A 286,572-nucleotide genomic window follows, 5' to 3' on the forward strand; every position below is an offset into this window, starting at 1 on the left:
AGAGAGGCGTCGAACTGGGACTGTCTCATATTTTACAGCAAGACAACCAGGAGAGTCTAATGCAGAAGGTACATGCCACAACACTGCACATCTGCCTAAACATTAAACCTCATATGTTTGGTATATAAAGCCCTGGCTGTGTCCCAACTGTTTTTGAGGGTCACTTACTGAGAAATCAATGCAAATGCAAGTTCAGAACAATCAAAGACACATTTGATATTGATCTTTTATGTCTTAAATGTGCACTAAGTAACTTTTCTGTTTGTCTCCATGGAGGTCTATTATTGTATATATTGATTATTCCACAGTACGGCATTGCATTGATTGTATTGCATTGATTCAGTATAATTCATTTGTTGCTGCTTGGAGATAGAAAAGTTTAATATTGCACTGTGGAATATTTCTTGCTAAGAAATAACATCACAAAGAAGATAAGGCTATTTTGTAAACTGAAATGGGCAATGAATCACTAGTTAAAGAGACTATCCTTAACTTTCTCTTACTTCTGTATGTGTTTTGCAGTTGTATCAGAGGATGGCGCTGCTTCGTTCCCTCTGCAGCCTGCACACAGAGAAGCTGCGCTGGTTCAGTCAGCGTCACCCGCACACGGCGCACTCCCTGTTCCCTCCACTGTACCGGGAACTCTTCACCTCCGACACAGAGCAGCAGCAACCAAACTCTCTCTAGAAACAGAAGCAGAGAAGAAATATATTTTTCTAAACATAAAACAGAGAAATTCACCCATAGATTCTATTTTCTTATCAGTAGTTTTAGGGTAATTACGCTAATTTTTATGAATTTATTTAGACCTATATAGGACAACTGTAATAGGCCTGCACTGTACTCAAGATTACATAAAAAGCAAATTGGATTTTTCTAACATTTGAGAAAGTTGCAACATATATAAATGTCCTCTATATTGCTTTGTTTCAGCTGACATATAATATTTAGAGATGTGATGATTGGCAAGAAAACAAAGTATTTCATCAAAAAATACCTAAGAGGAAAACACAGAAATGTTAAACCTGTTCATAAAGCTATAATTAATAACAAAACACAGAAGATGAACAATAGTCTATAGAATAATAATATGCTATAACCTGAAAGCCACCTCTAGGCCTATTTATATTGTACACAAGAGCTCAGCCTGCTTCTGTTTTTTTCTTGATGAAATGTCATACATATCTTTGCTGTGGTTTTGTGTTAACACATGTGTTATGTGCTATTATCTTGGTTTCCTTGTCTGATTCTGACATTTAGATACCAGGCGTGTCTCTTCCCTCAATGTCATCACTGCAGCCTCCTGTTATGTAAAATATGTCAAGGTATCTAGGACAAATTCCATAATACATGAACTTCTCAAATAATTATTTTGCTTGCTTTAATTTGTAAGTTTTTTGTTATTGACAGAAGGCTTAAACATTGAAATAAATGTTATAGCATTAATTGAATTTTGTAGAGACAAGTATGCCTATGCAATATAAAATAAAATAAAACATGATGACAAAGACATTTTTACATTTCTCCTTAGTTTTATTTAGCCACTATATGTACTATATTGATATATTTGTTCATAGACTATAAAATACATTGTCAGCAACTAGGAAGTGATTACAAGTTAGTCATTGGTTTGGGGAAACAGATGATGTTAGTGAGTCAGAAGTATTACTTCTGGTTGAGGTTTTGCAGTCTGCTTGTCTCCATAGAGATGTTATTGCTTTGCTTCAAATGTTAAACATTATGGCAAAAAAAAATGTTTCTCCATGGAGATGCCACCAGCCCAAGTTGCAAGTAAGGTCCACGGAGAGGCGATGCATATTTTTCTGTGTTTTTCACCTGCTGAAAAAGTGTAAATCAGACAATTTTAATGTCTTGTGAAGTATTTGTGGCAAAGCAATAACATCTCCAAGGAGACAAGAAAGTTGGCCTACAGAATCCAAGCATCAGAAAAGTTTCAGTGTTCAAAATATAAATAAATGCAAGTTGAAAGATATGAATAGATGATGAATAGATTATGTTGACATGACCTCAAAGATTTCAAATATGAATATTGATGATCTTGGTTAACTATCACTGTCTGAAAAAAGTTTTAACTATCACTGTCTGAAAAAAGTTTTAACTATCACTGTCTGAAAAAAGTTTTCAGACAGTGATGGTTAACCAAGATCATCAAGATCATACAACAGTCATGTGTCTATGTGTTGTACAACTCCTGGACCATTTTCTGTTTGGATTTTAGCATCTGTGTTAATATAAACATAGATGAGATAAAGAAAGAGGAGGCAGGAAATGGACTGCATTTCCCATCATACGTTTGGGCTTTATAGTCCATGATGGCAGGAGAAGGTAAAAGAAAGCAACTGCAGCTGCTTTGATATCATGATATATTGCTGCATTTGTAATTATTATATGTTAGGTTGAAATACAGACAGTCATTTGATCAAACTGTGAGATCGTTTCTGGGCTAGTTTCTGTGAAAGCATAGACTGTATAAAGAAGAACTTTACAGTGAAATGGAGGATCCAGATGGAGCTGAAGAGTGAGAGCTAATGGAGAGTAACCTGTCTGTGACCTGTGTTTATGAAGGAGAAACAGCCTCAATGGAATAACAGGACTATTACATACGTAGGTTAGTGTAGAACTATTACACATGTGTGTTAGTGTAGGTCTATAACACATGTTAGTGTAGAACTATTACACATTAGTGTAGGACTAGGACTATTAAACACATGTGGAGAAACATGTATCCTTTCTGGACCTACTCGGCACCAGGGAAATCCAGGATGTTTCTTTAGACGTGGTTTTCATTTGCACCTGTGAAAAGTGAGAGTGAGCACATTGTTTTAACACAGGGCAGTTTTTAAGTGGGCGTCTGTGACACATGAGGCTGTATTATAAGTGAGATCAGAGGAAAAGGAGCCAAGAAGCGAAGTAGGGAGGTAGTGAGATTATTCAAATAAACATGGATGACATATATAATATGATATATGATGATATGAAGGGTGAAATCAGTAAAATTGGGCGACTTTTTGGTAAATCGCCTGGGACAATAATTTTAGGTAATTTTGGCATTAAATGATGTTATTATAGGTACTACACAGCAAATTCAAGAGTGTTAATTCAACTTGTATATTGTTAATTTTAACACTTTTATCATGTCATATGGGGTCCACAATAAAATGAGTTAAAACTACACTTTCCAAAGTGTAGAAGGCTCAACACTGGTAAAGTGATGTAACCACACTCCTCATAGTTGAATTTGACACTGATTAAGATTTGATTTTTTTTTACACTAGTGTATAGTGAAAAACTAAAACTCTATATTGCTATGTTTTAACACTTTATGAAGTAGAAATAGTGTAGAGTGTTCTTCATGTTACACTATTCAATAGTAACTCTCTTCACTAAATACAGTGTAAATGCTGTGGTCATTCTAGTTCATAATCCCTTTTACAAATGCAAAATAATTAAAACTACCACAAAGTTCCATTTCAACTTAACTTGTATTAAAACAATGGACATCATTCAATCAACACAGTTTAAACAAGTCATACAACACAATACTGTTTTTGCACAAATCCAGCTGACAGATTTGAATGGCATTCAGACATGCTCATCTCCAAAAGTGAGAGGAGCATGTCTGACTGTTTGAAACAAGATCTTCTCTCCATTATATAAACATAACAATGTTCACAATAGAGGCAGTCCTGCTCATTATGAAACATTAACATTGCAGAAACTTTTTACCTCAAGAGTCAGTCTTTCACTCTTGGGGTTTCTTTTTACACATCCAACGTCCATGTTGTAAACAGTTCTTTAAATACAGGTGTAAAGTTTGTGTGAGTCTGAGGACCAAGTGCCTTGAAGTGTTCACCAAATTCAGCCAGGTCAATGATGACATAAAAAACCTTTGTCCTTCTCACTTCAGTCACAGGTAGAAAGGTTGTCCAGGCTCAACCAGCAAGAAATGTGTCCATACCAATCTGTAAACTAAAATATAAAAAGAATAAATATAACATATTCAAGTAACTACCTTGCAAAACGAGCTATGCAATATTTAATGAGCCATGAGTAAATTTAAAAGTAAAAGTAAGTTATTTGTTTGTTCCTATTAAGCAGGTTATTCTGTTGCATGGGCTGTATGTTTTTGTATACAGAAACCATTCAAATAAATAACTCAAAGGGTAATTTGAAAAAATTTATCCCCTTAGAAAAGATTATTTTTACATGCAAGACCCATAAGAAACAAATACTTAAATGCCATTAATCACAAAAATAGAATGAGATTAAGGCAAAAATTACAACTACTTAGCACATATACAATTCAATTAATCAATTACGAAATTACTGGTGAGGTTACATTTCTCTCCGGGTGGGTGGAGAGTCCCTGCCTCAAGTGCAGGAGTTCAAGTATCTTGGGGTCTTGTTCACGAGTGAGGGGAGGACGGAGCGTGAGATTGACAGGTGGCTCGGTGCAGCGTCTGCAGTGATGCGGTCGCTGTATCGGACCGTTGTGGTGAAGAGGGAGCTGACCCGAAAGGCAAAGCTCTCGATTTACCGGTCAATCTTCATTCCTACCCTCACCTATGGTCATGAGCTCTGGGTAATGACCGAAAGGACAAGATCGCGGATACAAGTGCTCGAAATTAGTTTCCTTCGCAGGGTGGCTGGGCGCTCCCTTAGAAATAGGGTGAGGAGCTCAGTCACACGGGAGGAGCTCGGAGTAGAGCCGCTGCTCCTCCACGTCGAGAGGAGCCAGCTGAGGTGGCTCGGGCATCTGTTCCGGATGCCTCCTGGACACCTCCCTCGGGAGGTTAGGGTTAGGGCATGTCCCACCGGGAGGAGGCCCCGGGGAAGACCCAGGACACACTGGAGGGACTATGTCTCTCGGCTGGCTTGGGAACGCCTTGGGGTCCCCCCGGAGGAACTAGAGGACATGTCTGGGGTGAAGGAAGTCTGGGAGTCTCTGCTTAGAGTGCTGCCCCCGCGACCCGGCCCCGGATAAGCGGAAGAAAATGGATGGATGGATGGAGGTTACATTTCAGTTCTACATTTAACCATTTCATGACATACGTGCAAATCTCTTGACGAGATGGCTAATGGCTTGAGCCTTCAGCTTTCCACTGTAGCCTTTAGGAGCTGGGGTTGCATATGAACCAGCAGCAAGACACTCACCCTAAAGAAAATACAAAAAAATAATGTATCATTCTACTTTTTGACAAAAAAAAAATCACACTTGAAGATATGTTATTTTTACAGAAAACTACTAACCTTTTGATTCAAATAATTTTAATAATTCTCCACCGAAAGTGTGAAAAACAAATTTTTTTTGTTTAGGTAGAAGAATCATCAGTAGAAAATTATTCACTCTAAATACGCTCTAGTGGTACATTTGCTAACTTCTTAACTCAGCAAAGCATGCACAAGGCAATGTTACAGTCAGACATTTGTACACTGTACAGTCCTGGTAAATTTAAATTATTTTACAACTAACATTTAACAGTATTAAAAGTAGAAAGATGCTACTAAGACATTCCAAAAGTTACATGAGTCCCGTTCCCAGTGCAGTTCAGCTCACATGTAAAATGACTGCTGTCTCGGAGTGCACACGGAGAATAGCAGAAAATTCCAATTTTGGGGTTTATATATGCAACTACTGGCAACCGCGGAATGTCTGTGCATTGCCATAAGAGATATAAACTTGGTTTGATTTAACTTTACATTTCATTTGAGGAGAGAGCCACTGTAAAACCATGTAAAAAAAAACAAACAAGTAAAACCCGGACAACAGGTGATAACAATGAAATAAATGTAGGAGACATTATTTTACCACCAACATTTTTGTATTTATCACTTGAAATAGCTCATAAATAGCTCATAACTGTCCTAAATCATCGCGTTACATACACTGAGTGTAGGGCACGTGTCACAAGCATTACAATGACCTCATGTATTATGACATAATTCATTTACTTGAGTCACTATTTACAGATATTGTACATTCTCCCTACTGTGAAAATACCAGACATGAGTACTAATTCATGTTTCATCCTCGCAATTGTATTAACTTTAAATGACAAATCAGATGTTTTGTCCAATTACTTTTAACTTAAATTACTTGAGGAGTAGTTTCCCTGAATACTTTTACTCTTTGCTCCTTAACAAATTTTTTGGATTTCTACTCTTTACTTAGACTTGAGAAATATTTTTTTGAAGTAATGTTACTCTTAATTTAGTACAATTTGTGGCTTTTTAACCCAATTTTCATGGACATCAGTGACGGCAACATTGACTGTCACAGCTACTAGCATTAGACGAAATATATTTAGTATTTTTATGAAATTAAATTAACTACAGAGTGTCCTAAACAGGTAAAGTAATCTGACCCGGGGCATGTGAGAGCTAAGGTGGTTGGACTTGAGACTCGTTGATTCAGGTTTTGCTGAAAAACAAATGCTATTAGCTGTTAGCTTTGCACTGTTAGCTTAGCTTATAGTCCAGTTCCTTATATACTTTTGTGGGAATTTTTGGGGGATTTGCTAACCTATATATTTTTGGAAAGGTTATAGTTTATGGAGTCAGATAATCAATGTTTGCATTTGCCCACATGTCATTATGGCGGCCATATTGAATAAAAAAAAAAAAAAAATGGCCACCAAAAAACCCTTTTTGGAATATCTCAGCCTCTGAATAAGTTGAAATGTTGATTTTAACTGCTAAACCCACATTTTCAGGGTCAGGGAATCAAATGGTGCTAGTTACAAAGCTATAAGACCTACTCACATTAACCCTTAGATGCATAAGTGGGTCAAATATGACCCCGTTTGGTTGTTTTCTTGCAATTTCACTGTAATATTCACATGTAATACTCCATATTCCTCCAAAAACATGTTTTTTTTTAAATTATTATCCTGCTGAAATACTTCAACAACGTTGGTAAAACAAATTATAACATCACATGCAGCTGGTCACATAACTCAAAGAGTTTAAACATAACTAACATATAATGTGTATGTTGGATGTAAACACACACATTTAGACACAATATGATTACACAACTTTTTTATTAGACATTTTCTATACATCATCATTATCATCATCACTTTCATACAACCATAGACTGTATATATGAGTGGACAGATCTAACGCTGTAACCGCCGAGTGCCAAATAGGAAGTTCTCCAGGAGGCTCTTCCAGCTCCTTCTGACTCTGCCTCCAATGGACTTACATTAGGATCTTGTGGCTCCTCTCCCTGCTTCCAGCTGCAGTGAGCCTTGACATTTTGGTCTTAAAATGTTTGCATGAACCCGCTCTACATGATCCTGGATTTTTTTTTTGCTATTTTGTCCGTCAAAAAAATTCTATTCATAATATAGGGTCTGGCTCCAGATTGGCTCCTGTAACCATGAACATCATAAGCCTCATTTGAGTGGTACTGAACTCTGTGGGTCACACTCACTTAGTCCACTTCTTTTATACAGTCTATGCAACAACATGGCTTCGGAATCATCATCATTCTGGCACTGGCTGCTGCACTGACACATGTTGGTACAGGATAAACCTTTAGTTTCTGGTGTGCAGTTCTGCAGTCGCCTTTGTACTTGGCAGTGGTGAACCGTGGACATGGAACCTGAGCCTTCAATAGGACCAGCTGCTGCTATCATGACATCATTTATTTAAAGAAAACTAAATGAAGCAAATTGCGCATGCACTTATTTCATATATTTGCTTAATAACATTAGCTACTGTTCAACAAGATGGATAGATCCACGGCCAGCCAGGCTCCAAGCTCTGCCGCCTCCGAGCTCTGGTCTGGCCGCGGGCTCTATATATAGGGAATGCGGCTACGGCCAAATACCTTCAAAGAGTGAGGCAAGTCCTAAGAAGCCAGCTCAATGGCAAGAACAAGGCGCAGGCAATCAACAGCTCTGCCTTGCCAGTGATCAGATACCCTGCAGGAATCGTAAGCTGGCCAAAGGAGGAGATACAGACCACAGATGTTAAGACACAAAAGCTCCTGACCATGCATGGGGTTCCATCCCAAATCCAGCACCCTGAGACTGTATGCAAGCCGGAAAGAAGGAGGCCGAAGACTAGTGAGTGTGGGAACCACTGTCCAGGATGAAACATCCGAGCTCCTTGAGTACATCAAGGACAAGGCCCCGACAGATGAGGTGCTCAGAGAATGTCTCCGACAGTGGGGTCCAGAGGAAGAGGTGCTGGAGGGACCATCATGGCAGGACAAACCCCTACACAGGGCGTACCACCGGAGCATAACTCATCCTGGAGCTCAGGAGCAGGCCCTGCGCACTCGAGTAATAGAGGCCCAGATTTACCACACCAGACAAGACCCGCGGTGTAGACTGTGCAAAGAGGCTCCTGAGACAGTCCAGCACATAACTGTAGGGTGTAAGATGCTGGCAGGGAAAGCAAACATGGAGCGACATAACCAAGTGGCGGGCATAATGTACAGAAACATCTGTGCAGAGTACGGGCTGCAGACCCCAGGATCAAGGTGGGAAACACCTCCAAAGGTTGTGGAGAACGACCGAGCCAAGATCCTGTAGGACTTCCAGATACAGACGGACAGGATGGTGATGAACCAACCAGACATAGTGGTGGTGGATAAAAAACAGAGCAGAGCCGTGGTGGTGGACATCACAATACCAAGCGATGGTAATATCAGGAAAAAGGATCCGCCTGTCAATCTCACGCTCCATCCTCCCCTCACTCATGAACAAGACCCCGAGATACTTGAACTCCTCCACTTGAGGCAGGGACACTCCACCCAGAGGGCAGGACGGCTTTTTCCGGTCGAGAACCACGGCCTCGGATTTGGAGGAGATGATCTTCATCCCAGCCGCTTCATACACGGGTCAAACTGCCCCAGTGCTGCAGGTCCTGGTTTGATGAAGACAACAGGACAACATCATATGTGAACAGCAGAGATGATCCTTTGGTCCCCAAACCAGACCCTCCGGCCCCTGACTGCACCAAGAAATTCTGTCCATAAATACAATGAATAGAACCAGTGACAGGGGCGGCCCTGGCAGAGTCCAACATGCTCCAGGAACAGGTCTGACTTACTGCCGAGAACACAGCTCCTGCTCCAGTCATACAGGGACCGGACAGCCCTTAGCAAAGGGCCCCGGACCCCATACTCCCAGAGCACCCCCCACAGGACACCACGAGGGACACGGTCGAATGCCTTCTCCAGATCCACAAATCACATGTGGACTGGTTGGGCAAACTCCCATGAACCCTCGAACGCCTGATGGAGAGTGTAGAGCTGGTCCAGTGTTCCACGAGCGGGATGAAAACCACGGTCGGATTCTCCTTTCCAGTCCCTGGCACAGACTGGGGAGGCTGAGAAGTGTGATTCCCCTGTAGTTGGAACACACCCTCCAGTCCCTCTTCTTATGCAGAGGGACCACAGCCCCGGTCTGCCAGTCCAGAGGTACTATCCCCGACCGCCACGCGATGTTGAAGAGGCGTGTCAGTCAAGACCCACAACATCCAGAGACTTAAGATACTCAGGATGGATCTCATCCAGCCACAGGCTTTATATTATGAATAGGATTTTTTGATGGACAAAATAGCAAAAAAAAAAATTCAGGATCATGTAGAGCGGGTTCATACAAACATTTTAAGACCAAAATGTCAAGGCTCACTGCAGCAGGTACAGAGACAGGAGCCACAAGATCCTAATGTAAGTCCATTGGAGGCAGAGTCAGAAGGAGCTGGAAGAGCCTCTTGGAGAACTTCCTATTTGGCACTCGGCGGCTACAGCGTTAGATCTGTCCACTCGTATATACAGTCTATGGTTGTATGAAAGTGATGATGATAATGATGATGTATAGAAAATGTCTAATAAAAAAGTTGTGTAATCATATTGTGTCTAAATGTGTGTGTTTACATCCAACATCCAAATTTTATGTTAGCTACTTTTAAACTCTTTGAGTTTTCTGACCAACTGCATGTGATGTTTATAATTAGTTTTACCCATATTGTTGAAGTATTTCAGCAGGATAATTAAAAAAAGAAAAGAAAAGAAAAACATGTTTTTGGAGGAACATGGAGTATTAAATGTGAATATTACAGTGAAATTGCAAGAAAACAACCAAACTGGGTCATTTTTGACCCACTTATGCATCTAAGGGTTAATGTGAGTAGGTCTTATAGCTTTGTAGCTAGCACCATTTGATTCCCTGACCCTGAAAATGTGGGTTTAGCAGTTAAAATCAACATTTCAACTTATTCAGAGGCTGAGATATTCCAAAAAGGGTTTTTTGGCGGCCATTTTTTAAAAATCCAATATGGCCGCCATAAAGACATGTGGGCAAATGCAAACATTGATTTTCTGACTACATATACTATAACCTTTCCAAAAATATATAGGTTAGCAAATTCCCAAAAACTTCCCACTAAGGTCAAAAAATTACAATAAGGAACCGGACTATTAGCTTTGGGCGGTGAAATATGGCTTCTCTCTCGGACTGTAGTTCTCCCGCTGGAAACGTTACAAAAGCCCAAAGATTCAGTTCAACATAAATTATTACCTGAATCTATACATGCATTTTCCTGTTAATATTTGCATTAAAGCAAAGCCTTAAAACATATTTCTGGTGTGCAGGAACTATTGTCCAGGTGTAGTTTAAAATAAGCATTTCATTTGTTCTTGAGAGACTTGATTTTCTTCTGAATTTTATTAAAGAAACCTTTACTAACTATTGTTTTATGAGGTGGTGCCTCATCATATGAAAAGCCACAAACTTTGCTTTTTTCCATGAGTAAGAGTCTAGACTATCAGGATTACATGGGATGATGGAGTCTAAAACTGAACTGACACACAAGCACTAAAAATTGGAACCAAACTCAGACCTAAAAGAGGACTAGAACCGGACAAAACCAGGCTCGCACTGGGTCCAAACCAGTACAAGTGTATGCACAATTTTGGTTGTGGCTCTTTGGATGGTATTGTCTGCAGTTTTCAGAATATTGTGAAGAGATGGAGGGAGTGGTGGAGGTCACAGGTGACACAAAGGAATCTTTAAAGCCACTGTAACATGGGGCCCTGCGCCCTGTACAGCTCTGAAAATGTGACCAGGCTAATGGAGACCAAACAATACACTACACTATACATATACAAGAAATCAAAATCATCTGATTTTGATTTTGAGACTAGTTTATAGGAATATGATTTTGCAGTTTTACAGTAGACCTAGCCCACTACTATTTGAATAGCTATACCTTATTATGATGATAACCTACCCTATTACTTGAATAGTTAGTGTATTTATTTAATGCATATGACAAGTTGGGTATTTAATTTCGATATCATAGGTCTACATCTTAATATTGTTGGGATTTTGAGTTGAAAGTTAGGCCTATGTGACACTATGCAGCCCGACTGAGTTCACTTTAAGTTCACTTTAAATTCACTTTTCACCAGTATTTTACGGTGACATAAATTCTGCAAAAACTGTTCACCAAAGTGATCTGATCCATGTTCCCATAAAATTACGCACGGATGAGTCATGGTAGAAAAGCGCTGCCGTTAGTTACTCTCCAAAACTCCACAACAACTATAAACACACCGCAAGCTTTGGACCAATAAGAGCCCGGGGGAGCTCCTGAGCACGCCCCCTTCAGTCTGCCCTGAACTACTGTGTGGGACCTCCGGACAACAGCGGGACCACAGCGCAGACCAACCCCACCATGACCGCTCCGATCTGGGCTTCGCTTTACTCCGCCGCGCTGGCTCTGGTTCTCCTGGGCTCAGCTTCCAGCGGTAAATACTTTTCCCTTCATGTGTTTTGATCAGAAATAGTTTGACCTGAAAAAAAGTTTTATTTGGCATGGCGTCAGACCTGTAGCCTACTTTTGCAGATTCACTTTTTGATACGACATAAGCAACATTTGGACTGTTAATGAAGTTAATTAATTCCATCTCCTATTATTATTTCTATAATTACATCTGTGTAGCCCCTCAGTCGTCCAGGTAGGGTCCGAAAAGTTTTCTGTCAACTGTAAGTGCATTTTCAGATGACATAATTAAAATTAGTTTTTTTCTAAATACGTGAAAACTGAGTGAGTTTGTCTTTATCAGTGCATTTCTAATCCTTTCACACAGCAGCGTAGCTATTCATACAATTTGTGCTTTAGATGTAATGAGATAGATCTGATTGTTTTTGTTAGTAGTAGCTATTCTTATATAAAACACAAACTCCATGAGATTATTTTGGAAGTAGGCCTATTTATGAACGAAATGAATGATATTGTCTATTATTATCAGAAAATAGTTAAATGCATTATAACTTTAAGTAAGTTTGTTTACTTGGTGACAGTACTTTTGTAACTAGGGCTGGGTGTCATTAAGAAGTTGCCGATACGATGCATACCTTGATACATAGACCACGATACCATACGTTTTTCTATAGTGCACTTTCAATTCAATAAAATTGGAACAATATATTTCAAATCAATTCAATACTGTTCTAAAAGTCTACTTAGTCCACTGAGTTTAAGTCAATATGAAAAACCCCACCCATTTTACTCATCAAAACAGTGAAAATGTCAACACAACTGTAGCTCTAACACAAAATTATTTAGTAAAATACCTAAAAATAGTTGTGGTGATGTATCGACACAGCAGCCCACAATATCAATACTGTATCATCAAATTAAACTGTATGATATATCGTTTCAATATTTTTGCACACCTGTTTTTGAACCCGTTTATATAAATAAGAAATATACAGAGCATAAAATGAACTATAGTATAGAAAGTAGTTAAAAGAGGCCATTACTAGAACTTTCAGTGTTTTTTTGTTTTTGTTTGTTTGTTTAGTTTTTTTTTTTGCACTTGTAGCCTATTGTATAATTAAGAAGCCTACACAGCAATGCATTCATTCCATTTGTGCCATGGGCCTGCTTTAACTTGTTGGCATAGTTAATTCTTATATCTATAAAAACAAACTGTGTGTAGAGACTGGTGGGTGTTGTGTTTGTTTGAGTTCCCTGTAAACTCCTTTGGTCTGTTTGTTGGGTTTCTGATTTGTGAGGCTGAATCAGTGGACTGTTATGTAATGCTTTCTCCTGTCTCTTTTCCAGATGATTACTTTATAGATGAGCATGTCGTCCCCTCTCCCCAACAACCCCTTGAAGGTGCCTGTCAAATACATATGCTCACTAGTTTGATTAAAGCACTTAAAATACCATATTACTGTTACCATAACTTTATACTACTTTATTTTAGTAGTCGGCTAGTCAACCATACATTTTTTGATTAGGATACTAGTTAAATTATTATTTCTAGTATGTTAACATATATTTTTAAGCCAATAAAAGTTGAAATATAGTCCATGAAGGCTTAATTTAGATTTTATGTCAAAAAATGATTACACTAAATGGATTCTTGTGAGTTTTTAGCCATATTATAATGTTGTTACCTCACCAAAAACACACATGGAGTTGTGTTTTGTTTCATTCACACATGGTTATTGTTAGGCTCCCTTTTATTTTTCTCTCAGAGATTGTAAGTTCCAGGGCTGATATCATCCAAATAATTCTAGTGAAGGTGTATGGAGTTTAAAAACACAATGGAGCGCTTCCTGTATTACCACATGACATGACAAGGTGGAACAGAGTGTTTTCTATTTGAGAAGAACGCAGCCTAAATATGCAGGATTTGTGTGAATGAAACAAAACAAAGCTCCAGGTATGTTTTTACTGAGGAAGCAGCATTATAACATAGATCAGAATATAGTGTAATATGGACCCTTTAATAACATCACTGTATTTGTATTTATTTATATTTATAATTTCTAGGGCTGTTTTTACAATGTAGTAGCCATGATTTGTTGATTTATCGAGACAGCCCTGCTATCACTACTGTATGCAATCCACTCATTACAAGATTACTGATTGTGATGTTATTTGTTGAAATCTTTTAGAAGAAATGCCTCCAGGGATGGACATAATGCAGAGGGAGCTGGACCTGTCAGAGCTCTTGGTTGGTTTAAAAGGTATCATAGTATCAAAATACAGACATTTTACATTTCTTATCACTTTTCAATGATCAGAATTGGTCATAAAATAGCTTAATAATAGCAAAAAAAAAGAGCAGTTTTTCTCTTTGTACTCCTGATAATAGTTAGTCGATAATGAAATTTATTGTCAGTAATCTTGCACAAATTATTTGATTTGTCTAATTAACTAGTATCTTGAAATTCATTTAGGTGTCAATCTGTTGGTTTCAGAATGATGAAAAATTTGGACAATTTTCATTGCAATTAACAGTTCAAAACAAACAATTATATCTTTGAACTATCCTCAAAGTAGCACCACATAACTGGAACCTATAAAATTTGAAAAAAATAAAAATAAATAAAATAAATAATAATAATAATAAAAAATACTGAATAAAGGTGAATTAATTAGTAATTTACCTTTCTCCTTTTTCCAGAAGGACCCGTAGCGTTTTCTCCCAGAGCAAGTGAGTATCTTCCCTTTCCATTTCTTCATTTACAAATATCTTGGCAACTTCAAAATTCAGATCCATTGATTCATTTGATTTAAGATTCATTGTCAGTGTTGGACAAATATCAGATGTGTTGAACTAACAATCTAAATGCACAGATTTATTATGCTAGCAAAAAAAAGCTCAAAAATAGTTCAATATATGTAAGCTAGAACAATATTTTTTCAGGTCAATATTTATTGTGTTACTTTTTCTTTGCACTGCTGGGGAATTTGGGGTTATTTTTTAGCTACCGGTATATAAGTTGTCAGCAGTAAAAATTTGAATTAATAACTCATTACAGATGCAAACTAAGTACTAAAGTGTTTTGTTTTGCTGTTTATTTATTGCAGCTCATGATTTTTTGTACAATATTGTAGAGTTAGAATAGTTTTAGTAGTTTAAATCTGCTCTTGGGTTTTTGGGTCAGTAGCATACATTTGTTTCAATATTATCGGCAAAATTTGTTAGCATGACAGAACCAGCCAGACACCAAACTGACCTGTTCAGGGTAAATGCATCACTAGTTTTTCTCTAATCACAGATTAGAGATTGTGGCTACTTGCTACCACTCAAGCCTATAGCAGCTAAAAACTGTAAGAAAAAGGTAAGATGTGGGAAGAGATAGCAGAACTTACAGCCCGTAACAAGTGAGTAATATCACCTAGCCCTTATTGTATGTTTGTATTGGATAACCGTTCACCTTTCCACTAAATGCTGCATACAGAACTGAAATATCTCAAGGGTATGAATTTTGTACATTCACATCTGTTTATTTTGATCATTTTGTTCAGGTCGCCCCCGTGCTTTTGTCCCTGTATCCAAGTATGATGTTCAGTTCCCTCTTGCTCTCCCCACGGCTCAAAACATACAAAACATCTGTCTCCATGGATTTCGTCGCCCACGGTACCCCGAATCCTACTTCCCTAGTTCTGGTTACGGCGTGAGCAAGCGACAGGCCGATGCGGTGAACACTCTGGAGGCCTGGTTTGTTACATGCTGTATACGGGGGCAGACAGAGGAAGCGCGCCTCTGTTGCGCCATACAAGCTGTAAGTAAAACTGCTGTCATAGCAAAGTTACGCTGTTTAAAACTGTGCTTCAAAATGAGTTATTTCTAAACTCAAAAACAGGGCTGTTTATCCAGATTATACTCAAGACCTACAAGAGTGAAAAATACTGCACTGAGTGGAAGAGTGATTGTATTAAAGAACATATTGTGCTTGAACCTCTCATATAGTGGATCATTATGGAGGTGAAAATGGGGGTTTATTTACGGTGGCTGGCAAGTGCAAAAGACAACACACATTGACAAGCTTGAAAACAAAATAACATTTAAAATACACATTTACATCTTAAAACCAGATTAACGTTTCATAAAACACATTTGCAAACAAGCGCCAAGACAAATTTACATGTGGCAAAAACACAAATACAAACCCCTGAAACAAATCTGATCTGGACAGAAAGGGAATGTCCTAAAAAGCAAAAATGACTAACGACCATTACATTTTGCTCAGGAGTAGTTCTCTAAAGATTGTTGTTGTTCGCCTTTACGTTTTCGCCTTTCTTATCTTGATAGTTGTAGATAAATTCTTCATGGACAGAATATGTCTTTTGTGGACCTTGTTGGTTGAAGATTTGGTGGTGGGGCAGATTTATGAAGCTGGTGGAAAATAGGCAGGACATTTCCACAGATATTTTTCAATAGAAAACCATTAACTGGAAGTGACGTTTACCCTACATCGCGGCACTTCCTGCCCTTGTAAAAAAGGTGGTTTTATGTGTTTTTGCCACATGTAAATTTGTCTCGGCGCTTGTATAAATGTTTCGTGTTTTGTAAATTTGTTTTCACATTTGCAAATGTGTTTTATGAAACTACAATTTGTTTTCAAGATTTAACAGTGTATTTTAAGTATAATTGTTTTCAAACTTGTTAATGTGTGTTGTGAAATGTAAAAGTGTTTTGCACTTGCCAGCCACTGTATTTATTGGCCATACGGTGTTTTGAAAAGTGATCAATGAATCCTCAAACTTGCTCGAATCACTCCTGATACAACTTTGAGAGGGTAAATGAGAAGGGGAAACAACTGTAACATGCTTGAAAGCTTTGGAAACTTGTCAAAATGGCACTGTGATTTTAAACCTTTACGGATTCTAATAGTGTGAATTTAGTGTAATAATGACGATTTAACAATGAACATTCAATCCAGACATAACCTGCATGGTGTGTTTAAGTATCATTTCCCTTTTTAAATCCATACAGTATAAAAGAATATGCGCCGTATCCTTTTCCTCACGTCTCTGCACTCATCTCTCTCTCCTGGTTTCTCATCTCTTTATCTTATTCAGGAACTTAGTCTGGTCCGAATCAGGTCATGAGTTCAGGACACATTGCCATAGACATGTAACCCTCTAATCCAGCTTCGTAGTACAGGCTTCAGATGTGGAATGAATAATCACTTATGGTGTTTGAGAAGCTTGTCATGACTGTAAAACCCCAAGAAAATGGAAACAGTTATCATTGTTGCTGTGACTCAGAGATGACTAATTCCAAGACTGAGCTGTTTAATTACATTTTTATTTGACGCACTTTTACTTGTGGTTTTTGGAAGAGTTAGTTTAAGGATGTGTTCGTTCTTGCCCTAATTTGGTGACTGAGATGTGACCTAGGCTTAGTTTGGTGTTCGTCTAGTTCTCGTTTAGTCCTCATCCAGTTCATGTTGAGTCCTATTTTGATGTGGTGTGTGTCCAAGTGTAAACCCATCCAAAAGCTCAGTAAAAAGAATGGAACACACTTGCCCCTGGGCTTAAGTTTGGACATCTCTGCTCTAAACCATGGCCCTGTACTGTACACAAACTGCGTTGTTTTTGTGTGTCATGTTTAAGAATGCTGTACATGTTGAACTTTTTTCATATAAATCCGTAACACGATAAGAGTATGCACAAATACATTCTTGGCATTGCAGCGGCGATGATGTTTGCATATTTGACCGCTTCGAAGGGTTTACTCGATAAGCCTTTTATAAACACACCAGCAGACATAACAGACAGGCCTTGACTTGAGCCTCATAGCCTTCTCCTGGAGTTTAAATAATAATTATATAATTAAAGGCACACTGTATAACTTTTATGGTAAAGGGTATGTCACCTCCTTGTCTCAATGGAGATTAGGGCTGGGTATCATTACGAAGTTGTCGATAGAATACATACCTCAATTCATAGGCCACGATACAAATCTCGATACAGTGCACTTTCAGTTTGATACGATATATTTCAAATCAATTCGATACGGTTCATTAAAAAAAGGCTAAATCATTGCTGTGATACTAGAAGTCTTTGTTAAACCACTTCTTGTGCAAAGTTCATATGAAACACACACTGTCAAATGTGTCACATAAACAAGTTTCCTTCCACTAAGCAAACAACAACACTCTAGCGCTGTAACAAAATAATTTAGTAAAATATACCAAAAAATACTCTTGGCGATATATCGACTATATTATCACATTAAATGATACGATATATCAATATTTCAATATTTTTGCACACCCCTAATGGAGATGTAATTGCTTTGTCTGGAATGTTTCACTGTATGGCATTGAACGTATTCAGGGGACACCACTAGTCTAAATTACAGGCCAGACCAGCAAGAATGCTTGTTTTAAATGGTTTGCAGTAGTCCAAAGTTATTCCTCTCTTATCTTTTGAGTTCAGAGCATCTTAATTATTCACCCCAATAACTTTTTAGAGACCAGGGTGAAGTTTTTCCTTCACAATTAAACAAAAAGCAACTAGCATGTTAAGAGACGCCTATAAAACGTTTTATATAGATGTATACAGTACACATTGGACATATTTTTATCTCAATAGCTGCTTATATAATATATCTACAATGGGGCAAGACAATTTTTGCTCAAATACATGGAAAAAATCAGGTACGAGGTCTTTAATGTCATACATTTTAGGCAAAGGTCGACCACACAACCCCGCACCAGAAGCTCTTTTTGTTTGTAATCATAGACTTGATTTAAATGAATAATATTGTGTTTTTCTGTTTTCCTCAGTGGGAGAAGTCTATCAGTCATTTTTGTGAAGTTGGTTTTAGAATAAAGGCTCCTCAATTCTACTGCTGTAAACTCAATAAGAGCGAGTGGCTGCCATGCTTTGACCGCTCAGCTCAAAACCCAGAATATAACCCAACGGAGGACTCACCCGTGCAGCCTGTGCTCACCGAAAACAAATTCAACTTTGACCCCAGCTCCTGCCCCGGGTAAGAGGACAAATATTCTCGCATAATATTGTAGCATTTATTATAGAATGTTATCAATTTATACAGACTAGAATAAACATTTAATCTAGTCGTTTTCATGGGTCAGTTGATCAATATAAGACATTTTTAAAATCTTCTAACTGGAAATAAAGCATTAATAACAATTGATACAGATTATAATTAGACAACAGAACTGTAAAGGGTGTAATTTCATGGAATCTCTCTCTCTTACTTTATTTTTTGTATTAGTTTATAAGACATTTGTCCCATTTTTCTGTGCTCTGGGGCAGCCTGACAGGGTGAACCAATCTTCAGATCTTGAGCTAGTCTTTGTCAGAACCACCTTTTGTCTATTGATACTTTGCAGTGATCTAACTCTGAGGGTGTTCTGCCTGTATGTTTATGGGGAAATATTCAGAAGTTACCTTTGTGACACAAGGCAAAGGCACACACTAGCAATAACAACCAAAAAGTTTTAAGATGACTTTTGAAAACCCAAGAAAAAAATACTAAATTGATTTAACAGCACATTTTCAGGAGCCTGTGATCAATACAGATGTTCATGTTCCTGTTTAGGTGTTTGATTTTCAACAAAGGTGAGAGTAAATGAAAAACTGTTGGCTAATGCAAGCTATGTGGCTGTTTATATCATTATTACTTTACATTTGCATTAAGTACGTTTGATTTTATAATGCTGGCCAAATATTGTACCATTTTCAATTGAGCTATATAAGTATACAAGTGTCTATCCGTATATGACCTTTTTTTGATATTATATTTTGTGATAGTTGTTTTCAATTATATATCATTTTACATTTTCGGCTACACCAACTTTAATTGAGTATATAATAGTTCTAGATTCTCTATCTATTTTCAGAATCTTCTGTTTTATTCATAACTACACTTTTAGTCATGCTATTACAGTACAATGCGATTACTGTCCTTTTAAATCCTACCACATTTGTTACAGATAATGCAAGAAACATGCTCTTTTGCTTAATTTAGTAGATGATTCATCCTGTGTCTCATATTTGCAGAGCATCATTGACTCCTCAGAGCATAAGAGATGGAAAAAGAGGGGAAAAGAAATCAGCTACCCCCCTCAATGTGGATCTGGACTTCCCTCTCGCTGCTCCGACCGATTCTAACATAGGGTCTGTCTGTCGTAATCTCAAAGTGCGACCACATTACAACATCAAGTGTCTGAAAGGTCTGGACCAAGTGGCTCTTCAGGCAAAGTCCATCAACACCCTCGAGAAAAATTTCAAAGTCTGCTGCAAAAACAATAACAAAGAGCGTATTCTCCCCTGTGCACAGAAAACAGTAAGATAATCTGGGTTTACTCTTGTCCTGGTTTAGTCCTGGTTTGATCCCAGTTTAGTCCTGATGCAGACCTGTGGCAGCTTTTAGTAATAATAATAATTATTATTATTATAATGTTTCAGGCTTAGTCTAGTCCAGGTTTAGTTTCTGTTTAAAGGCATATTCACACTCTACAAACCACATTAAAATTGAGACTAAACCTGGAACCAACCCAGTTCTAGAAAAGGACCAAACCAGGTCTAGAACAGGACCAAACCAGGTCGAGAAAAGGACCAAACCAGGTCTAGAACAGGAATAAACCAGGTCTAGAACAGGACTAAACCAGGTCTAGAAGAAGACTAAAGCAGGTCTAGAACAGGACCAAACCAGGTGTAGAAGAAGACCAAACCAGGTCTAGAACAGGACCAAACCAGGTCTACTTAAGGACTAAAATGGACTCAAACAAAACTCATCATTCTTTTGTTTTGACAGTGGCAGGAGGAGATGAAAAAGTTCTGCGTCGCTTCTAAACACAAAAGGATTGATTTCCCCTGCTGTGACGGTGGAGTTCAGTTTGAGTGCTTTAAAAATATCTCCACAGACCCTGACTATAGCAAGACTCTTACAAAGAATCTCTCATTGAGCAACATGTGTGACACTCACAAGATTATCACGAAGAAGTAAGTTTTGTTCATTTTTACGGGACATATGCAGTGAAATTTACTTTTATTAACTTTAACCCATTTCTTGTAGCTTTGTCAAAGTTGTATTTTAATTGATTCATGCATTTCTGAGAAGTATTGTATTGTCCTGCAGTTGAGGCTCGAATGCTCAGAAAATTTCTATTTTCCCCTATGTCCTATCCCTGCCCACATCTCTGTACTGAAAAAATCAATCTTAAAAAATTGTATATAGCCATTTTTTTGCAGTAAAACCATGCAAATGACAAATATGATTCAATGCCACTATGAAAACCTTGCCTGTAAATTTCTTGGTTGAGGTTCACACAAAAAGAACAAACACGGTAAATTAAACATGCAGGCATGGCTTGGAATGCAATTATTTGAATGTTATGTAGACAAAAGTGTATTGACCACTTCTTATTGTGTTTTGTTTGATAAACTGTATTTATAATTCCAGGTTCTCAGTCGGAGTGCCTCTCAAAAGTGTGGTGAGAAAATGCTGCCACCTGTCGCCAATAGAGAAAAGTACATGTATCGCTCAATCGGTGAGTTTGTCCTTTTCAAATGTTACTGATCAACATATATGCAATATTAATAGCAATCACATTATTTTAGCACAATTAACAAATGACAAAGGTTGCAGTTATTTAAAGATGCATGAAGGGTCTGAAGGGTCTTCCTCCTGATTGTTTGCATGCTGTGCCTAGAATGTTCCATAGTACAGCATTTCCTTACATATTGCCATAACACCACCAGGTCACGTTACAGCTCCAATCTGTAGAGATTTGGGCCTCTTAGAATGTGTTGGTTGTCATTTGTGTCCTCTTAAAATGTTCTGAAATGCATATGATTCTTCTGTCATGTTAGTTCATCTTAGTTCATATTTCAGTCTTCTTTCTAACACTTCTTGATATATTGAAAAATGTGCATTTTATGTGTAATCCTAAAAAATAAATCACAAATGAGAAAAAATTCAGTTAGATGCTTTTCCAAAGTTGTCTATGCTATCATCAAATTGTGTTTTTTTGTTTTTTTGTTTGTTGTTATCTTATGAATGTATTTTATTTTTAAAAGGTGGAGGAACTGTTTGTGTCTACTTGTTCATCCAGAAAGTCTCCACCATCTGTCAAACGCTGCTGCCGTTTGTCATCTCCAGAGTGTTTCCATAAACTTCTCATGGATGCCATCATCAAGGCAACCTCACGCCAGAAAAAGAAAATATGCCCAGTGTCTTAAACCTGTGACTACCCTGTGCAGACCCTACTGGCTAGGGCCTTAAGACAAAGTACTCAGAAGTGTGAAACTACAAACTATTGTATCTTTTACAAAGAGAGAAATTACATAAAGAAAGAATGTTTTAACCTACTGTAGGCCTGTACCAAACACTGTAGGGCTATATGTCAGATTGTCTCTACTACTATTTTTATAGAGGTCTTTTCACAGAGTGTCCATGTTTCACCAATAATAAAAGTTAAATGTAAACCAACACCTGTTAAGATTTTTGTTTTAAATGGAAAAAATAAGCGATCAAAATAAATAAATACAATAAAATAAGTTTTATGTTTATCTGGGGTCTGAATTATTATACAAGACAAGAGTAAATCAAGTTATTATAAAGTGAAATCTCTCCCAAAAGCTTTATTAACAGTAGCATTTGAATGTTTGCAGGCTACTCATGAGCCGACATCCATATCTAGTATATTAACACACATTTCACAAAAGAAAAACAAACACATATTCTCAGTACGCCCACTGACTGTAAAATGTGATGAGTGTTTGAGGTTATAAAATATAAAAGAAATCACATGCATATATAAATATTTGTAGATGTCTGTCCTGTATGTAGGGGGGGACTGTATACTGTGTATTGGGACACTTTATCCAAACCATACTCCGGTCAGAGAGTAAAACGGACACGGGGACGTATTTTCTGAGCTTTAAAGTCCTGTCTTCAATCTTTTAGCTGATATGGACAGATTTCGTCTGAACTATCATTTCATCTGTAACTATCTCTGTCATAAGCGCAGACTTTTTTTTTTTTTAGATTAGGTTAAAGGTAAAGATCTTAAACTACAACAGTTAGGCCACAAGTAACAGCATCACCATGGTAACAGTGACAGCGTTACCATGGTGCTCCCAAGGACCCCTGATCTGCCTATGAACTACAACTGCAACTGTACTAACAGTTAGTGGGGAATTTACAGCATTAAGTGTAAATTTAAGTCTAAAAAATTTGTCCAAGTGAAGGCGTGCACTCCCAGCCTCTTCCACCAGGGGGCGCTGTGTGAGTGTATCCCTGAGCAGCGGGACTGGAGCCGCAGATAATAATGGCGTCTGCGGGGACAGAATCAGGATCAACAGCCCCTCCAGGTATTTTACAGAAACAGTCATCCTCTCAGCTGTTTTCTTATATTTATGCAATCCGATAAGTCTAGAATCCTGTACAAAAGCGGGTGTTTATATCTTTATTTGTCCGCTGCTGCATCATATCGATCCGAGCCGGCGCAAATAGCTAGCGTAAATGAGCTAACTAGCATCGTAGCTTTTATACCACTACAAATCAAAACAACTGCGAACTAACCAGGCATTAATCACAACCAACTATACACAGTTTCCCCATATTTGCTTAAGTTCAGCGGGTTATCTTTTCAACCAATCTTGTTATTGTCACTATCAGAGCCACTTAACCAAGAAGCTGATAAACTCTCCCTCAAACCACGTTGGCTAAAGCGATTTCTTATCAGAGATGTTAAATGTGTAAATATAGATACCGCCGTTAGAAACTGTGTGTCATATTTGGTGTTGTAGGAGTCGGGATTTCGCTAAGGCCCTGATCATAATCTAAACTGGAATAAAGGATTCGCAGTTATTTTTCCGTCCCGTTTCTTCATGTGGTTACACCCCCACCACTTCACGACTTAACCCAAGTGCGTTCAATCATTGTGTGCAAGGAAACCCTAATATCAATATAATTTTACCAGGCCCCCAAACATAGGGTGACCAGACGTGCCTATTTACCCGGAACAGTCCTAGGTTTGAGCCTTGTGTCTCTTGTCCCAGCAGATTTATCCAAAACCAGTGATTTGTCCCAGTTTTATACAAGAGCTGTCCCAGGTTTCCCTGTTTTTGACCAGTTTGATCTACACCAGGACTAAACCAGGACTATATCATGTCTATTTCAGGTCTAAACCAGGACTAAATTTGGGATAAAATAGGACTATACCAGGACTATACCAGGACTATACCAGGACTATACCAGGACTAAACCAGGACTAAACCAGGTCTAAACCAGGACTAAACTTGGGTTAAAATAGGACTATATCTGTTCTAAACCAGGACTAAACCAGAACTAAACTTGGGGTAAATTTGGACAATATCAGTTCTAAATCAGGACTAAAATTAGGCTAAAATAGGACTATATCAGTTCTAAACCAGGTCTAAACCAGGTCTAAACCAGGTCTAAACCAGAGGAGCATAAATTGCATTTGCTCAGCCAAAATACAGAAGCGCAGTCTTCTGTATTTTGTCTCTCAGATTATACACTGACCTACACATGAGTCAAGAATGGACAATGCTACATGCTTTTTTCACAGTTTTATTTATACCTACCATCCTAGCCAGGGTGTGTCCCAGTTTTTTATTTTGAAAATCTGGTCACCCTACCCAAACAGACTATTACCTTCAGTGTAAACTTCAACCAACATTAAAACAGTAGCGTCATGTACCCTCTGACAATGGTACAGAATAAATGTAAGAATAAAATGAACCACTTTATTCCAGTTGCGTTGTAGATATAGATAGACATGTTGCCCTGTGTTTGGGCTGTTGAGATTGGGGCCAGTGCACGGGGCTGTCTGGGTGTTGTTGAGATGAACAGATGGTTTGTTTATTGTCGTGTTGGACTGCTATGACGACCTAATTGGGTTAGACTTAATGCCTTGTCGAATCTGCTGGACTGTAGCCTTCAAGCCAAATCATGATTATAGCTTGCTTGTGTCTCAGCCTCTCACAGTGACAGGTTTGTTATTATTACACCTGGCTCATTTCTGCCAAGTGACAAAACTGGACTATGAATACATTTTGTGGCCAGTGTATTGTTGTGTGCTATGCTTATTTATCCAATGACATGCTTCACAGATATTAGGACTCAGTTCTGGAGGAGAGCTTTACAGCGAGGTACTGGCATGGTGTGGGTTTTTGTGTGACAAGAATCTGCATGGATAGACTATTACAGTGTGTGCTGCTGTTTAATACAGTGAAGGGAAATGTGGGCTGTAGCCACTGTGTCCCTGAAGGCCACAGTTTGTCCTGAAAACTGTGAAGATGTGCACGGAAATCAGTGATTCAGAATTCACACATTTTATGTACATTAACTTGAACTGTATAATTAAAGTGTGTGTTCTCATCATTACTGGCGCCTGTTTTTGAATACTGAAACTGGTTGTTGAAGTGTTTTTGTAGAGCACTTGTGGCAGAGCCGTATCTTCTGGGAGCCAGATGAATCTGGAGCATAACCCACATTTATTTTAAGCCAAAGTCATCGGCCAGAGCTGGAAATAACCTCTAATTAACCAGCTTTTTTCAAACTTCTGTTAACAAATGTGATTTTGAAGATGGCCTTTGATTCATTGAACATAAAATAATCTTAGATAATATAATTTATAATATTATATAATTTTATGGTTTCTCTATTTTTTAGGAGCCAGCAGTATCAGAAGGATGGCTCCATCTGATGTAAGTAAACATTAGTCATGTTAACTCTGATCAGACCTGAGCATCAGTCATCTCTTAAAGTAGTTTTCCATTTAAATGCTTCCTGTTTGAATGAAGAAAAAAACTTTATGAAATGAATAATAACCCAGTGACTGTCCCACTACAGATGCCTGGCTCTTCAGGCACAACTCAGAGCATGAAGAAGACTATCGGACATCGAGGGGTCGAGACCACCACAGGAGAGACCACTTACAAAAAGGTCAGTCCTGAGAAGGGCTCGCACTTTAAATTCCCCTCATGAGAAACTGTTGAACAAAATATTATAATTAAGCTTTCAGCAGCTTAAATGTGTGTTGTTTTTATTTGGTAGACCACATCTTCAGCTCTCAAAGGAGCCATTCAGCTGGGCATTGCACACACCGTCGGCAGCTTAAGTCAAAAGGCAGAAAGAGACGTCCTCATGCAGGACTTTGTGGTGGTAGAAAGTATTTTCTTCCCCAGGTTTGTTACTTTTGATATTGACATTTCCTTCTTTATTTCTGTAGTTTACTACATGTCCTCTTCCTCCTTGTTTACAGTGAAGGCAGTAACCTGACGCCTGCTCATCACTACAGTGACTTTCGCTTCAAAACTTACGCTCCTATCGCTTTTCGCTACTTCAGAGAACTGTTTGGGATTCGACCTGATGACTACCTGGTTAGTACTTTTGGAAGCAGTGTAACTGCTGCCATGTGGACATTTTTAATGTGTGATTTGTGTATTTAATGTTACAGTATTCACTCTGCAATGAGCCGCTGATCGAGCTGTCTAACCCCGGGGCCAGTGGATCACTCTTCTATGTCTCCAGTGATGATGAATTCATCATTAAAACAGTTCAACACAAAGAGGCAGAGTTTCTGCAGAAGCTGCTGCCCGGATACTTTATGGTGGGTCTCATCAGACACGTTCTAATCTACAGTGTAATATTATTCTTACTGAAGGTGACTAATTGCTTTAATGTGTGTTATTCTTTTGCAGAACATAAACCAAAATAAGCGCACTCTGCTTCCTAAGTTCTACGGGCTGTACTGCGTCCAGGCTGGCGGAAAGAACATCCGAATTGTGGTAATGAACAACCTGCTGCCGCGGATCATCCCCATGCACCTGAAGTACGACCTGAAGGGCTCCACCTACAAGAGGCGCGCGTCCCCCAAAGAGAGGGAGAAGGCCGTCCCTACACACAAAGACCTGGACTTCATTCAGGACCTCCCTGATGGACTTCTAATGGAGGCTGACAACTACAATGCTCTGAGCAAGACCATACAGAGAGACTGTTTGGTAAGGCCTCTCTGTACTGTTTATAAAATTTATCATTTTAAATTATAATTTTATAACAATAAATTAATTACTCTGGTGTAAGAAGAAGCTTGATACTCCATCGATTTAAATACACCAGTGAAAAATACCCAGTGACTCCCTCTGTAATGAACATAAATTCCACTGAGGCATAGAACTCCATTACAATATTACTGCCTCATAAATATGTAACTTTGAACCCAAATAATGTTTTTTAATCTAATCTTATGGTCATATTACTTTTAAAAAGATCAAAGACAACCTGGTCAAATGAGTGTCTGGTTTAAATAATATTTTTTTGTATTAAGTAGTCTTAGTAAGTAAGTCTTGTTTTTTTCCTTCTACCCTTTTCTAACGTCTGTAATTAAACAAGTAACCTTTCATTTGTCTGTGCATTTCAGCTTTTACAGAGCTTTAAGATCATGGACTACAGTCTTCTAATGGGGATCCACAACATGGACCAGGCCAACCGCGAGAGAGACCGTGTTTACTCTGGAGACAGTGGGGGGTCAGAGGGCGCAGTGACCCCAGACCAGCGGCGCCCCCAAGCCCAGAAGAGCCTGTACTGCACCGCCATGGAGTCCATCCAGGGAGAGGCCCGAGGGAAGGGAGCACTAGACTCTGAAGACCAGTGAGTCCAGCCATTCTTTTTTGTATTCAACAGAGGTGATCATGGTTAATGCAGTAATCCGTTATTTGTTATTATAGGCAATAACCACACATTAACAATTCTTTTTGTGATGTAATGAGTCTTTTCATTTAGTTGGCAGGAAATTGTGACGTAAGTCAGCTGTATGCCACAAACATCAGAGGAGTTTTCTGAAAGCCCAAATTTAAATAAAAAATGTTAAGACAATTCAGGAGCTTTATATTTCCTTTTTACTAAGAGTTTGAACTTCACTTTGTTCGTGCAAAATGCGCTGCTCTTAGGGTTGTGTTTGGATGGACAGTATTGGGTGAACTGAGTGCTGTGTTTGAATGGACACTGGTCAGTAACAGCTGAATGATGCAGAGTGCTGTCGCTCTGGACTTGTCGTTGCAGCATGGGCGGGATTCCAGCTCGAAACTCAAAAGGAGAGAGACTGCTCATCTACATCGGCATCATCGACATCCTCCAATCCTACAGGTCAGTGCCACATCTGCTGGTTTATTATCACACTGTTTAATGCATCATCATGACTCATCTAAGTGTTTCACAGATTTATCAAGAAGCTGGAGCACTCCTGGAAGGCATTAGTCCATGATGGGGTAAGATGCTTGGCTGAATCGAATTGGTTTTCTAAACATGACCAACATTTGAGGTATTTCTTCACATTTAGCAAACTTTCACTGAGCTGTATTGATGCTGTTGTTGCCTTTCTACTCAGGACACTGTGTCAGTGCACAGACCGGGCTTCTATGCTGAACGTTTTCAACAGTTCATGTGCAACACTGTCTTTAGGAAAATCCCCTGTAAGCTCAGAGCACATTCATTCAGAACAGGATTTTGATCTGCCCATTGTGACTTATGTGGTTGATGTTTCCAGTAAAAGCATCTCCATCTAAGAAGAGTCGAAGTGGAGGTCCAGGTGGGCTCAGGAGAGCTCCAACACTAGGGGCTCCCACGCCCCTCTCTCACACAGGACAGTCCATGGACCCCAGAATAATGTATCATTCTCACTTCAAAAGCACTGAGTCTGATGGAGAGGCTGGTGAGTAGCAACAAAAGCTTTTGTTCTGAAGCGTGTGTGAACAAGTGGTCATAATTGTTTTCCTGCAGGTGTTCAGTCCGGCCGGCCAGATCTGCTCCCCAGGACCCCTCCCCCCACAGACTGCCCCGCTGAGGCTGAGGCCAACCTCTCCACGTCCTCTGTGGGCAGCACAGGAGTAACCACCTCCTCTCCTCGCTTACGGTATCATATTAAAGATCTAATTACATAAGTGTAATGTTTTATCTATGGTACTGTAATGTTTTTCCTTTGATCAGGTCTGTTGGAGTGGAAGTGCACAAATCAGAGAATACAGAACATGAACAAATCGCTCTTCACAGGTGAAGTTGACCCGGTTACCTCTGTATACTCAAAAGCCCTCAGATATATTGTAATTGACTCATATGATATTTCTGTTACAGTCTGGATGCAGAGGGGGCTGCTAATGTAACTGGTAACTCATCAGGAAATGAAGATGTAGTTTCACTTTCTGACGTTATCCCCGAGACTAACATCAACTTTGTAAGTCAACACTGTCGGTACTAGCAGAGTGCAGTAGTTGTGTTAAGTTTCTAACATTTTAAATTTGTCCACAGTAAAAGAGGATGTGTGCCATGACATCGGTCCTCTTTGAGAGGAGTGGTGAACGTTTAAGAGACTTTCAGAGCGACCTATCCTTCCTGGACGCGCTGTTGCACATTTGGGTCTCTTCTGGTTTGATGCTGATAAAGAAGTCTGCCAAGACTTGAAGGTGAAGATCTGTGGCAGGATCCATTTTTCTCAGCCTTCACCATCACTGTGCGTAATTTCATTTCCACTCTGACCCCAAACCAAGCTCCCAAACTCCAAACTGGGCTCTCAAATCCTTCTGAGAAAGCCCTGATCTGGCAGCTCTCTAGAAGTTATGCCATGAAGGTTTTGTTTGTCACCTCAGTTAAAATGATCCTTCAACATTCAGAAGACAGTGTGGTGGGCAGCAGATGTAAGTTTGTTTTATGGACTTGTATAAAGACACTGCCCGTGGAAAGGTTTTGTGTAGGTGAATATATGAAGTAGGTCCTCCGTTGGTGACCTTAAGAGCTGAAGCAAATCCAATGTAATGGTTTATATATTTTCAAAAGCTGCTGTTTGCTTTTCAATCATTTCCCTTCCTTGGTCTCACATTTTACAACTTTAGAGTTCACTTCCATTCTTTAATAGTAATTGTCTTGCTGGAAGGCACAGTGGTGCTACTAAGATCCAATAGGGTCTTCCACTACTGAATGTACATTAAAGTATTTTTTAAGTTACTTAGAGAGCCACATCTGCACAACAGTGTATGTCTCCTCTAATGAGACAAAATGGTGTAACATTGCTGGAGAGTGGTTCCTGCTGTCACCAACACTAAGTTTGGTGTTAAATTTGTGCTGAAATCTGCCTTATCACTACAGCCAAACTCTTCAAACTGCCATCTGTGTGTGGACCAATGGGCTATGGGTCATCGGAGCTAAAAGAGTGGTGGTATTCAGTAATTCAGTTTCTCTTTGTTACAATACAAGATATTGTAAACCTCATTTTGACATCAGATTTAGAAGAGTGTTCATATGAATAATTTCTGCTGGTAACAGAAATGAACCCTGCCCTCTTCCGCTCTTGGACCAATATGACTGACTGCGATGTGGAACTTGTTTTTGTATAATAATAGTCTTATGCTGCTTCTATACAGCTTTTTCTGTTGACACTAAATAAGACACTTTTGTTTGACTATCAACAACTGAACACATTTTATGAAGAGATACTTGAGTGGTCCTGGGAGACTGTTCTTCCAAATCATCTCATCTGGCAAATGTATATTATTAAGTCGTATAAAAAGACTGAGAGACTGAGGCAATGCAAGGTGGAGATACAGACCGAAAGAAGTCCTTTTTGAAAGCACAACGGAGGATTATGGACTGAGAATTTGAGGCACCAAAGATAGGGTAAATGTACTGGTTGAGGCACTAAGCTTAAGTATGTAAGTAAAGATGAAACTCTTGAATTTCAATGTTTGTCAGATAATATTTATATCTGCTTGTTCCCAGACTTTTGTAACTGTTGGTCAGTCATCCTTTATTTTACACTACTTATGATTAAGTAACATGTAATAACATTGTAATAAGGGTTATTACATGTTACAGTGTACCTAATGAAGTAGGTACGTTGTATTAAAGGTAGTGTACAAATAAAGTTTAGACTTACATTTCAAACTGAAGTATATTTAATGCTGGCATCTCACCCTTTTTTGAATTTGGTTTGCTATACTTGAAGTGATCTGGAGTTATATTAATGTTTACCTTTGATGAGTTTGATATGCACAACCACCAAAGAAAAACACTCCCAAGAAAGAAGGATTAAAACTAAAATGTGTAAAGAAAAAAAGAAAAAGAAAATGCGAAGTGTATTTTATCTATTAGGGTTGTCCGTGTACAGTGGAAGAAAGTATGGCATGTACATAATGCTTGAACACTACATTTAAATCAATGCAATTTAAAATACAATCCATAACATTTTCAGAAGAGTATATTTATTAATGAGACTGATATGGCTGAGCAAGTTTTTGTATATGGTCCTTAAATGATTGTTCAAATACTGTAACTGACAGAAGGATGTCTGAAACTTGATAGCATGTGCTGCCTGTGAAGGGGAAGTTTTATAAATTCATTTTTATATTTCGTGTTTAGATATGACGTATTCCATGATGATTGTGCTTTTTACATGAATGTTCACATGGCTGCGTTGCCAGTGTTGCTGGGTGTCCTCTATGCTTCAATACTATATTTTTAATCTGTAAATTGTGGATATGTACATACAAGTCACGGAAATGCCTTCTCATTCATAATGTGCTGTTTGTCTTTCTGCCATGTTTTATTTATGTGGTGGTGACATGATTTTAAAGGATTAAACATATTTTTAAAATATCTTCTCTTTTCTCATGATTTTTAAAAGTTTTAAAGTGCCAATAAATGGCACAATGGCCATCCACAGAGGAGTGGGAATATTCCCAATTTTTAAGACAGACTCCCATAATAACCGTGCAACCGTCAAGTGGCTAAACTTGTTAAGTCATTTAATATTTTTAATAGTTTCCTGATCTTTCAACCTACAGCTCAGCATCTTTTCACAGTACCCAATGTTTTATGAATTATTTTAAAATCAATATTACACAAGTGTAAAAAAAAAAACAATGTTACATGTAGACCTACAGTGTATCAAATTTAAGTGAATGGAACTGAGTACATAAATGTAACTCACTATTAGCCAGTTTTGATTACATAACTCTAATTCTCAGCTCCAGTTATTGAACACTGCCCCAGGAAGAGATTTTGTTTATATGTATATTTTTCATGTGGTAATGGAGGTACACAGATGTGTTCCATTGAAATGTTTATACGAGATTGGGTTCCACGGAGTACAAATAAGCATACATCAGTTCTGAATACATAATTGCGTAAAATACATAAGTTTACTATGACCTGTAGTGAACATAGTCATTTTAGCTGCCTGCTAATATGTTATTGTTTGTAATTATTGCCTAATATAAGTATAAATATAGTAGACGATGAGTATGATAATTATTTTTGTTAATTTACTATAGCATCTACCAAAACCCGCTGCTTACAGCCTCACATCTACACAACTCTTTTCCCAATGTTGTCGATGTAGGAAGATAAAAATACATTACCCATAAGCCCCCATCACAATGACGCAAAAGGTAAAAGGTTAAGTCGCCAAGATGGTGCTCGAAAGCACTATGGTTTGGTAAGAAATATTTTAAAAATACTTTTAATACGGTAGATGGATAGTTGTGTATTTATGTCCTTCTTCTAGTTTAGTATTATATTTAACTATCAAGGTGCTTTGGGGATTGATTATTGTAAAGGGATGATCTTTTGCATTCATTTATTTCCTGAGTCACGGTTAGCATTTGTCTCTAACCGGGGCAAAAAAGCTCTAACTATAGTTATGTAAAACCACAACATTACCACTTCAGTGAAATAGACAGACCTCTGGTTTTATGTAAATGATATTGGTCGATGTTTGATAAGATTGGGCTGCATCAGTTTGATTTGACAGGAGTAGGAGAGTTGTGTTTTGTTAGCTCTTTGGCTAGCGAAGGTTTTCGAGATGTTTTGGTCCAATGAGAATAAAAGAGTACATTGAAATGTAATTTTAATTAGTGTGTAATTTTTTTAGGCAGTTACACATTATTAATTCAACCTGAAAACGGCTGTTTAGGACAATTAGTCAATGCCAGAGTTGGTATTGTTTTGTTTTCGCTTTATAAATGAGACTATGGTGGAACCTCGTCATCTGATTTTCATCTCCAGCAAACTAGGGTGTCTGTATTATTAAAAAATATAATATACTTTTGAAAATGTTTAACTGAATTTTGCCTTTGCCACCATATTTTGTCTTGTAGGATAACTCTGTGGGCAAACCTTGTTATTATTCTTAAAACGATATGCCAGTAGTTGTTAACATTACTTATATTATTTAACCTTGTCAATTGTTTATTCTGTTTTAAGTGTGGACAACAGTGAGTACATGCGTAATGGGGACTTTCTGCCTACAAGACTCCAAGCACAACAGGATGCTGTGAATATTGTCTGTCATTCCAAAACCCGCAGTAATCCTGAAAACAATGTGGGACTGATCACCATGGCAAAGTAAGATGCCGTAAATACATAAAATGTTGTTTTACATTTCAAAGTGGACTGTAATTCAATTGAACACATCAGAAGAACTTCACTTTATTAATTCAGTTCAGCAATACTCATCTTATTCACTGCCAGTTTGATAGTTTTTAAATTACTTTATTGTATTTATTGCTTTATTATTATTACTACTTGTTGTATGTTGCACCATATTTATAGTTTGTGGCACTGGCAATAAAGCTTTCTGATTCATATTAATTTTACTTGCAGCAACTGTGAGGTGTTGACTACCCTCACTCCTGACACAGGCAGGATACTTTCCAAGCTGCATGCGGTTCAGCCCAGGGGAAATATCAGCTTCTGCACGGGCATCAGGGTGGCACATGTAAGTTCACGAGGCCTTTTTGGCACTTTTATTTTGGATGTTATGGCTTAAAAATCTCTTGTTGCCTTTTGTTTTCCTTATTTGTAGCTGGCTCTGAAGCACCAAGGTAAAAACCACAAGATGCGCATTATTGCTTTTGTTGGCAGCCCAGTGGAAGACAATGAAAAAGATGTAAGTCTTGCTATTTTCCATAAAAAAAAAAAAAACTATAATAAACGTTTGTTTTTTGTTTATGTGTAACATTTTCTTGAATTCTTTTATAGCTGGTGAAGATGGCAAAGCGTTTGAAGAAAGAGAAAGTCAATGTCGATATTATTAACTTTGGAGAAGAGGTATTTTAAAGTACACATGGTTACTTTATATTGACCTAAAGATCCTAATAAATTATTTAAATTGTTGTTTATGTTTCACTTATTTTTATAGGAGCTTAACACAGAGAAGCTGACAGCCTTCATTAATACATTGAATGGCAAAGAAGGCGTGGGCTCCCACTTAGTTACAGTTCCTCCAGGCCCGAGTCTGGCTGATGCTCTTCTGTCTTCCCCTATCCTGGCTGGAGAAGGAGGTGCAGTTTTGGGATTGGGAGCCAGTGACTTTGAATTTGGAGTTGATCCTAGTGCAGACCCAGAGCTGGCTTTGGTAAAACCTATAACAACAATATTGTTAAAATGTTATTCCATGTGGGTTTTTATGGAATGCATTTGTGTTTAGGCTTTGAGAGTGTCAATGGAAGAACAAAGACAACGACAAGAAGATGAAGCTCGCAGGGCAGCTGTGACTTCAGCTGCTGAAGCTGGCATTTCTGCACCTGAGGCAGATGGTCAGGGACTGGCCTATGTTAAAAAAGTAAAATAATTTTGTCCATGCATTTATTTTAAGCTTGTTTATTTGGTTTTGCAGAATCTGAGGCAACTCTCTTGAAGATGTCTGTTCCTCAGTCAGACAGTAAACCTGCTCTCCCAGACTTCAGCCGCATGACTGAGGATGAGCAGATTGCCTACGCTTTGCAGATGTCCATGCAGGGAGCAGAGGGTGTGTACCATTATAAAAACTACACAGCAAGTCCAAAAAAAATATTAATGTTAAAGTTTGTACCGCAAAATGCTAACAGCTGTAGTTCTGCTCTACTATCCTGAATATTTCCATGTTTAAACCTACTTTTTGTAACCTCAGCACAAAAATTTAAACTGTGGTTTGTTTTTCTTGTAGAGTTTGGTGCAGAGGGCATGGACACAGGAGATCCACTGGACTCAACTGAAGTAAAGGTACACTCATTACTACCAGTTTTTTAGATATACACTTGAGTTGTCAAATTTGATTGAACAGCTAGGAATGGGACAAAATTGCCTCAAGTTTGTGGAAACATGAGACAATCACATGAGTTTGTGATTGGATAAAAAAGGGTTATGTGGTTTGTGTCTGTGCCTCATTTGTCCATGTTGGTCACAAAGCAAAAGAGAACTTAATTCTGTAATTTTGTCCCATTCCTATTAACAAATGAACTTGGATTATTTTGGAGAAAACTTGTCTCTACTTACCAAGCTGCTTGATCAGCGCTGGATTTGCTTAATGTTTTTTATTGCACTCGGAGCTAATGGCCATTTCTCTTCATTCAGGAAGAGGAAGACTATGATGTCATGCAAGACCCAGAGTTTCTGCAGAGTGTACTGGAGAGCCTCCCTGGTGTCGACCCGAGTAATGAGGCCATCCGAAACGCCATGGGGTCTTTGGCTTCACAGACCCCCAAACCTGACCCCAAAAAGGATGAAGAGAAAAAGAAATAAACATTTACTAAAAAGGACTGTTATTAATGAGTCATGAAGCTGTTATGCATGTAGAGTATCAATGTTTGTGGCGATTGTCTTCATGCTTTCCTCACCCACTCAGTTTGCATTATTGCATTTTGTACCAACTAAAACGGCTTTAATAAATGTGGTTTTACTATTCAACCCACAAAGTACGACCAGTTTCATAACAATTTTTCATGCAAAATGGAAGCGTTGCGGTATTGACATTAACAACATGGTTTCAGATTAAATTGGGTGTGTTTTAAGGATATTTACATGCATAGTTAAGTTTAAAAATGTGTTTAAATCAAGCAATGATTTGTGCAAAGTGTGAACGACACCAAAGACGAAAGTGTCGCCTAATGTGATGACGAAATACGTGTGCGCCACTAACGAAAATCTCCATCGAAGTTGCAGGTATTTAAGGCACACTACGAAAGTGTTTTATTTACAGCAGCTACACGGGGTTTGTCACGTCTATCTGATGTGCATTGTTAACATCTGTGCATTTTATAAACCCGGTTTAATCCTGTCAACGCGGCAGTTCGTGATTCCCGTAGTTTGTGTTTAATGCTAACAGTTAGCCTAGCCAAACCGGAGCTGCCACTTGTTGAAATCTGCTCATTTGAGAAGTTCCCAAACTTTGACAAAATCTGGCTGTGAAAAGTTTTGCAATCGATAAGCGTAACGCGTAATCAACTCTTAAATTAATACATCTTCAGTAAAATTTTTGCATATTCGTGCAAATAAGTGTCGTGCCTCGTACACTGTTTGAGTGTTTTGAGTAGAGTGAACAGATCTCTATTTACTCGGGACAGTCCCAGTTTTAAGCCCTGTGTCCCTTGTCCTAGCAGCTTTATCCAAAACCAATTATTTGTCCCAGTTTTTCAAAGAAATGTTCCAGGTGTGCCTATTTTTGACCAATATGATCCCTGCCAACAGTAAAGAGAGGCATTAATTGTCATTTCTTTAGGTAAAATACAGAAAAGGTGCTTAAAATGATCAAAACACTAAGAAAATGTGACTATACTGACTCACATGTTAGTCATGAATGGGCCAAGTGCAGAACAGTTTTCTCTTTGCTTTCTTAATGACTTGTTTCACAGTTTTATTATTACCAACCAACCCAAATCAGGGACGTCCCAGTTTTTTATTTTGAAAATCTGGTCACTCTATGCCTCATACACTGAATGTTTTGAGGGGTAACAAAATATTTATGGATTACAGAAGTGAATCCAACTTCGTACAGGACTACAATGTGTTATTTAGAAGGAAAGGCATAGGAGTTGAAACTGATATAAATTGTCACTAATATAAATGACTATAGTGCAATTCTAAATATCTATAACAACAACTATATAATTTTATTAGGTTTTGCTCTGGAAATGGGAGACATGAAGACTCCAGACTTTGATGACTTGTTGGCAGCTTTCGACATCCCCGACATTGAGGCCATCGAGTCCAGTCCAGAGGAGGAGAACAGTGACACAGAAGAAGGAACTCCAGGAGGGAAAGACAAGATGACATATCCCACCGACCAGAGCGACGTTCCTGCAGTTAGTGTAATTGTAAAGAACACTGTGCGGACAGATATACCAGGGACTGAGAAAGAAAAACGTGTTCACAATGATTTCAAAACAGAAAATGATTCAACAGAAGGGGATTCTCAGGCTGCAGATACTGAGCTATGCAATATTGAAGATTTATCAAAGGTTTCCAATGGCCTAAAGGGAACTGATACAAATAAGATGTCTAATATAGAACCAGTACCTCAAAAGTTAACAGGGTCCATATCAACCACTTTTGAAAATGAAAGCAAAATGAATGATACTACTGTACCACTGCAACCTCCACGAGAGGCTAAGGACTGTTTAAAACCTCTTTTAAATGACAAGTCATCAGCCATCGGAAACATCAGTCCTGTTTTATCTCCTCAGGTCAACAACCCAAACACAAGTAACCCATCATCCTACAACATCAAAACACAAAATAATTTCAACCAATCTGATGAGGAAGACTCTGATCCTGATTTAGAAGGAGCTTTAGTGATTCAAGAGAGTCCAGAGTCTCCAGAATCAGCATTACCCCAAAAACCTAAACTAAAACATAAGCCAGATGTTAATTTGTATTTGAGCGATTCTTCTGAAAAAAATTCCAGTCACACATCGTCTGCTTCTCGTTTTAACAATTCAGAGCTTAAGAATGAAGCAAAAACGGTTACTTCGAGTTCCCAAGGTGCTCTGCTCCCTAGCCCGCCTCCGTTGGTAAAAGATGAGAAATATCCAGAACATGTGATTGATGAGCGCGATTCCCCCGAAAGTCCACCCCCAAGTGAAACGGGGATGCTGGTTCCCAAGAGGAGCCCTGAACGGCCACAAACTGACTCTGAATGTATAGTGCAAAAACCAAAGGAATGTGAAGTGAGCAAAGAGGATAATGCGGAAATTACAGAAGAGATGAACACTGAAATTGAGGAAAAATTCACAAGGACAGTAACAGATCCTCCTTCTCTGGGTCCGCTCAAAGTTAAAATGAAAAGGTCTGCCAGAGCTGTTGCTGCTAAAAAAAGTGGAAGAACCAAAACTGAAGCTGTGAAATCTGTGAAGGCTGAATCTGTCACAAGGCCCAGAAGAAAATCGTTAAAGCAATCCAAGGAGGAAGAAGCAACAGCAGGGAAAGGAACTAAGCTAAAATTGTCCTCTGTGCCGGATATCAGCTCAAAAACTACTGCTAAAGTCACAGCTGCGGGGATTACTCTACGCAGCCTGGGACAGAAAACTCTATCAGGGGGAATGACTTTACCTCTGCCTTCACTGCTGCCTCCTCTCAGTGGCAGCAGCAGACCAGCCTCTATTGTCAACAGTACAGGAGCCATTATATCGAAAAGCCAGACCAACCTGGTGGAGGCTTTCAACAGGATTTTAAATAACAAAAATCTGCTGCCCAGTTACAAACCGGACTTGGCCTCTTCCCGCCAGGCAGAGTGGGGTCTGTCCTTACCAGCTCAGGTAAACTTTATTTACTTGACGTTATTTTTTCAGACATTATCTTTTGTGTATTTGATTTATGATCGAAGTTAACTTGCTTTTTAATTTTTTTTATTTATTTGGTCAATAGTGATTTTTTTTCAAGCTCATGACAGAAGTTATGATGTTCACCTGTAGTTGACAATGTTCACAAGTAATAGTACAAAAGAATATACACTTCCTTTTTATCAACTATTTTTGCAGCCTTTGAAATGTTTTTAAATTGCCACCATACTAGTTTACTAGTTAGAACTAGTTGCATGTCTCCAAAATCTAAGTTATCAGTTTTCTTTTAAATGTCTTGCATTTAAGTGTAGCCTTGTTGTGTTTTTTCTTTAGGGCTACAGGTGTCAGGAGTGTGGAGATTCTTTTGCCCTGGAGCAGAGTTTAACACGACATTATGACCGGCGCTCGCTGAGGATCGAAGTGACCTGTAATCACTGTGCCAAGCGCCTGGCCTTCTTTAACAAGTGCAGTTTGCTGTTACACGCCCGCGAGCACAAGGAGAGGGGCCTGATCATGCAGTGCTCACATTTAGTGATGAAGCCTGTCCCTGTGGAGCAGATGATCGGCCCTCACGAGCCAACAGCAGCAGCTGGTCTGTCTCTGTTTGTCCAGCTCCTCCTCTTTCCTGTTTGTATCTCATGTTTTTCTGTCTTTTTACAGCACTGTCATCTGTTTTATCCCATGTCAGTCCAAACGCCACATCTGTCAGAAAAACAGAGGAGGTTCAGTACAGTAATCATAAATGTCCTGAGTGTCAGACACAGTTCAGCAGTGCTGAGGAGGTGGCCAAGCATTTTCAAGAACTCAAATCTCAAACCACTGTGAGTTTAATCTGGACATGTGTTATTCAATCTCAATCTCTGATGCGGTATGTCAATGCAATTACTTTGTCCCTGTTTGTATCAGACGTGCACAGAGTGCTCTCCTCCGATGCTGCTGTCCAACAGCTGTTGTGCTGCGGCTCATCAGCGCATTCACCTGAACTCTGCTCCACACGTGTGTCCAGAGTGTGGAGGCACCTCCAAACCACACACCTTCAAAACTCACCTGGAGGAGACCTGCTTCCACTTTGCACGCCGTATCGGATACAGGTGATCCATCTCCTGCTCATACTGTGTTCATGTTTGTTTATTCCTCTGAATTACTCACACTGCCTCTGTCCTGAAAGGTGCTCCAGTTGTCTGGTGGTGTTTGGAGGCATAAACTCCGTGAAGTCACACATCCAACAGGCGCACTGTGACATTTTCCAGAAATGCCCCATTTGCCCTATGGCATTTAAATCTGCCCCGAGCATCCAGAACCACATCACTGCTCAGCACCCCACACTCACAGGAGCTCAGGCCATGTAAGATTATAGATCATATATTAAGTATTAAACATGTTTTCTTCATGTGGATAACTAAATCTGTGTTTGCAGATCCATCTTTAAGTGCGTCATGTGTGACACAGTTTTTACCAACAAAAACCTGCTCTATGTCCACTTCGATACACATTTAGCCAATCAGAAAGTGCATGTCTTCAAATGCCCTGAGTGTCCCAAGCAGTTCTCTATCAGATCTTCTTTAATGGACCATTTAAAGGTATAACACAGCATTATAATGTATTCAATAGAAATTACAAAAATGTTATTTTTATTAATGATATCTTATTTTTATAGACTTACCACACTAAAGTCAAACAGGAGTTTCCTCTTCCACTGTTCCAGTCACAACCCTCAGTGAGGATGGAGAGCTCTGAAGGGGAAGAATGGAACAGCCCAGCCAAAGAAGTATCACCTCAAAAGGTGAGCAGAAAATATTGTGTTGTGTTATTGTGTTGTGCAATAATATAGTGTTAACAATATTCAATATAACTTTATTTACAGACACGGAAGCAATTTCCCTGTACCAAATGTGAGAGCTCATTTTCCACAACATCAAACCTGAGGCGACACATCAGAGACAAACACAAAACTGCTGCTCGCGGTTTCAGATGCCAGTCAGTTTTTCAGTTCCCTCAGTATGATTCTGTGTTTTTGATATCTCACTTATTTGCATTGTATTTTATTGTCTGTAGGTTCTGCACTGACATGAAGAAAACCTTCAGCAGCAGAGCCATGTTGGAGAAGCACATTAAGCTCAGACACAGCCTTGAGGCGGGGGACCAGGACTTTCTCATGGTGAGCTCTACATTCTGTTTTTTGTGTTGTGTTTTATGATGATTTGCGTCCTTGCCTTATTCACTGACCATTGTGGCTATTAGTCCAAATTGGTATTCTCACCATCCAGAGTAGTTATATATATATATATATATACACACCATGATGTATCAGGTTCTAGTAAATACCACCTCATCTGCAGCCAACATAAAAAATAATAGTGGGTATGCAAAAATACAGCATGTAAAAGTGTGGTTAGTTAGTGGTTAGCGACATTTAATGACTCATAATTCACCCGCTTGTATTTGTTTTTACATTCAAGTCTTAAACTTTAATGAAATTCTTACTCTGTTCAATTACAAAGAATACTGTAATCTGCATTAGTTTTGAAGTGTCACAAAATATTACTAATACTTTAAATTAGCTGTATACGTTCTCCACAATTTAAATTTCACATTATAGAAGTGAAACATTACATTTATTAGCCTAAAATCATGATGGTGATATCTGTCATGAGCAAGCAGCCCGATCTAGTTCTATTATAAGGCTTTATTGTTCACAATTTTTGTTCAGCACTTCTTTGTGTTGTTGTAAGTAGCCACATAAATGAAGTTTGAGTGTTTGAATGTTTATATCTGCAGGAGGGCGGTGATGAGGCAGACAGCTCCTCAGAACATGATGGTGGTGCTGTGTTTCGCCGCAGTCGTAGATCGGCTGTAAAGTCCGAGCAGGAGGATGAGTCTCTGACCGAGGTGAGTCCAGCAAAGAAATGGCGTTCTTCCTCTGAAACTGAGAAAGGCTTCCGCTGCGCTCCCTGTGGCTACATGTGCGAAGAGCAGGCAGAGTTTTTGGACCACATCAGCCAACACCGTAAAGGAGCAGGGGGCAGCTCTCAACAATGCCTGCAGTGTGGCGTATGTTTTACCTCCAATCACTCTTTGTCACGTCACCGCTTCATTGTACATAGAGTAAAAGATCAAGAAAGCCACGAAGCAACCAACTCATGTCCCACCCCCTCCCCAAATGAAAACCATGACGATAATAAAAGTGTATTTTCAGCACCAGAATCGCCCGCCTTACCTCAGGGGAAGGACAGTGAGGGGGCACTGGCTTGTAGAGTGTGTGGTAAGCACTTTGAGAAGGCGACTGATCTTAATACGCACTTCAGAACTCACGGGATGGCGTTTATAAATGCGAGAAACACGGCGAAAACTACCTGAGATATAAAGCTAGCTGTTAGAATCATTTGGAGTGCCTTAAATTTAAAGAAGACATGTTATACAATGCAAAGCGGTTTATCAGTAGCTTTCTCAGAGCTGTATTTCGATTCAGGCGTGTTTGAGTAAACCTACCATCTAAAAGGGGGGTGTGGCAAAAGCTCTCAAAACTACAAACTGCACAGGACTTGATGCAAAAACAACTATTTATGCAGAAATAAAGACATAAAAATTGTGAATCATGAGTCAGAGGTGGGGACTAGTCAGATTTGAGTCACTATTTTTAGGACTTGAGACTTGACTTGATAAAATAGACTAAGACTCGGGACTCGACTTGGACTTGAAGGTCAGTGACTTGGGACTTGACTCAGACTTGAGCCCTGTGATTTGAGAAGACTTGATACTTGTCTTAAAAAATATGTTTTTAGAAAATACTTCTCTCTTTTAAGTTGATAAATGCGATCATGAATTTTACAGGAACAAACTGGAACATGTCCCTTCCTCTTCTCTGTTTACTTCAGATGTAACTGAAGTACTGTGATGTGGTATCCTGAAATGTACTACAGTAATATACAGTACAATACAGTAAAACAGAGGGAACTACATAGAACACGATCCTTCCATTTCAGTGCAGACTACATGATAAAATTACTGTTATTAAGCACTGTTAATATCAATTCTTTCTATTCTGACCATAATAATTCACACTAAGAAGTGTTCAAAAAATTTGCATTTCTGTAACACTTTTTAAGTACGATTTAGCTTAAAAGTCACATAAATTGCAAAAATCTAAATTACTTAGATTTAAAGACTTGAAATGACTTGAAGCTCAAAGCAGACGACTTGGACTTGACTTGGACTTATGAGCCAGTGACTCGAGACTTGACTTGGACTTGCCTGTATTTGACTTGGGACTTGACCCGGACTTGAGGTCCAAGACTTGAGACTTACTTGAGACTTGCAAAACAATGAGTTGGTCCCACCTCTGTCTTGAGTTTAATCTACCTTTTTACAAACAAATAGCAAAAAAAAAAACTTTCTGTGTTTGTCCCATATAAATTCTTATAATCTAATAAATAAAATGATTAGTCAAATAATACAAATTTTGGTCTACTCCATCACCCGATTAATTGACTAAATGACTAAAGGACAACAGTGCTAGTTTGCACCTGCTACATGTCCCTGCCCATGGCCCAGTCCTTACTGTGGTTTAGACTCCGTTTAGGTTGTTTTGGATCAATATTTTTTCATTTATAAATAACACGAGTAAAACGATGTTCTACCTGTGAGATGGTCAAATAGAGAAGAGCATAATATGTCTTCTTTAAAGGTGTACTGTGTAACTTTTCTAGTGTAGGGTCTGCCACCTGCTCAGAAGAAGAACTTATTGCTTTGTCTGGATGTGAGACAAGCCGGTAACGAAAACAGCCCAAGTTACTAGTCAGATCTGTGGAGAGGCAGCCCCGCCCACAGCTATAATGCATATTTTTCATGGTGGAACATTTTAGACAAGGCAATAACATCTCCATAGAGACCAAGCAGGTGTTAGACCCCCCCCACAAAAAAGTTACACAGTGCAAGTGTGACTGTTTAAAGGTGCAAAAACAAAAAAATAAATTGAATAGGGCTGAGAAACATGCCTTGTCCTCACTTTTTACTCAGGATTAATCGCAACATTTGGTTTATTAACACTGCTATTAGAAGTAAAATTGTGATATTTATTTTGCAGCCCTCCTAGATAATACAAGTGCATATTTTTATACCTTCTAGTACTTTCATGTTTTTATGGTTTGGTCTAAATAGCTTGGATGTAGGTTTACTGATGCTTTTGCAGACAGGGGGAACAGATTACCCCAAGCACAACAAGCTAGTTTCAAAGACGCATTTTATACTGAAATGATTAAAACGATTGACTATAATGTTAAACTGAATTATTTTTCTTTCTATAAAAATCTGTTTGCGTATTTTGATACCCTTGGATCATTTTGTAATCACTGTAATTATGTGTGTGAAGGTGTTTGTGTGAGGCTAAATATTAATATAATGTTGAAACTGTATGTTAAAATATGAGTTGAATAGTATATAACCAGCTTTTACACTTTGCTGTTAATTCTTGCTAAAATGTGATTAAAAACACAACACAAATCTTGTCTTTTTAAATTTATTTCACCACTGCAATACCTGACCTTCAAACCATAAAAGGAGGAAGTAGTTATCTGTCATTTAAGTAGTTCCTAGCTCTCACAAACCCTTGCTCACAGGAATTATCAGATAAATTCACAATTTTAAAGGTTTTTTTAAAAAGCGTGATATATATGCACACAGCACTTCCTTATGAGGTTGTAAGTAATAAAATGTTTCACAATTAGATGATGAAACTGGAGTGGAGTGCGCAGAATTTATTACATTACAGATTTTACAATACACTTTATGGAGCAAAACCAAAAAGTGGATTAATGCAGCTTTAAATACACAACTTAATTACATTGTTCATATACAACTGTTTTTATTATTGTCCTATTAAACAACATTATGTCCTAGCAAAATATATCTTCTTATAGTTCAAATATATAGTTTTGGTGTGTGTTACATGCACAAACAAAATGTGATCATTAAAAACGCCTGGTGACAGATTTAAGTTATCAAATTTTAGATCCAATTTTAAAATTATTCTTTCAGTCTTCATTTTTTGTTGTCATTAGTTAGTTCTTTTGCACTGGTGTGAAAGAAACTATTTAATCTCAATAATCCAATAAATCCAGAAATCAGATAATGATCAGATTTTTTGAGTGCACGCAAACAGTCACCATCTATTGCAAACGCCCTTATATATTTTATTTAGTGAAAGATAGAAAATTCAAACTACTCATTTACATTGAGTGCAAATAGATCTGCCATCTACATGATCTTTGTGGCAGGAAGCAGGATTCTGTATTCAAAACTTCACAGCAGAATGAGCCCCAGCACGAGAAACAGGAGAGGCTTAAAGAAAGCGCCAATGCCTTCAGTCGCCAGAGGTGGAGCTATAACACAAAACAACAAATTACATACTGCAGTACGTATAAAAACATATTAATCAGTACTTATTTGGAGATATAAAAATACGTGATACTTAATTTTTTTTTTGGGGGGGGGATTATTGTTTCATATTTATTAGAGATTTTTGGGTTAAAAATAATAGTATATTCTAATTGAGCACTTTGTTGTTCAATACTTAGAACATTTTTATAATAACTAATATGAGTACAAGTTGAGTACAAACTTTGAGTACAAACTAAATACAAAATTCACGCTGATATCAGTCTAATGCAGTAATCCCCAAAGTGGGGGTCACAAGATGATCTCAAGATATGGTTTAAAAATGATAACACTGTATTCAATCTATTTATTCTTTAACATTAAACCTTATATAACACGTTTAGCCACTTTTATCACTATTATCAAAGTCAATTTCTGCAGGGTTATGTGGGGGGGGTCTTGTCCTCGAAAGTTTGGGAACCCCTGTTTACGGAGTGTCTTGCAAACTCATAGAAATGCTCTGCACAATTTGGGAACTGAACCTGCGACCGTCTTGCTTAGAACACCTTTAACTTTGTGGAATATGGCACATGTGCTATAACGTAGAACAATGCATTGTTCTTTTAAGCCTATGGTAAATATACACAAACACAATCCCTGCTTATATTTTAAAGAAACATCATATGCCACTGAAGGCTGTGATCAGGCACACATCAAAATTAGGACGTAACCTTGAACTAAACCTCGACTAAAACAGGACTAAACCAAGTCTTTATCAGGTCTATATCAGGACACACTTGTGTATTCTGTTAGGACGCACAAGTGTGAATGCAGCCTTCAAATACATCTTTACTAAAATTCAAAGTATTATTTACCTTTATTTCCACTTTCGGAGCTTGGGTTGCGAACTCCTTCGATGGCCCTGGAAAGAGCTCCCAGCTGTTCTGCTGTCATGGCGGCTTTCTGCTCCTGAGTTACCAAACCAGCGTTGTCAGGGCCGAGCGCCTCAATCTGAGTTACTGACAGAGCCTTAAAGGGAAACACACAGACACAATCAAAAAGGTGTATGACTTTTATTTATTTATTTTTTATAGAAAAGACAAAATTAATTAAGATTTTAACAAACAACCTTTTATAGACTACATTTAAACTTGTTAACAAAAAATCTGAAAAGATATAAAAGTTGCCCAAACGTTCCTTACGGCTAAGTTGGCAGGGGGGATGAGAGGAATGCAGTCCTTGCTTATGTGTTGGAAGACAGAGACATCCAAAGAAGCAAATTCACCATCACTTAGGCCAGCTGAAATATAGAAAAAGTATTTACAGATATTTTACTCCTCTACACCTTTGTTCAGAATGATCATAGTGAATATGACGATGCAGTTATCATAATGTGCACTGTTTAACTTCTCATGATTAAATACAAAAATAAACTGATTGCATTTGATCAAAATGAAAGGGCAGATAGTTGAGGTTAACCATGATAGTTCAAAGCTCCTTCATTTACATCATTGTAATCTAGGCTCTAGTAAATCCCCTTATGTACCGGACCATCTCGTTACCAGATACTTGATATAAATAAATACTTGATGATGGCAGAGGACCTCACCAATAAAAGTGCCCAGGTCAGAGACTACAGCTGGAGTCCAGGTGTCGGGGGCTCCAAAGGATTTCATTGTGAGATTCTTGTACTGTTGCATCACTTCCGCAGGGCACTGGAGTGACAGAGACCCCACAGCTTCCCTGAACAAGACAGTTATGTACATCAGATACTGTATATAAATGATGCAGCAAAATAAAAAAAATAAAATAATAATAATAATTTAAACATGGCTTTTCTACACATCAATTTGATCATAGCACAAAGTGATTACACTAAGAAGGCTCATGGTGAAGTATTTGCTATGAATCACTCATCATAAAAGGAGATCACATTACAGTACCATTAAGTTACAAATTTAAGGTACTACCACTACCAAGCAAAAAAAAAAGTGTTGATGCCTGGTGGGTACTGGGAAGGCAGTGCAGGAAGTCAATAAAAAAATTGATTGTGTAACCTTCCAAAAATAGTATGTGATGGAATCTATGAACATTCTTATTATGTTTTGTCAATCTACATAATGTATATTACCAGAATAGGTACTGTTACCAAAAAATGAAAGTACTGCCCTAAACATGGGAGTATGGCCTAATGTCACTGAAATCATTGTTATATTTTTGAGGTAATTATTTTCATTGGGAAGTTTTCCAGTTTTCTCGTACGTGAAGGCGGTGACGTTGAGTTGCTTGATTTCTTCAGCGTTCAGTCCACACATGAAACGGCTCAGAGCCACCATGTCGGAGGCCGCCAGACCGGCAGGCGTCAGACTGTTGAATTTGGCTGCTGCCTTCCACACGGCTATGACCTGCTCAAATACACACAAAGCACTATATAACCACTGTATATACATTATGTAAAAAGTAAAAAGTCAGTAAAGAAACGTTGGCCATACAGACAAAAGTCTATGTATTTTGGGATCATCCTGGTAATGATAAACAGATTATTTTTTGCCCTTCAGAAAGGTGCTAACAAGCGTATATTCATTCATTTCTGTTTCTTTATGTGTGACATTTAGAGGCCTTTCCATCATTTAAAAGATATAATTTGGATTTTTTGTAAGTCTATTTTATTTTTTTATCAGATCTTTTTTAATCTTTTTCTTAGACGATTAACTCAATACAGTATTCAATTGTTTGCATATCTACAATTCAACAGCTTGTACACAATCTATGGGCCACTGCTTTATATAAATAGTGATAATTGTACCTGTAAGTCATTCCAGCCACATTTGGCGATATCGTCCAGAGAGTCGAGACTGAAGCTCATTTTCACCAGTTGGTCAGCAGTGAAGCCCTGAGAGATACAGCCCAGCTTTGCGACTTCAGTCTCATTCATACTGGCAGTTGAACCAAAGGCCTGCAGATACATAAATACATTTAGAGCCCCCTCTTGTACAGGTTTTTGTTTAGTACTTTATTGTCCCTGTAGGAAAATTGTCATCTACATTTGACCCATCATTCAGGAGCAGTGGGCAGCACGTGGAGCGCCCGGGGACCCATTTCTATGATCTTGTTGCAAGGCTTGGTCAGGACGAGCTGAAGGATTTTTACCTCCCTATGATGCACGTTTTAGGTTCCAGACACGGGGAGAACATGCAAAGTCCTGCCTCTTTGTAGCCTTATAGTTTTTACTTATTTGCACCATTTATTATTTTATTTTTTTTTTTTCTATTAATTTGTGTTTTACAAGGAATGGCCAATCAGTTTCTTAAATTCAAACTTCTGGACATTCTTGTAGCCATTTTTCAACAATAAAAACAAATATATGAAAAAATCTGCCTGCTATGATGAAATGCCACATTGGAGAAGTGGGAACTAGAATCAGTTCTGCAGCTTTGAATAGGCCCAGGGCTAATACATCTAAACGTTATCTAACCAACCACGCCCTTCATCACAGTGTTTTCTCCCGAGGTCTGAGCACAATATTTAATACAGATGCAGATTTGTGTTACAGTGAGTTCTTGGGTCTAGTTACAGAAAAGTGGATTTACCTTTTGGATATTTCATGATAAAATACAATGCTGTTATCAATTCAATAAAGCTTCCAGGTTGAAATAAATTTTGATAGTTTGAATGATATGCAGTTGGTGAAATACCTGTACGGCTTTTCCACTGAGCACTTTCAGCTGCTCTGGGCTGTAGCCGGTCACAGCGCCCAGAATATCCACCGTTTCATTGAAGGTGTCCTGAGTCATGGCCTCCAGCTGTTTGGGGGTCCAGTAGACATTTAGCTCTTTCAGGTCCGTGATCAGCTCCACGGTGGGGACTTCAGCATTGATAGCGGTGCCATTGAAGCTGCTGGAGGTGTTGGTGCTGCTGGTGGTGGTGCTAGTGGTCGGCTTGACGGCGTTACTGTTGGGGTTGGCTAAAGAGAAGAAGAACACATCATGTAGTCTGGTAAATAGTTTAAAGGTTTAATATTATGCAAAAAAATGACTCTTGTGAGCTTTAGGCCATCATCAAAAACATGCACTGAGTTCTGTGGTGTTTTGTTTCATTCACACATGTTTGAGTAATCCCACGTTTTAGTCTGTCTACATTTCCACAGCTCAAAATGCTCAGTTCTGCCTTGTGATGTGGTAGTTTTCAAGTCAGCAGCTACCTTTTACTTTTTGTTCAGTAAAGATTGGCAATTCCAGAGCTGAACTCGTCCATATGATTCTAGTGTATGAATTTTTAAAACGCAGTAGAGCACTTCCTGTATTAACACATGACATCACAAGGTGGAACAGAGTGTTTTCTGTTTGAAAGAGGAACTGATCAGACTTTTCAGCTGTGAAGTCTTCAGCCAATCCTTTGACCGTAAATGCATGAACTTTGCCTGCCAATGACGAACATTTCCAGCATAAAGTAATATGACATGATAAGGGCCACCAAGACATACAAGTAAAATAAAATGTAAATTAACTTAAATTAACTGTGGTAGGCCTGCTCGATTATGGAAAAAAATCATCACAATTATTTTGGTCAATATGGCATTCATGATTATTCAAATGATAATTTTTTTAGTTACATGATGCATTTATTCAGCATTTCTCTCTAAAAAAAAAAACCCAACAAACAAAACACTTCGTTATTGATAATATTAAATCGTTTCAACTGTAGTTTGGAGATTGTTTAACACAAATAAAAATCACGATCAAAATTCAATTAATTGAACAGCCTTAAGCTGGGGTTGTTAAAAAAATATTTAAAAGCTTTAGTAAATCGTAAAAACTGTGACCGATCAATATGGGCGGAAAAAAATCTAAATTGCAAAAAATATCGGTGGTGTGTGAGTGACTGGTGGCCATCAGAAGGGCTATAAGCACAGATCGGCTGCTACACTTCTGTCAGAGCAATGGTTTCATTTTAACTTCACCTGATTTAGAAAACACGTTTTTGAGGCTGAACAAAAACCAACCTTCTCTCTTCCTCCGGGCTGCAGGCGGTGGAGTGCTACTAACAGTGAGATTAAAAAGTATTTTGCGGAGATATTCGGGGACATTTTCATTATCAAGGAGATAAGAGACGGCAGTTTTCATGCCATACTGAAAAAAACAAAAAACAAGACACAGGCACATTACAATGAGAACTTTGACAGGTTCCAAAAACAGTTTACTCAGAATGCATTGTTTTAGAGTTCAGATTCAAACATATTCTAGCTGAAGACCTTACTGCAATGCTATTCATGGATTTACACTTCTGTTATATGGTGCCATTTGGAGAACTTTTTCCCATTCAAAAAGAAAGAAATACGCTTATGTTTTAAATTGATAGCCTAACTTTTCATCATTATGAAACTTATTGATCGGCAGGTATTTGTATAGCAATAAAATTTCGAGTAGTGGCAAACAAACAAACAAACAACTACCTCTTTAGACAGAGAAAATGAGGTGTTTCCATACAAAAAGAGGAGACGGCCCAACTCTTCCACAGTGGCAGGAGTCCAAGTTGAGGGATCCCTGGGTTGCACAAAAATTTTTCAAACTTCTGCATTTTTTTGTTTATAAATTTAATTCTTGTTGATTCTTACCCAAAAGTCTGGTTGACCAATTGGAGCAAACCCTCTCGGTGGTCCTCAGGGAAGCGGTAACAAGAAGCCATGGCCTGAAGGGTGGTTTTGAGCACTTCCTTTTCGAGGAGTCTCAGTTTTGTGGGTGAAACTTCACACACCAGCGGGCCCAGTTTGTTCATGTCCTCAGTGGTCAGGCTGGACATATTTGAGCCCTGAAGACCAATGAGAAGATTCAACACAGTGAAATAAATAAATAATGAAATCAAATGTTCTAGCATCTGAATCTAATTATGAATAGAGGTTCATATAACTACTAAAGATCCTATATTATGAAAATACCTGTTCTGAAAAATTGACAGCATGTTATAATGCTCTTACCTCATCAAAAACATACTTTAGTCTGTCTACATTTCCAAAGATCAAAATTATATACTGTATATTCCACCATGTGATGTCATAAACTTCAAGCAGTAGTTTTAAAGTTAGCAGCTACGTTTTACCTTAAATTCAGTAAAGATTGGTCATTTTAGGACTGAAATTACCTAAATTATTCTAGTGAAGGTGCATGGAGAATAAAAAAAACACAGGGAAGCACATTCTTGTGACATCACAAGGTGGGAAGAATTCAGCCTAAATATACAGAATTTTTTAGTTTAACACGTGTGAATGAAATAAAACACAAATATAGGAATGTTTTTTGATGAGGAAATTGCTAGAATTAGAAATTCAACTTAAAAGGATATCAGTGTGGTTGCTTTATAGGATTAGTAAGCATTAAAAAAGTGGAGCTGTACTTGATTCAGTTTTAACACATGACGCACAGATCCTAGTTGTTTACTGCGCTTATACAACGGCTACAAACTGTATTGTCTCACCAGTGAATGTGAAAACCTGTTCACTGTCTGGAAATGTCTCAAATATAATTTATTATTGTTTTAAATGAAGCTGTGCTATTCCTTACATTCTACTCCCAGCAGCATTTGTTTACCCATTGCTCATATGCAAAGAAATAGTTCATATGACCCATTGCGATGGTGATGTCGTGGTAATGGCAGCCGAGTGGTGAGCAGTGCTAGACTGCTTGCATGTTGTGTGATATTAACACATGCCTGTTAGCCATTGGAATTCTCCCTGGCCATGGTATAAGACACAATTAACTAACCTTACCTCATCAGCTGAGTAATGTCACACACAAACATAGTCATAGAATAGTGTATGTATTTCTTGTATCATGTGGGCCTATTGGTAGTATTTGGTTGTAACTCACCAGACAGCTCAGAGCTTTCTGGGTGAGTGCAGGGAGAGAGGCAGAGCGGAGGGATGGTCTGCTGATGTTTAACATTTCCATCTTTTGGAGGAAAGCCGAACACACAGAGTCAGGCAAACCCTGCACCACTTCTGCTCTAAAGAGTTAAACAAGAGGAAGAAATGGTAGGAAATAATTTACAAAACATATAAGGAAAAAGAGAGTGTGTGTTTCTTACGGTAGTTGAATCAGAAAGATTGCAGGGATGCTATTCAGCTCCTCTGTAGTTATGGTTTTAAAGTAGCCTGTTCTTTGTGATTCAAGTGTCGAGAAAAGCTTCTGTGAAATGCATCTGACCTAGAAAATTTTATAAAATAATATTAATACTATAGAACAATTGAAAGTCAAAAATGTAATTGTAATTTGTTCAATAATACCATAGCTTTGGAGAGCCACTGAGGAGTGTCTGCTAAGCTTTGAGCCATTGCCAGAACTTCAGAATCTGCAACAGCTTCAATCTGTTTACAAGTGACACCCAGAAGGATGGAGCCCGCATTTCTATGCAAATAAATTCACATAATATAAATCCTGAGACTTTATAACGATGACATGTGTATAGATCCAAGGCAGAAAAACATTACCTGTACCAATCCTTGACTTCTTGTGTCATATTCATGGCAAAATATGTAGCCTACTCAAGAAATAATAACACATCAGGTGTACAATATACAAAAAACAAAACACTGTTTATTTACAAACTGTCTTGACCTGTCCTTTGCGCCATTTTTTCTGGATAATTTTATCCCAGGCAATGTTGTTGTAGTGTTCCAGTTGACGCAAAGGAACTACTTGAAGCAGTTCATCGGGCAAGTTCATCATCTCTGTGGCATTCATCTTACCTAACTAAAGACAAACATATGTTAAAGGTGCACTACTTAACTTTTCTGGGTCTGAGGGAGATGTTAGAAATGTTACATAATGCACCTTATTAAAAGGAATTAATTTTTTCTTACTCACCGCTCTAAGTATGGCTACACCCTGGGACTTTTTGCTGTTCTTGACAATTTTTTTCAACACTTCACGGTCTTCAAGATCTTTAGGCTTGATCTTTTTGTAAATACAAATTGGCAGCGCATCCGCAACTCCTGAGAGGTCTTTAAGTTCCTCTTCTGAAAGCTGCTTGCACTGAAGATAGAAGTACAGAATTAAAATATGTTTGTCAAATTTTACTTTTAATTGTTTTACTGTTAAAGCAAAACTATCATGTTATTATGTGTGAATGTTACATAGTACATGTGGGCAGTGTTTTTATGTAGTCTAGAGTCTAAAGTCTAAAAGTCTCGACTATAGGGGTAGAGATTTCCTTCTTGATTATCATGATATCCCCTGATTTGGTTTTCCCCCACAGAGAAAATGGTCCAAACCTTAAACAATCCTCACCATATCATCCCCCACAAATGTCTTCAGCACCATACGCTTCTGTTCTTTTGACAGCTTGATGCTGGAGTCATTGACCAGGCTCCTCAGCTCATCCTTACTTAATGATTTTATCTTGTTCCCCAGAATCTTGGCTTCAACTCCCAGCTGACGAATGGTCTGAAGAACGTTAGCCCCCTTGATGTTCACATTGTCCAACAGTTTCTTCTTTATCTTTAGATTAAGTCACAAACATGAAAATACATTAAATCATTGTTCACATTTAATATATTTAATGTGTGCTGCTTCCAGTGACCTATGCAGTTTTCAGTAGTTGGTGACATCACACAATACTGCCCTGATCCTAACTATGTATTTGTAATCAGAAAAACTGCAGGGTTTGAAGAGTGTATCCCTGTTAGACCAATCACACAGCTCCTCATATGTCTAGTCCTCCCCTCTCATCCTTTTTTTTTAGTTCTGCAGGTATTGTCCAATTTAGCAGCTCTATTTGAAATGTAGCTGTGTGCAGACTTTGTGTGTTCCCCTTTAAAATATACCTTTGTCAGACCGCGGTCGTCACACTTAGAAAGGGCAGATAAAAGTGTGATGCTGTCGTTGGCTGTGAGCTGAGAGCTTGGGGGATTGTAATAACAAACCAGCGGGCCTAACCTGTAAAGATTTAAACAAAAAGAATTATCCTTCCACCAATAAAACTGTAATGGAGTTAATTAGCCTTTATGAAGCATGAACAAATAATTTATAGTTTATTAAGAATGCTTCAGGATTAGCAACTAATTAATTCATAAATACCAAAGAATAATGTTTATTGATTATAATCTGAGAAATTAAATAATGTTGAGTAAAGATTATATTGGCTATATTTTTTACACTCTAAAGAAGATTTATGTGTTTATTTCTATTTGTGGTTGCAGTTATTAAATTACAAATGAACCTACCTGTCCAAATAGTTCATAAATTCTTTATTGTTGCTAAAGCATTTTTGGATTATGCTGAGAAGTTTTTGGGCCAGACTGGGCTTCATTGTCATAATTTTGTCCATAATAGGTTTGAACTCGGACGCCTTGAAGAAGTTACACAACTAAAAATAAAGAAAGAGTATAATTTAACACAACAGTCAGGTTAACAGTTCATAATAATAAGTGCCTAATAACAGAATAATTGTGCCTGTTCTTTTGGAGCGAGGTTGAGGTCTGCTGGAGTTAGTTCGGAGAGATACGGGCCGAGTATGGTGAGGAACTCATATGTCAGCCATTTTAAGGAGTTACTGCACCGGACTAAATACAAAGCATCAAATAAAATCAATGAATCAGTGTGACTATGGGAAACACATTTGAGTAAAATAAGAATTAAATCTAGGCTAGAACAACAATAAAACAAGGATCAAACCAAGGTTTGTTAAGAAATAAAAACACATTTTGTCATAAACAAGAGTTATACTCTGGACATGTTACAAAATGCTGCAACATAATTTTCACTGAAATGTCAAAGACATTTCAGCTGTTGATCAGCGGTAGATCATGTGCCTTTATTAGAAGGTTTGATCTCAACCAGTGAAGACCATGGCATGGTGGACTTTACTGTGTATTAATATGCAAATGACTTTCTGCCACAGCACAGTAATAACATGGTAATAGGTTGGAAATAGCAGTAACTAAACAATGTAGTTATGGTTATTACATTGGATTATTTTGGTAAAATTATTATTATCTATATATTATTATCTACCCCTAACCATAACCCAGTGTGGACTGGAATTTATTTACATTTATTTTACTGGATAATAAAGAAATCAGGAGTGCAAACTCATTCGTCTCTTGTTTTCCCAGTCATTATGCTATTTCCATTCCATTAGCATACAACATAGCCTACGCAGTACTGCAATTTCTAAGAAAAACACATTTAACATTCTGTGATATTTTTCTGAATATGTAATAGCTGTTTGTTTTATTAGATGGTCTTTTGAAAATGGTCTTTTGCAGGTTTAAATCTTGTTTATTTTAGGCATGGTAAGTCCCTGCTGAGGTCTGTTTTTTTCTGCCTTTAACCTGGTAAAGTACAACCGTTTTCTATAGTATCCTAAGAAAATGTTCTATAGTATGTTTCTCCCCTGGAATCTTTGCATTGAAACGTCACAAGTTGGATTAGCATCTTCTTTACCCATGCAAATATTCTATAGAGTACATTTGTATCTTCGTGTCTTATTGGGAACACACCTGAGCCAGAAGACGCTCGGCTGCTACAGTTGAATAAATCTTCCTTAATTTTCTCCTTGGCCCAGTTTATCACCTGATTCCTCTGGTCCTCAGTGGTCAGCGGGTACACTTCATTCAGCATTTCCATACTGCATGCAAAACAGATCAGGGCACTTTTCATTTGACTTCATAAGAAATTTTTTCTTTTGTTTGCAAATGTTCTGAGGGGAATATTTTTGTATACAGCATTAAAATTAGGAAATATAGGAACAATATAGTAATGACAGAGTATATTTTGTGGTGTAATCTAAAAAGGGTACCTGTACAACACATTACTATAAATGATTAATTACCGCTGTATTATTATTATTATGTTTCATTGTTGCTGCTGAAAAAAAAAAAAAAGTATTTATCTATCTAGCTTCAGCTGTATTTTGTACAAACATTTGGATATGGCTAAATTACTCTGTTATAGTCAGTCTTGTGTCCCATCTTGTTTCTGGTATTATTTTATTGGATTTTGTGCTGTACTAAGGAAACTCACTACCAGCTCAACCCTTATCTTGGCCTACGTCATCAGAAGTATAATGCTCCCTACAACAGAAGCATAGCCAGACTAGACTGCACTACGGAAAACACTATCACAGTGTCTTGTTTCATGTCTCTGGGGACTATTTACTGATGGTAAATCAACTTCTCCTGTGTCGTCCTCTTCTCTTCAACTCTTGGCCCTCTACAGTTTATTCTACAACAGTAATTCTTCAAAATTCTGAACCACATAGTTCGCACTCACAGGCTGTACAGGTAATCTTTCATGATGGTTTGAGGGAGGTTCAGTTTTTCACGACACTTTGTGATCATAGGTTTGGCGGCTGACAGCAGTGTTTTATAATCCATCAAATTCATATTGCCGTCCATGTTTGTCACAGTGTCCCAAGCCAGCGGAGCCATGATGGCGTTCAGGTAGCAAGCAGAGGACTCCTAATACAAAACAACAGGATTTTAACAAACTGTACTGCTCTACTTAACTGTGTGCTCCATGTGAGATTAGACTTACCGAGACGCTGGCAAACTTCTGGATAATTTTTGGCAACATGTCAGCGGTGAGAGTTATGTCCTAAAAACACAAATTGATGATAGTAGATTCAATTTTAAATGTTTTGGTTACTCAAAATTTCAAATGGATGGAACAAAAATTTATAGCAGAATTTTCTTCTTTTGTTCAGTGCATTATTAAACCAAACCACACAGGGGAAAAAAAATTAAAAAATCATTGTAGTGGCAAAAATTTAAATATTCAATTAGACAGGTTGCCAGGTCAGATGATTAAAATAGATTTTGTGCATGAAAAAAAAAAAAAAAAATGATCAGGTTCAACACGTATAGACTTACTATAAGAACATCTTCTCATAGTAAATTTATAAGTGTTGATTGTCTGTAAGGACATCTACTTCAATAGTGAAAACATTTCTGCACCTTTTTCCCTAAAGAACTTAGAATTTTGGAAGGATTGTAGCCAGAGGAGACAGATTCCAGGACACTGTCAAACACAGCCAGGAGGGGGGAAGTGGTGGAGTCCTTCTCACTGAGAGAAAAGCATTTTAAAAAGATTATAATATAAAGCAGTTTTTAAATAATAAGTAATCAGTGGCACTTTGGTAATGTTGAATGTACCTGTTCAGCACAGTGGCCAGCTGATCAGTGTCAGGTGTTTCATATCCTGTGTCAGAATAAACAGGGTAAAATAAATGAACATATTACATCATATTCATTTACTGAAAACCACAGTAGTGTATTAGTATTGGACGTTAGTCTCACCTTCCCTTTGACAATTTTTCATCTGAATAATAATAAAAAAATGATTAAAAAAACATTTGATGAATTAAACTGTACACAATTTAAATCCTTTGTTTCCATACCAGTTGTCTCGCACAGTTTTTGATCCTGGGGTCTCTCATTTTCACAGATGTCACTGGAGAGAAAAGAAAAAAATAAATGTATGCATTGCTGTTTATCAATTTATTTATTTATTTATTAAGTAAATTGTACATGAAAAGTTTGATTTCACTACATTTACTCATTATTTTAAGTAGACTCAACAAAATTAGAACTAAGAAGTTTGTAGATGTATCAAGTAGACATTTGACATTTTGACTCTAAACTAGTCAAGCTTTTATCATTGCATTTACTCAACAGTTTTAATTAATAGGAAAAAGAGCTATTATTTCATTCATTATTCATTATTTCATTTGAGTGTACATTTTAGTTATCAGCAGAGAATCTTACCTAGGACCACACAACACATTAGTAGCAAAACTGTCCCTCCTTTTCTCCCCATGCTCAAATGTGTTCAGAAACAATCCTGCAAACACAAATACGTTTAAATCACAGATGCGTGTTCATATCAAACTGTTGTGTTATTGGTTGTTATGGAGTCTATGGGCCTCCTACAGCTTTCTCAATAACTCTTTCCTCTGAGGTTTCTGCAGTTCCCTCTGGGCGGCTCGAGACACTGGGCTGGGATAAACAGCCTCATTATACTGAACTGGATGTCCTGCATTTAAAATAATTCTTTTTACATCTCCATAGTGTCCTTTCAACATAAATTCATTTCATTTGCATGCATTCTTTTTGTGACATTCGATTTGGTTACTGTGTGGTGATTTGACTTCTTATTTAAATACACGCACACACCGCATTTATATTTGTGGTAGCCTAAAAAACAAAACAAAACAAAAAGTTTATTTGATTATTAACTTTTTTTTCAGAATATGTGGGATTATCTAAAGGAAATATTACACATACAAAACTATTTTTCTTATAAACTGTATTTTAGTGAACCCACAATAAAATATTATCCACACATTTGTATTCGTGGATTACAATCTATGGCATAATCAAAATATTATATCTTTTGAATGGGGGAAAACTCTTTACAAAGTCTGTCAAATTAGGATGAAATCATTTGTCTAAAATCAATCACGTCATATAACTTTGCCAAACAAAATACAATACAACTGAGAAACGTAAACATAGAGAGCTCATGAAAGTCGGTTTACACATTTTAAAGATTTGAAACATATTATGTAATAAAGCTGAATTAAAGGCATTATCTTACCCTGTTGTGTTTGGGAGAAGAGGGTGCAGTCGAATGAGAGCGGTGTTCCTCTGCGGACGGTCTGTGTGTGTGTGAGGCAAGACAGGTGCAACCCACTGTCTACACCTGCCACTCATGTACTGCCTCCAAATCACTCACTTATTTACACAACTCATGAACAAACGTAATTAAAGATGAATATGCAACTTTTATGGTGGAAGCTCGCACACCTGCTTGTTTCCATCAACATATTACTGCTTTGCCTGTAATGTTCCACAGTATGACATTATACTTATCTATCTCCATGGAGACAAGCAGGCTACACCTCCAAAACCAAGTTACAGGTCAGATCTGTGGAAAGCCCCTTCACAGTAACAGTTTTTCAAGGTATTTTCTTTAACAATAACACATCTGTAACTGAATAAATGCCATCCTGGAACATTTCAGACAAATCAGTCACATCAGCAGGTGACAAGGCACCCTCCTGGAAAGTAATATAGTGTACCTTTACTTTCACACTTGTATGAATATATGTAGATTGTATATGTTTTATAGTTCTAATCAAACTCCAATGGTACAGAATCCATCGTGGAAACAGACTATGAACAATCAGAGGAACATCGAAACAATATCCAACAACAACTCTACAACAACAACAAACTGGGGTAGCGGCCTTTACAGTAAAGGAAGTTATGTAAATGTCAACAGTCAAATATTGAATGAATAGTGAATGGATTTTACTAAAAGGCTTGTGTGATGGTAAAACTCTAGTATGTATTATTGAAAGAGCTTAGGCAAATATAGACTGCTCCCCCAAAACGTGAAGCAAACAACCACACAGCAGGCACAGTGGGGTAGGATTTCAATGGACACAGGAATAAAGAGCTTTAATGAACAAGCCAATTGTTCATTAAAGCTCAGGAACAAAGAGCCTTTGACAGATTAATAAATTTTTCTATTAAGCAAGTAATTTTTTATTTATAGAACATTTGTTAGGGAAAATAAGTGTTGTCTGAGATCAGTCGGGGACCGAGTGACGTGAATACTGAACATTACTGACTATTGGCTATTCAAGCCTGATTATGCTTCCACAGAAGTAGCTTTAAATAGGAACTAAAAAGGACAGCTTGTTGACAAAACAGCCGCGATAAAAAGAAACATGCTTAACATACTGCATCTGTGAGACAAGTTGACCACTGAATCTGAGGTATAGATTTATCATAATTGTACAGTATCAGTTAAGCAGCAGTTTGTGAATAAATAATAATAATAATAATAATAATAAAGAAAAAGTTGTTTAGTTGTAAGTTTTAAAACAGAGTACTTCTGCCTATGTCATGAACTGACATAAACTCCATCCAAAATGCAGAGACAATGTACCCATAAGGAAACAGTTCAAACATTCATTTCACAAAATAAAAGTGTTGTAATTTATTATTTGACAAATCATAACTATTGTGTAATTCAGACATGTTTTGGCCCTTGTTATAGTTGCTAGGTAATGTATCTCTATGTATGTTATATCTGCTGCCCGTGTCCAGCCAGAAAGTAAAATGATAAACTTTAGTAAAATTTTAAAAATAACCACGTTAACTGTGATTTAGAGGAAAACAGTAGTCTAACCTGTCATATCCACTTTAAGTTGGATTTTGTATTATTCCAGTCTCTAAAAACAGACAAGTTAAAGAAATCTGTTCATTCATGGAGAGAAGTGACCAGCAAAGTTACATGCAGTCACTTTCACTATCGATCATTGGGGTCACTGTGTATTATTCATTATTATAATGCAGTCGTAATCAAACGATAATGGCAGAGGAGCCTTTGTGGGAATATTTTTGAACAATCAGAGGAACCACCAACAAATTGGGGTAGTGTCAGCAGGCCTAAATTTTCCTGTAAAGGAACTTATGCAAATATGACAAAAACAAAGCACGAGCTCAGTCACAACTTCTGCGTTTTCTCTATTTTTGTTTTTGTTTTTAGTGACTCAAAGATTACATGTATTACAAATGACATTTTCAACCTTTTTTTTATCACTGCATGCTCAGAAGAAAATCTACAGCCATATAGAATGACAGCAAACACAAAGAAAGACAAATGTTGAATGCCACTTCTTATTACTAAGACTATAAGTCCTAAGTCAATAAAAAAATCACTTTAAACAATACTCTAAACGAGACAAATGAGTGAGATTCCATGGTTACTCCTCGTCTTGTGTTAGGAGGATTAAAAGTATCTCACTTTAATTCATTAGTCTTGTCCATTTTAGAGAGCGTGTCACTCTGCAGGTTTGGGTTGCTGAAATGCTCTGAAAACAAACAAGTCATTTTGGTAAAAGGGGAATTCAACAACTCACAGTAATTAGCCTTTCATTAGTTATGATTACAGATCATTTAAGGTAATTCTCTCTTTGTATGATAAGTATTATAAGAAGTGTGTTTTTATTTGCATGCCCTGGCAAGGTTTTCTTCTTTTGTAGTACTGCCCTGTGCCCAGTTTTTCAATGTATTTAAGGAAAATTTGTCTTGCACCAATACAAATATATTGTATAAGCAGCTCCTGAGTACTGTCTGCATCTAACCATATAGAATTTAATTTTTCAGGAAGTGCACAGTTATCATGCTTATTGTTTTTACCTTGTTTTATCGTAATAGTAAACAAAATAAACTCATTGCCAAGAATAATTATTAGATTTATTCAGAGTTACTCAGAATGCATAAGGTACACAAAGAGTAACTTTGGATCAAAATAAAATTTTTCACATTTTTAAGTCAGTAAAAATTAGGCACAGTGCCTTCAAACATGAGCTGTAGAGACACATCAAACTATTCAAATCAATCAAACTGATTTTTAGGGTAAATTATTTTTCATTGTACTTTTTGTTCCTTGTTCCATTTATCACAATGTTGACCTAATAGATCTTAACTGGCCTAATTATAACCTCCTAAACAACGTGCTTAACAATTTGACATTTTTATTGTTCTAAGTCAGTGACCCACCTGCAGCAAAATCACGAACGTCAACAGGTCTTTGCAGAAGCACGTCTCTGGAAAATAGAAAATCAAATCAAAAGAACAGTGAATTCTGCCATGGTGGAAAGTGAGTGGGTAGTTTCACCACTCATCCAAAAATCTTCCTCAGTTCTGACAGTGCTCTGATAAGTATTTTTTAAAACTATTTTTTTAACTTTTACTATTTCAATAACTCAGGATCAGGAGGATGACTCAAGCATAGTGAATAATCCTTTCTTCCCCTCATTTTCCTCTTCTTATCCTATGTAAACTTTCACCTCTCATTTCCTCCTTTCGCATCACTACTTCCTATTTTGCTACTTTTTAAAATGAATTTATTTTTGAATTAGTTATTATTATTATCATTATTTTGGTATTAATTTGCATTGTACATTTATTTAATTTATATATTACTACTATCAATTTTATTTACTTAATCATTATTATTATTTTTCTTTTTATTGACTTATTTTTCAGTTATTTATTTTTATTTTGGGTTGTTTAGACAGTGAGTAGGGGTGTTGACATTCAGATGTGTCCTCCTGTATTAGTACTATTCAACACAGTGCACTTGATTAGTTTGTTAATGTTAAAAATGTTCAATAAACAAAGCTGGACTATTTGGATGACTCTCAAAGTATATTCACACTTAAAAAGCTGAATTCAACCTTCTTTTACATGGATCCTAGCTGGGTGAATAAAACTGAAGGATTTACAGTAAATAAACAATTACTATTAAACTATTTACTTTAACTTAAGGGTAGACTTCCTTAATGTATTTAAAGTTTATGTAAGCTAAGTCCCGAGACAGTGGCACCAATGGTTCTTTGATTTCATTTGACAGTCAAAGTCTTAGCCTTACATTTGCATCCATTCGTTTAGTTTCATTTGGGCCCACAGCTGCCCTGGTTAGCTCTAATGTGATCCTCAATCTTCATGTCGTGTTTATGTAGCTATGTGTTAATCAGAGCACAGTTAGACAGACAGATAATGAGAAAGCTATTGCCCCATGTGACTTTAAGGGCATGCCTTGTGTAGATTAATTTACTTTGTTCTACCTTAGAAAGTCGCCAACGAGGATCTCTATCTCTGGATGTGATCTGAGGTAGTTCTCGTTGTCAATTCTTGTTTTAATCTGCGCAAAAAAAAAACAAAAAAAACAACACACATTTTAGCCATAGCTGCTAAGGCAAAGCTAACTCGGCACTCGTTAGCATCAATACGTGCCTTGAACTGCTTTAGTTTTTCTTGCTGCTCAGCGCTTAAAACACCGTGGTCAAGTTTAACCACGTTGCTTTTCCCCGTCATTGTGAAAAGCTGCAAACGACTTTTATTGATCTGTAACTGATAATAAGTTTATCTTTGCCGACTGCAAGTGAAGTCTCAGATGCGCCTGTTTCTGACAGTGGAGTCTACGGTCTCCATGGAAACCAGAGGAAACCCGGTAATACCACCCGAGTCCAGCAGAGGGCAGTGTGCTCAAACATTACCTGCTATAATGCTCTTGTTTAGACTTAGACAAACTTTATTGATCCACAAGGGAAATTATTTGGACACAGTAGCTCACACACCACAATATAATAAAATAACAAATAGAAAAAATATAAATGGTAATAATGAATTCCAAATAAATACCAAAAAAAGATCGTTTGGTTATTTGATTGTTTGTCTTTTATTTGTTCTCTCAGACCCTTTCAAATCTGATGTCATCAGAATGTTCAAAAGTCTGGAAACATGGAGGCAAAATTAAGATAACATAATATATTTACAATGATTAACTGATGAGCAGACCTAAATGCTAATGGTTTCATGACATTATAACAAAAAATAAATAACCATTTTGAATTTTCAAGGTATGGAAAAATACCGTTTTCTAACCCTAAAATAGATAAATATTTGGGCTTTACAAAAAGTATAATTTGTGGTGAAATGTGTAATATATCTGTAGATGAAATGAAAAACTATTGTGGGCTCAACATTTCTGTAAGGATCTGTCCTGTAAAACCTCAAAATGTGGATTTTGCCTTTGTAAAAATGCTTAGTGTCTATCATAATTGTCTTCTGTCAAAAAAAAAAAAAAAATTGTCAGTCTTGTCATAAAACACAATTGTAAGTGTTTTTAAACTGGGCTCTGATAGCATTCACATGTATCTGAGTGGTTTTCATTTTCCAAACTTTCCTTGATTTTTCATAATTTGTGACATTCTGAAATTAATCCTAGTAATCCCATGAAAGTCGCATTATGTTCCACTTCACTTTTGCCTCCAGCTGCCTCCATCTGGAATTTAAAAATATTTTTGTTTACAATTTTTCAAAGGATCTATTAGACTGAATACAGCAGAGGTCTCCAACCTTTTACTCCGTTGAGCTACTTTTACAAAATCAAAATTTTTTGTGTCCGCTACTAGTTTTAGAGGACATAAGAAATTAAATGAATAGAAGAGCCATGGCAAGGCTTGGATGAGGTTAGATACCTATAGAACATGAACCATTATCCATTTATTAGTGTGCAAAGTTAGGCATCAAAATGATATGTGTACAATGGTAATAGGCATTTAATCAATGAAATTTGACTTACTCAGCACAGTACGTATAATTCAGAAATCCCTTGGCGAGTCAGTGTGTTTATGGGAAATTCAGATGCACATAAAATAATGTTATATTATATAGGATAGATATAGGCCTAACTCTTTCCATGGCATTTCAATATTCTGATAACTCTATGACTGCACTGTCGATAGTGGAACATTCCAGACAGAGCAGTGACATTTCATGATAACAAAAACTTCCCACCAAAACTTCCCACCAAAAAAAGTTACTTGCTTCTTCAGATTGTCTATTTTACAAAGACTGCATCCACCCACAAACACAAATCAAATAAGCAAACTTAAACTATGCGCATGAATTTAATATTTCTAAACTAACCTCTGCAATCATTCCCATGATTAACGATGTATTCCTTAAGCTACATAAGAAACTCACAGTTTACTCTGTTTCATTCAATATTTATATATTTATTTACAATGACACATTAAAACAGCAATGTAAAATACCCTCTTTTCATTAAAATTCTCACAACCTGGCAAAGGCTGCCCTTTTAAGAAACCCCAGAGATTTCAGAGGTAGACTGTGTAAGATAGGCAAAAAACATTATTATTACAAACATATATTGTACATTTCTTTAAAGGGGCTGTACCTGATTTTAACTGATTCTTGTCAAGATTAAGGCTCTTCACAAATGCATTATATGGCAAAAAGCTGCACGATAAGAAAAATAATACTGTAATATACAAGCTAATCTATGCATTTTACAAAGCGTCACCTTTTTCATATAATCAGGCTCATTCACTGAGGATCATGGAAAACCAGCTACCTGACACTATCTCAGACACGTGGTGCTCTGTCATGATGCATTTTCACAAGGGTCATTAAGGGTTCAAACTAAAACATGTTTCTGACTCATGATTCAAAGTCAGGTACAGGCCCTTTAACCATGCTTATATCTAGAATCCCATCTGGACCAAAAAATAGCTTGTGTTATTGATGTTCATAGTCTCAGTCATGTCTTCTTCTCTCAGTTCCTGTTCTCTTCTCTCTTTCACTTCATTCACAGGGTGGTTCTTGTTAAGCAGAGCGTGTCCCTCTGTCACAGCCGGGGCAGGTCCAGGCTGAGGGTGCACCGAATCACTGCACTGAGGTAACGCACCAAAGCTCTGCAGTTTGGACAAACATCGATCTTTGTACCTGGACAAATAAACAATGAATCAAAACAAATCACATGTACTGCTGCTGCTGATACTACTACAATAGCTATTACTATTACTATTAGTATTACTACTACTATTAGTATTTCTATTACTACAAGAGCTACTAATACAAGAACTAATAAGATATAGATAAACCTTCATTTGTCCCACAATGATGAAATTACAGAGGCTTTGTTCAAATGTACGTACGATTTCTGGACTTTTAAGATTATTTATGACATGTAAACTGCAAAATCTGATGTGAGTAAACAGAGGGACCATAAAAAGAAAGAAATTAGATCATTTGGCTCTCATTTAAATAATCTTCTAACTCCAAAAATGTGATGTTAACTGCAAATGCAACCAGTGCTGAACTACCAGAACTATTATTACTACTACTACTACTACTACTACTACTATAACAAGAACTACTACTACTACTACCATGCAACAACAACTACTAACACTACAATATCACGACTTCATAATACATTTTATTGATGTACTACATTAGTACACATGGGTATATAATGTAGTATCTAAGTTCACAAATTAATTAGTCCATAAAATTAAAGTTTAAATTACAACTCAACAATTTGTTTGCAATAACAATTGAATATGCATTTATTACTCTACTGTTTCTTAACTACAATACATTTATGTCGCTTTACTTGGCTGTTAATCTGTGCTCTTCTGACCACCACCAGTCACTAAAACACCACATTCATAAGGAAGGTGGGTGCAGTGTCTTGCCCAAGTACACGATGTCACTATGCACTGGTCAGCATAGTATATAGTGACCACACCGCAGCAGAACCCGTGATAATTACCTTATAAAGTATACCACCAAAATGGTAAAGCAGAAGCCAAGGGACAGTACGACCCACAGATAGAGTTGTGACACAGTTTGCTCAGGATGCGCAGAGGAAGACAGATCTGTGAAGAAAAACACCATCATCATTAAGAGGGTGGAATGATTTTTGGAAAACTATCTACATTTCAATTAGATTTGCAATTCATGTTTTAATTGTAGGATTATGTTTTAAGTTCACATTATAAGCAATTCTACCATCAAAATATGAGAGAAGACTGAAATATTAACTACTAAACTTATATATAAGAATCACATGCATTTCAGAATATGTTTGTAGAGGTCAACAGGTGACTGCTTTAGATATTTTGTTTACAACATTATGTTGCTTCAAGGTGCATTGTGTAACTTTTCCGGTAGAGGGCCCGGCAAATGTTATTGCTTTGTCTGGAATGTTTCACAATATGGTATTAATCATTTAATTAATTTTTTATCTTCACAGAGACCAAACCAGACCAAGTAACAGGTCAGATTTGTGGAGAAGCGACCCTGCTCACAATCAGAACACCTGTTTTCAATGCAATTTTGAGCTATAAAACCACATGTAGTTGAATAAATGTAAGGTAGAGCTGTTTAATGTCATACTGTGGAACATTCCAGGTAGAGCGATGACATATCCACAAAAACAAGCAGGTGACAGACCCCAACCAAAAAGTTGCACAGTAAGTAAGTGAAAGGTCAGATATGTAAAGATCACATAAGATGCAGGTTTTTCAATGTATTTTTGAGCAATACACACAAGATAAACAAATTAAATGTCATAGTGTGGAGTATTCCAGGCAAAGCATCAACATGCATAGAGACAAGCAGGTGACAAACCCCCCCAGCAGAAAATGTACATAATGTACCTTTAAATAATTGCAGCCTTTGTGATTTTCTAATTGTTACCATTTAAAGAGCCCAGATTATGCAATGTTATAATGTTTCTTCATCACAAAGACACCTGGAGTTATGTTTTGCTTCATTCACACACACAAACCCTTCATATTTATTGAGCTCAGTTCTTCTCTCAAACCAAAAACCTCATGATGTCATGTGGTTATACAGGTGCTCCTCTGTGTTTTCAAAGGTCATACACCTTCACTAGAATCATTTGGATGTTTTCAACCCTGGAATTTACAATCTCTTCTAAATTAATGGTAAAGGGCAGCTATAAACTTGAAAACTATAACTACATGACATCACAAGGTGGAACTGAGCATTTTGAGCTGTGGAGATATAGACAAACCAAAGATAAAGGTTTACTCATGTGTGAGTGAAACAAAACTCAACTCCAGGTATGTTTTTGAAGAGGAAACAACATTGTTTCAAGTTTGCATAACATAGGACCTTTAAATTCTGGGTCTGATTGTGTGATAAATCTTGCAGTGATGTAAATAGAGCTTAACACTTTAAGTAATATAAAGCGTGTAATTGGTGCAATGGTGTGTGGCAGAGGTGTCTTGGGCCATGCTTCCTGTGGGTGCCACTGGCTTCTTTCGTTGTTCAATATTCTGTTGACATGACTTCCTGCTGAAGCCCATTGGGACACCCATTGGGACAGAAGGGACTTCACCACCAACAACAACAAACGGCCAACAGTTTAACAGAACAAGCCTGGTTTAGCGCTGAAAATCATTTCCAACCAAAATTCACAAAAATAATGGTTGCCATACTGAATACAAAGGCTGTTGTTATTTAGGTAATTTATGTAATCTTCTGGAAACTAGAGATCCTGTTTCAGTGCGGTCTTATCATGTACTAATCCTTCATAACCTGTAATCCTCCTGAAGTTACAACTCTACAAACTAAAGCTATGCAGTATAACACAATCAGATGAAAATGGCATTTTGAGTTGGTGTAATTATCAAACTGCAAAGGCAGCAATTATTTATAAATCTGAATTTCCTTCTGCAAATGACATTTTTTATATGATCTTGAACTTGTTTGGAAATTCAAGGAATTCTTAGTTTATTTGTTCATATTTCAATCTTCTCTTCTCTCACATGTCAATGCTCCTGTTTGTCAGACTGGGTGCAATAAAATATTTTCCCCAAACCATCTTGAGTCTAACAGTTGAGCTTACCCTCAATGAAGTCCTCAGAGCCTGAGCCCTCACTATATGTGTACGGAAACTGTGAATGGACAATATTTTTAATAATAATAATTTAAAAAAAAGAAGGAATAAATCCCACATAGATGTTTATAAAGTATCTTTAATACTCACGGATGTCACTGACAGATCTTCATATGACACTTCTGTAAAATATAAATGAGAAAATGGAATGTGTAAATATTTTAGAAAATATTACCATATTATTATTTATACTTCTGCTGCAACTGCAACTTTTTCTGAGCATTCTTTTAAGAAAATAAATAAAATAAAACAATTTCTTTCTATTAGTCAGCCATTTAAACAAATTTTGGCCCTTGCTCACATAATTGACAAGTAACATCGAATTACCTCTAAGTATGTCATAAGCCAAAGGAAAAAAAAAACACCACATTTTAAATATAACATTTTAAAATGTTAAAAACATTGTGTGTCTATGTTGTGTGACTGTGTGAATGAAGTTAGGCAAATGAGTAATCACACCTCTCAAATGCACTTTAAAATACTAATATCTACAAATGTTTCTCTAGTGTATTTTCACTGTACCTGTCCAGCTGCGTCCGTACTGTGGGGCACTCCACTCACTCCACTGCCCCTCGTACTCGTCTTTGGCCCGGACCTGGACCTCATACAGCTCCCCCGCCTCTGCATCTGTGATGGTGTGTCTGTTTGTCTGCTCATTGATTGAATTTGTCTGCCAGAGAAAACAGAAAAGGTCACCACAAAATATAGACCCCCAACTTCCCTGTACAACACTGAACAAAGGGGATATGTACAAGTTTGAATGTTGAATGTTATTACGACCTCAGATCATTCCAGCTGAATTCATATGTAAAAATAGGGCCAAAGGCTACAAAAATGTAAATCTTAAACAAATGTTTCCAACATGAGGTGTGAAATACCAGTTACCAGTTACCTATGTCCTATACCTATGGAGTTACCTATGGAGATTGTATGGCTTTGTCTGGGATGTTTGGCATTGAACATTGTCTTGCATTAATTCAATTTAAATCACAAAAAACTGTAACTGTGGCTTGATGGCATCTCAGTGAAGATATATATATAGGTTTAATGCCACACAGTGAAACATTGCAAAGCTCCATGGAGACAAACAGGTGGTGGACCCTCCAGCAAAATAATTAAGCAGCGCATCTGATGAACTATTTGTACTTTTGACTAGTTCAAATCCTAGAACTTGGGCATTATTCTAACCCTACCAGACAGTTTATCTTTATGTAAATTATGTATTGTGCAAATGTAGTGAAACAAGTCAAAAAAGTAGGCCTAATGTTATAAAACTACAAACAAATGTAATTTATGCCAATGTGGATGTTCTTTTGCTGCAGTGAAGAAGGAAGTGAAACTAACTTGGAAATATGCAGATATCACGGGTTTATATCGGACTTCATAGATGAGCTCATAGACGCGGTCTTGTATCTTCCAGGTGTACGGGGGTCTCCACTTCACCACCAGGGTCTGGTTCAGTCCAACCTCCGGCTGCACAGACACGTTGTAGGGAGGGTCTGGCTTTACTGTGGAAACAAGGGGAACACAGAAAGAGAGCAAAATATGAGTCCTAGAGTCCTGCTGAAGAGGAGATAGGATATAGATTTGGGATCCAATGACTAACATCACAGATTCTTGGAAAAATACTCTTGGTGCTTTATTTTTAGACAGATAATGCACTTTTGAGACCAATGTGCATACAGCTCCAATATCAAATTTCATTAAGATATCCCTTAACTGCAATATTGTGTCAAATTCTACCAAAGTTTCTGTTCTTTCAATCTTTTTCATGCCAAAATCCATGTTTGGTTTTTAGGTGGTAATTCAGTTTTAGGATTTGAATCTCACTTATTCTTTGCCAGTGTTATTTATTTATTTATTTATTTTCCAGTTTCGTGGACATTGTAGATACTGGAAAAAATCTTGACAACTAAAATTTTCAGAAAAAGGCCTGCCGGTTAAAGAGGATTTAAAAGTCAGATTAAAGGTTTGTCTTGTTTGTTCTCAGAAAATGTACATTGCAAGCCTTTTTAATTACTTTTTAAAAAGAAATAAGCAAATCAAATTAAAAACTGTGGTGGAACAAATAAACCAAACATGACTTTTTTTCTTGATGTGCTATATCACCATAAACACAGACTGAATTAATCATTTGAATATAGGGGGTATGGAGGTTTTGTCTTACAGATGTGCATAGGTGTGAATAAGAGGAGGTTGCTGGTGGAGTTATTGGTGATGCTGGACACACAGAGGAAGGCCTGGTGCAGTGTTCGTTTGTCCCCTTCATTATGGTCCATAGCGCACCAACATTTAGAGCGCTGCACGGAGTAGGAGCACGGGACCTCCGAGAACAACGTCGACGGACTGAAAAGAAACATGCAGTAGTTAGTTAGAGATGTGTCATCCAGGTAGGTTCTATAGCAAAAGAAAATGTAATTCTGAACAAAGTTTTAAAGTGAAGCGGTCAGTTAGTTTCTCCCTTCAGACAGAACAAAGGCCAGGACTCACCAGTTCAGTCAGAACTGAAGAAGCCATTTGTTCGGTTGACAGAATTACAATTTCTTTTGCTTTTATTCTGAGAGTTCTTAATATTGTGCTGGTTATGAATGGGCTTCACCGTGTGTGTTGTGTTGTCAAACAGTTTGATGCTGCCCAAATTAATTGCCCCTGAGTAATAAGAAAACCATCCACCTTCAAGGCACTCAAAGCGCTTTACAACAAGGAACCACTCACCCATTCATACACACATTCACACACCAGTGTACGCAGACACTGTGGGCAAGGTGGGTTAAGTGTCTTGCCCAAGGACACAACAGCAGCATTCATCTGTGGGAGCTGGAATCACACCAGCCAACCTGTGGGTCAGTGGATCTGACCGCTCAACCTGTGATGTTTATGTCAAGAGCGGGATTCGAACCACCAACCTTCAGATCAGTGGGCAAATGCTCTACCAACTGAGCTACTGCCGCCGCCTAGTTGCAGTCAAGAATCTCCCCTCCACTGTTCTGGGATGAATAAAAAGGTTTGCATAACTTTTCTTGACTCCATGGATTTTTTTTATTTGACAGGATTGTTCCACAGTGAGGCATTGAGTTACAGATCTGTAGAGTGTTCCCACTCACGGTAACCAATAACAATATCTGCATTTGAACAGATAAAGACTATATATTAATGCTGTGGAACATTCGAGACTAGGCCTGTCTATCCACAGAAACAAGAAGACGGCGGACTGGATCCTCCTTCAGAGAAGTTACGTAGTGAAACCTGTATGTAATGTAATATATTTTCTTTGGAGTGTGTTTTCTGACCTTTTGAGAATGAACAAGGAGCAGCTGGTGCCTTTGTAAAGCTGTGTCTGTGGAGTCCACTCACACCGGATCTTGCTGCTTGGGGATTTTTTGTAGCAGGACAAATGTGGAGTCTCTGCAGTCTCTACAGAAACAAGCAAATTCAAGCAAATATAACAAAAAAAAAAAAAAAAAAAAAAAAAAAAGAATTGGTCATGCTGTAATAAAATGGTTAGGTTATTTTGATTTGTAAGGTCTTGACTATTACGAGTCATTAGCTTCAGGTTGTCTTCAAGATATTTTTGTCTGGGCTAAATGCGTCTTATATTTTGACAGTTTAAATACGTTCAAATAAGGACAATACGTAATAAAATTGAATCGTGATCTATTAGTCAGTCTTAATTCATTTGACAGTGAGTGACAGGTGATTAATGAATCAGAATGCTTTATGGAAATCTCAAGAGGATTTTTATACCAGCTGGAATCATCTTGAAACCAAACAAAAAAACACAAACTTAATACAATGATGCTATAGGTACTCTAACAAGATACATATTCTGTGTATAGGGAATATTAAAGGTGCTCTATGTAACTTTGATGGAGGGTCTGCCACCATCGTGTCTCCATGGAAACGTCTGACCTCGCAGCATTAGGATTTGTTCGCTTGACGGTAGGCGGGTACTTTTTGTTGCTATTTGGTCGTGACATATATGTTGCACCAAATCCTGTAGGAAGTAGGGCAATAACGTCTTTCCCCGTGATAAAATTCATCAAACATTCTCTTGGTTCTGGCTTTAAATCCTCAATCACGGGAATCTTTGCCAACACAGAACGTATGGCTTTGTCTACATCCATCTTGACTGCTTTGTTTACTGTTGTCCTGCACCACAAAAGGGAAGCAGTCATGGCTTCACAGCTCTTCGCTCATTGGCCTGTGTGAGGTCTACAACTTCCGGGGTTCTTGCAAACTGTCTGGAGTATTTTGATTTCTGACCTAGTCGCTGGAGAAAAATGAAATTGAGCGGAGGCACTAGGTGACACCAGCCTGACTAGGAGTTTTCTATAGTATGGCATTAAACTTACGTATCTTGCCATTACTCTGTTCCTTTATTGCTTACTTAATACCTTGACTTGACATAACCTGACCTTGTCTCCATGGATATACATTTAAAATTAATTATTATGCAACATTCCAGGCAAAGCAATATAGATGGACCATGCAGGACAAGCAGGTGGCAGACCCTCCTTCCTTTAAACTAATTTGTGAATATCTCTTTACAGTAGATTTTTACATTTGAGATAAAGGATACGTACCAGACACTATGATCTTTGTGGAGAACCTCTCTGCGCCTCTGAGATGGCAGCTGTAGCGCCCAGAGTCGCTCATTCTCAGGTGGGACAGAGACAGTGAGGACCCGTGCGTCATCCCCTGCAAATATTTATTGTTCCATTTCCACTGAATCGTCCTCTTTACACTTCTTTCTTCTTTTTCTTCATCATCAAACTCATCCTCAAATCCGTCCTCCTCTCCAGCACCCAACTCGGTCTTCTCCCTGACTGGATGGCTCACAGAGGGTGAAAAAGTAGGAACTGTTTTTCTTTGGTTCTCCCTGGTCACTGTATCTTGTTGTTTTGGGAGCACAGCATTGTGGGTTATGGAGTTTGTTGTTAAAGGAGTGACAGAAGCAGGAAAGGTGGGGAACACAACTTTTACCCCATCAACAATCACGTGACCACTGCATGTTAGGACCAACTCACTGCCCGTCGGACACAACAACCACACCAGGAGGGGGGTCTGGCAGAAAAAAACAAACAAAAACAATAAATAGTACAGTAAAACCACTACTACTACTTGTGGATACTACACAACTTAGGATGTGGGAGTTTAGTTCTGAAACATAATCTCGCTAAATCTCTTCATCAGTGGCATATTTCCTGTTATCAATCATTTCTTGGAGGTTAAAAAGGTCAGATTTTTACCAAAAGAGTGTAGAAGCTTGATGTTTTACTTGTGCAATTTAGAGAAAAACTAACAAACATTCTACTTTAAAACATGATTAAATAAATAAAAATAAATGCCAACTTTTATTTTCTAAATTTCCCACTCAAAAGCAAACCTGAATTATTGTACAAAATAATGATTTCAAAAGACCTGTTTTTTCTTTAGACTCATAACTGAGAGTGGGACAGAAACATGTCAACCTGTTAACTAAACACCATTACCTTCTCTCTCATTGAATGTCTCTCTCTTTTTAATTTTATGATGATTATTTGTGTTTTGATTAGTTTGTATTGTGATTTTAACGTGCACCACTCTCTTCCATTTTGTAAAAAAAAGTTTAAATGTTAAACTCTGGGCAGATACATGAATTATGATACTTAGTTTGTGCTGTAGTACTTTGTAGTACTGTTACTGATTTGTCTGTTTCCTCTTGCTGTATTTATGAAAATGAACTGGTGTCAAGAAAACAGCCTACACCTTTTCGGTCTGTGTATGTTAAATATGACCATCTGTGAAATAATGTCAGAATATACCTGTGACCGAAATATCAATCAATCAATAATGCATTTCTTAGTCTGTAAAGCACTTTGAATTACTTTGGGTACGAACTGTTCTGTACAAATAAACTTGCCTTGCCTTATCTTTTCCAAATAACCTAAAATACATAAACAGGAATCTCCACGTTAATTTAATATCCACACACTTACACTTAAATTAACTAACTAAAAAACGAGTAGTGAATTCGTTTCTATTATATATTCGTTTTCAGTCAGTTTTTGTTTGTTTAACCATTACAGCTCACCTTTCCTGGGGCAGCTTCCATGAAACAGGCAGCGGACTGGAGTAACACTCAGGACGCACAGCGCGGAGACAAAAGTTCTCCACATGTTTTGGTTTTTCTCATCAATATTCCCTTGTCTTCGTGCTCAATCCATCGCGCACAGTTTAATTACGAGTCTGTGTGTCCGAGTGTTCTCACAGAGCTTCTTTAAGGCGGGATCTATTTGCCACTGGGTTGTGCGTAAAAACTCGCTATTGAGAAATCCCTGGTCTCTTCTTTCTATCGTGACGCAGTAACAGAGGAAATAAGTAAAGTTTTTTAATATAAGGCTTATTTTATACACATTATTTTCTTATTAGCAATGTCTGCTTCTGTGTCAAAATGCTTTTACTGCATCTATAAATCCTATAAAGTGTACGCCACGCTGCCAAATACACGCAAATGTTTCTATATGAAAGTTAAAGGTCTGACTGAGTGCACTGCTCCTACAGTCCTGTCAAACCAAGATCAGAGTTCAGGCATGGACCATTTTCAACAAAGATTATCTAGGGAAAAGCAGTGTAATTAAAAATACTAAAATAATAATAAAACACAACACACAGCATTTGGTTGTATGACAATTATTTACTTGAACAAAATAATGATAATAAAACAAATTCAAACAAACCAAAGTGAGCATCCAAGTAAAATTTAATGACATATATAAATTACAAATAAATTATGAATGCCTACATTTTACCAGAACTATTGTCAGACTATATGTAGGCCTAAAATAATACATAAATCACGCTTAAGGTGCATGTGGTTGAGCCGTAATAAACACACCAATATGATGTAAGTGGCAAAGGAAAATAAAGTCTAATCTGTAAATTAATGTTCTGTTCTCACTGAGAACTGTAGTCGACATAAACAGGCTCAGAAGTAGGCTATATGATTTACATGGTTTAGTATTTGCTCTACAACTCTTAAAGGGCCCATATTACACTGTTTTCTGATCTGTTACGATGTTGTTTCCTCATCACAAACACACTTGGACTTGTGTTTTGTTTCATTCACACATGTTTAACACACAAATCCTGCATATTTAGGCGAGATCTTCTCTCATGGAAAACATTCTGCTCCACTGTGTTGCGGTAATACTAGGGATGTAACGAAATCCAAATCTCACAGTACAATATTATCACGATATGCATCTCACGGTACGATATTTATTGTGATATTTTGAAGAGGCTAATATAATTGTAGATAAAACACTTTTTTGCTTTTAAAATACCTTGACAAAATTTTGATGTGAATTATTTCCGTCATAATCCCAAGAGTTCAAGTAAAAACATATGTCTTCATGTTGTCTGCACTGAAATGAATCATGGGATATGTAGTTCCCTATGTTTATAAACTGTTGCTACTATAAAAACATGCATTTAAGCAAAGGAACTTATAATTCAATATATTGTAACAGCCCACGATATTATTGTGAGACTTTTGACGATACAATATCACAATATTTCGGTTATTGTTACATCCCAGGTAATACAGAAAGTCCTCCACTGTGTTTTTAAACTCCATACACCTTCCATACAGAATGATTTGGATGATTTTAGAACTGGGATTGGCAATCTCTAAACTGAACAAAATGTAAATTGTATCTTGAAATCTGTCACTTCATGACATCACAACGTGGAACAGAGCATTTTGAGCTTTAAAGATGTAGACAAACCACAAATAAAGGATTACTCAGACATGTGTGGTCACAAATCTGGGTGTGATTTTGATAAGGTCACATCATTTAAACATGGCTTAAAGCTCACGTGAATTCATTTTGCATAATATAGGACCTTTAAACTCTAATACTATTTTATATCTCAAAGGCAACATTAAAAGTATATGGTTTTCAAAAGCATCTTGAATAGTGAATTCTCTTCTTTTGTTTCTTTTCATTTGTAAAACCCATGAAAATAACACAGTCCATTACAGCTGTCATTTATCCATCCATAAATACTGTAAGCTTAGGTTCTGTGCGCTCATAATCGCAAAATCAATGTTTCACAATTTCCCTTTGGTTTATTGAGCTGGAAAATCATGTTATACCTAACTGGCTGAATTGCTGCAAGGTGCTGAGTTCCTCCATCCAAACAGGGCTTCCTAAAGAGAAAGACACAAGCACAGAGCGACAATGTAACATGAGTAAGAATAAGGGGCATAATAAAGTACCATATACACTACCGGTCACAGGTTTTAGAACACCACACTTTTTCCACTTTTTTACTGTTTACTGTTGACCAAAACGTTTTCTAAACTTTTGATTCATGAAAGTGGCAGATTTGATAGATATAACAGCTGAACACACTTGTGGCTCGTTCTTTTTACAATAGAAATCAATATTTATTATTAATCAAATAAATATCTGTTTTTTTAACCTCTGGCTGTTCAGTACTTACGTTTGTACCATTTCAAGCTCTTCATTGGACTTGCATAACTTCAATTGCAATAAATAAGTGGAAACATTAGTGTGTTCTTTCTAAAACTTTTGACCGGTAGTGCAGCTATTTTTTTCTTCAAGAGTGGGTATTATGCAAAATCCTCTTTTTGGAGCCTTGTACCTTTTTATAACCTTGTTCTTTCATTAAAAACATTAAGTGGTTTTAGTCAGTTATGCATGTTTGAGTAATCTTGCGATCATTGGCACACTGAAGGGGAAGTGTAAGGGAAGAGGGTTCTTAAAGGATCAAAACAAAATATGAATCTAATTACACATTTTAATGTGTTGTTTTTGACAAGTTCAGCATTTTTAAAACAATAAAAGATAACATGGTGATCTAAAAATGTTATGTGTTATCAATTAATACCCTATAGAAATGTAATACTCGCTCTTTAAGTTTGAGAGGTCACCTGCACTGCTCCCAGACTGAGGGTCCAGCCTGTGGGGGGATCTGATTGGCTCCTCTCCGTGGCTGAGGACGGGGCTGTGCTATGCTGGGGTTGAGCCGGGCCCTGGGATGCACCTGGGGCTCCATTGGTTTCAGCGGAGAAAGATGCTGTCACACTTGGAACTGTAGTCGTGTCTGATTCTTCCTCTATGGGCGTGTCCTGTGACCCGCCCATCATGGAGGACGAGTTGGAAAGGGCCGGGACAGAGGCAGAGATGGAGCTGGGGGCGGGGCTACAGTCTCCGGAGGTGCAGGTGGGCGTTTGCGGGTGCTTCTTACGGCGCAGTGTGTCGATCCAACTGGAGCTGTGCTTAGAGCCGAACGAGCCCAGTACCAGAGACGAGAGGCGCATGTTCTTCCCTGAGGTGATGAGCTCCCCAAAGCCCTCCTGATGAGCAAAGGCATAACCCGACCTCCGAGAGCCACTACGGGCCCCGAGACGCCCCTCTGACATGGTACTGGCCCCTCTCCAGTGACCACCCGCACAGCGACCAGCCAGCTTCCTCTTCTTCAGACGGACCAACTGTGTGTGACGCACCTGAAACAAAGTAATTCACCAATTCAGAAACAATAAAAGTACATAGGTCAGTTTGGTTAGGAGCTGCAACTCTAGTTGACTTGTCAGCAAGTCTTTTTTAACCAGATACAGGGAAAATGTATTGACTTTTAGATAGAGACTATTAACAAATCAAATTGTCCATTCGATTTTGCAGTTTAGATTAAATAAGTAATCCAGAAAATAATATTTTATTAGCGGACTTGTCAAGTGTTGCGCTTAATCATTTCAACCATAAATGGGATTTTAGTTTCCTGACCAGCAAGTCCCTCCTTCTGTTTTGTTCTTAGTATTGTAAAATTTTGGTGGTCATCCAGTCACTTGATTTTCTCACCAAATGTTGCAGGGATCCCTGCCAGATTATCAAAATGTCTATACATGTTATTTTTTTTTATATAAAAAATATAATTATTACAATAATTAGGTCTCATAGACTAATTTGAAATGTCACATTCTCTGCATTTCTAACATCTGGGACAAGGTTGCTGAACCCTTAAATACGTGGACTAAAAATGTCATTCGAACACAGTCACTGGGTCAATATTGACAGTGTGTTCAGAGTGCATTTGGTGATAAACAGTAAGAATCCAGATAAGTTACATATTAGCCAGATTCAGTGAGCATCTTTACCGTGTCTGAGAGCTGAGGCCTGAGATCCAACTTGAGGAAGCGGAAAGTCAAAACTGGAACTATGCAGATTGCAGTGGCCAGTGCAATAGTTAACCACACGACTGGCTGCAACAGCGTGCTCTGCGCACTACCTGTAATCAAAAACACACAGACGTAAATGTTTGGAACTATGTCAGTATAAAGCAACTTTCAACATCTGTCCTTATGATGTAATAAGTCTTAGTCTGTCACATAACAGGTGTGTGATATACTGCTACAGAATACTGAAGACTACTTTATGTCATTGACACAATAATTATAAAGCAGAATATTCTAAATTTTGAAAAGAGTTTACTGGGATTATTGTAAAATATATATATATATAATAAATAAATAAATAAATAAATTTAATGAAGTAGTTAGAGTTTGAATCACGAGTTTCTTCTTTGATCATCTATAACTTACATATTATTGTACTACAAAAAAAGGAACACATACAGTATTTCCCCACTTGTGCAAAAAAGGGATATACAATAAATAATGAAGCAATATAGTAATACAATCAAAACTACTCTTTAAAGTTCAAAATTCAAAAAGTTTATTGACAATTCTTCATATGAAAAACATATAAACAATCGGAATTTTGTTTCTCACTCCCATGTATATAAATAAATAATACAATGTAAATAGTGCAAAGTGCAAAAGGCATATAGTGCCAGGCACAAGACAAGGTAGTTGGGGGTGGGGTTTGAGTTCAAGTGTTCTCTTAAATTAGCTGAAACTATTTATAAAAAAGCACTTAAGGTATTAGACAAAAAGCCCACTAATTATCACAACTGCAGAATACTTGACAAAAACAAATTACTTAATTGGGACGACACATTAAAATATGCAGATTTATTTTTAGTATACAAGGTTTTTAACAATCTCACCAGTAAAATTAAAACTAAACAGTGCAGTATTTCTTTTCGTGACAGGGAACTGACCTACAAAGTGGAACTGATTGGGAAAGATCCTGAAGAGTGTCTGGCTGTGCAGGGCGAGCATGATGCTGAAATAGAGGCCTAAGGAGCCCCAGATAAACACATGGTTTATAATGGTCCAGTAACCGGTGTCAAGAGCAATCTGTATGAAGACACAAGAAAACAGGAGGATAACTGCCCAAATGTTCATTTAGTTCACATATTTTAATTTAGTTTTAGACTGTATTCACACATATATATACTGCATCAAAATTGAGATTAAACCAAGTAAATCTGGACTATTCTAGGACTATAACAGGACTAAACCATGTCTAAATCAAGACAAAACCAGCAGCAAATTAGAACCAAACCAGGTTCAGGTCAGGTTTTGGTTTCATCTGTCATGCAAATTTTGTTGACTGAATCGAAAGTATTTCTATGTCAACTAATTCTTGTTTTGTGTCATCATATTGCACTGCTTCATGAACCTTCTCATAATGTACAAAGCATCACGAGGCTGATTTTGGTTTCAGTCTGTTATGGAGCTCATTGATGAATAAAAAATAATATTTCAAATTTAAACTTTTCACTTGATGCTTAATAATAATACATAAATAATGACTAATAACTGTTTAGTTTTTATTAGTAAACAAAAATAGGCAGACATTTAGGCTGAGTTCACACAATAACAAAATTGTGACTGACTTGGGCTAAACTTGAACTAAACTTGAACTAAACTTGAACTAACCCTGGACTAAACCAAAACAAAACCAGGACTATATCAGGACTAAACCATGAAGTGTAAAGCAACCTACCCATAGATTCCGTCTTCATTAATTCATTACTTTATGTATTTTCCATTAATGAAGCTATGGTGATATACATTAGTTGTAACTAAGATGCCACATAGAGTGTCCCTGCAGATTTGTTCCAGTTTTATACAAGAAACGTTGCAGGTGTCCCTATTTTTGACCAATCTGATACCTGCCAACAGTAAAAAGGGGGATATCATGTCCTCTGTTTACCCAAAACACTGAAAAAACATGTACTCACTTAATATACTGACTCATAAGTAAGTCGTGGATAACTCATGAATCGAGTGCATAACAACTTCTTTAATTACATACAGTTTTTTTTTTATTACCAACCGTCCCAAAGAGAGGGTGTCCCAGTTTTTGAAATTCTGGTCACCCTAACATAGACATGAAAAACATAGAAATCGAATATCAATAAGTTTGAACCTTAATGGGACTTGCCACTAACCTGATTTATCAGTCGGTTTCACTTTGTGGAAACTGTTTGACCTCGCAGCATTAGGATTCGTTTGCTCTACGGTGGGGAGTACTTTTTAAAATTTAACCAATCGCTGCTGTTTGGTTGTAACATATGTAATGCACCACTAATGGGGCTAACTGGTATATTAAGCTTCTCCCAAATCCCGTAGGAAGAAGGGCAATAACGTATTTCCCTTTGATAAAATTCACCAAACATTCTCTTTGTTCTGGCTCTTTGTTGTTTAAATCCTTGATCTTGGGAATCGTTGCCAACACAGAATGTATGGCTCTTCGCTGATGGCCTGGTGTCTGAACTCGCACTTCCAGCGTTCTTGCAAACTGATTCCTGGTGCCTAGTTGCTGGAGAAAAGTGACCTGGCTAACTTACCACAGAGAGTGAACAGTAGTGGTCCACACTACATCTCTGCTTTCCCCTGAGACACTGCTCTATCTCTATGCCCAAAAACCCAAACTCTGCACTATTTAAGAGCCCCAACTCCAAGTAAAAAGCGAGTGAATAAACAAATAGGTGTGAGGGAGCACCTTATTTGGATATGCACTCAATGTCACAAGCACATAAATGTTCAAAGTCATTTAATTTTCCAAATCAGAATCCTGCGTCCTACGTCCTACATTAGTTGACAAAAACAGGACTTGTGCGTGACTCTGCTGATGTAGAGGTAAAAAGTGAACAGCTGGCTCTTACCTGAACACTGACCACCATGACCAAGGCTGTTGCCGTGGTGACAGCAAATGTTTGGTAGTCAGCGAGAGGCTCCCCGGAGCTTTGGGTGGCATCAGATAACACGGCATAAGGGACAAAAAACAGGACCACTGATGTGTAGATGCCCTGTGCAATGCAGATGAAGAACTCCTTTTTGTTGAATAGAAGATTTAGCTGACCAGGTTCATACAGTTTAGGGTACTCCAGGCTCCTGTCATCCGGGACGTCCTGAGAGAAAGGTCAAAGTATTATCAACATGGGGACTTGTACAATAGAGGTGAAACTGAACTTAATTTTGGGGATTCCCTTTTGAGGAAAACGTGTTTGAGCATTGAGCTGCATTTAACTAAGCACTGAATTAGATAAATATTATATCAACATCAGCACACAGTGGCCAGATAATTTGTATCTTCAAATCCTCAGCCATATTAGGTTAAGTCATTGTAATTTGTAGTAAAGCGCAAACAAGGATAACTCTTACTAAAACATATTTCCTCCATAGTTAATCATAGGTCAATTTATTTTTTTCAAAACTCCCTTTCAAAAAGTATTCTAATATCAAGATGTCTAGCAGGTGGAAGTTTTTGTTTTTGCTTAACCCTGATCTCTGATGTTCTTTTTCCTTATACAGTTTATATCTTAATGTGAAAACTGGTCCCTGAACACCACAATCAAATTTGTATCAACACTGTAAAATATTGAGCAAATATAAATCTTTAAATTGAGAAAACTTAATGATTTATTCAGACATTATTCTGGTCTATAAAACCCCCCGTGATCTTGCTCCACCCCCATTAAAAGAGCTCATACAGTTGAATTTAAATACAAGCACTCAAGCATAGAGCAGAGGAGACTGTAAAATCCCATTAAGACTTCATTTGGACAGTCGGCCCTTTCAGTTCACGCCACAAACTCCTGGAATCTGGTCCCCACACCAAATAAGGAACATGACCTCTAACCATAGTTTTAGTAGATCTATCAAACAGTGGCTCCTGGACAATCAGACGTGAACATAACTAAGCTGTATGTGTTTTAACATCACATAGCAAACGTCTCTGTCTTGTTGCGTGTTTGTGATTTGTGTCTATAATCTGTGTGTACTGTGTGTACTTTTAACATCTTCTAATTTTACTAATTTGACAACAGTTAATATTCACTGATCTTAATGTCTTGGTTATGTGTGATGGATTAAATGTTATTGTGCTCATGTCCTGTTTTTTATCTTGCCATTAACCTGCCAATGGGACTACGGATGAAAATTAACCTGCACGGAAAACTCTGGCACATTTACATGCTGTACTAACATACGTTGATCAATGTCCACTGTCCCACATTTAATAAATAAACATAAACAAACAAAAAGAAAATCTCTCACTTACTTATACATACAATTACACCTACATTAGTAAAACATAATTGAAAGCAACCGTGGTCATGTGGGCAGTGATTTGCATAGATTTGCCAAGCAGACTGACCTGATCAAATATTCCCATTGCCAGCACTGGGAGTGAAGTGTACACAATGTTGTAGAGTGTTATGAAGTACTGATCATAAACTGTCTAGAGGAAAAAGAGACACTTAAATTACACAATATACTAAAACAGCTATTAAGTTGCTTGGATGGTACTGAACTCTGACCTGAGCCGAGAATCCACAGAAGAATCCAAACCAGAAGTGCACCATGGTGAAGGCAAAGTTCTTATAGAAAAAATAGCAGAGAAAACGGCACATTCGCAGATAGGACCAGCGGCCGTGCACCAGCAACAGCCTCTGGAGGAATCTGAACTGAGAGAAAGAGTAGTCACTGGCCAAAACTGCCTGGTTTCCCTCCTGTCCTGAGATTCCAACGCCAATATGAGCACCTGCAAAAAGAGACACAGAAAAGGTAAGGATTAAGAACTGCACAATAAATATCCAGTCCAGGTTAAAGACTCACTGCACTATGTATTGTGTCTGATGTTTAGAATTAGACACATTATATAGCACAGTGATAATGATTTTGTGTGTTTTTAATATATTCTCCTACATGTTAAGCACCTTGGTCTTGGTGTTGTACTATAAATAAACATGAATTAATAATAATTGAATTGCAAATGCAGCCATTATTTAGCAAATGGGCATTACATTTATGACAGAACATAAATATATAATGTGTACTTTTTTTTTTTTTTTTTTTAAATCTTGTCTATTGTGATTTTCAAACTGCAAAGTTGTGAGGGAAAGCTTGTCTTTATTATGCATGAGTTTTTTTTAAGGGAAATTTGTATTTTGTAATGGGACTTATTTATTTATTTATTTTTAAATATGGACATTAACAATACACAACATGAATAAACAGTTCTGAAACTGAGCCAGAATTATGTCAGCAATATACATCTTTGTAGCTGAAGTCATCAACATGACCTGGGGGTGTGACTCTAACTGTAAGCACTGCTCTCTCTGAAACTCTGTTAATCAAGTTAGACTTTAAACAGAGCTTTGTTTGAACACAATATGACCATAAAATGCTATTTAACTGGAGCTACAACAGGTGAGCTGATTTGTGCTGTTAAACAAGGCAACCAAATGAAATTACGATGACAGTAGCTTGGTTAGGACTAATCTTTGACTTGAGAGAGAGAACCCTGAGTAGGGTGTCCGCAAAGCGGGATTGGGTGACGGCTGTGTTTAGCCCCGTGGCCTTTCGCCTGCTGTCACCTGACGGTCTACGTGGGCGCACCTCCGGGCCCATCGAGGCACTCAGTCCTGGTTCAGTTCTGGTTTGGTTCTGGCTTAGTCCTGTTTTAGTCATGTTTCAGTCCTGTTTTAGTCCAGTCCTGGTTTAATCCTCCTGGTTCAGTCCTGGTTCAGTCCTGGTTCAGTCCTGGGATCAGTCCTGGGATCAGTCCTGATTCAGTCCTCAACCCTCATGTCTCAGTTCACTATAGGAGAGTTCCGGTTTATCTCTGTTTTAGTCCTGTTTTAGTCTTGTTTTAGTCCAGTCCTGGTTTAGTCCTTGACATTTAAGTTGTAGACTATTTTATATTTGTTATTTTCTGCAGTACTGTCCTATAGTGACCTGAGAGATGAGGGTCCAGGACGGAACCAGGACTGATCCCAGGACTGATCCCAGGAATGAGCCAGGACTGGTTATAAGCTATGATAATGAGCCTATGCAGGTTGTTTTCACCGTTGCCAATAGCTCTGGTTTGACACTTAGGTTGTAGACTATTTTATATTTGTTATTTTTTTATATTAATTTTATATTGGGAGAAGTGGGTGGATGGCGTACCCCTGCGTACCACGTCCACTACACTCTTGATGGTGACTGCTGAACACCCCCTAAGTAATGTCATTGCAAAGTATCAGTTGTCTATAGCCGTTACCATCTCCTCCATCCACACTCACTCTTGATCATGCTGATATCGTTTGCTCCATCTCCCACTGCCAGAGTCACCGCCCTCTTGTGCTTCTTGATGAGCTCCACCACTTGAGCTTTCTGCAGCGGTGTCACTCTGCAGCAGATCACAGCTTTACATGCACACGCACAAGACACAAACTCGTTCTCCATGTCAGCCTCTAACGCATGGGCCTGTAGGAAAAACAAGACACAGAGCATTTTTAAATGAGGGGAAGTTTACTACATAATAAGGAAAACTCTATTTTGAATAAAGACACATTTGGAACATGCTACTTCCTTATTTCTCACTCATTTGTCATTCTTGTTTTGGTCAGAAAAGTTCACATGTTATTACAATTACTATGAGAAGAACCATTATAATTTTACAGCTCTTTATTTATTGACACTATTCTTTAACAACTTTTACTTTCATTTTTCATTCAAATTGTCTAAAAGATTACCATTCCTCTAGTACATGACCAGCTTTCTTAGTGATGAAGGAAAGCTTTTTTATTTTTTTTTTAATGTCATTATCTGTCATTATTTTTCTATTCTATTATATTATGACCTGAATAATCACAATTATTGATTAACGTAATCATCTTGACATCCCAAGTTCTGGTTTGATCCTAGTTTAATCCTGTTTAGACATGGTTTGGTCCTGTGTCCACAGTCACCTCTTTCTCTCTAAAACCTTCAAATCAAGCAAGAAATCTAGGGTTAATAATGGACACAGACTTGAACTTTAACAGCCACATCAAATCAATAACATCTGCAGCCATTTACCATCTAAAAAACATAGCAAAAATCCAAAGTATAGTGTCTAAATCAGACTTGGAGAGATTTATCCATGCGTTTGTCTCCAGTAGGTTAGACTACTGTAAGGGCCTGCTCACTGGCTTCTTCAAACGAGCTGTAAGAGCTGCAGTATATCCAGAATACTGCAGCTTGGGTCCTGACTCGAAGTAGGAAGTACGAGCACATAAATCACTGCACTGGCTCCTGTGGGTCAGAGACTTTAAAGCAGCTCTGCTTGTGTACAAGACTCTCCATTGCCGGGCACCAAAGTACACCTGTGACATGTTAGTGTCAAATGAACCATCTCGCACTCTGAGGAGCTCAGGGACCGGCCTCCTGCTGGTGCCCAGAGTCAGGACTAAACACAGGGAGTCCACATTTCAGATTCATGCAGTTAAAACCTGGAACAGTCTTCCTGAACATGTGAAACAGGCTTCTAGTTTGATGCTGTTAAAATCCAGGCTCAAAATGTTTCTGTTTAGCTGCATATGACTGAAAGGTTTTCCTTCTGCACTCTTCTCTCTAATTTATGTAATTAATGTCTCTCTCTCTTTTTAATTTTATGATGATTATTTATATCTTGATTTGTTTTTATTGTGGCTGTAATGTATTTCTTATTCTATAAAGCACTTGGAATTACTTTGTGTACGAATTGTGCTATACAAATAAACTTGCCTTGCCTGTTAAAGTCCTGGTTTAGACTTGGTTTAGTCCTGGTGTAGTCAATTCCAGTTTAGCAGTGTGATGTGTGATAATGTGTGAAGTGTGAATTTGATGCAGTTCATACCAGACTGTGGCCATTGATCACAAGCCCAAACTCTCCTGAGATGTTGTCCAAGAGGTTGAGCGGAGGAGTTGGAGACACTGGAGAGTTTGGTGGTTGTTCGTCTTTCTCTGCTTCTGTGACCTCTCTGTGAGTTTCTCTCAAGTCTGGGGTCAAAAAACAGGCCTCTGCAAACACATCCTTCCCTTCTTCTCTATTCTGGGACAACTCCACCATCCTCTGTCTCGCAGCTCTGAACAGAGAGACAAAGGAAAGATTTAACACAAGCGCAGTAGTTTTTGGGTCCATAGGATGACTATATGAGTATTGGGGATGTGATATATTGGCAAAAAATATGAATACTCAATCAAAAAACATTTGGTATTGAGATTAATATCTGTGACATAATTATCTTTTTTCACTAGTAACTATCTGGAATCTGACATAGTTATCTTTTTTACAACTAACTATCTGGAATCTGGAAACTTATACTGTCTGGAATCTGGGATACTAACTATCTGGAACCAGTACATATAGAAAAAAAGGACCAGTACATAAAGAAAAAAAGAAACCCCTCTGCAACATCAGCACATACAACAAAAACACAGTACAGACACTTTGTTATTGTCTCATAATCTCTCATGGAACCTTAAATGAACCATAAACAGGCAAAAATATCACTTTATACCCTTGTTTACTCTTAACTAGACATTTTGCAGCCATTTTTAATAGTTTTTTTTATTGTAGGCCATGTCCTTGATATTCTAATATAGAGCTCAACAGTACTTACAGCTCATAGACTTTGGGAAAAATCCAAATATCAAGAACATTTAAAATGCTAAATTCTGCAAAATGTGGTTTATAAAGTTTCAGAAGCTGTTGAGCAACATTTTATATACATCTAGGACAACAACAGTGACATGATCAACTCTTTGATATATTTCTTTAAAGGATAAAACACATAAGAGACCCAGCATACCTGAGCTCCTGTCGCACACACTGCACCGTGTTTCCACTGATGATGAAGACCTCCGCCATGTCGTCTGTCAGCATCTTACAGGAGTATCCGATATTCACTGCAGTTTCTATGAAAACACAGTGTAGCCAATAATGTATTTAAGTAAAGAGTATCGTTACTTCAAAATAATATTACTTGAGCAGAAGTATAGCAGTGGGTCAAATGGTTCAAAAATTTAAATTAAACTCAAAACTCAAACTCAAATTACTTACTTACTAAAATGTAAGTAATTTGGGAAACTGCGACAAAGGTCTGTAATTAACTATAACTATATTGGAAGAGTAACTGTCAAGATTGTAATTTGAAGTTAATAAAATAAGACCAAACACCGATGATAGTTCTGAAGACGGCTTGATGCTAGCAACCGAAGCATGTCAACTACTGTTATGTATTTATAGTAAAAAGAAACTATTTTGGTATTTTGTAATATAAGAATGTTTTGCATCCATTCAGATCACTAAACTCACCTTGCTTGTCCCCAGTGAGGACCCAGACCTTGATATTGGCCAGAGACAGGACAGCAATGGTCTCCGGGACACCTTCCTGCAACTTGTCTTCAATCGCTGTGGCACCTAAGAGCTAAACACATACAAATCCTATTACCATTACCAATAGTAGCATAACATTTTATTAAAAGTGCACTAACTTTTCTGACAGAGGCTACACCTGCTTGTTTTCATGGAGATGACGTTGTTTAATGTTCCCCAGTAAAACCTCAATTGATAAACTTCTGTCTAAATCTATCTCCATGGAGAAAAGCAGGTTACATCATAAGGCCAGGTTACAAGTCAGATCTTTAGAGAGGCAAGGTCTATTTAGCAATAAAACATAACATAAACACTTATAATTGTGCATACTGTTTAACATTCAAGGCAAAATCCATGTAAACAAGCAGATACCCCCACATACACCAGGAAAGTAACATAGCGTGCGTTTAAGTAAAAAAGCCTGTATCAGTGTTTTACTGCTGCACTCCACATTTGCAATTTCTTCATTTAGAAACTGGAAATGAAAAATCCCTACATTTCAAATCTACATAATAGCTTAAAATATCTACAGGTTCCTATTTTGTGGTTTCAATCGTTTTTAAATTGGGGAAGACTGCTAGCAAAAAGTACAAGGCAAGAACTTTCAGTTTTTCATGCAAATGAACAGGACTCCCTAATTTCTCGGCATTTCTTCTGGGGGTGGGACTTAGCGTTCCATGTCAATCAAAGCAGTTCAGTGACACTGATATTATTTCTGCAATCCATTAAATACAGTTAACTAATAACTTATACTAAAAACTTATAATAACTAAAGTATTTAAATTAAAATTAAAGTAAATTAAAGTATAATAACTTATACTTAATACTAAAAAAAGTTCTTCAGTCTAAAAATTACAGTTCATGCTCGTTTTGCCAAGACTCAGTAAGCAGACCCGTTCCAAAACCCTAAATTTAACTGCTCCTAAACCTAACCCTGATCCTCCTAACCCTAACCTTAACCTGATTGTGAAAAAATATGAACAAAAATCAACATTTGCCAGCATAAGCATAAAGGAGGGAAAACTGTGCCCTGATGTACCAACAGAAAATAAAAGAAAAACTAGATGTGTTTTGCTACAGTTTTAGGTCTAAACTCGCTTTGTCTTGTTAAGTCGATTTTTTTAGACCTGGCAGCTCAGGTGAATAGGTTTAGTCCTGGTTTAGTCCTCGTTTCGTCCTGGTTTTGCCCTGGTTTAGTCCTAGTTTCATTCTGGTTTAGTCTTAGTTTAGACCTGGTTTCGTCCTGGTTTTGTCCTGGTTTAGTCCTGGTTTCGTTCTGGTTTCATCCCGGCAGTTCAGGTGAATAGGTTTAGTCCTGGTTTAGTCCTGGTTTCGTCCTGGTTTCGTCTTGGTTTAGTCCTGATTTAGTCCTGATTTAGCCCTGGCAATTCAGGTTAAAATTGGGTTGCCATGGATGCAACAGAAGACGAAATGCTGAGCTTTTAGGGAGTCTTGAAATGAACAGATGAGTAGAGTCTGACCATCATGTCCTGTTCTATCTCCTCGTACAGCGCAGCGACTCTCTCCTCCCTGCAGTCGGTGGCTCTCTCGGCGATGCGCTGTCTCTCGGACCACGCCTCCCACTGCTCCTCAGTCAGGTCCCGATAGGCCAGAGCCAGGGTCCGCAGCCCGTCAGCCGCATACTCCTACACACAGACAAATCATACTATAACTTTGATCATTTCTTCACATTATATCTGTGCACATAAAGAACCCTAACACATTTACAAGTTTGTCATTTCATCAGAAGTCTCTTTACTTGAAAGGAAGTGGAATGAAGTATAATCCTGCCCCTGTTTTATGCATATAATATACATTTCTAATATACTTCCTGTAATGCATTATCAAGTAAAACTAATTATAAAGTCATACATATTGCCTATAATACAATTTAGTCTATTGTGTTTTAGTCAGTATTGTCCAGCCTATAGCTTGGCTCAGACAGATTTTAAAAACAGAATGTATTTATACAAAGCTGTTTCCAAGACTGTTCCACATACAGGCATATACAGGCAAACTAACTTTATCTTGTTGTTCTTAAAGTGTTTACATTAAAATCAACCACTCCTCTCAGCTGATAAGTACCCTATTTGTGTCAGAAAAATGTTGGTATGTTGCCAGACTGAGCAGGTTGAGTTGTGAAATATTGACAAAGATCATTCAGCTTTAGTACTTTAGCTGCAAACATTCAGCATTGAGAACACTAGGGGGCAGCACGCACTCACATTGAGGTGGTCTGAGGTGATGTTCATGAGGTCCTGGTTACTCGGGTGCAGTCTTTCCAGCAGCATTGTGTCTGCTCCTTTACAGTACAGACGGATCCTCCCCTCGGGGTTACGCACTGAGACAACATAGTGAAAGAAACTTTGAAACATTCTTCAGGAAGACATTTGTGGAACATTATAGCAACAACATTTCCATGGAGATAAGTGGAGGCCAAACAAGAGTAAGATTTGTGGAGATGCAAGGACGCAAGAGTTTTTAAGGTTTTCAAGTTCATTAAATACTTCCATAAAGTAAAAAGGTTATATATTTTGGCTAAATGTTACATAATGAGGCTTTCAGGTAATATTTGACAAACTTTATAAAGCAAAATCTTCTGGTCGAAATGTGATTCACAGGTCACATTTAAATTGGATAAAGCTTCCCATTGTATTGTCCACTTGTGATTATAAATAAGTGATTATATGATAAGACACTTTGCACATTGAATTACCAATGACTGACATCCTCTTGCGTATATTGTTGAAGTCCAGAATAGCGAGCAGGGCATATGTGACAGGACGTCCCATCTCTGTTGTGCTGATGGTCCCGGGGGTGCGTGACCGAAACACAAAGCCAAAGTTACGAGCTGCGGTTACGAGAGCGCCCTCATCTGGAGACTGAGCTTTGTACACCAGCTCTCCTGTTTGAAATATAACAGAGTGAATAGTGAAACAATGAAAAGGCTGTAAAAGATATTTCTGTTGTAATGGTTAGGGCAAATTTTAATCAGTTTCTTTAAAAGTTATAGTCAGTTAAAGTGTGTGGTTTGAGCAGAGTTCAGGCTATATTTTGTATTAAATCGTTTAATCAAGTAAACTAGAAACAAACAAAAAAATACAGATTTCTTGCTCAAATAGCCCAGTGCTTGTAATAGTTTACACTTTGAACTAACTTTAAAAAAATAAATATGTTCTAAAAAAGAACACAGAAGATGCAAAACATACAATCATTAACCATTAATTTCATGCTTATCGGTTTGACTTCTTCTGGTTTATCTTTATTGATACTAAATACTACGATGCATACCTTCACTTTTCTCTTCACTCATGACTGTGTGACAAAGAGAAAGGAGGCGGAAAAACTCATGAGTGCAGCAGTCGCCCACTTTGACAGACTCCAGGAGCGTGTCATCATAAAAACAGAAGTTTGGGTCCGCCAGAGAGTTGAAAGGTGTGAAATCCAGTTTCTAGATTAAACAAACACTTATATCAAAATAAGACAATATGAAATAACACTTCGGCCGACCCCGGATAAGCGGAAGAAAATGGAATAGAATGGAATGAAATAACACAAATACAAGATGATAAAGTAGATGACATTGCTTACTTTTGGTTGAGGCCCCAGTGGATCAGTAACTTCCCCTGTCCAAGAAAGTTCAAACTATTAGACTTGAGGTTACAGTAGTGTATTTTAGTAGCTTCTCATTACCTATTGTTCCACTTAAGAAAATATTTTACTAAACAATGGAATAACAGGGTCTAATGAAAGTCTAAACCAATTCTAAAGTACTGTATATGAACATGTTTACCATATGTTTGTCCATTGATAGAGCACTTATTGAAGGTCATGATGTTTTGGGTGAGAGTTCCAGTCTTGTCACTGAAGATATACTCAACCTAAACACATTTAACAAAACAATATTACAACAATAACATTTTACACAATATTAAAGGCTGAGAATCAGAAAGGCACAGGTGATATTTAAGGTGGCCTCATTAAAATGGTCCCACTTTCTCCCTTTATCCATAGTCTAGATGTAGTATTTCTGGTACTCTGGTCTTCCCCGTCAACCTAAGACACCTCACTCAAGATCTGAAGATGGGTCCCCAGGCGCTGCTCTGGGTTGGTCCCTGACAGGTTTTGAAGGATGGGTTGGATGTAGATGACACATTTCTTTATGGGGGCAATATAGAGTATGTTAACCTTGACTGAGTTAGATAAAATGAAAGCAAATATTGGTTATTTTGTCTTTTAATAATGTATGTCTAAAAATGCTTAGGAGAGCACTGAGAACTAAATTATTTAAGTAAAGTTGGTTAACATTCTGGACCTTTCTTGCCTCTCTCCTCTATAGTTACCTGAATATTACTTTTGCCCTTTCGATTCTCAGTCCTTCTATGTTACATAAGGCCCACCTGCCCGAGCTCTTCATTCAGAGTTGTGGTCCTGGCCTCTGCAGCTGAGTTACACTGTGAACAAAACATCTGTCTGTCCCAGTTTATGAAGTAGCTGTGTCCAAGTCGGATCACCTCCACACTGAGACACAAGAAAATATTTGTAAAAATGATTGTCACTCAAATGTTCGGTCAAATACAATAACTGCATAACCAAATATTAGATATGCTGTGTTGGGGTGGGCAATATGTGTTTTTAACTGATAAAATACTTGGAAAACATGGATTCCTTCTGTGAGGCACAGATCAGACTTGCCTTGGCATCACCTGCTGGTCTCCATGGAAATAGATATGTTTAATGCCTTATTATGGAGCTGTCCAGGCAAAGCAATAAAATCTCCATGGTGACAAGCAGATGATGGACCCTCCTCCAGAAAAGTTACATAGTGCCCCTGTGAGTGTAGCAGTATAGATCCACATGTCTTACCTCACATAGAGAGATATAGGCACTACAGTGTTCAGGATGATGACGTAGGACCAGAACGAGAGGAAGGCAGAGAAGATGAAGCTGTCGACAGGAGGGTCCCAGGGCAGGTAGCTCTGAAAGAGAGAGCCCACCTCTCTCTCCCACACAGCGTTACCCACGGCCAAGATCACACCCATGCACACCAGAAAGCAAAAGATCTGAAACGAAGTAACAAATCAGTGTGAATTCTAATGTCTCACATGACAGGAGTACTAAAAATACTGACAATAAAAAAACAGATACTGATTTGAGTACTGAAATGTGCATTGACTTTCTTGCTGCAGATGTCTCTTCACACATTCCTAGTTTGGACTTGGTTTGAACTTAGTTTAGTCCTGATGTAGACTTGGTTTGGCAATTTTCTAGTCCTGGTTTAGTCCTGGTTCAGTCCTGGTTTAGCCCTGGTCTAGTGCAGTCTTAATTAGCTTAATTGCAGCTTTTTCCTTCGTATGAAAATGTTGTTTCTTTGTATGAAAATGTAGATTAGCCTCAGACAAAACTACCTAAGTGGGTGGTGCTTACCCAGAGGACCAGAGTATTCATGAGGCGGTCGATGCTTGTTCGCTTGAACTTTGTGCGGCCGCTGTTCTGCATCAGCTTTGTGTCTGGTCCTGGGATACAAAACAGACAGTTATATTGAATGTCTACATACCATACATTAAATTTGTAAAAACTGAACTTGTTTTGAGTAGTTTTGGCTTCTTAATATGTATTATTAATAGATATACATTGGAGGACGTAAGTATTTGATCCCTTGCTGATTTTGTAGGTTTGCCCACTGACAAAGAAATAAACAGTTTCCCATTTTTGAGAATTTGGAGTCTGATTTATTGACTGATTCTGTGGACTGTGTATCTTTTATACAGGTGACTAGTTAAAACAGGAGTCTAAGAGCGTGGTTACAGGCGGTCCTGGCTTCAATAATCAATGAAAAATAAAGAGCCTGCTCACCAAATACAAGGAGGCTAAAGACTCAAAAAAACGATGTGTAACCTGTCCATTTAACAAACAACTGGACTGTATTTTAGGAGACAAGCTCAGCGTTTAGGCAACTTCTGTAAACACTGACACTCGTTGTGTCCTCCAATGCATGTGCAAGACACTTTTGGGGCGTTTAAAGTTCACACTGGAGATCACATACAAGTCGCATTTAATTGGAAATGTGAATGTCCTCTCAAAAAAAATCTGATTTCACAAAAAAATCCAAATTGAGCATTAAGCCCTGCAATCTGAACATAGCCTAATTCAGGTGACGAGCTGATTAGGAGTGTCTAACTGAACTGTGGGTGCCAAAACTCTTATTGGTTGGTAGGGGATGGATCAAATACTTATTTCACACAATGAAATGCAAATAAATTAATTTTTTTTTCTATAATGTCATTTTCTTTTTGATATTCTGTCTCTCAATGTTAAAATAAACCAATCATTAAAATTACAGACTGTTCATTTCTTTGTCAGTGGGCAAACCTACAAAATCAGCAAGGGATCAAATAGTTATTTCCTCCACTCCTCCAGTAGTTATTATTAAATTTTTTTCTCATATAAGAAACTTGCTAGAAAACTCCACCTAAAGTATAAGTCAAAGAACACACTAATTCTACTAGCTGGCATGAACCAATACACTGAAACCTGCAGAAATATTATCTTACGAGGTCTTGAAAGTCAAGTTTATTAAAAACAAAAGCAAGTATTACCTGCTTTTTAAAATTTCTTTACTCTTTTCTAAAACCAACCTGCAAAGATGACCAGGCCGTAGCAGAACTCAGTGTTGCGGAGCACACAGCCGCGCAGCAGCATGTTCTGATTGGTCAAAGAGTACTTCTTGTCCTTCCAGTAAAGCGTCCCACAAAAACGATCCAGCTTGTTGTTGGGGGGCTCGCACACAACTTCACCTGAAAATAAAACACAAAAAATATTTATTAAAAATGAATTATTATACTATTTGTCCATGTGCACCTGCCTCAGACCTCAATATGATCAGTCAGGTGTTTTGAAAGTGGATATGTGGAAAATGTGTCTGAGTGTGCTGCTCCGTAATGCATTTGGCTTTTGTGTGGGCAATTTTCTGCTGACATTTAGGCCTTGTCAGGGAAGGTGGGCGGGAGCTGATTGGCTGAATCTCTGTGCTGACAGATCAGGGCAAAATGTGTGAGTGTTCAATGTAGCCCGGTTCAAAAGAGGGTTGCAAATTGATCTTAGAATAAACAATAAGAAATATATCTACTGACAGCAGAGCCTGACATCAAAGCCACGTTAGCCACGAGCAGGATTTCTATTCGGGTAAGGAACACTTTGATCTGTTGGATTTTATGCATTTATGTATTTCAACTGTGGTTCTAATGTTACTATGTATATTTGTATATAGCAGTGCCCTAGTTCAGATGAAAATGTAAATAATGTTTAACAAAAATACAAGGAAAACATGTATAGTGATGAATTGTGATATAATTGAAATCTCAGCTCTTCTGTTCATACCCCATCAAAACTGGGATTAAATTGGGACTAAACCTGGGACTAAACCATGACTAAACCTGGATTTGACCATGACTAAATCTGGGACTAAATTTAGACTAAACCTAAACTAAACTATGACTAAATCTGGGATGAAATCTAGACTCAACCTGGGACAAAATCTGGGACTAAACCTGAACTAAACCATGACTAAACCTGAACTAAGACTATGACTAAACCTGAGGCTAAACCTGGGATTAAACCTGGGACTAAACCTAGACTAAAAATGGATTAGACCACGGATAAACCTAGGACTAAACCTAGAGTAAACCATGACTGAACTTGGACTTGACCATGAATAAACCTGGGACTAAACCTGAGACTAAATCTACACTAAATCTGGAGTAGACCACAAATAAACCCCAAATAAACACAAAACCTAGACTAAACCATGACTAATCCAGGAACTAAACCTGGGACTAAACCTGGGATTAAACCTGGACTTGACCATGAATAAACCGGGGACAAAATTTAGACTAAACCATGACTAATCCAGGAACTAAACCTGGGACTAAACCTGGGATTAAACCTGGACTTGACCATGAATAAACCGGGGACAAAATTTAGACTAAACCTAGACTAAACCATGAGTAAATCTGGGACTAAATCTGGACTAAACCATGACTAAACATGGGACTAAACCTGGGGCTAAACCTGGGACTAAACCATAACTACACCATGAGTAAATCTGGGACTAAACCTAGAATAAACCAAGACTAAATCTAGGATTAAATCTGGACTAAACCTAGAGCAAACCTGGGACAAAACCTGGGTCTAAATCTAGATTAAACCATGACTAAACCTGGACTAGACCATGAATAAATCTGGGACTAAACCTGGGACTAAACCATGACTAAACCTGGGACTAAACCTGGGACTAAACCATGACTAAATCCTGGACTAAATCTGAACTAACCCATGACTAAACCTGGGACTAAACCTGGGACTAAACCATGACTAAATCCTGGACTAACTCTGAACTAACCCATGACTAAACCTGGGACTAAACCTGGGACAATACCTAGACTAAATCTGAGAGTAAATCTTGGACTAAATCTGGACTAAACCTAGAGTAAACCGTGACTAAACCTGGGACTAAACCATGACTAAACCTGGACCAAACTCAGTCTAAATCGAGAGTAAACCAGGATAACCATAAACCCTGAGTATCTCACCGTTAAATGTTGCCAGGTTGTTTGTGTCTCCGAGTTCACACGTGACAGAGACGGACTGGCGCACCTTCATATTGGTCTCTCTGCAAGATAATCATACACACAGCACTTTAGCGAGGTGTCGAGTGCAGTAACGTTAGCCTGTGCACATTGTGAAGAGTGAGAGGATCTGACCCGTCCAGCTCAGCGGTCTCGATGTAACAGAGTCCGTGAGGCTCGCTGCTTGACAACAGCAGCAGGTCAGCCTGAAAATAGAGACACAACACGCTGAAAGCAAAAGCATCCTTCACTGTAACTGTGTTAGCGCTGATTAACTAGAACAGTATCTGCTCATCTGCACTGCAAATACGGATACAGTTAAAATTACACGTATTTAGGGTGAGCAGAACTTCAAAATCAAAAACTAACGCCTCTGGTTTGTGGTGGTTGGAAATAATAAACTTGTAAAATGAGCACTCTTGGGCAAGTTACTTCAAAACTGTAATGTGTTATTTATTACTTTTTACTGTCTAAACCAGGACTAAACCAGGACTAAACCAGGTCTGAACCAGGTCTGAACCAGAACTGAACCAGAGCTGAACCAAAACTGAACCAGGACTGAACCAGGACTGAACCAGGACTAAACCAGGACTAAACCAGCTCTGAACCAGAGCTGAAACAGAACTGAACCAGGACTGAACCAGAGCTGAATCAGGACTAAACCAAGACTAAACCAGGACTGACCCCGGACTAAACCAGGACTAAACCAGGACTAAACCAGGACTGAACCAGGACTGAACCAGAGCTGAAAAAGAACTAAACCAGGACTAAACCAAGACTAAACCAAAACTGAACCAGAACTGAACCAGGACTAAACTAGGACAAAACCAGGACTGAACCAGGTCTAAACCAGAACAAAACGAAGTCTAAACCAGGACTGAACCAGAGCTAAACCAGGAATAAACCAGGTCTAAACCAGGACTAAACCAGGACTGAACCAGAGCTAAACCAGGACTAAACCAGGTCTAAATCAGGACTAAACCAGAACTGAACTAGGACTAAACCAGGACTAAATCAAAATTGAACAAGAACTGAACCAGGAGGAATGAGCCAGAGCTAAACCAGGACTAAACCAAGGCTAAACCAGAACTGAACCAGGAGTAAACCAGGACCAAACAAAGACTAGGACTTGGAATTTAGGACTGCCCCTGAGAAAACCCCAAGCCCGTGGAGCAGGGTGTCTGCAAACTGTGATCAGACATTTGTACCGAGTAAAATATTATAATTTCTTTCCCTGTGATGCCTTACATTACTGCATTACGGCAAAAAGCAACACAATACAGTTATTTGTTACTTTTATAACGTGTTACGACCCAACACTGGACATGAGTGTGTAATTAAGGAAAACTGTAACACATTTGCCCATTCATGATTAACATGTGTCAGTATAGTCACATTTTCTTTGTGTTTTGGTCATTTTTAAGCAGCTTTTTCTGTATTTTACCTAAACAAGTGTCAATTTGTGTCTCTCTTTACTGTTGGCAGGTACCAAACTGGTCTAAAATAGGGACGTCTGGGACAGTTCTTGTATAAAACTGGGACAAATCATTGTTTTGGATAAATCTGCTGGGACAGGGAACACAGGGTTGAAAACTGGGACGTCTGGTCACCTTACACATACTCAGAAATGACTCTTCTTTTAACTTGTATTGACTTGTTTAGAGTTATTTATTTCACTCAAAAATAAAGTTTCTGAGAGTCCGCTACCTGCTTGTTTCCACGGAGATGATATAGCTTAGTCTGGAAATTTCCGCAGTATGGCTTTAAACTTATCTATCTTGCATTTACTCAATTACAGATTATTTTGTTGCTCAAAAATACCTCGAAAAACCTGCATTCTAACTCTGAGCCAAGTCTCCTCCTCATAGACCTGACCTGTAATGTGACCTTGAATCATCACCTTCTTAATTGACTTCATGAAGATACATATTTTTAACGCTATACTGTGGGACATTTTAGGTAAAGCAAAAGAAACAGGACACTTATTTTTATTTTCTACCTACATTCTACATTTCTACATTTTGGGTAAAGCAATAACATCTTCATGGAAACAAGCAGGTGGTGGCCTAGCTTTTGCAGATCTATATTCTTATAATTAATACAAATTATTGTATGTAAATAATTCCTCCAGTCCAGTCAAACCAAGGTTGTTAACTTATTCTGTATTAAAATCACTGACCGATACAAGATATTATTTTGCTTGTTATATTTTTTGCAGCGCACCAAAACAGTAATCACATCTGAGGTTAAATTAGAAGACAATCCTAAGATCAAGCATCTATAAATGTGATTGGTGTAGTTAAAAATAAAACAATTGCAACCACAAGCACCAAAATGATCCTGTATAATTTGGTTTGAATGAAGGATTTGTGTAAGTTCCTTTCAGACAAACTGATACTCACTGCCACAAACTGGTTATTTTCCAATTTTATAATATCGCCCACTCGAACATTCATCCATTTTTCTTTTTGGATCCTGAGGAGAACAAAAAAAGAGAGACAGTCACTTTATGCTAAAATATAATGTGGGGACAGTGCTGTTTTATAGGAGATTCACACCTTAAATAACTGGAACTAGGTCTAGATCAGTCTGTAAACATTTTTGCATTTTAGAGGTATTATGTTCTGTCATAGTGAGATGGATACATTTAGAAAACATCATTATCTAATTAAATGCACATAATTGATTATATTATTGGGTAGAAGGTTTTGAAATCTCTTTAACTAGTAGTTTTGACTTGTATGGATTTCTGCACAGCTTTTCAGATGAGGAAATGCAGCAATACAGAACATTAATTCACAGCCAATCAGCTCTCATCAAGTGTCAGACAGAGACGCAAATGGCTCACTTCAACAAGATTACAATCAATAAGATGTGGACAGAATGTTTCATGGGGAATTTGATTAAATTACAAATAAATAACAATAATGGATAATGCAGATTTATAAATGTATCAAGATGAAGTGAAATCATCAGACTTACGAGCCGCGGATGAGGACCTGAGACTGGCGATTGTTCACCTGGTTGTCGCTTTTGTGGCGAAACTACAAAGAAACCAAATGCAGTGAGAGCATGTTACGTAACTGAAGCATCTGAGCTGTCTTTTGCTGTAATTTTATCCTCATATTAAACAGGAGTGAGCAATGTTGGAACAATATTGGCACAAATAGCGATATTTGATATGGCTTTTAGGCATAGTGCAATATGGATATTATTGTGATATTTTAATGTATTTTTGGAACAATAATTGCAATTCATTTAAAAGTCCAGTAACACTTTATTTTTATTAACATCTAATTATCTGCTAATTAACATAGTTGTAAATGGTTAACTTGTCATTAATTAGTATTTATTCAGCCCTTATGAATGTCTAATTCTCCATACGCTTATTTTGCTTTTAGTTAGACACTTACAAACACTTTCCTATTAATACATTCCTTATTACTGCTTATTAGTACGATACTAGGCCATTTTTGTCCATGAATTATGATTCTAATAAGCTTTTGGTAATAAGCGTGTTGTTAAGGACTAGTTGCACAAGAAATGTATTTTTTACTTATTTGGACTTAATAAATTTAGCTTACTTAATTCATGGCCAGTTGAACTCTGTAAAACACCTAATAGAGAGTGTTTTATTACATAAGAGTAAGCTAAATTTATTAAGTCCAAATAAGTAAAAACTGCAATTAGTCCTGCACAACACGATTATTACCAAAAGCTTATTAGAATCATAATTCATGGATCATACAAATAAGCAGTAATAAGAAGTGTATTAATAGGAAACTGTTTGTAAAAGTCTCACTAATAGCAGAATAAGCTTATGAGATATTAAAAGGGGCTGAATAAATACTAATTAATGACAAATTAACCAGCTACAACTATGCTAATTAGCAGGTAGTTAGATGTTAATGAGTGTATCCTAAAATAAAGTGTTACCAAAAGTCATATATTATGCAGAATTGACTCCTTAAAAACATGCCAGGAGTTATGTTTCGTTTCATTCACACATGTTTGAGAGAACCTTTATTATTAGCAGTAGCAGTAGTCTTGAAGTTAACAGCTGCTGTTTACCTTTCGAGTGAAGATGAAGGTGTATGGAGTTTAAAAACAAAGTAGAGCACTTCTTGTATTACCACATGATATCACAAGGTGGAACAGAGTGTTTTCTGTTTGAAAAGAACTAAAAATGCAGGGTTTGTGTGTTACAAATGTGTGAAGGAAACAAAACACAACTCCAGGTCTGTTTGTGATGAGGAAACATATAACATAGATTAGAAAATAATGTAGAAACTTAGGGCCATTTAAACTAAAAAAGTGCATGCCTTAATTTAATAGTCAGACTCAGACTTAACATAGACAAAACCAAGATTAAATCATGGTTTATTTTGGACTTTCATTTAAAAACAGCACATTTCTGTCAGATAGAGAACCTTGGTGTTACTGCAATATATTTACTTTGTTGTGACATTGATTATTGCATCAGCCAGTATTGATATCGATACTTTTGTGATACATAATGCAGCCGTTTGTCAAACACTCACAAAGTCGTCTGTAGCGTCCTTTATTGCAGTGATGCTCAGGACCAGAGCTAAAGGCACGATGGTGGTAAACCAGGACAGAGAGGAGATCTGAGGTATCAACTAAACACAATAAAGGTTTGGATTATACACTGTGCACAGGCAGAATATAATGGAGTGCGTTTGCATCAAGTAAACAATACAAGTTAAAACACAAGCATATTTGTGGAGTGTAGGGCACAGGTGAGAGCGACAGATACTTTGTGTGAATTTAAATTGTTCAGTAATGCTCAGTCAGTATTCTCCTCATGATGAAATGCAGTTACATAACGCATTACATCAGGGGTCTCCACCTTTTTCCTTCAGTGACCTACCTTTATAAAATGAAAATACCAGAGAGCTACTTATTTTAGCGGTCATAAGAAAGTGAGTATATGTGAGAGCCACAGCAAGCCTTAGATGGGGTACAGTTGGGTATCAAAGTTATATATTTACAATGGTGATAGGCATTTAATTAATCAAATGTCTGTTATTTAGCACAATACGTATAATTCAGAAATTCCTTGATGAGCGACTTGGAAGGGGGTGGAGAGCTACTGCATAAATGAGTGGCTAATTATTTATGTGCATCTTAAAGCTAAAGAAAAACATGAAGAATCTAATGTTAAAATAATCTGGATTGGAACTGTGTTAGTGCATAAAATTTGCATATAAAATAGGTTTAAATTTGGTTTGAAGCATTGAAGGTATAATTTAAAATGTACTATATTACTGTGACTTGGACAAACAGTCAATAAGTATTTCATTTCTGTCACCAAAATAATGATTAAGATGCTCTGACAGTTTTTTTTAAATCAAATTAATTTGTGAGATACTCAATTAAGATCTTAAAAGAGAATTAAATACTTAAAAGGTGCAGTGTGCAACTTTTCTGGTGAAAGGTCTGCTGCATATTTTTTGGTCAAATACATTTCGCAGTTGATCCAAGATGCTTCTTCAGTTCACTCATTCAGAACTGAAGAAGCATCTTGGATGAACTGTGAAACATTTGCCTTTGCCTAGAATGTTCCATGGTATGACATTAAAGGAGCAGTGAGGAATTTTGGACATAGGGCTTTAAATTTCTAGTTAGCCAGAGCGTTGGAGACGTGTGGAGACACTTTTTTAAATATTCCATCCAGTCCTTGTATTTGCAGAGGTCACTGGTGGTCTTACTCATTCCACAAAGTACCCGAACCAAATCTATTATTACACCAGACTGTCGATGTGAATGTCTGTGTTGATAGAACAATGTTTGAAATAAAACTAACCCTGCATCGCATGAATCGACGCATGTTGAGGGACTATTTTCTCATATATCAGTCCGCCGCTGCCGAGCTTTCTATCAGGAAGTACAACTCGCTGCTGCTGCTCAGACATAAATCCTTCAAATGCAAGGTTGGTTTTACTTTTAAAATTATTCTATCGACAGAGACATTCACATCGACAGTCTGGCGTAATAATAGATTTGCTTTGGGTGTTTTGTGGAGTGAGTAAGACTGTTTTTAGTAGCAGGATAACTATGGCCATTGACATGCACTAGCCTAGCACCAGCGACTTCTGCAAATACAAGGACTGGATGGAATATTTAAAAAAGTGTCTCCAGACGTCTCCAACTCTCTGAACTGTCTCTTTAAACAAATCCATCAAGCATTTATTCATTACTGGTTTTTCTATTGCTCAAAAATACAATAACTCCTTTTGTGAACATTGTACTTCTGTAATAACATTTCCATGGAGATAAGCAGGTGGCAGACCCCCCACTGGAAATGTTCCACAGTGCATCTTTAAGAAACACTCTGTCCTAAACTTCACCTCACCTGTAATATGAGCAGGAAGAGAAAGTAGGTATTGGCCACTTCCTGAAACTGCTCAAACAGATTGACAGGCAGAAAAGTGATGATGTTGTACTTCGATGTTGTGATGCAGTTACTCTAAATTATGAGGGGGAGAAACAATCCATTATGTTGCCATAGTTACACAGTCTGCAGAGTGAAGTCATGTTTGATAATGGCTTCTTACCGCATACTGAAACTTCTCATTGTACTCTCTGTCATTGGCTTTGACCCGTCTCTCCTCCTCTGCAGAAACACAACACGCAAATGAGTCACAAACGATGGCATCCAAAACAAGACCACAAATACAAATATAGAAACACCAATTTGGCAACTTTACTCGTACAGGGATTGTTAGACTAGATGGAGATTTGCTTTAAATGTTTCACAGTGCGGCATTAAACTTATCTATCTCTGTGGAGACAATAAGTTAGGGGCCAGATCTGTGAAAGTCAACTCCTGCTTTTAGGGCTGCTCGATTATGGAAAAAATCATTATTACGATTATTTGGGTCAATACTGAAATCATGATTATTTAAATGATTATTTTTTAGTTACATGATACATTTATTCAGCATTTCTCTTTCAAAAAAACACTTTGTTATTGATAATTTATGCAAAACTTTCAAATTGAAAATAAATCCAGGCTACAAATCTGTACCAAAGAGCAATTTTGCAATGTATAAAACTTAAAATGAATAAAATAAACTTTGAACATGAAATAAGGTATAGAAAAACATAAATGCATCAAAAATAAACTCTCTCTATATATATATATATATATATATATATATATATATATATATATATATATATATATATATATATATATATATATATATATATTTATATACAGCTGTTCTACAATCTCTACAAAATATACTTATTTATATAAAAATATACTTATTTATATAAAAATATCCCAAAGTTAATTTTAAAATTAAGCATTTCAACTTGATTATATGAGTTTGGAGATCGTTTAACACACAAATCGATATCGTGATCAAAATTCTATTAATTGCACAGACTTGCCTGCTTTTCAAGGTATTTTCTAGCAATATAAACACCTGTAGTTGAGTAAGTGCGGATAGACCAATTTAATGCCTTACTAAGGAACAGTCCAACCAAAGCAATAACATATCCATGGAAACAAGCAGGTGACCCCTCTAGAAAAGTTACATTGTGCATAGTGCATTGAGTTTCAACTTATGTTTTGTATAATTCACTGTTTGATTTGCTATTTTCTATTGCAGTTGTTTATAGAGTTTGTCTATTGTCTAAGCCCCATATCAGTGTGTTTAGTCACCGTTACGAAAGGATGTGTCTGAGGGTGTCTGCGCTCCTGGAGACACATTAAAGATTAGAGCTTTTTTTTTTGCAGTGAACTACAATGAACAAATATCTTAATTTGTTTCCTTACAAACAAAGCAATTACCATTAGATTTGTGTTTAAACAGTAGGATTCAGCTCACACAGTGCACATTAACATTTGAGAGAAGGCTGAAATATAAACTCTAAAACTAACACCATAATCCCACATTTCAAATCGTGTCTGTAGGGGTATGAATTACAGGGTTAGCAGAACATAGAAGAAATAATATTTTGATGTTTGCAGAAAAAAAAAAAAAAAACTAGACTAAAGCAATTGCAACCACTGAGTTGAGTTCAAATTGTAATTTTTATTACATTTTTGTCATTATCATGTAATCTTTAAATGATCACCCTGTTGCTGTATTAGTCACAAAATGTGAAAATGATATGAAACTGACACTAAACGCCTCTGTGCCTCTGTACATCAGACAGCTCTATAAGGGACATCATGCTGCTGCAGCCAGTGGCCTTTAAACACAAACAAACAAAGACAATGTGGTTTCCTGTGTTTTCGCTCAACTCAAAAAACGGTCTCTTAAATCTTTCATCTGTGTTTTTGATTCATCAGCAAATTCAAGTCTGTTAACATTTTGATTACAAAAAATAAAAACACACATACAGTATAGGGGCACAGCATTAATCATTAATCATGAATTAATTATTAATTAAAACTTTGAACTCTTGCATAAACTAAGACTACTTTTATTGTCCCTTGCAAAAAAGAATGTTTCCCAGTTTAGACCTCTACCTTTTAATTTTGTATTAGTTCAGTCATTCATTGCTTCAAATTCTTTCAAATGCTAGAATTGCCTGGAACTTCAATCACTGCTTTTTTCATTTGCTCAAAAAACTTTCTTCTTACTGTGAGTGGACTCGCCTTCTCATCACCTGCTTGTCTCCATGGAGAAACAGGAGATTAATGCCCTACTGTGAAACATTCCAGGCAAACTATAACCATGGAGACAAGCAAGTGGCAGACCCAGAGCCCCATAGTGCACCTTTAGGATATTTACTGTAGAATTTTTCAGCCCTTTACTGTCTGTTTAGAGCCCCATATCTGACAGACTGACAGTTTTCACACTTTATTCTCACAAAGTCTGCAGCCTTTTTAAGCCTGTCAGATGTTGTACTGTCAGGTAAATTACCCGTGGGACTTCCTGTCTACTTAAAGGTCAGTGTCTGTGGGCCAAAAGCGCACTAGAGAGTGACTGTCAGCTGGTGCCAAAGATGCTGTAACATTATTGAAGAGGGCAGTCTCTAGTGCCAGGTAAGCAGAGCCCAGGTTTCACTGTGTAAGAACCAACCCAAATGAAAGTGAGTGCATCTTTAACAAACTGCCCATTAAGAGTTTAATGTTCAAGGACAGCAGACGCCCTGACGCAGGTTTACCCCAATCCATAAAAGTCCATTATGAGAAACTTTCAGACACAGACAACAGTTCTGTGCTATCAGCGTAAAGGTTTCTAAAAACAGCCCAGATGCAACTTTGAATGCGGACATCAATATTGATTTAGTCCAAAAGAGTTACCGTCCATAAGTCCAGACCTGTTCAGTCCTTTTTCATTTTCTCACTGTTAGCTCTTCGCAAGTGAATTTCTTGAGTACTTAGAGGTCCTATATTGCATAAAATGTATTACTGTGAGCTTTAAACCATGTTATAATCATGTTACCTCCTCAGAAACATACCTGGAGTTGTGTTCTGTTTCATTTTTTCAAGTAATCTTTAGTCTGTCTACATCTCCAAAGCTCAAAACACTTTTTTCCACATTACCACAGGACACCACAAGTTGAAAGAGAGTGTTTTCTGTTTGAGAACGCAGCCTAAATATGCAGGGTTTGTGTGTTAAACGTGTGAATGAAACAAAACACAACTGGGTATGTTTTTGATGAGAAAAAAAATATTTATCAGATCATAAAATGTTGTAATACGGGAACTTTTCTGTAACTTTTCTGGTTCTGCTTGTCTAAACTGAGATGTTATTGCTTTGGCTGGTTTCACTAATGTTCCAAATATCACCTTAAACTTGACTATCTCCATAGAGACAACCACAAGTCAAGTGTGTGGAGAGGCGACCCCCATCACAGTCAGAATGTGTGCTCTTCGAGGTATTTCTTTAGCACTAAAACAACTGTAAATGAATAAACACACTGGTGGATGTTGGTGCTTTTGTTGTTGTGTTGTATTGTCTTTGTGATAAAGCATGTGATCCCTTGTCCCAGTTTTCAATTCTCCCATGGGAGACAATAAAAGATGATCTTATCTTACCTTACAATGTAATAAGTTTAATGCCATACTTTGAAACACTCCAGACAAATTACACCTTTAACATCACATCACATCATCATGTCACTAGTTCTGTGTAATTAGTTGAAATAATAAATAAAAAACAAACTAATATAACAAGTTTATTTTTCAACTAAGGTTTAATATTTATTCCTCTAATTGTAATTTTGACTTTCTTCCAATATTTGAGCAGCCTTGTGTCTATTTTCATAATGATCTGTACAGTAAGTATTTAAATGGTGAGATATGAGTTTCAAACCAGAAGCCAATGACAGCCTGAGTGATTTCATTACATGGACCTGTAACAGTGCACTTGTCTCCAGTCGTACACAGCACTAATGCGATTAGCTGTCCTCATTAACAGACTAAATGAACAATTGCATTCACAATCATTTGCGATGGTTAAACAAGCAAATAAGGAAAAGAAGAAAGTGGCGCCAAGAGAATTGATCAGTGTCTCAGGTCAAAGACATCAGACACTTACAAAAATAAACACATAAAAGTAAAAAGTAAATATATATTACAAATTTACAATGTGGTTATGTTAGAATTTGATAATAATAAAGTTTGGTGAATGTAGTCTTTGTTGTACATACAAAAGATACATAAGATAAGATACATTTATCCTTTGTGAACACAGTCTTTATAGTATTTTTAATGTTATTTAACTATGAAAATGCTGGATCTCTAAAAACTAAAGAGAGTTGGGCCTGGTTAGAACTGGAATCATGGGAGACAGCTGGAAAACCAGGTGTCATAGTGCGGCAGCAGTGGCTCTAATAGTGCATACTGTTGTGTATATGTTGTATCTTTAGGCCAGACACTTCACCCACCTTGCCTAGTAGAAATGTAATGTGTGAGTGGTGGACGATGGGGCCGATTGTGCAGATGGGCAGCCTGGTCCACCCTAAGGCTGCTGTGGCTACAATAGTAAATTACTATAAGCAGATGTGGATTGAATTAGGTCAGAACCTTAGACTGTATGGACATATAGTAGGAACAGGAACTAGGAACTACTACTGACTCTGGCTCCCACTAACTTACATTGGAATATTGTCTCTCTCTGTAACTGCAGCAGTGACTCTTGTCGTTTTGGTCTTAAGATGTTCGTATTAACCCACTTTACATGATCCTGGTATTTTTATTCTGCTATTTTGTCTGGTCCTAATATTGGGCCTGGCTCGAAATTCGCTCCTGTAACTGTGAGCATTGTGAGCTTCATTTGCGTGCCGCTGTGGTTGATGTCACACTTCTGTATAGAGTCTATGGTCAGATGACAATAATATTTATTACTATGTTGATTCATTGTAGTTATCTTTTCTATCTAGACTAGAGTTTTATTGCATCCTCACTTTTATATCATACTATCTGCGCTGCACTGTCTATAAAGCGCTTCCATGTCAGGTTTATTTCTCTACAGTGAAATCAGTAAAGTTCTCTTATTTTACTCCTGCCATAAAGGATTAAGTGATTTTAGTTAGTGATCCTATATTTAAATATAACCCTTAAAAAAAAAAAAAAATCCTATGTGAATAAAATGACAATTTCTTTTTGATAGGCATCTGGGGAGTGAAATGAGACAATAAACTCTACTGGGCCCCCCAAAAAATTACCTGGGAAGTTTTTTTGTGGCCGGTGTATACAAATAAATGAAAACTATATGCATGATTTTGGAAATCTGGTGTGTGGAGTCCTGTTATGATGCAAAATGTGCAAGCAGAGTGAATACAGTGATACAGGTATGAGTAATGCAGTGACCTGAGGGTGTGTGGCATATAGTCTCTGAATGACTCATACATAAAGACACTGTCTACCTGTTTACATTGATCAAAGCTTCATACAAAACATGGCCAACAGTTAAAAACAATGTTATCTTTTCTTATGTTGTATCTGCACAGTAGTGTTGTCATAATACTAACATTGCAAACTTAATTTCAACAAATTGCACAGAAAAAATGAAATACTGACCTTAATAAAAACATATAATCAATTTTGTCCATTTTTTATGTTTACTAAATGTATACCTAGATCTTAAGGTGAGCTCACCCATGGAGGAGCAGTGGGTTACACTTTTTTTTAAACACACTTTAACACACAAGCAACTGAAAAGATTTACTTTTAAATCTGACAACTTTTTGGCTGTCCATAGATGTTTAAATCATTAGTTATCTCTGTTTTAGGTGAAGTTAATCTCTTCTAACAGTAGTTCATTTGTTTACACATTACTATGGCGGTCTCTCAGTGTAGTGATATAAAACGGTGATTAACTGCGCCCGGACTCCCAGTGTGGTCATACAAAAATAATGCAGCATTATAATTCTCTCTGGCCATGGTAGACTATAATCCATATTATCTGTTTTGAATCAATATAAGATGCTATAAAAACATTTGACAATATATTTATATGACCTTGACACATTTTTTTACAACTGTAATTAAGACTTGGTTATAACTTGGTATTATATAACAGTTGGTATTGTTATTTGTTTTGGGTTTATCTGTTGTGACACTCATAAATCAATAAAGTTTATCTATAAAGCTATCTTCACACTTCTGGGTTGGTTCTGGTGTAGATTTGGCTTGGTCCTGGTTAAGTTCCGTTTTAGTTCTTCTTTAGTCCTACTTTAGCCTGGGTTTACTCCAGGTTTAGACCAGGTTTAGTCCCGGCGTAATCTGGGTTTATACTCAGTTTAGTCCCAATTTAGATCTAGTGTGTGCAAGTGTGAACCATAGACTGTGTATATATAAATGGATATAGCACAGCATTCCAAATAGGAAGAGTTCATGCTGTAACTTCCGGCTTCACGACTCCATCGACAACTGAATTTACATCGGAAAATTGTCAATTGTTTCTCTGTAACTGCTGCAATGAGCCTCGTCATTTTGGTCTTAAAACATTCACATTAACCCTCTTTACATGATCCTGGTGTTTTTATAATTATTTTATAATTTTATAATTTTATTTAACTATTTTGTAAGTCAATAAATTCCTACTCCTAATATGGATCTGGCTCAAAATTCATCATGAGCTTCATTTGACTGGAGCCGAACGCTGTAGGTGACATCACACTCCCTTCGTCGACTTGTTTAAACAGTCTACGGTGTGGACACGGCTTTAATCTAGTCTTGATTTTAGCACATGTTAGTATAAGGTCCACGTTGGCTAAAACAAACGAGGCTAATATGCTCCTTCCTTTTAAAAACATGAGCTAATCTGCCATATTTCAGATACGTTTAGTAATAGCTATGGCCCCTGTGCTGCTCTACCGGTGAATCAATACGAATTACAGCGCCAAGTGCAAAGTCAGCATCTCCACACCGACCAAGCCTTTTCCAGCATTACACTTTACACGTTATGTAACCACGACGAGGGGTCGTCTGAGGTTGCCATAGTAACTGCCTCCCTCTCTACAATAGATTTGAGCAAAACATTGTAGCTACTATTTGGGATCTTAAAATATTACAAAGCAAAATGGATGCACAGATCAGAAACAATGATGCTTTTCAAAGGGACAGGTGTCAGTAGTGGGTGCACTTCTCAGTTTTTGCTGCGTTAAGTTGCATATCTAAATTAATACACCCACATTTGTGACAACAAATGGTGCATAGTAATAAAAATATCTGTGTTGAAATGATCCCTGCAGGAAGATGGGTGCACTCACACTTGTCCTGGTAATACAATACAACAATACAAGTTCAACTCAATTCAGTCACCCACAATTGGTACCATTTTAAGGATTTTTGACTAGTGAAGATAAAATATATTCTTTTGATTAGTGTTATATGTTTGTCATGGAGACAAGCAGGTGACACCATGAGACCATTTTACATGTCAGGTCTGTTGAGAGGCGACCTTGCTTGCAGAAACATTTTTAAATTTTTTTTTTTTTTAGCAAGATAAACAACTGTTATTGAACAAATCACTTGTGCTGTATTATGAAAAGTTCAAGGCAAAGCAGAAACATGGATGGAGTCAAACAGGTGGCAGCATCCACTGGAAAGTTTACATGGTTTACCAAGTGCCAAAATCAGTAGTGAACAATAGGTACTTTTTTATATGTTAAAGAGAAAGGAGTTTCAAACCTGGAGGAGGCCTGTTTCTGAACATCTCTCCTCTGCTGGTTTTCTTCTGGTGTGGCCCATGAGACTGTCTGTTCGGAAAAAACGAAAGGTTCAAAAAAGCAGGAGAAGAAAAACAGTCATTTATAACAGAGCAGGAGGCTTTCTGGTCTGTTTGCTCTCTAATGAGGAAATGACATTGAGCAGAGTGCAGTGTGTGTCATTGAGGGGCAGTGTCTGGGGAGCAGGGACCCGATCCTCTGTCACTCTCGGCCAATGGGAGAGGACCGAGGTAATGGAGCAAAGTTTTATCCCCAGATTTAAGACACAGCACAATCAAGAGCATGGCCAGGCATCACATTTATGAGATACTGAGTCCATTTTGATGATACCTAAACATCCCAGTAAAGGAACAGTGTAGAGTAGAGCTGATATAGACTTGGTTTAGTAAATGTTTCCTGACTTAAAGGTGAACTATGCAGCTTTTTCAGTGGGAGAAGCATCATTATGGAGATGTTATTGCTTTGCCTGCAATGTTCCACAGGATCATATTCAAAAAAGATAAGATTTTATCAAGTACAGTTATATCTTGCACGCCACCTGCCACACCTGAACAGTTACATAGTCAGTTTTAATTATGGTTTCTAACCTAATTAAAAGAATTTGTTAAACTAAATTGTCAAAACAGGACCAAGCCAAGTCTACATTAGGGCTAAACTGCCATTATTTCAGGATTACAAGCAGACTGAACGCTCAGTTTGAACCCTGATGTACTTTGTTTCCTTTACTTTATTCTGTATAGACTTATTCAAATTTTTGTCCTGGTCTAATTCTGTTGTAGTTCTGGTTTGGTCCATGATTTCTTAACTTGGTCCTAGTTAATTCTTGTTTTAGTTCCTTAGGCATCTTCAGTTTTTTTGGTCACTTTCTCTGTATATCTGATAACTACTGTGTGTAATAATCCGCTCCTCTACTAAGGCTTGTCGATAAGGACTATATTGATTTATTGTTCAATATATGACAGATAAAACAATAATTTTTTGAAGTTAATATTTACTGTGTGTACCTTTTCTTTGTCCAAGTGGGGACTTTTTGGTTATTTTTTATGCAATATGATAAACTTTTTGCTGAAGGACGATGAATTCGGCTATTTATTTATTGCAGTTCAACAGATTTAAAAATACTGCACATTTACAATCTTTTTGGAGCATAATCCTGGTTCTTTTTGGTTTCAATATTATCATTTATCATCTATATTTACTTCAGCTAACCCTGGTTTGATCTGAGCTGTGAGAATGAATAAGATGTGAGATTGTATAAGAGATCAGGACACAGATTGGGCCACAGCCTTGTGCATCTGTGGCGTCTTGGTTTGGGGCGCACACTTGGAATACAAACAGCATGACATCGAGCCTCTGATCAATACTGCGCTCCTCATGTTGACTGTCCCGATCAGCTTTCACCTACAGTCTCCAGTCTGCAGTATCTCACACTGCTTAGTGCTTACTGTGTACTGTGTCACTTCTCACATATACTTGTTTCCCATATTTATCACTCCTAGAATATCCTTCAGTTTAGAGATAAAACAGGATACATTTTTACAGCGAATTCAGAAATGTCAGAAAGATACACTATGGAACTTTTCTGGAGTAAGGTTTGCCATTTACTTGCCTCCATGTTCCAGAGTATGATATTAAACGTATATAGCTCCAAGGAGACAAGCAGATTTGCATCAGGCAAAGTTACAGGTCAGATCTGTGGAGGGGAAACCACTCTTACAAGAATGCATGGTTTCCATTGTGTTTTAACATATATTTATAAGCTTAATGTCTCTGTATGTTGTCTCCTGAAATAAATACAAGAGGTTAATTTACATATTGCACACCAGAAAAGTTACACAGTGCATCTTTCAAGTAACCGGTTATTATTGTGATCACAGGAAGTGTGCTATTACAGAGGACAAACCATGATAACCTCTCTTGAACATCTAAGACATGAACATACTTTGAGAAGGAAAAGCTTAAGGTTATAAAAGAAACAAAAACTAAAAAGGGGGTAGGCTGTGCTTCAAAGCTGTCTAGTTTCAAATAGATCTGGTCTGAATGGATAATATTAATATTAGCGATGAAATCATGAGAGTCAATTAAGCACAGACCTGTACACTTACATACCTTTGACAGCGAGCTTTACGCGGAGGTGTGGAGCAGACTCATCCTCCGAGCTTCAGCGCGGGCCATGCTGAGGTTTCGGTTTAAGGCCACTGAGGTGCAGGCGATGGAGCAGGGACAAACCCCAGAGACCGGACTGAATGGAGACAGAGACACCGTGCCGAGGTGAGGTAGCTGCGGCCAGAGGAGAGGAGACAGCCCGGGCACAGGGAGGAGGGGCTCCCGTCCGCCCCCACCTCCTCCGGTGAACCAGTGCCACCCACCGGGAGACGGTTTAGGGATACTTTTCAGAGATTAGGGAACACGGTGTGCCCACACACGCTGTTGTGCAAATAAAATCCAATCAGCAACATTTTACAGCACCTTTTCTCACTGTGGGTTGTGTGCAATAGCGCCATCTGCTGCATGAATCAAGCACCCCCATGACATTAAACTCCAATTAACATTAAGGCAGAAATGTGAGGTGAGATCTTGTGATAGGCTCAGTTAATGTATCTGCCCACACTACTGACTGCTATAGGCTAGTTTTGTTTTTGTTTTCTTCAATTATCACAATCCTCTTGATGGTAGGTCGTAGAATGTGCAGGAAGCAGCAATCAAAGCAATCACCCTCACACAGAGCTGGTGATAATAATGAAACTCTCAAGAAGGCGCCACTAAAGGAGGAGGAGGGACACAACTTGACCTTCCCACAGAATCACATGGCAGTCACAATACATTTTTTATTGTAAATCTGTGGCAGTTTATCATCATTGTGTCAAACATCCATCACAAACAAATTAACAAAACAATTATTAATGTCATTTTGGCAAGTACATGTCATTATAGTCGGTTGTTTTCATTTGTAACAAAAATGGAGGTAGCAAAAGACAACAAAGGTGTCACTAATAGATGAACTGACAATGCAGATAGTTTGGATTGGTTTATGGTCAATGCCAGACCATAATTGCTGTGCCTATCCACATGGAAAACTGGGACAAAGTTTAATATGCGGGCACAAATTTACTTATGTAATGATTTTTCCCACTATAGTGTGATAAAGTGGTTGAAATTATGCCATAAAAGTGCTACATTGTAAACAGTTGACAGACAAAACCACATGATTAAGAATGAGTTTCATAAAATAAAATAGTACCTCTGTCTTAAAGGTGCACTACGTAACTTTGCTGGTGGGAGGTCCACTAGCTGCTTGTCTTCAAAAAGATGTTAGAGCTTTGCCATATCTTGCATTTCACTGGTGTTTCTACAAAAACAAACAAACGACGGAACCTGAATGCATCCTTACTGTTGAGGGTATCGCCTCTAGGTGGTGTCACCTGTTTGTCTTCATGGCGATAGACAGGTTTAATGCCATAATAACAAACATTTCAGGCAAAGCAATAGCATGTCAATGGAGACATGCTGGCAGTGGACCTGTAAAGTTACAGAGTGCACCCCAAATATTGACCCCTTAACTCCACCTAAAACAATAGCATCTGAAAGCTGCTTCTAGACTAATTTCACCAATACAACATAGAAATCAGAGTCACAGTAATCCTCAGAAGCGGGCCTCTTTCAGCTCATCTTTACTGTTCCATGTGACACTGGATCTGGGTTTGTCACTGAAGCTGATATCTGTGTGGGGGTCCTCAGGGGGGTGGTCCGGCAGCTGCCATTCAATAAACATCAGGTAAATCAGTGTGCCGAGAACTCCTCCAACCATAGGGGCCACCGCAGGCACCCAAAACCAATAGTTGTAACATCTGTTTGAAAAAAATCAAAGTAATACACATTTTGACACAAAATACTTGCATAACAAATGTTTTTTCATATTCTACAATTCTAACATGTTTACTCTAAAAACTTCCTATATTATCAGATGCTTGTGTAACAGCAAGAGATAAGAGACTCACGTGAAGACCTCAGTGCCCCATCCCGCTGTCAGAGTGAAGAGACGTGGTCCCAGGTCACGGGCTGGGTTTATGGCTGCTCCACAGTTTGCCGACATTGACATAGAAATACCCAAAACAATGGCAGCCACGATGGGAGGGACGAGCTGCTCCGGAGCAGGAGTGTTCCTCTTCTCTCCCAGACACAGGATACACAACATCAGCATGCCTGTGCCTACAACCTAATCAAATATAATATTTATACATTCTTTATGATTCAGTTTTGATACACAAATCAATGTGCAGACCTGGTCGAGAAAGCTTCCACTCAGCGAGAGATACTCTGTTGGATAAGTGGCAAATATAGAAGCTGTCTCATTTGCCCCATAAACTGTGAGCTCTCCTCCACTGAAATCCATGATGGCATCTAAACACAGAAAAATATATTCTTTATACAAATAGTTTAATAGTTTAGTTTAGTTTAATAGTTGTCATTCTCTTAAAATGTAAAATGCATAAGAATTATGTAACAATGCTACATGCATGAGTTATAGATGTTTTGTTCAGGACCACAAACCATAGTACATGAAGTAGACCAGAGCTGAGGCGGTGTATGCCCCCAGGAGCTGAGACAGACTGTAGGGCACCAGGCGATTCCAGGGCACCTGTCCCAAAATACAGAAGCTCAGGGATACAGCAGGGTTCAGGTGGGCTCCTGTGAGAACAATAATGATAAAAGTTTAAAGAATTTAAAGATTACAAAGAGTCCACTTGTGAGACTCACCTGAGATGCCTTTGGTGAGGTACATAGCTGACATGACGCCCACAGCAAAGGACATGTTTACAGAGAGGAATTGTCCTTTTGTCTCTCTACTGGTCTTCACCTGTGCCGCAGCCGAGCAACCAAAGACCTGACCACACCAGACGAAAGAAAGACATGAGCTTTATATAAAAGCTTATTATGACTTTCCTTGTTTACATTTCATTAATATAATCAGCCATAAACAACAGTAAATATTTACTTAGGCTGAATGATACATATGTTTAAAGGCAGTACCTGAGAATCATTAGGACATGCATTGATTCTCAGGTACTGCTTTTTGCTTGTTAAAATGGAAAAGTACATTTTAACAATCAAAAAGCAGATCTCCTATTAAGTTCTTACCAGTAAAACAAAGGTCCCCAGGAACTCTGCCATGCATTCCCTGATGAGACCACATCGGACCCTCATGAAGCGCGGCTGCATCATGGTGCTGCTCTGAGCCGATGTCGTTTCCTAAAACTGTTTCATTACCTTTTCTCTGTTTATTGTCGTGTGACTTTCAGGGATTGGCAGACTGAGTGCGCTCGGCGGCTTGGACAATGGACATTGGAGGCGTTCTATCAGAGCCATAAGACCATAAAGATTATCAGAGATTGTGCTTATGTTTGAAAACTGCATTGGATTACATCATTATAAGAGACATACACTAAACATATAGTAACACATATATGATGCAATAATGTACAAGCTTCAGTTATTGGTGTGCTATGTAAATATGTACTATAGAACAGTCCTCTTTGGCTGTTCTGGTACATTCAATTAGTTTAATGTCAATAACTAACAAATTAATGACTGAGTAATCTGTCTCAGTACTGATAAATGTCACCGTAGCTTCGGCAAAACGTAAAATCTGAATGACTGATTATTATTATTATATTACTGGACCAGTGAACAAATAATGAGATGAAGTATATTTAAAAAGAGAGCTAATTTAAGTTCAAGGAAGGAAAGGAAACTTCTGGAAACAAGGGATGTCAAAACAATCAATACCAAGATACTAACTGATACTAAAACTAGTATCAGAACTAGATAATCATTTGAACAAGTAGCGATACTGAAAAAATAACAGATTACTAGAATAAAGTTGGTTATAGTTTTATAACAGTCTCAGTCATTTGCTGGGTTTCAGATGACATAACACTGTATACGCCAATAGTATTTAATACAGATAGGAGCAAGAAAAGTTTATAGTGTTAAAATGCTGATTTTAGTTGTAACTAGGAGTGTGCAAAAATATCAAAATATCGATATATCGTATTGTTTAATGTGATATTGTGGACTGCTGTATCGATATATCACCAAGAGTATTACTAAATTATTATGTTACAGCTACAGTTTACTTGTTTACAGGAAATAAATTTGTTTGCAACACATTTAACATTTTCACTGTTTTGATCATTAAAAATGTGTTTCATCTGAACTTTGTACAAGAAGTGGTTTAACAAACATTTTAGTATCACAGCCCCAATTTAGTCTTAGTTTTTTACTGAACCGTATCAAATCGATTTGAAATATACCATACTGAATTGAAAGCTCACTGTATCAAAATACATATTGCATTGTGGCCTATGTCTTGAGGTATGTATCATATCAGCAGCTTGTTAATGATACCAAGCCCTAGTTGTTATACAAGTTAATGAGTCTAATCACTAGTACAAATAATCAGGTTAAACATTTGTGAATTAACTATTAAGATATATCATGCCAAATGCAGCATTATCAATAGAGAAATCTGACTCTTGCCCCCATCTGGTAGTATCACGTAATCATATTCTACTATCTGAAAACTACCAATATCAGAAAGGTTATAAAATGTTGTGATAATATCTATGAAACTATAATTGTTTTGAGTTGAAAATTGGGTTTGAAATTTTAGTATCTTAAAACTACTGAAATAGTAAAAAAAAAACAAAAAAAACCCAACACACTCTGGTGCCATCTTGTGGAACAAAATCTTATTTAGTATTTTAATACAAATCAATAAGTGCTCAGCAATTTACACATATGTACAACATCAGTAAAAGCATTGTTCACATACAAAGGTCACATTATTGGTAAGTGGTAAGAGGCTGGCCATCATCTTAATACAGGTTTTACAATTACAATTACAAGAGCTTCATCAGTGCATTCTTCTTTGTGTGGAACAGTAACATTGAGGTAGATTTTTGGCATTTTGTTTATTTTTGGCATTAAAAGTGCTTTAGAGGGAAACTGACCTAAGAATATTTATCTTTAATAGTTTAGATGAATGTGTTTAGTAAGTCTAGACTTTTGGGGTTGTTTCAAGGTATTATCTGATATTTGTCCATTTAGTAAGACTTTTCTAACACTTAATAATTGAACAAATAGTTTAGTAGGTTTAGTAACTTACTCAAGGGGTGTAAGGGATTAATTAAGTAGTTACTAAGCTTGAATCATTCTTAATTCACAGTGCACAGCTAGTTTGTTAAGAGTAGCCTATTTTTGTTGACTCATTAAGTGCAATTTTCTTACCAAATGGAAAAATAATTAGTCTGTAATACCTTCATACAAGTCCAAAAATCTCAAAAACACATTTTCACACGTATCTCCACAGTGTAAACAGTCAGACATGAGTGATATGATTAAATGAATTTTGTTACATTATTAACATTCTTTTCTGTGTAAACTAAAGCACCTCTATGTGTTTTGAGGTTGGGGTGGTCGCCGTAACACCACGGTGACAGGACCAGGTGGCAGTTTTCGGATCAGAGTCCAGGCCTCCAAACGCCTCATTCCCACCACACTCACTCCATTCACCTCCAAAACCTCATCGCCCGGGACCACCTTCCCCACTGGACCACCTGTGTAGATTTAGTCAAATGTGAAGCATCAATATGTACGGGTAGCTCCTTGTGCAATGTTTGATGTCTATTTAAAATTGACCGAACATGAACCAGCAATGGAACTTTTTCTCTTTTGAGTGATTTTGTTTGAAAAATTTGGTTATGTGTAGGAAAGATTTTAAAAGTGCTAAGTTTTTTTGTTTTTTTTTTGCTAGTGTCCAAAGTGCCAAAAACAATGCCAATATATTTATAGTAAGGAATTTACAACAGCTCAGATAAAAAAGAAGCACCAACTTAAGTCCAACTTTAAATCAGGTCTCCTTTAAAGCCATCATCCGTATGTGTATTTGATTTTATCTCATGAGTAGATGACAGTGAACCCTCTTCCTCTACACCTGGCCTTTGTTCAGGCTCACCTGAGCTTCTGTCATCTGGCACACTATCAGACCATAGACTGTAATGTAGATAGCATCTAATAATCTAATCCAATCTATTTACAAACGGTAGGTCAAAGGGAAATGAATGGAAATTTGACCAAAAGTCAAGCCAACTCCCGCACTCTATATAACTCACATAATTAGAAGCTGTGTCAGAGTTGTGTGGATCAGTTCAAAAGATTATCTGCAGTAGTTGCATTGTATTCATGTCATTTTGCAATTGAGAACACCAGAATTTGTTACAGGCATTTTAGATTTACTGTCTATGTCCGACTGCACGGTGCACCTTTATCTCACCTTGGAAGATCTTCTGAACAGTGAGGGGTTTGTTGCCGAGACTGGAGCCAACGCCTCCCTCCAGACTGAAGCCCAGGTCTCTGTCGCTCTTTTCCAAACTCAAAGTGATGTACTGACCTAAGATCAGACAAAACATATCAGCCAGTGTTCAAACTCTAAGGCAGGCATCTCAAACTATGTTCACACTTAAGGCTGGTAAATGTTATTTATTTATAACAAAGGCATGTTGCCAATGTATGATGACAACAGTTGGCAGCAGTGGATTTATTTGATTGTTTCATACTTATTTAAAAATGTATTTCCCAAATGTGTACTATATGACAAACTGTTACTTGAACCTTTCTGTGATGACGATAGCACTAGATATGTGTGGATTATGAACATTGTGAAATTCACGTGTTTCAGTTTCCTGAAACTTTTCTGAAGACTTTTTCCCATTCAAAAACTTATATTTAGTTGTTAATTATTAATCAGTGGCTTCGTTCACATGTATTGCAAAATCTGGTTATCTTACTTCCAAACCTTTAAAATTACATAAAGGATAAGCAATTTGCACAATTTGATGTGAGTAATCAGAGGGCCCATGTTCAGAAAGAAATTACATGATTAGATTAACTAAATTCTAATTTGATTTATTAAATTACACTATAAACTAATTTCTAATTTCTAAACTATTTTCTATTGTGGGGTATTGATAGCAGAGTTTAAGAATATAATTAACATAAATATCAGGCTACACCAATGTAAAATTGCAGGTTTGAATACTGAATTTTTTAGACCCCTACTTAAGTTTTCATTGTTCACTGTTACCCACCGGTCTCATTAACTTGAGTTGGGGACGGGCCCTGGGTCACAGCCAAAACTCTTCCATTGGACAGTGCTCTCATGTCAGGCTTCTTCAGAACTACCACCCCCATCTCACGGCACTTAGCACGCCTCAGTACCCTCAGCGCCTCCCAGTGGGCACAACCGCTCAGTGCAGACCCATTTATGGACAAGACCTGGTCCCCCTCTTTTACGGAGCCTTCCTGTGCTGCCACACCAGCGTGAAAAACTTTGTGCACCTGAGAATCAAATATAAAAGGCAAACAAATAAGTCTTTGGTGAGACTTTAACAACAATTTTAATTTGAATAGAACTATATTCTTACAGTAACAGGTTTGTTCTGATCCACCCCTCCAGCCAAACTGAAGCCCAGTCCCACTCCAATTTCCTTATGTAGAACCACAACATGCACATCCTCATAGTCCTGCAAGAATATAAGAATATATATTTAAGCACAAAAATGTCTAAATATCCAACATTTTTAACAATATAACATTTTTAACAATGTATGAACGCTGTGGTAACAATCCATATACAGAAGAAAAAACTGTGAATGAACATAATACAAGGAGATGCAAGGCAAGTTAATTAGTAAATATGAAGTGTTATTCCTTTTCTTAATTTGAAGGTGTATAGTGTCTATTCTTTCCCTTTCTGTCCATAGTAATTCTTATGATGTATAATTTATAAAGACCATAGGGCAAATCATTATTTTAAAACAATTATAACAACAATTCCACACAGTTAATCCCCCTGTCTGACTTGTGTCCATCGACTGTATAAATATTACAGTAATGTCAGTGTGCCGTCTTGTGGACAAAAAGATCACCGTATCCATGGGGACTGCTGATTATGCAATATAAAAATTAGTCTTGCTAATCTCTAACAATTAACCATTACACAATAGGTTGTTTTCAAGTGACATTACATCATTTTAATGTAGAATGCCTACAGCTAAACATGAGGACAGGTAAGATTGTGTCAGAATCTTACGTTTATTTGACAGAAAGCAGACCTAGTTTGTGTTGGTACCTGCAGGTTGTTGTCTCCAATACTCTTGACATCCTCTATTAATTTGTCCAGCTCCTCCGGGGGCAGCACAGACACATAAGAAAACCCAGACATGTCCGAGCTCAAAGAGGCAGAGCGCCGCCCTGCTGACTGCCACTCGTCACTGTCATTCTCCGAGTCATAATCCACCCCAGCAAAGTTACACAGATCTGCAAGACTGTGGAAAAGGTCACCATTAAAACTCATCTAAAAAAATGCTCAGATACAAACAAATCAATACAAGAATAAGCATCATAACTAGATTCTCATTTTAATAAGAATCAATAGCCTAATGGAAAACAAAAATTTAATGAAATTAAAAGTGAATTACATTGTGGTTTGAAAATAATTGGTATTATGTATTGAGCCTATTTCTGAGTATTGGAATCAATTAATTTCAGTATGACAATACAAACAGTGATGACTTCAATTTACTTCATTGTATTTACTTAAAAAACTTTAAGACAAGGTTTACCCCAACATACATTTACAATTTTACAGTTTTGCCCATTGTAATACAATTCTGACATTACAGCACTTCTACTTGAATAAAAGTTTAGCTCCTCTTCCCACATTGCCCAGATTTTTATTACTTTAAATACATACATTTTTTAATATTTTTGCTGTTAATCTGATTAATATAACTATATCATCAGCCTCCCCTGGGACTACAGGTATAAAGCATCTCTCTTTATAAAGTTAATGTATACATGCACTGTCCCTGTCTCATTAAATTAATAAAAGAGAAAAAAATAAAGATATGATTGATATTATGTCTCTAATTGTTAATCATTTTATTAGCAATTAATACTACAAAGCATTTTGACTACTCCCATGTGTAATTACTACTGTAATTATATTACATCACAACACTCACCTGACTGAGAAGCTCTTATTGCTCATCGCACTGGTGACTGTGACCGAGGACTCGCCTGAATCTGAATCGTAGTTTGAATCTTCATCTTTTTCCGTGCTATCATCATCCTCCTCTTTATTATCTTCCCAGGCTTTTATTTGTGGATTCAAACCATCCAACCATGCATTTAGGTCCAGAACTCGCTTTTTCCCATTCAAAGTATCCTTGGAGACTATATCAGGTTCGTTGCTTGTAAGTGGAGCAGAAATATCCAAGGAATTGTTGTTTAAAGTTAAGGGGGGCGTCTTTTGAGGAAATGTGGTGGGAGACAGGAGGGGTGAGGTACCGGGGGTATTTGTGGGAGTTTTGTCATTGTCGCTACTTGTTGGTGAAGAAATATCAGAATCACTGCTTGCACTGAAGCCTCTTAACTTCACTGTACTCACAATTTTAGAGAAATCAGTCTCATCAATATTAATATTAGTAATTGGAGCGGGGTCTTTACTAATGGGAAGGTACAGATCTGTCTTGGAATATTCATTAAATCCCTTAGAATCTTTGGTGTTTTGGAATTCTTGATCTGTAACTCTCTTAAATTTAGAATCATCATAGAACGCTTTTATATCAGTCTCTTTCTTCATAGTTTTTTTCTGGTTTGGTTCTTTCTCTGCTGCTGACAGAAACGTGTTGATATCTGTTTGCTCCTCTCTCAGCCCTCCCCACTTCAATGAGCCTATAGCTTTTGCAGAACTGCTCCTCTGTACCCCATTATAGCTTTTACTGAGATGTTCTGGCACTGAAAATGCCCTCCTTGGAGAACTGGTCTGAGCTCGCTGTGTCAAAGCTTCAAATTGGTTGATTTTATTCCTGACACTTGCAGCTGACATGGCAACCGACTTGTCATTCTTATTTTCAATGGACGTGATCTTGGGTTTTTGAGAATCGAACACATCGTCACATGAACGTTGTTTTTTCAGCCACATCTGTCCTCGAGAGGTTTTGTCTTCTATTTGGATTTTTTCCCCAGGATTTCTTTCTTTTAGCGTCATCCTACTCCAGTTTTTCTGGTCCATATCTTCCATTGCATTTATCTCCTCTTTGTGAGGCGTTGTACTTACTTCAGATATACCTTTAAGAAAATAGTTGGACTGTTGTGGTTTGTCCATTTCTTCTGCAGCCCGGGCGGCTCTGAGTTTAACCGCTAATGTTGATCTGCTCCTTGCCCGATCCAGTGATCTTGTACCTATATCTGTAAACCCTCTGCTTTGAAAAGTACCTCCTTCAGCATGGTTCTGCCACCACCCTGATGTTGTGGTCCTGTTTAGTCCTGGAAACGTTGACACAGAAGTATCTTTAGAACCTGTCCACGGCAGAGAATTCCCGCTTTGCCCTGAACTCCTTCTCTGTTCACCTGTTGAGAAGCGTCTGGGAAAGGTACCACTAAACGATCCCTTATAAGGCGTCATTGACTCTGTGGTTTTGTAATCCTCTGCGTTGCCAAACCCCACAGATCCATAAAGTTTCTCAATCCTCTCCAAAATACTCTGACCTCCTTTTGGCCCAAGGGAGACAGACGTGTATCTAGATGGCAAAGATTGTCCTCTGGCTTTGCTTTGAGAAGTGTCCAGGTCATTGGGTTTGTTTACGGTGTTATAGGCGTATACTGTGGACATTACTCTAGTCCTCTCTGCCCCTCTGTCCCCTGTCCTACTAAGAATGTCCCCTCTAGAACTCCATGATCGCTCTGGACTTTTGTCTCCACTTCTCCAATCCAAACTTTTACTCCTGTTAGACAAGTTCCTCCTCCGCCACTCCGTTCTACCTTGTCTCTCTGAGTTTTCAGTTTGGTCGTACTTAGAGCTGTTATCTTGTAAGCTATTTTGTTTTATGAGCGATTTGTCTCTTTCCAAATTTTGACTGTTGACCCCACTGCAGGTTCTCGGCTGATAATGAAGTCTTGATTCAGTCCTTGTTCCGGGTCTGTCCCTGCTCTCCTCCTCTTCCCGTGGGTTCCTAGCAGTCCTCAGAGGCCTCCGTGTTTCATTGTAAGACAAAGAGTTGGCAGATCGGATAGTGAAATGCGCCCCTGTCTGCGTGGTGTACTCTCTCCCAGTAGTTGAGAGAAAATCCATGGTCCCCAGGAGCTGATGACGTCCTCAGAAAACAGCCATCTTGATCTGCTGAACAAAAAAAATAAACAATGATTCGTAAAAACAAAAGTAGGAAAACAAAAATTAGGGAGGGAATTACAGTTAAAGGGGCTATTGTGCAAAATCGATGTTCCCTCATCAGAGACAAGCCTGGAAAGGTTTTATATGTCATCCATTCTTGTTTGAGTAGCTTAATAATCTCTCCTGGGCCCTATTTCAATTTATCAATACTAGAAACAAACAGGTCCAGGCAAAGTTCCAGATCAGATCTGTGAAAAGGTGACCCCGTTCACACTAAGAACCAATTTTTTCATACCAAAAAACTGTACCTGTGGTTCTCAAACTTGTGCTACTCTCAAAAATGTACTACTTGAGGTAACTGGGTTCCTCTGCATTTGTAGAGTTTGCCAGTTTTATTCACATTTTGTCCTCCTTTGAGTTAGTCCTTATTTAGAACTACTGTTTAGTTTTTATGAGGTACTTACACAATTAACTTAAACAAAAGTATAAAGGTCCAATATTACACAGAATTGACTCTTGTGAGCTTTAGGTCGTGTTAGAATGTTGTTACCTCCTCAAAAACATACCTGGAGTTGTGTTTTGTTTCATTTACACGTTTGTCTACATTTCAAAAGCTCAAAATGCCCTGTTCCACTTTGTGATGTCATGAAGTAGTAGTTTAGGTGAACAGCTCCTTTTACATTTTGTTCAGTAGAGATTGGAAATGCCTGGGCTGAAGTTATCCAAATTATTCTAGTGAAGGTTTATGGCATTTGAAAACACAGTGGAGCACTTCCTCTATTACCACATGACATCACAAGGTGAAATAGCGTGTTTTCTGTTTGAGAGAATAAGTCAGCCTAAATATGCAGGGTTTGTGTGTTAAACATGTGTGAATGAAACAAAACGCAAAGTATGTTTTAGATGAGAAAACAACATTATAAGAAAGAAAATGGTGTAATATATATATATATATATATATATATATATATATATATATATATATATATATATACACACACACATATATATATATATATATACACACACATATATATATATATATATATACACACACACACATATATATATATATATACACACACACACACATATATATATATATACACACACACATACATATATATATACACACACACACACACATATATATATATATATACACACACACACATACATACATATATATATACACACACACACATACATATATATATATATACACACACATATATATATAAGCCCTTTAAAAACCACAGACTTAAAGAAATAAATATACAATCAGTAGAAACCACGAGACCACAAACCCTGTCATTTGTGTCGTGTCTTACATATGTTGCTCACACATTCTGCACATTTCCACCCATTGAGTCAATTCACGCAACAGGTTTACTAACAATCTACCCTGTCAAGCCTGCGCATCATGACTGCTGTTTACATAAGTGACATACTCCACAATACTAGTCAGCGTCAGCAAAACCAGGAGCAAAAACTGGAAAAACTCACCCAACGGCAATCCACGCAGCGTAAACATTGCAAAAAGCCCAGTACATTAAGCTGCTTTTATATATATATGTGCTATGTGCTATCAGGTAAAACAGTGTAACCGTGGTGACAGAAAAACCCTGGCAAAGATTAAACCAACAAGATACTGGCTTGAGTGAGCGTGAGACCGAGTCAAAATGCTATCTCAAGCACTGTTACAAATTCTCTGATCACTCCACAAGTCACTGAATGTATAGATAGTCAGTATAATCAGTTCAGTTTAGATATCTCAGCACAGAGACATTTTAAATTTGGTGTCAATTTACGCGCACACCTGTTGTCCCATCCACATAATCCGGGCAGGTTAACTCCCCTCACTCACTCCAGGAACTGATCGGCCAACTACAAATGGGACAAATACACACATAGCAATAAAGACAAGGATATAAGAGACAGCTAATCTGATTTGATCTTACCTTTGTAAAAGTCACCACTCATTAAACTCCATTTTGTGTTTTTAAATCAATGTCCTGGAATTAAATCCACTGCTTGCTCTCGTCCAAATCTTCTCTCTCTCTCCATCTACTTTACATGATGCAGTGTATACAATGTCTGCAACTTGCCCCACTGGTTTTACCTCCTGTAGTTTAGTCTGTGTCTTTCTCTCCTCCCCCTTCTATTGTTGTTCGCGCCTTCTTCCCTATTTAATACCACAGCTTACTTTAACTCTTAACTATCTAGCACTAAATGTTTTACTAAAGCCTGAAAAGACAATTCACCTATGGACAATGTTTCTTTGTTGACAACACATGGCTCTTAGCATTTCGTAGCTAGAGGCAGCAGAGAATATACAATAATAGTTTGGAATGTAAGCAGAGTGACATTTCCCAATACTGGCTTATAGTGTCACCACACCTAAGGCAACCTAATAGTCTGGGCTGTGCAGGTATCAAAATACATAATAACAGTGTCTTTAATTGGGACCAGAGACAACATAAGGATCATGTAAGAGCAGGAAATACCAACGGGGATAAATATTGTTAAACACAGATCTTCTTGCATTTCCCATCAATGGAGGGAGAAGGGTGGCCCCCCCAAAGTCTAATTTTCTTCCCTCATAATGTAAAAACAAGTGCGATAATACATACATTGGCAGATAAATATTATGGCAGTCCGTCAGAAATGTGACTGACTGTAAAGGTCATGGTTGAGGTTCAAGTCCTGCACACAAGTGAAAATAGATTGTAAAATTAACCATAAATATACAGATAGAGGCTACACCGCAAGTGTGTTTTATTTTAATTTTGAATCATCTCTTTTGGCAATCTTCCTAAGTATTATTATAAACAACATACATAATATTCTACTTTAACATATATCCAAAACAACAATTACAATAATATCAATTTCAATATATCTCCCACCTCTAGTGTCAGTAGAAATCAATGGGAAACACTGGCTGTCGTCACTTTTTTCAAATTTTTAAAAATTACTTTAAGGGCATGCAAACTGCACAATGTGATGTGAGTAATCAAAGAGCATGTGATGATCTGTTTAGATATTATTTTACTAAACTTTTAACTATAAAAATGAATAATAATAAGATTTTGAGAGTGAATGTAACCGCAGCCACTGATGGCATAATGAATGAAACATAACTACAATAGAAACGTGTCTGGGGAATTGTTATATCTACCGCAAACAGTCTAGTGTCTGCATACTGACGATCAACTGTGTCTGTGTCTTATTATAAGTGACAGCTCAACACCCATTAAACTGTCACTAAGCAGAGCTGATTGAATTTATCTCTCATTCTCTCTCAAATATAATTTTGCTTCCACGGGAAATAAAAATGAATAAATTACCTACATTCTTAAACAAATATGGATTAGTATTATTTCTCTCAGTTTCAATACTAAAGAATAGACCCCACACTCATTTTTGATACAATAGTGATTCTAAAAATCATTCAAAAGATTGTGAGTTTAAACATTAAATCAAAGTACTTTCTTTTATATTACCATGTGGTCTTATATCTGTGAAATCCTGTGAATTATTTAGTATCAAATATTTGCTCAAATTAGTGTATAGTTTCAATACTAGTTTAAGCATTGGTTAATATCAGATTTTCAATACTTTTGACAACCCTACTATGGATTAAACCAAGACTGAGCAGACACAAAGATCAAATCATATGAAAACTAACCCTGAGACTAAATGAGGAAATGAAATGTAATTCTAGACGGTAATTAAAATAAAAATATCTTATTAGTTTGAGGGTAACAGAAATTGATAGGGTATTGGGCAATCTATACAAACACATGTACAAAAAAATAAATGGGGAAAAAGTAAACGTATAAAAAGACTTACAGTTAGAGATGTTGGCGCTTTCATGAGTTTTTCTTACACCTTCTGCTTTAGTTGGGTCAAAGGAAGTTGTGGTTATCGCTTGAGCTTGCTCACAGACTGGTGCTGTGAAGTCCCAGTTTGTCTGTAAAAATGCAAAGAGAAAAAGCATGAGACACTTAACCAAATGCATTCAAGATTCAATCACATGCAAAGACCCACAGGCACATGTGCAAATGTCTAGCAGAGATAACTGTTATGAGTGGGTTAAAGTGCTCCAGCTCCCACAGTGGGCCTGATAAACACTAAAGGGCTCATTGTTTCTACAGGACGAATGCAAATGGAGCTTGGCCAATTCACTCAGATACAAGTTTCTTCATTGTTTTGGTGTGGGATGCGGACACTCGTGGATCGCTCGCGCGGGAGGAAAAATGAAGTATAGAAAAAAATCAAACCGTTTAAAGCCAAAGGCTGTTTTCCATATTTTGAGCGGCACATTTGAATAAAACGATAAACACCTCCCAACTGCTGCAGGTGCTGACAGGTGCATTATCCCTGTCAGCAGGTGGCAGAACAGACCACGAGCGTGCGTCTCCCTACGTCAGACGTACTATTTGAAGTCACGTGACTAAGGCGGAAGTCAACAAACGGAGCTGCCCTGCAGCAAAATGCAACAACTGGAGGCACTTTCGCTCTTTTTCTACCTTTCTACCCAGTGTTTTTTAGCTAGAGGTTAGGACTCAAGACACATGTCTCTAACAAGTAAACTTTTGGAAGTATTATGAATTGTTACTTTGTTTACATTACAATTAAAGAGTCATACTTTGTGAAAGTTGAACGCTCAGCCCCGCGATGGCGAGTGAACCTCCTCTGTCGAGCGTGAACGTCGTGCTTGTGATGGCTTATGGAAGTTTGGTGAGTCTTTCTGTCAGGGTGTTAACATGTTTATGTTACACATGTGTTACTTTTTTAATGGTAAAGTCGTATTGACCTAGAAGTCTTCTTTATTGTAGGTGTTTGTTTTGTTGTTCATCTTCATGAAAAGACAAATAATGAGGTTTGCCATGAAGTCCAGAAGAGGACCTCACGCTCCTATCGGACACAACGCCCCTAAGGTGATACCACAGAGCTGCTGATACTGATCAAGGTTTTTGTTAAACAAGGTTTATGTGTAGGCTATTTAAGTAAAGCAGAGCATAGAGTGACTGATTGTTGATCAAATAAATTAAAACATCAACCTATATTGAGACTTGAGCATATGGTCTATTTTAATGTTGGTTATACTTCTGCTCATGATTTGTTTATTTTATAGGAGCTGAGACAACTGATAGAAGCCAAACTGCACCAGGTCCAAAGGATTCAGTTTGAGCCCCGTCTGCTCTCTCCAGATGACGACAGGCTCACGTTGGGTAAGAAAAGCACTTTACTGCCTTTGCTGTTTTGGTGAGATTATATTTTACAGATATTATATTGTACATGTTCTGTGTGCACTTGACAGCTTCCTGTGATTACAAGTACAGAATGAGAGCATTAGATGCCATCAGAGATACAGGTAGGCACTACTCACTCTAAAACAGTTTAAGTCTTCTCATAGAGATGGCAGTTTGTTTGACACTTGTTGTTGTGTTAGACTTCCCTTTTCGTGAGCTGGGTGGAGCCTCAACAGCTGTAACAGGAAAGCGGTTTCGAACATGGCTTCTCCAGCTCCGAACCTCACACTGTCTATTTCAGAACAGCCAAAGCTCTCTCATTGACACTGTATTGGAGGGTTATAATAAAGCCCGCCACGGCTCAGAGGTCACTGTTGATTTAATATTACTTTTAATACAAATAGTAATTCATTATTACAGGTTTTTCTTATGTGTTTTAGGCTTTTGGAGAAGCTGAATTTGTAAAATACCAAGAAGCTTTGAATGAATTGGCATCTCTGTAAGTTCTTTTTAGCTAATACCTGTGGAATGTTGAATGTGGAGGAAAACAATGTGTTTTCTGTTTCAGTGTGAAGTCCCACAGCAGCAGTAGCGCCTCTGTGGCTCAGCATCAGAGTGCAGCCAAAGATCTGACCAGCAGCACAGAACCCACCTCACTCACCTCCCCCACCCAGAGCACTTCCCTCATGGCCCAACGCAAGAGACCCAGGAACCTTCTGGAGCTTAAGAACTTCAAAGACAACTATAACACACTGGACAGTACACTTTAAGTACCTATGGCCTAACAGAATGTCTTCGTAGTGCCTACAGACGTAACTGCACTGCCTTCGTACTAGGGATGTAACAATAACTGAAATATCGTGATATAATATCGTTGAAAGTCTTACAATAATATCATGGTCTGTCACACTGTAACGAATCACAAAGCTCCTTTGCTTAAATGCCTTGTTTTGTTGTAGCAGCTAAAAAAACAGAGGAAACTACATAGACCATGATCCTTTGCGCTGTTTCAGTGCAGACAACATGAAGAAATAACTGTTATTTCTTTGGATTATGGTACTAATGATTCCCTTCAAGTCTTTTGAAGACATTTTAAGAGGAAAAAGTAGCATTTCAGAAATTAAGTTGACATCTCCAAATTATTGCAATAGATACCGTACCATGAGATTTGGATATCATTACATCCCTACTTTGTACCTGCACAGAAAGCCTGGTTTACAGCCTACTACATATCAAAGCACTCACACAATACTTATAGTTGCTTTTACTGTTACCGCACGGCTGTCTCCTCAAAAAAGCCATTGCACTTAAGAGTTGTTTGACCAAAATATATTTAGCATCAGACAATCAGTATTTATTGCACAGTATGAAGCTATGCAGCATTGTTACACTAACTTAGCACGTCCACTGTTTGCATTTGTGCCATGACCTACAACAGTAAAAGGTAATGGGCTTCACTGAGTACAACACCAATGTTATGTCGAGTATCTTGTCTTTTCTGTTTACACACTGTGCCTGTATTTGTTTGGCCTTAATCTTTGTTTTATAAAAGCCATACTTGAAAAGACAAAACTATACTGATTTACTCACTCCTGTATTGTCATGTTACTGCCAATAGAACAATATAATGTACTTTATTAAGGAAAATAGAGCCAACATGTATTGCCTTACAATTTGCTGCTTGAGTAAAATTGTAAAAACAAACAAAAAAAAAAAAACTATTTGTCGTGTGAATGTTTTTCCAGCAGAGGGCGCCCTTGTACTTAAGTTTCGTGACAGAATTTATAACATTGCAGTAGGGTTGTTAAAAGTATTAAAACTCTGATGGTAATCGATGCTTTAACTAGTATAGAAACTGGATACTAATTTGAACAAGTATCCATACTAAAAAATTAACATTCACAGGACATTGTTAATTATCACAGAAATTTTTAATAGCTTTAGAATGATCTTGAAAATGATGATTATGTTGAAAGTCATTTTTTTGTTTAAAGAAAGTATTTTAAAAATGTCATTGTGTTGAGTATCAAATCTATTCCTTAGTATCAAAACTGAGTGAAATTCTAGTATTGTGACAACATTAAACAGCAATACAATGGTTTAAAAACTTTTATTAGAAGCGTCAAACACAAAACCAATTTGAATATACTTCATATAAAATCTCACATCAAACAGTCTGACAAGAGTTTAAAGTTAATAAATAAGTACAAAGAAACTAAGAGAAGATATTACAGTTACAACTCTTGACAAAGAATAATATTTACACACTTAGTAGTTACTTACAGAGAAACAGAGAACTGAAATGTTTTACAAGAAGAAAAAAGCTACTCACACTAACATTTACCAATGTTAGAAAATGCCATAATGCCATTGAGATTCAAAACTACTAAAACATTAAAACTCCACTTGTTAGAAACACCCTATACATTCTACACTGATCATTACATTACAAAGTGTATTCACCTTAAAAGGGAACAGTCAGGTTAGTTAATATGATTCAATCTGATAGCTTTAACATGGTGCTACTTTGAGTGCCATATATGGGTTTTGCTTGGCTAAACGTCTGTCATTTCGTACTTTGCACGTCAACTCAGACACAACAGTGACACTCGTGGGTTAAAGGTCATCATACATGGCAAGATAAAGTGTATAATGAAGAGCTTTGAATGCACACAAGCTACTACATCTATCTATGTCAAAGTTTAAAATTAATTAAAGGTGGTTGCGTTCACGACATACATAGAAGTTAAAGTCATAATTTCAAATGGAGGGCAAATGAAGCTTCCAAAAATATCCTAAAAACATTCTTGTTGGTTTTGTTTTTTTGTTTTGTCAGGGTTGGGTCCATAAGCTCACCATATTCAGTCAACTAAAATAATTTTTGTGATTATACATTTAAATAATGTCACCACCTTTTATTACTAAAGTGACATTTTTACTGAAAGAAAAGACGTTGAATTTTGAATTACCAGGTTTTGATTCATGTGGATAGTCCTGGTAATTACAGAAATATTGACCATGAACCTAGTCAAAATAGCAATGATTTGTAATTTGGTTAAAGGCAAATCTTCTAGTAGTCTTACCTACCCTCCACCTCAATGGACAGTATACAATATTGTGATGCCAGGTGAACCCAACATAGTCTGTATGTGGTGTGGAGGGAGTTGACAGAGCTGCTACAAGATCACCACAAGCTCTGATTCAAAATATTCACAGACTGAGAGTAGTGTAGTTTATAATCTGTTTCTGACTTCATAGTTCACTTCATGACTTGATTTCGATGACTTTGATGAACGGGAGTGGTTTGTTGGATGAGGTTGTTGGCTTAATTGGTTTGCTGTAAAGAAGAAAATCTAAAATTAGTCAAGGTAATAAATTACAAAAATTGCATTCAAAATTACAATTCTGTTCTGCATGTCACTTCGACTCTGCAAATACCAAATCAATACTAATAAATTATATCTATGAATAAATTTGTTATCATTTCCTCTTAAGATAAACATGCACTTTTATGATTTTCCTTCTTGAATCGACCCAACAATTAGCCATGTTTACACAACAACGCAGTTAAACCATTATGTTTTATGGCTGTCTAAATGCTTTGTTTGAAATTGCTCACTAATATTTACCTGTAGACAATCTGTGGGTTGCGCTCTACCGACAGGTAGGAATTCGACCTCTGACCTCCCAGAAAATAGTCCATCTGATCATGCATCTCTCGGTTCTGCACAAAAACAAAGCAAAAGTCAGATCACATGCACAAAGTGAGCGATGGGCAAACTGTTACCAAATGATTGTTCTGAACCCATGAATAAGAGAGGAATGTGTTTTAATATTAAAGGTGCACTCTGTGATTTTTCTAGAGCAGCCACCTGATTGTCCCCGTTAAGATGTTTTTGCTTAGCCTGGAATGTTTCATTAGCCTGATTCATCAGCCGGTTTCAATTTGTGGAAATGGCTGACCTTGCAGCGTAAGAATTTGTTCGCTCGACGGTAGGTGGGTACTTTTTTTTATTTAACCAACTGCTGCTATTTGCTCATGACGTCTGTAATACGCCGCTAACGGGGCTAACTGGTGTATTAAGTTTTTCCCAAATCCCATAGGAAGAAGTACAATAACGTTTTTCCCCTTGATAAAATTCAACAAATATTCTCTTTGTTCTGGCTTTACATCCTCGATCTCAGGAATCATTGCCAACACAGAATGTCTGGCTCTTCACTGATTGGCTGGTGCCTGGACTCACACTTCCGGGGTTCTTGCAAACTGTATACTGTGTTTTGATTCCTGACCAAGTTACGAGAGAAATAAAATTGAGCGGAGAGCACTGGGTGGTGCCAGCCTGGCTAATGTTTCATAGAATGGCATAACACAAATCTAGGTTCATGGAGATAGATATGTTTATTTCCCCAGGTTAAGTTACAGGTCATATTTTTAGCAATAAAAAACCTGTTTGTGAATAAATGCAAGTTACATAAGTTTAATGCTGTACTGTGGAATGCAATAACATCTTCAGGGAGACAAGCAGCATAATGCCCCAAAACACACTGGTCTCAGTTCTGAATATCCCCAAAATTATCCTAGTATTATTATTTTTTATCAACCATCACTATTCAAATAAATGTAGTCAATCAATATATAAGTTATGATAGAAGGTGAAATACTCACTTCAGCCTCCAGAAATGCGACCTTCTCCTGCAGCTCTTTGATGACGCGGTCCCGTTCCTGGATCACCATGCGTGAGTTCTGAAGCTGTAGACAAACACAGAGTCAGACATAAGCTCTGCACAAATACCCACACTGAGATATTACACAAACACAGAGGGGGCCACATATATAGACACAGAGGAGGAGAGGAGCACATATATACATACATGGGTGTGTTTGTGTTTGGGGACTGTCACATGAGGGTCTCACCTGTTCAATCATGTGTCTGACTTTCCTCTGTTGGCTCTTCAACATGTCGTCCAGATGGTGGATCTTCTCCTTCAGAACTGCCACCTCCTTCTCCAACTGCTCAGTCCTAAAAGTGCACACCATTTTAACATACTGACAGAGAAAAGTGTTGTATATAGAGAAGGCTATGGTGGCCTATCAAAGACAACCTTTTTTAAACAAACATTATCACAATACTCTATTGATTAGTTTGTGGGTATCACAATTTATATATTGTAAAATGTAAATTGTAGTCAGTAGATGGTATAAGGACTTGGTGAGTTAAAGATGCAGGATTACTCAAACATTGTGAATTAAACTAAACACATCTCAACATTTCACACATGATTAATAAGACAAAATTACAATAAGTTTAAGGATATAAAAACAATATTAAGTGAGAGACTGCTTAAAAACTAACCTGAATAGAAACAATAACTGATATTTAAGGCCACTAATGCCACCATAGCCTTTACTCTACACCCCAAGCGCTTGAATGGGTTGAATTGTTATTGTGAGCTGACCTTTGCACGTCTTTATGGCCCCCCTCTCTTATCTGGCGTAACTCGAGCAGTTCTTCCTCTTTGCTGCGAATGGCCTCCCTCAAGGTGGCGCTCTCCTGCTCCATTCCTCCCAGAAGCCTTTGCAGTTCATCAATTCGTTTGTCTTTTTCCTCACTGGCCTCCTCTGCGCTCTTTAACTTGTCCTCCTGATGACTTAAACGCTCTTTCAGCTGGTTACCTTCAGCCTGGGGGAAAAAAAAAAATTATAACTTGGTTCTGTTTGGCTTAAGGGAGCTGAAGGCCTTAATTATGGATTATAATATTCATTCCTACTGTTATGGGAATGGTAACACAATCACAACTGAACTCAGGATGCCGTTAACTGTCAAATATTGAAGAGATGTGAAATCCAATAGAGCAGTGTTTGTCAGACTGTGGTACTTCTCCACAATTCTAATATTTGTTTAATTTGTCAATTTGATTTAGTTTTTTTGGCTTTGTAGAACTACTCATGTCATACTGCAGTCCTATTTTAAAACTGGTTTAGACCAAGTTTAGATCTGGTATAGTCTTGTTTAAAACCTGGTTTAGATCTGGTCTAGTCTTGTTTTAGACCTGGTTTAGATCTGGTACTACATGGAAGGCAAGACATTTTCATAGGTGTAAGTAGATATGAAAAGTTTGAGAGCTGAATTAGAGCAATTTTGTGTTTATTGCTGGATTTAGTCATAGGATTTGGCAACTAAATTAAGAAGCTCATTTACCATTCTGCTAAGATTTAAAGTACAATAAACTTTAACGTGATATAAATGTTTTTGAAACTTTTAATACACCAGCATCACAGTTATTATCAGCAAAATAAATTACACCTACAGATGGAGGAGGGTCTGGATAGTTGAATGATACAAAAATTGTGCAAAAATGACTTGAGCAGTCCAGCGATAATGTTTAAGTGCATTTTACCTGTAGCCTCTCTTTTTCTTCTTGGTGCTTCTTCTCTGCCTCCTGGAGTTGTGCATAAAGGCGTTTGCTCACTTCTCTCAGTTTGGCCCTCTCAGCTTCTTCCTCCATTTCCTAATGAGAAAAATCACAGTGATACTTTGTGAATTACGTAATCTTTAAACATTTGTTTCATAGAGAGTCCTTTGGGTTTGTCCCAGCACAACAGGCGTGTCCATGTGCGTCAGAGCAGTTGGACCAAAACCAATGGACACAGCAATACAACAACAGAGTTTAATATGACTCACATTAAAAACTATAATTAGTGCCAAACAGACAGACCATGTAGTGTACAGTCATGTCTGTTTTGATACTGAAATGCAAATTGTAGTAGCTGCTGAAAGTGGGTGGGTCTCAGGCACCAACAAAACCATTACAGATATATGGCGGCGCTGGAATGTGATGAACAATGGGGCCTGAACCTAATAAAGCACACCACAAAGAGAACGGATTGTGCAGCGACAGCGCTTCGTGCACGTTCTGGGACACCCTCGGGGCCAGGAGCGCTTGTTTTGTTCACATGCTTGATAAGCTGACTCCAGGTTGTAAACTTAACACCTGGCTTAGTACAAGTGAAAGGGAATGCTTTATAGAATACATTGTTTAGGGCAAATGTAACTACTGTTGACATAGATCCAAAACTGGTACACTTATGTAAGGGTGTGTTCGCAATTACACATACACCTCATAGAAATTTGGGTCTAATTAACTAAACCCTAAACCGCAACTAGACCAGGACTGAACCAAGACTTAAACGAGATAAAAGCAAATCCTCAACGGAGCTAAACGTGGGCTCAAACCAGTGCGAAAACCACCCTAAATTGGATATAGTTAAGGCTATATTCACATATTCACACACTACATCAAAGCTGGATCTAAACCCAGAACTAAACATAGACGAGACCATGACGAAACCAGGACAAGAACAGGACCAAATCAAGTCTTCATGAGGACAAAACTAGGATCAAACCAGGATCAAACTTAAAGTCTTAAAGAAGTGCTTACCTGTGCACCATTTTTTGTGTCTTCCTTGGGTGCAGGTGAGGTGTTCTTTTTGAAAGGAGTCCTCCACCCGTTTGTCTGGACACAAGAGAAAGGGAAAACAGATGACTAAAGAGAAATAGTTCTGATTTAATATTGCTTTTATTTATTTATTTATTTTTAAAACTCTCCAGTAAGCAACTATCTCAATTCTAGGCCTATTCTTTGTCTATTCACAAGAGATCAGATTTTACAATGAAATTTAAGTCCCACGTGTTCAAAAGTATAGACTTACTCGCCCTACCCTTTAAGCAGGATAGGAGAAATGCAGGAAATTCCATGCAGAGTACAGGATGTTAAAGTTAACAATAGCAAAATGACAACAAAGGTACATCAGGACAAAATAGCCTTACCTTGTTTTTGGCTGCCATCTGCTCCCTTAGTGTCTTCAAACTGTATCGCACCTGTTTGGTAAACAAAGAGTTAAAAATTGATCTTTTCTCCTTATAATAATGTAATATAAACTGTTATTTTGTTCTATAATATCTCAGACAATGCTCAGGTAGAAAGTAGATCCCTTCTTACCTAATTGTCTGAAATATAAGAACTAAACAACAGCAAGAGTCAGAAATGGTCCAGTCATGATAGCAGAAGGGTCTATCACTGAGAAATGAAAACGCAACCCAAACTTATAAGAGCTGTGAAAATAAGGGCGGAGGCGCAGGGAGAGGAGAGCCCGAAATGATTTATATGATGCAAAAACAATGTCTGTAGCTCTGAGGTAAGACCCCGAGAATGCTCACGTCCAAACTGACCTCTTGAATCTGAGACACTTCATCAGACAACATCTTCAGGCTCTGCTGTTGCTTCTGCTGCTCCTGACGACGCGCTTCGAGATAAATCTGGAACAGGACAAAGAAAAGGTTAAAACGATCTCTTTAAAAGCTGCACTGCGTAACGTTTCATGGTGATTTTATTGCTTTGCTTGTGGTGCTATTTTATATTAATCTTGCTGAACAAAAACATGCATTCTTACAGTGATATGGGTTGATTTTCCACAGATCTGCTCTGTAACTTGGTCTAATAGCGCCATGGTGATATAGACACACAAGCACGCACATTCCAGACAAAGCTATAACTTCTCCATGGAGTCAGTCAGTGAGGTGCAAACTTATGTAACTAGATCTAATGATGGAAAAAAAGTGGTTCTTCTCACCTTGATGACCTCCACCTGCTCCTCTGTGGACTTGGAGGGTTCAGGGGGCAACGTCCGCTCACTTGGAGGCTGCACCAAGGCAAAAGCCCGTCCAACAGGCTGCGGAGTAAACAGAAGAGGTATTTTAGATAAAAATCACCAAACAATAAGTGAAAGGCAGAGATAGCACAAAGCTAACATTGCATCACAAAAAGACAACTTCCTCTACCCTTTTTTTTCCAGAGACATGAGATAATGGCTCTGAGATAATCATCAGTGCTTTTCAAATAAGGTGAACTCAAAAGCTGCACCAATAAATCAAATTTGCAGTATTAAAAGTTGAAATCACAAAGGCTTTAATGCAGTTATTTAGTCTTATATTGTTCTCTGCACATACTGGTTCAGACTTCTACAAACATATTCTGAAATGGATGTGATTCTGTCTTAGTTTTCTGCCCATTCTGAATCTGAAGTTCGTCAAAGTTTAGTTTTTTAATTTTTCCTATTATGATAATCACCAAAGCATAATCCTAGTTTGTGAATTTTGTTGGCTGACAATTATATGAAAACATGCTCTCTGCATTAAATAATAATTCTTGAAACATATTTTGCAAATCAAACATGAATTGCAACACTTGTCAGAACAAATTATATATCTTTTTTTTCTTCCAAATTATATCACTAAACATCTGTTGTCTCTTTCGTAAGAAGTGGACAGACCCAGAGCAGAGATCCAGAGGGCGGGCTGAGCAGTTATGTAACTGCACTGTCCTGGTGGTCCTTTTTTGGTACTGCGATTGGACAGAACAATGGTTGCCTTGAGACACACTGTGATGCAGAGAGTAAATAGAAACTAAAAGCTGTGCGGTGCCGTACTTGGGTAAAAGAATTAGCTATGCAGGAATGTAATAGCTTTAGTGGTTACTTCACTATCACAACACAACTTATTAGGCAATTTCAAGTTAATCCACACACACAGTTGTTCATGGTTATTGCAAATCATGAATGGGATTAAAACTGTGCAAGAATGAATGTGGTTACTTTGACCATGTTTTGACTACAACCTCTATTACCATAACTACTTACTAGTATTTTGGTGCTTTTTCAACACTACTACTACTACTACCATTAATACTACTACTAATACTACTTTTACCACTTCTACTACTACTACTACTACTACCATTAATACTACTACTAATACTCCTTTTACCACTTCTACTACTACTACTACTGAAACCGAGGAAAATTACTTATATAATATTCAAATGTAGAACCTACACTATATACATGCTACGGTCACAATACACTGACATTTACTGAGTTGCCATGATAAGATAGAAGACTCTTACGTAATTGTTCATGCACACTATACAATGATATAACTAATTTGTCACATAGTAATACTTACTGCAGTTTTATTTACAATCTTGCACCTATAGAACCCACCAGAGTCTACAACAATCACGACAACACTGATGCAACCCGCTGACCGCTTATTTCTGTATCGTTGAGTTATAGGAAGTCCTTACCTTGTCCCGCTGCTGTTCTCCTGGCTGAGTTTGGTCGTGTAGCGTGAGCCTCAGTCTCCTGCAGCGGTCCTATAGGAGTGAAAGAAAGCGTAAGAATGAAAATAAACCCACAAAGAGACTGTTATGTGATGGAGGGTCTGGGCTATTTCTGAGGAGGAGAGATTGAGTCATGGAGTCGAGTAGTTTCCTTTTTCACTACAACACACACACACACATAAATAGTTTGGATGAAATGTGTGCTGGTGCAGACGTCACTGGGACATAGGCGGAAACTCTCCAGCCAATTTAGAAGAGTCTGGATTTCTGGGAAACAAAATTGAAACAAGATGGGGGAATACCATTGTGACAAAAGTTTAGATAAGCCCCCAAAAGAAAACATATATAACAATGCAACAGAAATGGGCGGATAAGTAAAAGTACAGTTACTCAAGTTCTGTAGTAGTGACTCGGTACTTAGTTAGTACTTAATTTAGAATCTGGAAAAAATTACTAAGTCTGGTATTTCATAAGATTGCAAACTGCATAATAAATGAAACCATATTTGAAGGAGCAACAAATCATTGTCAAATAGACATTCTCACAGGGTAGAATGAGGATTGTAGCTTCTAAAAACATTAAAAAAAAGACCTGTTAGAATGACATATTTACATCATAACCAGTCAAATGAACATAGCATATAATAATGAATAGGTAAATAGGTAAAATGTTAAGTAAGAAAGTGGTCTGAAAACTATTCTGCGAAGTAAAATATCTTTGTAAAGTTACTTAGATGTGTAAATGTGACTCAACAATTGTAACTTATGTCTGCCAACTACCCACCTAAGCATAGTCGAAAGTACAGGGCAATTTGCAGAGCCCACATCACACTGCCCCCAAACCATTTGCGTCAGAGGTGAGGGAGTCGATGCAACAGGAAAAGTCTGGACTGGGAGTACATATCTCTGGAGCAGGGGAGCCTCTATAGTACATGTAGTACATGTAGTACATGTAGGGAGTAGAGTCAGAACATTATGTAACATCATATCTGGTTCTGTTTACTTTTCCATCAGCATCCCCAGTGTCCTCCATATCTGACCAGCCAGGCAAACATACATCATGGACCGAGTTATAAGTGATGTATTACAGGCCTTGTTTGTTAAAAGGTGATGTTCAGTGTAGAAGAAATTCACCAAAGAATTTCAATGACTTTGCAAGTTTGGCATATGTCGTGAGTTCATTGAATAAATTCAGTCATGCATCGCTGCAAGTCTATAACTGCTCGTCAATAGGCAGGAGGCGGAGTTAAAGCTGCATTATGTAATTTTTCCGGTGGAGGATATTCCACCTGTCTGTCTCCATGGAGATGTTTTTGCGTAGCCTCGACAGTTCTCAGTTCCGTACGGCATTAAATGTACCAGTCACTATAGAGAAAAGCAAGTGACGCCACCGGTCAAAGATTAGATCTACTGTATGAAGAGGCTAAAACAGATGTATACAGGAGATTACGATGAGATTAGACGATGACACAGGTAGAAATATGATGACGTTTTGGATGAAGTAATGCATTTTTAACAAGCTTAAAATATCAATAAAGTCTGTTTTATATAATGTGGATTGGAAGCTCTAAACTAAAAGCAGATGATATGAGGTGGGGTGCACTCGTATTGGAAAATAAGAAGCAAACATTAATTCCAAAAGATGCTGATCCTGTTATTAAGTCGGCTATAGAGATGGATACATTTCAGTTTTATGTTTATCATGGGTGGAGTCTGAAATAATTACACTGGTCGGATCTTTTGAGTATAGCGTGTGGACAGTTGCTGTGAAACTAATACATGTTTATGGTACCACAATCTGAGTTAATTTGGTTGCAGCCAGTTGTGTAAAACAGGCAGGCGTGGTTATAAAAGTATTTATTTTACATCTGACCCCATGCTTTTGTTGTGTCAGGAAGTGGACAAACTGGAAAAAGACACCGGGGGTCACTGGAAATCGCACATTGTAGTTGGGGTCTTATAATAATAAACAGAGGTGAGTCTGTGAGTCTTTCCTATCAGATTACAGACACCTGAAAGGGCTGCAATAGTCAAACCCGGGAGAACAGAAGCAGGGTTGTTACAAAGGAATTCATCATTATACAACCCCACAAAGCCTAATCCATGGCCTTCAGCCCGTCCAGATAAATATGCAGTTTAAATCACCTTTTACAGAAAATTGTGAGATAAAAATATTTGCATTCAAACCTTTATTTGAGTTATATGCAATAGTTTAGATTCACTCGAGCCCATGAGAGTTTCTTGTTTCAGCATTTTCTACCATATTGCAAGCTTGGAAAAAAGTTAGAGACTTCGTTGTACAAGTATGGATGGGACAAAAAAACTAAAATTTGTGATAATTATCAACGTTCTCTTCTGGATTTATTTTAGAGTTTTATTTTCTGTGTTTTCACGTATAAGAAAATCCAATTCTATAATCTTTTCAGTGTTGTCCGAGGCATAACTTAGATCGTTCTGCTCTCTTGGTCATTTTCGGCTCTCATTTCCAAGTTTGAAAACAGTTGGAGACTCCTGACCTATAGGTTATATGACAAGAATGTTGTGACCTAATAGCCTCACAAATCAGGATTAATATTGTGATGTAATGTACAGTATGATTTATTATGTAATATGCATTATTTGCAGAACGTAATGCAAACCTGTCCTGGGCTTTATGGCACAAAGGAGCTATGGGAAGTGCTTACACAGGTGACGTTCGTACGCACTTAGACACGGACCAAAAACACAATCAGTCACTACACAAAACAGAGAGAAACCTGAGACAACACAAACAGAGACATAACCACAATAGGTACAAAACGGCACGGTAATGACCAGGATAAACGACTGAGGAGACTGGTGCTAAAGTGCATGGTGTGTTAAAGATGAATTAGAGACTGTGCTGAATGTCTCTCTCTATGTGTCTATAAAAAGTAATAATTAGGATTGCTTTCTGATACTATAGCTTTGTTACTTCTACAACCATAACTTTAGCTCATTGCTATCAATATAACCGATGATAGATAAGATTAAAAGTAGTAAAATATGAATTAACAAATATAATTTCTATCACTGTTTTGTATCTATAAGTGGCCTATATTCACAGCAGTATACAATAATCTTCTGAACCAAAAGGATTTTGTTTGTTTTTTCAATGAAATCTTAGTAAAATTGTGTAAAACTGACCCAAAAACGTCAGAGCTACTGTAGGAGTTGATACAGGGCAGATACGACCCGGTAGTTCAGATAAGCGACCTCCAAATTCCTTTAAAGGTATGTGGTGTACTTAAATCTCTCCTCCTCCTTCTCCTCCCTCTGTCTCTGTGCCCCCCCTCTGTCTCGCTCTCATCAGACCTGGAGCACAGACGCTGCCCCTGTCGCACCTGCTTTTGGTCCAACAATCCCCAGAATAAAGCTTTAGTCGACAGGTGCAAGACGGTGGAAAGTAAATCACAGAGACCCACGCTGGTATAAGGTTTCAATAATACCAGAGAGTACACTAAATCCAATGCAGACACAGGCTTGTTTTTGTACCTTTTCATGCGGTATGTACTCGCAGGAATCATGATATAACGAACAGTGTAGAGCCATTGTTCATTTACAAAGTATATTCAAAGGAGTGACACATGGTTTTGAAGTATTACGTACACAACTTATACAACGCAGAGTCAGCTTTTGTCAAGTTCAAGTCTTTCTTTGGCATAGTTCTTGTTTAGATGTAGTTTTATCCTGTTTTAGACCTGGTCCTGGTCTTAGTTTAGTCCTGGTTCAGTTTAGTCCTGGTCTCAGTTCAGGCCTGGTTCCAGTTTAGTCCTGACTGAGTAAATTTTAGACTTGATTGCCTGGTTTAGACTCCTTTTAGACTTGAGTAAAAGAGGTTTAGACCTTGTTTAATGCGTTTAGAACTGGTTTAGTTGGTAATAGGAAAGGCAAATATGATCTTTACATACTTTAAATACATCCTTCTGGGAAAGCTGGGAAGTACTTACTACCTTTACACACTTTGAAATGCATTTAAAACACAACCTATCATTATTATTTCAAAACAAACCAGCTTAAACTGCATGTGATCACTATCGAGTTGTTTTTCAATTATTATATTACACTGGTATTCAGATGGAGCTGTGGGAACTACTAGTCTATTCTGTTTACACACAATGCTTCGGCTATTTAATAATTAACATTCCAATTCAAACCAGTTCTTACACTCACCGGAGTTATTTTCTTTGGGTTCTATAAAAAACAGCGTGAAGCATGTTGCAGCGTCACTTTTCGAGCTACAGTAAACACAACGGTTGCAAACGGCTTCATGAGAATTTTGGTGTGAGTTACCAGTCTGAACAAACAAGCAGTAGGTAAAGGGCGTGCACGGGATGATGGTTTTGTTATGAGGAAGACAACACATGAAATAAGTAGTAATACAGTAGTCGTAGTAGTAGTATAAGTAATATATAATTGTCCACAGATTTGCCTACCTCTATGTTAAGATACCAAAATATAAAAAATGTACTTGTGCAACATATAACTTTTATGGTGGGGTTGCAGATCTGATTGTCTCCACAGAGAAGTTATTAGTTGAAATGTTCCACAGCATGGCATTAAACTTATTTATCTTGCATTTATTAAATTACTGAACTCTCCCTGGTAGAGTCACCTACTGGCATCCATGGAGATCAGTGGGTTGTGTGGCCCTCTGTGTCTTTTATTTATTTTTTCTTGTTTATTGCTGTTTTATGATTTTTGTGTTTTTTGCTTTTATTTAATTTTACTGGTTTTATTGTTTTAGGACTGGTTTGACCACATTTTAGCAACTTACCTTTTTGTTGTCTTCATTTTATGATCTCTGTGCAGCACTTTGGAAACTGCTTTGTTTGTAAAATGTGTTGTAGAAATAAAGTGGATTTGGATATTGTGGGACATTCCTGACACAGCATAGCATCTCTATGGGAGAAGCAAGGAGTGTTTCCATCACCCGGAAAGTTACATAGTGCTCCTTTAATATCATGCTTAAGATGTTAAAATTCACTGACACAATACTCAAATTCTGAAGAGTACAACGTGTTCTTTCCTGTTGCTAAGGCGCCTCTTATTCAGCTGCTTTATGTAATTTTGTTTACTTTCCCACTTCTATTCATAGGATCTAAAGTCACTGGCTATTACCGCATAGACACAACGGTGACAAATGCCAACGTCTGACTTTTTGGCTTGAGTTTTCCAGTCTCAACAAACCAGAGAAGGTTTAAACCCAGGTGTGAAGCGTGCATATTCCCGTCATTACCATAGACAGTGACGCAGCAGTCTAGAAACAGCCATTTTAGTCACTTACTCTGCACATTTTCCTTTAATGATGTTACTGTCTATATCATCTCATTGGATTTTACGAGACAATTTGACGTAGAAAAACAGATGGTGTTAAATAACAAGCACAGTGAGTCGTGTGTATTTAAATGCCATTTTGTTGGCCCATTCCCAGCGTCTGATGTCACCCCCACAACGTTGACTGATGGTGATTGCCAAGAGGAGAATGTATGAAGTCATGCAATAATGAGAAACCCAAGGGCTGTAAGCAAAATTGCAACAGAATCTTTGTCACTAAGTTATAAAAAGTGTCGGTCATTTTACAGTAATGCTATGACACAAGCTCATGGAAAAAAACTATTTATTTTGGTCTAAGAATCAGGACTTGGTATTTGTGGTACTGATGCAACTAATAATAATTTTAAAAGTAAAGTGTAAAGTTAGTAAGTGACATTTTCCTAACTAGCTGATAAAAATATAATATATATTTCTATGTTGCTTAAGAATGTTTGAATAAAAATGAATAGACTTGGTTTAATTCTGGTTTAATCCTGGATTAGTACTGGCTTAGACCTGGTAAAGACCCTAAACCACATTGCACTGTTATAGAGAACATTTTTATAAATACCTAGAATTTTCATAAAAAACTGAAATGTGTTTTATAATTTTATAATCCCCATTATTTATGAATATTGTTGTCCGTATCATAACATTTCTTTTATAGCACCTGCTTTTATTGTTTGTGTATTGTCCAGATAAGCAGTTCCTAATTACTGAGTTGATTGATTAGGTAGGTATTTATTTATTTCTTTCAGGGACAGCGCACAGATGTTAATGCCCAATTCATCCGTTCAGTTTCTGCCGCCCTGTTTTTCTACGGTATTATTTTCCATATTTGAATGTTGCATGCTTCCAAAGATAAGGTCTGAAACCTCTCGCCTCAAACAGCTATCGCATATGCAAATAAAAGGGGCAGAGTCATATTTGCCTATTATAGTCAATCACACTTTGAAAGGACATATTGTTTACCATGAGTGAGTTTTGCGTGCCAAGGTTTGACGTGTAAATGTAGAGCAAATATCATTAGATTGTTTAGGGCTTCGTGACACATTCCTAAAATATATTTTCCAGTATAATCAGCACATATCAGCTCCACTTGTGACCCTTTGGCACTAACGAAGTGTATTTTCTGTCTAGACTCAAGTGTGAGTTTACATTTGAATAGAGCTGCGGAGGTAACCCTGGTGATAAGAGGAAAGTGTCATGTTTCTTCATAACCTCATAAAGGTCAGGTTAACTATTTGCCTATATTGAACAAAGATAATGATTAAACTACAGTTGAACATGCACAGAGCGATATCCATCTGTAAAGAGGTCAGGGGTGTCACGCACAATTTTAGATTTATGATGATTGCAGCTTAGTAACAATAAATGCGTGTTCCAATTTGACGATTTTTATTATTTCAACTTATTATATGCTTTATTCACTTTCATTCAGTAGACAGATTCCAGCAACCAGCTTCAATTTTAAAGGAACACTATGTAACTATTCTGCTGGAGTATCTGCCGCATACTTGTCTCCATGTTGTTGTTAAACTTATCTATTCCAGTGCAATCTAACTTTATTTATAGAGCGCTTTAAATACATTTTACCAAAGTGCTTTGCTCTCATTCCAGGCAAAGCAATGACACATCCTTGGAGACGAGCAGGCTGCACACCCCAGAGTTACAGTAGTGCACCTTAAAAATGATTGATAAATGTATGCAAAATCATGCTGCACTATTTAAATCTGACCTTTGCTTAATAACACTAATACTCTTAACTCTGCTGCATTACATTTCAGTAGAAAGTCTGCACTAATTTCAATCTAGTTTGCAAAATGTTGATGCTTCTCCTTCTAAATGGTTGCCTCTTACAATTACGGACACAACTATAATCAGGATTAAGGTAAAATCCATTAATCTTGACATCCTGCTGTTCATTGCACCGTAGGAGTCTGGCTGTGTCACAGAGCAGCGCATAAGCCTTCACATAACAAGACCCAAGCACCTGCGACAGCCACAGATGTTCTCCACGAGACTCCATCTGAGCACTGGGCTAATGCCTTAAATACTATAAGATCAAGACGTAGTAGTAACACTTAGAGCGGAGGAGGGCATGCCGGGTGAAGGGATGCCACTGCAAATGCCACCTGTTGTAGGATTTAATATTAAAGATCTATAAAATGTGTGTTGGATGTTGATAAAAGAATGAGAAACTAAATACAAAAATAAAATAGGCTAAAATGTACAGTATAGATACACATTTTCCCTTCATCTGTGTCTTCAAAATGCCAAACAAACAACAATATATATATAGTTTATAAGAATTAGACCATACATGAGCTGCAACTTGAAGGCTGTCCATCCAAGCATGCTTCAGATAAAGAGGTCAGAATCAGACAAATTAACTCCAAACCCAAATTTCAAAGTAGGTTAGACATTTTTTACAGTTATCCTCGAAAATAATAATGTAAGTGTAGACCATTTTGTTTGACATAATGCTAATTCACATCTGAGTTTCATTCCATTCATTACAATCGCATTGCACTGGTTCATAATTGAACATGGCGCCGTAACACGCGTAAACAAGTAAGTAAGGCACAAACCACATTGATGACAGCACATAGAACACAATAAAACAAAAACAGACAGCTAAATATCATTTTTAAAAGCCTCGGGAAGGTATAACATCTGAAAGGACAAACTTACCGCATACTCCTGATTCCGGATGTCCTCAAAGGTGCACAAACTCCTGGCCACTCCGTTCATCATGTTTGAAAGTTATAAATAAGCAAATAGGATTAACAAATAAATAAATAAATAAACTTCACGAGTTGTTTAGACGCTCGGCTTGTCCACGATGTGCGGGCGAGCCTTTACGCACGCACCGTAGCCGCTTTTGTGATTCCTCTGTGCGCTCTCCACTCTCGACCATGGATCTATTAGCTCACTTTCTCATTACGTCAACGCGCAGGCACGCCTACCCAGCCCTCACAAAATGCCAAATAGGGAACAGAACAGGGGAAACTTGAAGAAAGTAGACAATAGCAGCGGTAAAAGGGAGCGTAGGAGGATACTCACAAGTAGAAATAACTAGGAAGATGTTATATTTAGAGACGCGGCTCGTAATGGTTTTGGAGGTGTGAAAAGTGTACAGAAGTCTATGATCATTGCATAACATGAATTTGATCATAGTTAGATCGATTTACCTCTTGAATTATTTATGTAGAAGTTTGGCTCCTGACCGCGACACCGTATCAACTATCTCCGCGTACAAAGAAGGATTTAAATTGATTTTTGTGAGTAAAATGTATGGCTTTCCTGTCTGGGAGCTGTCTAAAGAAACATTTAACTACACTTAAATCAACTTGGGTTTATAATTGCCCAATTTACTTCGAGTTTTCATCAGGGAAGCACGAATTTTCTTGTGACTTCTATAAATAATTGACATTCCAGCTTAATGAGTCATAAAGTGGAAAGTTCATGACATTAAACTAGTAAACTACAACTGTAACCTGATTATTGTAAAGCATTTCTGATCTAAAACTACGCAAAACAAATTTAGATTTTTCATTTTCAAGCTAATATTGGAAAAGTGTGAGGATATGAAATTTTGTATAACTTAATTTTGTTACTGTGGAGAAGACATTTCCAGATAAAGTTAAACTGAATGCCTTGTTTGGAGTCTTTATTCTTTATTCTTTTTTATTTTTGAGTCTTTATTCTTGTACTGTATCTATTGTACTTTGACAATCTTCCTGTCTGTGCAGAAAACTGAGTTAGCACAAATGTTGGACAGTATGTTCCCTCAGAGGCACCGCCTGATCCACACTGCACACCGCTCTAATTGGATAAGACTTAGTTAGCGTTAATGGCAGAACCAGCCAAACTCCAAGGGACAAACAGGAGCTCACATTACACAAATCTCAATCTGCTGACAGGGCTGTGCAAGCTACGACCAGGAACAGAATTAGGGCTAAACAAACACTTAACTAGGGCTAAACTCAACGTGAAAGAGTGAAAAAATTGGCAAAGTTGTGGCTATGGTCTATATGTTTTGTTTGAACACCTTTTGAACCCAGCAAACAGGTTTACCAGTTCTGGATGTGCATAGTTTCCCTCATGACTAAATTATAGGTCTAAACTAAACCAGGATTAAACTCTATTAGATGATTAATGAACTCTTCACAAGGATTATACGAGGAAAATGAAGACTAAACCCCGGCTATACAATTAATAATACAATATCAAAATCAGAACTAAACCGGATTTAAACAAGACCAAAGCAGGTGTCAAAGAAGAGCTGAATTAAGACTTAAGTAAACTGGCACTAAACGGAACCCAACCCAGGACTAAACCAGGGTTAACCAAATCAAAACCACAGCAGGACTGAGAACTGAACCAGATCTAAACCAGGACTAAGAACTAAACCAGGACTAAACCAGGGCTAAACCAAATAAAAACCACAGCAGGACTGAGAACTGAACCAGATCTAAACCAGGACTAAGAACTAAACCAGGACTTAAACCAGGGCTAAACCAAATCAAAACCACAGCAGGACTGAGAACTGAACCAGATCTAAACCAGGACTAAGAACTAAACCAGGACTAAACCAGGGCTAAACCAAATCAAAGCCACAGCAGGACTAAAAACCAAACCAATCTAAACCAGGACTAATAACTAAACTAGAACTAAACCAGATCTAAACCAGGACTAAACAAAATCAAAACCACAACAAGACTGAGAACTAAACCAGGACTAAACCAGATCTAAACCAGGACTAAACTAAATCAAAACCACAGCAAGAATGAGAACTAAACCAGGACTAAACCAGGGCTAAACCAAATCAAAACCACCGCAGGACTTAAAAGAAGAACTAAGAAGAACTAAACCAGGACTAAACCAAAACCAAGCAGGTCTAAATTGGGTCTCAGCACAGTTGAACTCACATAATCTGCATAAATCAGGGCTAAATTAGCACTAAACCAAGTCAGGCTAAACACAAGTCTAAAGCCGGACTACAATGGGTATCATCATGTTCTCCTAAATGAAACGTTATCATCATTGTGTCCTTAAGGTTTTCTTTCCCGTCCGGAGCTGGCCTCTCCCTTTGTGAAACTGATCTCTTATTTTGGGTGATGCCCGCTGCGTTCGCTAAAAGGTACAAACTTAATCCTTATTGCAGCATCGTGTGACCACAGGGGCCAACCATAACGTAAGTCCTATAACGTAAGACCCAAATATGTGTTTACAGCGCAGAGCTCAGACCAGACGCCCTGATCCACAGATTAGAGGGGTTTCAGAAGTGAGACTGTGACTCAGAAAGCTGCTATTCACAACAAGGATGAAACAGCTATAAAACAGAACAAAGCGTGTTCAGAATAGGGCTATTAAGAGGTTTTAAATTACATCACGACACTCTATAGAGACCAATATTATTTAATTCCTATATTATGCAAAAAACATTCCTGGAGTTTTGTTTCGTTACATTCACACGTGTTTGAGTAATCCTTTATTAAAAGTCTCCAAAGCTCAAAATGCTCTGTTACACCTTGTGACGTCATACAGTTACCTTTTACCTTTTGTTCAATAGATTGGCTAAAAATATCCAAATGATTCTAGTGAAGTTGTATGGAGTTTAAAAACACAGTGGAACGCCGATAAATATGTAGGATTTGTGTGTTAAAGGGACAATCCAGAATTTTGGACATAGGACCTCATTTCGTAGTGAGCCAGAGTGTTGGAGACGTGTGGAGACACTTTTTTAAAATATTCCATCCAGTCCTTGTATTTGCAGAGGTCTAGACTACTGCATGTCAATGGCCATAGTTATCGTGCCACTAAAAAAAGTCTCACCCACTCCACAAAACACCCAAAGAAAAACTATTATTATGCCAGTCGATGTAAATGTCTGTGCTGATAAAATAATGTTTGAAATAAAACTAACCTTGCATCGCACGAATCGTCGCATGTCAAGGGACTATTTTCTCAGCAGCAGCAACGGAATTTTACTTTGCCTGGTAAGAAAGGTGCTAGGTCAGGGGGGGGGAAACTTTTTGACTCGAGGGTTACAAAGAGTTCTTAAGCAGGTGTCAAAGAAGAGCTGAATTAAGACTTAAGTAACTGGCACTAAACTAAATCCAACCCAGGACTAAACCAGGACTAAACCGGGTCTAAACAAAATCAAAACCACAGCAGGACTAAGAAGTAAACCAGGACTAAGAACTAAACCAAGATTAAACCAGGACTAAATAAAATCAAAACTGCAGCAAGTCTGAGAACTAAACCAGGGCTAAACCAGGGCTCAACCAAATCAAAACCACTGCAGGATAAAAACCAAACAGGGGTGGGCACACTTTTTGACTCGAGGGCAACAAAAAGGGTTCGAAAATTTAACAGAAAGGCTGGACCAGGAGCAAATGGATGGAGTTTTTTTGTAATCCACCTCATAAGAGAAAAAAAATAACATAGGGTATATACAAAACCATATTATATCATGTTATTGAAATATCCCATAAATGAAAATCATTACAAAGCATTACAACAAAATATCTGTCTTTCAAGTCCCATGGTATTTATTATTTATTGAAATGACTTCTAAAACACTGAAAATTATTATTATTCAAGTTTGGCGGGCTGGATTTAGAAGATTAAAGAAGATATTTTGGCCCCGGGCCGTAGTTTGCCCACACCTGTTCTAGGTGATCCGCCACTGCCATCCTTTCTATCAGGAAGTACAACTCGCTGCTGCTGCTCAGACATAAATTTGATAGATTTTAAAGTTCTTTTATTGGTTTATAAAGCTCTTAATGGTCTTAGTCCTATTTATCTGATCTGCTTTTATCATATGAGCCCTATCGGACTCTCAGGTCCTCAGGTAGTCATCTTTTAACTGTCCCAAGAGTTCAAACTAAAACTCACGGTGAGGCGTCATTCAGCTTTTACGGACCCCGTTTGTGGAACAGTCTACTTGAGGATCTGAAGTCCGCTGCGAGTGTTCATATTTTTAAAAGTAATATATACATAAGTAACTCAAAACATATATTTTTTTAAATTTATCTTTTAATTTAAACTTTTACCTGTTTTAACTTAAATGATCATTGTTATTGTTATTATTATAGTTGTTTTAAATTAAATTATCATTACTATTTTATTTAGTCTCCATCTGATCTTAGGTCTCCATTTTCATTTTTACTATAACTTTTAAGAGCTTTATGTTTACTTCTAAAATTATTCTGTCCACACAGACATTTACATTGACAGTCTGGTGTAATAACAGATTTGCTTTGGGTGTTTTGTGGAGTGGGTAAGACTGTTTTTAGTGTCAGGATAACTATGCCTATTGACATGCACTAGTCTAGCACCAGCGACCTCTGCAAATACAAGGACTGGATGGAATATTTAAAAAAGTGTCTCCACACGTCTCCAACACTCTCTTAATTCCGGGCTGTCCCTTTTTAAACATGTGTGAATGAAACAAAACAAGTCCAGGTATGTTTGTGATGAGGAAATATTATAACATAGATCAGAAAATAGCATAATATAAGCCCTTTAAAATGTATTTGTTGTCACAGGCCTGCAGCAGGTTCTTGGGTCTAGTCATTAATATAAATGATCATTTGTGTTTACCTTTTGGATATTTCATGACAAAGAACCAGTAAAGAAATCTGGCTCTTACCCCCAGTTGAAAACTGCTACAAATGAATAAAAAAAAAAAAAAAAAAGAAATACACATAACTTTACTTTAACTTTACATGTAACTTTACTAGATGGAGGGTCTGCCACATGCTACATTCTCTACATTCTTTCTACATTATATAGATTTTCCTGGAAGATTCATTACCATCTCTGAGAATTTGCAGAATGTCTCCCCCCAATCTTCACCCAAATTCTATTATCTAACCTAAACTACAATTTTAACTAAAAGTATGTAGGTTAGCTTCGTAATCAGTACAAGTTCTTGAGCGTTTAAGGTTTTTTACATATTTTCTCTGATCCCCCAGGAAGGCAAAAGTTAAAAAGTAATTTAGGCTGAACTTGACCTTGGTTAATACTTGACTTGAAATTTAACAGATTCAGCAGAGAGGTTTAGGTCGTCGTTAAAGAAAGACAGAGAGTATAACACAAACAAAGTCAGGAGAAATAGAGTGTAAACAGGCTTAGGGCGATAGTGGCTCAGTTTGTCAGTGTTCGAAATCTGATCTAAAGGTTGGCAGTTCAAATTTAATGACTCATAATTCAGTTAGATCTCAACTTTCACAGATTAATGCTGTCATTGTGTCCTTGGGCAAGACATTTACTTAACCCTCCTTGCCCTCAGTGTCTGTGCAAAGCTTTGAGTTTGGGCGTAGGAGAGGAAAATGTGAACATTCACCATTTAAATAAACAAGGACTCTCTAAACCTGGATGTAATCAGGCTTAAACCGCGACTTATTCTTCAAAAACATGACAGACACATCTAAACCAAATCTAAACAAGCGCTTAACCATGAATAAACCTTTTCATTACAGCAAAACCCATATTTAGGCTTTCTTTTTTTAAACAGAAAATGCTCTGTTCCACCTTATGATGTCATGTGGCAATACAGGAAATGCTCCACTGTGTTTTTAAACTCCATACACCTTCACAAGAATCATTTGGATATTTTCAGCCCTGGAATTGGACCAAGACTAAACAAAATCAAAGCCACAGCAGGACTGAGAACTAAACCAGATCTAAACCAGGACTAAACCAAATCAAAACCAGTAGGACAAAAACTAAACCAGATCTAAGGACAATCAAGCACAATCAGAGATGGCAACCTGATCCCCCATGAGGCATCGGTGGGGGCAGTTCATTACCATGGAAGCAGCTTATGAGGAGCCCAGCCCATATTACATGATCATTATATCCACAATGCAATGCAATGTGTGTATCTGTACAGACCTATGAACATTTGTGTGATATTGGTCACACATGAGAATGTCTGTGTTTACTAGTGTGTAACAAAAATGTCATTTTTCATGAGTTCCATATATGTTAGTTGTGTGACTGTAGATCTGTGTGTTGTGTATCACCAGAAAGAGAAGAAATACAAATTATTTTCATTCCAATTACAATTTTAAAGGCATACACTAAAGGAGAAAGGAACTGTTATAATTAGTGATTATCTCGAAAACTATTAATATTTGACTATACAAATGCATAGAATTATAAATAGATAATAATTTTTCTGAGATTTTGAGACCACTCCTGTTGCTCTAGCTCGATCCTTCCTACAGTTATGACCAAAAATGCATATTTGACCTTGATTACCTTGACCTTCATGTGACCTTGACCGGTTTCAACCTGTAACATCCAGTGTACCCCGGTTATGTGTGTGCCAACTTGTGTGATGATTGGATGAATATTTTAGCCCGCAAATGGATCGGAATTTGCCAAAATTGTCTATCTTTTACAATGGTGTGACCTTTCCTTTGACCCCTGTGACCTCAAATGACCTTAGATTGTCACCAAACCTTTTTTGCTTCATCGGGCATGGGGGCTTGACCCACGTACCAAATTTGGTGACAATCGGTCCATAAATGGCAGAATTATCATGGGTGGACAGACACAAAGATACACACACAAACACACAGGGTGAAAACAAAACCTGGTCAACTCTTCAGGGACCAGGTAACCAGGACTAAACCAGGACTAAACCAGGGCTAAACCAGGGCTAAACCAGGTGTAAACCAGGACTAAACCAGGACTAAACCAAATCAAAACCACAGCAGGATTGAGAACAGCAGGCGATCTCTACTGAATAAAAAGTAAAAGGCTGCTAAAAAAAAGTAAAATGTAGCTGCTAACTTGAAAACTCCCACGCCATGACATCACAAGGTGGAACTGAGCCTTTTAAGCTTTAGAGATATAGGCAGACTAATAATAGGACTTCTCAAACGTGTGAAGGAAGCAAAACACAACTGCAGGTATGTTTCTGATGAGGTAACAACATTATAACATGTCTTAAAATCCACAATAGTCAAATCTGCGTGATATATTTGACCTTTAAACATAATAAAACCTGGACTAAACTGGAACTAAACTTGGATTTAATTGAGCATTAACATGATTGGACTCCAAAAATCGTGCATGCGCTGCTAATTCACGCATAGGCCAGTTTAATCCCTTTTGCATTTTCCCATTTATTAGATGTTGCTGCTCTTCTGGGTTGAGCTGCATTCTTTAGGAACAGCTGCTGCCATAATGTAATTGTCAAAACATCACGGGTTGAAAACACACCCAGCGCTTGACAAATCAGACCTCTGTTTTGAAGTTGTACAAGGAAAACAGGAATTATATGGAAACCAGTGCTCCCACGGAAACTATGTGCAGGTTTAATAGTGGCAAAACTGGTCCATAGACACGTACTCTGTATTTAGGTTTGGCCTGTAGGAGCGGTGTCAAGTCCAGACTTATTTGTTTTGTTGCATTTTTTTAAATAAAAAAACTAGACAATAACACTCTATATTCATGACGATATGGCCAATTTGTTTTTTAAGCCGGATGCCCTTCCCATTGCAACAAATGACGTAGAGCGCTAATGAGAGTGTCTTGTCCAAAGAAAAGAGGGATTTTAAGGCTCTATGTTATAGACAAATGCTACCGGCTACATTAACGTTACATAATAATCTGATCCAACTTTATTTGTATAGCACATTTTACCAACACGAAGGCTCCAAAGTGCTGCACAGGGGAGGCACTAGGGATATTGTATCATTTAATGTGATGATACAGTATCGATATCATGGACTGCTGTTTTGATATATCGCCAAGAGTGTTTTATTGAATATTTTACTAAATGATTTTGTTACAGCGCTACAGTTTTGTTGCTTGTTTAGTGGAAGAAAACTTGTTTATGCAGCACATTTGACATTATCACTGTTTTAATGATTAAAATGTTTGTGTATCATATGAACTTAACAAAGACTTTTAGTATCACAGCCATGATTTAGCCTTTATTTTTTAATGAACTGTATTGATTTGATTTGAAATGTATCGTATTAAATCGTATCAAATTGAAAACGCACTGTATCGTGATATGTATTGTATCGGCAACTTCTGAATGATACCCAGCCCTATTAGGCACAATATAAATTAACACATTAAATAGAATAAAGCATAAAATAAATAAATAAGTCAATAAAAACATAAAAAAATAGAAAAATAGCAAATAAGATGAATAAAAAATAGTCAGAGGACCACACAATTTTCATGCCGTGTTAAAAGCCAGTGAGTTAAAGTGTCTTTTTAAACGAGACTTAAAATAATCGACTGAAGGGGAAGGAGGTCTTAAAATGAGAGGGGAAAGCGTTCCAAAGTTTGGGGCCAACCAATGAGGAACAATGAGGTTGGAAATGTATGTTGGGGCCAGTCCATGAAGCGCTTTAAAACAAACAATAACATTTTAAAATAAGCTCTACAAAATGAATTGGGAGAAAGTGCAATGAGAATAAAAAAGGTGTGATGTGTTCTTTATGACGTGTGCAGGTTAAAAGACGTGCTGCAGAATTTTCACTGTCACTCTAAGTGTGACAGGGAGAGGTGGGAACTTGCAAGTCGTGACTTGGACACGAGTCAGACTTGAGTCACTATTTTTAGAACTTGAGACTTGACTTGACAAAATGGACTAAGACTTGGGACTCAACTTGGATTTGAAGTTCATGTTAAAATCTTGTCAAAGCATTTAAAAATTAACTAAACTAATTTCTACAACTCTTGTATACTTTATAAATACTCATATATAAATATACCATGACTTTTTAAGTACAATTTAGTTTAAAATTCATATAAATTGCAAAAATCTAAGATATATTTGGTACTTTGGCTTAAAAACTTGAAGTAACTTGAAGTTCAAATCAGATGACTTGAACTTGACTTGGACTTGTGGGCCAGTGACTCGAGACTCGACTTGGACTTGCCTGTATTGGTGATGGGACTTGAGATCAAAGACTTGAGACTTACTTGAGACTTGGAAAACAAAGACTTGGTCCCACTGCTGGTGACAGGTTCGCTTGGCTGATCCCAGGGTACAGGGCATTACATAAGTCAAGATGTGTAGAGACAAAAGCCTGGATCACCTGCTCCAAATCATTAAAATATAAAATCGGTTTGAGTCAGGACAAAAGCCGCAGGTGATAAAAACTGCATTTAACCACTGCATGTATCTGTTTGTCAAACTTAAAGGTTGACAGCTATAGGTTTAGTATATTGTTGCAAAGAGCCCACGCCAAACTGAAAATTACAGCAATTAATAAGTTGTTTTTAGTAATTAAAGCTGCACTATGCCATTTTCTAGTTGAGGGTCTGCCACCTGCTTGTGTTCATGGTGATATTTTTTGTCGTAATGTTCAACAGTGTGACATTAAACAAACCTAAGCTAAGTTATAGTCAGATCTGTGGAGAGGCGACCCCACCCATGGTTATAATAAATTGTTTTTCGAGGTGTTTTTGAGTCATAAAACATTTGTAGTTAGATATATACGTTCACTGTCGTACTGTGGAATATTTCAAGTGAAGTAAAGTATTCAGAAAGACACGTAACAAACCCTATACCCACGGTGCACCTGTACATATGTTCCCCAATGTTCCGGATCAGTGCACAGTACATTTCAAGAACATATGACAGAAATATGTTTTGCCTGATACCAAAGAATGTCGACATAAATAATTTCAGATGGTGGCGCCTCGGGGCACTTTGAAGTCATGGAAATATGTGGGCAACAATAAAAAGAAGATTTAGTGTTGAGTCTTCAAAGATGGATTTTCTACACTTTATTTCCACATGTGAGTGAGAATATTGTGAGTTCTTTAAATACCAAACTATATGAATTTTTATGATGAAATGTTAAAATCACCTCAAAATCTCAAAAATACTCATACTCAGAGTTGTGTCTTGTTTCACTCACCCTTTTTAGCTTTTGTTCAGTGGAGATCGGCAGTTCCACGGCTGAAATCATCCAAATGATTTTAGTAAAGGTGCAACACAAAACAAAAACAAAACACAACTCCAGGTATGTTTGTGATGAGGAAACAACATGCTAACAGAGATCACGAGATTATATAATATGGCCCTTTAATATCAACTCTGTATCTTCTTGAGAAAAAGCATGAATATTTTTTCTTCAGAACAGAATCACTGGTCTTCTTTTTGGTACAGTTCATTTTTATAGTGATAAATAAATGCATTTTGTGGATGACATTGCAGAGATTTTAAGGCTTTTTGTTTTCTTTTTAAATCTTTACTGACACATCATGCAAGCTATGTATTTCTTCATTGACTCATAGCAGTATAATCTGATTTGAATGTATTTTTACTACAAAAATAATTCAAGTTATATTAAACAAGCAATTTACCCTAAGGTCTCTCACTCACCAAACAAAATTCAGTGTCATATTAAATTAGATTTTTACTTAAACTGATATAAATTATATTATAATCTAGAAACAATATGAATATATGATTTAATATCTGAACGCGACTACAGAAATGGTTCTCAGTTAACTATCTAAGCCCCTGTATTATGCAAAATCGACTCCTGTGAGTGATAAGATGTTAGAATGTTGTTAGATCATCAAAACATTCCTGGAGTTGTGTTTAGTTTCATTCACACATTATGTAATCCTTTCTTATTAGTCTGTCTACACCTCCAAAGCTCAAAATGTTCTGTTCCACCTTGTGATGTTATGAAGTGGTAGTTTTCAAGTTATCAGCTGCATTTTACCTTTAATTCAGTAGAGATTTAGCCAGGCTGGTGCCACCTAGTGCCTCCGCTCAATTTCATTTCTCTCCAGAGACTAGATCAGGAATCGGAATACACTAGACCAGGCATGTCCAAACTATGACCCGTGAGCCAAATGCGGCCCTCAGACAGATTTTTCTTGGCCCTCAGGCTTCCAGGTGAATTGGCCCAAATTACCTTGTATCAATTAAAAAATAACTTTTTACTGCAAGTTTTTTGAAAATCTCCCTTGATAAAGCGAATATTTCATATTTAGTGTGTGGTTTTAAGGATTTTATCATGAATAAAGACTGACGGTTCATTCTAACGTGATAAACATGCTCACATTTCACTTATTTACTATACTGAGCACCAGTCTACGGCCCTCGATCAGCCCTCTGCTTCATCTGTGTTTAGAGATGTGGCCCTTGATGAAAAAAGTTTGGACACCCCTGCACTAGACGGTTTGCAAGAACCTCAGAAGTGGGAGTCCGAATCAGCAAAAAGCCATACATTCTGTGTTGGCAACGATTCCCGAGATTGAGGATTTAAAGCCAGAATAAATAGAATGTTTGGTGAATTTTATCAAGGGGAAACACGTTATTGCTCTTCTTCCTACAGGATTTGGGAAAAGCTTAATATACCAGTTAGCCCCGTTAGTGGCGCATTACATACGTCACGACCAAATAGGAGCGATTGGTTAAATTTAAAAAAGTACCGGCCTACCGTCGAGCGAATGAATCCTAATGCTGCGAGGTCAGCTACTAGAGATTGGCAACTAGGGCTGAAATTATGCAAATGCAAAAGTGTTTTCATGTGTGAATGAAAACACAACTCACAACAAGCGTAATTTGAGCCTGTGACAAAAATGTGTCTCTTACATAACCTGCTCTGGTAACTAGAGACATGCAAATCCAAGAAAAGTTGTGACTGTGTGCTGGGTCCAAAGATAAAAATTATGCAAAACAAAAAACAGATCCACACTGCAGTTCTTTAGAGCTCCCATATGTGCCTACAATAATACGTCCAAGTCTGAAGTGCTAATTAAATATAAGAAATATAAGAAATAGTGCTGTCATGCGATTAAAAAAATTGAGAGATTAATTAATTATGATCTGTAATTAATTAATCTAATTAATCTCATTTTAATCTCACCTAAAAATTGCAGAGAAAAGCCTTCAATTTGAGGTATTTTCATTTAAATTCATTATTACATTATTGTGGCAGATCAAAAGACTGATATAGAACAAAAAAAAGTGACTTGATAAAGTAATTTATTGTTTAACAAATCTCCCCAAATTGGCTGTTGAGCCCAAGTCTCCATGAATAAGAAACTGTTTGCTGTAAAGTAGCAAAGACGAGGAAATCTGAACATAATAACCTTTGTCTACTTAAAGACAATAAAAAGTCCAGTCTTTCCTTAACCATATTAAAAATATTATTGATAGAGAAATGCTTTATATATGAGATCACTGGTTTTAGTCCTGGTTTAGACCTGGTTTAGACCTGCTTTAGTCCTGCTTTAGTCCTAGTTTAGTCCTAGTTTAGTCCTGGAATGAATTAATCCTGGTTTTAGTCCTGGTGTTAGTTCTGGTTTGGTCCTGGTTTAGTCCTGGTTTAGACCTGGTTTTAGTTCTGGTTTTAGTTCTGGTTTAGTCCTGGTTTTAGTTCTGTTTTAGTTCTGGTTTTCCTGTTTTAGTTCTGGTTTAGTTTGGTTTAGACCTGGTTTAGACCTGGTTTGAGTTCTGGTTTTAGTTCTGGTTTAGTTCTGGTTTAGTCTGGTTTAGTTCTGGTTTAGTCTGGTTTAGTCCTGGTTTAGACCTGGTTTAGACCTGGTTTGAGTTCTGGTTTTAGTTCTGGTTTAGTCCTGGTTTAGTCCTGGTTTAGACCTGGTTTAGTCCTGGACTGGATAAGTCCTGGTTTTAGTCTTGGTGTTAGTTCTGGTTTAGAGGCTCACAGGAGGAAGCGCGGTTTACGCCGCGTACGCGAGAAAACACGATCCACACGCGGCTCACGGGAGCACGTCGGTGTCCGCGCAGTGTAACTACGGAAGGAAACGTGGTCCGCGCGTTCTCAGGTTAATGACGATGATGAAGGTGTGTGTTTGTGTTTGTGTGTGTTTTGTGTGCGTGTCCCCTCATGTGGCAGGTCACTATAGGACAGTAGTGCAGACATCATGAGCCTATGCAGGTTGTTTTCACCAGTGACATTTAAGTTGTAGGCGATATTATATTAGTTATTTTCTTTTATATTTCACGTCGGGAGAATAATTTCCAAGACACGAATGCGTTTTTACCTGTGCACTGCTGCCTCTGTTCTACTGGCTCTTCGACCTCGTCCATTGTGCGACTGACGCCGCCAACGTTAACATGACGTTGACATCGCTCTTACTGCGCGCGTTTTGTGTGGGTTTCCGGCAATGAGTGGAATTACCGAAATAAAAAAAATGTATAAATGTGTTTTGTGTGTGTGTGTTGTTGTCCCAACAACACATAAAAACAGGTTTTATAATAAAGCAACTCACATACAGAAACACTAAAGTTAGAGATTAAAAATGATATTAACGCGATTAAAAAACATAACGCGCTAAATATGACTGTAATTAATTAATCGCAATTAACGCGATAATTTGACACCCCTAATAAGAAATAAGAAATATTATGTTCTTCTGTATTTTTTATTTATTTATTTATTTTTGTATATAATTGTAAATAGTGAAAATACATGTGGCTGTGACAAATTAATACAGCACTTTAAAACCGAGTGAACCCCTGTTTGTAGTGTAGATTTCATTCAACAATTATAATCTTTTTTTTTTTTTTTACACTGGGACTGATCACATAGTGGGTCAGGTGACTAAACTTGGGCCGATATATACAGTAAAACAGGTGTCAAACTTTAACTTCCATGTCTGAAGAAGGGCTTGACTCCGAAACGTCACATTGTGGTGCCATTAAAATAAGAAGTTAGGAGCTCCAAAGAACTGCAGTGTGGATCTGGTTTCTCTCAAGCATAAACTACCCCCATGGATTAGGATGGATTTTTGTTTATAGACCACACAGACGAATTCCCGTACAGAGCTCAGTGCTACTTCCTGTAACTTTTCTTTTTCTTTCTAACTTTTTCCTTTTCTTCAGAAACTGCCTCTGAACTGATAAAAATATGATGAAAATATGCATTTAATATGGCAGTACTGCACCTCTATAGGGGAGTGACTGCTAACACATGACATTTAGATTGTGTGGATGACATACAAAACCAGTTCAGGCATGTGGAAAGTTGATTTTGCATAATATATCCTTCTTTAAAATCCTTTTCAAGTCAGTATATTAACATTTTATACTGATTTCTGTGCTTTTCCCGTTATGTGAGCACAAAAAATGACAATGTATTTAAGTTTGAATCTTGAACATGACCAAAACTACAATGTTTCTTCTCACTATTCTCGTAAGATCTTGTTATTTCCAGTTCAAATTTTCCGTCCTGTCCTTCACATACAGTGTTTTTCAATAGTTTTAGTCCTGATTCTGCACATTCCTCACATGCACCTGAGGTTTTCTGGTTTCAGCAACTATTTGTGTCACCATTACAGTACACAGAGGTTGGCCTATATAGTATGTTGTGCCCACATAGTACACCTAATCCTCGGCAAACATTCTAGTTTGAACAATAAGAGCTCAGTTTCTGCGGTACAATGAGGGTGTGATCCAGGTGAGAAGGGCATCAAGGTTAGAAAATGATCATTTGCTCTGACAAGTGTTATTAGCTTCATTAGGTAAAGGTATGTGCATATTTTAATTAACACAAGAAACAAGAAACAGGTCAGTTGGCATTGCTCTCATTTCAGCTTATTACATCATTTGAAATTTTGTAACATATAATTCTAAAAAAAAAAAAAGTCCATAAATTGAGAACCTTTGCATATGTGACTGATGATAATCTGTTTTTTGATATACAGTGTGTCAAATGCTCAAATCAACAACTCTAAAAATAGATACTACAGCCGTTTCCAAAGTTTGGGTTGCATGATGACCTGGACGAAATCACTGTAAAATGAAGACACTGTAATTTTATCTGTTTTGACAATGATGACTGCATATTACATTTGGTCAAATAAGACAATAAACTGCTCAAATGTTTACTGCAGGGTGTCTCAGGTTGACCAGCTCCTCAGACAGAGCCTTTGAGGTGGTTGCAAAACTGTGGAATGAACTGCCTTAGCACATTAGACAAAAAGGTACATTTTTAAAAATCTCTTCTTAAAACACATTTGTTCACTTTGGCTTTTGACACAGTTTGGGATGTTGATATTTTATTAGTTGTTTTTATTATATTCTGTTTTTATCCACATATTGCTTTATTATTTTATAGTTTTTATTAGATTCTGTTTTTATTCATATGTTGTTTTACTGTTTTTATTGTTTCTTATTTAATTATGTTCTGTAGCACTTTGGTCAACCTGTGTTGTTTTTAAAGCATGTTATGAATAAAGTTGCAGTTGCAGTTGCAGTATACAGTTATCTAACTTAATCAGCTGATTAAAATGATTTGCAAACTGAAATGACTACAGATATCAAGTTCTTTGGGTGAGTAATGGGTTAGACGGAGAGTTATTTTATGGGTGTTGGTCTGAAAGGTTTATAATATGACTGTCAAACTGTTAAATGTTTTTATGATATTATGAAATTAAAATAATAATTTGGATTGCAGCTTGTAATAGGAGTTTTAATATGTGTCCTGAAACTACAGCAAAGAAGAACCACAGGCCTGTAGGATTTAGTCTTTTTAGGTTATACAGTAAGTCCAAGACATATGTCGAATCTCTCCCCACTCCTCACCCCAGTCCTGTATGCTCCCGTATACTAAAACTTTAAAAGAAAATATTTAAAAGGGGGTTTTAAGGGCACACTTTGATATAGTTCAGTGTTTATCATCAGTACTTCTTCTTGTTCCTCAGTGGCACATAAGACAGAGTGTCCTTTTCCATCAGAGCTTGTCCTTGGCACAAGTCTCCTGCTGTCCCTTTGTCATAGTCCAGACCTGCGTATCCCGTCTCACTGTTCTTCTTAGAGTATCTTTGGGCCTTCATTTTATAAAGTCAGTGACCATCTCCAGACTGTAGGGGGATCATGTGGCTCATTACATGTCCCCCATTATGACCATCCTCTTTCTTTCACTATCTCTAGTTTGGTCCTTTTAATGTTGAACACTAAATCCACTTTTTCCCGCTGCTAAACTGTGTCCATTGTGTTCTAACTGCATTATCTACTCTTACAGGTTTTTTTTGTAAACTTTAGTGCAAACTAGGTACATTTGCAGCTTTCTGATCAAAACATCTAACTCTAAGTGTGCCGCTTCAGTGGCCTCTGCAATTTCCAGTAGATAATAACATCACACAGAACAGCCCTGATTACAGACTGGAGTGTGCAAAGACCAGGCTGCAGGGGTACAAAGTTTGAAGTGCGGATACTTCTTAGATCAGTCACACTGTTCCTTATACTTCCAAACCCTCCTCCGCCAACACTCTTTACTTTACTCCACAAACACTGCCAAATTTATCGGCTTTATTTGAAATGTGTTTGTGGCAGGCTTTTGTGTTGAAACCACTTTATTATAAGGATTAATCTCAAACATTTGCTTTTGTCATCTTGCATGTTTCTGAATTATATAAGTGCGGACATGACGTTAGTCTTGAAGATTTTTTGTTTGTTTATGTCACTGCTGTTAGACATGTTATTAAATTTCAAAGGAAAAAAATCTACACTGTGATCAAAAACAAAAGTTAGTGAGATGAGGTGGCCCCTGACGAGTGTCTACAAATATAACACTGTGATGTTTTGTAACATCCTCATTAAGTAACGTGGAATCTGATAATGTGAATAATAACATCTATTATAGAATGGAGATATGCAAATACAAAGGACATGCTGTGACAAAGTATGCTGTGACTATCAGTTTTCCTCAGACTGACAGTGACAGCTACCAGTTTGAGAAAAATGCTCTGATGAAATAATTAAATAGTAGCGTGTCTTGTCTTTTTAAAAGGCTCATATTACACAATTTTCTGATCTACAGTATTTTATAATGTTGTTTCCTCATCACAAACACACCTGGAGTCGTGTTTTATTTCATTCACACGTTTTACACACAAACCCTGCATTTTTAGGCAGACTTCTTCTCTCAAACACAAAACACTCTGTACCACCTTGTGATATCATGTAGTAATACCATACACCTTCACTAGAATAATTTGGATGATTTAAGCCCTGGAGTTGCCATTCTCTTCTGAACAAAAGGTAAACTTCTGCTTCATCATGACATCAGAAGGTGGAACAGAGCATTTTGAGCTTTGGAGACATAAACAGACTAAGAATAAGAAAGGATTACTGAAACGTGTGAATGAAACAAAAAACAACTCCAGGTGTGTTTCTGATGAGGTAAGAACCTTATATAACATGTCTAAATGCTCAGTTACATGTATGGGAATCTTGTCTTCTCTCAAATGTTAATGCTTCTGGACGTGTTTGAAATGTGCACTATATGAACTTAATCTTGATTTAAAAACAGAAACCTTAAATCTAATCACATTGCCAAGAAAATCTGATCTATACTAGTATATTTTTCCCAATCGCTCAGCCCTATTCAAAAAAAAATCATTACTTGGTCCAATTGTTGAGATGTAGAAAGCAAAAAAACAACTCTATATAGGGAAATGCAATACAAGGAAATGATAATTAAATGATTAGATAACCTTTAAACCCCACTCACACTCGATATACCTATTCCTCAGAAGACAAACTTAACCCACACCTTTAATATCTAAACCAACCGCTCCTTTATCTTATCAAAGAGAATTCTGTAGAAACCTCTTAACTTTCACGCGAAGGAATTTGTTGTTGCAAAGTTTACAAAAAATCACTTCTGAATAGTTTTATTATTGCTAAAATGAATGCCATACAAATCTCAGTCATTACAGAACATTTCTCTAATTTATTTTACAGTATTTACCATAAAGGAAATACACAGTAGTGGAATTATTGTGATTGTTCAAACTGTACAAATATCATACAATGTTACATATCAAAATTATATGTAAAAAATATCATTAACAAATAAAAACATTGCATAGAAATAGTGCAGTTTTAACTTCTAACTTATCAATTTGGCTAATTTTAAAAGTGACAACGAATCAGATTCTCAAATATTACAGCTATTGCTAAGAACCTATGAATCATACACATTTTAATGATATGTTAAGTGTATTTATTATTATAACTTTACATTTTTTTTAATTAAGAGATAAATCCAAGAGCATACATTTGTATTATCTCTACAAAATCAAAGTAGTAATATATATATTTTTTCCACTTTTTTACAGAAACTTGTGGGGTGACAGTACCATGTAATTCAATCTAAATTACAATAATAGAGACTCAACGTAAGACTGAAAAAATAAAATAGAGAGAGAGGTATTTCATGTATTTTGTGCCATCTCCTTTTCTATAAAAAAGTGCTTTTGTTTCAGATGTGAGAAATGCGGCTTTATAAAGTTCACTCAGAAAAGAAATGTCAGCTTTAATGTATTATGTCATCCTTTTTTCATCTTAATATTTAGAAACAGAACAGAATTTATCTAAGTTACATAATGCATCTTTAAGAGCATTAACTTAAAATTACAATAATTACCTTAGCTCAAGATGCCCCTAGCTGAAAATAGCATCATTAAATGGGAAAGAGATGACAACATTGCATTTCTGAGTATGTACCACAGCCTAATTTGCATGTGCTACGCTGTGGAGAGGAGGAAACAGCTGTGGCGCTTTGACTTCCTCCTATTCACGCTCGTGTTTTGGAAAATCGTTCTCCCTGTACATTTGTACCTGTGAATAGTGCATACCAAAGTGCAATTAACCCACATCGACGCACAGCCAGCTTCTGTTTCCTCCCCCTCATTCTTTAATAGCAGCGCTGGAGTTTCCCACACTGGCCCTGCACCTGGGGGGTCCTAGCAGGAGCTGGTTTGGAGGTTGCTCTCGGTCAAGATGGAGGTGATACTGGAGTGGTCGTACAAACTGTCGTCATCGTCCGAGCTCAGAGCTGACGAGTCCAGAACCGGGCGCAGGGAGGCCTGGGTTTTACGCCTGCAACAATAAATCCATGTATTTATTTATTTAAACTAGAAAAACTGAACACAGAACTTTATTCCAAACTCTTATAATTAAAACGTTTTCAGGTATTACACTTTGGAGGTATTACAATTCACAATGGGATACTAACTGCCAAAATAAACCATATTTAGACCACCATCTTACCCTGTCTTGTTTTGGAAATACCAGATTTCCTGTAAACAACATATTAACATTGTTTAGACGTTCTGTTTTGTTTTTGAGGAGGAGGGTCTGACTGGAAGAGCATAAGGAGCAGACGGGAAAATGTGCAAATACAGGCCAAAACTAGACCCCAGATGGATGTAATTAACGATGTATTAAGAGTCAGTTGTTCCAATTGACCAGTAGCCAGTGCAGGGAGCTGGGGTCAGGTACATGTTAGTCTCTTTTGGTTTTGGTTTCTGTCAGGAGTCTTGGAGCTGAATTTTAAACCAACTGGAAATGGCTGAAGGCCTTTTGATTGAGCCCTGTATACAGAGCATGGCAGTGATCCAGGAAGCTAAAAACAAGACACGTGGATCAATTATAACTTTAAATGTGTATTTTACTTTCGAGAAAAGCAGCCTCAAACGCTCTAAATTTATAAGATTCTTGAATATAGATTCTAAGAACAAAATGTACCTAGAATTTAATGTGATGTGCAGTAAATTCACTGAAAAAAGGAGGATGTAGTTACTTTCCACTAGCTCTTGGACTCCCTCTGGTGGTTACATGTAAGATCTGCACTGCACTCTTGAGGCCGTCATTTAATTTCCCCTGAGGCGCACGAGTTATGTACCTTCTTAGTTTAATGAAATACCTCTTCACACATGGTTGATCGCTCAAATGTTTTACACACATCTCACAGTGTAACCCACCGCCTCAGGGACACAGATCTCTGCCAGGTGTCATTGTAACAGAGTGGACAGGACTCTAGGCCTGTGGTAATAGCATCATTTACATGCAGCTTCATTCATGGTTGCACACAGAGAGCGGGGGGGCTGGAGTCGTGCTATTACTCTCTCCTTTGCACACAGCTCAGATAAAGTGGTTGTCAGGAGGTGTCGGCCATAATTATTAGGGCTGCATTCAGCTCCTTCATTCCTTTGAGTTTAGACCTGCCCACAGAAGAGATGGAGACATCATGTTTCCTGTGGGCCTCCAGTGTTTCCCACACTCTCATACTGAGACTACAGTGGTACAAGAAATCTATTTGAATAATTTTATTTAAAGGTGCGCTATGTAATTGCTTGTCTCCATGGAGATAGTATTGCTATGTTTCACAGCATGGTATTAAACTTGGCTTTTGTGTTAAATTACAAAAGTATTTAGTGCTAATATACCTTAAAAAATGTCTACTCTTATAGTGAGTGGGGGCTCCTGAGCGGGGGCTCCTTTCCCCAGATCTGACCTGATCTACTGCTACTTATTCAATTTTAAATTATAGGCTCTATTCAAGCTTGCGTCACAAACCAGGAAAATGTTTGAAAATATGTGATTACAACTTCCCAGGCCCAGTTTTCTTCATCTGCATGTCATTGTAGCGTTCCGTTATGTTCGGCTAATCAACAATTACAACCATACCTCAGTTTTCATCATTTCCTCACTGACACACAACTCCGAGCACTCTGGGTACACACGATTAGAAGAGATGAGGCGCCAAGTTCAAGATGATTCCAAACAGCTCATACGTCTTCATTTTACCACTGATCACATTTACGTCAATGAGTTTTATCACAGTTGGTTTTAAGAGATCCATGTTAGGCGGCCCATTGTTGGTAACTACACCGGAAGTTGTAATCACATCTTTCCAAACGTCTTCCTGGTTTGTGACGTAAGCGTGAATAGAGTCTATTTTATCTTTAGACCATTGTAATGTCTCGTGAACACAATCTATGAAGTGTGAGTCCGTACTTGAGTTCAGTCTCCAAAGCTGCCACTCTGCTCTGTAGCGCCTCCTTCAGTTCCATCTGCTCCTCTGCGTCTCTCTGGGCTTTTCGGCGCAGGTTATCGATGCGCTCCAGCTCCGTCTCCCCCTCGTCCACCTGCCTCTTCAGAGCCTTCACCTTTAGAGCAAGCTGAAATACAGAAATACAGAGGAGGGAAATTAGGCTGGGCAAAGGCACATTTACTTATCTGTTATTTATAATGCTGACTAAAATTTATCTGATTTTAATGTAATCTATTTACCACAAATGTTAAAGCTGTAAGGGACACTTTGAGTTTTTTTAATGACAAACTGTACAATACATCTGGAAATATTAAATAAATGTAGAGATATGTATCATATATTTATGTACATGGATTTCACATTATTTGTTCTATAATTATGACTTTATTTGACTAAAATGTTGCATGTTTTATATTATTATAAATAGTAAAAACTATTGGATCTATTGTTTATATCTATTAACCATCAGAATCAGTTAAACCTGGTCTCTCTGTTCGGAGTGGTTATGCCTCTCCTCATCCAGCGTCATATTGAGGTCTTTCAGTTTTCTCTCCAGACGACGTTGTGTTGCCAGCACCGTGTTTTTCTCTCTTTACAACAGAAAACATAAATACAATATTGTAATGACCATCTCAATAGGAAAAAATATCTCAACTTAAATACACTTTAAGCATGTACCTCTCCTCACTCCGAAGTCGTTCTTCCAGCTCCAGGATCTTGTTTTCCAGCTGAGACAATCCGACTGAGGAGCGACTGTGGCCCTCCATGTCTGCTAACCGACCCCTCAGCTCCTTCAGCTGAAAAAGAAGGTGAAAATAATCAAACACAGAAGTAAAATCTCATGTCATATCAACATTCCTTATTCATCTTTGCACTGAATTTCATTATCCCCCACAATGTGAGCAATGCTGCCTTTCTCTACAATTATTATTCAGATTTATCTATATAGTTTTTGTCTGTTTCTTCTGTATGATTAAAGCTACACTGATCACCGTAAAATGTTAATATTGTATTTTTTTAAGGTACTGTGTCCAAATAATGTCCCTTGTAGATCAATGTTTGTCTAATTTTAGGGGATAGTATATGTGTATGCGTACGTGTCTCTCCATGGCGTTCTTGTCCAGCTCCAAGTCTTGTTTGGAGGACCTCTCCTGCATCAGCTCTGAGCGCAGCTGATCCAACTGGTCTCTGCTCCGGGTCAGTCTCTCTGTCAGCATCTCCACACTGCTCCTCTCCTCCTCCAGCTCCAACTCCTGACGCTTCAACTTGTCCTAAAAAATACAACAAAAATATAAATACTGGGTACGTTTACATTTGCACAAACACAACACATTAAAACTGGAACTAAACCCAGAGCTGAAACTGGACTAGTTCAGAGCCTAAACCTGGACAAAACCAGGACCAAACCAAGTCTATATCAGGACTAAACTGGGCTCTAACCAGGTCCAAACCAAGACTAAGTGAAAGCACTATATTACATCAAACAAATTCCATGCATTATTACTTCTTTGTACAACCAAGTCTTGGTATATGTGCTGTAATTATTTTAAAATCCAACCAACAACAAATAGTGTGTACCAAAAAAATGTGTTCTGTTTGATTCTACACTTCAGAACCTTGAAGAGAGGGTTTTAAAACATGGATCACAAAAAAAATACAAATACGTTAAATGAGCTCTGAAAAGGGAAATGGACTAAATATTACTGAGAAACACATGAATATGAATAAAACACAACACACAGGTATGTTTTTGAGGATGGTACGACATGATTAAACATTCAAAGTCATTTTAACACAATATAGGGACCTTTAATTGATTTAATTGAGTTATCAGAATGTGTTCTTACCTCCAAGAGTCGGACCTCCCGTATTTTCTCATTCTGGCTGTTCTTGCCGTTCTCCATCTCTACCTCTAGATGGCGCAGTCTGTTCGTCAGCAGTTCTTTGTCCAGCTGGTGGTTGTCTCTTTCCTCACTGGCCAACAACAGCTCCTTTTTCAGTCGTGTCATCTACCACAAATAATCATAATATTAGAAACAAACATGTCAGGCGTAGCAAGTACTCGCCAAAATGAGATGCAGAAAATCATCCGTGCATGTCCTATGAATTATGTATGTGTTTGTGTGTTGGTTGGGTTCACATGTCATCATAACATTGTAAAATCCTACACATGAGTTTCAACTTATGGCAAAGGTCCTCTGTGACCATAGCGATTAAACAATTCAAAAAAATGTTTTATGTTTTGAATGGCGAAAGTGTCCTCACAAAACCCTTCAAATCAGGAAGGATTATTTTTTGGATTGTTTATTGTTGATACTTTGCCTTGTTTTTTGGTTACTTTACCTGTAATTACTCTACCTATCCACAATAATTGGAAGAACTAAGATGAAATTAATTATAGTATTTTTACAATAGCTTTAAAAAGTTATTATTCAACCCCTAAAATGTGAACGTTGTCAGTTGAAAGACTTAAAGGTTGTATGGAGGATTTTTTTTTTGTTTCAAATTGTCAATGATAGCATTATAGAGATGCAGTAGCCTTGTAATTATGATGACCAAAAAAAGAGAATAAAAATTCATCAACTCTGGATGTGGTGGGGCTAAACATTTGCCAATAGATAACAACACTGCCTCGTTATCTGTTAGCTGACAGGCTGTCAATCAATCTCCCTACGTTTCTAGCGTAACTGACTTGCCTGCGCCGCCGGTACGTGGTTTACGTACGCCTGTCACGCAGTCCACAGACGCAAGCCGCACAGACGCTGTTTACTCCACCAACGCAACAGTTCTTAGCGGCTTTTTTTTTACCTATATCTTCCTCGCAGTTAGCACAAAGTTTGTTGCAATGGCGACAAGAATCCAGGAGCAGTTAGCCGCAAAAGAAAGTCCGTTTTTGAGGTCGCTGAAAGAAGAAGACAAGGGGAAAAGCAGCGAAGCCAAACTAAGGTGATTCTTGAAGATTCATTCCAGCGATGGCGCAACTGAAGCAGACGCAGGGTCTAAAGACTGACGCATTGGTCGCCAAATTACTCCTGGACAGGTCACTTCTGCTTATTAACGTACTTTATTTCCAAGAGCTAGACAAACGTTTTTCAGGACACGAAAGCAATATCCTATGTCTGAAAATGAAATTTTCAATGCAAAGAAAGAGTCCGCTTGCTGCTGCGTGTTGTAGCTAGTTCATTCGCACTGAATCTCTGCGCACCCTTCTCTGCACCCCTTTCCTGCTCCTCTCCCCGCTGCCCGATCCGCTCTTCCCCCTGCTCCTCACTTCTCCGGGCACGGAATCTCCGCGCACCGCTCCCCTCTCCTCTCTCCTCTCCCTGCTCCGCTTTTCTCCCTGCTCCTCACTTCTCGTCCGCGCACGAAATGTCCGCGCACCCGCTCCCCCCGCTCCTCACTTCTCCGCCTTGCCTAACCAACACTGTAGTTAGTTGTTTACAAGTCATGTGCAGCACACCGGCTGTAAACAAACCTGTTTCTGGCGTAAGGAGGAGGTGGGAGGAGGCGTTTCTACGTAGGGAGCTGTAGGGGAGGGGGGGTGGTTTCACGCATGCGCAACATTTGAAAAAGGACAAACAGTCGCTGGATTTCTCGTTCCTTGGAAAATCCTCTATACAACCTTTAAAGCGTAAGATTGATATGGTCTAAACAAATAGTGACAACCTTCAATATTTGTCAACTGTAAGTTTGGTTAAACCAGTAAGGTGTATCCATCAACTTATAATCCTGGGTTTCATTTTCCTGTTATAGGCACGAAGAGGACTTTTTCTCATTCAAAAGGGATCCTATATTGTATTAAAATGTTAATCGATACAGCAATCGCCCTAACCTTTTCTTATTCTGAAACCCATGCCTTTGAAATTATGACACCATCCAACAACCTCAGAGATAATTTTCCTAAGCAGACATCAGATACCTCTTCCTCCATTCGCCTGATGTTGCCTTGGCTCCGGTCCAGTTCTGTCTGGGCGTCCGTGCCATGGCGCTGTATCTCCTGCAGATCTTTGCGTGCCTTCTCTTTCTGCTCCTCCAGTTGAACTTTGAGCAACCGTGACTCTTCTTTAGAGGACACGACTAGAGACTCGAACTGACAAAAAGGACAAAGAGTTGGTCAGTGATTCAAGAACATTTACTAAAAAAGGTTAACACAAAGAGTTATAATTGGGTATTTGACGTGGCGCCCATTTTAAGCGTAATCAATGACTTTCAAATTTTATTTTTTTTTCCTCCAAATGTGACTCAGCTGTGCACAAATATGTATTCTATAAATTACATTTTGTTTTAGAATGAACTTGTGTTTCATTTTTTGGTACAAAAGAACACTCAAATCTCCTGCGGTGTAACTGTCATATTTTCCTTAAAAAAAAATGCCTAAAAAAAATCATCAATACACCTTTACTGTTACTTTAGCAGTTGATTGCTGTAATCGAGAGGACTCAACCAGAACTACAGATGTCAAATGACAATTTTTGTGTTGTGTTAGTAAGAAGACATCACAGTTGGTGGTCTGCTTATAAAACACTTAAAATAATATATTTTAAGACTTCTTAAGAGTGTGAGATAAAATATACTTATATATATATATATATATATATATATATATATATATATATATAAAAAAATCACTATTATTGACAAATCTCTTTAGCACATTTCTGATGGATTGCAAAAATATTAACATAAATTAATTAATTAATTTATGAATATAAATAAATACTGTTAGTGAGAAAATCACAAAAAGGTATTAATTTAAGTCAGTATCTCCCACCATCACGACAGCTCTGTACCTCTTTAGTGAGTTTGTCCAGGGCTTTTTCCAGTTGCTGTCTCTTCTCCTCCAGCTGAACAATGGTCTGCTTCAGTGCATCTTTGTCTTTCTCTGTGTTTTCAAGCCTGAAGAGGAGTTCACTGTGTTCCTGGTTCAGTCTGGAGCTTTTCCTTTTGGCTTCGTCCAGTTCAGACCTCAGTCCTCTGACCTCTGAGTGAAGAGCCAGCTCTGCCTCGGAGCTCTCTGTCGCATTGTTCAGCAGCTGCGCCTGGAAAAGGCACAAAAGAGTTCAGTTAAATTAAAGTAGGGTCCTTATTGTAGAGTGTGAAATCACAACAGCCTCAAAGGGCTTGTTAATGTTTAAAGTGCACAGGTTTTGACAGTTCACTACCCCTTTCCCTTAACATAGTTGACTAATTTAAGATTTTGCTAAAAATACTGGTTACTTTCCCATTCTGACAATTTTGATGAAGTTTATGATTCTACTTACTTTTTGAACAGAGGCAGCACACGTGCCATAAATAGTTACCCAAGTTACCCAAGGCCAAAGCTCGTCTAATTTACACAATAGTAAGCATTTGTGAAATTAAATACTACAGGACATTAACTTTCTTAAATTAATGTTTAAATGAATTTTAAATTGTTAAATCAATTCTCTAACAGCCACTTGATTGATGCAAAACTACGATAAATATTTACCACAACTGATGTAGAAAAAATATGAAAACTATATGCCTTATAGTTTGAACCGTTGTAATGAACAATTCAAAACTGAATATTACATATTTTGAATAGCCACCATACAACAGGAAGCTGAAAAACCCATGAATACCCATAATACTGTGTGTGTCATACATTCATTAAGAACTCTTACCTCCAAACGTGATATTTTTTCTTTGAGACGTATGTTGACCTCTTCTTGGGCTTTCTGTGCATCTTCAGCAACTGTAAAATCAAGCTCAGACCTCTTCAGCTGGGTCCTAGTGCCCTCCAGCTCCTTCTCCGTCGCAGACAGCTTCTCTTTCAGCTGACTGGCTTCACTTTTCGCTTCACTAAGCTTTTGCTCCAAATCTGAGATGGTGGCTGGGTCCGGCAGCTAAGAGCGAAAAAACAAGTTGTACAGTTGGATTTATTCATGGATCTAAGGACAATGTTGCCAAGGAACTTAATACATGTACCAAAAATATGTATTCAGAATGCATGCAGGATTTTTACTATTTAGGGACAAATAAATATATAACTAAAGGTGCAACAAACTTTAAGTTGTTTTAGTCCTATGTGAAGGTTTTATATAAGTATAATGTGATTCATTTAAAGTGACCTTTTTGCTCTTCTCCTGTGCCTTGCTGATGTCCCCTTTCGCTCTCTGTAACTGCTCTTTAAGCCGGTCAATCTCATATTTCAGCTCTGCCTCTTGGTCCTGATGAGACTTCTTCAGAGCAATCATCTCCATCACTTTCTTATCAAACTGAGTCCGCTGCTTTTCCAACTCAAGTTGGGATTTCTGAAGGTCTGCAGTGCATTTCTGGAGCTCCTATAACAGAATAAAACAATTGATAAACTTTTACTCGACATCATCTTATCTTATTAGTCTATTCCTTTTGTATACAAATTCAGAAGTTTGAATGTGCACCAGATTTAGAGCTACTTTCCATCTGTCTCAGGGCATGTGCACACAATAATATAAATATACAATACAAAAATCTATGTACTATTGGTTCTAAAGCTTCACATCAAGTATCACCTAAGAAAAGATATGGCTTTCTGAGTACCAGGTCTATAACTAGGGCTAAACCAGGTCTAAAATCATTACTATATTTCAGTTAACGCTAAAACAACCAAATATTACAACTGCAAAAGGTCTTGCATGCCACCAAAAGGACCTTCCTAAACACACCTAGATAAAATTCACACAATTTCAGATGTTAAAATAATAAATGCTTAGTGGTGTCTGTTTAAATGTACCTGACTGAGAGTCTGTGTTTGGCTGGAGTCTGGTGGCGTCTGTTGTTTTATGGTGGTTACTCTCTCCTTCAGCTCCTTCAGTTCCTCCTCAAACTCTTCTTTTTCCAAACGAGACTGTAGAAGTCTAAACAACCAGAGATATAAATTATATACATTAAACCTCCATCCAGTTGGCTTTCTTATTTAATGAAAATCAGTTGGATTGGAGTTAATAATGACACAATAGTTTATTATTCCTCATGTAAATACAGATTGAGTCAATTGGACAGTAATTCAGGAACAATTTAAAAGGAAAATATGCATTTCTACATACAAAAAACAATCCCACAACTCATGTAAAAATGGTCAGAGCAACATACATTCAACCAAAGTTACATGTTTCAACTTTTCTTTGTTAAAGGGCCTGTATTATTGATTATATGGAGTTGTAAACAGTTGAGCTTCATTCAGCTTTGGTGTTACATTTAGAGCTGTCATGATAATTACTGTATTAACTTAAACTGCACTGTTCACTTTCTCCACTATAAGGACTTATCGTTCAATAAATTATATTGATAAAAAATATAACCATAGTGTTGTTTGGTTGTGTAATTAAGATGATTAAAGTGTGGAAATGATAAGAAATAGTCTAGTGAAAAAGGAATTTCCTCCACCTGATGACATCAAAAGGTGGAGGTTTCATTTTAGCATCGATAATAGTTGATCATCAAGTTGACAGTTGAAAAGTGGTTGTGGATGGTTTTACAGCTAAAAGCGACTACATTTAGGGGTTAGTAGAGCTACTGCTTCTACAGCAACACATAAAACATATCTATGTCCTATGTTGACTCTCACAGTGTTTCAGGGCTGTTGGGCGTCTCACTGACAGAGGGAACGCCAGAGAAATATAAAAGAAAAAGACACATTAGTAGTGAAGTACATGCAAAAAATGTGACACATCTGGATGCTTTGGAAACCTTGGAAACCCCAAAACCAAGAAGTGAATGCAACAACAGCCTTTAAAAAGCTACAGGCTTACTTACTCTTGCTTAGTGGTTCGCAGTTCATCCCTTGTGTTGTGAAACTGCTCCATCCAGTGGCTGCTCTCGTCTCTGCAGTCTTCTAATTGCTGCTGAAGAGTGCGCACTGAAGCATTGACTCTCAGCCGCTCAGCCTCAATGCCTGCATGAGACTACAACACAAAAACAACTACTCAGTCTCAGACATCTTAAAGGCCATAACATTTAACAGTAGAAGAATACTCCTCTGACTAGTCTTAGTAAAATTATGTCTAATCGTAAAGCTCATTTTTACAAACAAGTTTACATGCATAATGCAGTTGTCATCACCAATAGCTTACAATTGTTAAATGTGTTAATTTAGTCCTCAGTTAGGACAAACTGCTCTTTTGTACAGGCAGTGATCTTTTTTTATATTTTGGCCATTTATTGATCATCACAACCTTAGATTTGACATGCATTAGTTTCAGACTGATGAAATGCAGAGCCGCTGACACAGAAATCAAAACAAAATACTATATCTTTTGACATTTTATGGATATTTATTTCAAATGTTGCAAGATAGCTGGATGAAATTTGTGGATCTAAGTGAATAATGGCACATGTTTCAAAATAAAAGAAACAAAATCAAAATAAATAGGCCTCAAAGTCCTCAAAACCCCATGTGACTGAAACCAGTGAATACTAATTGTACACAATTCTGTTTTCCCAGAATGCTGCTTGCTGCCTTTTTTTTTCTCAGTACTCTAATTCTCTGTATAGTGCAGTTTTCCATATCCACACTAACAGATGACTTCTTGTTCTTTTTGCTTACTGTGCTGTTTGTACCTGAGACACCTGCTCCATGCTGCTGCGGAGCTTTTCCATGTCTGTACTGTACTGCTCCCTCAGCCGCTCCAGCTCTTTGTCGTGAGATGCCACCTCCTCCTTCAGAGCCCCTTTTAAAGCTGTGAGCTCCCTCTCTCTCTGCCTTAAGGTGTCCTCCAATTTCTGCTTGGCCTGACAGATCTCCGTCATCTCGTTTTGGCAAGACATCAGGTCCTAAACACAGAAAATACATCAGTTTAAAGGACTGCGTAACAGCAATGGCCCATTTAGTTCAGGTTTCCTATTAAAGGTGCTTTTGACCCAGATTGTTTTAAATGGAACAGCAGGTGCAAGGTGTTTAATATCAGATATTTCTGTTGACTCAAAGAATAGCAATAGCAAATAAAATACATCCCAGTTTAGCTTTTATAATGTGTCAGGTGTATTTAGTAGTTTTATGTTCATGTCAAAATTAAACTAAAACTATCTGCTTCTTCTGAGAGCTCACAATTCACTGTGATTGGTCAAATTCACCTGTCACTCAAACAGAGCAGCGTAGATACAGGGTCTGACTACCGCAAATTTTAGACTTTTAAAGACCTTTTTAAGACCAAATAAATGAAAATTAAGACCAACATTACACCCATTATGCGGGCAAAAAACACAAGATCCAATTCTAATAATGACCATTACTATTCATTGCTTGTAAGATGGCCAAAAAATAATTTATAACATTCTAACAAGACAAACTAATTATTGCTTGCGCACACCCCAAATTTACGTTCATTCACGTTCACGTTGTTGTTTTCTTTTCCTCCCTCCATTTAACATTGCACTGCAGCCTGGTTGAGTTTACAAAAAAACAGGCTAATCAAATTTAAGACCTTTGTGAAAAAAATAAGACTTGGACAACATAATTTAAGACTTTTTAAGGCCTTAATTTAGGAACATAAAATTTAAAACCTTTTTAAGACTTTTAAGACCCTGCGGCTACCCTGTAGATAAAACTGAAAAGGACTGAATCATTGTTTAAAGATCTATCTAGAGAACCACATAACGTCACGTCACAGTTAGTTCCAGGAAACTTACATTCTGTGTTAGTGATTTCATATCTTGAGTCATGTTGTGATTCACTGTTTGTCTGTTTAATACAGCTCTAGATTACTACTGTGCTCAAGCACCGACACTTTTCCCCATCCACTTCTCCTATTGGTCAGTCTCTGTCATGCTCTACGTGAAGTTTATATGGCCGTATTGCCCCCAACACTAAATCAAAAGTAGTTAGATGTGCATATTACACATATTATGCAGGGGTAAAGTGTTTATAATCAGAGAGAATTACAGTTTTGTTGTTGTTTTCTTTTCGGATCTCATCTTGAAGCTCGGCCAGTTGGTCCTCCATATTTCTGGCCCGGGCCTCTGCATTTTCCCGGTCCATCCGCAGCTGCGTCAGTCTGAGAGGAGAGAGAGCATCCGTGTTTGGTTGAAAATGTCTTTGTCATTGATCACAGTGTTTCTCAAACTGCAGTGGGTTACTTCTGGTGTTACTCGAGCTGTGTTTTAGTTTTAGAATAGTTTTAATTTCATTTAGAGTAGGCTAAATTTTATCCTCGTTGGTGTCCACTTTTGGAATAGACCTAGCTTAGAAATACTTAAAACTTGATTTAAACCAATCTGAGACCAGGTTTAGTATTTTTTAGACTTGGTTTAGTCCTCTTAGAGCAGTTGTCTCCTAACCCAAAGGCTAGAGAATCGATTCCTTTTCAAAACACATTTGTTGTGTCCTTAGGCAAGACACTTCCACCATCTTGCCTAGTATGAATGTGGTGGGTGTGAATGAATGGCGGTGTTTGGAGGGACCGATGGTGCAGACTGGCAGCCTCTCCTCTGTCAGTCTTACACAATAGTATCTTATCATCACCACTGAGTATGGAGTGAACTAATAATGTCCACAGTGTGTACTTTGAGAGGCTTTGTGAAATCTGTAAAACGCATTACAAGTGTAAGGCATCATCATTATTACTACACTATTCTGTAAGAGCAACAGTAAGTGCTTGTTTAATAAAATGGTGACAGTGGATGGTTGACCACAAGGCCATGTTGTTCAGAGCTGTGTACTGAATCTGCTCATAGTACTATAGAGCTCTTGTTTCCTGGTGTGTGTGTGTTTCAGATAGTGTATTCTTGTGTGTCCTCACTCGGATTGGGTTTCGTTTAACTCTTTCTTCATGCGGTCGTGCAGCTCTCGGAGTTGCAGATTTTCATCCAGACACGACTCCAGCTCAGCTTTCAGAGTGGCACTGGAGTTGTTAATGGAGTCCTGGGCACAGACAGAAATAAACTGTAATACATAGATGTAATAGATAATATTTTGTTCTAGTTTGTTAATTTTTGTTTTGTTCTGCTTCAGCAAATTGCAAAAAACTAATCCTGTAGTTTAGACTGCATAAATGATCGCAAATGCATGTGATTCTATATTATTTTACCTTGAATTGTTAATAGCTATGAAAACAAATGACATATCTCCTCATGGACAGTATTAAGCATTCATAAAGATAAAATGCATGATGGTAGTTTTCTGGTGGAGAGTCCATCACCTGCTTCTCTCATGGAGATATTATTGCTTTCTCTGGAATGTTCCACAATCTGCTCCTTGGAGATTTTCTACCATTTCGTGGAATGTTCTAGGCGAAAACAACAACATCGCTATGGAGACAAAATGTTGTACCGTCCACCAGAAAAGTTACATAATCCTCCTTTAACATCTAAATTTGTATGAAAAACAAAGGGCTTTGGAGATGCAGAAACAGTTTGGCACAAACATACACACACTCCAATCAATAATGCATAATGGATTGAGTTCTTGAGAGCTGCTGGAGATTAGGAACTACACAACTTCCTTAAACCTGCATAATGAGTCTTTACGGAGCCTGGATGAGTGTCTGTGCACATTTTCCCAGACAAGAGCGATTTAAGGATTAATCTGTGGATTAATCTCGAGGCCACTCTAAGAACGCAGTTCAGATTAGCAGAAAATAAAAGGCTACCAGCCATTAAGTAAATACAAACCCAGTGAACTATTTCTATAATTAATGTATTTGGTCCTGCTTGTGTTTTGCTGAGTCTAGGACGGCACTTACAGAATTGCACAGTGCATGATCTGTGTAATTAGAGCCCAGGTAAAGTGGTAGGTTACATTCAGGATGTCAGCGATTCTCAATTAGACAAGGCAAAAAGTGCATTTAAACAGCACTGTGGTTTAACAAGACCATCAAATGACCAGTACATGTATTTGACAAACATTCATTTGTACTAAAGGAATAACATGCAGTATTTTATAACTTTTGAAAATATTGCTATACCAATATTATTTAATAACGTGTGCATTTATGATCTATTTATTTATTCAATTCAAATCACAGTACATTTTATGGAAAAGAACCATAAGGAAACAATTTAGAACAATTTTATCCAATCTGAGGTATTGATGGATGAAAACCATTTGGGAACATCTGCCTGTGACTATCCAATACTCATGGTTCAACATTAGAGTGAGAGACGGGACTATTCATTCTGTAATGTTCTTCACTCATGGTTCAAAATCAGGTACTGGCCTTTTATTAACTGAAAACAAAAATGTAAAATGAAGTCTAAATCTAAATCTGGAGCAACACCTTAGGTCTAAATGATAAAGATCATGACAACATACTTATTATTTTTGTAGCATGTTTTAGTTGTGATATCAATACTGTGTTACTCATGTTGCAATAATGATACTTTTGCTGTCTGAATTTAATTTTTATTTTTTTTTATCTGACACTATGCAGACGTACCCTTCTCTCCTGTTGCAAGGCCAAATGGAGCTCTGACACTTTCCTCTGGAGCTCCGATCTCTCTCTGGTCAGATCTTCACACACTTTTTCTTTGAGCTACAGGAGGAAGTGTGAAAAAAGAATCCTTTAAGTGGACAAAAATAACTGTAAAACTATAATATTGAAAGTGCATGTCACATCAAACTCACCTTAAAGGTCTGAGCGATGACCTTGACTTTGTGCTTGATGACGATATCACTGTCATTTGTTCTGATGAAGTCAAGAAAATTAAAAGAATGTATGATTCTGTTTTATATTAAGACCAATACAGAATGGAGCTCAACCACAAGCTCCAGTTGAGGAAGTAAATTTTCCATTCATTTTTTCCATGGATCTTTCGAAAAATTAAATTATTAAGAGTTCAAAGGGACTGCGGAGGCCAATCAGCTCCATGGTAACTAATATCCATAATGTGGTTGTTTTTAGTCAAAAAACAGTCACCACATACCTGATTAGTCCTGAGTAATCTTTCAAACATTCTTTTTTTTCAGTCTATTGGAAAAATTAATGAGATTTTTAATTCCGGCTCCATGCTGACTGACATGTATAGACCTCAGTCACATTTGGGCAAGGAAAAAGTGTTTAACATGAAAGGAGATACAGATTTTGGGGGGGAAAAAATCTAATACTGTTCAAAAGATTACAGTGTTTCCTGTTAATATAAGAGACTATGGTGCCCCTTCAAGGCTAAAATTCTTCCTGGCATTGTCATTCACATGAAAAGTAACAAACATGTTTAAAAAGACTGCTTGAATGTGAAATACAAGCAATAAGTGACATTAAACTCCACAAGAAAATTACGACTCTAGAAGGTATTTGTGCCGCCATAGCCTGTGAGATTTCATTATTTTAGTGTTGTGATTATTTATAGAAGATAAAAATGCACAAAAAATAAAATCATACATCTGATTCACAAGTTAGTATCATACATACTATACCTTTTCTTAGATCAGATTTCAATTACATTATTACATTACTTTATATATAATGTGACATCTATAAGCAAATCAACTGATTAACGGATTCATCCTGATTGATCTGAGTGTAATCACTGATTCATCCAAGAGTGGTTCAGTGTAGAAAAGGTTTCAGTGGTGGTCACTGTTACAATCAAGATGTTTCAGCTCCTATCCAGAAGACATTTTCAATTGATGAAAATGGTTTGAGACACTGGGATTCCTATATCCTACTCTGAGTTTTAGAGTAAAACTGCCCTGCTCGTGTTTACTAGCTAACGTCCTGTAAAAACTGTTAGGACTATGAGGAAATAACAGAATAATCACTAATGTTATTGGGTCAAACTGGACGCTGGTCATACGCACAGTCAAGCTAGAGCACCATATCAACATAACATCTAGATGACTCATGTCGTCTGCTGACATATGCACAGCCATTCAACCTGTCCTTTGATAAGGCGCACTACAGACAGTATTTAAACTCTCCACGTGGAAGCATCACCAGGGATTGGATGTGTGACAATACTAAAAACTGGAGAGTTAAAATTTCAGGGTAAAATATTTCATAGTATATTTGTTGTTTTGAACAGAGTTGTTTTTGTTGATATGATATACTTGACTGAAGTTAATTCAACTTCCCTTAGTGTTAACGTGGCTCCTCGCACCCACCACTTCAAACTCCAGCTAGAGAAGACCAGTTTGAACCAGTTCTGTACATAATTTCATCTTAAATTAACAAAAATAAAGTGTAAAAATACAACATCTCTGTGTGTTAAATCCAGGGTAACCCTACAAAGTGTTACCCATTTACTCTCAAAATGTTAATATAACTCTTGATTTTGGGGTTAAACAGAAACTTTGGTCCAGTGTTACTTAATTAACATTTCCAAAAATGTTAAATTAACTCTAGACCAGATTGGACTCATATAAACCCTGAGAAAATGTTAAATCTGATTCCGTGAGAGTCAACTTTAACACTCCACTTTTTGCTGTGTACTGACTAGGGATGGTCATGATTAATCGATTAATCGATAATTGATCATTAAGAATTTCATCGATTACGTTAATTTTAATCGACAAACCGAATGTAGGTTGCTGTGCGTAGCGTAGTTTGACCAAACAGGGGTCCGTACATGTAGCTCTCTGCACTCAGAAGGAGCAAGACACAAACAGTAGGTCAGCCTGCAGCGTGCCGAAGCACAAATGTGTATTTAACGATGATTTATACAAGAAATTCCACGCTTTCTGTTGCATTCGGGACAAGTGGGAGTCCATGTGCAGAGTATACAAAGCAGCACATATGTTTCGGTGTCCAGTGGAAAAAAGCTTTACCAGGTGAGAGTCGCGCAATGTCGATGACGAGGCCCCGCACCCCACCCCTCATACAGTGTCCTGGTTTTGACAAACGCAAATATGGTCACACTAACCTGTATTCCACTGAGTCATGTCTTTTAATCCGACAGAAATTGACCGCATCAGCGACACAAGAGTACTGTATTTTTATCTTCGCTGAGTTTATGCAAATTAGCGATGCGGTTTTAAGTTTCGTTTCTGTGAGAGTTGCGCAAAAATGAATTAAACACGTTATAATGTCAAACGGATTGATGTGGCTCTAGAGTCGTTACGGTTTATATGTCGTAAAGTTGAATTTATTTATGCAGATTAGTAGTGCAGATAGTAATAATAATGATGATCATTTTAATATAAAAACGTTAATGATTAATCGATAATCGATCGTTAATTCTTCCGACGATCGATTAAGAAAATTTCATCGAATGCCCATCCCTAGTACTGACCGTTCAAATGACTTGGCCATTGTGATTTGTAATAAACTTCTTCTACATGAGAAATCCAGACTGTCTACTGCCTTTTCATTTATATTCTATGACTACTTGTAAAACCTCTAAAACAAGGACCTTTAATGATGTTAGCTAGTAAACGACAATATTTCAATTAATTCAGAGCAGGGTAAATGGGAGCTGAAACAGTGTCCATATGACCACTGCTGAAACCTTCTCTCCATCCTGATTGATTATTATTTTATCACGACACGTTACCCTTCTCTTAGGATGTTGTAAATGGTCTGCATCATCTGCTGCTCCTCACTGCTGGCCTCTGCACTCTGCCCCTGGTCCAGCAAAAGGTCAGGCGTCACCTTAACAAACAGATCAGACAACTGCTCTTCCACATGGTGCGGGTGACTCAAATAACCAGGTGCACACTTATAATAGCAGTGTGGGAGCGGCGTACTTACTTGTGTTTCTGTCAGGTTAGCTTGTCTCCCTGTCCACTGATTAGCAGGACTTTTGCTGACAGGTTGTTGGCTGCGTCCCAGGCTGCTGTGCGTGGAGGAGGGGGGAGACGTGTAGGGGTAAGGAGGGGGGACAGAAGAAGGGGCTCTGCTCTGGCCTCCATCAAAGCGGTGTGTTTGTCTGTTAGTGTTTGTTTGCTTGTTCTGATCATTAAAGGCCCATGTATTCATCTCCACGCCGTTTCTACTGTTAACCCTCACTGCATTTCCTCCATCCAGGTTCCCATAGCTCCCAGACTTGCCCTCAGCTGGGAGTCTAGACTGGTGAAAATCCTCTGCGTCTCCATCCCGATCCAAAAGTGATCCGTGGGACTGTGCCCTCCGCAGCGCACCCCCTTGGCCGTCTACGTCCTCTCCGCGCGTTCTCGGGTCAGACTTGTCCTTTCTGCGCGGAAGACTGCCATAACCTGGGGGGTAGTTTGTCCTGAGCTGCACACCGTACGAGTCTCCTTTCTGTCCGTCTTTGAGCACCACGTATGGCTGCCCGGCGATGCCCTGGACTCGCACAGCCACGCCGTACTTGGAGGGTGACTGTGACTTAGGCCGAGGGGGCTGCCCGACGGCGGCGGGGGACAGCCGGGGCAGCCCCCCGCCGCCGTCGTGGAGGTCATTGATGAAGCGGATCTGAACACCATAATCCACCGGGGTTTTGCGGTCAGAGGAGGAAGTGCTCATTCTATGAAACAAGGAAAAGAATGGAATTAAGTTACTGTATAGAAGATTAAGGCTGGGTAATATTGACAGAAAATAATATCTTGACAGTTATTTGGATTTTCTCAATAACAGTATCAATGGATCTAAATATCTAATGTGCTAAATGTGTCTGTAAATGTCTTGGTTCAGGTACAGCACAACAGTAAAAATACACTTTTTACCTTTTTATTTTTAATCAGTTTTTTTGCTGAAGGTCTGAATTGCTTTTTAATAATACTTATAGAGCCAAAACTCAATATTCAAGTTCTCTCTGACAAAACAATTGAGATTATCAAGATCTCCAACTTCCATAAAAGATGGCTGTCATCATAAAAGAGAAGGTGCTTTCAATTGATCAACCTGGTGAAATATTGAATAAATAAACACATGCTGTACCATTTTACAGTGATGCCAGAAAGTAAGTACAGTAGTAACTTTGTTTTGTTCTTTGTAACAATAATCATTTTTACCAGATCAGCTGTATATGTTGTATATACACTAATTGTATTAAACTGTATAAATTGTTAAAATCAAACATTATCAGCAAATAAGATAAGCATTCATACAGGAAAGTAATACAAAAACATAAAATATGTTGTTAAAGTGCAGTGTTGGTCTGATAATTTATGCCTCCAAAAAGGGCACTTTTCAGTTCCTCTGTAGAGTTTAGGTTTAGTTCTGATAAATGTATTCAAGTATGTTAAATACACAAAAACTAGCATTTCTTTGGCCTTGCGGAGTGTGTGTAAACAAACCTTCTTAGACAAACACAGGGACAGAGATTTGAAGTTTCGGGCTTGTGACGACTAGTGTGGACTTCGCTCTCACGGCTCCATTAGTCATTAACCTGAAACGCACACCCACAGATCACTTTCCCTCCAACTGCTTTTGCAACTTTCTCAGCTCGACACAAAATACAGGGAGCACACACATCTCCATCAACAATAACAACTTTGTAACTGAAATTAAACCAAAACAACTGGTCCGGCTTGTTTAACGGATTGGAAATCGGAAGGAAATGGGAAGGAATCGATACCCAGATACTGATAAAACTAGGTATTAATTCACTAGGACAAGATCATGTAGTAATGGGCGTGTATAGGGGCTGGGAGAAAACAGATATTTTCAAAGCAATACCGCCTTGAACATAGGAGAATAAAGTTCACTAAAATATACAAGAATCACTTTTAATACAATTTGTTTAAGTGAGTAACTGAGAAGGCAAAGTACAATTGTTAAAATATCATGAATTTTGATTTTGCATATTCTGTCCCCTTTAAGGAAAGCTAGAAAATCAAGTTTGACATTTTTGTATTGTGTCACCATTTTGTTTCTGTTTGTAGCGATTTCTTCAGCCGTTATGTTCCTCCCTGTCATGGACTTTGATAATAACTTGACTATGAGTAACTGTAAAACAATTTTATCCCCTATTGAAACTAATTACACCTTTTCAGATACTGTGTTCCAGTCTGGTAATCGTATGACGTCACACTCTTTCCCAGTGCTTTGTGGGGTCACGCAAAAAGGGCATATTATCCATGTCATTACACACTCATGGTTCATTTAACTCACTTCAAAACCAGCACCCCATTATAACTTCTTCACCTTCACTTCCTTGTCCAGTTTTTTCAAGGTGAAAGAGGCAGAGAAAAACACTCCTCTCTCTCTTCTTATCAGTACTTCATGCTGATAAACTCAAGTGTCTGAGGACAGCCCACAGCAGCAATGAATGGCCAGCAAAACACATTCATCAGACTGCAGTACAAAACTATATATGACAGATAAATGATAAATTCAGTTCAAACTGGGTCAGCTGTAAGACTAACATAGAAATTTCAATGGTCACCACCAATCATAGATCAAAGGTTGTAAACCTTGCAAATACTGACGAAACATATCTAATTAACAGATAGATGACTTCTCTAAAGTGGATGAGTGATACTGAGTCACTTGGGCAAGGTTTTTGAGTAACGTTATTAGGGGTGGATACTGTTAAAGATGCCAGAACAGTGACAAAAAGCTAAGGTACTACTTGTTCAAAAAAGGTACCAAAACTAGTACAGAAAAAAATGCCAGGTGAGTACTTTAGAAAGTATTGTTTGGTAGTTATGTTTTCTCTTTCTATGTAGTGATTAATACAACAATAGGTATGGAAAAAAAAGTATTGTTCAGGTACTGGTACCAAAAAAAACAAGTATAATAATACTTTGCAGCTGATGTCATCAACATTACCTTTATTAGACTTTAATCTGAGCTTTATTTTAATACAATCTGACCATAAAGGACTGACTTAGCTGGTATTCCAAGAGATGAGCTGATTTGTGCTGTTAAACAAGTCTAACACATAAAATTACAGTCAGAAGCTGGCTGGCTTTAGCCAACAGTTGTTCACTTACTCACTATCATCTTTTTGTTGAAAATCAAACAGACCATGAGCGCTCTTATTTATCACAGGCTCCTGAAAATTTAAAACCACGAGTTTTCAGACTATTTCAAAACTTTTTTGACAGCGTTTGCTAATGTGCGCATTGTGTCCCCACCCCTGGCATAATGATCCCAAAGAATCCATTTTTCAAGTACAAAATAAAAGAAAGGACACAATTTGAAACTATCCCATATCTTGAGAATTGTGTTTGTCCTCTGCACAGACAGACTTGTTCTGAGCTGCACTGGGGTCTTTTTTTTTTTTAGACCCTTTGGGAAACACAGAGGAAGCGCTCTGTCACAGCAGGTTAGGGCATCGGAGCGTGGAGGCTGCAGCCTCTTCACATCAAGGTCAAGCTCAACTGAGAAGACCAAATATTACATCTTAATTTGTGATACATTTGTTTGCACAAGTGCACTTTATCTTATTTTCAGGATTTTAACTTCTTATAGGTGACATTTTGAGGACTTTTTGATGTAAACATTCTAACAAACTACAAAATGGTTCATTGTGCTTTTTATTCAGTAGATGTTTCCTTTTTGTTTTAATTTTGTTTTGGTGGCATAGTGGTGCAGCAGTTAAGGCTCTTGTTTCACAATGCTGCTTAAATAAAAGTAAATGATAAAGGTTGATATTTAGAAAGGATTTTACTAGGATGCATGCTTTAATAGGATTAGTGTTATTGATTATTGCAAAATTTGTCCTCTACCTGGTGCAAGTCACTTAACCACTTAACTTAAACTGCTATTCATTTATTTAATCTGTCCATATGCTGCACTATAGATAATCCATAGTTATAGCCACCTATTGTACAAATAATATAATACACTATAAGTCACTTCAACTGCTATTTATGCTTGTCCATATGCTGCATTGTTCATAACCACAGTCAGAGCCACTTGTTTTTTATCCTTACAGCTGTACTCTGCTGGCACAGTGTTATGTTAGATTTTATGTCTGTTGTAAATCTTTATTATTTTGATTGCACGTTCTTATATCCCTGCTGTTCTTGAATGTTAAGTACAATGTTAATTTACAGTAATTTCGCCATTGTGGGACAAATAACGGATTATCTTATCTTATCTGAACATTTTCTGCATCAATATATCTCATTTCAAATGTGTTTTCATGACAGGCTTGGGAACTGATTGACGCATCAAGAGCAGAACAGTCCTAGTTCTCAGAGGAGCCAGGGCAAAAGGGCAGCCCATCCCATTGTTCACCTGATGTGGGGCGGAAAATAAGGCCAGCAACTCTGGGAATGCAACTAACTATCTCCTAACATGGACATTTTGACACCAGTCTGTGTATAGGGCTCAAAACCTTAGATCAAAATACATTTCCCAACCAACATAATGCATTTTTCAAGATAACCAATAATAGGATTCATTTAGAAGAATTTTAATTTGAGAGAAGACAAGAATCATTCTGAATCTTAAGGATTTCAGGACATGTTTGAGGACATTGACAAGGCAGGTGATTATAAGACCCCACAAAATTATACATAAGACCCCATAAAATGTGTTGTGTTTTCAGTTACTTTTGTGGATGTACTGTCTGTAACAATCATAACAAATGTTGCTAACTTCTTTCGATCAGTTTTAAGGGACCTTAAGATAAGGATACTGTTTAGCCCGTAACCAATACCAGTCTATTTTCTTTTAAGATGTAATTGAATATTTTGGCTGTGCTATTTTCCATTTAAGAAACAAAATGAGGATGAGGAGGGCGTTTTTGTCCACACATTAAAGGTCTGCTTGGTTCCCACACCTGTATCACTGACATGGACTGAGTTAGGTTGCATACTTATTTTGACCAGCTTGTTTAACCTGTTAACATTATAGTCATAGTATAGGTTTAAAATTACCAGACGTTCCCTTGGGTTAAAGGGACCCAGAGTCTACTGTACACTTGTCAAAAATATTGAAAATTTGGTAGCAAAACTTGATATTTATTTGTGCAAATATCGATACTAAAAAAGTCAGGACAGGACAAAAATGAACCCTTCCTGAATAGCTTTAGAATGATCTTGAGCTATATCAGCTATAACTATTATAAGACCACATATACCTTGGACCAATGTAACCTGCCTGGATGACTCAAGGCCACATGGTAATACAAAAGAAAGTACTATGATTTAATGTTGAAAATTACATAATTTTGTCTGAAAGTGCTTTTAAATTAGAATCGGTATAGAGTCTAAGTCTTTTTATGCAATTTACATCACAAAACAGGAAAAAAATCATGCATTTGCTCCATTTAAATAAACAATTTAACTTAAAGATGCTCCACGCTTTGGGGGAGGATCTCCCACCTGCTTGCGCCCTGAGAGATATTACTACATTGCCTGGAAAGTTCCACAGTATGACATTATTAAACTCAATCAGGTGATGCCAACAGGCTAAGTTACAGGTCTGTGGAGAGGCAACCCCACTCACAGTAAGAATGCATGTTTTTCAAGTTTTTTGGCAATAAAATACCAAATGCTCCAGAGCTTTATGCAATATACTGTGTAGGAAATTCCAGGAAATCTTTCATTTATTATATTTATATTTTTTTCAAAACCTCATAACCTCATAAACAACAAATAGTGGACTTATACAGCCCACAATAAAGAAAGAACATCCTATAAAAGTGTTTCTCACAGGTGAATGATTATATAGAAAAGGACAAGAGGGTTTAAGTAACAGTAGGACAAAGGAGCAGTTCATGGTAGTCTGTCCCGGTACAGGACAGCGAGCTCTGGTGGTCCCCGGGGTATTTCCTCCCTCTCCTCCTGGTGCATTCTTGACATGAAACCAGCAGGCTGTGTCTACAAGTCAATCTTTCTCACTCTCCCTCTTTCACTCTCTTTCTTTCTATCTCTCCAAACTTACCTCTACTCTTTCAGCGCAAACAAACGTCCATTCATCCCCCCTTTCAACTTCATCCGCATGACAAAGGAATGCTTCAGATGTTGCTAAAGTAAAAATCGTACACAAATGTAACAGCAAATGTAGTAATGTTACAAAGATGCCCCTCCCTTACCCCACATTCCACACTTGTCCCTCTCTTGTCACCCTCTTTCTGTGTTTTTGTATCATAATGAATAGGTTATATGTGGAAAAGGGAGTGTTGATTTGGTAAGCTTCGTTATAGTAAACAGATTATTGTATATAGCTACTCGATCAATCAAATGTCAGATAGTAACTACTTTTTTCTAATCTAAACTTTAGATTTTGCATTAAATAATACATCTTCATACAGAGTAATTTAGAGTATGGGGTTATTATTATTATTATTATTATTTCCAAATAACTCTGAGTCTGTGGTCCCAAATGTATATTTTTTTTCCAGCCATGAGTCCCTTGGGGGTAACAGGTGCTCTATAAAACAACTAGGCGTTTTATGCAACTTTGACATTTAAATACACTTATTTTTGATGTATAAAGTTTGTTAGATCCAAATAAATCTGGAGCATTAGAGATGAATGATAAGATTTTGCTATTCAAAAGGCTGGACCCTGGCACTGCGATAAGTAAACACCACATCGTAACAGCGTTAGCTTTAGGGCTACTAAAACTGCAACAGTAATTACATGAGCACAACATATCTGCCAGCAAATGAGTAAAATTTTTATTGTGAAAGCAGAAAACTTTAACCAAAATCGTACATATAAATGAGAAGATGCGCATGTCTGGTTTTCTAGCTGTCCGGGTTTTATCCAAATTGATTTACAAACATACCTCTTTCCAGGAGTTTTCCCGATGTTCTTTCTTGATTTTTGTATCCTTTACACGGCGAAAGCTTTACAAAACTTAAAAAATAAACGCCAAACAGAAAGGCTGTTGAAGGAAAAGTAGTTGAAGACAAAAAACAGTGCAACAAGTTCATTGAGCGGCGAATGCAAATGCAACCTGTTACCTTTGTGTGGGATGTAACTGTCCCGCCCACCACAGCCAAGGAGAGCGCTCTGATTGGTCAAAAGTGGTTTATGAGGCGGGACAAGGGGTGTGAAGCGTGTTGTTCATTGGATATAATGCTCAGTCAATCATTCGTCAGCGGCGTTTTGTTTCTGATGAAGTTGATTATTTACTTGAACGAGAGTGTTTTCTTAGTACTCCTTTATGTACATTCTATTGAATTAATAGTACTTAACTATCAAAAAAAAAAAAAAAAAAAAAAACAACAAAAGTTATTTAACTATATGAGATGTTTACGAAATACGTCACAAGATGGCGCAGCGATTCTCCAGAACAACTTGATTGATTTTAAGGAGGTAAAATGTCCCCTGGTCCATCACGACATGAATCCTCAGATTGGAATAAGCCCACGCAAAACATCTCAAAAGATGAGAAAAGATATGATAATATTTATTTGTCCCACAACGGCAAATTAGTGTGTTGTCTGCAATCAAAGAAGTAGACATAAAAATGTAACACAAAGACTGTTTCTGAAAACTGGTTGTAAATTAGGTGATAGCTCGTAACAAGTAAAATGGAATATTATTAATGCAACCCGAAATCGACTACATTTTGCCTCAAGATAAGTAGGATGTTGGCTGGGGCAAGGGTCCAAGATTCTCATCTTTCGGAAACCCATGAATTAAATTGAGGGGTTTCTTTTTTGAATTCAGTGTATTGTTCCTTGTTTTAAACTTTTCTTCACGGACTTGACACTTGTAAAACTATGATAAATATTTACCATGATTATCCCACTAAGGTAGGCCTAATAATAATAAAACTAATACGTAATTTCTTTGTCATTAAAATTGTTGAAGCGGAAGCCCTGGAGAAGAGTCCTGAAGACAAGGAATATCTCCATCTTGGACAATCCTTCTCCCACGTAAGCCCTTCAACCTGCAAAATAATTCCAGGTAAGAGTTCAATATGTTCATGAATGTGATTAAAATTAGAAACCAAATAACAGATATAATTATATATTGTCATTATAGCCTACCAGTGGAAAATGGCAGAAAAGCCTATCTTTTGGTGAATTTACCATCTTTGTCCAAGAAATGAGAAGGTTGAAAGCGTGTGGAGTTTCCTTTTCATTCTCATGATACAATATAGAACTGATGAGAGAAAAAAACAAAGGACTAAGTTAAGGACAAGGTCATTTATTTGTTTAATTATTTATTCACTTGTGTTCACAAAGATCACAAAAAGTTTTTGAGAGTCTCAGCCTCAAGTGGAGGGACTATCCTGAGGGAGGTGCTCAGGAGGCATCTGGAACAGATGCCAACATGAAAGACCAGCAGCTCTACTCTGAGCTCCTCCCATGTGACTGAGCTCCTCATCCTATCTCTAAGAGAGCGCCCAGCCACCCTGCGGAGGAAACTCATTTTGACTGTTTGTATCTGTGATCTTGTCTTTTCGGTCATTATCCAGAGCTCATGACCATAGGTGAGGGGAGGAACGTAGACTGACCAGTAAATTGAGAGCTTTGCCTTTTGGCTCAACTCCCTCTTCACTACAACAGTTCGATAAAGCAACCATATCACTGCACCGATCCACTTGTCAATCTCACGCTCCATCCTACCCCCATTTGTGACCAAGACCCCGAGATACTTGAACTCCTCCATTTGAGGCAAGGACTCTCCACCCACTGGGAGAGACTCTTCACCTTTTTCTGGTTGAGAATCATGCCCTTGGATTTGGAGAGGCTGATCTTCATCCCAGCCACTTCACACTCGGCTGCAAACCGCCCCAGTGCACATTGCAGGTCCTGGCTTGATGAAGCCAACAGGACAACATCATTTGCAAACAGCAGAGACAAGATCCTGTGGTCCTCAAACTGGACCCCATCTGGGCCCTGACTGCACCTAGAAAATCTGTCCATAAATACAATGAACAGAACCGATGACAAAGGGCAGCCCCGGTGAAGTCCAACATGCACCAGGAACAGGTTTGACTTACTGCCGGCAATGTGAACACAGCTCCTGCTACGGTCATACAGGGACCGGACAGCCCTTAGCAAAGGGCCCCGAACCCCATACTCCCGGAGCACACCCCACAGGGCACCACGGTCATGGCCTGCAACCGCAGAGCCAAAAATTCAGGGCTGGGTGGAGTTCGGAGAAGCTACGGAGGAGGACTATCGGACAGCCTCAAAGAAATTCTGGCAAACCGTCTGGCCCCTCAAGAGGAGGAAGCAGTGCTTCACCAAACCTGTTTATAGTGCAGGGGGAGAGCTGCTGACCTTGACTGGGGAGGTTGTCAGACGGTGGAAGGAATACTTTGAGGATTTCCTAAATCCCACCGTCACGTCTTTCAAGGAGGAAGCAGAGGCTGGGGACTTAGAGGTGGACTTGTCCATCACACTGGCTGAAGTCAGTGAAGTGGTTGACAAGCTCCTTGGTGGCAAGGCTTGTGTGAAATGGTTTCCCTGCAACACCATAAAACATCTTATTAATGTTATATTAATAACTACTCAATCTGTACTGAGATGTACAGTAAAGCATTAAGTCTTCATATCTTTATCCTTTTCAAACTCTTAAAGCAGACAGTGGCTTTCCTCAATAATTTGATCCTACCCCACTCCCATTCCAAAGTCTCTGAATGTGGTGAGGACAAATCTCATCTCCTTAAACGTTCTCCATTAACAAATTCAGACCCTAAAAATATCAAATGTATTTTTAAACTTGACCATGTGTCAAGTGTCAGGATTTTATTTTATTTATTTATTTATTTTTTCTCATAATTTAGAAAAATCAATGTAGCACTGTGCTGTAGAAATGACCTTTAAAATTGAGATATCCTCTAGAAAACTGACACCAGCTTTTATATTGTTTATAGTGCTCTGGGAAGTTTCAACTTTGTCTAAAATTTGACGTTTGTAGCATTTTTAGCTTCAACTCCGTCAGGGACTGGTCATAGTCACACATGAATTGACGACTGATGAATTGACAAAAGTACATGTTTTTTTCCTTTGTTAAACATATGATAAACTGAAGCTAGTTTCTTTCTGTTACATTTTTCAGCATAATTCATGCTTTATGTGAATCTCTCTCTCCTCCCTCCCTTAGCCCCTCCCCTCCTTCCCTTAGCCCCTCCCCTCCCTTGATCAGCCCTTCCCCTCTGTTGGGACATCTTCTGCTCACAGCTTTACTTTACATTTTCATTATTTCTTCAGGCACAGACTGGGCGCACCTCCTCACTCAAAGGGAATGGGATCCTCACTGGGCTCAAAGAAAAACTTTAATTTTTTCAGACTTTTTGCCTTAAAGAAGTTTCTTTTCAAACTACAGGGATAGCTGTTTGGTTGCTGTCCTCCTATGGTGCATCATTTGATTTTCTCTGAAATTGTGGAAGTCTAGTGCAGCTTGTTTTAGGTTTAGGTTTAACCATAACTTGCACATAAGCTAAATACAGGACCACAGCACTGATCTGACAGTCATGGCAAAGTGGTTTAAAGATTTCCCTATTAACTTGAAGAATGGCAATGAACGTGCACGCTCTGCCTCCGAGTCCGGTCCGCAGACCAGATCCAAACCTTCTTTTTCTCGGGACAGTCTGAAAGGCAGTCCCAGAAAAGATGGAGGGGTTGGGGGTCTTCTAGTTGGAAGAAACAGGAAAAACTCAGCCATAGAGTTGGGTCGTAATAACGCAGGGTCTGGGGGAACTGTGTGGGATAGTTTGACTTCAGGGAAAAGTCGGAAAAACTCCAAGATTGAATCAGGGACATCACCAGAAGAGCAGCGTCAGGTGAGGAGCTCGAGTCTGGCTCAAGCCTATATCAGCAGAATGATCAAAGTGGACAAACAGCAAGACAAGACTTCTAAACTCACGGGGAAGAGTGAGAAGCAAAGCCTGCCTGAAAACGACAAGGGGAGAACGGATATTAAAGCAACGGTGAGTAACTTGATTTTATGTAACTTTTTTGGTAGAAGGCCCGCCACCTGTTTGTCTCCATGGAGATTGTATTGCTCTGATATAGACAGACTAATAAGTGTTACTCAAACATGTGAATGAAAAGAAAAACACAACTCCAGGCATGTTTTTGAAGTTAAAATTTGCAAGAGTCAATTTTGCATGATATAGGACCTTTAAAAACTGTCCATAAAGTGCCTACTCTGACATGCAATCAAATTCAGCTTTTGTTTATTTTTCCCTGTATTAGTTCACAAGATCAAGTTACCAGTTCTATCAAAGCAGTACAATGCCATTTGACTTCTTTGTATCCCATCAAACGGGCCGTACAATGCACTGACCTCCTTGCGCAAGAATTTCCGGTGGTTCTGTCACTGTTAAAGACACCGCGTCCTTTGAGTGAGATATCTGATTCTCCTTTTATGTTTGATGTTTAGATGCTATTCGTCCATTCCTCCTACCATTTTTATGCACCAAAATACCTTGAAAACACACAAACCTCCATCAGAAAAGTTGCATAGTGCAGCTTTAAGCATGAATATTGAATTTGTATTGTAAGTGATGTTTGTTGTGTGTTTTTAGCTAATTATTCTAGAGGATTACGCCGATCCTTTTGATGCAGAGAAAACCAAAGAGCAAAGAGAAGCGGAGAGAGCAGGAATCAATGATGGATACATGGAGCCATACGACGCGCAGGTTATTATCACAGGTAAGTGTTCATGGTCCTGTTTAGATCATTTTATGTGTGAGAGACTTGAGACAGACAAATCAGCTCTCCTGTTGTGGTTCCAACTAAACCAGCTCTTTATAGACAAACTGTGTTAAAATGAAGCTCAGATTAAAGTTTAATAAAGCCTCAGACAGAGCAAAGTCTACAGTCAGCATCATACCTCCAAGGAATGTTGATTTTATTATCTATTTACTTATTTATGTATTTATTTTGGGCAAGTAAGAAATGTACATTCTTTTACATTGGAACATATAACATTAGTGAAATCATAGCAGAAATAACAACAAATTTGCCCAAAAAGGAGTGGGAAGAAGAAAATGTATTTAATCCCACCCCCTTCCTCTAATCTAACACAATGATCTTTTTTTTTTTTTTTTTTTTTTTTTTTTGCATTTTATACATTTCACACATTTTACATTGAATTATATGAACTATTTACAAGTGCGGACAAAGAGTCACTGTTATAGTCTGGTAACATAACTGTATTGCAATAATATGTAAGGATACCAACAATGATAAGGAAAATTAAGGACTGATCAAGTATCAATACAGAAAAGCCATGTTTATTTGTTTTCAATAAAACATTGTCATAGATTAAGAAGAGAAAAAATGTGAATTTACTTTTTGGCATATTGTCCAGTATTATATATATATTTTTTGCTTGCTATTATTAGAAGTGTCTATTGAATCTTATCGTCCGAATTGGCTTCCTTTGTTATTTTAGGGGTTTAAGGTCTTAAACGTTTAGGAACCTCTGGCCTATTTGGACTATTCAGATTTATAAGCAAGTTTCAGTACTTTTGACATATTGCTTTCATGCAGTCGTCACATTTGAACCCCACTTGATCTGCCCTCTCTCATCGCTGGTGGTTGCTATAGAAACAGTGTTGTGCAGGGACAATGGGTGCAGCTTCCTTTTCCAGCTTCCTGTCTCCTGCCTGCACTTCCTTTGCCCCATTCTCTACATAGGAAGTTGGCCCCTGACCGCCCCTCTCATGTACACATAGAGACACGTACAAACACCTTATAAAATAATGCACCACAGCCCCTCGCCACTTCTAACCCAATCATTTCCCAGCAGTCAGGAAGTGGGACCCGGTCTGTCAGCCAATCAGCAGCGGCGTTGACCTTTTCTTCCTGTAGCCCCATTGTTTGGTCACACAATAGTGCAGACACAGAGGCTACCTGTCAGACAGTGAAAAACAGACTGTGTAGAAATTCCCTGAAATGTAGAGACTTATTCATAACAAATACAATATCAGAAGAATAGAAAAGTTTTAATCAAGGTTAAAAGCCAACAAACGTATTAACATGATTTACAGTTGGTATTTCACAGAAAACCACATGATATCAATTGAGAATCTTTATTCTGCATATTATTTGAAGTTCAATAATCCTCCAACAACCCTGCTATGGCAATGATGTTAAAGGAAATAGCAATGATATGCACTGCAGTGATTTTAAAACTGGTGTAGAGTCTAATGGACCCATGGACGGCATTAGTTGACTTCTGTATATACAATGTAAAAAAAAAACAAAAAAAACAACAGATGAGATGGTGTGTCTAGACTTTTGACTGGTAATGTATATGTACAGTGATAGATGGGCCCAAGCAAAATAATTTAATCAAAAGGTCTGACTTTCCTCTGTCCGCTGCTTTGCTTTTGCCTGTGACATTTACACATACATTTACGAGAAAAGTCATCTTAAATCCCTCTCTTAAATCTTAAATCCCTCTCTCTGTTGCAGAAGTGCGCAGACGTGGGTCCAAGGATCTGCTCAAAGTGTGTGTTTTGGTGGATCGGGGCCAGACGGAGGGGAAGTCTGAGGAGGGGTCTCCCACAGCCCTGAATATCTACGACACCCCGTATGAGGGTCCCAGTGAGGGTGGTCCTGACACAGACAGTGAGGGCGTGTGGATCCCTGTGTCGCGCCCGGAGTCTGATGTGCGTCCTGCTGGAGAGTACGAGCTGCCCTGGGAGTGGAGGAAGGAGGACATTGTCCGAGCGTTGTCAGGTACATGGAGACACAATAGATACTTAAAGATGTGTTATGTCACTTTTCTGGTGGAAAGTACAGCGTCTGATTCTGGGTGATTCTTGACACCTGAGTTTCCACGGTGATGCTTTTACTTTTGTGGTGTTGTTCCACAGTATGGCATTAAAATAATCTATCTTGCATTTATTGAAATATAGGTATTTTTATAGCTCACAAACATGCATTTTTACTGTGAGTGAGATGGACAAAGATAACTGTGAAACATTTCATATAAATATATTATATATTATGATGTCTGAGCTACTGTGTCCAAATAATTTCCTTTATGGATCAATAAAGTTTGTATGAGTCTAATACAAAGCAATAACATCTCCACAGAGAGAAGCAAATGGCAAACTCTGATCCAGAAAAGTTTCATAATGCACCTATAATATGGACATAGCAATTAAAATGAAGCCTTTTCAAAGGTAGTTTAAAACTGTACATTGGAATATAAAGGCATGGGGGGGTCATATTATTGATGTAATTAAGTGTTATTGATGCCATAATATAATTCAAAGTAGAAGTTTATATTGTTATTGTATTTATATATATTTTCGCTATGGACATTGGACAGTACCCCTTACATTGTTTATAGTGACTGATATTTTTTAATAGGGTTTAGGGGATTCCTTAAGTAGGTAAAAAATATAAATATTATATTATGACATTGATATATAAATATTTTTGTTGAAATAAGAAACAAATACCTCAATAATGTAATAATAATATTGTTTTTTTTATCATTTGTGTTAGCTCAATTTGAGGCAGTGGACTGTTCAGCCACCAAAGAAAACAGTGCCACTACGAGACCCAGGCAGAAGAACTGGACCAAGACCCTTGTATCTTCCACTCCGTCTTTCCCCTCCTCTCCGATTCTCAAACTCTCCCCCCTCACTCCCCCCTCTTCCTCCTCTTTCTCTACACTGAAACCTCTGCCCCTCTCTCCATCCTCCAGCTCAAACAAACTGTCTCCCCCTTCACCCTCTTCGCCTGGGAGCCCACTAGAGGGAGACGCAGCCCGAGTGGACCCCTGCCTGCCCCTGGAGAAGCAGAGGTAAGAGAAGAAAGAGCTCTGTTTGATTAGAATAAGACCAAATACTGTACTTGGTTGTGTTTTCAAATTAGCCTTTCATGTGAGACCCTTTTAATTTTCACTACAGTCTTTTCTTTTATTCTATATTTTCTTAGAATAAAACATTTTTATAGCATTAATAACTTATGATACGAAACCTTTCTGGTGGAGGATCTGTTATGGAGGATGGAAATGTTATTGCTTTGCCTGGAATGTTGCACACAATGGTATTATCCAAACCAGTCCAACTTTATTTGTATAGTACATTTTAGTGCTTCACATAACACTGTAAAACATTTAACTCTAAAAAGTCAGCAGTGTTCTAAAAAAAATGAACCAATAGAATCAATAGATAAAAGAATAATAATAAAATTAATGAATAAAAATAATTAAATCAATAAATAAATGCAGTACTAAAAAAATTAAAATGATCTATCTTTATGGAGTCAAGCAGGTGAAGCCACCAGGTCAGTTACAGGCCAAATGAAAAGACAACCCTGATAAGAATTAGAATGCACTTTCTCAGGGTGTGTTGTTTAGAAATAAAAACAACCAATAAATGACTAAATGCAGGATAGACAGGTTTAATGCCTTGCTGTGGAACATCCAGGGAGAATCAGAATATCTCCATGGAGACAAGCAGTTGACGGACCCTTTACCAGAAGAATTAGATAGTACACCTTTGTATATAGTATATATATTATACTATTGTATATATGTACAGTACACTGTATGTATATATATTCCATTGAAATAATTGTCCTGTAACGAAAACTTGACTTCTTCTGAGTTGATGGTCCTCTCCATCTTGTGCACTGACTCTGTTATGTGTCAAGTGTGAATAAAAGTCTGCTTAAACACATAGAAAACATGCTCACAGCTGCTTTCATAATGCGATATTGTGGAGCCTCTCATGCGTAAACCCTTGTTTATAAATGGTGTTAGCCTGTAGGCATTAGCACCTTGTGTTCCGTTAGCTGCTCATGTTCTTATGTTCAGTTATTGTACTGTATACCTCAGGTCTTTCACCTGTAACAGTGGAGATCTTTCTTAGTTTTTTGTACAGTGTAAATCAGAGCTGGCCTGTTGTGTTCTTCACCATGTTTTCCTCATCCTCACACCATCGCTGCGTATCATTGACCTGACATTTGACTTATCTCCATATGTCAGTGTGCTATATGTCAGTGATCGTCTGTCTCTCTCCCCTCACCCCTCGCCCCCCCCTGGAGCTGGTACCATGGCAGCGTAACCCGACAGCAGGCAGAGACTCAGCTGCAGCGCTGCAGGGAGGCCAGCTTCCTGGTGAGAGACAGCGAATCAGGGACCAGCAAATACTCCATCGCTCTGAAGTGAGTGCACAATATAGACTGCTGCGTGTGCTTTCTGCTCAGGATGCAACCACTTCATAATGCAACATGTACACTTTTATTTATAGACTGTCTTTTTCTGCTGCATCACTCACTGATCACTATTCAACCCATCTAATAACTCTGTCTAAATATAGACTTCAGTTACAGGCATGTCGGCATTTGCCAAAGCTAAAATGTTCAAAGTGAGTAGAGTAGCGAAAAGGTTGTACACAGGAAAGAGTTACTTCAAAATACTATTGCTCATTTGAAAGTAACTGTAATAGTAACTGTCTGGACATAATATCTGATTCATAATTTTAAGTTTTAATTTTAATTAATTTTAATTTAGGCCTAATTGGAAGGGCCTAATATCTAAAGGTGCAGCCCTTGAAAAAACACATCACATGTGTAGTCATAGTGGGAAGAGTAATCAAAACGTTAGAGTATTGAAATTACTCAGAGAAGTACAATTTTATGAAAAAGGTGCTGAACTAAATGAGCAAATGTTAGTGCCGCCCACCTCTGAACATTAGGCTCATATTTACAGTTGAAATGATGTCATCCTTCAGAGGCGGACATCTTGTGTTTTTGTGTGGGTGTCTGCTTGATTGCACATTTGTTGTTTTGCTCTCATTCACTGAAGTGAACACATTGCAGGCACCACTTTTCTTGGAACAACACTGTAAGTCTGTTTGTGTTTGTTTTTTGTTTAGGACCAGCCACAGTTGTGTACACATCATTGTGGCACAGACTAAAACCTGCAAGGGCTTGGTCTACACGCTGGATCAGAGTAGCTGTGTGTTCTCCTCTATCCCTGAGCTGGTACATCACTACTGCATACACAGACTGCCTTTTAACGGAGCCGAGCACATGACCCTGCAGCATCCGGTTCCCAAGCAACAATAAACTCGGACAGAGCCAAACTGACAGGAAGAGACAAGCACAATCACGAGATACAAGAGCACAAATTTGCACACTTGTAAAAACTTTGTACATAGAAGACACGCCGAGTCAGAGAGACACTGCTTTAGATATGTGATGTGAAAAGTAGCTATCAAAGCAATTTTATTTACTGTGGTTTATCCCAACAATGTCCTTTGCTCACATAACGAACTAAATTAAACTAAAATTACATGCATTTTTGCTGGCTAAAATTATGATTATAAGTGGATATTTTCATGGACTAAAAATACAGATTTTGTGGAATAATAAAAACTAAACAGTCCCAATCAGTAATCAGTCCCAAAAGCCCCAAACCAGACAATAAACAAACTGAGTGTCCAAGGACCATATGTTTACATGTCCTATGAAACAATGACAAACTATTTTATCATGGTTAAAGGGCCTATATTAAGTCTGTTTTCTAATCTATGCTATACTGTTGTTTATTTATTGTCTCATCAAAAACATATCTATAATTTTGTTTCGTATAAAGGATGTGTTCCACTGTGTTTTTAAACTCCATACACCTTCACTAAAATCATTTGGATAATTTCAGCCCAGCAATTGCTTATCTATACGAAACAAAAGGTAGTTGAAAACTTCATAACATTACAAGGTAGAACAGAGTATTTTGAGCTTTGGAGGTCATGACAGACTAACAATTAAAGGTTACTCAAAAATGTGTGATAACATGACACCTACAAGAGTCAATTTTGCATAATATAGGACCTTTAAAAAATCTGGTTGACTAAAACTATTATGCATTCAGTCAGCTAATTTCTACATGACATTTTCCTCTACTAAAACTTAAAACTTGACTTGGACGAGTGGGTCATAAAGTAGTGTGTTCTATCTGGTCCAAGCTTTGGCATTATTCGAAAGCTTTATGACCTCCTGAAAAGACATCTTTACACAGAGCTGCTGATATCAACAATTACCAACATGGCACTTAGAGCAGGAGCGCAGTCTGTGTGATCAATACACATGATTGGAGTATATTCTTTCATCAATCCCACCTGCCAATCACAGTATTGATCTGTACAGAAAATCATACTCATTTACCAACCACAGTGTCAGTCAAGAGAAAGAGGGTATTGATCCTATAACTAGTACTGTACTGTGGTGGGAGGGGAAGCACATTATACTGCTCAGTCAGCAAGAAGCCTGTGCATAAAGTCATGCACAAAATGTCAATATTATAAATGTTATGAGGCTTTTTCAATTACAACTTTGTGCAAAACAAAGATTATTATATTTCGGAAAGAGAGTTGGCTGATTTGAAATTTTACAAGATACCACCAATATTGTTGTTCTGAAATTAGAACATTGAGTATGATGTCTGTTAATGGGTTTCAGCATCCTGTTACAAGACTTTTTCCCATGAAAAATGTGTTTTATTTAAAAATGTTAATCACCATAGCAACTGTCCTAATTTTTCGTCATTCTGAAACCCAGAGATAATATGGAAACTGCAGCAAAAAATGCTGTGTAATCTTCTATTTGAAGGTTTTAATTTCCTGTTTATACGTGAATCCTTTCCCATCCTTCGAAAAATAGAATGGCTTGTTTTGGATTGTTAATTGCTATGGCGACTAGTCTGAACACTACACTTTTGTGCTGAAATGTATGTAAAAGACGACTGAAGTGGCATGATGTTTTGATATATTGTATTGTATTACTTTCTCTTAAATAAAGTGTCATTAATTGTTACGAGAAAGCGACAGTGTGTTTTTATTAGAAATGCCAGCAGCAAAAGTCAACTGCACTGAAACAGATACGAGGCGCTAACCAGAGTGGATCTATGTGTTTTTCTCTTGTAGCTGTGAAACCATTGACCTGAGTGTGAAATCAATTACAGCCAACACGCATTCACACGCAACCCTATGTATACACACAGGCCGCACATCTGCACTTAGGAATTACTGTCATACCAAAATACACAGGCCTATAGTACGCATACACAATGAAGGAAGACGCAAATGGCAATAGACTTCAGCAGCATTAGCATAACACAACACAATATAGGCTTTATCCTCTGTTCTGTGCGTGCGTTGCGATGTCCCGTACCAGTAAACACCAGAGGTTTGGCTGTGATGCTCCGAAACATCTTTGGGTTTGGTGTATTTGTGAGGGGGCGTGCATGCAAGCGTGAATGGGCCCTGTGCATCCATGTGTGCATAGTATGTGTGTGTATATGTGTGTGTATGTGTGACAGAGATAGAGCACAGACCGGATTTTTCTGTACAGGGATTACCAGGTTGCCATGGTGATTAGTTAGAAGAGAGGTAGGGCCATGTCTCGAACGAAAGGAGAGGGAGAGTGGGACTGACTGCAATATGGGAAAAACGCTATGAATAACTGTGGATTTGATGTAGTAAGCATATTGACATATCATATTGTGAATGGAGAGAAGCAACCTGTAACATGTTAGAAATGTAGTTTCTTAAAAATACACTATGGAAATTTTCTCTGCCATCAATATGCGTCATCTGAAATGTTCTGCAGGGTGGAATTAAACTTATATTTTTTGCTTTTGTTCAATTACAGGTGGTTTTACTGCTCAAAAAATGGCAAAACAGACATTCTTGCTGTGAATGGGCTTGCCTTTCCACATACTTGACTTGTAACTTGCGTTGGTGGTGCGTGGGGATAGATTGTATGTTTAAAGGGTCCGTATTACACTATTTTCTGATCTATGTTTCTATTGAGGAAGACAACCTTTTCCTCTTGTGTTTGTTAGTTTCTGCTTATATAAAAAATACACTTGAAACAGAAATAAAGTCCAGATAATTTATTTCTTCTAATATTAGAAAACCATACTTGTACAAGGAGTCTGTGTCAACATTCCCATGCAGAGACTCAATGTTTAAGCCTATACAATCACTTTTATACTATAGTGGGAGGCTACTGTGGTTTAGATTTAGTGCCTCTTGGTGCATGCACAGGCCAGCCAGGTCTCTTGGCACGTTGCACAGTCCAATCAGACTCCATCCGGGGTGTTATCTGGCTAACAAGTCATGACATCATCCCTATCAGTCGTTCTTGTCCTATTTAGTTAGTTTGCTATTAGATAAATTGGAATATCATGCATTTGTCTTGACATAACGTGATCAGAGCCCTTATCTTCAAATGGCCTCGGTACAATAATGAACTATAGAAGTGATTATACAAAACATCTAAGCCTAGTTATTTATCCTAACTTTTCCTCATCAAAAATAAAACCTAGAGTTTTGCTTCATTCACACATGTTTAACACACAAAGCCTGCATATTTAGGCTGAGTTTTTCATGTGGTAATACAGGAAGTGCTCTACTGCATTTTAAAACTCCATACTTTACTAGAATCATTTGGAAGATTTCAGCCCTGGAACTGTCATCCTCTACTGAACAAAAGGTAAAAAAGTAGCTGTTAACTTAAAAAATTACCACTTCATGACATCACAAGGTGGAACAGAGCAGTTAATATGTAGACGTACTATTAATAATAAAGGATTACTCAAACTTAAACACAACTTCAAGTATATTTTTGATGAGGTAACATTAACATTATATGTTCAAAGCGCACAAGAGTAAATTTTTTGTTATTGGACCTTTTTACTGTTTTAAGTCTCATCTTAAGACCCACTTTTATTCTCTGGCTTTTAACACTGCATGAGTGGTGTGGTCCTCTGTGTCTTTTATTTATTTATTTTTACTGTATTTTATTGTTTTTATTTATTTATTGCTATTATGTGGTTTTGCTCTTATTTATTTGACTGGTTTTATTGTTTTAAGACTAATATGATTAAATCTGAGCATTTATTTTATCATTATCAGCTCTTTCAAAACTATTTGTGAAATGTGATGTATAAATAAAGTGGATTGGGTTGGATTTAATGCCATTTTGCAGAAGATTTTAGCTAAAGCAATAATATCTCCATAGAAACAAGACAGAAAGTGACACAATGCACGTTTAAAATCATTGTCTAACCTTAAACTCCAGACACAATACATTTCTTTATTGATTGGTTCACATTCTGACCCTCTCCCACTAGGTCAGGGTACAATGGACAATAGCAGCGGTACATGTGTTCAAGACAATGCAGCTAATTAGTGTGCAGAGGTCTCAGTCAAACCTCTTTTGTGTTGTGCAGTCATTTTAAATCTTAACCATCCTGCCACACCACGAGTCATAAATGCTGCCAAACAATGACCACAATAACCATAAATCTGCTCTTTGGTTTCCCTTTATGCCCCCACTCTGACAGCTCTAACCTCAGCATCTGTTTTGGAATAAATTTAGGCACCCTCCTCCTCTGAACGTGCCCAAATTGTCTCATTCTGACCTCTCTGGTTTTATTTATAAAGTATCCAAATTAAACTGCTGCCCTGATTTTCAACTTTCCTTTAAATCCATGTCATTTGCAGAAATAAACGCAGCATTTTCAGCTGTCTTGTTCCCTCTGGTCTGACTCTTCTTCATTACCCAGTGCAGGTGTCAACTGCTTTTAAGGATTTTATATCAAGTACCACATAAGAAAATACTTGGCTGTACGAGTACCATTAGATCTAAACCTAAGCATGAGAACATATTTATTTATATCAAATCGAAATTGCAATTTGAATGGATGCAATTTACACATCTCAAAGACTGCAGCTTTTGAAGTACCATAAATTCCTCCACAAACAACAAAATATCCTGTCTTATCTTCATAAAAACTGCTATGCCCATATTTTAGATTTGTATAAGCATGTTCTGAAATCTGATTCTTTTATTAGTTTGTCAGTTCATATTTATTTTTGTCAATTCTCCTCGATGTTTTCAGAATGTCAACTTTGAACAGGATCCTTAAAGGTGCATTGTGTAACATTTGTGGAGGGTCTTATAACGCCTGTAACAGATTTTATTACAATATTCTACAGCCGTGTCCATTTAAAAGGAGAATCAACTAGGGATGTAACAGTAACCGAAATATTGTGATATTGTATCTTCTCAGAGTAATATTGTGGACCATCAAAATATACCGAATTACAAGTCTCTTCGCTTAAATTAAGAGTTATGGTGCAGCAATAGCTAAAAAAAAAAAAAAAAAACTGAGGGAACTACATAGACCATGATCTTTTGCTCCATTTCACTGCAGATGACAAGAAGAAATAACAGTTCTAAGCACTTTTTAGTCTTAGTGCTTTGGATTAAGTATCCAAAAGAAGAAAGAAAATATCTTACAGAGAGATTTGGATATTGTTACATCCCTAATAGTGAACCTCCCCACCTTATCATGAGCTTTCCCACGATATTGCAATAAATATCATACTGTGAGGTTCATAAAGTGACAATATCGTATTGTGAGACTCGGATATCATCACACCCCTAGAATCAACAGGTCACAAGGGTGGGAGAAGTCTGTTGAGTTTGTCAAAAGGTTAAAAACTTAGCGGGCTAGTCCAGAGGTCCTGGCATTTAGTGTCACCCCGTGGCAGGCAATTGACGGCTGGCATGGCTGGTGTGGCACCTCGTCTCCAGTGTGCCCCAGGTTCACCCACAGAGCGGTCAGTACGTCTTGGACTGCCTGAGGACCTCTTCCGAACAAAGAGACAATCAGGAGTGAGAGAGAGTGTGAGACATGCACATTCAGTTGAAAGGAAAGCCAGTTAAAGACCCAATTTAACATTAACCCCTTTAACATTTCTGGTGAGTCCTATAAATGCCATGGGGTGAGCTGCTTCTTACTAACCTGAACAAAAAGACAACTAGGTGTGTGTGTGTGTGTGTGTGTGTGTGTGTGTGTGTGTGTGTGTGTGTGTGTGTGTGTGTGTGTGTGTGTGTGTGTGTTGTGTAGGTGTGTGTGTGTGTGTGTGTGTGTGTGTGTGTGTGTGTGTGTGAGAGAGAGAGAGAGAGAGAGAGAGAGAGATTAGGTATTTTTGAGCTATAGAACTACCTGTAATTGTAAAATATTTAAGGTAGAGCTGTTTAAAGTCATACTGTGGAACATTATGCAGTGACATATCCATAGAAACAAATCTAGTCAAGTTAAGATGATTTGAATTAAGAAAAATTTATCATGATTTGAGTAAATTTCACTTAACAAGTAAAATTATCTGCCAGTAGAATAAGACTTTTTGAACTTAAAATATGAAAATGCATCTTGCTCCACTTAAAGTAAAAAATAAAATCAAAAGTTGCTTGAATGAAGAAAAACACACTTATTCTACAGGTAAATAATTTGACTAGTCAAGTTGAACCTACTCAAATAAAGTAAAATATTCCTAATTTAAGTCATTTTAACTTACCTAGATATTGTTTTTTTTTTTTTTTTTTCCAGTGTACGTGACAAACCCCCAACCAAGAAAGTTACATAGTGCATCTTTAAGGTTAAGGTACACTTCATTGTCCCTTTAAGAAAATGTGTCCTTTGCGTTTGATTCATCCTCATAAATTGATTATTTAAGCAGAAATAGCAAGTCTAAACTCACAATGCTTGTCAGAAAAATCCCAATCAAATACTGTTCAGCTTTTATTGCTATTGTATTTCTTTCAGGATATTGTTGTTGTTGTTTTCTCCTCAGAGCCGGGGTCGCTTTAACACAACAAATCATCCGCCTGCAGAATATGATGTAATATGTTGAACTGGCTTATGCTGCACAATGGAAGCACTTACTATTGATTATTGCTCTCTTCATTCAAGCATGGCCCAATGAAGGCAAAAAGTATGCTCGCTCCACGCTCATTGTCATTGTCAGTGTTATACTAATCATACAACAATATATTATGATTCATATGAGCGTTTAAAGGGCAACAGTGTTCATCCCAAGTGCGATTTCATACTGTCTACTATGCAAGCCGATGAGCCTAACTATCCCTCAATAAATAAGTGCAATAAAAGCATTTCCGCATCTCAACAAATCCTATCTACAAGTACACACTGGACACTCTATGAATACATGTATGACTCTGCATCATATTTACTAATTAAAGTAATGGTCAGATCGAGCAATAGCCACTGCCCAGAGATGAAGTGACAAGCGAGTGGCAGAGGGACTGGGTGAGGAGGAGAGAGAGAGAGAGAAAAAGAGAGAGAAGGAGGGAGGGAGCAGGGAGGGGTGCGAGCCAAGGGAAGACAAGCACTCGTGGGGGTCCCAGCTTTTCAATAATTTAGAGAGCGACTCGGAGCACTCAGAGCAGAGGAGGAGCACTGTCAGGTCAGCTCATTCACTGCAGAGGAGAGGGAGATGTGGAGAGAGGAAAAGACTGGAGGCAGCAACAGCCAACAGGATAAAGATAGCACAGGAGGAAGACATGCATAGAGCCGTGCCGCATTTGTGTGTTCATAAACGCACGGAAAGTGTGTGTATTCTGCCCGTGTGTTGTGTGCGCGTGTGATGGAAATAGACAAATTGAAGGAGAAACAGGTCGTTTTGTGCTTTCTCTTAGTCACCACGGCAACCGCCTCCACCCTCCTCTCCTCCTCTCCTCCCTCACACTCTCCACCCCTGTTTACTTTTTTACACTGTCTCACCCATCCCATGCCCACTGCCTCACGCCCACGCTCCTTCATCTCTGCTTACCAGCGTGCGTGCCCTGTACCCCTATCTGTGCCGCAATACCCCCCCTCCGCCTTCCCTCACCCCTCAGCGTCTCAGCATGTGGTCAGCCCAGTTTTATACTTGAATGCGTTATGTTTTCTACATGTTTTAACTTTGTGGGTGGGGTGTTGCCATTGCTTTATACTGCAATACGAAAATAAAGCTGGTTTAGGGTAAGTACGAAAAACAACAGTTCAAAGTGTGTCTCAATAAAATCATCTGCTCAGTATAGTTTTTAAAGGTGCAGTGTGTAACTTTTCTGGTGGGGGTCTGGCACCATGGAGATGTTATTGTTTTGCCTCTATGTGTTTAAATGTAAGCAGGCTCTCCTCTCCTCAGATCTGACCTGTAAGTGGTGGAGCTACCTGCTTGTTGAAATAGATAAGTCAAAAGTCACACTGGAAGACACTCAGCAAAGCCATAACATTTCAAGACAAACAAGTGGCCATCAACCAGAAAAGTTACATAATGCACCTTTAAATATATACTCCAGCTCCTCTGTATTGTTGCTGTTTTACTGTTGAAAGTTCACATCACTTTAGACATTTCACTGTAGGCATTAGATTAGTTAAATAAACTGAACTAAAGAAGCATGTGCCACTGACTTTCACAAGGTCAGCAAGACAAACACGTGGAAAATTCTGTCTGACTTGTGCGTGAGAGAATCCTGGCATCATGTCGGAGATGCACGGGGCCTCAAAGGTACTCCTCCCTCCCTCCCTCTCTCTTTATCTCCCTCTCTCTTTGTCTCCCTCCCCCTCACTGCCTTAGTTGATCTCTCCCTCCCTCTACCCCCTTTCTTTGACTCTCTCTCCTTTTCTCTCTCTTTCCCCTCTCTCCCTGCCTCTCTCTATATCTCTCTGTCCCTCCCTCTTTCTTTCTCTCTCTCTTTCCCTCCCTATCCCTGCCTCTCTTTGTATCTCTCTCTCTCCCTCCCTCTCTATCTCTCCCTCTTTCTCTCTTTCCACCCCCTCTATTTCTCCTCTGTCTTTCTCGTTCCATTGCTCCCTCCCCCCTCTCTCTCTCTTTTTTTCTTTCTCTCTCTCTCCCTCCCTTTACCCCCTCTTTGAGTCTCTTTCCTCCTTTTCAGTCTCTCTTCCCCCTCTCTTTCCCTGCCTCTCTCTATACATTTCTCTCCCTCTCTCTCTCTGTCCCCCTCCCTCTTTCTCCCTGCTTCTCTCTGTATCTCTTTCTCCCTCCCTCTTTCTCTCTCTCTCTTCCTCCCACTTTCCTTCTCTCTCTCACTTCCTCTCTCTTTCTCCTCTCTTTCTCTCTCCCATCCACGGTGCTCACCCCCCCTCCCCACGGGCCCCGCCCCCTCTCCTCCCGCGCGAAGAGCGAGCGGCGGCGGCGCGTCGTCGCATCTTTCCACGCACATTCAGCCGCTGCGTGCACCTGCCGGCCTCTCGCTGCTCTTTTACTTTTAATTCCCCGTGTTCCCCCCCGCGCACGCTGGACTTTCACATCACCACTGTTGTTTTGGGGGGACTTGGGCACCGACGGACACGGGCGCGACGTCACCATGCCAGGTAGAAAGTGAGACAAGCTTCTTCATCGTGCGGAGGAAGAGGAGGAGGAGGAGGTGGAGGAGGAGGGGTAGCGGAGTCTCAGTCACTGCGGTGCGCTTTTGGGGTGGACTATTGCCGTTATAGTCCATAATGGTGATGATGACGGACGCCTGGTTGCCTCTGCTGTTGGCTCTGCTCGCCATTGCGGGAGGTAAGTAACTTGTCTATCTAATAATGGCTTCATCGATGCTCTTTTGTGTTACCTATACAACGCAGGCCACAGTCAGCCAGCCAGCCACCACCGCGCACACCGTGAATAATACAATACATAAGGGATGCAGGCAAAAAACCAATACGTCTGTGCGTAAATGTTGTGTAATAATGAATCCTGTCAATGATGTGGTGCCACGTTTTTCATAACAGCAACGAGGAGCGCGATGGAATTACATAGTGGAGAACGCAAGATGCCCACACTCCAAAAATAGAAATCATTTACAAATCAAACGCAACGTCTCACCTTATCATTATTATTTATTCACAACTAAAAGATAAAATGGCGCGTATAAAAGTGACCAAACAGGGGTCTCCTCGTGGCAAAAACGCGTGTCTAAGCATAATGTTTAGTCATAGTAATTGCTGATCTCCAGAGTGAAATTGTAAGATGGGAAGTAACATTAAGGTTCATCTGATCTGCTCTTCAATATCCCTGTCCATTAGAGGTGCCATTAGGGAGTGAGGGGGTGGGCATAAAATTTTGTTATCAGTCAACACTTTCTCATTAACACTGGGGTCCTGGATTGAGTGGGCAGGTTAATAAGTGGCACGTTGAAGAAAAAAAAAGCAGCTACTTCCTGTCAAATGATGCAGTAGCCATCAACATAGGAAATTCGTATTACATAAATAAATTGTCATGGGGTTGTACAGGGTCTCCTTGCCTTAACCTTAACCCTAACCTTGCTTGGGGTCTCCTCTCTAGGGCAAACATGACTTAGAGGTGTATTTTTTTCTGACAAGGATTGCGATTAGATTTGCAATTTATGTTTTTTATTGTAGAGTTTTGATCATAATCTAAAGAAGTCCAGCAGATTATTTAGAAAAGACTAAAATATGATCTATAGGATGGTTAAAAACATTGAAAATCAGATACAGATCAGATATTTAAACAATAGATACTCATTTGTAGCAATAAAAAATGGGCCCAATGTTCCCTCAGTCCTATGTTGCCTTATTTCTAAGATTAAACTCTAAGTTAAGTCATTTTGTTTTTATACCACATTTTAAGGGGATGATTCAGAGTAATTTCAACCTAGGATCTTTTGCACCATGACCTCTACCTTACATCTGTAGTCCACTGCTGCTGGATAATAATAATTGGGTGTAATTGACGACCAAATTGGGGGAAATGGGGATAAATTCTGATGCAAATTGATGATAAAGGAAATGTGGGAACACAGAGCCTAATTTTGGAAAGAAAAAAAAGAAAGGAGGAAATGAGGGAACATATGCTCTCCAAAATTTTACCTTGACCTTTATCAGAAGAAGTGACCACATGATACAGAAAGTGGTAATATTTTGTGCTGAAAATGACAACTTTTATCAAAAATTGTGGTATTGAAATTGGTATTGAGTATCAAGCTGGTTCCTTAGCATTAAAATTAGGTTTTAAATTGTGGTTTCTTGACAACACTACTTGTTAAACTAGAATACTAGAATCCCTTGCAGTTCAGAACATGTGTGTAGAGGACTAAACTACAGGGTAAAACAGGATTTATACAGAATAACCCAAGATATTTAGCTGTTTTCGAATGATATATACTGAAATAATTGCAGTCTATGATTTGCTGATTGTGAGCGGAGTCAATGAAGTATCCATTAGCCTGTTTAGACATACTTTACTTGTGGCTAATTTAGTGTTCTGCCCAGTGGCGACGAGCCGAGTGGAAAAGCCACATCACACATCAGATGATTGGATGAATTACAACTGACTTAATCTGTATTTGCAGCTAATCTATACACAGTGACAGGGCCGACGCCTGTCCAACGCCAAGGAGCAGAGAGACATCCATCAGTGCGTTTGTGAAGCCTTGGCTACACATAAGCACAGAGCACACCTAGAGCTTGAGTCATACACACATGGGAGAGCTGCTGATGGTGACAGTATGTTTCCATAGTCCAAACAGTATGTTAAAGTCACATTATGGAACAGGGTAGGGCTGGGTGATAGTGCAAAAAACTTGGGCTGTATACGTGCAAAAAACTTGGGCTGTATACCTTTATTTGTTTGGATGATGGTGTCTCAGTCTACCAAAGTTTTTTATTAAAGCATTTTGTTTAATTTATAAAGATTTTTACAGGTCAGGCAGGAAGAAGAGGCATGAGTGAGTCTGAAACGTGCTCAGTTTCCAAGTACTTAACGTTTATAGTTGTTTTTTCATCTATTGATCTGATACTTAAGTAAAGCCCATCTAAAAAATGCACCATCTAACCTTTCGGGAGGAGGGCCGCTACCTGTTTTCATGGAGATGTTATTGCTCTACCTGGAATGTTTCACAGTATGACAGTATCTACTCATATCTGCCTTGCATTTATTCATTTAAAGGTGTTTATTTATGATGGTACAACTTGCATTTTTACTGTGAGGTTGCCTGTAATTTGGCCTGGACTTGTCACCTGGTTTCATGAAGATAGATAACCATGGAGACAAGCAGGTAAATGGGAAAAACCCTCCCTCAGAATGGTTAGTGCACATTTAAAGAAATTATTTAACACACATAATTAGTCAGTATATTCTTCCAAAGTTAAACTCTGCTCCAAAGTACAACCAGAACTCCTGAAATCTGTAATTTCAATCTTCAAACAAAAGATTAACTTCTAAATTAGTACAAGAATCTCCTGCATTTCAGAACAGTTAATGGGGGTCTAGGTTAACACAAAAGAGAGCAGAGGAAATACCCAAATAATTGCAGCCTTTGTCGTTTGAACACATGCTAAGTTATGCAGCCTTGACCTTTAAATTGTAGGTAATTATTCTGTTCATACATGAGAAATGCAGCCCAAATGAGCCAAAAATCTGGTTAAAACAGCTCAAAACAAACATAAAGACTCCAGCGACAGTGCCGTCGTTCTTATAGAGCAGCTTCAGTGTTTCTGCTCTGGAAGGACATCCAAGGACACCTTTGCACCTGTCCTGGAGCCGTGCGGATGTAGCCTGCAGGGGCTGTCTCCTGCCATCTCCCCCAGCAGGTCCTGCATAGTAAACACCCTGACCTCAGCCAAGGGGTTACTAATACTCCATTCCAGAGGTGGGAGATATATGACATCATTTTTGGTATTAGGATTAAAATGAGTTGTTCTGGTTTATGAAATCAAACAAAAACCTGCAAAAAGCTAATGTGCTTTTATGTAAACAGAGTAGTGTTGTAGCTGGTGGTATTGTGTGGTCTGATCTAAAACTCTTCACAAAATGTTCAGCTTTGTCTTTTTTTTATTTTTTTTATCAGTATCTGTACCTAGTAGAGGTAAGGACTAGGGATGTAACAACAACCAAAATATCATGATATTGTATCAACAAAGTTCTCACAATAATATCGTGGACCATCACAATATATCGAATTACAAGTCTCTTTGCTTAAATGAAGAGTTATGGTGGAGCAATAGCTAAAAAAAAAAAAGACAGAGGGAACTACATAGGCTTTTACATAGTCTTTTGCTCCATTTCAGTGTAGACGACATGAAGAAATAACAGTTCTAAGCACTTTTAAGTCTTAATTCTTTGGATTAAGTCTTAAGGCATTTTAAGTAGAAAAAGTCACATATTAACAGTTTTGTAAGCCTCCACAAAATATCACAATAAATATCGTATCATGAGATGTATATCGTGAAAATATCATACGGAGAGATTTGGATATTGTTACATCCCTAATCAAGAGCCTCCCCACCATGTCATGAGCCTTCCCACGATATCGTACCGTGACAATATCGTATCGTGAGACTTGGATATCGTTACACCCCTAGTTAGGACTATTCGTTTTGTCTTCTTATTTGTTCAACTAAATCAAAGTATCAATAGTGTCAATATCTCTTCAATTGAGTATCTTTAGTAGCTTTAGTTTCCTAGCTGCCTGGGCATTGATTTTGAGTTTGCATGTTTGTGTTTTTTCCACAAAATGATGAAAACATGAAAACTAGGTCTATATAAAACTACCAGACACATTTCAGATGGATTACAATATTATTTTTCTAGGAACATAATATCAATTTAGATGTGCTATGTTTGTCAATATTACAGATTCCTACCATTAAATTAAAACACAGCAGCAGTATGTTCCACTTTACCATATTTCTTATAGTCTTGTAGTTATTGTAGATCACGTCAAAAGCCACAGCAGCACATATCATAGTGTCTCTGTTACACAGCAGCGATGGAGAGTTCCTGTCTGTCAGTGTGCTCGTCCTTACTGTGAGCAGAGCTGTTCCGGCTCACTGCTCTGTGCACTCACGCCACTGTCACCACTGTCACTTCTGCTCTGTGTCCGGGTTAGCTCATTTCTACAGCTGTGCTTGAACTGGCATATACAGGAGAAATATAGAAAGATGAGGATGTGGGTACTACGGCAACAACATTTCCATTAGCCTATAGGTCAGAATTAAGATTTTTTTTAAAGATTTTTGTGCTTGTCGCAGTATACAGCTTACATCACCTTTAAAAGCTTATCTATGTTATCCACCTGTCACTCACTCAAAGGAGCAAGCTGGAGGCTGACCAATAGGAATAGTGAGTGTAAACTGCTACTGTCTGAGCTTATTCACCAAAAGCTGAAAGTTAAGCGTTAAATTCCCCAATCCATTTTTTTTTTCTTAAAGCAATAACGTACTTTGGATGTAGGGCTGGCTAATATAATCAAAACTGTGATCTCATTCCTATGTCATTCTGGTGATATCATCATAGTGTGATTCAGTCAATTCAATCAATGTTTTCCGACCCACTTATTGGTCCACCTCTCTAATGTTGTGTGTGAAGAAGCGTGAAGTGTGATTTGTTGTTGTCGATGTGGTTGATATAGTCCACTCCTAAAGACAGTATCTACGTAATATGACTTGAGATCAAATTGAAATTGTGATCTGGGTTAGAAAAAACTCATATTGCTCACTAGGGGTGTGCAAAAATATCAAAATATCGATATATTATACTTTTATTATTGTTAATGTGATGATACAGTATTGATTTTGTAGGCTGCTGTATCGATACATTGCCAGCAGTATTTTTTGGTATAGTTTACTAAATTATTTTGGTACAGTGCTACATTTATGCAACACATTTGTCATTTTCACTGTTTTGATGATTAACATGTGCATTTTATATGAACTTTGCACAAAAAGTGGTTTAACAAAGACTTTTAGTGTCACAGCCATGATTTAGTCTTTATTTTTTTATTGACCCGTATCAAACAATTTTGAAATATATGGTGCTGAATCGAAAGAGCACTGTATCGTATTGTGGCCTACGTATCGAGGTATATATCGTATCGTGGTCTATGTATCAAGATATGTATCGTATCGTGGGTGAAGTATCGAGGTATGTATCGTATTGGTAACTTCTTAATGAAACCCAGCCGTATTGCTCACCTCTAGAAATTAAAATACCGTGACCAGCCCACGTGCTCAATAAATCCCTTTTCTTCATCATTCTTATGCTCAGTTTGCATATTTTGATTGTATTCCTGTCTCTTTTTTTTTTTTTTTTAGCTTGATTGACCAATTTTTATATTTGGATATAGTATATTTATTAGTAGTATGCTCAATATTGTGACCAGTGAGCTATAGTATCTACATTAGTGAGTGTGAAATGTAGAGGCTCGGTCAGTGGTGAACGCGGCCTGGGAGATTAGCCTGAGGCGCGGGAGCACTGAGGTTTAATAGAAACTTAAGCTGGCCAGCTCAAGATAAGGAACGTTTAGAAAGTTTGGACTTTTATACTGACTTTGTGCAGGAATATTATTGAACTTGTATCCTTGTCCATATGGCTTAAAGGTACAATCTGTAACTTCTCTGCCACCAGCTTGTCCCCATGGAGAAGTTATTGCTTGCCTAGAATTTCACAGTATAGCATTACCTATCCAACTTGCATTTATTCAGTTAAAGATTACATTACTTGTTTTTATTCTGTTTATTATTATGGACAAGCTAATGGACAGTTGACTTTATATTGAAAAAACATCTCTCTCTCTGTAACTGCTGCAATGAGCCCTGTCATTTTGGTCTTAAAATGTTCATATTAACCCACTCTACATGATGCTGGTGTAATTTTGCTATTTTGTTTGTGAAAAAAATCCCTATTCCTAATATGGAACTTAAAGTTATATATATTGTGGTTTTATTATATATAATATGGAGCTCCAAGTTTCATACCTGCTACCCTCATGAGCTTCATTTGACTAGAGCCAAATGAGACGTCACACTTCCTGAATCCACAAAGGGTCAGTTCCATTTCTGATTTCTACCCCTACCCCTTCCTTTACCCCAGGGGTCTCCAACCTTTTTCCTCCTGTGAGCTACGTTTTGTAAACGAAAATGCTAGAGAGTTACTAATTTTAGAGATCACTAGAAATTTAGTAAATATAACGAGCCATGGCAAGTCGTAGATGAGGTTCACTTACATGTCTATAAAACATATCCCATTATCCAGTAATCAGTGCACAAAATTAGACATCAAAATGACACATTTACAATGGAAACAGGCATTTAATCAATCAAATTTAAGCTATTCAGCGCAATACGTATAATTTTGAAATCCTTTTGCGAGCTATTTGGCCGGGGGTGCAGAGGTACTGGTAGCTCCCGAGCTACAGGTTGGAGACCCCTGCCCTACTCCAAGCCCCTTGAAAATGAGCAACAAGGGGTAGGGGTTGAAAGTAATCCCTACAAATTGGGACAACCTTTCAACAATCACATATGTCATCAGTAGTCTCCGCCGTCTTTTACGTAAGCACACATGACGAGCTTTTGCCAGAAATCCAACATGCCGTCTACAATTTGTGAACTTCGCAAGGCATTCTAGGAAATCGCTCATACCCCTTCGTTTGGATTGTGCTTCTGAAAAATCTTCGTTTGGAGGGGTATATTGCCCAACCACTTTCCCCTACCCCTCTGCCCTAACGGTAACTAGAACACCCCTACACGTGAATGCACAAAACGGAGTACAAAGTGGTATGGCCAAGGGGTGAAATGGGTGCAATGGGATTCAGCCTAAAAGTGGCATCACCTCTCCACAGATCTTCGTGGCATAGCGTGATAGATAAGAGATAGGTCATTTTAATGCTTCACTGTGGGACATTCTAGGCAAAGCAATGACCTCTAGCTAGAGACAAGCAGGTAGTGGTCCTTTACAGACCCATAGCCTTATACATGAGCAGATCCATAAGAGCTGATGAGAGCTCTGTCATGGTAAAATAATCACTATGATGACTTGATAATGCAGTTTAAATGGATTGTATTAAGTATTATTGCCACTGGTGAGTTATGCAGCAATAGAAGCCATACAGTCTGACATGACCTTGGAGCTGTAAAACATATAAGCGGACAGCACATCTATACTGCAGGGTAATGACCGCTCCAGCTCTCTACTTCACTGCCAGTATTTCTCACAAAGAGTTACATAGGGCTGGGTCATCTGGGAAACGTGATCCAGATTTTCCTGCTTGGTCAATTATACTTTCAATTAGATTATTTTTTGTCAAAGTAAAATAAAATAGCTTCCAGTATTATTAATCAGTGGAATGCCATATGTTTTATGAATTCTTTCCAAAAACACACAGAGCCTGGGCAGGTCCAAAATAAGTGAGAGGTGGTTTCATTTTTCAGTTCGCAAAATGTACAGTTTGTGTCCATTGGCCTCCCAAGATGATTCTTTTAGTGGATAACAGTGATGTAGAAGTTTGTAGTTTCCCTTTGCTTGTTGGTGATTAGATATTTGTGAGGTCATGTCCGTACATTTTTCCATGGAATATTGTCAATAGAGTCCGACTGCTAACAGTGCACGAGTAGGGCTCTGTTTGGGAGGTGCAGTTGTGGTGATATTCGCTCTTTTTCCGCGGCGACTCATTATAAGGCAAGTTTAATTCAAGATGAAACCAAGTAAGTTCCTTTTGAAAAGTTTTTCAAAGTTTGGTGTGTGGCATCTTAACTCACACCTGCTCAAGCCACCATCTTCAGGTGCGACCCTGTCCTGCCGCTTCCCCAGATTAGGCTCCTGGCAGCACTAATGACATCACTCTGTTGCAGCCAATGAAAAAGCGGCAGGAGTAACCCTGTCATCATATCACTGAATACATCTCAAAACATCTAATAAACAAAATGTGAACTAAAACGTGTTAAATTAATACTACTGAGTTCAGAAAAATATTGGAATAAATTTATATTTTCGTTGGCAGATATTGGTAGGGTCTATTTTGTCTTCCCCAAATATTGGTTGTGACTTGTCCCCACTGTCCCTATGCAAACCTACACCCTTGGATTTGAAGGCCATGATTCAGGATGTTGCAAAGGTTTTACAATAACATCAAGTGAAATGTACCAACCTACTTTTCCAACTTTTATAAATGAAATAATTATAAGGAAGCACATTATTTTGTTAAACACGAGCAATTATACTAACAGTGATGTAATATGTGCAGCTAAATGGCTTATTTAAATCATCCCATTTGCTTTTTGTGCCACGAGTAGCGAAGCATATCCCTCTTGGCACAACCTGGACTGTGGACTAGCAAGACAAATTTAGATAATCATTCACTTTCTCATTTACTCACAAGGAGCTATTTAGAGTCAGCAGTTTAACCTGTGGCGGCTGGAGCACTGAACCATAACTTTCTTGCTGTAAGAAAGAGCTTGTCATAACATCATACATCAAATCCAGACTTTTATCTCTCTGTATTAGTTTATACAGAGAGATCTCAGGCTGGTCCCCGTGCCATCCATCGCTCCTTGTGCCAAAGTCAAACATGATCAATGATATTTTGTTTTTCAGTGATGCATGTGAAATAAAACAGCTCATTGGTCACCTGTCATTTATCAAAATTCTCTCACTTCAACAGTAGTGCATTGGGTAAATCCACAATGTTTTTCAGTTTTGTAATATTTTTTCCTTACTTCTTTCCCTGTAAGCAGCCATATTATTTTGATGTATGGACCATGCATGTCCCTGATTGGCTAATTCACTTGTCTGAACTTGGGGAGGTTCACCAGTGCCCAGTCTCACATCTTCTTAAAGTATTGTAGAACTGATTGTTTTTTCCTGATCAAAAAAGTACCTGGTGTTGTGTTTCACATACACCTTCATTTCATGATTTCAACCTTGGAATTGCTAATATCTACTAAACAAACAGTAAAAGGTAGCTATTAACTACCACTTCATCACAGAGTCTGAGCTTTGGAGATGTAGACAGACAAATTAAACCAGGAGTTCCCAAACAAACATGTGTGAATCAATTAAAACACAATGCCCGGTTTTCCTGATGAAGGTGGAAGGGCCAAAACACACTAACATGATTCTAACTTTATCTGCCATGTAGTGTTAAAAGCTTTTATTTATTTTGAACTTTTTGGGTGTGTCAGCCTTGGGTCCCTATAATGAAGAAGAGCACCAAAAGGACAATTTTGCACCATCACTACACATCCAAGTAGCACTCCTGCCCCCTATATTTTTGCACAACTCCAGGAATATTTTTGATGAGTTACAAGTTACAACATTCTAACATGGCTTAAAGCTCACAAGGCTGAATTGTGCGTAATAACAAGGGGTGTAATAATACCCAAGTCTCACCATACGATATCATCATGATATGAGCCTCATGGTACGATATTTATTGCGATATTGTGGGAAAGCTCACGATATGGTGGGGAGGCTCACGACTATGGATGTAACAATATCCAAATCTCTCTATTTTCACGATATACATCTCACTGTACGATATTTATTGCGATATTTTGTGGAGGCAAACAAAACTGTTAATATGCTACTTTTTCCTCTTAAAATGCCTTGACAAAACTTAATCCAAAGAACACACTTAAAAGTGCTTAGAACTGTTATTTCTTGATGTAGTCTACTCTGAAATGGAGCAAAGGATCATGGTCTATGTAGACTTTCTGTCTTTTTTTTAGCTATTGCTGCACCATAACTCTTTTAATTTAAGCAAAGAGACTTGCAATTCGATATATTGTGATAGTCCTCAATATTATTGTGAGAACTTTGATGATACGATATCACGATATTTCAGTTATTGTTACAGCCTTAGTAATAACCAAGAATCAGTATAAGAAATACATGTTTAAACTGTTATTTATCAGAAAAGAACCAGTGATCATCATCATCATAATCATCATAATGTTTCCTCTTTCTTTCTTACACGAACAATGCACAATACTGCCTTCTGTCCCCCACCTGAACATCTGGACTCACGATCACGTTTGAGTGTTTGCACGGCATAATACACCATTCAGTTCTTTTATGTGATGGCTTTGTGAAGCGGCCACATCAAAGCTCTCAGTCAGTCTATAGAGGGGAGGCTGTGTTTTCAGAGCACTATAATCTTACATTGGGTAGAGGATCAATAATAATATCTGCTTCTACCACCACTACAGAGCCAATTGGGTGTTGCTAGTCGATGCATGCATTCCTCCATTATTGATTTAAGAATATTTCAGTATAAAAGCCCTTCAAATGGCTCCAAAAAGCTTATTCGGCAAAGCACTGGAAAGCAGAAATCCTATTTGAAACCTTACATTGTCTAATAGTCTTAATTGGATTGATTTGGCTTGCTTTTGTTCATTCACACATGTGTGTTTCTTGGCTGTGAAGAAGGTGGTTTCTGAAAGGCAGTGTCTATTCCACACATAGATCTAATGACCATTGCTTTTACATGATTTAGCGAGCTGGTATACATCAAGTTACCTTGATCACAGAGGTCACGAGACAGAACACACATGCAAACTTGAATAAGTCTAAACTGGATCTTGTATTGTGCCAAGTTACCAGAAGTCATTACAATATGATGAAAAATAATCAGCATTTTTTCTCTTGTTTTGATCTATTATGATTTTTTATTCAATTTAAACCTTCTTCTTAAATCTTCTTCTTTTAAATAACAAAACAAATAGGCTTTCAATCTTAATTTCACTAATGCAAGCAATAGAAGAAAATGTAATTTAAAAGAAAAATATTCTAATTTCTTCCTTCAAATTTGCTCCAAACCACAAGCTTTTACTGCCAGAGGGTTGGCAATGGACCTCTCGATTAAGTAAAAAGCCCCAAGCTGATTATTGACCATTTGAACCTATTCATCAATTTGATTAAAATTGTATAAATTGCACAACCCTAGTCATTTGTTTTCATTGCCTGATGTCACAATTTTATTAAGGTTGATTCTGAGTATATAATGAGCAGACAGAGTTGGACTGTAGGTTAGGGAGCAGGCGTGTTGTTGGGTAGATTAGTACACCCTGCAAATATAAAGATGGATAAACAGAATACTTTAGTAGGTTTGATTGGGTGGACCAGAATAAAACTGGTGAGTGTGGTAAAGGAGATAAAGAGTTAAAGGACACTGACTTATACAATTTGCCCACTCAAAATCTATAGATTTTCAATACATGTAAGTAAAAAGAAAGAATTCGTAATTATCAGTTGGTACTTACAAACTCTTAACAGCGTCTGAAGTGGTTCATTTATCTTTTACTTCAACGAGTGACTCAGTGTAGCCTCGAACTAAAGATCTCAATTACACCTGCTTGTCTTTCAACACTAAACTACACCTGCTTATACACTTACTGGTGGTGCTTTACTTGAATGATTTGCTTAAACATATTTAATGCAGATAAAGAAGAGTGGTTATAGGCCTATCAGTAAATACTAGATGAGTGTATCTTGTTTAATATGTGATAGATAGAGCAGTACTTCCTGTGGGTCAGTATTATCAAGGGTACTTTTTCTTAGTGAGGGACTTTTTGTTATTTTATTCGGTGTCATGATAAGATTTGAGATGTGGAGAGTTGAATAAATAAAACTTCTGTGACTCATTTTACATACTAACTTAATGCTACCAGCAGTAATTAGATTGGCCTACTCAGTCCTGTTGTGTTCTCACACTTTACCACTAGATGCTATCCACATTACTTCTGCCTGATAGTGTGCTAATTTTGACCTGACAGGAGAAGACCAGAGAGCACAGGTGAGAGGAGAGGGGGCCACCTAGTGCCTCCGCTCGATTTAATTTCTCTTGAGCGACTAGGTCAGGAATTGGAATACACTAGAAGGTTTGCAAGAACCCCGAAAGTTGTAGACCGTGCACTGGCCAATCAGTGAAGTGAAGCCATGACGTCAAACTCAAGCGTCTGTCTGGGACCCTTTTGTGGTACAGCACAACAGTAAACAAAGCGGTCAAGATGGATGTAGACGAAGCCATACATTCTGTGTTGGCAATGATTCCCAAGATCGAGGATTTAAAGCCGGAACAAAGGGAATGTTTGGTGAATTTAATCAAAGCGAAAGCCATTATTGCCCTTCTTCCTACAGGATTTGATGCATTACATACATCACAACCAAATAGCAGCGATTGGTTAAATAAAAAACGTACCCGCCTACCATCGAGCGAACAAATCCTAATGTTGTGAGGTCAGACGGTTTCCACGAAGTGAAACTGGCTGATGAATTAGGCTGCCATCTAGTGGAAAATAAACCAAATAAGCATGGATAGTAGCTTTAAGTTAGTCAATCTTCTATTTGTTGTTTTATTTTTGATAAACCTGCTTCAAATGTATTATGTAAGTGGTTTCAATATTATCATTTATCGTCTATATTTTCTGCAGTATCACACATCAAAATGTATTATGTGGTTGTAAATTCTGTCTGTTTTTAGGCTGACCTCCAGGTTGTCATTTAGTCTGCAGTTTATGTAATTGGTGTTAACATTATGGGCAGTGCGGTCTGAAAATGTGAAGATTTTATGCTTCATCATGTTTAAACCAGCTGTATTAGCCCAGTCTCATCGGCATGTGTTATTGCCTGGAGCTTGTGGGAATAATATACATTACTCATATGGCTCCGGCCTCAGACAGTGACGCTTATTTCACTCACGCGCCCCAATAAATAGACCATAAAGCAGGGCCGAGGTACACACGTGCTGACAGCAGGGCTATTGATGACGGCGGATTAGTGAGGGACAGGCCAATAAAAGGAGAGTGGCTTTCAGCGTGCACAAGATGGAGATAACAGGACAGCTACAAGAGAGCAACAATGAAGCTAGGAATTATGGGTAGTGGCTGGACGATGATGGAGATTGGGCCAGTGTTTCCCATAGATCCCGTAGATAGAGGCACAAATAATTTTAATCGTAATTATTTTCTTTCATACAATTTCTGGTGTTTAAGTATATCCTCGTCAAAGCTTGATCTTGTCGGACCTCAGAAGATAAGCCGGGTTGGGCCTGGTTAGTACTTGGATGGGAGACCACTGGGAATATCGGGTGTCACAGTGGGGTGCCAGGGTCAAAAACTAATGATGTGTCCTTAGGCAAGACACTTCACCCATAATATGAGAGTGTGAGTGAATGCATGAAATCAGATGAATCTGGAACATACTGTTTAACGCAAATACATTTTATTCTAAATGCCACTTATTGCCTATATGTAATAGTTTTATAATTAATGTTCGTTAGATTGGGAACACCATAGTCTCAATGGGAAACACTGGATTGTATGTTGGAAGAATGACAGGGGAAAAGAGCCCAGAGAGATGGGAGAGGAGGAGGAAGAGGAAGAGGAAAGCTATTTGGGAATGGCGTGTTGTTTGAGTAAGAGGTAGAGGAGCCTGCAGTGTCTTTATCGATCCAGTGGAGACATGGACCATTATTTCTGTTCACTGAGCACAGCCAAAGCTCCCGGCCACAAGAGGAGAAGAGGGGATAGAGAGGGACACACAGAGGGGTACAACTCAGGAAAGTACCAGAGTGTGGCCTGTTTTATTGTGTTATTAAAAGGTCACTGGTCATCTGTGTTGTCTGAAGAATTGTGATATTACTTTACCATATACACATGTTACAATATTTGTTTATTTGTTGGTGTACTTATTTATTTAAAAGTGAACTGTGCAACATGTAATAATATCAATTAAGAAATTCCTTATATTTACCATGGATTTAAGCAGGTGATGTGACCAGACCAGATAACAGGTCAGATCTGTGAACAGGCGAGACACTTACTATAAGAATTCATGTTTCATTTTTTATTATTTATTTATTTACTTATTTGCAATAACAGAACACGCAGATGTACAAATGACAGATACGTTGAAAAGTTGTACTGTGAAACATTCCTAGAAACAAAATAACATCTCCATGGAGACAAGCATGTGATAAAACTCTGCAGATTTAACATTTGATTTTCATGCTAATTTCATTATCGTGTTCAACAATTGTGGGTGAAGGAAAACTATAAAACTTAACTAACCTGCATTGGACCTACTGTATATGTCACGATACTGAAATCTGAAACTTGATTTTGATACTAAGAAATTGATGTGATACCGATTCCGATACCGATACCACAATGATAATAAAAATGTCTCTTTATTTAGGCAGTAGAATAGTCATAGTATAGTTCATAGGTTCATTTCTGTCCTGTGAATGTGACTTTTTAATATCCATACCTGCTCAAATAAGTATCTAGATTCGATACTAGTTTTAGAGTCGATTAATATTGTATTTTCGACAACCCAAAATGTAACTGAATTGGACTTATGTGTATTAGTACCTTAAAAATGTTACAAAAACGACTCTCTCTGCCAAAGCCAAGATCTTAAGAGCCTCGGATCTTCACAAGTGCATGATTAAGAGCACACACTTCTTTTGTGTTATTCACACTTTAGCAATGACAACACATTAGCACCAGGTTAGCAGCTAGCAGCCCCTGTTTATGCTCAGCTAAAGGCGTGAGAGCAGAAAATATGCCACTGGAAAACAGCAGATGCTTCATACTCTGGTGCTAAGCGAAAGGAGGAGCTCTGTATGTCCCCTCAGTGTAAGCCTCCCTCTGCAGATGTGTGTGTTATTGTGACAGAACAACAGATTTAGAACGAGAAATGGCAGAAAGGGGGTGGAAGACAGGAGAGAGAGAAATACAATAAAAATAACTCAAAGCTATAGAGATGTTACACCAAAGCCATAAGGATAGCAGTGGTAACCAGGCCTGTCTCCATAACAAATTTTGAAGTACGATATATTGCTACAGAAGAATATTGCCATAAACGATAATATTGAAACTACCTTATCCAACTGGACCAAGAACAATAATGCAAAAATAATCTCAGTAAACCATTTTTAAAAAGACACTGTCATACCAAGCCATGAGCTGCAACAAATAACAGAATGAACTAATAATTAGCCACAGAAATTACTGAGTCACACCTTTCTATTTTTCCAAAGAAATTGAACATATGATAAATATTGAGCCCCAAAATATATTGTTCCAGCTTTCATGTATTGAGCGTTTTGTCGATAATTCGAGCATTAACAGTAAAGCTAATCGGGGCCACAGTGGCTCAATGGTTGGAGTTCAGTCATTGTGTCCTTAGGCAAGGACATGGTAGTATTAAATGTGGTGTGTGCGTGATTGATTGGTGGTGGTAGGATAGACCAAATGGTGCAGATTTGGAGCCTTGCTTCTGTTAGTATGTATGGATCTGTAATAAAAACTGGAAAAGGCACTCCCCCCTCGGTCCCAGCTCGAGACCGACTAGTGGCCGTATTGCAGACCGCAGGAGCTTGGGCCCAGAAAGAATTTTCCCATAGAGTGCAATGTATTTTTTGAGAATTTAAACTGCCAGTGTTTGGCTGACAGGGCACCGACAACTTTCACAAAAGTCGAATTTTGTAGGAATTCTTTTCTATGTTCACAACATGATTTATTTTATTTTTTTTATCCTCAAAGCGCTGATTGGTCCAAATGCTCCACACCGTGCACGTTACAGATGTCACACAGTTGGGAGGCGCTCGCCCGTATTGAGGAAATAAATTCGGAAGTGAAAATTTTTTTGGACCCGTGCGCCATTGAGCACAGGCCACTGAAAACAATATGGCGCCATCTTTCATTCATCTTCCAGATTTTATTATAGTTCTATGTTAGTATGGGGCTACAATAGCAGCTTACCACCATGAGTGTGGTGTGAATGAATAATGACCAGAGCGTAGAGCTTTGAGAGGCTTTGACAAACCTGTTAAGCGCATTAAAGTGTAAGCCATTATTATTAATCATTGCCATTTAACACAATAATCTTCCCAAAGCTGGACCCTGCTTCAAAGCACGATATTTTACTGACAGAGAATTGTGCATATCATTGACAATTAGAAATGATGTCGATCTCTTTTCAAATTTGATTTATTGCGCAGCGTACTCATAAGAATGTGGTTCATGAGTCTGGTCATGTGAACATAAGCTCTTGTGGATTTGTCTCTAATGATGATGTTTTTCTGGTTGCAGGGGGCCTCGGGGCAGACACAGAGGAGCGGTTAGTGGAGCACCTCCTTAACCCCGCCCACTACAACAAACTCATCCGTCCTGCCACAAACGGGTCAGAGCTGGTCACTGTGCAGCTCATGGTGTCCTTGGCCCAGCTCATCAGTGTGGTAAGAGCACCAGGGAGAAGGGAGATGGCTATATGGAGTTTTTCAGCCATTATGTTTCTTAATACAGTGTGTCTTTCTGTTGTGACCGATAACTGATATTTCCCAATGTGGATAGTAACATTTTATAATAGACCCACACATTATAATTCAAAAGCCACAGTATGTAACTTATTAACCAAACAAGTTGACTAAATTAAAAACATCTTGTTCATCTTGATTTATTTTTTGTGCTGAAAAACATGCATCCTTACTGTGAGTGGGCTTTCGTCTCCACAAAACTGACTTCTATTTGGCCTTCTTTGACTTTGACTATAATCTTCCACAATGTAGCATATGATGTATTTATCTCCATGGAGAATCTTCAGAAATGTGGTTGTAACTTTTTATTAAAGAGTGGCATTTTGGACTGACAACAAATATAACGTTTTAGAAAATCTCTTAATGTGATAAATAGTCTGATTATTTTGTATTTTTAATCATACTGCACGCACCTCTCAATTTGTTGTTGTTTATTTTATGATTTCATTTTGACAATACTGCGTTTGCATTATACACACATACGTTATATTTTATAGTACTTAACTTATTGCTAAAGGTAGGCACAAATCAGTGTAATGTCCTTTTTAAACTGATCCCATATGCTGTAAAGGAAGACATTTGTTCTTGCTGTTCTTGTATTGAGCAACACAGAAAAACAGATGACAAATCAATATGCAAATCACAGTATGCCCTCAAGGATACACCGATGTGGCCATCTCAGGTGGGAAAAACTGAACAAGTCTAATAAAGGTCATTTACTAGAGAAATAGCCCTGTTTATCTCTGCTAATACTGATAGATAAAAAATTTTCATTCAAATCCAAATCCACCTTCTAGCACATTTTATAAACACACAACAGTTCATAGTTCAGCTGGCGTAAAAGATTATCCCTCTATCTATCAGTTGTTAAGGTATAAAAATAAAAACAATTTAATCCTTGTTTCTAACCTAAAATGTTTCTTCTTTTTCAGCATGAGCGCGAGCAGGTGATGACCACCAATGTCTGGCTCACGCAGGTAAGAGGCTTTCCACGCTCCACTGCATCAAACATCCTAAATCTGAGCCACCTTACCCCCTGTGTAAATCTGCACTCCTCAAATGGACTCATGCGTCTTTTATATTTGGCTCAGTCTAATCCTGCTGCCTGTGATGGGGAGAGGCTGCTGTGAAAATGAACATGACTTTAGAGAAGGAAGCGTCAGGCGATACATGCACAAGAGAGGCAGTGGCAGTGTGACAAGTGGGGCTCTGGAGTTTTATATAGTGCTTTATCATAACACTGACAGTATGGGAGCATGTGCATGTGTGTGACTGCACTGGAAATAATGATAAAACTGCTATTTGTTCTCAGTTTGACAGCCACCACAGACTTCCAAGCAAATATTAAGTATTAACTAACAGCGAAATGAAAACTGTGGGACAATAAAAAGTCAATATACCAGAGAGTTTATATAGTGCAGTTGTATGAGAGTGCAATGTGAGTGTCTGACAATTTAACAGTGCACTATATAACTTTTCTAGTGGGGGTTATAGCACCTGCTTGCCGGGAAATGTTGCTCAATACGGCTTTAAATTGTTCTATCTATCATGCATTCAACGGCAGGTGTGCCAATCCTCTGATAAACATACATTCTTTTTTGTAACATTATTTTTAAGAAAGTTTCAGGGCATACAAACATGCTTTCTTACTTTGAGCTGACCTGCCTGCTTGCCTGTCCACAGATCTGACCTGCAAGTTGGTCTAGATAGCATCACCTGCTTGTCTCCATGGAGAGTTTAACATTTTAAGCAAAGTTAAAAGCATCTTTAAATAGCCAGACACTGATTTTGCGCCCTCATTCAGTTTTATATAGTACTGTAGTCAAGACTGCACCAATCAAGACCAAGACCTGTCTGAGACCACAGGGTCCTGAGATCTAGCCAGGTGGGTCCCACCTAGTGCTTCCGCTCAAATTCATTTCTCTTCCAGCGACTAGGTCAGGAATCGGAATACACTAGATGGTTTGTGAGAACCCCAGAAGTGTGAGTCCGGGCACCAGCCAATCAGCGAAGAGCCAGACATTCTGTGTTGGGGGATTTAAAGTTGAAACAAAGAGAATGTTTGGTGAAGACGTTATTGCCCTTCTTCCTACGGGATTTGGGAAAACCTTAATATACCAGTTAGCCCCGTTACTGGTGCATTACATATGTCACAACCAAATAGCAGCGATGGGTTAAATATAAAAAGTACCCACCTACCGTCATGTGAACGAATTCTAACACTGCGAGGTCAGACAGTTTCCACAAAGTGAAACCAGCTGATGAATCAAGCTACCTGAGACCAGGACAAGACCAAGATTTCTGAGGGTCAAGACCAAGACAAGACCAAGATTTTTAAAGGTCGAGACCGAGACAAGACCAAGACCATTGCCCAATGAGACCAAATCAAGACCATCTTTGTCATTTTCTACATTTATTTGTATTTTACAGTTATTTTGGCACATATATAGCAGTGTTTTTATAAATCTATCTCCATTTGATCTGACTAATGTTTTTTTTACGTTTAAAATAAGCCAAACAAATTGTACTGGACTTAAACACTCTGCACCCCTTTATTGGATCCTCACTCACAGTTTGAGAACCCATTCTTCAAGATAACTTCCAGTGGCACTTTACAGAAAACTGTGAAGAAAGTGGGTGGGATTTTTAAACCTGATTTTTCCAAATTTGTAACTAGAGTTACATTCTGTTACTGGTTTTACTGGTTTTGCAGTGGGATTTACCAGCCTCTGCACATTTACCAAACGCACATCGAGACAAATACAGACACATTTGTGCACTTTTATTCGGCAAACTTCAACCACGTCGCGGTAAGAAGTTAATTGCCGACAGCAGTGGCCGTAATGAAATATGATCGCACTCAACAATGTCAGACCTCGAGTCCAAGTCCAAGTGCCTTCAATACCGAAACAAGACCAAGTCCAAACGTGGTCGAGTCCGAGACGAGACCAAGACCGTAAAAAAAAGGTCTCGAGATCAAGATCGGTCTTGAGCACTACGACACTAGTATTATATTATATCATAAACATTCAAGAAATTCTGTATTCTGTTCTTAGTATTTTAAAAAATGAACTACTTCAAGTACTAATACCTCTTTATTCTATTTATAGTATTGTACATTTCTGATGCACTGTAATCTCATTTACAGTAATACAGCGAGAGTACAATGAGCTCACCTTGCAGTTCTCCGTTATGTGCCAGTGACCAAACCCCGACCCTGTTCTACATGAATGCTGCAGTAAACACACAGCTGGGCCCTAGAACAAACTACTACCATCAAAGCCTAATTAAAACCAACCGTATAATAACACCTTTATATATTTTTAGCTTTTTCTGTGTACATTTCGCGTTAGACTGAATCAGAGGTGTGCTGTGCATTTGCTTTGGACATAAATCGTGGCCAAGGTCTCACAGTGTGACATCAGGTGCTGTAACGTGGAGACCATATTTATGATAAGGTTGTTTATAGTTGATGTATATTATTGAACGTTCACACAGTTTTGCACCTGAGCTCGGTTGAATTTATGACATGTAACCCAGCACAGAGAGCCGATCAGTGGACTATAGACGTGTGCTATATGGATGTGTGCGCGAAGGGGGATCCAAGGACACTAACTATAATAGGTACAATGCATCATGGTTACGGCACTGGGGCTAGCATAAAGATAACGCCCCTATAGTGTGGTGCTGGAGAGAGGGAGAGAAGGAGAAAGGAAGAAAAAGATAGAAAGAGAAAGAGGAGTGGTCAAGTATTCACTGCATTGTGGGAAATTAAATCTGTGCACTCAGCCTTAGGGGGGGCATTTGCGTTGTGGGTATCTATGTTAATTCTTCAATATTAGATAAACTTAAGGGTGAGCGAAACTGACAGAAAGTATTATTTGAAATATCACAACCTTAGTTCAAATGCTACGCAAAAAGGCAATAAAAGGCCAAATTTGACATTATCTAAAAACAGTCACTGCATATTTTATATCTTTTGCTAGATGAAAAACAGGTCCAAAAATGCATAAAATTGACTCTTTTGACCTTGTTATAATGCTGTAACCTCATTAAAAACATACCCGGAGTTGTGTTTTGTTTTATTCACATGTTTTAGTAACTCTTTTTTTATTAGTCTGTCTGCATCTCCAAAGCTCAAAATGCTCCATTCCACCTTATGATGTCATGAAGTGATGGGTTTTAAGTTAACTGCTCCTTTTACCTTTAGTTCAGTAGAGATGGGAATTCCAGGGCTGAAATCATTCAAATGATTCTAGTGAAACAGTGTATAGATTTTTAAAACATAGTGGGACACTTCCTGTAATACCACATGACATCACAAGGTGAAACAGAGTGTTTTCTGTTTTAGAGAAGAGCTAGCCCAGGGGTCTCGAACCTGTAACTCGAGAGCTACAAGCTGCTCTTCACCCCCTTCCAAGTAGCCTATTGTAAATGTGTCATTTTGATGCCCAATTTTGTGCACTGATTACTGGACAATAGGTTGTGTTTTATAGACATCTAAATGCACCTCATCTTCGACTTGCCATGGCTCTTATATTGACTAAATTTCTAGTGACCGCTAAAATTTGTAGCTCTCTAGCATTTTCGTTTACAAAAAGTAGCTCACAGGAGGAAAAAGGTTGATCCTGAGACCACTGAGTTGGCCTATATATGCAGGGTTAGGGTGTTAAACATGTATGAATAAAACAAAACAAAACACAACTTCTGGTCCATTTTCAATGAGGAACAGAGATTATAACAGAGATCAGAAAATGGCATAATATAGTCCCTTTAAAGTTAGAATATGGGTTCATTTAAATTTAGGGTGATGTTACGATGATAGAAGTTGTAATTTGCGTGAGGTCCTGCAGAATGTTGGAGGCGCGTGTGCAGAGACATGAGGAGCAGATGGTGGCCAGGTTCTGCACCATCTACTCCTCATGAGAGTTTATATAGTGCAATTGTCAATGTAATAACCTCCCCACACAACATGCAAATTCAGGCTTGTCTGTAGTATTAATGATAATCGGAGTGTCTGTAAAGGTCGTCCAAAGACTGTATCTGGGTAAGAAACACTAGGATGGTGACTCTGTAGTAGATTTCATCAGTGTGATTGGTGCATATATTTAGAAACACATTCGGGGTCAGGGTGCAGATGAGTCCTCGGGTGTCTTTGTTCAGCTTAAAAGAGAGAATGGATTTTTTTTTTAAAAGCACAGATCAAAAATATGCTGTGCTCATGCGACGCCAAACTATTCTATAGAGTCTGTATTTTGACGGAAGTAGAACAGACGTGAAGATGCTTTGGAAAATTTAGGGATGCACCACGATTTTTCTGATTTAATGCAAATTTTGATGCCTGATATGAACCCATACCAATCCAGAGACTTAAAACAGCCTTTATTTCCTTTTAACAAAAACAAAAAAGGACAAAACTGATCCAAATGTAGCTGTTATTTATCTCTGAAGTAACTACAGAACAACTCGTATACATACAAGTTCAAACATTATGAGGCTTTCTGGGCCAACTACGACCAGTTAATGTTCTTATTACATCAATTTAATTACTGATATTTGGAAGCCAATATCTGATCCAGTGAATTTTTCAATATTGGCAATGATATCCGTTACGATACAGATTGCCAATAGGTTATTCATTGCTGAGCGTACACAGGAAAAAAATAAATAAAACAAAATAACTAACACCACAGTTGAATGTCTTTTCTGTTGAGTGATTTATTATTATTTTTAATTTTTTTACAGTTATGTCAAAAAGTAATATTAATCAATCATTACCAAAAGAAAGTATTTTTAGACTAACTAGAATTTGCTGACTTTACAAGGCTGTCAATTACTTGTTTTCTGTTGCAGCTGTAGTCCCTATAACCAATGGAAATCTGTAGGGCTGATAAACTGGGGCAAATAAATCTGTGTATCATTCGTTTATTCGTTTAAAAAAATAAAAATAAAATAAATAAGAAAACGAAAAAAACAATTATTTTCTTCATTATTTGTCTCCAAAACCAAAATGAAAAAAACGGATAACGATTTGTTCTTTTATTTTATGATTTTGTGTTTAAATTAATAATGGAAAAAACAGATAAAGGCCGTTTCCCATTTCCGTGACTTAAACTGCGATGCTGGACTTTTGCTCCACATGAGGACTGAACCAGGACTGAACCAGGACTAAACAAGGGCTGAGTGTCCGGACGGGCCCGGAGGTGAGCCCCCGTAGACCACTGGATAATCAGGACTGAGACCAGGACCAGACCGGGACCAGGACCAGGACTGAGACCGGGACTGAGATTGGAATCAGACCAGGACTAAACCTGTACTGAACTGGGATTGAACTAGGACTAAACCAGGTCTAAACCATAACTCAACCATGACTAAACCAGGACTAAACCGGTCAGTCCTTGTCTCAGTTCCAGTCTCAGTCCCGTTCTGGTCCTGGTTTCAGTCCCGGTCTGGTCCCAGTCTCAGTCTTGGTCCTGGTCTTGGTCTGGTCCCAGTCTCAGTCCCAGTCTGGTCCCGGTCTGGTCCTGGTTTCAGTCCTGATCACCCACGGTCTACACGGGCACACCTCCAGGCCCATCCCAACACTCAGTCCTGGTTTAGTCCTGGTGTAGTCCTGTTTTAGTCCTGGTTCAGTCCGGCATCGCAGGAGACTAAGAATAATATATAGAAAATAGTTGTGGTTTTTTTTTTTTTTTTTTGGTTTTATTTTGAAAACAAATGATACACGGATTTTAATACTCAGGTGTCTGTTGACTTTAGTCCTGATTTTGTTACTTTACACATGTCCGTTTTACTTACCCAGAGACATTAAACAAAGACCTCTTTCACCTACATGATCTTCATATCACTTATAGTTCCTTTGTTTGATGTAGTGAGAAAAATCACTACCATCATAGTCACACTGATCGATTGATGCTCTAATGTAATTTCATTGTTACTTGTGACAGTGAAAAGAACTGAGCCACTTTTTCCTCTTTGACAGGAGTGGCAGGACTATCGGCTGACCTGGGTTCCAGAGGAGTTTGACGGGATGCTGAAGGTCCGACTTCCCTCCAAACACATCTGGCTCCCGGACGTGGTTCTGTACAACAAGTGAGTCCCACCTGTGCTCCGCTCGCAGGGCTCCTGTCTGGAATGCACCTGAATCCTAAACGTGTACTGTACTGTGCCAAAATGTGAACTGTTTACTGGATGGGTTTAAGCATAATCCAGATTTGAATTTAAATAAGCATAAACATTTACAATTTAAAAGGTTTTTAATTTAATTCAAACAAAACACACTTTTAATTTATGTTGCTTAATATAAGAGATAATCAGGAATCACTCATTTAAACTGTAAAATAGATAACACTTAATTTGAAGCAGAAGAACATTTAGTATTGCCTATTATTTATATAAAAGACATTAAATACAATGAATAAGAGAAGCTAAGTATTTGGTTTAACAATACAGTGCAGCTTTTTATTTTGTGAGTAAGTGTGAAGGCTCAAATAAACCACACAAAAACACAAAAATCTATTATGGACTAAAAATACTCTTGATCATTTTCTCTACACTAATTTAGAGAACTGAACCAGGACTGATCCCAAGACTAAAACAGGACCACACCAGGACTAAACCAGGTCTAAACCTGGTCTAAACCAGGACTGAACCAGGACTGAACTAGGGCTGAACCAGTACTAAACCAGGACTAAACCAGTACTAAACCAGGACTAAACCATCAGTCATGGTCTCAGTCTCAGTCCTGGTCTGGTTCTGGTCTCAGTCCTGGTCTCAGTCTCAGTCTCAGTCTGGTCTCGGTCTGTTCTGGTCTCAGTCCTGGTCCTGGTCTCAGTCTGGTCCTGGGCTCAGTCCTGATTTGGTCCCGATCTCAGTCCCAGTACGGTCCCGGTGTGGTCCTGGTCTCAGTCCCGATCACACAACTACATGAGCTCATCTCTGGGCCCGTCCCGACACTCAGTCCTGGTTTAGTCCTGGTGTAGTCCTGTTTTAGTCCTGGTTCTGTCCATATGAGGTAAAAAAGTCTGCTGAAACAGGAACCAGCTGTTATCCATTTTTTCCATTATTGACACTTAATTTGAAACAGAAAAACATTTTGTATTATGTATTATTTATATAAAAGACATTAAATACAGATTTTTTACAGGATTTAAAAATAAAATGTCAGTCCTCAGCTCAGTGTTAACTCCCATTTTAGGAAATACAATCTGAAATGCTCAACAGACTTTTCCTGCTTGTACAATGAATGGGAGAAGTTAAGTATTTCTTTTAACAATACGGCGCAGCTTTTTATTTTGTGAGTAAGTGTGAAGGCTCAAATAAACTGTACAAAAGCACAAAAAACAATTATGTACTAAAAATACTCTTGATTCTTCTCTGTAGACTAATTTAGAGTTGAAATAACCTAAAAATGTGTGCTTGGTGAGATGTGAGAATGGAAACTGTGTGTCAGGCTGGTTTATGTAAATCAGAGAGCAGTGATCTGTCTGGCCTTCTCCTCTTTCTCTTCCTGCTCCGGAGCAGCTCTGATCTCTGACCCTCTCACCCAGGATTAAATGATCCTTTTAGGGCCATAGCCAGGTCACTGTGTCCCCTGTGTCGAGGCCCAGTTATCCACGCCAGCACAAACCAGGCAGAGAACTCAAAATAAAACTGCTAAGAGGACGAGATTACACTTTTCTTTGTTTTCTGCTCTATGATATAATGTTGTTTCCTCATCACAAACATAACTGGAGTTGTGTTTTGTTTTATTCACACATTTAACACACAAACCCTGCATATTTAGGCGTGTTTTTAAACTCCATACACCTCCACTAGAATCATTTGGTCAATTTCAGCCCTGGAATTGCTACCACTTCATGACAGCATAAGGTGGAACAGATCGTTTTGAGGTTTGGAGTTGTAGATAGACTAATAATGCAGGATTACATAACATGTGTAAATGGATGGGCTCTATTCACGCTTGCGTCACAAACCAGGAAGACATTTGGAAACATGCGATGAGCAGGCTCTCTTTGTGGTTGTAAGTCTGACAAAATCTAGGAAAAAAAAATGGCCCAGTTTTCTTCATCTCCATGTCATTGTAGCGTTCCGTTATGATCGACTCATCAACAGTTACAACCATACCTCAGTTTTCATCATTTCCCCACTGACACACAACTCCGAGCGCACTGGGTACATGTGATTAGAAGAGATGACGATGCCAAATCCAAGATGATTCCAAACAGCACACACTTATGCAGTCTTCATTTTACCACTGATCACATTTACGTCAATGGGTTTTATCACAGTTAGTCGGCGAGCCTAATGTCGGGAACTACACCGGAAGTTGTCATCGCGTGTTTCCAAACGTCTTCCTGGTTTGTGACGTGAATAGACCCTCAAAACACAACTCCAGGTATTGTTTTTATGAGGTTCTAACATGCCTTATAGCTCACAAGAGTCTATTTTGTGTAACACAGGACCTTTAAAGCATTGATGTCCTCATTACTTTTCAATAATTTCAGCTATACAAACTGACCTTGTTTGAGAGGTGTTGCTTTGTTTGTATAAATGTCTCAGAATGAACAGACTCAGACAAACTTCATCGATCCACAAGGGAAATTACTTGGACACAGTAGCTTGCATATCACAATATATTATAATAACAGAGAGAAAAAATATAAATGGTAATAATACATTCTAAATAAGTAGCAACAATAGCAAGTGACAGATGTCAAATAAGGCATAATTATATAAACGTATATGTACAAGTAAAAATTTAATAGAATAGAAATAAGTAATAAAACTATCAGCATTATATAAGAGGTTATAAGAAAAACAGTGCACAGATGATGCCATCAAATTTTCGTCACCTGACAAGCTCGAGATCAAACAGTGACAGTCAACGAACCCACAGTTCTGTAGTGCAGTTAAGGACAGCAAAATGACTCGCGTTAAAGTACGAAAACTCTGGATTCTCTGTCGAACAGTGGACGACCGTGCAATTTGTCTGATATGTAAAGAAAGTGCGTCGGTTTTCAAAGAATATAATCTGCGTTGTCAAGGTCATGCGATTTTGTTATACGGCCGACCCCTGTTGTAGGGAGTAAGGCATGAATGTAGCTCTGTACAAACCTTCAGCTTAAAATATTTATTATTCAACAGCACAGTATTTCTTCCATTTGATTAACAGACCGAGGGCACTCATTTTGATGCTGTTTGTCAATGTTTGTCTCTGAATGTCATTGAATTTTGTTTTTATTATCATTACAAAAATATATTTCATGCTGGCATACAGGAGAGGGGGTAGAGTGTTTATCCCAGTTAAGGGTGGGATATTCACCAGAAGCTGATATTTTGTGTGAACCAACATGCTGCTTAAAGAATATGCATTATGTGTTATGTGAGCACTGAGTTATGAAGAGGGAAAAGTGACTGCAATGCTGTCTAATAGAGTTGTAGTAAAACTGGTTTGTGGATGAGTGTGTGGGTGAGTGGATGTACTAAACTCTAATTAATATAATTTGGGGGAAATAATTGGCCCTACTCATCAGCCTCAAGATATCAGTAGTGTGTGTCGTCTCTTGGTTGCTCTGGATTATAAACAACATGACATGACATAATATGACACTGGCAACGAAAAAACCCCAGATCGGTCTGTCTTCAGTTGTAATACATATGCCAGATTTCTGCATGCCCACACATACCCTTAGCCTCTTAAAGCAACAGATTTTCTCCGTTATTCCAAATGATAAAGTCTTTTGGCTGGCCAAGCGCACATTGCCTCGCTGCATTCGCCCTGGCCCAGAGGCAGTGTTTTATATGGGCCTGAGACATATGTGCTTTCTCTGGGGAGCAGCATCCTTTTAACGGCACAGTGTGTTTGTGTGTCCTGGAGCCTTGTTGTATAATAAGACGAGTTATGCTCCATATTTATGAAGCTCTGGGCAAACAGACAGTGAACTGGTGGACTAAATCTGGTGTAGTTTACAAATGTTTGACAGTGCACTGCAAAAAGTCTGCATGATTGAACATGGCTAGGTTAGGGTAGGCTCATGTGGCATTGTAACACTTTAACATAAAAAGCCGGAGGAAATGTTCATATTCTCGGGTAAAATTTACTGTTTAACTGTTAGATTGCAGATTTCTTGACTCAGTTTATGGTTAATAATATTTATAATTATTGGTCCGATCCACATGAAACAAAACTGGCACACAGACTGCAGATCCAGTCCCTAACAAATAATAATAAGTTTCAACATTTGTGGATCATATGTTTGGATAGGTGCTTTTTGAAAGTTTGAAAATGTCAGTCATTGCTTTGCCTGTAATGTTCCACAATATGGTATAAACGTACCTTCATTTATTTTGTTACAGGCGTTTTTATTGTCAAAGAATACCTGCTTGTTTCTATGGAGAAGCTAAGTTTTATGTGCAACATTTCAGGTAAAACAACATATCCAGAGACAAAAGAAAAAAAGTCATGAAATGTCCCTATAATGGATTTTAAACGGACAGCCTGGAATTTTGGACATAGGACCTCATTTCCTAGTTTACCAGAGTGTTGGAGACTTGTGGAGACATTTTATAAAATATTCCATCCAGTCCTTGTATTTGCAGAGGTCGCTGATGCTAGGCTAGTGCATGTCAATGGCCATAGTTATCCTGCCACTAAAAACAGTCTTACCCACTTCACAAAACACCCGAAGCAAAACACTTATTACTCCAGACTGTCGATGTAAAGGTCTGTGTTGATAGAATAATGTTTGAAATAAAACTAACCTTGCATCGCATGAATTGTCGCATGTTGAGGGACTATTTTCTCATTATAATTTGGAAATATAATATGCACATTATTTACACATGTCCTTTTCTCTTGCAGCGCTGATGGAGTTTACGAAGTCTCATTCTACTCCAATGCTGTGGTCTCCTATGATGGCAGTATTTTCTGGTTGCCCCCGGCGATCTACAAATCCGCCTGTAAGATTGAGGTCAAACACTTCCCGTTCGACCAGCAGAACTGCACGCTGCGTTTTCGATCCTGGACGTACGACCGCACCGAGATCGACCTGGTGTTACGGGCGGACGTGGCGAGCATGGATGACTTTACGCCCAGCGGGGAGTGGGACATTATTGCGCTCCCAGGACGAAGGAACGAAAATCCGGCCGATCCCACCTACGTAGACATCACCTATGACTTTATTATCAGACGGAAACCACTTTTTTACACAATCAACTTGATTATCCCGTGTGTGCTTATCACTTCCTTGGCGATCCTCGTCTTCTACTTACCTTCGGACTGTGGCGAAAAAATGACTTTATGTATCTCCGTGCTCCTCGCCCTCACTGTGTTCCTTTTACTGATCTCCAAAATAGTCCCACCCACCTCTCTGGATGTCCCGTTGGTTGGGAAGTACTTGATGTTCACGATGGTTCTAGTCACGTTCTCCATAGTTACGAGTGTTTGTGTGCTAAACGTGCATCACCGCTCACCCACCACACACACCATGCCCCCCTGGGTTAAGCTGGTCTTCCTAAACAAGCTCCCGGCTCTGCTCTTCATGCGCCAGCCTCGGAACAACTGTGAACGGCAGCGGCTGCGCCAGAGACGGAGAGCCCAGGAGCAGAAGGAGGGGGGGCGAGGAGGGGAGGTCGGCGGGCTCATGGTCGGCCTCGGAATGGCCAACACGGGTGGGAACGGAGGCGCCACTTCCACAGGAGTCTTCGGAAAGGAGGACAGTGACCCGTGTACGTGCTACGTGAACCGGGCCACAGTGAAACAGTTTGGAGGGGAGCTGGGAGGGGCAGGAGGGTCCATGGATGGATTGAACAGAGTGAGAGAGGGCCGAGAAGCGGGCGCGGGGAATGTGCCACGGGGTAAGCAGGCGGCAGGGGGTCCAGCGCTCACCCAGGCCCTGCTGGCTCAAGCATGTCCCGGCTTCGAGGAGGCCGTGGAGGGGGTCCGCTTCATCGCAAACCACATGAAGAGTGAGGACGATGACCAGAGTGTGAGTATCAACTTCAGCTGTATTAAGGTGTGAAGGTGGAGTTTATGTCGGGTTTCGTGATTATTTTAAGTAGTTGACCTTAGGCATGAGTAGTTGACTATACAATAATTGATCATTTAGAATTTCGTCGATTACATTCATTTCTAATCGACAAACCACATGTAGGTTTGGATACGAGGCTGCATCTGACTGCGCAAACACTGGAGCTGCAGCCTCACAGTCCTACGTTTCGGCTCTGGCACCTCCATGCAGATCGCTATGTCCCTCAATGAGTGCATTTACATTGCAGTTTCATCATGGTGCATGTATATGCAGTATCCCGGTTACTGCAACATAAAGAGTTGAACTAAACCTGCACACGTTTGATCTCTAAAAACATGAACCATCTCCAATGCGATATACACACAGAACAGACTCACCTTCAGCATCAACATCTCTCTGTCACAGAAAGAACACTCATATTCCACTGAGTTGTGTCCTTTAGTCTGACAGAAGCTGAACCGCATCAGTGCGCAAGAGCATTTTTTTTTTTTTTCTCCACTTAGTTTATGCAAATGAGCCATGCGGTTTTAAGTTTAGTTTCTGTGAGACTTGCACAAAGCTGCATTAAACACTTTATAATCTCAAATGGGCTTATGTGGCTCTATAGTAGTTCCGGTTTATATGTTGTAAAGTTGAGTTTATTTATGCAGATTAGTAATAGTAATAATAATGATGATACTTATTATATAAAAACGTTAATGATTAATCAAAAATAAATCGTTAATTCTTCTGACGATCGATTAATAAAATTTCATCAAATGCCCATCCCTAGTCGACCTGTCAGGGATCGTTGTTTCGATTTGTCAGCCAGTCAGATGTTGTTGTTTTTTTACATTACTCATTGCATTTATAGCTCCATTTAAGACACCCAAAGCACTTTACAATGCATGATTCTTTATTTACAGCGCATTATTCTATGTCTTGAACAGTCTTTTTGTTGTTGCATTGGTGCTGTTTGCACTGCCATTTGAAACACACGGGGAGCTCCGGCAGAGCATAAGCAAGGGAGACAGATCTGTGACGCAATTGCAGCTCTCTGAATATTCAGCAAAGAGACATGTAATTATAGAAGCGCGCAGTGTAGTGGCGTAGTCCATCGTGAGGAGAAAGCTGCAGAGAGAGAGAGAGCAAGCTCAGGAAAACACTCCTGCTCTAAAAGTGTACCTAAATTATGTAACAAATAGAATAGTCTCCAATAGTCTCTGTTTATAGTCTGTCTTCCCTCTCCACAACAAAGCTCCACTGCACCATTTACCTTTCCTATTCCACAAAAATTAGGTTACAAATAAGCATAGAATTATTCACTGTACAATAAAATGAATGTTATGAAATGTACTTACCTTTACTGTAAAAGATAGTCGCTATATCTCTGTGTTTTACAGCTCAGTACTGCATGTCACTGTCATTTAACATAAGAAAAATACTACTTATATTTACAGAAGATCAAACATGAATGCAAGTCTGACTTGTTTTCTTTTGCAGTATAGGTAGTTGGTAATATGCTGTAAAATAAATCCATAAAGCTGTGTTAAAATTGTGTCCTTAGTACTCAAAAAAGGATAACATTACTATTGTGATACTTGGTGGATTTGATTATTTTCATATCAGCATTGAGGCATTAGACCTCATCAGCGCTGTGTGGCCGTGCTAGTCTCTCCTCCCATTAAGCCTTCACCTCCATTAACCCTCTACAAAGGCAGCGAGGGGGCGGATACAAGGTTGCGACGCTGGCTTAATTTGTTTTTCTTTCCCTCCTCCACAGGTGAGCGAAGACTGGAAGTACGTCGCCATGGTGATCGACCGCCTCTTCCTGTGGATCTTCGTGTTCGTGTGTGTCTTCGGGACGTTGGGCATGTTCCTCCAACCACTTTTCCAGAACTACACAGCCAAGACCATCACCAGCACACCAGGCTGATCACTCCCCGAGATGTCCGAAAAGCTAAAGGACAGCTCTTACCCCCCTTCTGTCCCTTTGACCCACCAGCCCGGGACAACGTAAGGCTGGTGGCAAAGACGAAGGGGGTCAGGTCGGGATTTTTGTCTTTTTTGGAACTTGGACAAAACTTTGGAACAGTAAATCACGTCCATTATACCTTTATAGTAACATTTTTGCAAAGTTTTTTCTCGAACGAAGAAAAGAATTGGAAGTCATATTCTTTACCTGCAGTTTTTGTCCAGCTGCTTTAATGGACTATCCTTCCCTTTCCATTCACCCCTCCTCAGGTCAGTAGGAGTTAAGGAATCCCTGTGTTATTCCTTATCAAACCTATAATGCCAGCCAACTTGTTCTGCCTAACATTGCCTGTATACACACATTGTTTAAATCAAAGTTAAAATCAGCTTTTCAGAAAGGGAAGGGGCGTTCACATCTTCAGATAGATTTAACTTTTTCTTCCACAATCAAATAGTTTATCATAGCATAGTCAATTACCACACACAAAACTATTAATACAAATCTCATGCAATTATTTTTTACTGAAAGAAAGGCTGTGATCTGATTTGCCTAAACTGAATGTGATATTGCTCACATACTTTCTAGTGAGGCCAGGTAGCAGGTGATAAAAATAAATATATCAAATAATAATATGCATATGCAAGAATGAAGCAGGTTGTGTTATTAGCTGAAAGGATAGAATATGCATGGGTAGCTTTCTCTTTAGACAGTTTTGCACATATGTAGAGCAGTACAGGAGAGCACAGCTGCGATGGGGTCAGCTTAGAGGCATCATGGCTGACAGACCATCCTACAGTACGACAGATCGGAAAGTTGGGCAAATACCGGGAAATATAGTCTATGAGAAATGCCAGTTTGCGATTTAAAGATGTATTATGCAGCTTTTCTGGTGAAGTGTCCGCTACCTGCTTGTCTCCATGGATGTTATTCCTTTGCCTGATATGTTCCAGAGTATAACATTATCTATTTTGCATGTATTCAACTACACATTATTGCTCTAAAATGCCTTGGAAAACATGCATTCTTACCGTGAGTGGGTCACTTGTCCACAGATGGGATCTGTAACTTGTTGGTCTTCATGGAACTATTTAGGTTTAGGCTATGTTTAAATGATGACGGTCTGAACAGAAGACGCAAAAATGGCGGCACGTCTTCACTTTTTATTCTGCGTTTAGATGATGTTTTTGGGAGGAAATCTGCGCGCATACAGTGACCCAAAAGTGTGTGGAATTCTATTTGGGTATGCACGTACTTAAAGCAACAAGGGCATCTTTGGACATAAGGACGTTTTCATGCCACGCATTTTCTTCAGCTACTCCTCCCACAAAGTTGTCCCACACCGGCTCATTCTCCCAGGTGTTGTTCATAGCCGTCTGGCTTGCCTGTGATGAACTGGTGCATCCAGAATTTGACAGAGGTCATTACAGATGCTTCTCTGTTCACTTATAGCATCTCTGCATATTCTGTACATTTGTTGAGATGCCTCCTGTAAGTTTATTAGAGCTGCCAGAGCAGCTTGAAGGTCTGACGCATGGAAATGATCTGACATGTTTGTTTCTGTGTACTGTATGTATGTGACGTAAACACATACGCGCATGAGCAGATCTGACCAGAGTTTTGCGTCTTGGGCAGTGTAGACGAAATCACAACTGCAGAGTGTATTCAACTTTTCCACTTTGGTGGGTGGTTTAGGATTTTTGCATTTTTAAGCCCCCAAAATGCCGTCACTGTCTAAATGAAAGACACTTCCTATAAAATATTTTGTCATTTTTACCTGCAAGTCTTCTCATGTAAACAGGCCCTTAATGCCAAATAAACAGTAAGAAGCTCCATGGGGACAAGCAGGTGGTGGACCCTCCATCACAAAAGTTACATCGTGCGCCTTTAAGGGTGTACTCTGTGTCACTTTTTCTACTGTACTAACCCTCACTCCTCTGCCTTTGTCTTGTGTTGTCTTTTTAATTCTGGTTTGTTCATTCATGTCCTGCCAAGTGCGGTTTATGTATCAACGTGTATGTAAGATACGTTTGTGGCCTATGCCCCCATTACGCATGACGCATCTCTCATTACGCATCCGACAGATACAGAGAACATATGCGTCAGCCTCGTTAAAACCTCTCTCAATCACTCTAGGTCTTCCATGGGCAAATACACAACATTTTGTCCACCTATTCTCATAAACTCGGCGCCCACAATGGCTGATGCTTGGTTTGTACTTTAGTCAAGATTTCCTGTTTTACCATCTGTTATTGATAACTTTTTGGATGTCAGAGGATGGAGTAAGGGTCACACTCATAAGGCAATAAAAACAAAACTTGTGGTTCAAAATCACAGCTGTGGGACTATGGGAAACGCTGCCAGAGCACAATATTATACGGACAGCGCAGACTGGATGCGAAATATGTCCGAATATGAATGGACGTCATGTCTGAAGAGGCCACTATGACGGATCGCTGTTTAAATCCCTTGTCACTGTCACTCCGCGTGCGTCTCCACGTCAATTAATAGTCACGTGGCCAAGTTCATCTCGGACTAGAAGCTGTCTGGAGAACGGGATTACCCAGAGGATCCCCAATACAGTGTGAAAAGCCTATATAAGAGAGACTATGATACACTGCACACGGACATTATCGGACTACTTTCTCTCTATGACGTCTCCACTCGCTGTCCCTCTCCTCTCTTGCTCCCACGCGCATTAACCCCCACCCCTTTTTTTCACCTCAGATCTGCTCCTGTGCACACCGCAATCAGTCAAATAAAGGTTGTAGGTACAGACGAAGCAAGCAGTGTGTTGGTGGCTATGTTTTTATACTATACTAGGAGTGGTGAAAGATATATTTCCTGTCATTCTAATAGGAACTTCCTTTTGTGTACATAAAGTATCCGCAGTTTTTTTTTTTTTTTAACAGTAATGGGTTTTTCCAAGGTCAACGTAATGCTCGCCATTGTTTTAAGCCAGGAAAGCCATATAACATTCCCTACCCATTTGAGAACGTTCTTAAACTAAAAAAGTACATTTTAATTATTTTCTTCACGTTATAGTTTCAAATTAAGAGGGCGATTATAGCCTACATAGCCTCGGTCAATGTAAAGAGGGTCTTGTGCTGCCCTCTGGTGGTTATTTGGAAGCAATTCAATTCTCTACTGTGTAAATGAAAACCAACGGCCTTGTAATTTGAGTATAGATCACATTTATTCTTTCCAGGGAGTTCTACATTTGAAAGTGTTACAAAAGACACAAAACAACAAGAGAGATATGCACACACGTGACAGTGACAGCATTCTCCAGGTTGTGGCGTGCAGGTGGTAAATACTACATGACGCTGGGGCACAAACCCACACACGCACATGCACATCTACAGCTGGTGCATGTGTGTGTGTTTGTGTGAGCCACAGAAGGAGTCCTCTGGTCACCACCCACTGCACTCTCCCTCACCACCCCTGGCTCTCCCTCTCCCTCACACTATCCCTCCCTGGAGCTTATGCTTTGCAGAGTGGTGGGCATGTTCCTCTGGGCCTCCTCACTTCTTCTTCTGGTCCTTTTCGTTGTATTCTAAGAAGAAGTCATTGCAGGCCACAGTGAGTGCTCCGACCAGGATGATGAACTCGGTGAAGTCTACCTCTCCATCGTTGTTGGAGTCCAGGTCTCCCATGACTTTGTCCACTGCCTCTTTGTCCTGGGCGTTCTGTATAGACACATTTCACATTAGCATTACTATTTTACAGGTCATAGTTATGGTGCTGGTGGTGCTGCTCCTTACCCCCAGGTAGTTGCCCAGCTCTGTGGTGAGCAGCTCTTTGAGCTCAGCTCGGCTCAGTGTGTATTTGTCTCCTTCATTTCCAGAGTATTTGTGGAAGGTCTGGATCATGAGCTGCATGGCGCTCTCCAGGGTGGAGGCATTCTCAAGGTTAGGCAAAGACATTCTGAGAGAGAAGAGAGCGACATTAGACAACTGACAGTGGAACAGACATTTACACATCCTATTGATCTTAGAATATCTAACAACCCTGTATTGAGCAGCACATGTAAATGTATACACTGGTGTTGGAACATGTCCAGTTTGTGCGTGATGGAAAACTGAGTGTGATTTTTAGTTAGCCTCAGTGTTTTCTCCTGGTCAGAGCCTGAGATGTGTGCACATATAATGTAATGTAATGCTCATGTGTTTGTTGGCTCCAGAGACAGGAGCTCTGGGAGAGCACATGGTCAGGGGCTGGACATGTGAGCCAGCGTCAGGTGAGACTCGAAGTCTAAGCAATGTGATAGTACTAAAGTGAAGCTGCTCCAGCTGAAACAAGCAGAGAAAACTCTAAATGCTTGTCCAGCCTCCACCTCTGAACTGTGAGGACTCCTCAACTGTCACTCACATTTAACACTGTCCTTCTTCTGGATGTTTACAGAGACAGGACGGAAGTGTCAGCTGTTGTACATTCACCCAGTGGCCACACTTTCAAACATCTACACCACACAAGTATTATTAAAGAATCTGAAAAAGTCACACATTTTTACACAAACTCTTCTTACCTGAGAGATGGGTGAGTGCTGGCCTTGTGGTCAAAGCTGCAGAGAGAGAGGAAACGCAACTGATGCTGGTCCAGAGCTGGGACATGTCTTAAATACCCCTTCACTCCTCCCATCCCACCTGAACCGCCTCCTCACACCTGCTGCCCCCCTCTCCCCCTTCTCACCCCCGTCCCCCTCCTCCCCCTCATCACTGTGTCCCCATCCACAGCTTCTCTGCTTACACACCAGACACCTGCTATCTGTGCTGGGATCCTGCTGTTGTCCTGCAGAGATGACATAATGGTCAAAACGTTAATGGCACTGAAAATACAGAAGAGGCATTAAGTAAATTGAAAAACCCATAATCTGTCCGAAACTCAACTCTAAATGGTCTGGTGGCACTCAGGTGACAGCACAGACAGCCATAAAGATCCACTGTCCAGTCCACACACAGTCACGTGATAATCAGTTAATACGACAAATGTTCACAATGAATAATATTATTCAATAAAAAATGAACAAACTGGTTAAGAAATACATAATAATAAATGGATTTAAAAAACAATATTCCTGTTTTTTGTCCCAAATCTACCTGTAGGTTAAATCCACCGATCCAGGTTTTTCAATTCCGATACCAATATCAATTTTATAAGGCTTTAAGTAGCTGCCAATATCTGATAGTAAGTGCAGGATTTTTTTTCTTTCAAAATACAGTTACCTTATTTCTAAACTGATTCGATTGTGTTATGTAACTGTTATGTATCCTGCAAGTAACTGAACTGCTTCGTATGATTTAAGTTTATCAGTCCGTAATGAGTCCAACCAGGATATCGCCCAAACCAATATCATGGAGCCAGTACCCAATACTATTTTCCTAGATATGAACCGATATTTGATGCACCAGTATTTGTATTGGTGCATCAATAGTTATAACACCTAGATGGGGGTAAAAGTTGTGTTGCAAAGTTGTTTTCATGCAAGAACCATGCCATTCACTAGATAAGAAGGTACTTCAACTCAAGACACGCAGAAAAAATGTGAAAAAAGAAGTGCATTTGAACATAATTTTCTTCAGTTTTTTTCTTTTTGTTTCTGATAGACCATGTGTCATTTTAACTACTGTCCTCTAGTCATTGCATTTAAAACAGTCATATTACAGTGGGATGTCTTGTTTATTATGGAAGGTGTAAGGTGCCTTGTCAGCTGCAGGGGATTTTGGAAGAAGAAACCCTTTGACACTGTAGCCGAATAACTCCAGAGGATAGACACACCACACCTGGCAACCCTGCAAAGGAAATCCCAAACAAACGCATAGTAACACCAAAGTCTATGCACTTCACATTAATACTTCATAGCGTTTTATTTAACTGAGAAAAAGCAAAATATACGATTATTCCTTTGTAAATCACATGTTCAGCAAAGTTATGTGGCCAAAGCAAGAGGTCAGCTGATAACTTGGCTACATCATGTGACAAGACAACATTTTAAAGAGTCTAAAATTTAACACTAGTTGGAGGGCAGAATTTGCTGATAGAAGTAGCTTGTTTCTTAACAGTAGATGCAGATGATGTATGTATGATCCGATGTATGATGATCCCCTGGCCTACCCTCAAAGAAACCAAAGTTAATATAAATCTTTGTCTGCAAAAATATGATGATATATGTTAAACAGTGATTCAAACACAGGCAAAATTGTTGTCAGTTCAAAAGCCTTTACCAAACATATTTAATGGGGCAATTCTGTGGACCCAAATCCTAATAAGAACTTTTCTGGGATATAGATCACTGTCTACTCTGTTGCAGCTAACCCATGTGTGAAAATTATTTCTTATGCTTCTCAAACTCCTCAATAATTGTGACTGGGTGGATTGCATTCTCGTCTCAAGAAGCAAGAATGACCAGGTTTCAACTTCTGAGTGGTGTGGGGCCTTTTTTCTTTCTGCATCAACTTTTCATGTTTCTCCTCTGGGTAACTCTCCTCCAGACACTTTTTTTTTTGTTTTCTCTCATCAACCCAAAACAAGCCCTATATTTCTAACAAGCACAGCTCAAGTGTTGGTCCACCCATGAGTTTTACTGAAGCTGCTCACTAGGGATGTAACAATAACCGAAATGTCATGATATTGTATCATTAAAAGTTCTCACAATAATATGGGAGGCCATCACAATATATTGAATTACAAGTCTCTTCGCTTAAATGAATAGTCATGGTGATTGTAATGTCTTTCTTTGTGATTTTAGTGTCTTTCTTATTCTGTAAAGCACTTTGAATTACTTTGTTTTGCCTTGCCATGGTGCAGTAACTAAAAAACAGAGAACTACATAGACCATGATGCTTTGGTGTTGTCAGTGCAGACTACATGAAGAAATAACTTCATTAAGCACATTTAAATCTTAATTCTTCACAGTACCAAAGGCTTTTAAAAGGAAAAGTAACATATTCACAATTTTGTAAACCTCTACAAAATATTGCAATGAACATTGCAATCGAACCATGACATGCACATCGTGAAAATGTCATATCGAGGGATTTTGATGATTTTGATCGTTACATCCCTACTGCTCACTGCTCCTGGTGTGTTTTCCCAGTGGCATTGAAATGTGGGTTAAATGCAGAGGATGAAATTCCCTGCAGTAAAGACTATCCTAACCAATGTGATTATGATGAGTTTTGGCACTGACATAATAGAATCTGTTCCTGCCATCACGAAGAAATATGGGTGGAATAACCTTGTCATATATATATAGACTATATTCATGAGTTGTGTCAGCGGATCTCATTGTATGGACACACTGCTGAACATGGAGTAAATGTATACGGGGAATGAATATTTTACCTTTTTACTCCAACTAAATCCATCCTTCGCCCATAGAACATGAGGTTGGACATGGTGACAGTGATGTAGGGGGTAGGGACAGAAGACAGACAGAAAGCGGTCAAAGCAGAACAGTGACACATAAAACATATAGTGCATTTGAATGGATGTTCTGCGCAGTCATGTGTGAATGGACACAACATGTACATCAGATGAGCCTATGTTATTCTATGTGTGATTAGCTGTGGTGGAGGGAGCGGCCGATGGGAGTGTTTGTGTCTAATGTTGCACAGAGGAGAACACCGCACAAAGGGAAGCGCATACAGTATGTCAGGCTCACATTTCAATAGCTGATGCTGCAGAGTTTGACCAGTCAGGGGTGTCAAAGCTATATTTAGTTCACTATAGGAGGCTGGTCACAATGGAGGACAGGTTCCATAGCGGCGCACAGAATAGTCCATGGGCTGGAGTATGTCAAATGAATATGCAAATAAAGACGAGGCAGTGCTGTTTTCATATAAAGTATTTATTGTTTTGAAAATACAATCTTCTTTGCATCTAATAAAGCCTACACACAACTCAGAGTCCTTCAATCCTTGACAGCCTTTTCTAGTGTGACTTGAGTGGTTATATATGGTTTGTTTCAGAGCTCCATCAGTGGGGACAAGATATAAAAATGAGATGACTGAGTAATTTGCATACTATGATGATGAGATTAATGGCACATATAGAGAAGATATGTTACTAGATCTTGATAAAGCCCATGACGAGACGAGCTTCCAGTTTAGAGGAATCTACGAAGCTGCTTCAGTGGTGCCACACTGCTTCTGGCTCAAGGATTTGGCCAAGTAGCCAATCAGATTTAAGTATTCCGAGAAGCTGACTTTTCCATCGCTGTTTTCGTCTAGTCCTTTCTGCATCTCTTTGACCGCAGAGGAGCTGTCAGCATCCTGAACAAAAATACAAGAGGTTAAACATGGCTCTGTACTCAACATAATTATGGAGTTGGGACAATTTCTAATATATAAATTGTGTGATTCAGTTCTATAAGAGATGTAACTCACCACCTCTTAATCCTTTTTGTCTAAACAAAATGTAGAAACAAGCAATTTTGCACGAGATCTAGTTCCATCCCTAATCATCATTATTATAGGACACTACAGGTACAAAAAAGTACTGCAGGTACACACCTCCATGATGCCTCCCAGCTGCTTGCTCACGAGTTTCTTGAAGGAGCTGGAGTCCAGGTTTTCCTTCCCTTTACATGCCTTGATGTAGGACATGACGACCGTCTGTAAGGCACTCTCCATTTCTACAGAAAATAAACAAAGAGTGTGAGAAATATAGCCAAGACAAACAAATACTCTGCATGATATTAAGAACATGAAACTGTGTCAAGATTGCTCTTTGTAAATGCATCTCATGTAGTTTTAGTTTAAATCAGTTGATTCTTTCTACCACCATTCAATTCTATAAAGATTTAAATCTGAATTTTGAAGCCTCTAAAGTCTTTGTGACCACATTTTGCCCTTGTTTCTGGAATACGTTCCAGCTGCCTGGGGCCATGAACCAAGCGGAAACAGGCTTTCATTGATGAAGATGGATGAACGACATAATAAAAACATCGTTGTTCAGATCTTGATAAAGTGAATAAAAAGCATGTGATTTGAGATGCAGTGAGATAAGGAGGCGCTCTGAGGTCAATGGACAGTGGACAGTCTATAGATGCTTTGGTAGCTGTGATCTTTGACGATGGAGATCTGATCCTGAGGAGCAGCAGGAGGCCCTGAGGTCATGTTACTGCAGCCTGCCGTATGCTACACCCTACATCACATCACAACAAACAAACAAGCACCACATCTACCTCAGGAGAAACACCACGGATCAAATAGAACGTAAACATTAGACATGGAGAAAACTTATTGTGTCATGTGTTTCTTGTTTCTTGTTTTTTTTTTTTTTTTTTTTTAAGTTTGCAAGACAAAACAATTCCCTGGAATGGGTGCAGATATTTGCAGTTCACAAAGGAATGCAGAGAAATATTATTACTGAGTAACTGAATACTTACATAACTACATTTCATTCTGGGGATATTTGAAGGCAGGGTAAAGCAGCAGCACACCATACAGGCCTGAATGCGTATAAAGCTGCAGCACGATGAAGTGGCTCAGTCCATAGAGCAGGTGCCTAGGACTGTTGCCATAGCAATTAAGAATTTCAAAGCAAAATGGGTTCTCAAATCAGGAAGTAATGATGATGTCACTGAAGCCCACGCAGAGCATCTGTTTGACCTTGTCTGTCTATCAGCTCACACACAAGGATTTTAAGTGAGTATTACTTCAATCCCATATACATCTAAAGCAGGGATAAGAAGCATGCAATTCTGGTCCCAAGATACAATTAGTTTTGATGAGACTGTGTATGTTCTTGACCTTTATAGATGCTTTTTGAAAATGTAACTGCTCATTTTTGCAGGACAACCAGTTGCATCAGCCAAATAATGCAGCTTGGCCATGATATAAGAATGTTGTAATGTTACTTCTTCCCAGGTTTTGAAAGAGTTCTTTACATTGTGCAGGTAGTAGTGGACAGTGTTGGTTTCACGCTTGTTTGCACACACTGACATCCTCTACCTGACGTTACCTGTGAGGTATTTTCTTCAGGGGAGCAGAATTCCGAGACGACAGCTCTCGGAAAACTCCACAATGAAGATCCATTGATTAACTATCATCACTCATTAGCAACGTAGCACCGCAGGGTGAGGCGTCTTACAAAATGCGTGCTGACTGATTTCCAGTGAGTATTGGAAAATGCAGCTAATGATGGTAATGGGTGCTGGGGGTCATGTTATTGAGGTAATCGTACACCCCTGTAAATGTCCCATCTGACGCCACGCCTTCAACATGGCCGACTAACAAAGGGCAAAACAGACAGACAGAGACAAGCTGATAACCAAAGCAGGACAACAACACCAATTAGGGCTCTGCTGCATTAACCTAATTACAGGGCGAGAGAGCAGGACACGCTACTGGTCAGGCACCCAAAAACGGACAGATTGGATTTCATGGCATCACACACACACACAAACACACACACACACACACCCCTACACACACATTAGAGTGATCATCTGTCATCATATGCTAGCTCTTCATCATTATTTAAAAGGTTGCTATAATTGTCTTGACACCTACCCAGGCCACCTTCTGCATACACAACATAAGCAAGGCCCCGTGTCCCCATTCACCGTGTATGCAGAGATAAGGGACTATCTGTCAGAGCTCCTGACAGACCACCATCCATTAGTGTCCTCCAGCCCGCGTAATGAGATGAACACGAGTGTAACTAGGCACCGATCTACAACAGAGGTGACACTAGCTACAGAAAAAGATGACTATAAGCATTCACTGTGGTAGTGGAAGTTGTAACATTCTAGTTCTACATCTGTGACAGTAATTATTATATTGACTTATTGCTCAATAAATGGTGAATCATGTTTTTTGGGGGGTTACTATATTATGTACCTACCTATTCTTTGCACTAATGGGCAATTCAGATAAATAAAGAAGGACCACGTAACTTTTGTTGTAGGGAGTCTTAATTGTCTCCATGGAGGTTACTGCTTTGCCTGGAATGTTTCACAGTATGGCATTAATGTTATCTATGTCATCACCAGCCCACTCACAGTAAGAATGCATGTAACTCAAGGTATTTTAGGCCAGTAGAAACATGCATCTGTGATTAAATAAATTAAAATGAATGTGACATTGTGGAACATTCGAGCATTCGGCAAAGCGACTCTCCACTTGAAAATTACATAGAACATCTTTAACATCTTTGACTCATAGTGGACACAAACTAACTACTTTTGATTCTGACTTCTGTTATTTATTTACAGTGAATCCTTTACTGAGGACATGGTGTTTTATGAAAAAGAGTTTACTAGAAAGATCATACTTCATAGGATTATAGAGTCACTGCATAAAGTGGTCTTCAACCTTATTCTTTATCATCATGATTTTTTTTTTAAATAAATATGTCGCACATGGAAATTGTTACTGTGACAGGCCTAACAGTAGTTCACAGTCCTTCAATTATATTTAATATGAACTGAACAAGAGACCAGTGTCTGTACAGGGCAATTTGGACGGTAAAACTCTGCAGTGTGCATCTTCCTCTATAATCTGGTTTTAATATATTTCAAGAAGATACCAATGTTTAATTTAGTACTTAATGTGAAATACTAAAAAAAGACACATACACTAGTGTTTTCTCTCATAAATGTTCAGTAAACATACCTTTGTCTCTGAACAAATAAGACTTGCCTGGGCCTAATAATGATCAGTTCAGTGACTCAGTCCAAGCTTGTGCACACTGGTATAAAGCATGTTTAATCCAGCTTCTCTACTGGTTTTAACAGCTCTTACAAAATTAACATAATGTAATTTCCCCTTTAACGTCTGTCTCCAGGAATAAACCTCAAACCCTTTATTCCACCCACTGAAGTCAGACGTATTCAAATCACCAATACCCACAAGTGGATCTGTAATATGAATTAATTATCTTATTATTATTCCATGCACACATTTTACCAACTTCAGTGAAAGCAGCTATTGTTTTCAACCTCATTTAACCTACTTCAGGCCTCAGAGCAACAATTAAGAGCAAGTTTGTGCGCCCTCTGTTGGCAACTCGGGTGTTTTGTATGCATAGAACCAGTGCTGAAATATTTCATACACGTTATGTTAAGCCCCTAATGCCAATGCTAAGCTCTCCAAACAGTTGTTCATAACGCCCCAATAATGCACATAGAATACCTGTATGAGAGCTTTGACCAATAGTTTTGTGTAATAGGCCACAACAAAACCAGTACTAAGCCCCAGCAGTCGCCCATTTCAACACATCGTGAGGACTCCAGGAACACCGCTCACTTGTGCGCATGTTTGTAAAGAATGTTCGCTAACAAAGAGGCTCTTCAGACTGAGTTTTTGGAGAGTTTGTGGCATTTATCACTGGCATTTATAGCAGCACATGACCTCACATCATGCTTATCTGTTATTGTCACATTCACTTTGGAATCCGCAGCCCGCCACGGAAGTAGCTTTATTATATAAAGAAAAAAAGTTATGTAGCCAAAGCTATCATTCATTCTTTTAATTCTCCCATCATGATTCAAGCTCTAGTAAAAATAAATAAACTAAAGACTATAGCCTATAGCATGGACTGAAAAAGCCAGCGATTCCACGGGTTAAAGGTGACAGTAACATTTGCCGTCAGAGCGCGTGCAGCACATAGTTATGCAAAAGCAGGAGCTTCTCCAGCTGGTCAGAAACTGCTGAGGGGATGGTGCGTTTGCATCGACTTGGTCTGAGGCCATGAGACGTGCACCAGCGAGTACAGGTAAATCAGGCTGGGTAACCCCACCTTAGGACAACAAGCGCATGACGACACTGTTCTCAGAGTTTTGGGGGGTGCCCCCTCTGCCCTGCTACGGTATAATGTCTTATCCAGCCCGTCTCAGATGATAGCAGCTGTGCCAGGACTCCACCCTGCCTGTTGTTTGTACGAGGCGTGACTGACTCACTTCCTCCGCGGACATGTTACCTGTCATCGGCCTGGTCACTGGTTCTCCCCCTCACAGACTGAAGCCCTTTTCTCTGTTCCGCCACAGTCTTATCATGACATGGCGTGAATAATTCAGCCTGATAAGAGCTGACCAACTGCCTTGAGTTTGCCTCGCGATAACGGGCCGCGGCGCTTCTGCCAAACGCGGAGCGCGCAGTGAGATAAAAAGACGCAGGGGCTTGCCCGCCCGCGCCGTGGCCCACATTCGCGTTTAGCCCAAACTAATCCTGACAGTTTGTAGGGGGACCTGGGACCACTCCAACACACAGCGGATGAATAAGTAAACGTGATGCGGGTCTCGGGTTTCTGTGGAAGTGTAAAGGACTCAGGGTTGCATTACCAACAAGGAAAACCTGATCCCCATGACCACCAATACGCACACTCCCCGAGCATACAACATTCATGACAGCCTTGGAATAGGATGGTTTTCTAGTCAGCCCCAAAAAGGAACAACAAAGTGAGAATTAGCAAAGCGTAAAACTTACTGTGTGTGAATCTAGGCTTCTTCTGCTTCTGCTTCTGTCCAGGATCCTCCTCCCTCAGTCCTCCTCTAGATTAACCAGCAACACATATCTTTTCCGTGATTTAACTACTCACTCAAGCCAACTTTTTTTCATTGTCACAGGGCGTGTGCCTAGAGAGGAGGAATGCGCACAGAGGCGCAGCTTGAGCAACTGCGCTTCAGACAAATAAATGGTTACAAACATTCAGCTTTGTGCAAACTTTTCTAAATAAAGCTAAACAACTATTATAATAATATGACATTCTTTGAAAGTGGTAAATTGTGTATTTGTTTACTTTTTGTATGGTATGTTTCTGTAAACGTGTATAAACTTGTGTTCACATCTCTTTAACATGATGCAGTAAGGGCACACCCTAAAACTTTACTCACTAGTATAAAGAATGCAAAGATAAGAACCTTAGACATGAAGCAATGACCATGGTTTGACAAACAAATTACAGGTTTTCACTTTATTTTCTTGCTTTGGCAGAAAGTATCTCGAGAGGAGTGCACAGCAGTGGTGTCTGTGCGCGCGGGGAGACGTGCCAAGCTGCACAAAACTTTCCAAAAAAACAAGGAGAAAAGACTGCTGCTGTTACAGACTTGTGAGCACAGGCATGTGGGGCTATGAGTGTACTCTAAAGAACAGGCGAACTGGTTTCAATATTGCTGAAATACTTGAACAATATCCAGTAACAGTGTGCGTAATAGTTGAGGCTGGGAAAAAGTGAGAGTACTTAACGCAGACATTTGGAACTATTCCCATTTAGTCAGAAGCGCAAACGAACCTCTCTCAATAGTTAGACAGGTAAATGCTATTGGTTGGCTTTGGCATGCTTGTCGGCGAGCTGTCCAATCAGCTGCCAGAACTCCAAGAAGTTAAGTTGCCCATCGTTGTTCTCGTCCAGTGATTTCATAAGCTGGTCTATGGCAGATGAGTCAGTGTCCTGTGGGGCACAAAAAGGAAACGTGTATTTTAAAACAAGAATAAAAATATAATTAATTACAGACTACTAACTTGGTTCAATGGAGGACACAAGGGGCGTAGGAAAGGGAGAGAAAATCCTGCACATTCAGCCCTATGGTGGTTTGGCACAGAGTTGTAAGCTCTGTTGCCATCTGGCGGACACTTTAAGGAAAGCAAGACTGGAAATTTCCACAACTTTTTTCGTATAGATTCACGAGGATAATTAAACTAAGCAAATTGTCCCCGTAAACAGCTCTTTCTGTTGCTCACTGGGGGCTGAAACATACAACTTACTTTGCTTGCGTTCTCTGGCGAACCATGAGAAACAGTTTAGGTCAAAAGAACTAGTCTGCCCACATTAACACAAAGTAAACACAGTCTTGGCTGGTATGACTAACACTTAATTACCCTTGGCATGGAGCAATGTGGTGACCAGATGATCCGAGTTACCAGGATTTCAGTGGGGCTATTTCCATGTGAAAATACAGATTTATTTTTTATTTTTTGACATGAGATATTTTTGTTGGATTTTCTGCTTAACAACAACACTGTCCAGTTGGTTTATTGATATGGATTTGTTTTACAAACTGAGAGATTAAGTTAGAGGAATTGTTTTGGACTAGGTTATGAAATTTAAAGGTGCACCATGTAGTTCTTCTGGTGGAGGGTTCGCCTGCTTGCTTTCAGTGCTATGTTATGGCTTTCCCTGGAACGTTACACACACACTTTTCATTAAACTTGTCTTTCTCCATGGAGACAAGTAGGTGACACCACTAGGCTGTATATTTTACCAGAATGTATTTTGGCCATGTTTTTTGAGCAATAAACTGAATATTGCCAGACTGTTTAACAATGAGGCTTAGTAAACAGCAGCTGGCATCACAAAGTGCACCTTTAGTAGTTATTAATGTAGACACCCAAGATATGAACACATAATAAAGTGTATTCATTTACTCACCCCCACTAAGTTAGGAAGCTCAGCAGTGACCAGTTTGTGGAACTCATCTCTGCTGAGAGTGCTGGACGACCCGTCACTGCCGGCGTACACTTTGAACTTGGACACCAGTTCTCCAATGGCAGCCTCCATCTCTGTCTGAGTGGCACCAAATTAGAAGTGAACCTACAATGTGTTTTGGGAACAGACTTTGTGGTCTTTTTGTAGTCTGCTTTGAAGCAATGATTGACTTATTTCTGACAATGTACGCATTGTCTTTCCTGGAGGCTGTTGTAGTCAGTAATACAATAACTGATGTTTCCACCACATTTTCCATGATGAGATTCCACTCTGTCTTTAACAAGCCTTTCATCAGCCATAGTTAATAGTTCCTGTGTTTGACCTCTGCAAATGTCATGCATGGAGGTTAATTACATTTGTCTTGGCTCAATAATAATGACAGTTGCACACTCTTATCTTATTTGTACCACTCGTTCAAAGCCACAGGGTGCGTCTGATACTTTTATGTCCTTTTTTAATTCTAGCCCAGCTCAAACTAAATGAATTTAATTTGTTAAAGGTGTACATTTTAGTCAATTACAGGCCAAACATGTAATTACTTTGAAAAAGAAAGTAAATTAGTGGATTAAATCTTAGACTAGTAACTTACTATTGGAGAATCTGACTCATTTCATTTGAGCAGCTTAAGGACTTCAAATACATCTGGTTACATTTTTCTGGGGCATTGTAAAAAAAAAAAAAAAAAAAAAAAAAAGACAAAATAGGTTATTAATCCAGGGTTATTCCATGTTTTTCCTAATTTAAAATACAGATTCAAAGAGCTTCTGTAATCTTATTTGAATGTTAGTATAACATTGTAGCGTCATTGTTTCTATGTGAATTTGCCTGGAGCAATAAGGTTGGACCAATTATGATTGGCTCGGCTCCAGTTTTCCCATTCAGTTCTAATTCAATTCCAAGTACTATTTTAATGCAAGACTATAAAGATGAAGGTTATTCTACTATAGCAGTATATTCTGATTGGCGTTACAAGTGTATTTGTCTTTACCTGTACCCCTCCTCTGACTATTGTCTGACTAATGTAAATAGAAAATGAGTTGACTTATAAAAAAATTCAAGGTGACAAAGTTCATCTCTTCACATTTATTAACACCGTTGTTCAAATGTCTAACAAATACATTTTTATGCTGCCGTACGTATGTGGTTCCTCACATTTGTAATTTTCAACTGTAAACCCAAAACAAGCAAAAACAGTGAACTATCCAACAAAAGACTCCATATGAAATTAAAGACATTTTAGTGCACACTATACATTCTGTACCTGAAAACCTGTACATGCTCAACATGTTATTATTATGTGCTCTTTTAAGTAGACCTGTTTAAGGTGCAATAACGTCTACAAATAAGTTAAACAGAACAAGTTAGCACAGTCACGGTCTTAAGCCATATTTACAAAACAAAAAATAATTATTTTATTATTATATAATATATTATAATATCCTCTTAAAGGTATACTCGTAACATTTACGTTGGAGAGTCCGCTACCTGCTTGTCCCCTTGTGTTGCCTGTAATGTTCCACAGTATGGCATTAACCTGACACCACCAGGCAGATCAGATCTAGAGAACGGCATCCTGCTCACGGCATTTGAAGACATTTGCTAGCGTATAAAACATCTACAACTGAACAAATGCAAGATAATTTAATGCCATACAGTGGAATATTCCTGGCAAAGCATTAATATCTCCCCAGAGACCAACAGGGTGTGTACGCTCCACAGACAAGTTACATAGTGCATCTTTAAATGGAAAGTGGTGATACAACAAAAGGTGTTACAGTGAGGCCATTGCATCTTAACCATCAGCTTAACAGCAGCTGAACAATGTGAGAACTGAGAATTAGCTTAGAGAAAAAAGAACCATGTGAAACAGGTACAGAAATATAGAAACAGGAAATTTATACTTTGCAGATGTGTGCACCAAAAATAAATACCCAAATGAGGGAAAGAACATTTTCTATTGTTAATGTTTCTGTATTAGGGCTGCAGCAATAATCATAATTGAATCAAAACTGCATTTGAAATGGTAGGAACAAGCAAATTGCCAACAAAACAACATGTATAAAATCTGCTAACCCAGTAGTTTAGACCTCTAGAACATATTCAGAAAAGCATGAGATTCTTGTATTAGTTTAGCAGACCATATTGCCGTCTTTTCTCAAATGTCAATGCCTAGATGTGTTTAAAGTGTACACTGAACTGAATATTGATTTTAAAACACAAATTATTAATGCAATCATAACACTTCATCAGGAAAAAAAATTAGTTATGGCGTGTTGTCCATGATTTGTTCAGCCTTGGTTGGTATGCAGTTAACTTTCCACGTAGAAAAAACAGAAATGACACGACACTAGTGCAGCAGGAAGAGGTAAAATAAAGAGGTCATCCTGTGAACGTGTTTGTGGCATTCATGGTCCATTATTAAGTGTTCCCTTTTGAATCACCTCTCCTCTGTCAGGCCCCGCTCTGCTTCCTGCACCAGACTGCTCACTTCCTTCAATGCAAAAATGATTATCTACCAGAAGTTAAAATGACTTGAGGTACATATTTCATACCGACAAGTTAAGATTTATTTACCTAAATCGTGATTTAATACATTTTTTTCTTATTTTAAGTTAACATAATTGCCAAAGGGGAAAGACAATTGCCCTTACCTTTATTAATTTCTTATTTTACGCTAGGAATTGCAGATTCTAGGTTTAGGTCTTACATTAATATATTTAAAAGACGCACAGTGTAACTTTTCTGCTGGAGACAGTTCAACCACTTGTCTCCCTGGAGATGTTCGTGCTATACTTGAAATGTTGCACAGTACAGCTTTAAACGTATCCAGTTAGCATTTATACAATCACACAAATTTAAATCGCTCAGAAATACCTTGAAAAAACACTGTCATTGTGAGCAAGGTAACGTCTCCACAGATCAAACTTGTATTTTTATTTTATTATTTATTATTTACCACCAGAAAAGTTACATAGTGTGCCTTTACATCTACTTAACTACTTACTATTGAGAATTTAAGTCATTTTAGTCATTTTCTTACTAGATAATCATTTTTTGCAGTGTATTTTTCAGCCACGTCCTCTCTCACTTTCCTTCATAGACTCTGCTTTAACTTTTTCCTTCTCGCCTGGCAGCGTAAACTTCTGCATCACCTCCTTCTCAAATCCCTCCATCTCATCCTCTATGGCACTATCCTTCTTTCCACTGCCGTCTTCTTCATCTTCTCCTTCAACTAGATCTTCCAACATATCCCCCACGTCCTCCACGTACTCCAGAAAACTCATCTGATCGTGCGGAAAGGCGCCGTTCTGAAACATTTCCGTGGCTAGTTTTCGGAGCTCAGCGATTTGCGAGGCCTCCACTCCTGCCTTTTCCGCTTTGGACAAGTAATCGTTTAGGATAGATTCAAATTCCGAGAGAGGAACTGGCTGCACCCCCTCGGCTTGGGCGCAGGTGTCTGGTGAATCGCAGGGGTCTTGAGGTTTTGAGCTGTGTTGGAGGCGCTCTCTTTGACGGGACCAGTATTCGGGCTGTCCCACTTTGACTTTGGGTTGCGGAGGGGTAGATTTCTTATCGCTCCATGCCTGATCCTTATGCTCACTGCCTTTATATTTATTATATTTCTCAGATTTACCATCCTCCCTTTCTTTTTTATGCTTTTTCTCTTTATACCCTACCCCTTTCCTCTCCTCCTCTTCGTTCCTCCACTGTTTTTTGTCATTGGATTTCCACTTTTTCTGGTCTTTGCTTTTGTCTCTCCTGTCCCCGTCATCTTTCCTGTTTTGACTTTCGTATCCATCCCGCTCTTTCCAATGCTTTTTCTCGTACTTATCTTTCTTTTCTTCTTTATAATCATCTCTTCCCTTTTTCCAGTGCTTGTCTCCGGGTCCTTTGTGGGTTTCTTGGTAGTACTTGCTTTCTTTACTTCCCTCTTTACTCCTCCCTTCTTTAAAGTGATCACGTTTGTGTTTTTTATCACCTTCGTTAGTCCACTCTTTCTTTTCCTTCCAGGTCCTCCCTTCATCTCCTCTTTTTGAGTTGTCTTTTTTCCACTCTTTTGCTTCATCTTTTTGCTTTGAGTGCTTATCCTCCTTATATCGCTTTTCAAATCTACCACTCTCATATTTCTCTCTCTTCCACTCTTTTTCTTTGCCGTCTGTCTTCCCTCCATCCTTGCGTTGCTTTTTCTCTTTTTTCCATTCGGATTTTTCTTCATCTTTCCACTCCTTTGCAACACCTCTGTCGTGCTTGTTCTTCTTGTATGCCTGATAGTCTGCTGGGCTCTGACTGTCATTCTCTGTTCCTCCACTAGGGGGAGTTGTAGCAGCTGCTAAAAGAAAAAGGGAATTCAATACACACTTTTACACAGTAGATGCTTCATCATTAGGTCGTTAGGTTGCATATCATGTTTTCTCTCATATAGAAATGTTTAATATTTGAATTAGTTGTTAATGATTTGCCAATTAAACGTTCACCGTTCGATATCATTTAGAGTTTTTGGAAGCCATTAAAATATGCATCGATAGTCATGGCGAGAAAACATAATCTCTCTGGGATCTATGTTACTTTTCCGGTGGAGGGTCTCAAACCTTCTATTCTCCATGGAGATGATAGGGAGATGACGCAATGCATGTTTGGGAAGTTTAGACCATAGTGTAGAACATTCTAGGCAAAGCAATAATATTTTCAAAATATAAGCAGGTGTTAGTCCCTCCACCAGAAAAGTTACACCATGCACCTTTAAAGTAAGTCGATACTGTTAATAAAATGGTTACTACACTACCATCATTACCTACGGTCTAGTGCAGTGGTTCTCAAACTTTTCTAACCAAGGACAAACCAAGGTAATATTTGACTTCTGAGTACCACCAGATCTAAATCCGGACCACATCAGACTTTGATTCGAGGCCTGGTCTTATATTAGGCTTTGCAGTTGGGCAATTCAAAATAATTATTAATCCAGGAAGACAACAAATAATTCTAAATTGCTGGGTTTCAGGGACATCATATGCTTTAGGTCAGGGGTCTCCAACCTTTTTCCAGTGAGCTACTTTTACCAAACAAACTCATTTTAGTGTTTGCAAGAACTTTAGAACATTTAAGCCCCACAGAAAGCCTTAGATTGAGTACAGTTAGACGCCTATAAATAATTCAGAAATCCCTTGGAGAGCTACTTGGAAGGTTGTGGAGAGCTACTGGTAGCTCCCGAGCAACAGGTTGGAGACCCCTGCTTTAGGTCTATAACATTTAATTCAGATTTGGAGTAGCTAAAATTAATATTGTTAAAGTGCAGATTTATGTTGTAATGCAGAGTTCTTGGGTCTAGTCAATAGAAATGATCAAGTTCAACATTTGTGAATTCACCTTATGGATATTTTAAGGCAATGTATAATGTTTTCAAAAAGGGAAATCTGTCTTTTGCCCCAATAGAAACTGCAGAAAGCCCCACACGCCACCACTGGCAGCCGCATCCCACAGTTTGAGAAACACTGGTTTAGTCCATAAAAACTACCTGCTACCTCTCCTACCTGAATAGAGCTTTATGTGTGTCAAAGTGGACCTCAGACTCTCTACTTCTTTCTGCAGCATCGACAGAGCCTGCAGTTCTGTTCTCATCTTCTCCAGTTCTTTCTGAAGCTCAGGAACACTCTCCAGGTTTTTCTTTAACCTACTGTTTTCCTGCTGCATCTCGTTGTGGTGAAGTTGCTCAGTGCTGCCCTCTGCTGCTTGTGCCTTGGTCAATTTTAGCTCCTCGTTCTCAGACTGTAAAGAAACACAGCCACAAGGATTTGTTTCTGAAAACTCACTCGGTATGTGGCCAGGGTACTTTCTGTATGTATTAGCATAAAAGGGCCTGTACCTGATTTTAATTTACATCATGCATTTGTAGCAGGCATAATGCTGCAATATGAATCAGAAATAGCAATAGGAGTAATAGTAGTAGTACTAGCAGTAGCAGTAGAAGTAGCAGTAGCAGTAGGCTAGTTCAGAAGATTATAGTTCAGCTCAGAGGAAAATTGGGTATTTAATGAGACAAAAACACAGGTCTTGTAGTGCTAAGTTGTGTTGTTATTTACAGTGAACAGACATTATTTACACTATTCACAGTTCTTCACTTTCAGAGACATTGTTCAAAGACCTTGATGAACAAGATCAACATGTTACAGTTCTTAGTCTGAGCGCACAAGGACCAACAAAGTTCATATCCACAGGGGTCACGTGAAAGGCATGAAAGGCGTGGATAATGTCCAGCAAGGTTCATTAAGTGCCCAGTGCCCACAGCAGGGGGAGGTGGGTGTGCATGAGTGTGTGTGGTTGAACAGCTCCAACGCCTCCTACCGCAACGGCAGATACTTGCACTCTTCCCAGAGAGAGTTCTCCCATAGAAATGTAATGCAATTCTGGGAATTCAAACTGCCCGGGTTCGGCTGACAGGGCATCCACAACTTTCACAAAGGTCGGATTTTGTAGGGATTCATTCCTATTTTCACAACATAAACTTCTTAAATTTTTTAAACCTTCAATGCGCCTAAAAGTTAGCTTTGTAAGACTTGGCCTAGTCTCGTGCTAACGCTAGCAGCTCTCGCGCTGATTGGTCCAAACACTCCACGCCGCGCACGTTATAGACGTCACACGAGTAGGAGGTGCCCATATTGAGAAAGTAAATGTGAAAGAGAAAATTATTTTTGGGCCATGCACCAATGAGAAAAGGCCACTGAAAATAATACAATGTCATCTTGGGTTCACCTTCCAGAATTTATTAAACTTCTATGGGTGCGATACGTGTGCGAAATCTTGCGATAGTTGAGAAGAGCCGTGGGTGAAAATGTAATTTAGAGACTGACCGAAAAATACCTGGGTTACACCTTACATGGTAAAAGCTGTTAAATAAGAACACAATTAATACTGTGCAAGAGAATCTGTTCATTTGACAGCGTATTATGAGTCCCCTTTTTCATTCAATAAGAAACATTGTTATACAGAATCGCAGGAACCCAACTGCCTGAGTTTCCGTGTGATGGTGCAATATCACACTGGCATAAAAGACTAAGTGGGTGGGGCCAAAAGTTCAAACTAAAACATGTTTCAGTCTGACTCATTGTTTGAAATCAGGTGCAGGCCCTTAAAGAGAGAGAATGTACCTGAAGTACCTGAAGTTGGGCTTGTAACATTTCTATCTGCTCATTCCCTTTAGTTAATTTGTTTAAGAGCTCAGCTTCTGCATCAGGCCGAGATAAGTCTGGGTTAAGCCACTCCTGTGACACAAGAAGTCATTTATTACAGCTTGTATTTAGATAAACTTGACGTGTCAATATGTTGCTACAATAACAGTGAGCAAACAATAGTCTTACTGACCTGTTTTCCAGATGACTCAGGCTCGTTCAGCTCTGATGCAGGATAGTCACTTTCTGCAGAGAAGGGACATAATTCTTAACTTCTTCTGTTCTATAGAAATTATGGCGCCAAAAGCACATATATTCAGATATCTGAATATCATGGCAAAGAAGCCATTGCAGAAAACAAGGCCATTTAAAATTGTATCCACATCTCTGAAAACCCTGTATCCTTTCAGCATGAAGTAGTTTCATGTTTGGGTGGGCAATATAGCAAGCTTGGAGTTCACACTTCACTCTGATTGGTTAATCCAGCTTTCACTCACTCACAATCTTAAAGAGGCTGACCAAGAAATCGGTGGGGAAGTGTCTGATTTTAAGTAATCAGCTGTACTAAATAGAGAATGAAGATTTGACGATATGACCAAAATAGCAGATCATCACAAGAATAAGATCAAGACTCTATTTTCATCATTGTATCGTTCATCCCTGGTTTCAGTTGAATTGCATCACTAATCACACTAATATAAGGTGTTGTTCTGAATAGATGGAACAAGGTTTTCCATTCAACAATGAGCATTCAAGCAAGCAAAACCTTGAGCAAGATCATGTTTTTACATGCAAACCGCAACCACAGCAACCCCACCGTCATGTGCAAGACTTAGTCTAGGAACAGAAATCCTACCCTCATCCAGGTCCATGAAGACACCTGCAGGTACAGTACACCTCAGTCTCAGACACCAACATTTACTCTAAATTGCAGAAAAGTAATGTACAATAGAAAAAAGTAGCCCTAAACCAACATGTCGAAATAGGGCTGGGCAATTCATCACATTAAAATAAGATACACCTTTATTTGTATCACAATGGGGAAATTGCAGTGTTGCAGCAACAAGTTTATGAATTCGGGGTTGAGATTTTGTCTTGTCTAATTGTCAGTTGATAAGCTTAGGTGGATTTTTTTTTTTAAATCAAAGGATTTACAACAGCCAATCATCAGTCAGTAAAAGCACTTGAAGTAGAGTTCAGACTTCAGAGGAAGAAATTTTACATTGTGTTAAATGGCACTAGCTAAAAGTCTATCACATTTATGTTCATGAAATCAAGAATGAAAGCTGTTTTTACTTTGTTTTTGAAAATAATTGAATTAAATTGAAAATCAAGATCGATGAGTATTAAAAAAAAGGACTATTTTTATTACATATCGCCCATCCCTATATAACATGATTCAAAAACATGCATGACATTGCTTACCTGAGATGAAAATAGTGCCTAGGCCCAGCAGAATGACAGCTCCCAGAATGCACTTGTTCAGAGTGATGCCGGAGTCCTCGTCTCTCTGGGGAAGCTGAAAGTCTTCCTCTGCCTCCTCTTCCTCGTCACGCTGGCCGATCTTTTCCAGAGCCTCTAACCTCCTCCTCCTCAGCTCTGGCTCTGTTTGTGGAGCAGCTGTTTGGACAGTGGGATCTACAGTGGAACAACACAATCAGTACATTTATCTGGTGGTACACACAGCACAGGCTCCTTCTCGTGGTATGAAGGGTTTTCTGTAGTTCTAATCTTTCTTCATATTAATTACACATTCATTTAAAAAGGTGCACTATGTAACTTTTCCAGTGCAGAGTCTGCCAGAGTCTGTGTATGTGTATATGTATAAATGCTATTGGTTTGAATGTCTCACAGCTTGGCATTAAAAGTATCTATCTCCATGACAAGACAAGAGACAAGCAGGTGAAGCCATAAGGCCAAGGTCAGGTCAGATCTGTGGAGAGGTGACCCTGCATACAGTGAAGCTGAATGCTTTTCTTGGTAAGACTGAGAAGTAAAAACACCTCTAATAAATACTTCAAGACTTTAAAATTCCAGGCAAAGCAAGAGCACATCCATGGACTCTCCAGCAGAAAAGTTACATAGTGCTACAGTCCAGATTTAGTCCTGGTCTAGTTCTTGTGGTACTTAAATCACCAAATATTTGATGTGGAGTAAATTGATAAGAGGGATTGAAAACCTTGGATCTATGGACCTATATACTTTTATCTCCTCTTAAGGCAGAATTTCTAATTGCACAATATCTATTTGCATTTATCTACTATCATCTATTTGTGTTTTGATATAAAGACCAGCCTCCGTTTGGACGCCACACTGTTCCATTCACCCTGCTGTGCACAGTTTTAATTAGTCTGCAGTCTGCACAATGACATTTCCCATTTCCACCAGCAGCATAAAAAGACAATTACGATGCTTGGATTGTGCAGAGAAAGCACAATTTATTTTCCTCTTTTAGAGCCAGACAAAAATACTTCAAGTGAAGTTTCTGATGTTATCCAGAATAAGGAAATGCGCAGCAGAGCACAGTATGAACTAGATTTAATGATACCACCTCAAACATCTGCACAAACAAAACACCACAAAGTCTAAAACTAGCATGGTCTTATGGTCACAGTCTGTTCCAATGACCTCCTGACACAGATGAAGTCAGTTTCTAGCAGGTCTGCCTGGTGCAATTATCTTAAATAGATAATACTATAATACTATTTAAAAGGAAATAAATGGGTAATTTTACATGCACTATCTACCATACCAAAGACACATTCTAGTGTTTTATGATTTGTTGTTGTGTAAATAACTTAAATGTTCTAATTATGGACCAAGTATGGTGAAAAAAAATCTTACACAACCCATGGAGTGCTGGAGTAGACTGACCAAAGTGAGGCTGCAAATCTGTGCTTTTGTCACATCACATCACATCACATACTCACAACATTCATACTGGGCAAGGTTGGGGGAGAGTCTTGCCTAAGGACACAGTAACAGTAAGCCACTGCGGCACCACTGAGGCACCTAGTATTCCCAGAGGTTTCCCATTCAAGGATTGACCAGACCCTGAGTTGCATCCACCTTATTCTCCAAGTTGCTGTCATTTAGGTTGTTTTATTTTGCATGAAGCTGCCGATTTTGACAGCAAATAAGTTCTATACAGACTACAAAGTGGATTAATGGATTGTTGACTTGTTCGAACATTTTACACCTATCAGCAAAACTCTCCATTGAAATGAACGGGATTCCCACTTAACTGGAAGTGCCACCACAATGAAATTGTGATTATGTAGCATTTAGAGCATATGTTCACATCCAGTTAACACTTTAATGCACTAATTATGTCTTACCTTGAGGTGTTTCTATTGGACTAAACTGGTGTGACTCCTCCTTTGATTCCTCCTTTGACTCCTCCTCCTCTGGCTCTTGACTGATGGCTTGATTCTGAGTCTCGTCCTGAATCTCTGTCTGCTCCCTGGCCTCCTCCTCCTCCTCCTTCTCCTGCCCGGAGTCCAGATACCCCAGAGTCTCCGCACTCAAAGGGGGGGCGGGAGTCTCATCTGAGGAGGGGCTGAGGTGAGAGTAGGAGTCAGAGAAGGACTCTGGCTCTGTGCTGGACAGTCCCGAGTCCAGTGGAGCGCCCTCTGTCTGTGGCTCAGGGACAGGGCTGCTCTGGACCTCTGATGGAGCAGAGGAGGGGAGGGCACAGGCATCGCTGTCTTCATTTGGTTGAGCTACTTGTTCTTCCGATGTCTAAAATGAAAAAAAGTGAAAAAGTTTATTTAAAGAGCAACAACTGAAATGGAAAGTTACCAAAGTGACATAGTAAACCATAAGTGCCAACCATATCGTAGTAATCTGACAATAGTAATTAGTATGTAGTTTTTGGATTAATAAAGCATTTAGAAACAATTAATTTAGGCCTGGAATTAAAAATAGCACACAATTATCACGTGTCAACATTAAAAGTGCACTATGTAACTTTTCAGGTGGGCCACCTGCTCAAGCCACTTGCTTGACTCCATGAAAATGTAAATTATTTATATTGAATGTTCCATACTATGGCATTAAATGCATATCCATTCAATAATAACAGTTTTTATATCTAAAGTATACTGTAGAGTAGCCTCTCCACAGATATGATTTGTAACATGGCCTGATAGTGTGATCTACTTGTCTCCATGAAGATAAATAGTTCTCTGTATTATAGTGGAACTTTCTAGGTGGCAGACCATTGACCAGAAAAGTTACATAGTGCAACTTTAAAATGTTTACATCATAACAACAATAATTACCAGTTCTGGGTGGTCCTCTTCAGATAACCCATGTGCACCGTCTGATGGCTCTGCACCCAAACCTGTTCAGTTAAAGACAAACATGTCCACACTGCTTTAATACTTACTTTAATTTCATTAAAGAGAAAAACTAAACTGGTACAGACCCTGAGTGGGTGCACTGGGTTCATCCTGGCGCTCTGTTCCTTCTGTGAGAGGCCTCAGGGTCTCAGCTGCAGCAGTCTCCTGACACAACACAGTACATAAAACATAAAACATGAGAAACTCCTAAATGTACCACCACTGTGCTTTGTGAGGGTATTTAGTATTAAACTGGAACAGACAAAGACCATGATTTTACATTTTGTTGACTGTAAAATACAAAATATTGATCTAAAACAGATCAGTAATAAAAACAGGTCCAAGGACTTCCTGTTCAAATGAAAAGCCGCCTCTTCATAGCGACATTCATTGTAGCTTTACATGTTTATGATGTTGAAAAATGATGACATAGCAGTCTGAAGCAGAGTCTAATTATTTTTAATAATCGCATGTGAGCAATAGTGCTTCAAATGCAGGACGATACAGGTTGCTCAAACATGCATGAATCAGGCAAAATATAACTCTGAAGCCTATTCAGAGTGATGATGAGGGAGTACGGTTATAACATTGTTAAAAGCTCATAAAACTCAATTGTGCATAATATGTCCTCTTCTGTATTTCCATTCTCATTCAAATGCTTATGAAGTTATGAAGTGAAAGAAATATGTTACCTCGGGAGTGACAATTGTCCAACTGTTGTTTGAGCTGCCAGACATGGCCCCCTACAGGCTTTGTGCCTTCTGCAACAAACCAGAGAGAACCAGCCATAAACAACAAGAGCTCAGACTAAAGGTGAGGCCATACACACACCGCCACTACACACAGCCAGTTAAACATCAGCCCACTAACGGGATGCTAAGTGGTTTGAACCTCATTCAGACACATTAAAACTTCTATCTTTTTGTTTATGCTAATTACAGCAAATATGATTGTTGCAATAGGAAGGGCATCTGGCACAAATGACTATAAATTACAGTGGTTGGTTCACTGTGACAAACCTGGAAAAAAGCCCAATAGTACATTAGAATTCCAAATGGAGCAGTGAATATTCCTGACACCATAGAATCCCATGTGGAAGAATGATGCATGAGGCAGCTGTTGCAGAGGTAATTTACATCTCTGCAATCACATGTTCAGCATTTGAATAGTGCCTCTCCCATTCAGCCTCACCCACAGCACCAATAAAGGAGCTACTGTAACGCACTCTAAAACATGTCAAGGGACGGCTGTGTGCAGGAAGTGTAATTCACTCGAAGCATTGAGGGGTTCATTAGCAGTTAGCACATGTCCCCTGCCTTTGGTCTCACTGCCTTTTAGTGGCGGAAAAATGTTTGGCAGAAAGGCCGGTAACTAAGGTCTACACAACTTCACCTAATGGCCTAGTGGATGCAAATATACTCTGAAATGCATGGGAAATTTTAGGGCTGAAAAAATATTGTGATTCTTCTGACAAGTACTGGTGATTAGATTTTTAAAAAGTAGGCTCCCGTTCAGAGTGCACATAGTAAACAACTCCAGAAGCATTAACATTTAAGAGAAGAGGCCACTATTGTCTAAGTAATTATAGCCTTTGCAGTTGAAAATGGTGCCAATGCCAATTGCAATTGTGATTTGATTATGATTTACTGTGCAACCCAAATGAAAAGCTTGAATTAGTTTAGCCGTTCATCTTTCCGTTATATGTAGAGTTGGGTAATACGGCAAAATAATGCATGACTTTTGATTTTATTTTATTGTGTCTTTCTAAAACCAAATGTACAATTATAGTTTCCTGAACAAGAACAAGAAGGGGGTCTTTTGATTGTAATTTAAAAACAACAAAACTGTCCAATTTACTCCGCCAAAGTGAATTCTGCTCCAAACTGAGGATTCGAGGTAGACTTCTGGAATAGAAATACCCAAACATATTGACAATTAGAGATGACTGAATGCCAGTCTTGATTAAAATCAAATGGATTTCACAGACATATAGTTACACATTTTACAATAGGCAAACAGATTCTCACATTCACCCAAAAGGATTTAAGATGTATTAAACATTACACCGTCTTGAGAGTGACACACTTCACTTCCCAAATTCAATTTCCTTTCAGCTTTGCCATTTAGGTCTTGCGTCCCAGGAGAAGTCTCTGGATCCAGCCTGAGGCCCAAGGAGCAGTGTTGAGCATACAGTGGGGAGGCTTAAATAGATAGGCTAAATATAGCAAACATGAGATGGGCTGCAGACAAGAAGAAGGAACATTGTGTAGTTTAATAGGTTTACTAATGTCTGACAATTGTTGTTTCCTGAAAGTCCCATATCTCTCTTGCAATTACAAACATTTGTTCAACTCCAGTTATCTATTTCCTGGTTGAAAACTACCAAAGAAGGCAACTGTGCACAAACTGCTGCTTGCTAAGACAGGAGGAATGTTACTTGCATATGACATCAGGCGCATAGAAGCACTACAAGCACTATGTAAACATGACAGGAAACGCCATATGCTTTTTATCGTGCGCAACATCACGCAGATTGTCTCATCTCTATGGATACAAATAACAAAATGTAATCTATGGTATCAGTAAAGACAGTAATACATTATCTAAAGGTTACATTCATGCTCAGGTTTGTGTTTCAATCTTTGCACGACCTTTACAGCACGAGTTAACCAGGAAAAGTGAAACAAATGTCGCCACAGAAGAACAAAAGATGACATAAAACTAGCGACAAAAAGTGCGCGTAAAACATGGGGCCGTATAATCCTTACCCAAGCGATTATCTTTATTGGAGACAGCGCCCAGCATCAATAGACCCACTTCCCACGTCTTTTTCATCCAACTTGGGAACTCTGAACATGCCCCCTGAAACTTGTTGTGAGTGTCGAGGAAATCGTCCAATCAGGGCTCGGTTTGAAGAAGATCCCGCCTTACTTTATCTTCTTGACCAATCAGAATGGAGCATGTTTCTCTTTCTCTGTGCGTTTTCCGCAAGTTGATTGACAGGCGCATGTGATAACAACAGGGAAAACTCAGCTACAGTTGTCTATGGTTTTGTTGCTTGCCTTGGCTAAAATGTGATTATTGTGAGTTACAAATGAATAACTTCACTGTATGTAGGTCAAGTTCAAACAGGCCTACAGTTGACCTATTTTCCTAAAAGCTTTATTATGCTGTTTTCTGATTTATGTTATAATGCATTTTGTTTAGTTTCATTCTTACACATTTAACACACAAGCTGCATATTTAAGCTGACATCTTCTATCAAACGGAAAACAATCCACCTTGTGATGTCATGCGGTTATACAGGAAGTGCTCCACTGTGTTTTTAAACTCCATACACTTTTGCTAGAACAGGGGTCTCCAACCTACCAGTAGCTCTTCACCCCCTTACAAGTAGCTCGCCAAAGGATTTCTGAATTATACGTATTGTACTAAATAGCTCATATTTGATAATTGCTACTGTAAATGTGTTATTTTTGAACTTTGTGCACTAATAAATGGATAATGGTTCAATGTTTTATAGGCATCTAAGCGTACATCTAAGGCTTGCCCTCTTGTATTGTATCAGTTTTTTGCAGCCGCTAAAATGAGTAACTCTCCTGCATTTTCATTTTGTAAAGGTAGCTCACTGGACGCAAAAGGCTGGAGATCCCTGCACTAGTATACTATGTATTAGGTTCTTTTTTCAGACCAAGAGTTTGTTTTCATTCCTGACAGTTTCGACTGCTCACTAGCGGTCTTCCTCAGAGTGGTCACGTGTTGCTTTGAGGTGTCCGGACAGCTGATTTAAACATGTTTTGATGCTGTCTTCCTACAGATGGAGACAGGACGACAGCGCCATCTGCAGTCCAACTTCCTCAGGACAGTATCCCAGGTGTGTGAGAGTAAAAAAGCCCCTTCGTCCCGGTTTATAGTCCTGTGGGCATGTTTCCGTATTTCGATTACCACTTTAATCCAGCGACGATGTTAAGGAAGAGCGCTAGTGAGCATTGAAACTGTCAGGTATGAAAACAAACTCTTGGTCTGAAAAAAGAACCTAATAACATAAGGGAGCTGCATGGAACAACATTTGTGCACTATCTACTTAGAAATGAATTAAAAGGCCACAAATAAGTAGCTCCAATTCTTTCTTTATTTATTTATAGCCATTATTGCAAAAGTAGTAGCAGGTCTTTCTCCAAACCCCAAAAGGATCCAGCTGTGGAAATAAAATTAAAGAAAATATTAATCTGGCCAATAATATTAATAAATAGGCCTAACAGCTTATTACTAACAACAATGAGTTCCCAAGAGTCTCAAATTAGAAGGAGAGAACATTACAGCGAATGGGGCGGTTTAATGGAAGCTAATATTTGCCAATTAGTTGCCTATTGTCCCAGATCTCCACTGCAATTAAAACTAATTTGTTCAAGTCAAATGATCTTGTTCTTGGTTCAAAGTAAAAGGAAAACTCATTAGCACAAGTCAACTGTGAGTTTCCAAGTGCCACATACCTGCCAACTTGCACGCTATAGGCTACCACTGCATCTCTCATGATCAGAAGCTTGTTGAAACAGAAGCCGGAGAAAAATCATTAATTCATTTCAGTCCAGAATCTCTTTGATGCACCAGCAGCAGAGGAGAAAATACAGGCACTCTTTGACAGATTGAATGAACCCGTAGGCAAAGTTTCCCCCGAGGAAGTTCTTGCCCCGGCCCAGGCCTATCGCCATGTCACGTAGCTGCTGTCCCAGGGAGGACGAGGGGGGAGCGGGCATGGCTTGTGGCAGAGGGCGTTGGGGATGCATGGCTCCACAGATGCTCAAGTTGACAGCGCAGAGATGGTACAGTCTGTAAAATCAAACTGGCAGCCTCGTGTCAGTATTGCACTCAAATACTTATAACTTCACTCACAAATCCAGCTACTTCTTCACTATTCTATACCCTGAATGAGTGAAAGTGTGTTTACCTGTGCACTGGTCTCTTCTGCTGTACATCAACCCCATGTGATCCATGAATAAGCCCACTACTGTTACAGGCAATGCCCATTCACACACATTCAGACAGTGGAGATTTCCAGTTGTTTCAACATGTCCCCCAATCACAGCCATTGTTCTGGACAGTATGAGACAAAACTTCTAGAGTGGATGTTTTGTTCTAAAGCCTGTCACGATAATTACTGTACTGACTTATCGTTCAATATATGAAAGTAGGAACAATACTTAACATTTCAGCATTTCTAATGAGATAAATGGGCCTGTCTATGTTTTGTAGCACATTCCAGTCCGGGGTGCAGGAAGAGAGAACAGCACACAGATCAGGTGACCCCAAAAAAATCTCTTGAGACCCATCTGAGGGTCACGACCCAGTCTTTGTGAACAATGATTTAGAGGATTGAATAAATAACCATCTATATCTGTATCTATTGGTTAATTCTGTTACTTATTTGTTGCAGTTTGTGTTTTTTAATGATGCTGAAAATTCAAAAATAGTTTACATGGATAATCCTGCTTTATTGTTATTGTATACATTTGCGACAGGCCTACCTAAAACATATTTGATTTTAAACTACCACCAGAACTAAACCAAGAATAATTCTGATCAAACCAACTCTATCCATTATGAAAAGGGATATAAACAGGAGTGAACGAGGGCTACACACACCACATAAAACTGGGACAAAATTGGGACTAAACCTAGAACTAGAGTAAACTAAGGCTAAACAAGGACCAAATAGGACTAAACCAGGACCAAACTAATTACATCAGAACTAAACTGGGGTCCAAACACATTTCACTGACTAACTAAAAAGTATGAGATACATATTATATCTGATAAAACAAGCGCAGATGGTTCAGAAATGGCTGAAATTGCCTATTCTTTATAATGGCGTGACCTTCCAATTGACCCGTGTGACCTCAAATGACCTCGGATCGGCACCAAACTTTTTTTGCGGCATCGGGCACGGGGGCTTGACCCACGTACCAAATTTGGTGACAATCGGTCCATAAATGGCGGAATTATCGCAGGTAGACAGACACACACACACACACAGACACAGGGTGAATACAAAACAACCTTTCTGGGACGAGGTAATTATAACATCAATATGAATCTAAACATATAGGTTAATTAACTATATTGCATTTTGAATCCAGACAGCTCAGATTTGTCAAAGAGGGTCTATTTGAAAGTGGTAATAAATTATAAGACTGAGACATGAGGACTAGGCCTGTCAGGAAAATTGCAAAATTGACTTCTCGTTCAATGTACAAAAACTGGGCTCAATATTTAACACATTTCTTTGCAAAGCTGTTTCTTTTGTACCATTTTGTACCTAATACAGTAAGATTTAAGGTGTAGAATGTTGACTAAATAACTTCTGTCACTAAGCACAAGTTCATTCTGGTATTTATTTGTTACTGCTCATCCCTTTTAATAATATACACTATATTTAAAAATTGGTTTACAGGGTTTGTCTTGCTTTGTGTCAGTGGCATAAAGTAGTTTCAATATTATCATTTATCGCAGTATTTCTCTGTAGCAGTAAATTATGCTTCAAAAATCATTATTGTGACAGATCTAATGAGGATTTGTATATGGAGAGGGCAGACTTGGGTATCTCATTTGTATAATAACGTCAAACGAAGAGTATGAGGGATTATCATGAAGTCTATGCAAAAATAATATGCAAAAGTTGGTGACTGTGTTTGAATTTGGATAGAAGTCGACCGTGTTTCAATTCAAACTTCAACCATGTATGCTACATCTAAAAAAAATAAATAAAAAAATTCTAAAATTCAAAACAGTAAAGACGAAACAAAACCGCAATTGATGATACAATGTATTTATATATGCAATCTATTTTCAGATACAGACACATTTCTCCCCGAAAGTATTAAAACATATAAAGTAAAAATCAAGATCTGTGCACACGAGTTGAAAGTAACCTTTGGCTTTCAAACAATTAAAATTACAACAGCATTATCAACAATACCACCACCCACATTAACAACAAGAGCAAGAACGTCCAAAAAGTTTCATGCAACAAAGGCAACTGTGAAACAACACGAACGCCATAGTCACAGATGGAGCAGAGGCAGGTGGGTCCATTTTAACATCTCAACCACAAACTGACCGTAAAAGCAGTGTAGAACTTCTGATAGGGCTGCTCAATTACTAATCATACTGTTTATGAATTTCACAATTATTGAACCATTCGACTATAAACGTGTAAACAGAAGAAATGTTTTGAATGATATGGGTGATTGTTCTAGGAGTAAAGTCACTTTGCTAATCTACAGAGGCTTTTAAACATGAATATCTAAAAAATATATAAAGTATATTCTTCCTTTTTTGGTTTAAATTTGACAATATACTCAAGAGTTTAAAAAATATGATTTAAATTCTGACTCAAATAATCATAATTTAGATTTTTTTTTTTACTATAACTGAGCAGTCCTAACTTCTGATATTTTTTTATTAAACAATATTTACTGCATAGTAGGAATGGGACGAGACAATCAAGACAAGAAAAGATTTTGACATAATTTACAGTAAGTTCAGTTCACACTTTAGGCCACTCATTTTCTTGTAAAATCTTGTGGCACGAGATTTTGTCCCTTCCCCACTGCATAGTCTGTGTGTGGCTGACCCAGCTGACCCTCTGATATCAAAGTGTTGATGTCGGTTTTACACATGATCCCACTCCGGCCCTGAAAGCTTCTCGATGGTCAAAAAATCCCTTGTCAAGATTGTATCCACTTGTCTCACACACTTTGACATTTAAAGGTGCACTGTGTAACTTTTCTGGTGGAAGATCTGCCACCCTCTTGTCTCCATAGAGATGTTATTGCTTTGCCTTTATCCATAGAAAATGATGCCAGTTGGCAAAGTTACAGGTCATATCTGTGAAGAGTGAGATTGAACACCTGAACGCTTTGAACTGAATAAATGCAAGATAGATTTAATGCCATAATTCCAGGCAAAGCAATAACATCTCCATGGCGACAAGCAAATGAACCCCACCTGAAAATTACATAGCATGTCTTTAGGTGAACTTCAAGAGCCACCTTATATGCTGTGGCGACTAGCTCTGATTTATAATACACAAGTGTAAAATGAAGTGTCCAGCGCAAATACAAAGCTCAACAACCAAAAATGCTATTTACAAATTATCTCAGAAATATCCCTCCAACGGTGACATCAAGTATCTGTGGCTGTATGCTGAATGCAGGACGTGCACTGTGTGAGATTGCCATCACGGACTGGTTTTGAAGATTTTGAAGTTTTTGCGTTGTGGTTTTTACTGAGAGAGTCTCCTGCAGTGAACTACATTTGGGTTAAGTACACAAGGTGACTGCATCGGAGTGACTGCATTGAAGAAACAAGGCACAATTAAAAAGGTTATAAAAACAACATGAAACATAAAAACACTGCAAAAAGTAATATCTGGGCAAGTTAATTAAACACACTTGAATTAATGTATCTTGATTTGAGTGGATTTGACTTATTGAAGTTTTCTGTGAAGTGGAATAAGAATAATTGTATTTAAATTATAATTATAACTTGGTGCACTTAATAAAAGTCACTATTTGCAGTTGAAATAAGAAAAGTAATACATTTAAAACACTATTTTTGCTTGAAGTAAGAACAAATCTTTGGGATGATAATTACATTCTACTCAAATCAAAATAAAACATTGTCAATTCAGGTCATTTGATCTGTCTAGATAATACTTTTTACAATGAAGAGAGGAGGAGAGGCTACAGTGAGCACATATACTCCCCATTGCAACACTTTGTGAAAACAGCACACAGAGGAACAACATTTGGCTTTGAGTCTTGTCATTAGCAGTTCTCCACAAACACTTATGTTAATTAAGCCAAGCCACATTCATTCATAACGTCTAAAGCTAAACAATCCCTCATTTCACAAAACACCATGATACAGAGTAAACCGTTGCTATGGCATAGTCGTTGTCACTGTTTTTGCAGAGGAATTTCAATTGCTTAGACTTACAAATACACATTGCTTTGACTTTAAAAAAAATCTATGCCATTTTACATGAATCGCTCCATGTTTGTACAAATAATCCTCAAACGATTTAACCCAAAGATTGTCAATGCAAACATACGCACAATAAAATGTCAATTTAAATGTTTGTTTGTGGACAAATAAATTGAAACGCTATTTTTGAAGATAGGACCAATATATGGGTTTCTGCTTCCTATTTGGGCGCCGTTTTGAGGATTTTTAACCACTCAATCTGAAACCCAATGAAGACACATTAGCAACCGTTTAGCTCTTGCTTTATACCGGGAATTACCATGGGAACTTCATTAAGCAAGTATATATATTTTTTTTGATGCAAGTGCTGTTTCTCAAGTCTATATTGAGTAAATTAGTACAGATCCTCCCAAAAGTAAAATGTTTCAAGAAATAATAATAATGATGCTTATTGGCATAGCACTCTCCACTTTGCATACAGGTTAGGCTCTACACCAGGTTTACTCCAGGGTCAAAGTTCAACAGTAGAGGGCACTCCTGATTAAATTGGAAGAAACTCGCTGATACATATTCACCAGTCCCAAACAGTCTCTTTAAATAACCGTTGTTTACCGATTACCCACAGCAACAGTCTGAGGAGAGCGTTTCTCCCATAAAGCACTCTTACGTCAGGTCCTTTTCTTAATCCTAGAAAATCTTTGCACAATTTCTCCTCGTACACTCCAGATTTGCATTCATTTCCTTGTTTTCTGCTCAATTGTGAACATTGCAAAGGTGTCCCCCTCTGCTTCACAGTTGGCTGATGGAGTTGCAGCGTTGCGCCCACACGTTCAGGGCTGGTGTGGTCACAGTTGGTGGAATGGTGGACAGAGTTTGGCTTTTTAAACAAATGGATATGTCAAAGCAGCAGCAGAGAGTGAATTCTTTTTCTTTTGGCATTTTTTTGCAGTGCGGAGTGGAGATGAGTTCTAGCGTAGTGTTGCTATGGACACCAGAGCAGGTGTAGATGCACTGTTTGTGGAGATTTATTTATTTTTGGTGATGTTTTTGGTGCATCAGGTTCTGCGCTCCACTGGCTGCTGCAGACACACTTCACTCCCAGCTGATACAATGGGCAGTCTGTTATCCATGTGGTAACTGATCAGGTGACTCACACTTTCAAACCGGTGGTCTTTGGTGCGCACCTAAACGGCGAAAATCAAATTAAAATCTCATACTGAAAGAGAGTCACAGAGCTAGCAACATTAACTGCACTTGAAGTGGCAATTTGAATGGCTGCAATTAGCAAAAAGCACAGGCTGCAATTATGCAAAAACATGAAACATCCTCATTGGGTCTTATTATGCGTAAAACCGGCTAATTCTGTAGTTTATGGTTTGAAATGCATGCGATTCTTGTAATTATTTAGCACGTAGGGACTCAGTGATTCAGCGTTTTCAGTTCCGATACGATACGATAGCTTTAGAGAGACTGAAAACAGCACTTATCTCCTTTAAAATACATATAAAATAAGACAAAACTGATCCAAATCTCTTATGGAGCGGTTCTTTATCCCTCAAAATAACTACAGAACAACTTGTAAATAAAATGTAAATAAAAATTCAAATATTGAGAGACTTTCTGAGTCAATTATGACCAATAAATAGTATTAGTACATCATTGTATATGTTCAGTCAGGATATCAAATGTCATGAACTGATATTTGGAAGCCGATATCCAATCCAGCAATTGTTTTCAGCATCTGCGCTGATATCCAATACCAATACTGTATCGGTGCATTAAAAATTAAAAGTAATAACTGTGACATGTGCTCCTACATATCTATATCTAACATATCCAAATCTCTCGGTACGACATTTATTGTGATATTTTGGCGAGGCTCATATAGTTGTAGATAGGATGCTTTTTTGTTTTTAAAATACATTGACAAGACTTTGGTGTGAGTTATTATTGTCATAATTTCAAGAATTCAAGTAAAACACATATTTTTTCATGCTGTCTGTGCTGAAATGAATCATGGGATATGTAGTTCCTGATGTTTATTAGCTAGTGCTACTATTAAAAAAAATGCATTTAAGCAAAGGAACTTGTAATTCGATATATTGTGACAGCCCACGGTATTATTGTGAGACTTTTGATGAAACAATATCACGATATTTTGGTTATTGTTACATCCCTAGCTTCTACTGTTTACAATAAAAACTGAACACTCAGCTGTGACCCTGATTCACACATTTCCCACTAGCACTGCAGATTTTACTAGGTCATGACCCAGGATATTACTAGATAAAAATACAAAAATAAAAATACAGGGAAATCACTTGACTTGTTCTGGCAAAATGCAGGTGAATGTCCGGGTCATGTATCTGTGAAATCCAGACTCACCACTCCCTCGGGGTCCACCAGCAGCAGGTGCTTGGGCTGCCCCCCCTGCTGCCCCGTCAGGACGTACTGGCCCGGAGTGGTCCCGGACTCTCTCACCAAGAAGTCCCCATCTCTGGTCAGCAGCCGCTCGGCCTCTCTGCGACTCATACTGCCGTGGAACCACGTCTCGCACTGCAGCTGCTCCACCAGAGGGGGCGCTGCTGTAGAGGCACTCGGATACCCAGAGACTCCCAAAGCGTCATCAAACGGTTCTGTTAGAAATTGTTCTTATTGAAAAACTCAGCAAAAATATGATTTCCATAATGACAGGAGAAGTTTTTGGCACCAAGTCACTTTTCTGATGGAAGATTTTTAATGCTAATGCTAAAAAAAAACTAAAAAAAACACCTAGAAACCAGAACTGACCCATATTTTGGCCTGATGAGTCCACCTCATTGTCTCCATGGAGATAGAGAAGTTTAATGCCATACTGTAGAACATTCCGAGCAAAGCAATACAATCTCCACGGAGAGAAGAAAGTGGTGAATCAAAAAAAGTGACCAAGCGCACCTTAAAGCATTGGCCTATATTTTTCCCTTTTTCATAACGATCAAAGCCACTGTAATTCTCTTCTCTGCTTTTAAACTTGCTTCCCGTGCAGCTCTGTTCTTCAGTCAGCCATGTTAATTGGCCCTATAGAAAGTCCAATATGCCCTGCTTCTAATTACTGACCACATGAGGAAATCAATTAATTAAATAAAATAATGAAACCAAATAAGCCATGCAGTATATAACATTTTAATACAACCCGACCTGTCATAGCAAATTCAATCATATCCCTGAGACGGTGAGCTGCATACAGATGAGGAGGCCATTCAATTTCTTTTGCACATGGGTTTTGGTTTGAAAATTGTTCCAGTCAATTTCATTTTAATTATAAGAATATAAAGCACTTACTCATGTCAAAAGCATCTCTGTGTGCGTTTCCATTGGACGCAGCGGGAGCACGAGGTTTATCCACATTCACATACGAAGGATCATCGAAAAGTCCACCTTCTTTGGCACCCACTATCAAAACAACACAAGTGATCAGTTCCCAAGAAGGCATTTCCTGTTATTTCTAATACTACTGTGGGGAAATATGTATCTTCTACGCTCGAGGTGGGTGATATAGAAAAAAAATATATATACTGATTTTTTTTTTAATTGCCTTGAGTGATAATCAAACAGTTTAAAGGCAAATTGATTGAGAATGTCCAAAAATACACCTGTAATTGTCTTCAAGGTTCAAGTATTGCACAAAAAGTGAATTAACCACAAAAGTGCAAAAAGGGCTGTTTATACCCTTGTTTTCAGGATTACAATTACCGTAGTCAACTCTTTTGGTTTGAAAGTGCACAAAATTACCAATCAATCAATTCCAATATTATCTTGCAGACTGTACATCCCCAACTTCTACAATTTTGGTTTAATAATGGTGCACTGAGTTTATCTAAGCCAGTTCTCGTGGGGTTAATAATAGCATTTGGAGAACCTCTTGTAGCTTGGTAACACAGAAGCCTTTTGCTAAAGTTGAGAGCACACAGAACAGGCTGTACCTGGTAGAGGAGGGAGCGGCTGTTTGTGAATGTCAGTCTGACCTGGCTGTCCATACGGCTGCAAACAAAAGCAAAGTTATTATTAATATTAGCATTTAGTCTAGGAGAACAAATAGAAGTTTTGTGTCATGTGGCTAGGATCATTTTACCTAAACCTAAATGCTTTACAGTCCTGTCTGTGAGCACAAATGAGCACAAAGTGGATTTTTGTTTTCATAATTGGTGATATGCTCCACTGACCTGTTTTGGCTTGGTTGCTGTTGTAGGGTTTAGGGACATTTTTATTTACAATAATTGAATCTCCTTTGGTGGATTTTTTGTTCACATTTTTCTATGAAAAATAGTACTTTGTCCATGGAGTTATACTGACTCAGGTCAGGTCATCATTAAACGATATGTGATTGCAAACAGGACTGGGTAAAGGAAAGGAGCTGTAACTGATTTTTACTATAAAAAACAGAACTAGTTAAAGTTAAACTGATAGCAGCGTCTCAGGCTGGAGTAATGCTGACAAAAAGTAGCATGCTCCCAGTGTTACTTTCTGTTTGACCAAAGATTAAAATGCTCTATAATTACACGTAGACAGTGGACACAGAAGTCTCATTTTGATCTTAAAAAAAATATATATTTGTACTTGGAAAAATCTAATTTGTTTCGTCACATGAAATCCTTTGAAGGTTAGTCTTTAAAGTACATTTCCCAGGCTGTGTTGGGGCACGTGTGCAGATATCTCGAGATGTGTTGGGGCATAGATTCGATTAGAGATAGATGTGTGTCCACGCATGTGTTCTCACCAGAGTGGCCCCGGGGCGCGTCCTCATATCGATCAGTCCACCAGGGGGCGGCTGTTTCCCGGGGAAGTTATTGTAGTACGGGACATCAGGAGGAGGAGGAGGAGGCTCTTCATCCTCCTCCTCCCAGGCTGAACCATCGAATGGGGCCATCCTAATCAACACACAGTACAGAGTGTCTCAAACTTTTCACAACAACTGGAGTCTAAGCGGTGCCCAGAACAGTTTGAGAACCATCACACGTGTATTAAAGATGCACCATGTAACTTTTCTGGTGAAGGGTCTGCTACCTGTTTGTCTCTGTGAATATGTTATTATTTTGCATAAACATTTCACAGTATCGCATTCATTAACCTTTTATTGAAGAAAAAAAGCATTAGTCTTGCTTGTCTACAAGTAGATACCCAAGTTTATTGCTCTACTGTTGAAAGCTACAGTTTTTCATCTGATTTCCTCCACCATAAAAGTTACACAGTATGCCTTAAATAAGTGGTAAAAAAACAAACACTGTATACTTCACAGTAAAAAATTATATTCTATGAAATTTAAGAGCAAGCAAAAAGGAAGTGAGTTTTTGTCATTTGGCTTGGATAAAACAATGGTTATTTATTACTGGCTCACAATAGGACAAAAGGGAAGCTTTTATAGATAAGCTTGATTTTTGAGGAACCATCAAGAAACAGGAAGCAGATATACTGTGAATTTCATTTATAGTTAATTCATATTTGTTAGGATTGTTTTTACTTTTTTGTTGTTTTATAGCAGTTTTGTGGTTTATAGCAGTTCGTTTACCTGTCGTGTGGAGTGACTAATTTGGGTGGATTCTTCAGGTATTGTTTGAAGCGCAGTTCGAAAGCCTGACCGATGGTGCTGATGACCTCCTGAGCTAAGCCCTCAGAGCACTCCAGGATGTGGCACGCTACAGGAAACACAACAGTGACTGAGTGATTAACCAAACAGCTGCAACATGAATCAGAGCCCAGGGATTTTAAGGAACAGTGAATAACTACGGGCAATTAGTTCTGAGAGGGGGTCCGTGGTGTACATTCAACTGGGTCACTTATTACAGAACATCTAACCAACATTTAAAGACTTAATAGTACCCAGGGAGTGAGCTACATTATGAGAAGCTCTAAGCATTCACTATCCTTAAGTACTACCTCCTACTATATGTGGGTTTTAGAGTGATGAAAAATTAGGAAAGCTACCAACAGATCAAAGCTAAATATTCATTTTTCCTGAAAAGGCAAATAGTCACCAATAAACATAAAGCTGAAACAAATGAATATGCAGCTTTTTGAACAGCAGAAAACTGCTGTTATTTTCTTTATTGAATAATTTTTATTTAGACTAAGGATTGAGCACTTAAAGCTTCCATCTGTAATTAGATTGGCCAACCCGAAGCCTGTTGTATTCTCTCGGAATGTAACAATAACCAAAATATCGTGATATCGTATCGTCAAAGTTCTCACAATAATATCGTGGACCATCTCAATATATGAAATTACAAGTCTCTTTGCTTAAATTAAGAGTTATGGTGCAGCAATAGCTAAAAAACGACAGAGGGAACTACATAGACCATGATCCTTTGCTCCATTTCAGTGTAGACTACATGAAGGAATAACAGTTCTAAGCACTTTTAAGTCTTAGTTTTTTGGATTAAGTCTTGTCAAGGCATTTTAAGAGGAAAAAGTAGCATATTAGCAGTTTTGTTTGCCTCCACAAAATATTGCAATAAATATCGTACCGTGAGATGTGTATCGTGAAAATATCATACTGAGAGATTTGGATATTGTTACATTCCTAATCGTGAGACTCCCCACCATATCGTGAGCTTTCCTAAAAATATATCAAAATAAAAATCAAACCGTGAGTTTCATTCCGTGACGATATCGTATCATGAGACTTGGATATCGTTACACCCCTAGTATTCTCACATTTCACCACTAGATGCTTTCTACGTTACTGCTGTCTGATAGTGTGCCAGGTGAGACCAGAGAGCAAAGGTGAGCCTGAACTAACTTCTCAATTTCTTTGTATGTACAGGAATGGAGAAGTCGGACTCAAACAGTACAAAACAATGAACGAGGTGTAATATGTAACTGAGATTCTCACCTCGCTGGTTGACGGGGTCTTTGGCCACATATGCTACGTATTCAGCTGTATCCTTGATGAAACATAGAGAGCAGAGTTATAGAAAGTCATGAGGAAAAATCTATAACAGGAAAAAGTCAAGAGCAGGATTAGAATAGGAAAACTGATAGAGTCAAAGGTATGAGTATTTGAGACACTACGGAAGCTGAGCTAAGGCATTGTCTGAGCCGTAATGAGATCATGCTTGTGAGAGAAAGCACCAATCGCCTGTGAGTGATATTCATAGGAACCGACAATGACAGAAGACAGGAAGGAAGTTAAGAAGGCAGAGGAGAAATGGAAACAAGCCAGAGGTCGTGTCCCATTTCTGTTCAAATGCCTCCTCAACTCCTCAGCTGTTTGCCCCACCCACAGAGGAGAAAGAGCCATAGAGGAGAGCGGCAGGCTTCTTCCGATTGGCTCTCTCCTCTCAGAAGACATGATTGACAGCTGAGGAGTCAAGGAGTCAAGGAGGCGAGTGGAAAGACATGGGACATGGACGGAGAAGACAGAGAAAGGCTTGGGTGACTCACGGGGTCTCCTCCAGAGGCGAAGGAGATGGACTGCATGTGATGATTGGCGATTATCTGTGAAGAGAGAGACAGAGAGAGAGAGAGAGAGAAAGAGGGGGGAGAGGGGTGGGTGGAGGTGAAGTGTATGGGACATGAGATGAGGCCATGTGTATGAAGACACCAATGCAAAATAATGTTGATAAAGTGCAGTATTCTTCCAGTGAGCCTGTAGCAGACACGCTTTGTAAACACCAAGTACAGACAATGAATGAGACATCTCGTTAACAGTGGCAGAATCAATACAACACTTGCAAATGGATAACGAGAGGGCTATATTTGAGGCTGCTTTTGTGAATGGGTTTGAGAGGGTGCACTGGGGGGGGTATTCATTACACTGCGGGGACTAAAATCTTTATACACACGATATTCATGGGGATCTGCTTCTTTTATTGAGACAAAAATATAATGAATCCTTTATTATTAAGTCAACAACATGGTCTCAAGTTCAGACAGGATAAAACAGGTTAAGGTTAGGGTAAGGTTAAAGCCATAGTATCTAACTTTTTTGGCCAAAAATATACTAAAATAAAAGCACGCCTTTTTAGTAATAGATGTATTTATTGTATTGAAAACAAACAAAAAAAAACATTCATCCTCAGTCTGAGTGGGCTTGCATCTCGACAAAACAAACTCTTATTTAGCCTTGAGAAGAACATCCTCCTGCTCGTCTCCATGGAAATCTTGTTCCTTTGACTATAATATTACACTGTATGGACTAGGGGTGTGCAGAAATATCAAAATATCAATATATCGTATCATTTAATGTCATGATACAGTATCGATATCATGGGCTGTTGTACCGATATATCGCCAAGAGTATTTATTGATATATTTTACAAAATTATTTTGTTACAGCTACAGTTTTGTTGTTTATTTACAGAAAGGAAACTCATTTATGTAACACATTTGACATTTTCACTGTTTTGATGATTAAAATGGGCATGTTTCATTTTAACTTTGCACAAGAAGTGGTTTAACAGAGACTTTTAGTATCACAGCCATGATTTAGCCATTATTTTTTACTGAACTGTATCGATTCGGAAATATATTGTATCAAATCGAAAGCTCACTGTATCAAGACATGTATCCTATCATAGCCTATGTATCGAGATATGTATAGTATTGGTAACTTCTTAATGATACCCAGCACTAGTATGGAATAACACAAATCTATCTATATGGAGAATGCTTGGAAGTATTCAGAATCAGAATCAGAATCAGATACAATCTTAACTTTCAGTTTCCATGGAATCATGCAGGTGACTTTGCTCAAAAAATGAAAATACCATTATCATTTTAAGCAGGTTGATTA

The 286,572-nt window shown here is 38.3% G+C and overlaps 22 protein-coding genes across 46 annotated transcripts in view; 8 read left to right on the plus strand and 14 right to left on the minus strand.

The window, feature by feature from the left end:
* The window catches only part of rorc (RAR-related orphan receptor C), a 25,797-nt gene extending 24,302 nt beyond the window's left edge, over positions 1-1,495 (plus strand). For all 4 annotated transcript variants that reach the window (XM_055163298.1, XM_020927936.2, XM_055163300.1 and 1 more), the window contains 2 exons: positions 1-68; positions 523-1,495. The exon at positions 1-68 is cut by the window's left edge and continues 42 nt beyond it. In XM_055163298.1, the coding sequence (XP_055019273.1) occupies positions 1-68; positions 523-687 (233 nt within the window). In that variant the 3' untranslated portion in view covers positions 688-1,495. The remainder of the gene's footprint in view (positions 69-522) is intronic.
* Positions 1,496-11,637: 10,142 nt separating this feature from the next.
* Positions 11,638-22,344, plus strand: LOC110163022 (extracellular matrix protein 1-like). Its single transcript, XM_020927937.2, has 10 exons — positions 11,638-11,791; positions 13,114-13,167; positions 13,956-14,027; positions 14,468-14,497; positions 15,316-15,572; positions 18,588-18,793; positions 19,831-20,116; positions 20,588-20,775; positions 21,236-21,323; positions 21,853-22,344. The coding sequence occupies exons 1-10, from the start codon at positions 11,719-11,721 to the stop codon at positions 22,012-22,014; spliced, it is 1,416 nt and encodes a 471-aa protein (XP_020783596.2). The 5' UTR covers positions 11,638-11,718; the 3' UTR covers positions 22,015-22,344.
* A 716-nt stretch (positions 22,345-23,060) lies between these two features.
* LOC110163034 (phosphatidylinositol 4-phosphate 5-kinase type-1 alpha-like) lies at positions 23,061-31,450 on the plus strand. Of its 2 annotated transcripts, none has more exons than XM_055163252.1 (16): positions 23,061-23,148; positions 25,478-25,512; positions 25,658-25,750; positions 25,862-25,992; positions 26,070-26,187; positions 26,265-26,417; positions 26,509-26,808; positions 27,228-27,457; positions 27,839-27,952; positions 28,026-28,074; positions 28,194-28,278; positions 28,353-28,517; positions 28,586-28,718; positions 28,793-28,855; positions 28,937-29,036; positions 29,111-31,450. In XM_055163252.1, the coding sequence occupies exons 1-16, from the start codon at positions 23,106-23,108 to the stop codon at positions 29,111-29,113; spliced, it is 1,815 nt and encodes a 604-aa protein (XP_055019227.1). In that variant the 5' UTR covers positions 23,061-23,105; the 3' UTR covers positions 29,114-31,450. The 2 variants fall into 2 exon arrangements, with proteins under 2 accessions (XP_055019227.1, XP_055019229.1); XM_055163254.1 differs by having other exon boundaries at positions 23,080-23,148; positions 27,869-27,952.
* A 697-nt stretch (positions 31,451-32,147) lies between these two features.
* On the plus strand, positions 32,148-35,533 carry LOC110163035 (26S proteasome non-ATPase regulatory subunit 4-like). Its single transcript, XM_055163255.1, has 10 exons — positions 32,148-32,291; positions 33,059-33,199; positions 33,458-33,572; positions 33,660-33,743; positions 33,836-33,904; positions 33,996-34,211; positions 34,284-34,392; positions 34,473-34,604; positions 34,782-34,837; positions 35,189-35,533. Exons 1-10 carry the CDS (start codon positions 32,266-32,268, stop codon positions 35,354-35,356), a joined length of 1,116 nt encoding a protein of 371 aa, XP_055019230.1. The 5' UTR covers positions 32,148-32,265; the 3' UTR covers positions 35,357-35,533.
* A 145-nt stretch (positions 35,534-35,678) lies between these two features.
* Positions 35,679-43,890, plus strand: znf687a (zinc finger protein 687a). Its single transcript, XM_020927947.2, has 11 exons — positions 35,679-35,776; positions 36,731-38,367; positions 38,725-38,983; positions 39,052-39,212; positions 39,298-39,482; positions 39,560-39,736; positions 39,809-39,971; positions 40,049-40,174; positions 40,256-40,368; positions 40,447-40,549; positions 41,170-43,890. Exons 2-11 carry the CDS (start codon positions 36,745-36,747, stop codon positions 41,746-41,748), a joined length of 3,489 nt encoding a protein of 1,162 aa, XP_020783606.2. The 5' UTR covers positions 35,679-35,776; positions 36,731-36,744; the 3' UTR covers positions 41,749-43,890.
* A 666-nt stretch (positions 43,891-44,556) lies between these two features.
* On the minus strand, positions 44,557-58,488 carry otoa (otoancorin). Its single transcript, XM_020927948.2, has 29 exons — positions 58,356-58,488; positions 57,524-57,599; positions 57,157-57,209; positions 57,056-57,077; positions 56,912-56,957; positions 56,714-56,822; positions 56,295-56,354; positions 56,031-56,218; positions 55,259-55,386; positions 54,210-54,319; positions 53,981-54,123; positions 53,582-53,693; positions 53,046-53,255; positions 52,623-52,790; positions 52,374-52,508; positions 52,247-52,296; positions 52,043-52,163; positions 51,844-51,962; positions 51,627-51,762; positions 50,378-50,571; positions 50,216-50,306; positions 49,766-49,892; positions 48,459-48,727; positions 47,570-47,719; positions 47,026-47,168; positions 46,373-46,506; positions 45,966-46,063; positions 45,639-45,792; positions 44,557-44,768 (listed from the first exon to the last, which is right to left on the minus strand). The coding sequence occupies exons 2-29, from the start codon at positions 57,573-57,575 to the stop codon at positions 44,689-44,691; spliced, it is 3,402 nt and encodes a 1,133-aa protein (XP_020783607.2). The 5' UTR covers positions 57,576-57,599; positions 58,356-58,488; the 3' UTR covers positions 44,557-44,688.
* A 1,623-nt stretch (positions 58,489-60,111) lies between these two features.
* On the minus strand, positions 60,112-62,744 carry LOC110163155 (regulatory subunit of type II PKA R-subunit domain containing 1). The gene is made up of 4 exons (XM_020928090.2): positions 62,573-62,744; positions 62,404-62,480; positions 61,334-61,380; positions 60,112-60,642 (listed from the first exon to the last, which is right to left on the minus strand). Exons 1-4 carry the CDS (start codon positions 62,651-62,653, stop codon positions 60,572-60,574), a joined length of 276 nt encoding a protein of 91 aa, XP_020783749.1. The 5' UTR covers positions 62,654-62,744; the 3' UTR covers positions 60,112-60,571.
* A 1,594-nt stretch (positions 62,745-64,338) lies between these two features.
* il6r (interleukin 6 receptor) lies at positions 64,339-74,362 on the minus strand. Its single transcript, XM_020927990.2, is given in 11 exon segments — positions 64,339-65,089; positions 65,922-66,027; positions 68,028-68,076; positions 68,169-68,200; positions 68,601-68,748; positions 69,423-69,586; positions 70,246-70,424; positions 71,369-71,492; positions 72,662-73,103; positions 73,105-73,142; positions 74,152-74,362. Coding segments are annotated over 11 exon segments (1,608 nt in total). The 5' UTR covers positions 74,237-74,362; the 3' UTR covers positions 64,339-64,848.
* Positions 74,363-74,810: 448 nt separating this feature from the next.
* atp8b2 (ATPase phospholipid transporting 8B2) lies at positions 74,811-112,722 on the minus strand. Of its 4 annotated transcripts, none has more exons than XM_055164294.1 (30): positions 112,570-112,722; positions 110,423-110,490; positions 102,873-102,931; positions 102,671-102,784; positions 100,836-100,934; positions 99,277-99,338; positions 98,697-98,769; positions 96,430-96,500; positions 96,259-96,338; positions 94,306-94,464; positions 93,095-93,183; positions 92,534-92,730; positions 92,068-92,188; positions 91,461-91,548; positions 91,259-91,293; positions 90,959-91,118; positions 90,384-90,572; positions 89,893-90,008; positions 89,149-89,313; positions 87,608-87,719; positions 87,102-87,207; positions 86,147-86,375; positions 84,570-84,753; positions 82,821-83,044; positions 82,658-82,741; positions 81,165-81,410; positions 79,209-79,347; positions 78,244-78,374; positions 77,020-77,595; positions 74,811-76,272 (listed from the first exon to the last, which is right to left on the minus strand). In XM_055164294.1, the coding sequence occupies exons 2-30, from the start codon at positions 110,445-110,447 to the stop codon at positions 76,219-76,221; spliced, it is 3,987 nt and encodes a 1,328-aa protein (XP_055020269.1). In that variant the 5' UTR covers positions 110,448-110,490; positions 112,570-112,722; the 3' UTR covers positions 74,811-76,218. The 4 variants fall into 4 exon arrangements, with proteins under 4 accessions (XP_055020269.1, XP_055020271.1, XP_055020270.1 ...); XM_055164296.1 differs by having other exon boundaries at positions 112,566-112,722; XM_055164295.1 differs by lacking the exon at positions 112,570-112,722 and having other exon boundaries at positions 110,423-110,532.
* Positions 112,723-113,274: 552 nt separating this feature from the next.
* Positions 113,275-116,360, minus strand: aqp10a (aquaporin 10a). Its single transcript, XM_020928092.2, has 6 exons — positions 115,600-116,360; positions 115,219-115,345; positions 115,012-115,149; positions 114,743-114,861; positions 114,459-114,676; positions 113,275-114,308 (listed from the first exon to the last, which is right to left on the minus strand). Exons 1-6 carry the CDS (start codon positions 115,681-115,683, stop codon positions 114,104-114,106), a joined length of 891 nt encoding a protein of 296 aa, XP_020783751.1. The 5' UTR covers positions 115,684-116,360; the 3' UTR covers positions 113,275-114,103.
* Positions 116,361-117,197: 837 nt separating this feature from the next.
* si:dkey-92i15.4 (uncharacterized) lies at positions 117,198-128,037 on the minus strand. 6 transcript variants are annotated; one of them, XM_055164005.1, is made up of 9 exons: positions 127,751-128,037; positions 127,553-127,673; positions 126,331-126,403; positions 121,548-123,703; positions 120,653-120,848; positions 119,946-120,044; positions 119,610-119,859; positions 118,796-118,912; positions 117,198-118,079 (listed from the first exon to the last, which is right to left on the minus strand). In XM_055164005.1, exons 4-9 carry the CDS (start codon positions 123,656-123,658, stop codon positions 117,916-117,918), a joined length of 2,937 nt encoding a protein of 978 aa, XP_055019980.1. In that variant the 5' UTR covers positions 123,659-123,703; positions 126,331-126,403; positions 127,553-127,673; positions 127,751-128,037; the 3' UTR covers positions 117,198-117,915. The 6 variants fall into 6 exon arrangements, with proteins under 6 accessions (XP_055019980.1, XP_055019979.1, XP_055019978.1 ...); XM_055164004.1 differs by having other exon boundaries at positions 121,548-123,706; XM_055164003.1 differs by lacking the exon at positions 126,331-126,403.
* Positions 128,038-128,166: 129 nt separating this feature from the next.
* cunh1orf43 (chromosome unknown C1orf43 homolog) lies at positions 128,167-130,972 on the plus strand. Its single transcript, XM_020927986.2, has 7 exons — positions 128,167-128,443; positions 128,542-128,643; positions 128,841-128,937; positions 129,027-129,080; positions 129,159-129,325; positions 129,399-129,457; positions 129,527-130,972. Exons 1-7 carry the CDS (start codon positions 128,381-128,383, stop codon positions 129,726-129,728), a joined length of 744 nt encoding a protein of 247 aa, XP_020783645.1. The 5' UTR covers positions 128,167-128,380; the 3' UTR covers positions 129,729-130,972.
* Positions 130,973-131,053: 81 nt separating this feature from the next.
* tuft1a (tuftelin 1a) lies at positions 131,054-147,392 on the minus strand. The gene is made up of 12 exons (XM_020928011.2): positions 147,165-147,392; positions 139,102-139,170; positions 137,591-137,689; positions 137,190-137,276; positions 136,788-136,838; positions 136,399-136,473; positions 135,358-135,468; positions 134,416-134,639; positions 133,874-133,979; positions 133,625-133,708; positions 132,588-132,682; positions 131,054-132,295 (listed from the first exon to the last, which is right to left on the minus strand). The coding sequence occupies exons 1-12, from the start codon at positions 147,225-147,227 to the stop codon at positions 132,223-132,225; spliced, it is 1,137 nt and encodes a 378-aa protein (XP_020783670.1). The 5' UTR covers positions 147,228-147,392; the 3' UTR covers positions 131,054-132,222.
* A 17,729-nt stretch (positions 147,393-165,121) lies between these two features.
* Positions 165,122-190,977, minus strand: LOC110163045 (cingulin). 5 transcript variants are annotated; one of them, XM_055164259.1, is made up of 22 exons: positions 190,819-190,977; positions 189,970-190,052; positions 185,424-185,515; positions 183,919-184,651; positions 183,722-183,840; positions 180,858-180,918; positions 180,670-180,765; positions 179,035-179,156; positions 178,179-178,290; positions 176,858-177,070; positions 176,054-176,202; positions 175,032-175,155; positions 174,388-174,600; positions 173,941-174,162; positions 173,086-173,334; positions 172,215-172,385; positions 170,143-170,304; positions 169,393-169,566; positions 168,974-169,092; positions 168,777-168,885; positions 168,259-168,422; positions 165,122-166,338 (listed from the first exon to the last, which is right to left on the minus strand). In XM_055164259.1, exons 4-22 carry the CDS (start codon positions 184,648-184,650, stop codon positions 166,203-166,205), a joined length of 3,447 nt encoding a protein of 1,148 aa, XP_055020234.1. In that variant the 5' UTR covers position 184,651; positions 185,424-185,515; positions 189,970-190,052; positions 190,819-190,977; the 3' UTR covers positions 165,122-166,202. The 5 variants fall into 5 exon arrangements, with proteins under 5 accessions (XP_055020234.1, XP_055020237.1, XP_020783626.2 ...); XM_055164262.1 differs by lacking the exon at positions 189,970-190,052 and having other exon boundaries at positions 183,722-183,792; XM_020927967.2 differs by lacking the exon at positions 189,970-190,052 and having other exon boundaries at positions 183,722-183,819.
* Positions 190,978-194,236: 3,259 nt separating this feature from the next.
* she (Src homology 2 domain containing E) lies at positions 194,237-202,793 on the plus strand. Its single transcript, XM_020928007.2, has 6 exons — positions 194,237-194,925; positions 195,526-195,652; positions 197,423-197,689; positions 198,467-198,767; positions 200,015-200,134; positions 200,848-202,793. The coding sequence occupies exons 1-6, from the start codon at positions 194,470-194,472 to the stop codon at positions 201,038-201,040; spliced, it is 1,464 nt and encodes a 487-aa protein (XP_020783666.1). The 5' UTR covers positions 194,237-194,469; the 3' UTR covers positions 201,041-202,793.
* Positions 202,794-210,313: 7,520 nt separating this feature from the next.
* On the plus strand, positions 210,314-241,840 carry chrnb2 (cholinergic receptor, nicotinic, beta 2). Its single transcript, XM_020927938.2, has 6 exons — positions 210,314-210,357; positions 226,671-226,816; positions 227,827-227,871; positions 233,877-233,986; positions 238,758-239,883; positions 241,688-241,840. The coding sequence occupies exons 2-6, from the start codon at positions 226,787-226,789 to the stop codon at positions 241,838-241,840; spliced, it is 1,464 nt and encodes a 487-aa protein (XP_020783597.1). The 5' UTR covers positions 210,314-210,357; positions 226,671-226,786.
* A 3,249-nt stretch (positions 241,841-245,089) lies between these two features.
* On the minus strand, positions 245,090-245,802 carry s100t (S100 calcium binding protein T). Its single transcript, XM_020927899.2, has 2 exons — positions 245,641-245,802; positions 245,090-245,565 (listed from the first exon to the last, which is right to left on the minus strand). The coding sequence occupies exons 1-2, from the start codon at positions 245,800-245,802 to the stop codon at positions 245,401-245,403; spliced, it is 327 nt and encodes a 108-aa protein (XP_020783558.1). The 3' UTR covers positions 245,090-245,400.
* A 3,905-nt stretch (positions 245,803-249,707) lies between these two features.
* si:ch211-105c13.3 (uncharacterized protein LOC325758 homolog) lies at positions 249,708-255,466 on the minus strand. Of its 2 annotated transcripts, none has more exons than XM_020927901.2 (3): positions 255,310-255,466; positions 250,390-250,511; positions 249,708-250,149 (listed from the first exon to the last, which is right to left on the minus strand). In XM_020927901.2, the coding sequence occupies exons 2-3, from the start codon at positions 250,507-250,509 to the stop codon at positions 249,994-249,996; spliced, it is 276 nt and encodes a 91-aa protein (XP_020783560.1). In that variant the 5' UTR covers positions 250,510-250,511; positions 255,310-255,466; the 3' UTR covers positions 249,708-249,993. The 2 variants fall into 2 exon arrangements, with proteins under 2 accessions (XP_020783560.1, XP_020783559.1); XM_020927900.2 differs by lacking the exon at positions 255,310-255,466 and adding an exon at positions 254,804-254,940.
* A 315-nt stretch (positions 255,467-255,781) lies between these two features.
* On the minus strand, positions 255,782-257,604 carry LOC110163197 (protein S100-A13-like). The gene is made up of 2 exons (XM_020928133.2): positions 257,252-257,604; positions 255,782-256,273 (listed from the first exon to the last, which is right to left on the minus strand). Exons 1-2 carry the CDS (start codon positions 257,378-257,380, stop codon positions 256,142-256,144), a joined length of 261 nt encoding a protein of 86 aa, XP_020783792.1. The 5' UTR covers positions 257,381-257,604; the 3' UTR covers positions 255,782-256,141.
* A 772-nt stretch (positions 257,605-258,376) lies between these two features.
* pbxip1b (pre-B-cell leukemia homeobox interacting protein 1b) lies at positions 258,377-271,724 on the minus strand. Of its 7 annotated transcripts, none has more exons than XM_055163712.1 (12): positions 271,583-271,690; positions 270,879-271,054; positions 269,507-269,575; positions 268,901-268,979; positions 268,755-268,816; positions 267,810-268,212; positions 265,897-266,109; positions 265,328-265,351; positions 264,665-264,717; positions 264,451-264,564; positions 262,981-263,071; positions 258,377-261,638 (listed from the first exon to the last, which is right to left on the minus strand). In XM_055163712.1, the coding sequence occupies exons 3-12, from the start codon at positions 269,549-269,551 to the stop codon at positions 260,377-260,379; spliced, it is 2,346 nt and encodes a 781-aa protein (XP_055019687.1). In that variant the 5' UTR covers positions 269,552-269,575; positions 270,879-271,054; positions 271,583-271,690; the 3' UTR covers positions 258,377-260,376. The 7 variants fall into 7 exon arrangements, with proteins under 7 accessions (XP_055019687.1, XP_055019688.1, XP_055019691.1 ...); XM_055163713.1 differs by having other exon boundaries at positions 270,879-270,975; positions 271,583-271,685; XM_055163716.1 differs by lacking the exon at positions 270,879-271,054 and having other exon boundaries at positions 258,377-261,635; positions 264,460-264,564; positions 271,583-271,724.
* Positions 271,725-273,147: 1,423 nt separating this feature from the next.
* On the minus strand, positions 273,148-275,525 carry lenep (lens epithelial protein). The gene has a single exon (XM_055163351.1). The coding sequence runs from the start codon at positions 273,599-273,601 to the stop codon at positions 273,398-273,400; it is 204 nt and encodes a 67-aa protein (XP_055019326.1). The 5' UTR covers positions 273,602-275,525; the 3' UTR covers positions 273,148-273,397.
* A 99-nt stretch (positions 275,526-275,624) lies between these two features.
* Positions 275,625-286,572, minus strand: part of shc1 (SHC (Src homology 2 domain containing) transforming protein 1) — a 27,893-nt gene continuing 16,945 nt past the window's right edge. For both annotated transcript variants that reach the window (XM_055163350.1, XM_020927884.2), the window contains 8 exons: positions 285,222-285,275; positions 284,671-284,722; positions 283,348-283,474; positions 282,559-282,709; positions 281,765-281,822; positions 281,124-281,234; positions 280,188-280,438; positions 275,625-278,986 (listed from right to left, as the gene is read on the minus strand). In XM_055163350.1, coding sequence (XP_055019325.1) covers positions 278,858-278,986; positions 280,188-280,438; positions 281,124-281,234; positions 281,765-281,822; positions 282,559-282,709; positions 283,348-283,474; positions 284,671-284,722; positions 285,222-285,275 — 933 coding nt within the window. In that variant the 3' untranslated portion in view covers positions 275,625-278,857. The remainder of the gene's footprint in view (positions 278,987-280,187; positions 280,439-281,123; positions 281,235-281,764; positions 281,823-282,558; positions 282,710-283,347; positions 283,475-284,670; positions 284,723-285,221; positions 285,276-286,572) is intronic.

This window comes from Boleophthalmus pectinirostris, unplaced genomic scaffold (genome assembly GCF_026225935.1).
Source record: "Boleophthalmus pectinirostris isolate CB_2022bp ecotype Guang Dong unplaced genomic scaffold, ASM2622593v1 HiC_scaffold_6, whole genome shotgun sequence".
Classification (NCBI taxonomy): domain Eukaryota; kingdom Metazoa; phylum Chordata; class Actinopteri; order Gobiiformes; family Gobiidae; genus Boleophthalmus; species Boleophthalmus pectinirostris.

Excerpts from the sequence above, each read along its gene's own strand:
- znf687a (XM_020927947.2), top strand. The coding sequence starts at position 36,745 with ATGGGAGACATGAAGACTCCAGACTTTGATGACTTGTTGGCAGCTTTC. Across the intron at positions 38,984-39,051 it reads CGAGCCAACAGCAGCAGCTG|CACTGTCATCTGTTTTATCC; the intron begins GTCTGTCTCTGT and ends GTCTTTTTACAG. Across the intron at positions 40,369-40,446 it reads GCTCGCGGTTTCAGATGCCA|GTTCTGCACTGACATGAAGA; the intron begins GTCAGTTTTTCA and ends TATTGTCTGTAG.
- LOC110163034 (XM_055163252.1), top strand. The coding sequence starts at position 23,106 with ATGGCGTCTGCGGGGACAGAATCAGGATCAACAGCCCCTCCAG. Across the intron at positions 25,751-25,861 it reads GAGAGACCACTTACAAAAAG|ACCACATCTTCAGCTCTCAA; the intron begins GTCAGTCCTGAG and ends TTTATTTGGTAG. Across the intron at positions 25,993-26,069 it reads GAAAGTATTTTCTTCCCCAG|TGAAGGCAGTAACCTGACGC; the intron begins GTTTGTTACTTT and ends CCTTGTTTACAG.
- si:dkey-92i15.4 (XM_055164003.1), bottom strand. The coding sequence starts at position 123,658 with ATGGATTTTCTCTCAACTACTGGGAGAGAGTACACCACGCAGACAGGG. Across the intron at positions 118,913-119,609 it reads AACTCAAGTTAATGAGACCG|GTCAGTACATCACTTTGAGT; the intron begins GTGGGTAACAGT and ends GTCTGATCTTAG. Across the intron at positions 118,080-118,795 it reads TGTTCAGAAGATCTTCCAAG|GTGGTCCAGTGGGGAAGGTG; the intron begins GTGAGATAAAGG and ends AAATCTACACAG.
- LOC110163045 (XM_055164261.1), bottom strand. The coding sequence starts at position 184,650 with ATGAGCACTTCCTCCTCTGACCGCAAAACCCCGGTGGATTATGGTGTT. Across the intron at positions 177,071-178,178 it reads AAGAAAACAACAACAAAACT|GACCTGATGTCTTGCCAAAA; the intron begins GTAATTCTCTCT and ends TTCTGTGTTTAG. Across the intron at positions 176,203-176,857 it reads GCATGGAGCAGGTGTCTCAG|TCTCATGCAGGCATTGAGGC; the intron begins GTACAAACAGCA and ends TTTGTGTTGTAG.
- LOC110163155 (XM_020928090.2), bottom strand. The coding sequence starts at position 62,653 with ATGACGGGGAAAAGCAACGTGGTTAAACTTGACCACGGTGTTTTAAGC. Across the intron at positions 61,381-62,403 it reads CTCGTTGGCGACTTTCTAAG|AGACGTGCTTCTGCAAAGAC; the intron begins GTAGAACAAAGT and ends TCTATTTTCCAG. Across the intron at positions 60,643-61,333 it reads CGTTCGTGATTTTGCTGCAG|AGCATTTCAGCAACCCAAAC; the intron begins GTGGGTCACTGA and ends GTTTGTTTTCAG.
- atp8b2 (XM_055164294.1), bottom strand. The coding sequence starts at position 110,447 with ATGTTCAGAAACAGGCCTCCTCCAG. Across the intron at positions 96,339-96,429 it reads GAGACCGCTGAGCTGGACGG|AGAGACCAATATGAAGGTGC; the intron begins GTCAGATCCTCT and ends ATTATCTTGCAG. Across the intron at positions 87,720-89,148 it reads AGATAGAACAGGACATGATG|CTCTTAGGTGCCACAGCGAT; the intron begins GTCAGACTCTAC and ends GTATGTGTTTAG.
- LOC110163022 (XM_020927937.2), top strand. The coding sequence starts at position 11,719 with ATGACCGCTCCGATCTGGGCTTCGCTTTACTCCGCCGCGCTGGCTCTG. Across the intron at positions 13,168-13,955 it reads TCCCCAACAACCCCTTGAAG|AAGAAATGCCTCCAGGGATG; the intron begins GTGCCTGTCAAA and ends GAAATCTTTTAG. Across the intron at positions 14,498-15,315 it reads AGCGTTTTCTCCCAGAGCAA|GTCGCCCCCGTGCTTTTGTC; the intron begins GTGAGTATCTTC and ends CATTTTGTTCAG.
- si:ch211-105c13.3 (XM_020927900.2), bottom strand. Across the intron at positions 250,150-250,389 it reads AGCTGGGAGGCATCATGGAG|GATGCTGACAGCTCCTCTGC; the intron begins GTGTGTACCTGC and ends ATTTTTGTTCAG.
- otoa (XM_020927948.2), bottom strand. The coding sequence starts at position 57,575 with ATGGGGAGAAAAGGAGGGACAGTTTTGCTACTAATGTGTTGTGTGGTC. Across the intron at positions 53,694-53,980 it reads TTTATGAACTATTTGGACAG|GTTAGGCCCGCTGGTTTGTT; the intron begins GTAGGTTCATTT and ends AAATCTTTACAG. Across the intron at positions 44,769-45,638 it reads CTCCGAAAGTGGAAATAAAG|CTCCACCTCTGGCGACTGAA; the intron begins GTAAATAATACT and ends TTTGTGTTATAG.
- lenep (XM_055163351.1), bottom strand. The coding sequence starts at position 273,601 with ATGCATCCCCAACGCCCTCTGCCACAAGCCATGCCCGCTCCCCCCTCG.
- s100t (XM_020927899.2), bottom strand. The coding sequence starts at position 245,802 with ATGTCTTTGCCTAACCTTGAGAATGCCTCCACCCTGGAGAGCGCCATG. Across the intron at positions 245,566-245,640 it reads AGCTGGGCAACTACCTGGGG|AACGCCCAGGACAAAGAGGC; the intron begins GTAAGGAGCAGC and ends GTGTCTATACAG.
- pbxip1b (XM_020927960.2), bottom strand. The coding sequence starts at position 269,551 with ATGTCTGGCAGCTCAAACAACAGTTGGACAATTGTCACTCCCGAG. Across the intron at positions 268,213-268,754 it reads AAGAGGACCACCCAGAACTG|ACATCGGAAGAACAAGTAGC; the intron begins GTAATTATTGTT and ends TTTTCATTTTAG. Across the intron at positions 265,352-265,896 it reads AGGCACTATTTTCATCTCAG|GTGTCTTCATGGACCTGGAT; the intron begins GTAAGCAATGTC and ends CTGTACCTGCAG.
- cunh1orf43 (XM_020927986.2), top strand. The coding sequence starts at position 128,381 with ATGGCGAGTGAACCTCCTCTGTCGAGCGTGAACGTCGTGCTTGTGATG. Across the intron at positions 128,444-128,541 it reads TGATGGCTTATGGAAGTTTG|GTGTTTGTTTTGTTGTTCAT; the intron begins GTGAGTCTTTCT and ends TCTTTATTGTAG. Across the intron at positions 129,081-129,158 it reads AGATGCCATCAGAGATACAG|ACTTCCCTTTTCGTGAGCTG; the intron begins GTAGGCACTACT and ends TTGTTGTGTTAG.
- aqp10a (XM_020928092.2), bottom strand. The coding sequence starts at position 115,683 with ATGATGCAGCCGCGCTTCATGAGGGTCCGATGTGGTCTCATCAGGGAA. Across the intron at positions 115,346-115,599 it reads TGGGGACCTTTGTTTTACTG|GTCTTTGGTTGCTCGGCTGC; the intron begins GTAAGAACTTAA and ends TGGTGTGGTCAG. Across the intron at positions 114,677-114,742 it reads GTGGAAGCTTTCTCGACCAG|GTTGTAGGCACAGGCATGCT; the intron begins GTCTGCACATTG and ends ATATTTGATTAG.
- tuft1a (XM_020928011.2), bottom strand. The coding sequence starts at position 147,227 with ATGATGAACGGAGTGGCCAGGAGTTTGTGCACCTTTGAGGACATCCGG. Across the intron at positions 137,690-139,101 it reads GAGAACAGCAGCGGGACAAG|CCTGTTGGACGGGCTTTTGC; the intron begins GTAAGGACTTCC and ends TTTACTCCGCAG. Across the intron at positions 132,296-132,587 it reads AACCCACAGATTGTCTACAG|CAAACCAATTAAGCCAACAA; the intron begins GTAAATATTAGT and ends TCTTCTTTACAG.
- she (XM_020928007.2), top strand. The coding sequence starts at position 194,470 with ATGGCAAAGTGGTTTAAAGATTTCCCTATTAACTTGAAGAATGGCAAT. Across the intron at positions 194,926-195,525 it reads GAACGGATATTAAAGCAACG|CTAATTATTCTAGAGGATTA; the intron begins GTGAGTAACTTG and ends GTGTGTTTTTAG. Across the intron at positions 195,653-197,422 it reads CGCGCAGGTTATTATCACAG|AAGTGCGCAGACGTGGGTCC; the intron begins GTAAGTGTTCAT and ends TCTCTGTTGCAG.
- LOC110163197 (XM_020928133.2), bottom strand. The coding sequence starts at position 257,380 with ATGGAGGCTGCCATTGGAGAACTGGTGTCCAAGTTCAAAGTGTACGCC. Across the intron at positions 256,274-257,251 it reads AGCTTCCTAACTTAGTGGGG|GACACTGACTCATCTGCCAT; the intron begins GTGAGTAAATGA and ends TGTGCCCCACAG.
- LOC110163035 (XM_055163255.1), top strand. The coding sequence starts at position 32,266 with ATGGTGCTCGAAAGCACTATGGTTTG. Across the intron at positions 33,573-33,659 it reads CGGGCATCAGGGTGGCACAT|CTGGCTCTGAAGCACCAAGG; the intron begins GTAAGTTCACGA and ends CCTTATTTGTAG. Across the intron at positions 34,838-35,188 it reads TGGACTCAACTGAAGTAAAG|GAAGAGGAAGACTATGATGT; the intron begins GTACACTCATTA and ends CTCTTCATTCAG.
- chrnb2 (XM_020927938.2), top strand. The coding sequence starts at position 226,787 with ATGGTGTCCTTGGCCCAGCTCATCAGTGTG. Across the intron at positions 227,872-233,876 it reads CCAATGTCTGGCTCACGCAG|GAGTGGCAGGACTATCGGCT; the intron begins GTAAGAGGCTTT and ends CCTCTTTGACAG. Across the intron at positions 233,987-238,757 it reads GACGTGGTTCTGTACAACAA|CGCTGATGGAGTTTACGAAG; the intron begins GTGAGTCCCACC and ends TTTCTCTTGCAG.